Raw genomic sequence first — 288,358 nt, 5'->3', positions numbered from 1 at the left:
AAAGGTGCCTGATGATGCAGAGACTGAAGCAGTGTCTATCCACACAAAATGTACAGAAAAAATACTTAACATAGAACCAGGCCTGGCCAGAAGGATGACTGCAGGGGGACCTGGTGGGTTAAATAAAAAAGTTGCGGCTGTGGATGTGGAAACTGCTGGGGGTATGCAGGTGTCTGTAAATAAAGTTGCTGGAGTGTCTGCTGATAATGGGGTGTTGAGTGCTGTGTCTGTAGGTGGTGAGGTGGTGGGTGGTGGGGATGGGGTATCAACCAGGGGCAATGGGCCTGGCGCTCCTCTTGCTGTGACATCCGGCAGGTCTTATGCTGGTGTGGCAGCGGGGGGACAGCGGGCCCACCCATCTTCATCCTCAAGGTCCGGGGACGGTAACTTGCAACAATGTCTCTTGGACGCTTTAAGAGAGGGAAAGCAAACCCTAACCATAGGGGGAGTGCAGAAGGACCTGTCTTTCTGGATAGACAGATATGGTCTAAATGCCTTCCGAGAGCAACGAGGAGATCAGTGGTCGCTCCCAACAGCCGGGCAGGCTGTAGCCAGGAGGAATGTGGTCCGTCTCCGGTGGCGTGGCAATGATGCGTGCCCTCCCAGAAAGAGGGTGGTGGAGCTGCTGCTGGGGATGGGCTTCAAGGCGAGTGACATCTTTGCCTTGATACATCCTCATGGCTCGGTCGAGTTTGACATCAGCTTTGTTCACCTAGGGGGCCTTGAGGTCTTCTGGGGGAACTACGAGCTGATGAAGGACGAGCCTGGCTGGCGAGACTTTGCTGCACAAGCAATTTCTCGCCAAAGTGGTCCCAAGAGAGTGACCGTTCTTACCCGTAACAAGTCACTCTCTTGTATTGATATCATGACCTGGTTGGGAAGGTACGGAGAGGTAGTAGAGATGCCACGGAAGAACATGGATGAGTTTGGCATCTGGTCAGGGGCCTGGACGTTCATGGTTAAATTAAAGCGTCTGGGACAGACGGTGTCCCACATACCATCGTCTGCTTTCCTGGGAAGAGATCGGATCGGATCGGGTCCTTGTCTTCTACCAGGGGCAGCCGAAGTGTGGCGACCCCTCACATTTGAGTGCAGGCTGCAAGGTGCAGAAGTGTGCTCATTGTGGGGGGATTGGTCATCTAGCCGCATCGTGTGACCGTATTCGCTGCAACCTGTGTGGTGACTTAGGTCACCCGTTCAGTCGGTGTCCCCGCTCTGTTGTCAATGCTTGTTCCAAACCTACAGAGGATGAGAGGAGGGAGGCCTCCGTGGGTGAGGGTGCAGGCAGGGACGATGGGGCACAGGGGCAAGGGAAGAATGCAAAGAAGGGTCCCCCTTCTCGCCAGAGAAGGGCGGAGAAGCGAAGGAAGGAGAGGATTTGGAGGGCGCTCCAGGAAACTGGGACGACCTCTGATTCGGATCTGGATGCCCCCCCTGAAGCTGATGCCCCTGGGGAGGCCGAATTGAACGGGGAGATGAGGAGGATCCAAAGGGAGCAGAGGGCTGAGGACTCTCAGTCCTCCCACTATGAAAGTGTGGGAGAGGAAGAGAGGACTCAGCCTACAGCAAAAGGGACACCGGGCAAAACCCAAGGGCCAAATACATCTGGCCCCGCCCTGGCCCAGGAAGGTAAATCCTGTACCCCCTGGTGCGCTCTACTGATCGATACCATGCTCTCGTGGACATTCCAGCCTCTCATACTAAGAGGGAGGGCATGGTAGGGCACCCTAGAGTCGTTGAGCCTCCCCTGCTGCAGGGGCCGTTGCCCCCAGAGGGGGAGGTTGACCCGGAACTTGGGGATGAAGATGGGAATAGGGTGGTGAGTATGGACTCCTCAGTTTGCAAGAAGCGAGGCAAAGAAGGGGGGTCCTCATCAGATAGAGGGGGGGGTGGGAAGAAGAAAGCCGTCTAACTCAAACATCCATGATGGCGGCACCCACTCCGTTGACGCTGGCATCAATTAATGTTGCCAGCATTAAGTCAGATAGGGCGAGATTTGCAGCCTTTGATTTTCTTGGCCGAGTTGAAGCCGACATTTTGTTTTTGCAGGAGACCGGGCTGTCACTTTTGGCAGACGTCGTTAAATCTAGGAGGGAGTGGCGACGCGGGCCCTCCTACTGGTCTCTTGCGGCTGAGCCCTATAGCGGAGTGGCGGTCCTTTTCACCGCACCGGTAACATGCCGACGGATGATTGAGTTAGAAATGGGGAGGTGCTTGATCTTAGATGTCCTCATGAGGGGACAGGAATTAAGATTAATCAATATATACGGACCCCAGAGCAAATGGGACCGTAAAAGTCTCTTCATGAGGATTAAGCCTTTCCTTTTTTCAGGTCGACAAGTTATCTTTGGAGGGGACTTCAATACTGTCATGAGGCCCCGAGATAGAGGAGGTTCCGGAGATAAAAAATTGACCTATGATAGTGTAGCATTAAAAAATATAGTTAGCGATGCTCGCCTGGTGGATATCCACATCAGGCATACCCCAGGCCACTCGGGTTTCACCTATCGTAGAGGTAGTTGTAGGTCTAGGATAGACAGGTTTTTTTTGAAAGAGGAAGCCATCTCTTCACCAGTGTCCGTTGTTGAGGTGGAGTTCTCCGATCACTGTATGATTATTTTCTCTTTGAACATTGCAGAGTCCCTCCAGATGGGAAGAGGTATATGGAGGCTGAATTCTACTCTCTTGGAAGAAGCGGAGATAAGACAGGCCTTTGAGGATTTTCTTCATAGCCAGGTACCTTTGTTGGATCTCAGTGGTACTAAGTCTGAGTGGTGGGAGTTGTTTAAAGTCCGGGTGGCAGGATTTTTCCGCAGGCTCTCGAGCCTCAGGTCCATGAGTAGGTACCACCTATATCAGGAACTGAGGAGGAAACTCGAACATCTGGTCTCAACCGGGGGTAGTGGGGAGGAGATCTCCGTGGTGAAAGCTTTGCTCAGGAGGTGTCAGTATGATAGGCACACATCTTTAGTTCTTGAGAGGGATTTCGGGAGGTACCGCTCGCCCGACCCCTACAGGAACTGTAAGATGTCAGTGAGTCGTAAGGTTGTGACAGCACTGATTGATAGTACAGGATCTCTGAAGAGATCCAAATCAGGGATCTTGGAGGTCGTCAGATCCTTCTACTCGCACCTCTTGGGGAAGCAAGATCCAAACCGAGACGAGATGTCGGCTTTCCTGGCTGAAACCATCCCTGAGCCAGGGGTAGACCCCTCTCTCAGCGTTTTGATAGACCCGATCAAGGAAGAGGAAGTGGGATTGGCGATTGATGGGCTTGCCCTCAAAAAATCGCCAGGGCCGGATGGCTTAACATCCGAGTTTTATAAGACTTTTAAAGGAACCCTAGTTCCCCTCTTGACTGAGGTGTTTAATGAGTGCCTTTCCTCGGGTACTTTGCCAATGTCAATGAGGAGGTCGGCCTTGATCGTTTTATCGAAGGGTAAAGACTCGACCCGTATTGAGAATTGGCGTCCCATAGCGCTGCTCAATACGGACAGAAAGGTTCTTGCAAAGGTGCTGTTTAATCGGCTGGTGAAGTTTGCATCCCGGCTCCTTTCGCCGGTCCAGCATTGCTCTGTTCCAGGCCGCAGCACATTTAGTGCTGTCCTCAGTGTCAGAGAGGCAGTGGAGCAGGGAAATTCTGGTCGGTGGGAGGGGTACATCCTGTCCTTGGACCAGGCCAAGGCTTTTGACCGGGTGGACCACGATTACCTCTGGTCGGTCCTTCTGAGGTACGGCCTACCGGGGGGGTTTGTCAATTGGCTACAGACCTTATACACTGGGGCTGAGACTTTTGCGCTGGTGAACGGTTGGGTTGGAACCCCCTTTGAGGTTGGGTCTGGTGTCCGCCAGGGTTGTCCCTTGAGCCCTTTGCTATATGCGTTCGCAATTGATCCTTTTCTTAAAAGGATCGATCGTGGGCCATTGGCGGGAGTCGGGGCCGGCCTGGAGGGGCCGGAAGCCACTCAGAGAGTGGTTGGTTACGTACGCAGACGACGTCTCCATTTTTGTCTCCTCGAGAGGGGAGGCAGAGTGGGTGATGTCGGAAGTGGAGCGTTACTCATTGGCATCTGGGTCCAAGATCAACCGGGATAAGTGCAAGAGTCTCTGGCTGGGAGGAGGAGATCCTGGTTTTGATCTCCCGGACACCCTTCCAGAGCCTCAGGGGTCTGCTAAGATCTTAGGAGTCGAATTTGGCCCGGGTGATTACCCCAAGAATCTAGTTGCCCAGAAGGTCGACCAATGGAAGGGTTGGTCCTTAACCCTGAGGGAAAGGGTTCACTTGGCCAAGGCCTACCTGGTGCCCATGTTGCTTTACCTGGGCAGTGTGTGCATCTTGCCAGAACCTCTCTGGACTCGGGTCTATAGCCTGTTCTTCCAGCTGTTATGGGGGAACAGGCTCAACCTAATCAAGAGGGAGGTTACTTACCTACCAAGGACACTAGGCGGGTTAGGTATGGTTAACCCGGTGGTGTTCCTAGTGAACACCTTTGTTAAGATCAACCTGGCAAACCTCTGGCAAGAGAGGGCTCCTTGGTGGATATCCTCCTGCAGGGGGTGGTTTCGGCCTTTCTTCCAGGAATGGGAGAGAGGAGGGCAAGTGAAAGACCTGCGTACACCTCACGGACATCTCCCGGCTTATGCCACCCTGGCGCTGAAGATTGTTCGCCGGTGGGGTCTGGAGGTGTGGGAGATCAGGACCATGTCGAGAAAATTTCTTGACAGGAGGGTCCTGATGACCCACTTCCAGAAGCCCCTGGCGCTCAAAGACTGCCCAAGTAGTGACCTCGGGGTGGGATTAAAACTTTTAAATTCAGCGAGGATTCCCCAGAAGTTTTGGGATCTGGCTTGGCGTTGCTTCCATGGGAGACTATGTGAGGGGCAATCTAAAGTGCAGAAGCTCTGATGATCGGGATTGCCCCCGGGAGGAGTGCGGCGGAGTGCTGGAAAGCATGGAGCATTTCCTGCTTCATTGCCCTTTCAATACAGAGGTATACAAAAGGGTGGGAGCCTCCATTGGTTGGCCAGGCCTAACCAGCCTCTCCTATGCTGGGTGGGCCTATGGAGTGTTCGGAGACCTCGGTGGTAGGGACCATTGCACCTTGTTTCTAGTCAGTATAGTGGTCAGGCACTTTATGTGGAATGCACGATGTCTAGTTTCTACCCAGAAGAAAATCCTCCTAGTGGATGAGGTTGTTAGCAATATCATGGGTGACCTGGTGAAGGTGCATTCTTTGGAGGTCGGCAGATTGGGAGCATCCAAAGCCTCTCGTCTTTGGAGGGGTTTTTCCTTTTGGGTGCCTTAATGTGTCTGCTTTCATGAGGGAGGGGGGGGTCGTCACCGGTGCTCAACTGGAGGTGGGGGTCTGCGTTCTGCTGAGGCACCAATAAAAAATATAGCGATAGGGCTCGGAAAAAGGGAAAGGTGAGGGTCAGCATAGGGTCAGCTTTCAATAGGGTCAAGAAAAGGGCTAGTAATAGGGTAAGGAGATAGGGCAAGCGATAGGGAGGGTGCAGCGGTGGACGTGGTACCTTGGCCTCTGGGGGGGGTGCTGGGGGGGGCTTTCCCTACTCTCTATCTGGTGATGGGCTAGGTAAGCACAGGAAGATTTTTGTTTTGTTTAGGATTGAAATGGCAGGAAAAAGGTTTACAAGCGACCGAACTTGGTGCTTTCGGGTACGGTGTATTTTGTATATGGTTTGGTATTTGGACAAGTTGGTGATGTGTATTGTATTATATTGTAAAAATGTTGTTAGAATAGGGATAGACTTAAGGGGGTTAATAGATAGGTTGGGAGGGGGGTCGGGGGTGTGCCTGACCCAGCCCCGGACTATGCGGACATGGGAGGACATGGGGCGGGGGGCTGGGCTGGGGTGTTGGGTGTGGTGGCGGGGGCCAGCATCTGGACTATGCGGACGTGAGAGGACATGAGTCGAGATGCTGGCTGAGGTGGTGGAGATTAGGTAAGAAGGGTAAGGTTAAGGAAAGTCAGGATGTGTATAGTGTGATTTAAAAAAAATAAAAAATAAAAATTTGGATTTGTATTATTATTATATAGAAAAAAAATAAAAAATGTGTGGATTAGTATTAGTATATTTTGGATTGGATTGTTTTGTTTATTATTATTATTATTTTATTTGCTATTATTATGTTGTTTGATTATTATCATCATTATTATGTTGTTTCTTTAGGCCCTTGGTTGACGCGGGTCGGGGGATTTTCTGTTAGTACTTTTGATTACGTTTATATGATGTTTGTATATATTCTAGTTATTGTTTAGTTTCGGACGAAGAGTAGATGTAAGTATATAAGAGTGGGTTGTATGTGGCCGGGTCTGGTATAGTTTTCTCTTCTCATATACAGAGATGTATATAAGAAAATTTGTTTATAAGAATTTGGTTGTGACTTTTTGGTTATATGGAATTAGTTATGTATTTGTTTTTCAGTTTATGTTTTGTAAATTTATATAAAATAAAGAGATACAGGATGTAACTCAGGATCCGTACAGGATAAGTAATGTAATGTATGTACACAGTGACTCCACCAGCAGAATAGTGAGAGCAGCTCTGGAGTATAATACAGGATGTAACTCAGGATCCGTACAGGATAAGTAATGTAATGTATGTACACAGTGACTCCACCAGTAGAATAGTGAGTGCAGCTCTGGAGTATAATACAGGATGTAACTCAGGATCCGTACAGGATAAGTAATGTAATGTATGTACACAGTGACTCCACCAGCAGAATAGTGAGTGCAGCTCTGGAGTATAATACAGGATGTAACTCAGGATCCGTACAGGATAAGTAATGTAATGTATGTACACAGTGACTCCACCAGTAGAATAGTGAGCGCAGCTCTGGAGTATAATACAGGATGTAACTCAGGATCAGTACAGGATAAGTAATGTAATGTATGTACACAGTGACTCCACCAGCAGAATAGTGAGTGCAGCTCTGGAGTATAATACAGGATGTAACTCAGGATCAGTGCAGGATAAGTAATGTAATGTATGTACACAGTGACCCCACCAGCAGAATAGTGAGTGCAGCTCTGGAGTATAATAGAGGATATAACTCAGGATCAGTACAGGATAAGTAATGTACAGGATAAGTAATGTAATGTATGTAAACAGTGACTCCACCAGCAGAATAGTGAGTGCAGCTCTGGAGTATAATACAGGATGTAACTCAGGATCAGTACAGTATAAGTAATGTAATGTATGTACACAGTGACTCCACCAGCAGAATAGCTCACAAAGGATTATGTAGACTAGATACAGCTGCAGCGTATCCTCAGCCATGAGAAGTACAAGGCTGTATTCACACTTTGTGAAAAACCTGGCAAAAACAGTGATATGATTGCAAAGTCACGACAAAACAAACAGCCTTAGGTCTGCACAAGATTTCAGCTTCTGGGTGTAAACAAGAATGCTCCCATTCATTGACAGCAAACAGAGATCTTGAAAATGGTGAGGAATTGAAACACAAAGTCTATTAGAAAGTTGCAATAATTGAAAATTATTTACATAAAACTGGAAAACTCCTTTAATGTACATAATTTTCACACAGTGCAGTATACAGAAAAATAAACCTTGTAGCGGGTGATGGACCAGTCCGCTTGGTCACTGCATAGAACATCAGCCGGTCTCATTGTTAAGTAGCAGCAGGTGCAGGACACACGGAGAGATACCAGACATAACATCCGTGGGCTGTCAGCCGGAGGTGTGTGGCGTGGTAATTCAGGCACGTGACACGTCTCAGCTACAGGATGTTCCAGTGATAAATCTGTTTTCAGATTCTCGCACCCAAAGCGATCGTCTTATTTTTAACTCAAAGTTCGACTGTAAATTCCATTACCAAAAAGAAAGATGAAAATAAAGGAAGATTAGCGCAAAAAAAAAAAATTGTTTACGCCTCATCCCGTCTTTGTATATTTTACAGCATGGGGGGGTCGGCGGAAAGAATCCTGAAAATGTGGATTTTATAAGCGACTTTGTGCATCCGAACTATGGCAAGAATGAGATGTGAGTAAACCTGGCGGGACGAAGAACAAATGAGCCAGGATCCTGCAAGAATTAGGCAATGGTGGGAAGTCTGACTCGGAGATAGCAAAGCTATCTCTCACCCGGCCCCGGGAGCTGCTGGGAAGTGATGCCGCTGTCTTGGAATGCACGGGATGAGTACAGAAAAAAAAAGAGACAGAAGTCAACACAACCTCAGTGGGAAGGGACAGATTACCTTTTAAAGTAACGATGCCGCTGGTCTATGACGATGGAGGAGGAAAGTCCCGGGACCAGGATCTGGCTTCTTCTTCCCATCATCCGTGATCAGAGGTCACCTGTACTCAACCAGGTTGGGAGTTACACTAACACTCGGATATAGCCTGCATGTCCACAACTCACAAACTCAGGTTGTAAAACTGGCAGAAGGTACCAATAAATATTATATGTCAATGGTCCGAAATTCTTTATAATGTTGGAGCTCCCTTTTCCTGATGCAGAGCTCCGCATCTCCTGTATAGACATAAAAAACGCTCTGAATTCAGCCACCACTAGGGGGAGCTTATTGCATACACACTAAATGGAGTAAAGAGTGTCGCTCAAGACCCCAACACCAGATAATCGCTATCACATGGGTGAAGCATGCAACTCACTAGTGGATGAGCGGAACTGAAGACTGAAGGTAGTGGAAGATGGAGACGATGCATAAATTAGTGGATGGCAGATGAATAGCATGCAAGCAGTTAACAGACGAATAGACAGTGGACAAGAATTGACCACACTCCCTGACCCTGAATCTGAATACTATCCGGCAGCAGGGTAAGACAACAGCTAGGCAGCAGACCAAATGCACAGAAAAGGCAAACAAACCAGTGTAACTACTGATCCCAAGATACACCTAAAATCACTATATAAAAACTAGATCTCTCAGAGGACCAACAGGTACAAACAAACACATAGATAAGTACAAAGTCACGAACTAAAATCTCTTATAGAGTTTAGCACATGCCAGAAACAGCATAACCAGCACCTGAGTAATCCAGACCTAAAGAATATATAGGCCAAAGAAAAGTATTCTGCCCTAATTACCCAGGCAAAGCTAAATGATGACAAAATCCAGACTGACTAAAGGCATTGCTTAGCAACGCCCAAACACAGAGATACCAAAATTATTTATTAGTAGCAGTCCCCCTAATAATCGTAACATGCAGAAAGCTCCTGAGCTCCCTCTAGTGGTGACTGCAGGCAGTCAGAATTTTATCATGTAACTCTGTGGTGGAGATGTATGAAGACAGCCCCAGTTTAAGAGGGGTTGTCCACTTTCAGAAAATTAATGTTATTTTTTGTATAATTATAAGGAATACAATTTTCCAATATACTTTCTGTATTAATTCCTAACGGTTTTCAAGATCTTTGCTTGTCATTCAGTAGGAACATTCATTGTTTACCTCCAGTGGATAAAATTCTGCCCATGGTCATGTGATAGGCACACAGGTGCACGACTCGTTACAGGGTCATATAATGGACACACAGGTGCATGGAATTAAACAAAGAATGTTCCTACTGAATGACAGCAAGCAGAGATCTTGAAAGCCGTGAGGAATCAATACAGAAAGTATAATAGAAAATTGTATAACTTTTAATTATACAAAAAATAACATTAATTTGTTGAAAGCCCGCTTTATTATATCTTACTTCTAGCCTGAGATATGATTGATTGAATTTACAGACACAAAGACTGAGGCTACACTACTGAGAGGTGACAACATGTCAGCTTTCTGATTTTTGGATAAGATTGTGTACACCCGCAGCTGACCACTAGGGGTATCTCACTGCATACAGATAAATACAGCTCCCATAGAATTACATGACAACATTCTGCAACCTGCAGTTACCACTAGGGGGAGCTCACTACATACATATAGATACAGCTCCCATAGAGTTACATGATAACACTCTGCTGCCTGCAGCCACCACTAGGGGGAGCTCACTACATAAAGATATATACAGCTCCCATAGAGGTACATGACAACATTCTGCTACCTGAAGTCACCACTAGGGAGAGCTCGCTACACACAAATATATACAGCTCCCATAGACTTACATGATAACATTCTGCTGCTTGCAGTCACCACTAGGGGGAGCTCACTACATCCAGATATATACAATTCTTATAGAGTTACATGATAACATTCTGCTGCCTGCAGCCACCACTAGGGGCAGCACACTACATATGGATTTATACAGCTTCATAGAGTTGCATGATAACATTCTGCTGACTACAGCCACCACTAGGGGAAGCTCACTACATACAGATATATACAGCTCCCATAGTTACATGATAATATTCTGCTGCCTGCAGCCACCACTAGGGGGCGCTCACTCCATACAGATATATACAGCTCTTATAGTTACATGATAAGATTCTGCTGCATGCAGCCTCCCCTAGGGGGAGCTCACTACATACAGATATATACAGCTCCCATAGTTACATGATAAGATTCTGCTGCCTGCAGCCTCCACTAGGAGGAGCTCATTGCATACAGATCTATACAGGTCCCATAGAGTTACATGATAACATTCTGCTGCCTGCAGCCACCACTAGGGGGAGCTCACTACATACAGATATATACAGCTCCCATAGTTACATGATAAGATTCTGCTGCCCGCAGCCTCCACTAGGAGGAGCTCATTACATACAGATCTATACAGGTCCCATAGAGTTACATGATAACATTCTACTGCCTGCAGCCTCCACTAGGAGGAGCTCATTGCATACAGATATATACAGCTCCCAATGCTAAATCATATTCAGAATCTTCTGAACTCTTTATATTTCAACCATCAGTTTCCTACAAAACATGGAATAACATAACACAAAAGCATAAAGGCACAAAAGATACAGATCTGCACAGTATAAAACAGAGAGAACCTGCAGTGCAAAGCAATATATTATAGCAGCTGTTACGACTGATAATATTCTTGTGGCAGAGTTTATGAGCCATTCAAAAGGTCGTTTGCAACTTTATTTTGCATTGCGATACATTGAAATTGTAGCAATATTGCAATTTTCCCATAAAACTTCTTCCTGTGGACACCGGCATGGCGCTCGGTTGGCCGTTGTTCCTGCAGTTGAGAATTCCCGGTGGTTGAGTAATGAGTCTGCGGCTCTTCGCGAGTCCACGGCTTTCTTTTGTCGGCTTTTGTCAAATGCCTCGTTTCTGGTCCCATTTTTCTGGCAGTGGAAAAACAGAGCCGTCTGCAGAACGTGTTTATGCGAGGATGCAAATCTTTCTACTGCATTGTACACGTCTGACAAGGGAATCCCTCCATCTTTTATCTGACATTCTCTATGTCGGGCTGAGGAATCCCTGCATCTTAAATCTCCCTATAGGAAAGGTCAATGAGCATGGGAGTCCGAGAAAAAGATCTTTTTACCTCATAAGGGTAACAGATCCAACCCCGAGGGAAGACGGTAGTTAATCAAGAGGTTGTAGGATCTCCAGTTATTGCTTAAAAACATCCTCAGTATTATAAGACTGAATTTCTAGTAAGAAGTCAAATGATCTCCCCTGGTTTTCATAGCATTTCTTCACAGATCAGGTACTAAATTGAATTTAGTGTAAAAATGTATATGAAAAGCCTAATAGAAACCAGATAGAAGGAGGGAGCAGGGACTATGCATTTCTCTGGAGCCTGGGTGACTATGTGACTAAAGGTCCTTTTACACATGCCGATATTCGGCCGGTGCAGCGAGCGTCGATCAATGGGACATCGTTGATCAGCGCTCGTTTGCTCCTGTCAGTCACGGCGCGGGGTGTGGACCCTCTGGGCCGTACCGCGTAGCGGGGTAGCAGCTGGCCAACTAGGTACAAAACAATGTCTATAGTCCAGAACGGGTACCGGAGGCAATGTAGACAGTAGTGGAGACACAACTTGACTTTCACAGTAGATACGATAGCACGGGGTACAGGCAGCAGGAACGGGTAACACTGGGAACAAAAACACTGGAAGACCATTTGCAAGACAAACTAGGGTATACAACAACGCTCAGGCAAGGATCAAATGGACAGAGCCCTTTTTATAGTCATTTGGGCTAATTATTGAGCAATGACAGCTGGACGCGTACTGGCCCTTTAGGGCCGTGCACGCGCGGGCGGTCGCGCCATGCGGGAAACAGTCAGAGAACCTGGAAGTGAGTGCCGGCGGCTCCCTGGAGGAAGATGTCACCGAGAAAACAGATATCCTTGGCCGGGACAGTCAGAGGGTAACGACGGCCCTCGGCCATAGACGTTACACTGTCACACGGAGCTATGGATGGGGACGAGCGGTCGTTACTCCGATCGCTCGTCCCCATGCGTTATTATCATGTCGGCAGCGCGTCTCCCTGTTTACACACCAAGATGTGCTGCCGACAACAATAATATTTCACTTTTTTAAAACGATACGATCAGAAGATGATCCAGCGTTTGATCGTTCATCTGCTGATCGCTGCCGTTTACACAGGGCAATTATCGGCAACGAGTGTTCTGTGAAACCTTGTCTGCCCGATAATCGCCCAGTGTAAAAGGGCCTTTAGTCATAGCGGATAAAAATGGCCGCCGTTACTTTGCTACTTCCTGGACTCAGCTGCAAGAGAAAGAAGAGGCAAGAATTTAACTGACTGGATGTTTGAGATAGAACGAAACCACAGGACACAGTGAAAGGATAAGAAGAGGTCCAGCACATGTAAGAACTCCAGACGAAGATATTAGGGAATATACCTTGGTGAAAAAGATATATGGGCATTGAAGCAAGTGCCAATCTTGTGCTGGTGCAGTCACTGTGTACATACATTACATGACTGATCCTGAGTTACATCCTGTATTATACTCCAGAGCTGCAATCACTATTCTGCTGGTGGAGTCACTGTGTACATACATCACATTACTTATCCTGTACTGATCCTGAGTTATATCCTGTATTATACTCCAGAGCTGCACTCACTATTCTGCTGGTGGAGTCACTGTGTACATACATTACATTACTTATCCTGAGTTACACCCTGTATTATACTCCAGAGCTGCACTCACTATTCTGCAGGTGAAGTCACTGTGTACATACATTACATTACTTATCCTGTACTGATCCTGAGTTACTGCCTGTATTATACTCCAGAGCTGCACTCACTATTCTGCTGGTGGAGTCACTGTGTACATACATTACATTACTTATCCTGTACTGATCCTAAGTTACATCCTGTATTATACTCCAGAGCTGCACTCACTATTCTGCTGGTGGAGTCACTGTGTACATACATTACATTACTTATCCTGTACTGATCCTGAGTTACTGCCTGTATTATACTCCAGAGCTGCACTCACTATTCTGCTGGTGGAGTCACTGTGTACATACATTACATTACTTATCCTGTACTGATCCTAAGTTACATCCTGTATTATACTCCAGAGCTGCACTCACTATTCTGCTGGTGGAGTCACTGTGTACATACATTACATTACTTATCCTGTACTGATCCTGAGTTACATCCTGCATTATACTCTAGAGCTGCACTCACTATTCTGCTGGTGGTGTCACTGTATACATACATTACATTACTAATCCTGTACTGATCCTGAGTTACATCCTGTATTATACTCCAGAGCTGCACTCACTATTCTGCTGGTGGTGTCACTGTGTACATACATTACATTACTTATCCTGTACTGATCCTGAGTTACATCCTGTATTATACTCCGGAGCTGCACTCACTATTTTGCTGGTGGGGTCACTGTGTACATACATTACATTACTTATCCTGCACTGATCCTGAGTTACATCCTGTATTATACTCCAGAGCTGCACTCACTATTCTACTAGTGGAGTCACTGTGTACATACATTACTTATCATCCTGTACTGATCCTGAGTTATATCCTGTATTATACTCCAGAGCTGCACTCACTATTCAGCTGGTGGAGTCACTGTGTACATACATTACATGACTGATCCTGTACTGATCCTGAGTTACATCCTGTATTATACTCCAGAGCTGCACTCACTATTCTGCTGGTGGAGTCACTGTGTACGTACATTACATGACTGATCCTGTACTGATCCTGAGTTACATCCTGTATTATACTCCAGAGCTGCACTCACTATCTTGCTATAGTTGTTATTAGAAACAGTCAGCAAGCTCGTTGTCAGCTAAGTTCAGATTTGTGTATCGGAGCAATCATTCCTATCATTCTACATATTATTGCACCACATGGGAAATATTTGGCTGATTGTTGCAGAAACATTAAAATTATTATCAGAGGGGTTGAAAAACTCCACGGCACTCACCGTTCAGTATAAATGTAATTTATTGTTGCAGCAAAACATATGCAGTATGGATGTAAAGCTCAAGCCTACGTCCGTTTCGCGCGCGCCCACTCTTTGTCAAGGCTTCCGCACTTTGTGCCTTTACTTACCCTGTCATCCCACTGAGCACCACCTGTTGTGAATTCAATTGAATCTGTCTAGACCCGTGCGCAGGGGCGTAGCTGAAGGCTCATGGGCCCAAGTGCAAGAATTCAGCTTGGGACCCCCTACCCCTCCCCAACACAACCATCATCAGACCCCTGCGCGCGCCTATGCCCAGACGCCTTGGTCAACAGCCCCCACACAGTATAATGCCCCATAACGTATAATGCCCCCCATAACAGCCCCCACAGTATAATGCCCCACATAGCTGCCCCCATACATTATAATGCCCCCCATATCAGCTCCCCATAAAGTATAATGCCTCCCATATCAGCTCCCCATACAGTACAATGCGCCCCATATGCGCTCCCCATACAGTAAAATGCCCCCATATCAGCTCCCCATACAGTATAATTCCCCTCCATATCAGCTCCCCATACAGTATAATTCCCCCATATCAGCCCCCATACAGTATAATGCCCCTCCATATCAGCCCCCCATGCAGTATAATGCCCCCCATACAGTATAATGCCCCCATATGTGCATAATAGAAAAATAGCATAATTACTTACCTATCCCCGTTCCTTCGCCTCCTCCGGTGTGTGCTATGAGTTACTCGGCGCAGACAGGCGCGATGATGTTGCTACATCCCGCCAGCCTGCGTCGAGCCGCTCAGGGCAAAGTGAATGCTGGATCAAGGAGACGTCAGCTCCTTGCTCCAGCATTGAATGGAACCGGGACCTCGTGAGTGACTTGCGACCCCCCGGAGGTCTTCACACGAACCCCCAGGGGGAGGCGACTCACAGTGTGTAATGTATTGTGTTGTATTGTGCAGTTTGCAGTGGAGAGAGGAGGGGGGGGGGCTGTAATTGAATGGGCCCCCAGTCTCCACCGCAAACAGCACAATACATTACAAGACAACACAACACAACACAATACAATACAGACTCTGCAGTCCACCGCACCGACTTTTCCACTGCACTGGCTGGAAGACGTGTCACGTGACAACACGGTCACATGGTACACAAAGTGTACCATGTGACCGTAACCAGGAAGTGCCGGCTTCACGGCACAGAAAATACATTTTTAACAAGCATGTGGTATCGCAACGGGGGCCCGTGGGCCCCCAGGTTTAGGGGCCCGGTCGCAATTGCGACCGCTGCAACCCATATAGCTACGCCACTGCCCGTGCGGTTGTCTGACTGAGAAGACTCATAGTGCTCCAAGAGCCAAAGCAGTGCCGATCTTTTTTAAATTTAAGCAGTGCTGGAGATGCGCCTAATATATAAAGATGCACACGCCTCTTATTGAATTTGTCGCATCTGTAGCTGTCTGTACGTCAGTTATGGATTAGTGTAGATTTGCGCTATTTCGTTTTTTGACAATAAATAAAGTAAATTTGTCAGTCCAGTGGTGGCCCGCCCCTTGTCACTAAGCTCCACCTGGTTTTTTAATAAGTAGCGGAGGCGGCGTAAATTCTTCAAAAGTCGCTATTTTTCTGTGCGAATTGCGACTTTTCTACACCGTAAAACTAGCGTAGAATGTTTAACAGATTCCCTCCTTTGTGTTTCAATCCCTCACCATTTTCAGGATCTCTGCTTGCTGTCAGTGAAAATATGCCCTGATTATGCTGAACTGCGCCAGTTTTATGGCTCTTTAAAAATGAGAGCACTGATGCATTGTAACAAGATCTGCAGCTGTGTCAGGACAGGTTTTCAGCCTCTGGATGTCTATATTTTATATATAATTGTAACTCTGTAGGTTGTGTATATATAATGTTTGAGTGTATATATGTTTCTATAGGTCCTTTACTTTCAATGGATTGTGTACATTTTTTAATTAATTTGCATCGGACATAATCTGTGGCACACACAAACTGAAAATGAATATCCGCTTTTTATCACCATGTCGCTTTTAGATCCAACATTCTGCGCTGATTAATTTCCTAAATTATCTTTATAGCGCTCAGTGCTCAGTTTTTTCTGATATATACACAGCTCCCATAGAGGTACATGATATCATTCTGCTGCCTGCAGTCACCACTAGAGGGAGCTCACTACATACAGATTTATACAGCTCCCATAGTTACATGATAACATTCTGCTACCTGCAGCCACCACAAGAGGGAGCTCACTATACAGATATATACAGCTCTCATAGAGATACATAATAACATTCTGATACCTACAGCCATAACTAGATGGAGCTCACTAGATACGGATATATACAGCTCCCATAGAGTTACATGAAAACATTCTGCTGCCTGCAGCCACCACTAGAGGGAGATCACTACATACAGCCAAATACAGCTTCCATAGAGTTACACGATAACATTCTGCTACTTGCCGCCACCACTAGAGGGAGCTCACTACATACAGATATATACAGCTTCCATAGAGTTACATGATAAGATTCTGGCTGCCTGCAGCCACCACTAGAGGGAGCTCACTACATACAGATATATACAGCTCCAGAGTTAAACGATAACATTCTGCTGCCTGCAGCCACCACTAGAGGGAGCTCACTGTATATTGAGTTATTATGTAGTGCAATGTATTACATTATGCAATCACATTTTGACAATGGGCCGGGAAACTTATTGAGAAACTGGTATATTTGGAGTGGACCTATCCGAACTTGTTCTTGCTGCTATAGATGAAGAATGGACAGGGCCTGTAATTCATATATTAACTGGCTGACAACAGAGACACCGGCAAATGACTGCTCCATTATTCACTTCAATAAAAATTATAAAAATCACAACAGGTTGTTCCTCGGCTGCTTCAGTTGCAACACAGTTTACAAGTCGCTCCTACGCACAAATTCCACTTTCACGGCGTTTGAGACGTTTTTGTCTCATAAATGATCATAAAGAGCCAGAGACTAGAGATTACCAGAGATCACCAGAGATTACCACTATGGACCGTGGCTGGAGTGAGGATGAGGAGCCTAAAACATGAAGAGGGAGCAGCCGGAGACAAGTTCCTGTAAATTGTCTCACAACTGATGGTAAATGTCTCTGATATTATGGACTGATATTGGTTGTAGAGTCCAGAAGTCAGGCCGGGGCTTCAATGTCTGAAGAGCATAAAAGATTCATAATCAGACGTTCACTACAGGGAGATCCAGTGTCATGAGACCGGAGACATACGTGGCGTTAAATGTCTCAGCCGCTCAAAAAATATGGCGCTCACCACCTGCAAAATGTCTTGTGATACACGATGCCTGCAGCTGCTATTCTCCTGAGTCCTTGTGTCAACACTTCCTGTCTTGTGCTCTGGTCTTCTTTAGCTTTATCATAGGGGCATTGCGTGGATTTAAATCACCGTACACACCTGTTATTCAAGCCAGAAGGATGTGGACATTGGAAAAGTGGAACAGATATATCAGATGCCCCATAAGGGTATGTTCACACAGCTTATTTTCGGCGGTTTTTCGGGCCGGAAATGGCCGAAAAATTGGAAGCAGAACGCCTCCAAACATCTGCCCATTGATTTCAATGGGAAATATACGGCGTTCTGTTCCGACGGGGCGTTTTAGCGAAAAAGAAGTGCAGGTCACTACTTGATCTGTATTTGGAGCCGTTTTTCTTGACTCTATAGAAAACCAGCTCAAAAAAGGGCCATAAAAACACAGCGAAAAATGCGAGTTTGATTAAAAAACGGCTGAAAATCAGGAGCTGATTTACCTTTTAAACAGCTCCGTTTTTTCAGACGTTTTTGATTTTGTGTGTGCACGTGCCCTTACAGTGACAGCCACAATGATCCAACAACAGTGACAGCCACAATTATCCAACAACAGTGACAGCCACAATGATCCAACAACAGTGACAGCCACAATGATCCCATAACAGTGACAGCCACAATGATCCAACAACAGTGACAGCCACAATGATCCCATAACAGTGACAGCCACAATGATCCAACAACAGTGACAGCCACAATGATCCAACAACAGTGACAGCCACAATTATCCAACAACAGTGACAGCCACAATGATCCCATAACAGTGACAGCCACAATGATCCCATAACAGTGACAGCCACAATGATCCCATAACAGTGACAGCCACAATGATCCCATAACAGTGACAGCCACAATGATCCAACAACAGTGACAGCCACAATGATCCCATAACAGTGACAGCCACAATGATCCAACAACAGTGACAGCCACAATGATCCAACAACAGTGACAGCCACAATTATCCAACAACAGTGACAGCCACAATGATCCCATAACAGTGACAGCCACAATGATCCCATAACAGTGACAGCCACAATGATCCCATAACAGTGACAGCCACAATGATCCCACAACAGTGACAGCCACAATGATCCCACAACAGTGACAGCCACAATGATCCAACAACAGTGACAGCCACAATGATCCCATAACAGTGACAGCCACAATGATCCAACAACAGTGACAGCCACAATGATCCCATAACAGTGACAGCCACAATGATCCCATAACAGTGACAGCCACAATGATCCAACAACAGTGACAGCCACAATGATCCAACAACAGTGACAGCCACAATTATCCAACAACAGTGACAGCCACAATGATCCCATAACGGTGACAGCCACAATGATCCCATAACAGTGACAGCCACAATGATCCCATAACAGTGACAGCCACAATGATCCCACAACAGTGACAGCCACAATGATCCCACAACAGTGACAGCCACAATGATCCCACAACAGTGACAGCCACAATGATCCAATAACAGTGACAGCCACAATAACCCCATAAGGCCATGTTCACACGCTTAGCAAAAAATGTCTGAATATACGGAGCTGTTTTCAAGGGAAAACAGCTCCTGATTTTCAGCCGTTTTTTTTAGCAACTCGCGTTTTTTTACGGCCGTTTTTGGAGCTGTTTTTCTATAGAGTCAATGAAAAACTGCTCCAAAAAACGGCTCATGAAGTGACATGCACTTCTTTTTCACTTGCATTTTTTTCCGCGCCCATTTTTCGAAACGGCAATGTAAAAAAACGCCCCCTTCAGAACAGAACGCCGTTTTTCCCATTGGAACCATGGGCAGATGTTTGGAGGCGTTTAGCTTCCAATTTTCAGCCATTTATGACCCGAAAAACGGCCGAAAATAAGCCGCGTGAACATACCCTAACAGTGACAGCCACAATGACCCCAAAACAGTGACATCCACTGTGTCCCATAAATGTGATCCCCACAATGACCCCATAAGAGTGACAGTGACAGCACACAGCGCCCCTATAATACAAAACTCTTTGGAGGACAGGTGATCTACTAGAGCACAGGACAGGAATTGTTGTCATGGGGACACAAGAGCACCGAAGCTATCAGGACTATTTTTTGTACTCTTTGGGACACTTCTGGTGATTCTGTGGATGCAGCATGAAAGTATTCAATAACGAAAGACGGAATGTGTCCGTCATGGTAAGAGGCGTCAAAGGTAAAACACGGCGCTGGCGAGGAGACGGGCGGGTGACAAACTGAAGCCAAACAGACACCGACCACCAAAGAGCAGCAAGATGAAGAATTGTCATTACATTTGTCAAAACAATCCGGATCCCGGCCCCCGGGAGTTTTTTTTCTAGGAAAGCGGTGGAGGTATTAAATGTCCTGCGCCTCACGCGGCATCTGACTGGCGGACGTCCAGATGTGAAGCGGAGATGACCTTGAAATCGACCTCTGGTCGAAAGAAGGAAACTTTCTAAAAATGACAACATTTCCCCCCCAAAAGTCAATGCTGATTACAGCGCAGAGAGGGAAGTCCATGGGGGTGATGTACATGACAGGTCTGGGAATAATCGCTGTCCACAGTCATAATACAGCAGCTCCTCTTACATGCAGATCTCCCATCAGCCATCTGGATAATCTCAGGAGGGGTTCACTTATTAATGTCAAAAACTCCACGTGTGAGGCTTCTGATACATAATGCTAGTTCTGAGTACGACCATGTGCAGTATAATTGGAGCGTTAAGTCAGGCTCCTGTCTCATAAGAGGTTCCTGTTCATGCGCTGTCTCTCCCCCATGCTTTACTCTGCAGCCCTGCTCTATTAGGGCAGAGTTATGATTAGTGACTGAAGCTTAGCTGCTCTGTCTATTACAGTCTCAAGAAGTCTAAAGTCCAGCTGCTGTCTCATAAGAGGTTCAGGATGCTGCTCGGTCCCTCCTCCATGCTTTACACTCCAGCCCTGTTCCATTAGAGCACAGCTATGATCAGAGACTTCAGCTTGGGTGCATTTTCTATTAAAATCTCAGTTATTCCACTTGCTGTCTCAGGCGTCTTCTATGTGCCTACCCCCTGCTCTATTAGAGCAAAGCTGTAATCAGTTATCCATTGTCTATTGGAGTCTAAGTTAGTCTGAAATCCATCTACTCTCTTTTGCCAGAAACGCAAACTGCTGCTCTCCCATGCCTTCCCCATGCTTTACATAGCAGCCAATCTTTACTAGGGCACAGGCTTGAGGACAGAGTCACACGCTGCAGCTCTATCCCTCTTTCATGCTTTACACTTCAGCCCTGCTCTATTAGGGTATGTTTACACTAGAGTGTCTGTAACGGATGAAATTACGGGGATGTTTCCGCCTGAAAACATCCCCGTAATTTCAGCTGTAACGGCACGTGCAGGCGCTTGAATGAATAACGGCTCCAATTACGCCCAAAGAAGTGACAGGTCACTTCTTTGACGCGGGCGTCTATTTACGCTCCGTAATTTGACAGCGGCGCGTAAATTACGCCTCGTGTGAACAGACAAACGTCTGCCCATTGCTTTCAATGGGCAGATGTTTGTCAGCGCTATTGAGGCGCTATTTTCGGACGTAATTCGGGGCAAAAAGGCCTGAATTACGTCCGTAATTAGTGCGTGTGAACATACCCTAAGAGCACAGCTATACTTAGCGACTCCAGTTTAAGTGCATTATCTATTGGAGTTTAAGGTAGTCCGAAATCCATCTCGTCCCACCAGAAGATCAAACTGCTGCTCTCCAATGCTTTACATAGCAGCCCTGCTTTATTAGGGCACAGGCTTAGGCACAGAGCCACAGACTGCAGCTCTGTCCCTCGCCCATGCTTTACACTGCAGCACTATTTTCTATTACGGCACAGTTATGATCAGTGACTCCAGCTTAGCTGCATTGTCTGGAGTAGTCTAAAATTCACCTCTTGTCTCATCAGAGGCTCAGGAGAACACCTTGGTCTCCACCATGCTTTACACTGAAGCCTGCTTGTTCAGATTATCTGCTGTGTATAAACAAAAGCTCAGCAGGAAATCCTTGAAGAGCTGACATAACAAGGACAGAATAAACTACAACCACCAGCGAGAAAAAGCTGATCAGGTAACAGGTATTTAGTGTGCGGTACCTGAGCCTCAGCCCGGGGGTGGGGGATTTTGCAAGGAACTTTCTGTTTGGTGGGTGCTTACAAGCAGCAGCCAATCTGAAGGAGCAGAGTTGCAGTGTACAGCATAGGGGAGGGACAGAGCAGCAGTCTGGGCCTCTGATAAGACAGGAGGCTGATTTTCAACTACCTCAGACTCCAACAGACAATGCAGCTAAACTGGAGTCACTAATCATAGCTGGGTCCTAATGAAACAGCAGCCAATCCAAAGGAGCAAAACTGCAGTGTAAAGCATGGGAATGGACAAAACAGCACCCGAGCCTAAGGTTGGAGTCACTAATCACATGAGAGAGAGAGAGAGAGAGAGAGAGACACATGTGTGGGCACAGCCTGGGGCATAAGAAGATCTGCAAACGCTCTTCATTGTAGACAGACAACCTGTTCAGTTTGGCCCATTGAGACTTTAAGGCTCGTTTATATAAAACAAGCCCCTGTCCCTTACGGGGACCCCTCTCTGTGGACAGTGGGACACAGCGACTGACTGCAGATTCTTTTAAGTTCCCACCCACCAGACCGTAGCCGTGTTTGTTGCTCGTTCTGGCCCATGTACCATCGTGCCCTCGGCGTTGGATGGGCTTCAGATCCGATTTCTCATCTGCGTCTTGTTGGCATGGCCTCTCTTCATGACATACTGATCTGTGGGCACGAGGTCCGACTAGACCTTACACATGTCCTAGGAATGTCTGCAGTTCATGGAGGACTTGGGTCTGAAGACATCAAATCAAACAACGCCGTTTCAGTGATTTTCTGAGCTTCGTACGGATTACGCTGAATATTTTTCCGGTCGATTCCATGAAATCCCAATTTTTTGCACATTGTTTCGCACTTTTGGCATCAACTGACGGTTTCCATAACTCTCCATAGACTATAATGGCAGGTCCCACGTTCTCCAGATCAGTGGGACTTTATTTAAGGAAAATCCTATAAATAGGCTGTCAATTTTGTTATAACTGGAATATCCCATTAATCATTGAATATGAAAAAAAATACTTTGTGTCATTTTGTTCACCATTTTCAAGATCTCTGCTTGCCGTCTTGATGGCCCAGACCATTCCTGTATAGATTCCCTTTGTGCTTTTGCTAGTTCTTCCTGAGGAAAGTCCTGGGCCGTAGGTGGTGAACTTCACGGCCCAAAGTCAAAACAGGAGGAGTTTTTTCTTTTTATGGACTAAATTGTAGGAAAAATTTGGCGCGTGTACCTGACTGTAGCCTCCTAATAATATGATGCTGTGCGGCCGCTGCTTACCTTCCCCGCACGTGTGCTCAGCTGGTGATTTACTGTCATATAAAAGTTGACGATCTTGTTCTGGTGAAGTTGTAGGGCGTTATCTCCGGCGTCTGAGCTTTGTGTTCAGGCAGATGTAAATATTTCCACCTTGTGAACCTCGTATCCAAGCGTCACATGTAGAGCCAATTAGTTAGGAACAAGCCTGATCTTTATGGTGGCAGCGAGGCGGGTAAAGGGGTAAATCACCCATCGCAGTATATCTGCCAGGTCTGTAGCATGAGAATCAGCTTGTGGTGGATATAAGCATCACTGCAGAGCCAACCTGACGTGTGACGAGCAGCTCAGAAATGTCTGGCAGCAGATTAAGAGGGTTATGCCCCTCATCTATAAGTTGTAGGATGGCATATTACCTGCCCTGGTGAGAGAATGAGCAGCACTGGGCCTTTCTTGTGCTGCCAACTAGTCTACGTTCTACAAGCAGACTGTCACGATCTGGGGGTATGTGGACCCACTAGGCCGCTCCGCCGTAGCGGAGAGGCACTGGCCAAGTCACAGTCTATGCAAAAGTCTATACAAGTTCGTGGCACAAGGGTACCTGAGATAGTCCAGATGGTGGCAGGGGCTCTGGCACAGATGGGCTAGATGTGGCAGGTTGTGCCAGACGTGGCGGATGTTACCCGGGATGACAGATGACACCAGTCGTGGTGTATACCAGCAGGCATGGCAGGTTGCGCCAGATGTGGCAGATGATACCCGGGAGTGGTCTCTAACAGCAGGCGGCACAACACGGCACCAGTACTAAACATGCTCGGGAACAACATACAGCACGGGATACAGGGCATGGGAAAACTGGGAGCATTTGCAATACGAACATGGGAAAACTACAACAACATTCAGGCAAGGAGTGGAAGGGCAGGGCCCTTTTTATAGTCCAGGGTGGTCTGGGAAATAATTAATTCATTAATTGCATATGCGTGCACTGGCCCTTTAAGGCTGGGAACCAGCGTGTGCGCGCCCCCTCGCGGCCATTGCAGGACATAACGGCCAGATGCGCTGAAGTCTCTGGGGAAGGCGACGTCAGCCACAGAAAGGGGATCTGCGGTCTCCAAGGACTGCGGCCATTACAAAGACTTTGTAATATACCTTTATTAGCTTATCGTTACTCAGTATAGGGAAAAACATTGTCTATATGCTACATTGAAACAATCAACAAGATTCTGTTGACGGATCCATGAGTGCATTATAGTGTCCTGCAGCATTGGAGCTTTCTGGTGCTGCCAACTCGGACCAAGTTTTACAAAATGCATATATATATATATTTCTTGCTGTTTTTAGATTTTGATATCTGGAAACCTTCAACAAACTGCTGTTGATAGACCTATTTTACTTAATGGGTGTTTCTAATTAGTACTTTGAGCGTATAATAGTATCCCGTAGCATTAGGGGTTTCTTGTGCTGCCAACTAGGTCCCCAAATAGCAGTGAAGATAGATATGAGATAGATAGATATGAGATATAGATAGATATGAGATAGATACTGTTACAGCCGTGGTAACGGACCGCAACCTCCACTTACCTTCCGTCCGCAGACCTCCCTCTTTCTACCAGCGTCTTCCTCCCCGGAGACGTCAGCACATGAGGCCGCTCTGCTCCGTAGTGTCCAATAGAGGGCGCGCTGGCCTTTTAAGGCCGGGAACCAGCACGCGCGCCCTCTAGTGGAATGGCATATGTAATTAATTAATTAATTAAGTCCAGATCACCTTGAACTATAAAAAGGGCCCTGCCCTTTCATTACGTGCCTGAGCATTGTTGTAGTCTTCCCATGTCTGTATCGCAAATGGTCCCTTTGTGTTATCCCGTTCCCAGTGTTCCCGTGCCCTGCTACCTGTATTCCGTGCTGTGCTTTGCCCTTGAGCCTGTCTAGTATTGGAGCCGTGCCCTGCTGCACCTACTGTCGTACGCCACGTTTGGCGCAACCTGGTGTCATCCACCATGTCTGGCGCAACCTGCTGCACCCGATGTCATCCAACACGACTGGGGCAACATGCTGCATCTACTGTCGTCCGGCGCAACCTGCCACATCCAGTCCCATCCATGTCAATGCCTCTGCCATTGTCTGGACTATCTCAGGTGCTTTCGTTCTACAAACTCTTGTATGGACTTGTGCATTGACTGTGACTTGGCCAGCTGCCTCGCCACTACGGCGGAGCAGCCTAGTGGGTCCACATACCCCTAGATCGTGACAGATACATAGATAGCAGTGGCGTAACTACCGCTGAAGTATCCATAGCGGTAGCTACGGGGCCCGCGGCATGAGGGGGTCAGTGCCGCCAGCTGGCATGCCCCCCCCCTCATGCCCGGAGACTCCGCTAGCAGTTGCTATGTCTCCTATAGTGTTAGCGACGCCACATTCAATAGTATCTGTGGTCGGGGGTATGTCCCGCTGTCAACTGCACCTCGGGACGCAGATAGAGTTGAACCCAATTCTGAAGCAGGGAACCATCTGCTCCTTGCTTCAGAATTAGTTCAGACCGGAGGAGCAGAGTGAGCTCCTCCGCTCGCCGAGGACTCACCGGGCACATCGCTACTTTAAGCGCTGTGCTCGGGGAAGCCCTGATGTCACTGTCCATATATGGACAGTGACGTCAGTGGCTACTCCTCGAGCAGAATCCCCGTTGCCGATGATCTGGCCGGGGATTCCGTTCCTAGAGGAAACCACTGAGGTCACTGTCCATATATGGAGAATAACGTCAGGGGCTCCCCCAGGAGCGGAATCCTTGGCCAGAGTCGGCAACAGGGATTCTGCTCAAGGAGTAGCCACTGACTTTACAGTCCATATATGGACAGTGACATCAGGGCTTCCCTCTAGGAGCGGAATCCCCGGCCTATGCTCTGGTTGGGGATTCCGCTCCTAGAGGGAGTCCCAATGGCGCTATCTACAGGGGGAGGGGTGTGGCACTATCTACATAGACACTGTGGCACTATATAGGGGCACTATCTACATGGGAGCTATCTACATGGGCACTGTGTCACTATCAACAAGGGCACTGGCACTAGGGGCAGCTAAGGGGGCATTATACTGTATAAGGCCCCATGCACATGACCGTATTTTTGTCCACCTGTAAATACTGGCGTATTCCACCCGTATTTACGGGCACATTTTCGCTGAAAAATGACACTCCAGTAATCGGCAGCCCTTCTTTCTATCAGTGCAGGATAGAGAGAAGGGACAGCCCTTTCCGTAATAAAAGTAAAATTAAAATTCATACTTACCCGGCCGTTGTCTTGGTGACGCGTCCCTCTCTTGACATCCAGCCCGACCTCCCTGGATGACGCGAAGTCCATGTGACCGCTGCAGCCAGTGATTGGCCTGTGATTGGCTGAAGCCTGTGATTGGCTTGTGATTGGCTGCAGCGGTCACATGGGCTGTAACGTCATCCCAGGAGGCCGGACTGGAGGAAGAAGCAGGGAGTTCTGGGTAAGTATGAACGTCTTTTTTTTTTTTACAGCTTTATCTATATTGTGATCGGTAGCCACTGTCCATGGTGCTGAAAGAGTTACTGCCGATCGTTTAACTCTTTCAGCACCCTGGACAGTGACTATACACTGACGTCGCCTAGCAACGCTCCCGTAATCATGGGTGCGCACACGTAGTCACCCCTAATTACGTGAGCCCCATAGACTTCTATGGGCCTGCCCGTGCCGTAATTACGGCCTGAAATAGGACATGTTCCATATTTTTCAACGGCACGGGCACCTTCCCGTAAGCATACGGGGAGGTACCTGTGGCCAATAGAAGTCTATGGGTACGTAATTACGTGCCGTAATTACGGCCCGTGATTATGGGCATTTTTACGTTCGTGTGCATGGGGCCTTAGGGCAGCTAGGGGGCATTATACCCTGTGGGGCAGCTTTGGTGGCATTAAGCTGTATGGGGCAGCTATGGGAGCATTATACTGTATGGGGGCATATATGGTTCAGTGTACTGTATGGTGGTAGCTAGAGGGTATTATACTGTATGGTGGCAGCTAAAGTGCATTATGCTGTGTGGAAGGCACTATGGGAGCATCATACTGTGTGGGCTGAACCGGGTGTGTATGGGCGGGGATTAGAGGCGTGGCTTAAAAGAAAAAAATTGCTGCGCCGTTCTTAGCGCTGCATTGGTTGTCCCTCTTTGTGATACTTGAAAGTATAGCCCTGTCTACATGGGGGCTGTATAGCAGTCTACGGGGGGGGGGGGGCTCTATTGAACTGTATGGGGAGACTGTATAGCCATGTCTATAGGGGGCGCTGTATAGTACTGTCTACAGGGGGGGCCTGTATGGCACAATCTACAAATGGAAGCTGTATGGCACTATTTACACGGGGGCACTATCTACCAGGACGGGCTTGTGTGGCACCCAGGGGTGGGGGCGGAGTCAAAAGTTTGCTATGGGGCCCAGTGTTTCCTAGTTACGCCCCAGATAGATAGATAGATAGATGATAGATAGATAGATAGATAGATAGATAGATAGATAGATAGATAGATAGATAGATAGATAGATAGATATGAGATAGATAGATATGAGATAGATAGATAGATAGATATGAGATAGATAGATAGATATGAGATAGATATGAGATAGATAGATAGATAGATAGATAGATAGATAGATAGATAGATAGATAGATAGATAGATAGTTATGAGATAATCTGTAATGGCGTCATATTAGTTATCATCCAGCTTTCCCGAAAACAAATATAACTAAGAAAAGTCTGAAAATAAATATTAACAGAAGGTTTTATAGTTTCTGGGTATTTTGTATTTCCCAGCCTGGATTGTCTATTCCTGTAACTCCTCATTGATTCTTTTCTATCCAGTGAATACATTTCTTTATCATAGAATGCCCCTTCCCTTTCTTTCTTAGAACTGCTCTTCCCAGCATCCTCCTCTTCCTCCCTCGTGCCAGTTATAATTATTGCATTGTTTCGTACATCCTCAGCTTGCCCTTGGACTTGGGGCTTTCAGCCGTCCGCACCCCTTATAATTAATTATAACTCACTGCAGTCGGTGGTGTGTCATAGTTGCGGGGACACTCCTCTCAGAAGGCACAGATAATACATACATTTCAATTTAGGGTTTACTTAGCACATGGACAATTATTAAATCCAAATATAAAACTCTGGTGTGAAAGTAAATGTCAACCCTTGAACCCTTTGTAATGTAAAAACGGATTATTTCTTTATATAGCTTTATCGGTGTCAGACATCAGTTTTTTTTCTGTATAATACAGAATCCAAAACCCCTGCACAGTTACATGATAAAATCCTAACAACCTGCTGCCACCACTAGGGGGAGTTTAGCGCATACTGTGTTATTATTGAGTTCAATGTATACACAGTATGCAATTAACTCCTCAGCTCCCCTTAGTGGTGGCTGCAGATAGCTCTGACAGCTATAAAGAAATCTTAAGAAATGAATTAGCATGTAACATTCAACTTATTTGGATAAAAAATAAAATAAAATAGTACTCAAGGAGGACATTGAATTTAAGCTTACCATAAGTTTAACTTAGATACCAGGTTTCACCCTAATTTACTTGGTTTTGTTCTTGCTTAGATGGCAGAGATGATTACTGTAGCCGAGATTGTAGGGTTTTATATGAATATCCTTACAATTTATTCTAGATGATGTACCAAAAATGAAAAAACCTTCCTACACTAGTTGTTTGCCTCCATATGGACCAGAAAGTAATGTATTGCAATAAGTTTAGTCACAGGACCGAGTCACTTACGGCAGACGATTTCCGTGACCCGGCCAATGGTGGACAGCTCTAGATTGTTTGACCAGAACAATGTCGTCATGTAGTCCGGTACCCCTACTCATTATTACACGAAGATGGAACTGTCCATGAGAGACTATTCAAAGATTGCCGCCCTGGTGGCTATGTATCATGTTCAAGGGTAAAGGCCCTTTTGGATGGGCCAATTATGAGGCAAACGAGCGTTTATGCGAACAGGGCAACGATCAGCCGATGAACGATCATCGGCTGATCGTATAATTTATGCTGCAGAAATTATCGAGGTTGTCGGCAGCACATCTCTCTGTGTAAACAATGTGCTGCCGACATGATAGAAAAGTATGAGGACGAGGGATCATAGTAAAGATCGCTCGTCCCCATACATAGCTCCTTGTGAAAGGAGCAAACGAGTGCCGATCAACAATCTGTCTCATTGATCGGCGCTGGTTTACACAGCCCATGTCGGGCTGTGTAAGAGGATACGATGGAGCTGGTGCACTCCAACCTTCCTAGTGAAGGGGCAAATCCGTGACTTTTTATGGATGTAGAGGGCATAATATAGAAACGTATAGAAAACAAATTATGAAAGGTGATTGCCAGGTGTTGGTAAAGACTTACTCGTCTTTCACTCCTCCACCACTTGACACCATAGAAACTTCCGTCTTCAACATGCAGCACATACTTAATAGCTGCTCTTTTGCAGAGGAAAACCCTGTGACAGGTTGTTGTGTGGACACTTGGTCTAATTCCTCATGCACACGACCGTGTGTGCCGGCCGGGTCCCGTCCATGATAAGATAGGAAAATGTCATGGAATCACTACTTAAGCAATTCTTCAGAGTGAAATTTACACGAGCAATTCCCCAAAGGCAGCTGGAGACCGTCTGGATCAAGCGTACAAGTAAATCCGCTACCTCAAGTCCGTCACCACTCTAGTCAGCAGAGTCTAAGGCTACTCTAGGGTCTTCATGATAGATCAACGCAAGGCAGTTGGATTTGGCCGCATCGAACACAGGTTGCTTTTACAGAATAAGGTGTTGGACAGGAGGTGGAATGCAGGCAATACCAGAATGGAAACCAGAAAGCGATAGGGGTGATCATCAAGCAGAGTTCAAACCAAATGAGACTAAAAGTCCAAATCGCAAAACAGAAAAATACCAGGAGTTGCCGAGGTCAAAACCAACCGAGAGCAGAATGTCCAAATCAGTGAGCAGAGGGTAAATCCAAAGATAAAGCCAAAGTCCAGTTCAAAGAGTCCAAGTAGTCAAGGTAATTCAGGGTGTAACCAGGAGCTTGATCAGACACCTGCATTCACAAGAGAATCACAAGCAACAATGAAAAAACTGAGCAGACTCAAATACTCCACCCTCGGCCCTGATAGGTTGCAGACAGAGAAATAAGATTGGCTCTGCATCTCAAACCAGGGCCACCCAGAAGCTTGGCTGGTAGTCATTACAACCTAAAAGTGACGGACGCTTCCTAACAGACGTGTCCTATCTTTCCACGGATCGTAAAGTCGGGTTCGTTTTTACGGACCTGATTCACCCACTAAAGTTATTGGGTCCATGAAAACTATCGGGGGGGCACTCAGATTCTGTGAAAGACGGCCCGAGTGACACTGGGTCGTGTGCAACGGGCATAAGGATCAATTCTGTATATTGTTCTTCTGGGAATATGGCCACCAGCAACAACATTGTTGACATAGTACGAAGAACACTATGGACACCAAAAGAGTCAACGACTTGTAATGGTTCCGCCTTTGGTACGCTGGACAGCCTGGGTCTAGGGTAACATTATATTATCCCATAAATATTACTAACTCATTAAAAATGTATACGTTGCATGAGATAAGACATCTTCTGGTGCTGCTTACTCTGTGTGGTCTTAACGTATGGTTCCTCAAAATAGCAGTGTCATGATGTTATGACACTATGGGGTGGACTACGGCACACTTCCATTGAAAGTCATAATCCTCCTTTTGGCATCAGTTAGTGGTGATACAGAAAATGCGATGGACCTCCAATACTGTACAATGGTGTGAAGCCTCCTGCCTTACGTCCCCTGGACAACTATCCACCCGTCTGGGCAAAGCCCTGAAGTTCGGGGGAAATAGACTTCCACTTAGGCATCTGGCCTATGAGAGGCTTCACTTCCTACCCAGCTACTCAGAGCCTTCTCCTTCCCTTCACACTCAGCTTGTGCAATCCTTTCCCTTACCCATACATACTCCGAGCATTATTGCCTGGAGTCCACTTTTTCCAATACAAAAGGGAATTATTCAGAGCTGACGACTGACACTGGCCACTTCTTAGGCTACCATGGAAGTGTTGAAGAAGACCACTACCACACCTGTACCTCAGTGATGTATATAGAGGATGGGAAACCCAAAGCAAAGATAAAAATCCGGCCCCTTTCAGGAGCTGCCTGACACCACCACCACCACACTCCTTACCACCCACAACAGGAAGTCCTTGTGCCCCCATCCAATTTTCATGACGTGTCCATTTTTACCTTCCTTCTTTTCTAATATTGCAATACCTACCACATCTCTGTGCAGGTTCTCAGCAAGGACAAGACCAACCTGGAATGAGCCCGATCTTTCCAGTACTTTCTGGTACTTACGCCCTTGTTGTCTCTATTTCAATGTCCTCTGTCGCACAGACCCCTTTCTAACACATCCTCCTGATGTTGGTTTAATATGGGTAATGAAAAATATTCAAAAATTTGTCTTCCAATATAACCAGTCCCAATGACATACGTTTTATATCTGTTTTGTTAGGATTTTTTAAGGTGAAACTCCACCTTTACCAAACATTGACTCCATAGCTATCACGTCTATCAAATCTAACATCTATGCAATTTATCGTCATTGCCTTTCTTCTTCTTCTATTACTTCAGTTTGTTTTTTCTGTTTGTGCACTGAATAAAATATCTTCTTTTAAAACCTGCAAACCACCAACAAGCTGCTGTTGATGGATCTGTAACTTTTTATGGTACATGATGGTGCATCAGGAACTCACAGATTATTTAGAGACAAGTGCATTTGTACAAGTTATCATTAAAATATGAACAAAGTGATAATAAGATCTGTCAACAGCAGCTGTTAAACAGGAACTCTTTCCCACATAGCACACACTATAAAAAAATTGAAAATGAAGAAAACAGCATAAAAGGTATTGAAGATAGATTACAAATATTCAGCATTTGATGCCTTCTAATTCTTCATGACAAGGAAACTTGACAATCAAAAATATCATCCTCAAAAAGAGTCACGCATCGCTTTGCAAGTCGGGGTAAGATTGAGAACCTCCATACATAGATTGACACATTGAAAGCAGCAATCGCAGCATAAAGACGATGAGAGGGACATACAGATGTCGCCTGGACCGGGGGACGAGCAAATGTATGGCGTCACAGCCGCTTCTCGCGGAGGGTCCTGTCATCTCAACGCCCCGGGTTACTGTCCGGACGTAATGACATTAATGTGTGCTAATGTCTGACCTTTCCTGTGATAGATCTAGATGGTGTGATTGTCGCACTCCCTGAATGGCCAAGATCCCCTCCCTCAACACTGATTCTAATTATTATTGATTAACCTACTTTACAACGGGGAGAAGAAGCGGAATGAGCTCCAGTACAATTCTTACATCTTAAATGTACCTACATGATAACAGAGGTATAATCCATATAAGAGGCAGTGTATTCAGTATAGGATGGTGTATAGGAGGCAGTGTATTCAGTATAGAATTATGTATAGGAGCCAGTGTATTCAGTATAGGATGGTGTATAGGAGACAGTATATTCAGTATAGGAGGCAGTGTATTCAGTATAGGATAATATATAGGAGGCAGTGTATTCAGTATAGGATAATATATAGGAGGCAGTGTATTCAGTATAGGGTAATATATAGGAGGCAGTGTATTCAGTATAGGATGATATATAGGAGGCAGTGTATTCAGTATAGGAGGCAGAGTATTCAGTATAGGATGGTGTATAGGAGGCAGTGTATTCAGTATAGGATGGTGTATAGGAGGCAGTGTTTTCAGTATAGGATGATATCTAGGAGGCAGTGTATTCAGTATAGGATAATATATAGGATGCAGTGTATTCAGTATAGAATGGTGTATAGGAGGCAGTATATTCAGTATAGGATAATATATAGGAGGCAGTGTATTCAGTATAGGATGATATATAGGAGGCAGTGTATTCAGTATAGGAGGCAGTGTATTCAGTATAGGATAATATATAGGAGGCAGTGTATTCAGTATAGGATAATATATAGGAGGCAGTGTATTCAGTATAGGATGATATATAGGAGGTAGTGTATTCAGTATAGGAGGCAGTGTATTCAGTATAGGATGGTGTATAGGAGGCAATGTATTCAGTATAGAATGATATATAGGAGGCAGTGTATTCAGTATAGGAGGCAGTGTATTCAGTATAGGAGGCAGTGTATTCAGTATAGGATGATATACAGGAGGCAGTGTATTCAGTATAGGATGATATATAGGAGGCAGTGTATTCAGTATAGGATGGTGTATAGGAGGCAGTGTATTCAGTATAGGAGGCAGTGTATTCAGTATAGGATGGTGTATAGGAGGCAGTGTATTCAGTATAGGATAATATATAGGAGGCAGTGTATTCAGTATAGGATGGTGTATAGGAGGCAGTGTATTCAGTATAGGATAATATATAGGAGGCAGTGTATTCAGTATAGGATAATATATAGGAGGCAGTGTATTCAGTATAGGATGATATATAGGAGGCAGTGTATTCAGTATAGGAGGCAGAGCATTCAGTATAGGATTGTGTATAGGAGGCAGTGTATTCAGTATAGGATAATATATAGGATGCAGTATATTCAGTATAGAATGGTGTATAGGAGGCAGTGTATTCAATATAGGATAATATAGAGGAGGCAGTGTATTCAGTATAGGATGATATATAGGAGGCAGTGTATTCAGTATAGGAGGCAGTGTATTCAGTATAGGATGGTGTATAGGAGGCAGTGTATTCAGTATAGGATGATATACAAGAGGCAGTGAATTCAGTATAGGATGATATATAGGAGGCAGTGTATTCAGTATAGGATGGTGTATAGGAGGCAGTGTATTCAGTATAGGATAATATATAGGAGGCAGTGTATTCAGTATAGGATGATATATAGGAGGCAGTGTATTCAGTATAGGATGATATATAGGAGGCAGTGTATTCAGTATAGGATGATATATAGGAGGCAGTGTATTCAGTATAGGATGGTGTATAGGAGGCAGTGTATTCAGTATAGGATGGTGTATAGGAGGCAGTGTATTCAGTATAGGATGATATATAGGAGGCAGTGTATTCAGTATAGGATAATATATAGGAGGCAGTGTATTCAGTATAGGATGATATATAGGAGGCAGTGTATTCAGTATAGGATGATATATAGGAGGCAGTGTATTCAGTATAGGAGGCAGTGTATTCAGTATAGGATGGTGCATAGGAGGCAGTGTATTCAGTATAGGATAATATATAGGAGGCAGTGTATTCAGTATAGGATGATATATAGGAGGCAGTGTATTCAATATAGGATGATATATAGGAGGAAGTATATTCAGTATAGGATGGTGTATAGGAGGCAGTGTATTCAGTATAGGAGGATATATAAGAGGCAGTATATTCAGTACAGGAAGGTGTATAGAAGGCAGTATATTCAGTATAGGATGATGTATAGGAGGCAGTGTATTCACTAAAGGATGATGTATAGGAAGCAGTGTATACAGTATAGTATGATATATAGGAAGCAGTGCATTCAGTATAGGATGATTTATAGGATGCAATGTATTCACTATAGGATGATATTTAGGAGGCAGTGTATTCAGTATAGGATGACGCATAGGAGGTATCGTAATTAGTATATGATGCAGTGTATTCAGTACAGGATGGTGTATAGTAGGCAGTGTATTCAGTATAGAATAATATATAGGAGGCAGTGTATTCAGTATAGTATGATATATAGGAGGCAGTGTATTCAGTATAGGATGGTTTATAGGAGGCTTTGTATTTAGTATAGGATAATATAATATATAGGAGACAGTGTATTCAGTATAGGATAATATATAGGAGGCTGTGTATTCAGTATAGGATGATATATAGGAGGCAGTGTATTCAGTATAGGATGATATATAGAAGGCAGTGTATTCAGTATAGGATGGTGTATAGGAGGCAGTGTATTCAGTATACAATTATATATAGGAGGCATTGTATTCAGTATAGGATGGTGTATAGGAGGCAGTGTATTTAGTATAGGATAAAGTATAGGAGGCAGCGAATTCAGTATCGGATAATGTATAGGATGTAGTGTATTCAGTGTAGGATGGTGTAAATGATGCAGTGTATACAGTATAGGATGATGTATAGGAAGCAGTGCATTCATTATAGGATGATATATAGGAAGCAGTGTATACAGTATAGGTTGATATATAGGAGGCAGCGTATTCAGTATAGGATGCAGTGTATTCAGTATAGGATGGTGCATAGGCGGCAGTGTATTCAATATAGGATAATATATAGGAGTCAGTTTATTCAGTATAGGATGATATATAGGAGGCAGTGTATTCAGTATAGGATGATGTACAGGATGCCATGTATTCAGTATAGGATAATGTATAGGAGGCAGTGTATTCAGTATAGGATGGTGTATAGGAGGCAGTGTATTCAGTATAGGATGATGTATAGGAGGCAGTGTATTCAGTATAGGATGATGTACAGAATACAGTGTATTCAGTATAGGATAATACATAGGAGGGTGTGTATTCAGTATAGGCTAATGTATAGGATGCAGTGTATAGTAGGTTGTGTATTAAGTAAAGGATGGTGCATTGGAGGCAGTGTATTCAGTATAGCATAGTGTATAGGAGGCAGTGTATTCAGTATAGGATAAAGTGTAGAAGTGTATTCAGTATATGATGATATATAGGCGGCCGTGTATTCACTAAATTATGGTGTATATGAGGCAGTGTATTCAGTATAGGATGTGTATAGGAGGCAGTGTATTCAGTATAGGATGATATATAGGAGGCAGTATATTTAGTATAGGTGGTGTATAGGAGGCAGTGTATTTAGTATAAGATGAAGTATAGGAGGCAGTCTATTCAGTATATGACTATATATAGGAGGCAGTGTATTCAGTATAGGATTATGTATAGGAGACAGTGTATTCAGTATAGGATGATGTATAGGAGGCAGTGTATTCAGTATAGGATGATGTATAGGAGGCAGTGTATTCAGTATAGGATGATGTATAGGATGCAGTGTAATCAGTATAGGATGATATATAGGAGGCAGTATAATCAGTATAGGATGGTGTATAGAAGGCATTGTATTCAGTATAGGATGATGTATAGGAGGCAGTATATTCAGTACAGGATGATATATAGGAGGCAGTGTATTCAGTATAGGATAGTGTATAGGAGGCAGTGTATTCAGTATAGGGTGGTGTATTGGATGCAATGTATTTAGTATAGGATGATATATAGGAGGTAGTGTATTCAGTATAGGATGCTCTGTAGGATGCCATATATTGAATATTTTATGGGATACATTGATTACAGGACTTTCTATAAGGACGTTTGCTGCAGCACTGAATTACAACTGATCCCTGGACAGCAGCTTTGGTGACCTGAATCAATAGTCTGCATATTTACATCACACATTGTTCCTATAGGTAATATCCAGCTCTGTTTATACTGCAGTGGGGTTGTATTTTGCTCTGTATTGGGGTGCACGTTATAAAGTATTGGGGCCCATCTTCTACACAGCCTCCCAGAGCGGCCCCAGGCTCCCTCCCGTCTGCACATTTACAGAGAGGCTGCTTGTTCTACTTCTGTTTTTTTCCATTTTCTGGCTCTGCCTGGAATCACTTCTGAGGAATTTCTCTCTCTTGGGCTGAGAACGAGTTTTTCTGGGAGCTGCGAGTGTTTGTGCTGTGTCCGGATGTGCAAATCTCAGGACCACCGGGCAGGGAGAGCAATGAAGTGGGGAGAGACCCAACAGAGTGACATGAAAGAGAGGGCAGCGAGGGGACAGAGGAGGAAGAGGCTGGCAATGAAATGGGTGGAAGAAGCAAGAACAAGTCTCAGTCATCCAGAGGACCATGTCCAGGCAGAAGATGTAGAGGGAAAACAACATATTCATGAATATGTAGGAAATAAAGCAGCAGAATACATATATATCAGCGTGGAAGAGCGGAGATGCTGATTATTACACAGCGGATCATTGTACCTATTACTAAGAGTGAGGGTATGTTCACACGCAGTAGCAAAATACGTCTGATTTTCAGACGTTTTTGTAACTACTCGCGTTTTTCACAGCATATTTTATGGACGTTATTGGAGCTGTTTTTCAATGGAGTTCCAAGAAGTGACATGCACTTCTTTTTCGCGGGCGTCTTTTGACAGCGACGTGTAAAATTACACCTCGTTCGAACAGAACATCGTAACACCCATTGAAAGAAATGGGCAGATGTTTGTAAGCGTAATGAAGCCGTTTTTTCAGGCGTAATTCTAGGCGGAAAATGCCCGAATTACGTCTGAAAACACTGCGTGTGAATATACCCGTACACAGAAAGATAATATATATCATTAACAAGTCTGCCCAAAGATATGATACGATACATTGAGATTTTGTTGTATGAATGGATGAGATCGATCAATAGATTGGATGGATAGATAGATAGATAGAGAGAGAGAGAGAGAGAGAGAGAGAGATAGAGAGATAGATAGATAGATAGATAGATAGATAGATAGATAGATAGATAGACAGACAGACAGACAGACAGACAGACAGACAGACAGACAGACAGACAGATAGATAGATAGATAGATAGATAGATAGATAGATAGATAGATAGGAGATAGATAGATAGATAGATAGATAGATAGATAGATAGATAGATAGATAGATAGATAGATAGATAGATAGATAGATAGATAGATAGATATTAGATAGATCGATAGATAGATAGATAGATAGATAGATAGATAGATAGATAGATAGATAGATAGATAGATAGATAGATAGATAGATAGATATGAGATAGATAGATAGATAGATAGATAGATAGATAGATAGATAGATAGATAGATGATAGATAGATAGATAGATAGATAGATAGATAGATAGATAGATAGATAGATAGATAGATAGATAGATAGATAGATATGAGATAGATAGATATGAGATAGATAGATAGATAGATAGATAGATAGATAGATAGATAGATAGATAGATGGATTTAATTTTTTAATTTCTATTGTTCTTAAAGAGGCTCTGTCACCAGATTTTGCAACCCCTATCTGCTATTGCAGTAGATCGGCGCTGCAATGTAGATTACAGTAACGTTTTTATTTTTAAAAAACGAGCATTTTTGGCCAAGTTATGACCATTTTTGTAGTTATGCAAATGAGGCTTGCAAAAGTCCAAGTGGGTGTGTTTAAAAGTAAAAGTCCAAGTGGGCGTGTATTATGTGCGTACATCGGGGCGTTTTTAATACTTTCACTAGCTGGGCGCTCTGATGAGAAGTAACATCCTCTTCTCTTCAGAACGCCCAGCTTCTGGCAGTGCAGATCTGTGACGTCACTCACAGGTCCTGCATCGTGACGGCCACATCGGCACCAGAGGCTACAGTTGATTCTGCAGCAGCATCAGCGTTTGCAGGTAAGTCGATCTTACCTGCAAACGCTGATGCTGCTGCAGAATCAACTGTAGCCTCTGCTGCCGATGTGGCCGTCACGATGCAGGACCTGTGAGTGACGTCACATATCTGCACTGTCACAAGCTGGGCGTTCTGAAGAGAAGAGGATGTTACTTCTCATCAGAGCGCCCAGCTAGTGAAAGTATTAAAAACGCCCCGATGTACGCACATAATACACGCCCACTTGGACTTTTACTTTTAAACACACCCACTTGGACTTTTGCAAGCCTCATTTGCATAACTACAAAAATGGTCATAACTTGGCCAAAAATGCTCGTTTTTTTTAAATAAAAACGTTACTGTAATCTACATTGCAGCGCCTATCTGCTGCAATAGCAGATAGGGGTTGCAAAATCTGGTGACAGAGCCTCTTTAAACTAATACAATATTGATGTTTCTCGGTTCACAATAACTTGACTTTCTTAATGGAGCCATAACAATTATGACGCATCCAATTTCCTGACAGATCCCATTGACTTAAGGTTCTCTTACAGCTCGTTGATCGGCGCTCGTTACTCCGATCGCTGGTCCCCGTACATTATTATCATGTCGGCAGCGCGTCTCCCTGTTTACACAACAAGATGCGCTGCCGACAACAATAATATTTTGCCCATTTAAACGATGCAATGAGCCGAGGAACGAGATCAGCTGATCGTCGCACTGATTACACACGGCAATTATCGGGAACGAGCGTTATTTGAACGCTCCTGTGCCCGATAATTGGCCAGTGTAAAAGGGCCTTTATAATGGGCACCATCAGGTTTCCTTTAAGGTTTGCGGAGCCCCCATGCAACGGAGCACAGCGCCAGTGTGAATACATCCCTTCCAACACTGATATTAAACTGATAACAAAGCTGATAGAAAACAGATGTGAATCAGCCAACAAGACTGATAGCAGGGACAGGAAATGGACATCACACGGGAGGGGGCTCCTGATTGTCAGCTCCGGTGCCACATCTGAGTCTTACAAAAGACCCCCAGAGACTCCCTGCTATCAAGGCCAAAATACTTAAAGGGTTAAAACGAGTCACTCGAAAAGATACAATTTTATAAGGCGAACATTGGGCATAAAAGATTTAAGAAGTGCCTTGTCGTCTACAGTAATGCAGGAGATGGTGTTGTATACTTTGTGTTTTAATTCCTCATCATTTTCAAGATCTCTCCTTGCTGTCAGTGAGTGGGAACATTCATTGCTTATATTCAGAGGGTGAAAAAGTTCTGCTCACGCAGCTGCAGGTTGCTATAATGTATCATTGTACACAATACTCTGTGAACTAAACGCAGTAGCAGTCCTGAAATCCGGGATTATGTTATTTAAATGCACTGATACATTGTAACAGACTCAGAATGTCACGGCACACGTCCTATGTGATATAACCCGGTCACTGATTGAAGGATGGTAATCACATGACGTGAAGGGGTCATGTGATCGACGCCATGTTTAGCCAGCTAGGATCTGGCACTGCCGCACCTTAAGGCCAAGGCCATGCGGCAAATTTATGTATTGCGATTATCGTGCGTTGCAGTTGATCACAGTACGGTATTGTTTGTTATCGGCGCTAACGTTTAGCTGTGGGGTCGCAGGAAACAACAGGTATACCTACAATTTCCTGCGACAACGATAGGTTAACATTAGCAGCAATATCCCACTGCGACCTACAGCAAAAAGCGATAATTAAGCCCTGGTGTTACGTTCTGTAGCTCTGTGGCCTTCTCCTGAGCTGCGCTCCTTGTTGTGTCTGTAGAGCTCTGTTTCCGCACACCCGCTCTGCTGCAGAACATGGTTTGTTTCTTTTTCGTAACTTGGGATTTCTCTTGTTTTGTTCTGATCCTAAGAAGAATTTTTATTAATCCAATCTAGGCTCAGATCTGTTTTCTCTGGATAGAGCTGGTAATAAGATCTGAGCAGAGCACAGGTGTGAGGGTCGAAGAGCTGATAGCGATATCTCAGGTGCACAGTGAGGGTGTCTTGGCCAAGATGGGTGAAGAGTTCACCATAGGAGTTTTCAGTGAGAAGTTCAAACAAGAGGCAAGGCTAGGAGCAAACTTAAAGGGTATGTCAAACTCTGTAGAACCAATCTATAAACAAAGCCATATACTGTAGGGCTCCGGAGCTGAACTCCCTATTCTGCTGCAGGAGCCACTGTGTACATACATTACATTACTTATCCTGTACTGATCCTGAGTTATATCCTGTATTATACTCCAGAGCTGCACTCACTATTCTGCTGCAGGAGCCACTGTGTACATACATTACATTACTTGACCTGTACTGATCCTGAGTTACATCCTGTATTATACTCCAGAGCTGCACTCACTATTCTGCTGGTGGAGTCACTGTGTACATACATTACATTACTTGTCCTGTACTGATCCTGAGTTACATCCTGTATTATACTCCAGAGCTTCACTCACTATTCTGCTGGTGGAGTCACTGTGTACATACATTACATTACTTATCCTGTACTAATCCTGAGTTACATCCTGTATTATACTCCAGAGCTGTACTCACTATTCTGCTGGTTGTTGTTGGAAACAACGCATGTGGGGGCTGGGGGATACGTTTTCCTATGTCAGATGACTGCACTGTTCCGGTGTAAAGACAAGCATTCCAAGAATGCAAATTACCAGAACAAAAACTACAGACAGTGAACAAGCTGGGAATGCAGAGCGATTTCCACTCTGAAGCCTACAGAATGCAAAAGCTGGGTTGGGTAAAAAATTAAATAAAAAAAATGTCTAATTCATTTTATAGAAATATGAGCAGCTATGACCCAATAAAATTATTTGTCAGATCTGTTCCCAGGGCCGCCATCAGGGGGGTATTAGGGGTACTACTGTAGGGGGCCCGGCCAAACTTAATTGAAAGGGGGGCCCGGCAACTGCCGCGACTTGCCTTTGTTAGAAAAAAACAGGCCCCTGCAATGGGGCCTGTTCTTTTCACCAAAGCAATGTCGTGAGCTGCGGGCCCCCCTCTCATCAAACACCGCTGTGAGCTGCGGGCCCCCCTCTCATCTAACACTGCCGCGAAACACCGCGCGCGACCGCGCGCGCGAACGACCGCAAGCGCGCGCCGGCGCGCTCGTTACCGCAAACGCGCGCTCACGCGCGAACGACCTGGGGAAGGCTGGAAAGCAACCCGCTCGTGCCCGCCGCCGAGAGGGATGCGGTGCGCACGCACCAAAAGTACAGCGACCAATCAACTGGGAAGAACAGCGGCGCACAGTCTAATTACCTGCTGGCCCGCCTCCGACTCCTCGTCCTCCTCCTCCGCCTCCTCGTCCTCCTCCTCGGCCTCCTCGTCCAGCGCCTCCTCGTCCGACTCCGCCTCCGCCTCCTCCTTCTTCTCCTCCTCCAGAGCGTAGCTGCGTAAGGAGAGGGGGAGGAGTCCAGTTCTTGCGCGACGGCAGGAGTTCTTCGATCCCCGCAATTTTCTGGAGCCTGGAGGTGAAGGACGACATCTGGACCGAAGACATCGCCTGACGAGGACTGGAGAGGGAGCAGCTCTTCTGACACAGTGAGTAAAGTGTCTGAAAGTGCTGTTTATGTATGGCCCTGTTCACACAGAGTATTTTTGCAGGCCAAAAAAATCTGCCTCAAAATTCCTTAAAGAATTTTGAGGCAGATTTTGACCTGCCCACACTATCTTGCCGCGTTTTTTGCTGCGTTTTTTGCCCTCGGCGATTGAGGACAGCAGACAAAAAACGCAGCGAAAAATGCATTTTCTGCCTCCCATTGATTTCGATGGGAGGTCAGAGGCGGAACCGCGGCAAGAAAGGACGTGCTGCTTTTTCTTTTTTCCGCGACTGGCTCCCATTGATTTCAGATTAAATCAATGGGAGGCGGTTTTGGAAGTTTTTTGGTGCTGATTCTGACGCAGTGTCCGAGTCAATATCAAGGCCCAAAAACTCTGTGAACTGGGCCTTATTGTTAGGGCTTATTCAGACGAACGTGTAATACGTCCGTGCAACGCGCGTGATTTTCACACGGACCTATGTTACTCTATGGGGCCATGCAGACTGTCAGTGATTTTCACGCAGCGTGTGTCCGTGTGTCCGCTGCGTAAAACTCACGACATGTCCAATATTTGTGCATTGTTCGCGTATCACGCACCCATTGAAGTCAATGGGTGCGTGAAAGTCACGCCCAGCACATGGAAGCACTCCCGCAGCCGTATAAACTATGAATGAAAACAGAAAAGCACCACGTGCTACAAACATCCAAACAGAGTGTCATAATGATGGCGGCTGCGCGAAAATCACACAGCCACGCATCATACGCTGCTGCCACACGGAGCTGTTATGGACCTTTTGCATGCGCAAAACGCCACGTTTTTTGCGCACGCAAAAATCACACGCTCGTGTAAATCCGGCCTTAGGGTAGGAACACACTAGGCATGAACACTGCGGATTTTATGCAACACATTTTATTGTGGAAAATCCGCAGCGTATCACAGTCACAGCCGAGTGGATGAGATTTGAACAAATCTCATCCACACGCTGCAAAAAAAATTGACCTGCAGTGTGGCTTTTTAGGCCGCAGCATGTCAATTTATGCTGCAGAATCGCCACTCGTCTGGTGCGGAAATGTTGCGGTTCTGCCGCAAAAATCACAAAAGAGAAAAAAAAAAGGCACTTTTTTAAATTGATAAAAAAGTTTATACTTACCCCGGCCGTAGTCCTGGTGACGCGATCTTCTATTCTTAGCGCAGCTCCTGGAGCTGCTGCCGGTCTCTAAATAGGCAGTTGGTCCAGTAGAATTTGGAATTATTTTTTTTTGTGAACCAGCTTAAAAAAATACAAAACTTTTGTGTTAGGGCCTGTTCACATCACCGTTCGCTTCCGCTCCGGGGTTCCATCTGAGGTTTCTGTCGGGTGAACACCGCAACGGAAAGTGAAAGTGATAGCACAGCTTCCGTTTCAGTCACCATTGATCTCAATGGTGACGGAAACATCGCTAATGGTTTCCGTTCGTCACCATTCCGGCTGGTTTTCGGACGGAATCAATAGTGCAGTCGACTGCGCTAATTGTGACGGAAGCTGTGCTGTCACTTTCACTTTCCGTTGCGGGGTTCACCCGACGGAAACCTCAGATGGAACCCCGGAGCGGAAGCGAACAGTGATGTGAACAGGCCCTAACACAAAAGTTTTGTATTTTTTTAAGCTGGTTCACAAAAAAAAATAATTCCAAATTCTACTGGACCAACTGCCTATTTAGAGAGCGGCAGCAGCTCCAGGAGCGACATCATAAGGGACACACTAGGCGGATATGCTGAGTAAAACTACACAGCTTATCCACCCCGGTAGCCGCAGGGAATTCTGCAAGCAAAACCGCACCAAGTAGTGGTGCAGGTTTCGTGAGGCGTGTCCGCTGCGGGAATCCTGCAGGGAAAAAAAAGTTTAGACTTCCCCCGGCCGTAGTCCTGGTGACGCATCTCTCTCTTCTGAACGTAGCCCCGCCTCCTGGGATGACGCTGTAGACCATGTGACCGCTGCAGCAGTCACATGGGATGAAACGTCATGACAGAAGGCTGAGCTGCGCTAAGACTAGAGGATCGCGTCACCAGGACTACGGCCGGGGCAAGTCTAAACTTTTTTATAAATTTAAAAAAGTGCCTTTTTATTTTTTCTCTTGTGTGATTTTTGCGGCAGAACCGCAGCATTTCCACAACAGAGCAGCGGCGATTCCACAGAATACATTGACACGCTGCGGCTTAAAAAGCCAAAAGCCGCACTGCAGGTCAATTTTTTTTGCAGAGTGTGGATGAGATTTGTTCATATCTCATCCACTCTGCTGCGACTGTGATACGCTGCGGATTTTCCACAATAAAATGTGTTGCATAAAAACTGCAGTGTTCATGCCTAGTGTGTTCCTACCCTAAGGCCGGATTCACACGAGCGCGTGCTATTTGCGCGCGCAAAAACATGGCGTTTTGCGCATGCAAAAGTTCCATAATAGCTCCGTGTGGCAGCAGCGTATGATGCGCGGCTGCGTGATTTTCGCGCCATCATTATGACACTCTGTTTGTAGCACGTGGTGCTTTTCTGTTTTCATTCATAGTTTATACTGCTGCGGAAGTGCTGGGCGTGATTTTCACCCACCCATTGACTTCAATGGGTGCGTGATGCGCGAACAATGCACAAATATCGGACATGTCGTGAGTTTTACGCAGCGGACACACGGACACACGCTGCGTGAAAATCACTGACAGTCTGCATGGCCCCATAGAGTAACATAGGTCCGTGTGAAAATCACGCGCGTTGCACGGATGTATTACACGTTCGTCTGAATAAGCCCTAACAATAAGGCCCAGTTCACAGAGTTTTTGGGCCTTGATATTGACTCGGACACTGCGTCAGAATCAGCACCAAAAAACTTCCAAAACCGCCTCCCATTGATTTAATCTGAAATCAATGGGAGCCAGTCGCGGAAAAAAGAAAAAGCAGCACGTCCTTTCTTGCCGCGGTTCTGCCTCTGACCTCCCATCGAAATCAATGGGAGGCAGAAAATGCATTTTTCCCTGCGTTTTTTGTCTGCTGTCATCAATCGCCGTGGGCAAAAAACGCGGCAAGATAGTGTGGGCAGGTCAATATCTGCCTCAAAATTCGGTGCGCGGTTCCAGGCGGTCGCGGGTGCCCATGCGCAGGAGTTTGCGGGTGCGCGCGATCGGTCGCACGGGCGGCGGTGTTTGACGGCCCCATGACGACCCCCATGCTACCCAGGGCCGCCATCAGGGGGGGTATTATGGGTGCTGATGTGAGAGGCCCGGCCAAACCTAATTGAAAGGGGGGCCCGCAGCTCACAACATTCTTTTGGTGAAAAAAACGGGCCCCATTGCAGGGGCCTGTTTTTTTTTCTACCAAAGGCAAGTCGCGGCAGTTTGCCGGGCCCCCCTTTCAATTAGGTTTGGCCGGGCCTCTCACATCAGTACCCCTAATACCCCCCCTGATGGCCGCCCTGGGTACCATGATATAGTGCTGGACGGAGTACCGTTAACAGGCGGTGCCACGGTAGGGGGGCCCAAAAAATTTAGCTGTAGGGGGCCCTGAAATTCCTGATGGCGGCCCTGTCTGTTCCTATAAATGTTTTAATACAATATGTGAAAAGACCTGTTACTATGGAGAAGCACTCAAGAACCGCTGTAAATTATAACAATATTAGAAGTCGCCTGGGAGTTCAGTGGCCATACATAAGCTTGAGGTTGAGTACTCTTACACAGGTCACAGAACTTCAAAGTGATGTCTGCAATTCGACATCATTTATAGTATGGAGTACATTATTCCTTATAATACACACCCAAGCTACTGCAGAACCTCTTTTGAAGAATATGCTTAATGGAAATAAGTTACTGTATAACGTGAAATGCTTCATCTTTAAAACAAGGTTGAGGTGTGTATTACTGTACACTAAAGTGTCCCCCATACAGTCAAAGCCACAGTGTACCACCATAAAGTGACAGCCACAGTGTATTACCATAATGTGACAGCCACAGTGTACCACCATAAAGTGACAGCCACAGTGTATTACCATAAAGTGACAGCCACAGTGTATTACCATAAAGTGTCGATCATGCAGTGACAACCAGTGTTCCACATACAGTGACAGCCAGTGTTCTCCATACAGTGACAGCCACAGTGTCCCTCAATACAATGACAGCCACAGTGTCCCCCTTACAGTGACAGCCACTGTGTCCCCCCATACAGTGACAGCCACAGGGTCCCCCTTACAGTGACAGCCACCGTGTCCCCCCCATACAGTGACAGCCACAGTGTTCCCCATACAGTGTGAGTCACAGTGCTCCCTTACAGTGAAACCCAGTCTCCCTCCATACAACAGCCAGTGTCACCCCATACAGTGACAGCCACAGGGTCCCCCTTACAGTGACAGCCACCGTGTCCCCCCCATACAGTGACAGCCACAGTGTTCCCCATACAGTGTGAGTCACAGTGCTCCCTTACAGTGAAAACCAGAGTGTCCCCCACCAAGTGACAGTCACAGTGTTCCCCATAGTGACAGCCAGTGTTCCCCATACAGTGACAGCCAGTGTTCCCCATTCAGTGACAGCCACAGTGTTCCCCATAGTGACAGCCACAGTGTCCCTTCATACAATGACAGCCACAGTGTCCCCAAACAGTGACAGCCACAATGTCCCCCGTTACAGTGACAGCCACCGTGTCCCCCCATACAGTGACATCCAGAGTGTCCCCCATACAGTGACAGCCAGTGTCCCCCATACAGTGACACCCAGTGTTCACCATACAGTGACAGCCAGTGTTCCCCATACAGTGTGAGTCACAGTGTACCACCATAGAGTGACAGCCAGTGTCGCCACATACAGTGACAACCTGTGTCCCCCATACAGTGACAGGCACAGTGTCCCCCATAAAATGTTATCCACAGTGCTCCAATACAATATGAGCCACGATGTCCCTCATACAGTGACAGCCAGTGTCCCCATACAGTGAAAGTCACTGTCCCCATACAGTGCCAACCATAAATTGTATCTTATACATTACCAGACTCAGTGTGCCCCCCAGTGCCAGCCACACTGCACTCTTAGTACAATTCACAATGGCTCCTATGTCAACCACCATCTCCTATTAGGATCAGCCACATTGCCACCCCACCTAGTGACAGCCATTATGTTCTCCCTTAGGGTCAACAAAATTCTCCTTATGATGAACCACAATACCCCCTTAGCGTCAGCCACAATTCCCCCTTAGTGTCAGCCACAATCCCCCTTCGTGTCAGCCACAATTCACCCTTAGTGTCAGCCACAATGCCCCCTTAGTGTCAGCCACAATTCCCCCTTAGTGTCAGCCACAATTCCCCTAGTGCCAGCCACAATGCCCCCTTAGTGTCAGCCACAATTCCCCCTTAGTGTCAGCCACAATTCCCCCCTTAGTGTCAGCCGCAATTCCCCCTTAGTGTCAGCCACAATTCGCCCTTCGTGTCAGCCACAATACCCCCTTAGTGTCAGCCACAATTCCTCCTTAGTGTCAGCCACAATTCACCCTTCGTGTCAGCCACAATCCCCCCTTCGTGTCAGCCACAATGTCCCACTTAATTTGTCAGTGTAAACCCCACCTAGGTTATAATGATCATCTACAGTCTGTGGGGTACAGATGATCAGAGGACGGGTCGCAGAGCCGGGGACTGACTCTTTGAGGTCAGATTTAGTCCGTCCAGGAACAGACTCAGCACCAAACGCCTGAAAACAGAGCAATGTTTAGAGAGCAAACAGCAGGAGAAGCCATGTTTTCTGAGCACTTTTCTTTATTGCTCTTGGGGGTCAGATCACTAGACTCGGGCTGTGGAGGAAACCAGAGATAAATGCTTTGAAGTGGACTCACATATAAACATAGGGATCTGCTGCCTGCTTTCTCAGAAAATATGGACCTCAGAACTGCTGCTCTGTATGGGAAGGCGAGACAGTCCCAGTCAGCGCAAAAGGAAGAACCCTCATAAAACCCTCCACAGCATCCTCAAACGGACAGCAAGACTTCCCAGAACATCCCCCACCCCATTATACTTCAATGTGTGACACCTGCTCCCACCCCCAACAGTGTCACACAAGATAGGCTTAGATACACCAGCACAGACTTAGATATAGCAGCTCAGTAGCACTGTATGCGTGATGATAGACTTAGATACATCTGTTTGGTAGAACAGTATTACACATGATAGACTATGGGCCTGTTCACATCATTGTTGGTTTTCCGTTCCGGGGTTCCGTTGGAGGTTTCCGTCGGGTGAACCCCGCAACAGAAAGTCAAACTGAAACCACAGCTTGCGTTTACGTCACCATTGACGCTTGGCCGCATAATATAACACGATAGGCTTATATACAGCGGCTCGGTAGCACTGTATCACACATGATAAAATTAGATACATCTACTCAGCAGCACAGTATAACACACGATAGGCTTAGATACATCTACTCTGCAGCACAGTATAGCCTATAATGTGAACATTTCTCATACTTGACAAAGTACTATTCTATTCTGATAGGCTTAGATACAGCGGCTCAGCAGACATAATCACACATGATAGGCTTAGATACAGCAGCCCATCAGACAGTATACTACATGATAGGCTTAAATGCAACAGCTCAGTGGACAGTATCACACGATAGGCTTAGATACACCAGCTCAGCAGACACTTGAAAACATTTAATAAAAACAGATGGGAAAATGCCATTAAAATGACTGTATCATCAGAATATGACATCTAATTTAAATCAGCTGTTTTTCTTCTTTGGTGCTTTTATATGTGAATATTCTTATATTAAAAAAAATCTGAAATATTGCAGTTCTCACCTTGGCCACTAGAGAAGACACAATAGACGGATATTTCCTGTTTTCTGCAGCCTACTTGTTAGCTTTGCTGCATAGACTGGGTCAGTATCAGCAGAGACATCTCATTATCATTAGAGGGTGGGCGAGTTAATGACAGCTCTATTGTACTGCTGAAGGCTCAGATTCTAATACTATACACACTATACATAAAGCTCTGTATGCAGCTCTCCTGACACTCCCTAGTATCTGGGGAGGGGGCTGTTCACATCACTTCCGGAAGACTGTATTAGTCTATGGACACTTTTCTGTCCATTAACTCCCATTCCTTACAGTTGCTATAAAGCACACATCTCCTGCTGTATTGTCTATACAGGCAATACAAGAAGGATTTGACTCCAATATGGCCGCCCCCAGGGAAGTTTTGTTTAAAAATAAAAATGAAATAGCTAAATTTTAAAAAATAACAAAAACATTATTTCCCTTCTAATTAAATAGATGAAACGTTCCCATTAAAAGGAAATAAATACAATGCAAACCATTAAAAAACGTCCTGATTGATGTACTAAGATTCCTCTCAGTGTGGATTTGGAGTCCTGCGAACTAAAATAAAGTCAGGAGCTCCAATGCCGATCCCGTTAGAAGACAATTCAGAGACGTTACTTCCCAGGGACCTCTTGCAGGAAAGTTAGGAGAAGACCTTGCGGCTCGGGTTGTGGTAGAATCATGTGTACAGTAGCTTAAAACGGCTGACAGGGAGGGTTGACATGTTGGCGTGTGAGTGATTACCACAATGATGTAAGAGGTCACAATTAGTGGGAACGAGCATTTGATGATGTTGATGATGATGATGGTGACTTTGATACTATAAGTCATTTTATTTGTGTTTACACACCCCCTTGAGGTCAAGCATTTCTCATGTCTCAGGTGCTTTAAAGGGACACTATCACCAGGCTTTTTTTCCCTTTAGATTAGGGTATCTATAAAATGACCTATGGGTGCACTGCTCCCACTATGGGCTCCCAGGGACAAGAAGAAGTGAGTCCCACCTCAATTCCTTGGAACCAGGATTTCTCCGGTATATAAGGGCTATGTCCACCTTCGAAAACCTATATATATATTTATTTATTTTTATTGCCCCAATGCATCTAAAAGGAAAAAGAAGCAACTTTGCAATAGGTGTTAATTAACGATTTCCTATCATTTTGTATTTACAGCTCCTATGCAGACCTGTGTCTCCATGGTAACAGACAACAAACAAACCCTGTGTAGTCTGATAACCTGTAGCAGTCATACTTACTTCCATCTGCCCCCTACTTTATGCTAACCTAGATTCGGTCGGTTAGATAGAAGTAGGGGACAGGTGAAAATAGTTTGACTGCAGTACCAGACTACACAGGGTGTGTTTGTTGTCTGTTACCATGGAGAGGCAAAGATCTGCCTAAGACCTTTAGACACAACAACAAAAGGAACTTTCAATTGAGACTTATTGCAAAGTTGTTTCATTTTTTATTTTTTATTCATTGGGGGCAGTAAAAAAAAGAAAACCAAAGAAAGTGGCGTTATAAAGGGGGACATTGCCTATAAGAAGCCGCAGGCAAGCATGTCATGTGAACCCTTCCTCTTCTTTGCTGACTGGTTGAAAGGACTCACAGTGGTAAAGGACATATGTGACAAGCTATTTTTTTTAGCCCCCCCCCTTCCCGACTGGCATTTTGGTAGACTAGAAAATAGCACACAGATGGAGTGGCATATGTGATGAGCCCCCTGACTGCCACTTTGGAAGGCCTATAGATACAAGTTCTCTTACTATTTTAGCATTATAAGGTCATCTGTTAAATGTCCGAATGTATAAAGGTTTGGTCCACGTATTATTGCACCTGAGGCACATAATGACGTATGGTCACGTACAACACGATACTACTAGAAAAGTCAGTAATGAAGTAAAAAAGTACAAAGACTAAAAAAAACAGAAGAACATGGAAGAAAAGAAGAATCTGTGACAGTGAAGGATAATTACATACGGTGGAAAAAATAAAATTTTCTATGTTATTTATAATGTAAAATAAATGATCTCATCCTATTCTTCAAGAGAATGAATTTATAATTTCAGGTGGAATAAGAGTTAATCGAAGACTTAAATAAAATGCTTAAGCTTTAGCCCTTTAAATATTAGTACATCTACTTCTCCAACCCTAAGGCCAGGAGAGAACATAGTATAATGGAAATGTATGAGCTTAGTAGGAATGATCTTATTCCCCTGGATACTGCGCCACTCTTGTCCATTGGCTGTGTCTGGTATTGCAGCTATTATATGCACCAAACTTTGCGTAATTTCACTGGTGGTTTTATAACTTCATGGGAATGTTTAGGGGGGGGGGGGGATAGAAGGGCTGCCATATTTCTTCACACTAAACATCATCCAGGATTTCTTCCATATTATCCCCAACCATGGCTGACATTTCTAGCAGCTGACATTTTATCACTGTAACATGAGTAGTACTTGTGTAGATATTACATTACCGCTCATTATACTTTGCACATTGTCACTCTGTACATGCACTGGCTTGTGGGAAGTGACAAGAATCTCCGGAAACTATTTAAGCCGCAGGCAATGAATGGAATGAATGAATGAAGGAAAGAAGAAATGAATGAAAGGAAGTAATCAGCCAATCACGGAGTAAACAAATGAACAAACTTTTCTTCCAAACACTCGGCAAGGAAAACTGGGCCCCCATCAGCCAATCAGATTACAGCTCTGAATTTTGTATGACAAATTTTTCCCATTTCGGGGCTATAGTGAAATATAGGAGACATTGATAAAATACATTTGAGTTGGTAATAGCTCTAGTCTTAGGAAACCATCATCAACATGTAGTGTATGCTATCATTTTGAGCTGTTTGACCAGTTTTTAGAACATGAGCTTTGTGGCACTCTTGGGGTTGTCTCAGATTAATACCCCCTTTTTATATAGTAGGGTCAGCCTCTTTAACTCCCGGATACAGGGCTCCAAATCCACTGAATAGAAAAAGATGAATGATAAAATTCTGACTCCCCACAGCCACCACTAGAGGGAGCTCACTGCATACTGTTTTGTTATGTACACTGTAATTACACTGCACATTTTATAAGTACATCATGAAAAACAATGGGTTTTGTGCCATGGAAACTGAACTGTATATGCAATATCTGCAGCCTTTATTATGTACACGTTCTCTGCAGACAGTATGACAAAGCACAACAAGACTTTATTCTAGGAACCCTTTGATCCCAAAACAGCATAAAGTCAATAGGGTGATCCACGTAAAAGTGTGCCACAGTTTAGATTGGCACTATATTCCTCCCCCATGGGCAAACGTTACACCAGTCTCATTTTTGATGGTAATGTCCCACAAACAGGACCACAAAAAGGACAGTGGTTATGCAAATTTGTATCATAATCTATGTTTCTGGCACTTTTGGGCAGGCATTCCTGGGGGGGGGGGGGTGGGCATGTAAAATGTCCAGTGATTTGGGATTCAAAGGTTTGTAGGGTGGCAAAGACACTGCCACATTAAAGGGGCACCATCACCACTTGCTTTTGTCAATAAATGCATTGCTCCTGTGTCTTTTGAAAACAGGGCCAATGCAGGGTGGGTTTCCAAATGAATTGGTGCCTACGGTAGAGACAGAAAAATGACCCTCCCCCTCCCCATTATACACATTTTGCCAACTTACTTCATGCATTACATTGTACTGATAGTATTCGTCGTAGTGGTGTAGAGTGGCTTAGGAATTGATAAGGATTATCCGTGGTGCTCTAGGGTAGTAAAGGGTTTAATGTGAATTTTTGAGATGATCTGGGTAGTTTATGAGTTAACACCTAACATTCCTGGTGGTGTTCTATGTGAAGGGGTTAATGCTAATATCTGTAGTGGTATGAAGCAGGAAAAGTTATAAAGTGTATCTATCATTTAGAGGGAGTCCAAGTTTCCCCTTTACACAGTCATACTGCTGAACAATAGAATTCTGGATGCCTGCAGTCACCACTAGGGGGAGCTCACTACATACAGATATATACAGCTCCCATAGAGATACATGATAACATTCTGCTTCCTGCAGCCACCACTAGGGGGAGCTCACTACATACAGATATATACAGCTCCCATAGAGATACATGATAACATTCTGCTGTCTGCAGTCACCACTAGGGGGTGCTCACTACATACAGATATATACAGCTCTCATAGTGTTACATGTTAATATTCTGCTGCCTGCAGCCTCCACTAGGGGGAGCTCACTACATACAGATATATACAGCTCCCATAGAGTTACATAATAACATCCTGCTGCCTGCAGCCACCACTAGAGGGAGCTCACTGCTTACAGATATATACAGCTCCCATACAGTAAGACAATAACAGTCTGCTGCCTTTAGCAACCACAGGAGGGAGCTCACTACATACAGATCTACAGTATACAGCTCCCATAGAGTTACATGATAAGGTTCTGCTGCCAGCAGTCACCACTAGGGGGAGTTCACTACATACAGATATAAAAAGCTCCCATAGATTTACATGATAACAATCTGAGGCCTGCAGCCACCACTAGAGGGAGCTCACTACGTACAGTTAGAAAAAATATTAGCATTTCAATTTATGGCCGTGTGGTTAGCCCTCCCAAATGGCATCAGACAGGGTTTTCTGGGTACTGGAAAGTGTGGCCCTCTAATGCTAGGGGCTACATTTTCTCATTTGCTAAATTGCTGTATTGGGGACATTGGAACCCTGACATCTACAAGGTGAAGTGCAGTCCGCTCAACCACTCATGTTAAGCTTTTTAGTCAATCACATGATAAGCTGAGATAAAATTTTTGTGTCACTGGCTTAAAAAATGCACACGACATTTAGAGTGGGGCTCCCCTCTTCCTGGAACATCTGCAGGTGAAATTCAAGTTGACAGGAAGGAAGATATTAAGGGTCCAATCACCCCAAAAACGTAACTTATAATGTGAAGAGGTGATCCCTAGCAATGTCTAGACCTGTACACAAGGAGGGAAGAGTGATGAACCAGCCTGAGGGTCACATAGTCCTTCTCTCCCACCAAAAATGGGAAGGGGAAGTAAACTAGCCCCAGTACCCGCGTCACCAGTTTCCCTTGTAGATTCATGACTGATATGGTCTAGACCTCACGGCCAAACATGTCACATAATGCTGAAGGGGCAAACAAGCGATAGATCGAATAACTTGTATATGACCAGACCATATGCAGCTCTACTGAAGACACAGACATCTCTTTTTTTTTATATGGAACGAAAACTGAACAGCTAAATGTAGAATTTACTGCATGACAACGCTAGACGCTCATTCTGCTGATTGCGTGGGTACAGCAAGTATGATCCTGCGATCAGGATCAGAGAAACGGCTGTAATACACAGACACAGCTCTGCTCTAATCACGGAGATCATTGGAACTCCTGAACTCCGCCGGTAACCCTTTGAATGACGCGATCAATGCTAATCATGGGATTCAACAGGGGAGACTCAGGGGGATCCCAGTGATGCGATCGAGGCCCACAGCTAGGATTGGCAGACAGCCTAGGGTTCATTCAAAGACCCCAGAACTGTCTGACCATATATCCTGTTAGGACATACTAACTAAAAATCCTGCATGGGATAAAAAATAAAAAAAAGTCTAATTAATTGCCAAAATAAAAATTATTTTAAATTAAATACTAATGTATAACTACCAAGAAATGGTACCTTCATAAAGCTAAACGCTAAACTCGTTCGTTAAAAAAATTAAACATAAATTCCCGCTGAAATGCAAAGAGTTAAAATAAAAAAAATTGGCCCAGTCCTCAAGGGGCTAGCTAGGTCTTTTCAAAGAAATTATTCGGCAACTTGCCCCTTATAAACCCGTCTGCACCACATTACTCACAGAGTAACTTCTGGACTGACGGCATGGAGGCTTGGCCTGACAACACATTTCTCAGTCACCACTAGGGGGAGCTCACTGCATTTAGCTTCTTGCAGCCACCACTAGAGGGAGCTCACTGCATACAGCTTCTTACAGCCACCACTAGGTGCGGCTCACTGCATACAGCTTCTTACAGCCACCACTAGAGGGAGCTCACTGCATACAGCTTCTTACAGCCACCACTAGAGGGAGCTCGCTGCATACAGCTTCTTACAGCCACCACTAGGTGAGGCTCACTGCATAAAGCTTCTTACAGCCACTACTATGTGGAGTTCACTGCATAAAGCTTATTACAGCTACCACTAGGGGGAACTCACTGCATACAGCTTCTTACAGTCACCACTAGGGGGAGTTCACTGCATTCAGCTTCTTACAGTCACCACTAGGGGGAGCTCACTGCATTCAGCTTCTTACAGCTCCTATTGATGTCAATACTAGATAGATAACTGTCTCCTTGGTCGTCACAACAGACGGGATGGAGGTTGGGAGCACGACAAAAGCCAAGCCCTCCTAGAATCAGGGTTGGCGGCACTAGTAGTGGGGTCCCATGTTAAATTTAGCGTTAGACTTCCCTCTCTGTTATTTATGATTATGTTTGGCTTCGTGCAGGTAATATTTAGTGTGGAGCAACTTGATATTGTAGTGGAATGATAAGACTTCGGCTGGCAGGACATGGCGGGACTTATAATTCCACAATGACTTCAGCGCCGCAAACCTGCTCCAGCGCTGTCCAAGAACTCGCACAATGTCTGTGCTCTGCTGGGGGGCAGACAAGGCTCAATTATGGGGACAGAGCTTCAAAACATTGCAGACTTTTGCAGATGGTGGGTGTTGTAGTGAGCAGCCAGCACATATTAGCCATCCAGCTGACCGGTTGCACAGATTTTTCAACTCCATTGCCTTCAATGTAGATAATATAGATCTGAAACATAATTATTTATAATATTATATTATCCCCATAGTCAATCATGCTGTCTCCATTCCCAATTCATATTCAAGACCTTATTGACCTCTATGAATTAATGGTTTCTATATTTGCTGATGGTGATTTAGAAATGATTAAGGCAGCTGCAAAGGGGCCGGTAGGCAAGGGGGCCCACCAAAATCTTTAGCTTGTCCGACGATTCCATCTACTTAAATCAAATTGGTCAAAAATTCTACAATCCCCTGCTTTCCTTCACACTGTCAATCAATAATTTTTCTGCTTGCAGCCACCACTAGAGGGAGCTCACTGCTCTCATGGAATACAGTAGGGGCTGTATAAATTCGTATGCAGTAAGCTCCCCCTAGTGGCAGCTACAAACTGCAAGTTTTGAAATTTCCTTAATGGTTGGTGAGCCGACTCTTGGATGCCCATGACCCCTAAGATATAGGGGCTACTTGATAGAAAAAAAAAATCTGTGGGCAGCAATGACTCCAATATGTTTCTTGCACAGAGGGCAATTTTTATTGTCCATGTCCAATCCTGTACTCAAAATTTGACATGCCCTAAAAAACTTCCAAATTTGCAGCAGATCTTGAATGGATGGAATAAATGTACTCATCTCCATTCACCAGTTGTATTATAAAGCAGCCAAAACAGTAGCAGGGATCTGATTTCCCCGTCATATCACATAATACGTCCCGGTTGGGCTACAAACACATAGAGTGTGTGTGTCACCATGAAGGTAAGGGAGGCATCCCACCGGTGAGGGCAATTAGCACGTTCCGGGAGTTTCACCCTCTTTGTGGTGGTTTGCAGTGCGTGGCGTCATTTGTTTTTGTGAGAGATGGGTTCCAGCCGCTTTGATCTCGTGAGTAATGCTGCTCCGAGCCGATGAGTGGATATTGTGGCAGACAGGTAATTATGTGTTCTGTATTTTATAAGATGAGGTGAAGACACGGCCTGACTGCTTTTTAATAATTCTGTACGTAAAAATTCCCCGGATATTATGTGTTTTTAGAGAGTGTGGAGAGAATAATGTGTTTTCCTACAATCTCCTCATCTTCATACTAAGATCCTGCTTTCTACTGACAAGTTATATATTAATATGATTGTTTAAAGCAGAAAGTGCCTCATTCAGCGACAATCACATCTAATGTCAATCAATAGACGCATAGTATATGCCACTGCCACTCCCTCATCCAACACGTGGACTACCACTGACCGCTCCACTAACGATTCACTGTATTCATTATGTTACCTACATTATACCAGCATGCTCCATATCACTATATACAAGAAGATGTATAACTTATACCAGCTGTACATATATAATTATATACAGGAGATACCCAGGTTATACCAGCATGCTCCATATCACTATATACAAGAAGATGTATAACTTATACCAGCTGTACATATATAATTATATACAGAAGATACCCAGGTTATACCAGCATGCTCCAGATCACTATATACAAGAAGATGTATAACTTATACCAGCTGTACATATATAATTATATACAGGAGATACCCAGGTTATACCAGCATGCTCCATATCACTATATACAGGAAGATGTATAACTTATACCAGTTATACATATATAATTATATACAGAAGATACCCAGGTTATACCAGCATGCTCCATATCACTATATACAAGAAGATGTATAACTTATTCCAGCTGTACATATATAATTATATACTGAAGATACCCAGGTTATACCAGCATGCTCCATATCACTATATACAAGAAGATGTATAACTTATACCAGCTGTACATATATAATTATATACAGGAGATACCCAGGTTATACCAGCATGCTCCATATCACTATATACAGGAAGATGTATAACTTATACCAGTTATACATATATAATTATATACAGAAGATACCCAGGTTATACCAGCATGCTCCATATCACTATATACAAGAAGATGTATAACTTATACCAGCTGTACATATATAATTATATACAGAAGATACCCAGGTTATACCAGCATGCTCCATATCACTATGTACAAGAAGATGTATAACTTATACCAGCTGTACATATATAATTATATACAGAAGATACCCAGGTTATACCAGAATGCTCCATATCACTATATACAGGAAGACGTATAACTTATACCAGCTGTACATATATAATTATATACAGAAGATACCCAGTTTATACCAGCATGCTCCATATCACTATATACAAGAAGATGTATAACTTATACCAGCTGTACATATATAATTATATACAGAAGATACCCAGGTTATACCAGCATACTCCATATCACTATATACAAGAAGATGTATAACTTATACCAGCTGTACATATATAATTATATACAGAAGATACCCAGGTTATACCAGAATGCTCCATATCACTATATACAAGAAGATGTATAACTTATACCAGCTATACATATATAATTATATACAGTAGATACCCAGGTTATACCAGCATGCTCCATATCACTATATACAAGAAGATGTATAACTTATACCAGCTGTACATATATAATTATATACAGAAGATACCCAGGTTATACCAGCATGCTCCATATCACTATATACAAGAAGATGTATAACTTATACCAGCTGTACATATATAATTATATACAGAAGATACCCAGGTTATACCAGCATGCTCCATATCACTATATACAAGAAGATGTATAACTTATACCAGCTGTACATATATAATTATATACAGAATATACCCAGGTTATACCAGCATGCTCCATATCACTATATACAAGAAGATGTATAACTTATACCAGCTGTACATATATAATTATATACAGAAGATACCCAGGTTATACCAGCATGCTCCATATCACTATATACAAGAAGATGTATAACTTATACCAGCTGTACATATATAATTATATACAGAAGATACCCAGGTTATACCAGCATGCTCCATATCACTATATACAAGAAGATGTATAACCTATACCAGCTGTACATATATGATTATATACAGAAGATACCCAGGTTATACCAGCATGCTCCATATCACTATATACAAGAAGATGTGTAACTTATACCAGCTGCACATATATAATTATATACAGAAGATGCCCAGGTTATACCAGCAAGCTCCATATCACTATATACAAGATGTATAACTTATACCTGCTGTACATATATAATTATATACAGAAGATACCCAGGTTATACCAGCATGCTCCATGTCACTATATACAAGAAGATGTATAACTTATACCAGCTGCACATATATAATTATATACAGGAGATACCCAGGTTATACCACCATGCTCCATATCACTATATACAGGAAGATGTATAATTTATACCAGCTGTGGATATATAATTATATACAGAAGATGCCCAGGTTATACCAGCTGTACATATATAATTATATACAGATGATACCCAGGTTATACCAGCATGCTCCATATCACTATATACAAGAAGATGTATAACTTATACCAGCTGTACATATATAATTATATACAGGAGATACCCAGGTTATACCAGCATGCTCCATATCACTATATACAAGAAGATGTATAACTTATACCAGCTATACATATATAATTATATACAGTAGATACCCAGGTTATACCAGCATGCTCCATATCACTATATACAAGAAGATGTATAACTTATACCAGCTGTACATATATAATTATATACAGAATATACCCAGGTTATACCAGCATGCTCCATATCACTATATACAAGAAGATGTATAACTTATACCAGCTGTACATATATAATTATATACAGTAGATACCCAGGTTATACCAGCATGCTCCATATCACTATATACAAGAAGATGTATAACTTATACCAGCTGTACATATATAATTATATACAGTAGATACCCAGGTTATACCAGCATGCTCCATATCACTATATACAAGAAGATGTATAACTTATACCAGCTATACATATATAATTATATACAGTAGATACCCAGGTTATACCAGCATGCTCCATATCACTATATACAAGAAGATGTATAACTTATACCAGCTGTACATATATAATTATATACAGAAGATACCCAGGTTATACCAGCATGCTCCATATCACTATATACAAGAAGATGTATAACTTATACCAGCTGTACATATATAATTATATACAGAAGATACCCAGGTTATACCAGCATGCTCCATATCACTATATACAAGAAGATGTATAACTTATACCAGCTGTACATATATAATTATATACAGAATATACCCAGGTTATACCAGCATGCTCCATATCACTATATACAAGAAGATGTATAACTTATACCAGCTGTACATATATAATTATATACAGAAGATACCCAGGTTATACCAGCATGCTCCATATCACTATATACAAGAAGATGTATAACTTATACCAGCTGTACATATATGATTATATACAGAAGATACCCAGGTTATACTAGCATGCTCCATATCACTATATACAAGAAGATGTGTAACTTATACCAGTTGCACATATATAATTATATACAGAAGATGCCCAGGTTATACCAGCAAGCTCCATATCACTATATACAAGATGTATAACTTATACCTGCTGTACATATATAATTATATACAGAAGATACCCAGGTTATACCAGCATGCTCCATGTCACTATATACAAGAAGATGTATAACTTATACCAGCTGCACATATATAATTATATACAGGAGATACCCAGGTTATACCACCATGCTCCATATCACTATATACAGGAAGATGTATAATTTATACCAGCTGTGGATATATAATTATATACAGAAGATGCCCAGGTTATACCAGCTGTACATATATAATTATATACAGATGATACCCAGGTTATACCAGCATGCTCCATATCACTATATACAAGAAGATGTATAACTTATACCAACTGTACATATATAATTTATCTACAGAAGATGCCCAGGTTATACCGGCATGCTCCATATCACTATATACAAGAAGATGTATAACTTATACCAGCTGTACAGATAAAATGTATCTACAGTAGATGCCCAGGTTATACCAGCATGCTCCATATCACTATATACAAGAAGATGTATAACTTATACCAGCTGTACATATATAATTATATACCGAAGATGCCCAGGTTATACCAGCATAGTCCTTATGGGTAGATTCATATTGATATCCTTACTTTTTACATCCATTCTGACATATTTAGGGTGTCTCTATGTGTGAATAATCCTGGAGATGAAGACTGCTAAAATATGCCCTTGTTCTTCATCCTTAACCCCCGCAAAGAAGTATGGACTTTATAGTTAAGATTCCTAGTTTGCGGTCCCCAGGATAGTCCACAATAGACGGTCAGAGTGCAAATGGTGGATGTGAAACATTACATGGTCAAACAGATCAGGGTCTGTAACAGGCGAGTCCAGTAATTGGAATCAGGAGAGAGCGTCAGTGGTCAGGCCAGAGGTTGGTACACGGATAAATCAGATCAAGAGGAGTCAAGACGAAAGCTGGGTCAAACACAGAAAAATCACAGGGAACAAAAGTAGCAAATGCCGGGAAACTCATCACCAGGGCTGATAACCAAGCGAGGAAGTCCAGTAGCAGTTCCCCATTAATGTCCAGGATGGGAGACGTCATAAATAGAGAAGAGGTGTGGCGTCTCGTCGCCATTGTGATGCTACGGCTTCGGACGGGGCGACAAACCACTCAACCAGCAGAGAGAAAAACGCGGCTCATGTCAGCCCATGGCTGACACCGTGTTGCAGTTTCCTGCACAGCAGGTGGCCGGGCGGTGATGTTCAGGTAAAAACAGAACTTCAGCCCCTTCATTCTGAGGTTCGAGAACCCCCACCCGTCAGGAAGTGATGTCACATCGTAGCAATATACCATCTCTTTATAAGATTGTAAATCCCATTTAATATGTCAAAATCAAGGGTTATAAATACCAGAAGGACTGATAACTTTATAGTGGATGATAAAAACACACGAGAAGTAGATTTTCCCTGAGGTGGATCATTTATTAAAAAGCTCCTCTGCAGGTCTTCTTCTGGAAAACCCAGCTGATCGCAGGAGGTCCCAACAGTAGGACTCTTCACGATCAGCTCATCATCAGGGACCTCTCACACACGAAGGATTGTCCAAACTGAACAACCCTATTAATGATCAAAAACAAAGGCATTATCACGGGCCGCGATTAAGGACATGGCCGTGGACAGCCGCCCGAATTCACGGACCGTAAAAAGGAAAAGACAGGACATGTCCTACCTTTTGCGGTACACTTCTACGGCCCGGACACCTTCCTGTAAATAAATGGGAAGGTGTCCGTGAACAATAGAAGTGAATGCGTCCGTAAATTAGTACCGGATGATTTTTATGGTCGTGTGCATGGGGCTTAAGAGATTTTTTTTGTGGCTCATAATGGATGTGACCGATGGACTGGGAAGGTCTTGATGACTTTGGCGTTGGCAATGACTTTTCAGAATACTATGAATGAAAATAAGGCAAAAAGTTTCCTGATTTAATGTATTTCGACACCTTCTGAGAGGCTTCCCTAAGATTTTCCATATCACCATATACTGGAAGATTCTTCCCTTATACCAGCTGTGCATGTAATATCTAAGATTAGTTTAGCCTATATGATTCTTGTAGTGTCCAAGTCTATACCCTCTTGCCCTATAACATGAAGCTCTACGCTCCGTTTTGTCCGTGTTTTGGATGCTCATAGTTCTATGTAGAAACCTTGTATAAAATCTCTTCCATCTCAACGTTCTTGCTACATATAATTCTTTTTGTCATTTTTGCATATGGTCCTTCCTCCACCACCAGCCCCAAAACCCATAGTTCACACTTCTCTGCTATCCCTCTCCTTCTCACCTCTCTCTCCTGAGCCAAAAACACAAGTCTTCCAGCAGGTTTCTTCTCACTTTCTAGCAAGAATTTATACCTCCCTCGGTGGGATCCTTCCTGTTAACTTGGATGGAGCCTCTTAAGGGATAAGACCCCACAGCTCTAGGCTATAGGGTCTGATAAACATCTAGGTCTTATTTCATATTATTTCAGTTTCATGTCAAACCCCAGAGGCAGGAAGTTCTGAGAATTATCGAAGATATCGGAGCCGGACACATGTCAGCGTGTGCTCCGCGTGTGTTACATGAACCACAGTGCTGCCATTGTGTAGGTTTCGTTCCTTTTGTTGGTGCTGACATTCCCCAGCCCTGAGACCTGTCATGGGTTGGCACGACATCGCAAGGTAAGATTCTTGCAAGTGTTTTCGGTGGAGCAAGGAGGCCAGGAGATGCCTGCTCTCTGGTGGTTCTGTTTGGGGATATGTCTTAAGGTGATCATTCATAGGACTGAAGGTTTATTTCCAAAATATCCGTTAATGTAAGTTTTCTTTCTTCAGGTTCTTATTGGATGAGAAGCTCATGGCCAGAAAATAAGAAATGATGTAAGATCTGGCAGCTGGCTGACTTCAGGTTTAGACCTTGGACCGCTTTCAAGATATTTCGAGTTTGCCGTCTGAGGAAAAACAGAGTGTTTTCTCTGAATGGTAATTAATTAAGGGAAAAATATACCTTGTTTAGAAGTTTTATTTCCCCTTAGGCTGTTAAACATATCAGCACGCTGCTTTGTGAAGCGCACGTAGTCCCTCCATGTTTCCATGCTCAGGACAATGGTCCATTAGGGAAGAAAACAACCAGTAGAAGGTAAAAGTACAAAAGTCGCGGAAAATGGTAAAATCAAAATGCTGTTTTTGAAGATTTTTTCTTTAAAAGAGTCCAGGCTGAAAACACACTCTCCCAACATTTGCCTCCCCATTCACGGGAGACTTTTATGCCCCATCCCCGATTCACTTTGTTGCCCTTTCGCAGGACAATCATGCGAAAAACGGGACGGTTAGGAGGTATGATACTTACTTCTAGGCTGAAATTTAATCATGTGAATTCACAGGTCCAAAGCCTGAGGCTGCAGTACTGAGATTCTGATGACATCATCAATTCTGATTGCTGTCAGGTGCAATCTTGTCATGGATCCAAATCAATATCTACATCCTACTGTTCACATAATATTTTTGCCTTCCATCGGAGGTATACGTCGGGAGGATATCCAGAATGTATACCTCTTATGGAAGGCTGCGACGTCTATGACGCTATAGAGGCCGCCTATGGGACCCCACAGGAGAAAAAAGAGCGGCATACATTATTTTACTCTATGGCTCTGAATGGAATAGTGTAGTCTACTATACTATTCTATAAAGCGAAATAATAAGGTATACCGACACTTACAAATGGGACCCTATGGATGGATTTGCACCAGGAGCTTTTACCGAGCGGATACGCCATAATTATGGCAATAATGAAGTGTGAACAGACTCTAATATGCATAAATACTCGTTAACTTCTGCACCACTGTCCAGCAATCTAGGAATACATAATTTAACAGCTGATTGGTCTGCCATGTAACCCCAAATTTTCCAATAGTGAATGGAACTGGTTCCTGACTACAACTCCCAGATCACATTGTACTCGATAATAAATCTTTTTGAAGTCAGCTCTCCCTAGAGGTAGTTTCGGGCAGTCAGAATTTTGTTATATGACAGGGAAGCAGGGGATTTGGAAAACAATGCCCTGATCCATAAAACAGACATATCATAGAATTAACCAGCGCAGAATTTTGGATGTATTGAGATATAGACAATTTATATTTCATTGTTGTGTTTTCTGTGAATTTCCTTTAAGGGAAGAACACAATACTGACAGTGACCCCATGTTTCTGGTGTGACACATTGTGGCCAGCCGTGACAAGGAGAGATCAGCTTGTACGGAGATGTCCTATCTTTCACCTGATACGTTATGTCATCACCATCTAGCTATAATAAGGCTGGCGCTGGGTGGGATCTGCTCAGTGGCTGTACATATGAGACGTGACTGATCAGTGAGATGATAGATGTGCAGGAGGTAGAACACATAGACACTGATCACACAACAAAAATAAGAAGTAGTCAAAGCAAGAACACAATGGGGGTCACTAATATTTGTAACACACACAGGACATTTCATCATAGGGAGAATCATTGTCAATATCCATAATGCTGACGTCAGTAACTGTGCCCGAAGTGCAGACATGAGCGCCACATGTTGGATGCAGAGAGAAGCCCAGCGAAGAAGGAAAGCATGGTTCTAGGAAAAATCAGTCACAGGCAATAAAGGGGTCACCTGCGTGCAGGCAATATAGGGGGTCACCTGCGTGCAGGAAATATAGGGGTCATCTGTGTGCAGGCAATATAGGGGGTCACCTGCGTGCAGGAAATATAGAAGTCACCTGTGTCCAGTCAATTTAAGAGTCACATTTGTGCAGGAAGTATAGGGGTCATCTATGTGCAGAAACTATAGGGGGTCATCTGTGTATAGGCATTATAGGGGTCACATGTGTTTGCATCAATATAGGGGTCGCCTATATGCAGGGAATATAGGGCTCACATGTGTACAGGCAATATAGGGGGTCAGCTGTGTGCAGTCAATTAAAGGGTCACATGTGTGCAGGAATTATAGGGGTCATCTATGTGCAGAAACTATAGGGGTCATCTGTGTATAGGCATTATAGGGGTCAGCAGTGTGCAGACCCTGTTTTGGGCATCTGAGGTGGGCACACACATACTTGCCAACAGCTTATATTTGCCAATGGGGCTCAAAAGGGCTGAGGTTTATGATAATTTGCATTACAAGGAGAGTTTCTGGGGTATTTTGAGGCATTCGCAGGTGGAACAGGGGCAGGGCTTACAATGTCCTGCAATACGGAATTCAAATGTTGGTAAGTATACACACAGTGTATGCATGTAGTACCCTCAAAGGTTAGAGGGTATTGCATTTATGCCAATTTACATCTCATGTGCCTTATTTGTCTGATTCTGGGTCTACCAGAGGACCTCCTGTGGGCCGCCGGAGTACATATGAGTCCATAAAACCAACTGTGAACACTACGTCTACTGCCAAGTGGTGTGTTCTTTGCTGCTCCTGTATTACAGCAGGCGATAAAGCATGCCACAACTTTTTTCTCAAAAATGCATAGATGTGCCTCCGTATAAAATTAGAGGCACATGGAGGTACAGTATGGGCCAGTAGCATGGTATGGGCACCGAATTACAGATCCAGGGTACACAGATCAGTAATATGGTTGTATGCATGAGCCCTTAGACTGAAAAATCTGAAAAGTAGAGCCTTGAATAGGTTGCTGGCTACTGCTGAACTGACACGTATTATGTAATTGCATTTGCAGGAATTACCTGACATTACTGTTGGGGAACTGAAGACAAGTATCCGGAATACAACAATCCTGTCTGTGGGTGCATGTCTAGATATCTAGATATTTTATACTTCATATCTACACTCCTCAAAATTGAAATTGCAACACTAAGAAGGAAATGTTTTGGGATTTTGGAAATCACAGGATGGATAGACATGTCAATGGAAACAAAATACGTGCTCGATGGGAGACAAGTCCGGAGAAGCTGCAAGCCATGCTAGCACGTTCAGGCCTCGCAAGCTACTCACAGTAGCATGAGCAACATGCGGCCAGGCGTTGCCCTGTTGAAAAACGGCTTCTCGGACAGGAGAAATGGCTGTACCACTAGTTCCACAACCAAATCAATGTAACGCCGAGCTGTTAGTGTACCTGAAATGAAAACTAGAGGGGTCCAGCTACCGTACGTTGGGCCCCCCACACCTTAATCCCAGGAAACCAACCCAAGAAAAAATGATCGACTAAAGCACAAATGTAGAGAAAAATACAAATAATTCTTTATTGGAATAAAAACATGAGATATAGATGGGAACAGGGATGAAAAGGCGGGCACAAGTAGTTTGACCCTAACCCCGGACGAAGGCAATCGCCGAAACGCGCGTCGGGTTAGGACGTTTCATCCCTGTTCCCATCATGTCCACTGGTATGTAGTGTTATCTTTTCTGTCCCGTGTAGCAAACTTAGCTCCATTAGGCTCATCATTTCTGGTCATCTTCTGATCTCAAGCACACTCTGGCACTATTTGGTGCATATTACATTGATATTACATTGGTAACTATTTGTAATTATTATTGATGGTATATACGTACTTGGTAATCACCATAGCTATCGGCACCTGTTTTTTACCTCTCTGCTATTTGTGCTGTTGTCATCTGATGTACCTTGATTGAATCCGTGCTGTTTTTCATTAGACACGGCTCCTTATGTGATTACATGCATTTACTTCTATTTGCTATAATACAATACGTGGACACAATATCCATACCTGGCATGTTTGACTGATCAGACGTCCTTTTTTACTGTGTGACTCATCCCCTATTTCCATTTTTATTTGTCTCATGTTTTTATTCCAATAAAGAATTATTTGTATTTTTCTCTACATTTGTGCTTTAGTCGATCATTTTTTCTTGGGTTGGTTTTCTGTCAATTCCTGATCGACGCACCAAGTATATCTTGGTTACTACGTAGGATCCAATATATAGTGCATCAATTACGGCTAGCAATGTTGTCTTACAGTTCATTTGTTGATACTTTCTAGCACTATTTTCCATTGCATCCTATGTGTTGGTATTTTATCGGTCTTGACCTTAATCCCAGGAGTAGGACCGGTTTGACGTTCCCTTGTAAGGGCCTCTTCATGGCGTTGCCCACGTGGTCTCCAGACCAATCTCTGGCTATCATTGCATCTGAGACAAAAGTAGGACTCATCGCTGAAGAGGATAGACCACCATTCCAGCCTCCACTGCGGTCTTGCTGTGTCAGCCTTTGAGAGCGGTGGAGTGTAGTCAATGAAACACCTGTAGCTGGATATCTGGATCGAAGCCCAATGTCGTGTAAACGCCTTCTGATGGTTTGTGTTAAAACTGGTTGCCGCCCTAGGCTTGGGACGTGACATCCGATTTCACTTGCAGTACAGAATGGATCACTACGCGCCATTCTTACAATCAGACGATCCGTCCGTGCAGAGGTTCACCACCGCACACATCTTGCTGTCATTCCTGTTCATTGTTGTTCTCCCAACCTCTGGGACACACAATCTCAAGCTAGGCGCGTAGTGAACTGCCGGAGTGATAAACCAAGGTCTCTAAGGTCAAGGATTCTGTCCCCCTCACTTTGCGGTGAGTGGTTATAACTGGCACGTCGACGTGCCGGAGGCATCGCACAATCATCTCACACCGCACATCGCAGTCCGATTATTGAGGTTTCATGTGGCTAAAATCTTTGCTTTCAATCCGGCTTTTATGCCCCCCCCCCACATGCCACAAATTTGCGCTAGGTGCTTGAAAATGGGATCATCTGCAGATCTTAGCAACACCGCATACTTCTTCGATTTGAATAATTATATGGCTTGTTCTTCTTGGTGTTGCCATTTCAATGTTGAGGAATGGGTATAGATAGTTACAGCCTGAAATACAGTCCAGGTCTGCATTTACAATTATGCTACTTGACATTGGATACAGTTAAATAGCTTGTTTACAGAGACAAACCTCTAAGAGATTAGATGTGCTCCTGTAATACAGGGGGTGGTTAGTTTCTCCTACATTAAATTACTGTAAAGGGACTAGTTTAAAGAGGCTCTGTCACCAGATTTTGCAGCCCCTATCTGCTATTGCAGCAGATAGGCGCTGCAATGTAGATTACAGTAACGTTTTTATTTTTAAAAAACGAGCATTTTTGGCCAAGTTATGACCATTTTCGTATTTATGCAAATGAGGCTTGCAAAAGTACAACTGGGCGTGTTGAAAAGTAAAAGTACAACTGGGCGTGTATTATGTGCGTACATCGGGGCGTGTTTACTACTTTTACTAGCTGGGCGTTGTGTATAGAAGTGTCATCCACTTCTCTTCACAACGCCCAGCTTCTGGCAGTGCAGCACTGTGACGTCACTCACAGGTCCTGCATCGTGTCGGCACCAGAGGCTACAGTTGATTCTGCAGCAGCATCAGCATTTGCAGGTAAGTAGCTACATGGACTTACCTGCAAACGCCGATGCTGCTGCAGAATCATCTGTAGCCTCTGGTGCCGACACGATGCAGGACCTGTGAGTGACGTCACAGTGCTGCACTGCCAGAAGCTGGGCGTTGTGAAGAGAAGTGGATGACACTTCTATACACAACGCCCAGCTAGTAATAGTAGTAAACACGCCCCGATGTACGCACATAATACACGCCCAGTTGTACTTTTACTTTTCAACACGCCCAGTTGTACTTTTGCAAGCCTCATTTGCATAAATACGAAAATGGTCATAACTTGGCCAAAAATGCTCGTTTTTTAAAAATAAAAACGTTACTGTAATCTACATTGCAGCGCCTATCTGCTGCAATAGCAGATAGGGGCTGCAAAATCTGGTGACAGAGCCTCTTTAAAGACAACACACTGACAAATCAGGGAATGCTGGGAGATTTCAGCTTTAAGACTGTACAATAGTGAGTGCAGCTCTGGAATATAATACCGGATATAACTCAGGGTCAGTACAGGATAAGTAATGTAATGTATGTACACAGTGACTCCACCAGCAGAATAGTGAGTGCAGCTCTGGAGTATAATACAGGATATAACTCAGGATCAGTACAGGATAAGTAATGTATGTACACAGTGACTCCACCAGCAGAATAGGGAGTGCAGCTCTGGAGTATAATACAGGATATAACTCAGGATCAGTACAGGATAAGTAATGTAATGTATGTACACAGTGACTCCACCAGCAGAATAGTGAGTGCAGCTCTGGAGTATTATACAGGATGTAACTCAGGATCAGTACATGATAAGTAATGCATGTACACAGTGACTCCACCAGCAGAATAGTGAGTGCAGCTCAGGAGTATAATACAGGATGTAACCCAGGATCAGTACAGGATAAGTTATGTAATGTATGTACACAGTGACTCCACCAGCAGAATAGTGAGTGCAGCTCAGGAGTATAATACAGGATGTAACCCAGGATCAGTACAGGATAAGTTATGTGATGTATGTACACAGTGACTCCACCAGCAGAATAGTGAGTGCAGTTCTGGAGTATAATACAGGATGTAACTCAGGATCTGTACAGGATAAGTAATGTAATGTATGTACACAGTGACTCCACCAGCAGAATAGTGAGTGCAGCTCTGGAATATAATACAGGATGTAACTCAGGATCACTACAGGATAAGTAATTTGTTTTTAAAGTGGCTCCTTTTTATGTAGGTAGGATAGGTCCTTCCGCCTTTTACATGCTTTTCTCCACCAGTTTCGACTATCTTCTAACTAGACAACCTTGTTTCTTTAAATCCCCTTCTCCTAATCCTCGGCCCTCTCTCCCTCCTTCTCCCTGTCCTTCACCTCTCACATATGCAATGTGTGATGCCGCTCGGATAAAGGAACTTTACATGCAGACATAACTTGTTCAGAGCCAGGAACACTTAAACTATCTATAAACATGGAGCCTTCTGATGTTTTCTTCATTTCATAAATGTAATTTTTCCCATTCGTTTTACACGTTGTGTTTGAAATAATATTTCTGTCTTCTGTTTCCAAACTTTCTCCGAGAAGGACGTGAGGATGGAAAGGTCTTACTAAAAATTGTGCATAGGTAAACAGGTTCCGGAATAAAAACGGCATGGCTCTTGATGGAGTATGGCAGGTCAATAACACGAGCGTGCGGAGGGGGGAGTATTTCAAGGTGTAATAATTGTTGACAGGTAACAGACAAAACGGCTAAGAACAATTTGACTTTTGCCATATTACAATGATTTGCTCCACAATGGCAAACATCTACTGAGGAGAAGAAGAGATGGAGGGAATTCCTAAAAAAATAACCTAGAACAAGTGTCTCAGGTATCCATCTAGGGACCTCATAAGGACCAGGCAACCCCAAGGCAGATGCCCAGCGACTAATCTGGATAAAGTGCCCTAAATGCCACTCTAGATCTAATTGAAATATGTTTTTTGCCTTTTGCACTCATGTATTGTGCGTGTGCCAGAGCCGGATCAGGATTGGTGTGGGTCCCTTAGCAAAATTTTGGTAGAGGCACATATCAATGCAATGTATACACTAGCCATATAAATAATGACTACAAGGGGTGTAACTAGAAAATGGTTGGCAGAACGGATTGAAAGAACTGGCCTGGGTAGGAAGAGAGGTGGAGGCCCTAGATCCTCAAGATGGTAAAGGCCCCAGGGTACAAGCCCCTCATGCCCTTCCTATAATCCAGCCCCGGTGTTTGCTTACATGATGACCATGAATTACATATTTTGTACCACTAAGATATAAATGCAAGATCTGAAAAATGTAACATTGGTTCCTACATCAAGTATCAGTTGGGTTTTCCAGACGATGTCATTAGCTAAGCCCATATCTTTAATAAATCCCATGGAGCTATTTATGAGAGAATGCATGAACATCTAGAGGAGCTTCCACATAATTGAAGCTTATTGGAACGTGTAGGTACACTTTGGGGCGAAGAGTGTCCTATGGTTGTAGTGTCCGGTTAGATTGAACACACATGGGGTAAATGATATAAGGACAACGGTATCATTGTTCTTCTACATAGGTAGATGGGTGGTATGTCATGGATGGAAATTCCTTGGTCATGACTCCCGCATCGACAAGGTAGAGGAGACGGGTCTAGACAAGTAATAACATCAAAACCCATAAAGGAATCTAAGATTAAAGAATGGAGAAGATAACGCTATGAATTTGGGCAAGGGGAGAAGATTCAGAAGAGACGATCTGAAGAGCAAGTCATGAAGGAAAGGAAATTCGCGTGGTAGAGATGACGATGGAGGCAGTCTTATAGAAGACAGAATGTAGCCATGAGGACAAGGATGAGACAGCCCGATCAGGGCAGAGACAGTGTTTGGCGCTTCAGAGTGTTGACAGCTTAAAGAACAACATTTTAATTACCGGAGACTAGAAGTGTGAGGTTGAGGGGGGGGGGGGGTAGCTACGGATATTTAGGCTGAGTGGTAATCCTTGCAAATTGGCATACATACATTACAGCACTTGCTAAAACAGACGTGTGGTGTTTGCACAATATGTCACGGCCGTGATGCTCAGTGTCATGGGTCACATGTGTAACACCTTTACGTGCTTATAAGAGCGATGAGGAAGCCAAAGCTGTGATAACAGATTAACATTTTCTATATTTAGCGAGCAAGTCATAGACTTAGCGGGTCGACCGTGAATTCAATGAGACAGCCAATCATCAAGCACTTGACACTGGTCTTTCATGCTCAGTTTCCCCTGAAAGGACAAAGTATCAGATCACAAAACCTTCAACGTGGGCACGAGAACAATGAGACGAGGAATGCTTGCCATGCTTGGCTGGCACTGGATGGCGGGGAGGAGTGACAGGAGAGAGGGTAATTACAAGACGTCACCTAACACACCAACTGTGAGTGGGATCAAAGTGGGAATTTTATCAGCATGACTCACGGAACTGACACTGGACACAGACGGACATGAAGAGGGTGGGGGGGTCTACTAAAGCGTCATTAGGCAAAGGGACAAAAAATACAGACAAAGGTCAACATTTCCCACAGGATGCGGATGTCAGGAAATAAGAGGGTGATGGTAAATGGTGCCAAGGCCAAGACCTATAGGATTGCCCGGAACTGCGCTTTCATGTACAAATCAGCCATTGATAAGCCTTCTTGGTTTTCCAGTGATGGTGTCTTTTGTCTTTAATTAAACTTTTGTTTCCAAGTGGAAAATCCCCAAATGTGTTCAACAAAGACAAAGGAAATGGGGGGTTGTAGTCACATGACAGAATTTCCTTCCACCATGGCGCCTAAGAAACAAAAAGACCCCAGTTTCTTAGAAGTCAAGGCTTCTTCTAGCCCCGACTGGCACTATGGAGTGGGTGCAGTTGCTCCTGCTAGGTCAGTCTTGATAAGATGATGTAGATGATGTAGATACTGTCTTGCCGACAGGTGCGCCCCAAAGAAAAGCGAGGAAGAAGATGAGGCAGAGGCAAAAAATAATACTGTAGCTACGATTCCCACTCGTCGCTGCTCGCTCTTCTTGATAACCTAGACAGTAAAAGAGGAGGCACACATGACTGCCAAATCAGACTACACAAAGTTTGTTTGTAGTCTGTTACCATGGAGAATGTCTGAAGAAGAGCTGTATACACCAGAAGCTAGAATTGTTTAAAAAAATTAAAAACTACTTGCAAATTCATAATTTTTCATTTTAGATGCATTGAAGCAATACAAATTAATTGGATATGTAGACATGTCCTTTAAACTTTAGATTATACAGGCTTGTAATATACGTCTTTATATGCAAATACCTTGCTCACACAGAGCTCCACGATACTGGGTTTTGGACTAAATTCACAAAGAATGGCTGTGTGCACGTTTGCCAATCTGGCTAGAAATGTGGAAATAATAGAAATCTGTGGTCTGACTCTGTTCTACATTTGGGCCATTTCAATTATTCAGATCGTATTTTCCTATTTTTCTTTTTTCCTAAAATAATTATTGGCATTGAGTTATTTTACATTTTTAGAGTAACGGGACGTTAGGATTGGCTCTGCTACATGGTTGTTTTATTATGCTCTATTAGTTTTATGACATTGGTTGAATGACGCTCCACCTCTGATTAACATTGGCTTTATGGCCATGAAATTTAAAATCTAGCATCTTCATAATACATTTTACACACACACACACACACACACATATATATATATATACACTACAGTTCAAAAGTTTGGGGTCACCCAGACAATTTTGTGTTTTCCATGAAGACTCACACTTATATTTATCAAATGAGTTGCAAAATTACTAGAAAATATAGTCAAGACATTGACAGGGTTAGAAATAATGATTTTTATTTGAAATAATAATTTTCTCCTTCAAACTTTGCTTTCGTCTTGGAATGCTCCATTTGCAGCAATTACAGCATTGCAGACCTTTGGCATTCTAGCTGTTAATTTGCTGAGGTAATCGGGAGAAATTTCACCCCATGCTTCCAGAAGGCCCTCCCACAAGTTGGATTTGGCTTGATGGGCACTTCTTGCGTACCATACGGTCAAGCTGCTCCCACAACAGCTCTATGGGGTTGAGATCTGGTGACTGCGCTGGCCACTCCATTACAGATAGAATACCAGCTGCCGGCTTCTTCCCTAAATAGTTCTTGCATAATTTGGAGGTGTGCTTTGGGTCATTGTCCTGTTGTAGGATGAAATTGGCTCCAATCAAGCGCTGTCCACAGGGTATGGCATGGCGTTGCAAAATGGAGTGATAGCCTTCCTTATTCAAAATCCGTTTTACCTTGTACAAATCTCCCACTTTACCAGCACCAAAGCAACCCCAGACCATCACATGAACTCCACCATGCTTGACAGATGGCGTCAGGCACTCTTCCAGCATCTTTTCAGTTTTTCTGCATCTCACAAATGTTCTTCTGTGTGATCCAAACACCTCAAACTTCGATTCGTCTGTCCATAACACTTTTTTCCAATCTTCCTCTGTCCACTGTCTGTGTGCTTTTGCCCATATTAATCTTTTCCTTTTATTAGCCAGTCTCAGATATGGCTTTTTCTTTGCCACTCTGCCCTGAAGGCAAGCACACCGGAGTCGCCTCTTCACTGTAGACGTTGACACTGGCGTTTTGCGGGTACTATTTAATGAAGCTGCCAGTTGAGGACCTGTGAAGCGTCTATTTCTCAAACTAGAGACTCTAATGTACTTGTCTTGTTGCTCAGTTGTGCAGCGGGGCCCCCCACTTCTCTTTCTACTCTGGTTAGAGCCTGTTTGTGCTGTCCTCTGAAGGGAGTAGTACACACCGTTGTAGGAAATCTTCAGTTTCTTGGCAATTTCTCGCATGGAATAGCCTTCATTTCTAAGAACAAGAATAGACTGTCGAGTTTCACATGAAAGCTCTCTTTTTCTAGCCATTTTGAGAGTTTAATCGAACCCACAAATGTAATGCTCCAGATTCTCAACTAGCTCAAAGGAAGGTCAGTTTTATAGCTCCTCTAAACAGCAAAACTGTTTACAGCGGTGCTAACATAATTGAACAAGGGTTTTCAAGTGTTTTCTAATTATCCATTAGCCTTCTAACACAGTTAGCAAATACAATGTACCATTAGAACACTGGAGTGATGGTTGCAGGAAATGGGCCTCTGTACACCTATGTAGATATTGCATTAAAAACCAGACGTTTCCAGCTAGAATAGTCATTTAGCACATTAACAATGTATAGAGTGGATTTCTGATTAATTTAATGTTATCTTTATTGAAAAAAACTGTGCTTTTCTTTCAAAAATAAGTAAATTTCTAACTGACCCTAAACTTTTGAACGGTAGTATGTGTGTATATATATATATATATATATATATATATATATATATATATATATATGATCTCACTTGTACTGTTTCTGCTTATTTTTCAGTTGGCATGTGCAGTGCAGAAAAATAAAATAAATGTTTCTGCATGGAAACAGTCAACAAGCTGCTGTTGACCCATCTTATTATTATCATGAGACTTTATTTAGTGCTTTAAGTACATAGTGATGTCCTGTCCTGTGCAGACTGCCTGCGCTTTTCAAGGTATGCTGGGAAATGTAGTTGAACAGTGGAGACCATTGCCCTCAACTAAAGATGCACCCTACCTAAAAAGTATAGCAACGCTGGCAAATACTGTATATTTTGATACTTTACGAGAGTTGTTACACAGCATGAGCCAAAAACACTTATGGGATTCCCTGCTGACTCATTGTAGTGTAACGCCAATTTTAAGGAAACCTGTCCATGCCCTTTTTACTGTACCCTGAACTTATGCGCTCAGGTCATTTGTGCCGTTTTCACCCAGACTGGTGAACGCTGGAAGATGCGAGCTGTCTCCAGCGAATCAATTATCTGCTAATTGTTTATACTTTGAGTCACTTTCCTTATTATTCAGATCAAGTTCAGCCATTATTAATGTAGTCATCATCTTCTGACACATAATGTATTGGGGCTCCGACATGTCTCGGTCTACAACGAACATTCCTGTTTTTTGCCAGTTACTTGCGTTTTCCTTCATCGTCCTTATGGAACAAAGCACTTTTGCTAAAGCAGTAAACCCCCACGATACTGATCATGGTGGTCCAGCTGCTGCAACAGGTATATATATATATACGCTAACATATAGAACGGAATCCCGATAGGGGCACCCACCCTCTATGACGTCCATATGACCTAAGGGGACATATGGGAAAGGGTTGTACTGATGGACAAGCAATATTGTCTTTATTTTGTCAGGATAACTTTTAAAAGGATTTTTATTTTTGGACCAATCCTTTTAATTTGCCCTATTAGGGTACATAAATCAACTATGGCTCATCCTGTGAGCCGTTGAGTTGTCCGCTCTACTCCAGTGGAAAGATGTGATTCAGGTATAATCTTTGTCAATCAATACTTCCTAGGTGTTTCAGAAGAGATCAACGACAAAAATATTCAACATGTATAATGATTGTTTCAGACTAGGGTGATTCTTCTCACTTACGGTTACTTATCTCACTCTGCTCTCCTCTGTCTCGCCTCTCCATGCGAATTGGCCAACCAGGTTGCATTAGAATCGGCGCTCCCTGATGACATCACTCAGATGAAGGGACACTCAGGACTTTAAAACCTTCATCTGAGTGATGTCATCAGGTCCAATGCGACCTGGTTGACCAATACGCATGGAGAGGCCGGCCTGTGTGTCATTGTGTCCTGGCTCTATCCCTTGTCCCTTGTATTTTTGGATGTTCCTGTTCATGCAGGTCTCTGTGGTTGTCACTTTTAAGCTGCTATTTTCCAATTTTGACACTTGGTTACATATGTCTTTGTCTTTTGTCTGCTCCCTGGCACCTCTGGCAATCTGACCATTTGCACTGTTTTCTGTCTATACATTGGCCTTTGCCTAATGGTTTTTGTGTTGCACTTACTACCAATTAGAGACTCTCCTGGGCACCAATACCTGTAAAGTACCCTGCAACAAAGATCATACCAACATTAAGGCGGTTAACAGTGAAGAAAAGGGCTTCGCTAGACTTTATACCCCAGATATCCTGGGCCAATCTGATAATGGCATTGAGAGTCCAATATCTGCCTCCATAACGTCTACACTGATAAATTGTAACAAGAACCATTGTAACAAGAAGCCCATGAACTGTGAGAAAAGGACTAAATAAGGACAGTTCTCAACCTCTAGATGTTTACAAGGATGTCCCCATTCATTGACAGCAAGCAGAGATCTTGAAACAGATAGGGAATTAAAACAAAGTGGGGCAGAAGTGATGTGGTTTTCGAGTATGTTTTTCCTTGCCACGATTCCAAAAACGACATCACCAAACCGTGGATATTCGTGGCCTCAAGGCACAAACCGCCAAGTGTACGGGCATCCTAATAGTAACATCATATCTCAAACCAATGAAGGTTTTTAAACCGTGTGTGTTCTCCTGATGCATCATTTCAGCGTTGCTATGATAATTAATGATACATAATACAGCTGCTTGTGTCTGGCTGATAACTTACCAGCCTGTTAATTGGGTTATTCTTACTGATTAGTTTGGGTCAGTCATTTAATATGTCCCGTTATCGTGTGTCGAGTCAAAATAGGACGCTATGAAGCTGCCTGGTTCCCCCTTCATTTATTTACAGATTACGTTCTATATTATTACACACACAAAGCCGCAGGATTAAGGGTACAGCGACTGAAAGTAGTGAAACGTGCGGAAAAATCCCATCCGTGATGCAACTTTAATGATTCCCTATGGCGAAAATCGTTGCTCAAATGTAGGATTCACCAGACTTTTTTTGTGTGCAGCAGCCGCCTTCGTGGTGTCCTTCTTGTTCAGTGTTTTTCTAATAGTGCACAGTTTGTAGAGTCTTCAGTATGTCTTTTGCTATTACCCGGGGGTTCTTTGTCACCTCTTTCAGGATTGCCGGTTGTGCCCTTGGAGTGATCTTAACAGGACGGCCACTCCTATGGAGACAGGCAACAGTCCTATATTTTCTGCATTTGTATAACTGTGGATTGATGTACACCCAAACCAATGCTTTTGTAGCCTTTTCCAGCTTCTTGCGTCTCTATAACATGTCTTCTGAAAGTTGTTTGCCACGAGTCATTGTTCACACTAACCAATCATTCCTTAGAAGAACAGATTTGTCAGTAATCAGGCTTTGTGTGCCTTTATTTAATGGGCAAAGCACCTGTGAAACCCACACTTCCAATCTAATCTACTTAATTAAAACAATTAGCTCTTGAAAAAGTCCTTAACACAGAGCTGCATTTAAGCCCCTTTTACAACGGACAATGATTGGGCAAACAGGGCAACGTGTAAACAGGGCAACGATCAGCCAATGAACGAGCAAACGCTTGTTCATCGGCTGATTGTATCTTTTATGCAGTCGAAAATATTATCGTTGTCGGTAACACATCTCCCTGTGTAAAGTAACGATAGCTTGTCCCCAAATATAGCTCCCTGTGAAAGGAGCAAACGAGTGCCGATCAAGGAGCTGTCTCGTTGATCGGCGCTCAACTACACGGCCCATGACGGCGCTTGGGCCTTACTTTATCTCCCTGCACTGTGGATGATTACTCGATATGCTCGATAAATGACATGAACAGTACAACTGTTTGAGAGTTATTAGTTTAGTTAGATTTAGGTAACAATCAGACCACATTTTATTAGTAATCAATGCAGAAATCCAGAAAAGGTTCACTTACTTTTTCTTACAACTGTAGATAGAGATCGATCGATAGATAGATAGCAATCTGCTCATTCTGTAAGTACAAGTCTATAATCTCATATTGGAAAATCTGGTTTAATCTAGCTGTGTTAGGCAGCGTTCCTCTAATGTATATAAATCAGCCACATAGAATACCACAGGATTAACAAGAAGAGAAAACCCAGAACATCGAGTCACATTTGCCTACATGCAAATACTCAATGTACAAGGAAAGATCCAAGTGCTCTAAAGACTATGCTGTCTGCATGATCCTATCAGTAATCAATAATAACCCTGATGTTATGTGTTCTTTATGTGATTTTACATTCATTGGATATATGTCACGTAGCGGGTTAGTGGACCTACTAGGCCGCACCGCCGTAGTAGGGAGGCAGCTGGCCAAACAACAGGAACCTCAGAATACAAAGTCCCTAGATAGTCCAGACAGTGGCCGCAGCTCTGGCACAGATGGAGATGGGTGCAGCAGGTATCGCCAAACGTGGCGGATGTCACAGGTGCCGCAGGTTGCGCCAGACGTGGCGAATTCCTTTGGACGTGGCAGAAGACACAGGATGTGGCGGATGACAGATGCCGTAGGTTGCGCCAGACGTGGCGAATTCCTCTGGACGTGGCAGATGACACAGGACGTGACACGACTCCGACACTAATAGGCACAGCAACAAGAACAGCACGGGATACAAGAACAGGTAACAGGGCACGGGTAACAACTGGAATGGGAAACACTAAGGGGCCATTTGCAAGACAGACTTGGAAAACTAACATCGCTCAGGCAGGGATCAGAAGGACTGGGTCCTTATTACACAGTGTTCCAAATTATTATGCACATTGAATTTAAGTGTCATAAACATTTAGTTATTAGTTTTTCAATGAAACTCATGGATGGTATTGTGTCTTAGGGCTCTTTGGTTCATTGTAATCAATCTCAGACACCTGTGATAATTAGTTTGCCAGGTGTGCCCAATCAAAGGAAAACTACTTAAGAAGGACGTTCCATATTATTAAGCAGGCCACAGGTTTCAAGCAATATGGGAAAGAAAAAGGATCTCTCTGATGCCGAAAAGCGTGAAATAGTGCAATACCTTGAACAAGGTATGAAAACATTGGATATTTCAAGAAAACGTAAGCGTGATCATCGTACTGTGAAAAGATTTGTGGCTGATTCAGAGCACAGACGGGTTCGTTCAGATGAAGGCATAATGAGGAAGGTTTCTGCCAGACAAATTAATAGGATTAGGAGAGCAGCTGCTAAAATGCTATTGCAAAGCAGCAAACAGGTATTTGAAGCCGCTGGTTCCTCTGGAGTCTCGCGAACCTCAAGGTTTAGGATCCTCCAGAGGTTTGCAAGTGTGCATAAAGCTATTATTCGGCCACCCCTAAACAATGCTCACAAGCAGAAACGGTTGCAGTGGGCTCAGAAATACATGAAGACTAATTTTCAAACCGTGTTGTTTACTGATAAGTGCCGTGCAACCCTGGATGGTCCAAATGGATGGAGTAGTGGATGGTTGGTGAATGGCCACTATGTCCCAACAAGGCTGCGACGTCAGCAAGGAGGTGGCAGAGTCATGTTTTGGGCTGGAATCATGGGGAGAGAGCTAGTAGGCCCTTTTAGGATCCCTGACGGTGTGAAAATGACCTCTGCAAAGTACGTAGAGTTTATGACTGACCACTTTCTTCCGTGGTACAAAAAGAAGAACCGTGCCTTCCGTAGCAAAATTATCTTCATGCATGACAATGCACCATCTCATGCTGCAAAGAATACCTTTGTGTTATTGGCTGCTATGGGCATAAAAGGAGAGAAACTCATGGTGTGGCCCCCATGTTCCCCTGACCTCAACCCTATTGAGAACCTTTGGAGCATTCTCAAGCAAAATATCTATGAGGGGGGGGGCAGTTCACATCAAAACAGAAGCTCTGGGAGGCTATTCTGGCATCCTGCAAAGATATTCAAGCAGAAACTGTCCAAATACTCACAAATTCAATGGATGCAAGAATTGTGAAGGTGATATCAAAGAAGGGGTCCTATATTAACATGTAACTTGGCCTGTTAAGTTTTTTTTTATTGAAAGAGCTTTTGATTTCTGTAAATATGACCTCCTGATGCTGCAAATTCAACAAATTACCATTTTAGTTCTCTTTACAACCTTTAAAATGTTTTGATCTCTGTTATGCATAATAATTTGAAACAGTGCATTTTGAAAATCTGTTATCATTAGGAGATTTGGCTTGAAGATTATACTGACTGACATTTGCAGCGACTATTTAGGAAAATCAGCGAAAAATTTCCATAATAATTTGGAATGCGGTGTATAGACCAGGAAATCATGAGCCGTTGATGATGCTGATTTCCTGATGTGCGCGCGCTGGCCCTACGGGACACAGCAGAACGGAGCAGAAGTTAGCGCTGGCGTCTCCTAGGAAGGAGATGGGGACCAGCGCTCACGGATCCATGGCTGCGGGCGTCCATGGCTGCGCCCGTGGCCATGGAAGCTACAGTATCCCCCCTCTTACGGCCCCTCTTCTTGTGGTCAGAGCGAGAGAGGAATTTTTTAATAAGAGCAGGAGCACTGAGTTTGTATGAGAACTCGGCCCATGGAAGAAGCTGTACCCAGTTATCGTGCTGTGGAGAGATGAAGTGGCGGAGATAATTCTCCATGATCTGGTTGATCCTCCCAAATTGGACTGGGGGTGATAAGCTGAGGAAAAGTCCAATCTCACATCCAGGAGTTTACAGAGGGCTCTCCAGAACTTTGAAGTAAACCGAAATCCCAAAATGTGAAGAGGCAAGCCATGCAAGCGAAAGATGTGTAGAATGAAGAGACTCGCCAGACGAGGAGCAGAAGGTAGGCCGGTCAGCGGGATAAAATGTGCCATCTTAGAGAACCGGTCCACCACCACCCAGACAGTGTTGCATCCTGCTGAGGGGGAAAGTCTGTGACAAAGCCCTTCGCAATGTGCTGCCAGGGGGCATTGGGTTCAGGCAGAGGTTGAAGCAGGCCGGCAGGCTTGGAGTGAGTAACTTTGTTAGAAGCACACACCGTGCAAGAAGAGACAAAGTCCAGAACATCTTTATGTAGTGTGGGCCACCAGAAGGGACGAGCAATGAGCTCCCGGACTTTACGGACACCAGCGTGCCCAGCCAGTTTAGAACTGTGTCCCCAGCGGAGAATTCTTCTCCTGTCTGCCAACCGCACAAAAGTCCTCCCCGGAGGCTTAAAGGCCATACAGCAGTTCAAGGGGTTCGACAATTTCTACCGGCAGTTTATTCCAAACTTCTCATCTCTGACGGCTCCCATCTCTACCCTTACTAAGAAGGGTGTGAACGCCAAGGTGTGGACTCCAGAGGCAAAGTCCGCATTTATTAGCCTCAAGAAAGCCTTCACTTCAGCTTCGATCCTCCATCAACCTGACTTATCTCGGCAGTTTTCACTGGAAGTGGGCGCATCCTCTGTTGGTGCTGGTGCACTTCTGTTCCAGAGGAGCTCCAAAGGAAAGGTAGTAGTATGTGGCTACTACTCAAGACATGTTTCTTCTGCTGAGCGCAATTACTCTATTGGGGATCGGGAGCTACTGGCCATCAAATTGGCTCTGGAGGAGTGGAGACATCTGCTGGAGGTCGCAGCTCATCCCATCCTGATCTTCACCGACCACAAGAACCTTACCTACCGTCAGTCTGCTCAACGACTGAATCCCTGTCAAGCCAGGTGGTCGCTGTTCTTCACCCGTTTCCAGTTTGTGCTCCACTACGGTCCTGCAGACAAGAATGTGAGAGCCGATGCCCTGTCCAGATCGTTAGAGACGGAAGACACGGTGGAGTCCCTTCAGACTATCATAGACCCGTCCTGCATTGTCACTGCTAATCCTCTGTAGGTAAGAGACATCCCTTGAGGACGTAGCCACTCCAGGACAGCTTTCACTTTCTCAGGATCCATCTTGAGACCTTGATCCGAGATTATGTAGCCCAGGAAGGGCAGAGAACTCCTCTCAAAGACGCACTTATCCAGCTCGGCGTATAAACGATTCCCCCTAAATCGTAGTAGAACCTGACGGACATGCCTCCGATGAGTCGTCGGATCTGGGGAGAAAATCAAAATATCGAGATAAACAACAACACAGACATAGAGGAGATCTCGGAAGATATCATTAACGAACTCCTGAAACACAGCGAGAGCGTTACACAGTCCGAAGTGCATCACTAGTTATTCGTAGTGCGTGTCCCGGGTGTTAAATGCAGTCTTCCATTCGTCACCCCGGCTAATCCGTACTAGATTATAAGCCCCCCGCAGGTCTAGCTTAGAAAACATTTTGGCTCCTCGTATGCGATCAAACAGCTCGGAGATAAGTGGCAACGGGTATTTGTTCTTGACCGTGATCTGGTTGAGACCACGGTAGTCAATGCAGGGTCGAAGGGATCTGTCCCTCTTTTTAACAAAGAAGAATCCAGTCCCGGCCGGGGAGGAAGACATTCGTATGAAACCCCTCTCCAAATTCTCCATGATATAGGCCGACATGGATAGAGACTCTGGCAAGGAGAGAGGATATACTCGGCCACGGGGGAGAGAGGCATTAGGAACCCGTTCAATGGGGCATTCATAAGTCCGATGTGGAGGCAGCGTCTCAGCCTCCCTTTTGTTGAAAACATCTGTAACCTGGGGGGGGGGGCAGTCCCGCCAATGACTGAGGCAGAGGGGGCTGGACAGAATGGATCTGCAACAGACAATGACCAAGGCACTTGGAGCCCCATTGGAGAACCTCTCCAGAATTCCAGTCCAGGACTGGGGCATGCAGTCGAAGCCAAGGCAGGCCAAGTAGAAGAGGATTGATGGCCTTGGGCAAAACAAGGAAATAAATCAGTTCAAAATGAAGGACTCCAACCTGGAGCTTCAACGGCTTGGTTTTAGAAACGATGGGATCAGGCAGAGGCAGTTTATTAGCTGAGGCAACAGCCGAAGATGTCTCTAGGGGAACTGTGGTGAACTGAAGATGATCCACTAGCTCCTTTTGAATGAAGTTTGCCGCAGAACCAGAGTCAAGATAGGCAGAAACTTGATGCGTCCTCTCGCCGGATACTAGGGTCACAGGAATAGTCAGTTTGGAACAGAATGCTCTATTAGGTACCGTTCCATCTAGGGTTGTCTCTCCAACCAATCTTAGGCAATGGGGTCTCTCTGGCCTCTGGGGACACAGACGAACAATATGGCCTCCGAGGCCGCAATACAAACAAAGTCCAGAAGTGTGTCTGCGTTGTCTCTCCTGGGTAGACAATTTCTGGTGGGACGACTGAGGAGGATTGCTGGAAAGTAGAATCCAGCCTAGGAAGTTCTCTCTCCCGGAGAACCTCTTGGGAACGCTCCTGGATCCTCATGTCAACCCGGGAGGCGAGTAGGATAAGATCGTCCAGGGTAGATGGCAGATCGCGGGCAGCCAGCTCATCCTTAATCCCTGAAGACAGTCCCTGCCACAATGTGGCCACCAAAGCCTCGTTGTTCCAGGTCAATTCAGTAGCCAGGATACGGAACTGAATGGCATACTCGCCCACGGAGAGGTCTCCCTGGTGTAGGGTCAGCAAGGATGCAGCAGCCGAAGAAACTCTCCCAGGTTCCTCAAAGATCGAGCGGAAGGTCTGTAAGAAGCACTGCAAGTCACAGGTCTCTGGTCCCTGATGTTCCCACAGAGGATTTGCCCATGCTGGGGCTTTGCCAGTAAGGAGAGACATGATGAAGGCGATCCTAATGTCATCCGAAAAGAAGGACCTGGCATGTAGTCTGAAGTGGATCAGGCACTGATTTAAAAATCCCCTGCAGGTCCTCGGGTCCCCGTCATAGCGTGGAGGTAGCGGCAGAAAGCACAGGGGATCGGTACCAGTACAGACAGGAAGTGTAGCAGGAGGAACAGCAGGAATGGCACCCATGACGCACCGGTGACGACTGTGGTTGGAACAAGCAGCCGATGGGCTATGGCATTCACCGACAGGAGGAGTTGGTCTTGTGACTGGAGATCCTCCATCTCGGCCAGCATGGCTTGTGTCGTCAAGGTCTCAGGTTGACCAGCGGGGTCCATGGCCTGAGCGTACTGTCACGTAGCGAGTTTGTGGACCCACTAGGCCGCACCGCCGTAGAAGGGAGACAGCTTGCCAAACAACAGGAATCCCAGAATACAAAGTCCCGCACAAGGGTACCTGGATAGTCTAGACAGTGGCCGCAGCTCTGGCACAGATGGAGATCGGTGCGCCAAACGTGGCGGATGTCATAGGTGCCGCAGGTTGCCCCAGACGTGGCGAATTCCTCTCTGGATGTGGCAGAAGACACAGGACGTGGCAGATGACACAGATGCCGCAGGTTGCGCCTATCGTGACTAATTCCTCTGGACGTGGCAGATGACACAGGACGTGACACGACTCCGATACTAATAGGCACAAGAACAAGAACAGCACGGGATACAAGAACAGGTAACAGGGCACAAGTAACAACTGGAACGGGAAACACTAAGGGACCATTTGCAAGACAGACTTGGAAAACTAAAAATGCTCAGGCAAGGATCAGAAGGGCTGAGGCCTTCTTATAGACCAGGAAATCATGGGCCGTTGATGATTTCCTGATGTGAGCGCGCTGGCCCTTTAAGGCCGGGCACGAGCGTGTGCGCACACCCTATGGGACACAGCAGAACGGAGCGGAAGTGAGCACTGGCGTCTCCTAGGAAGGAGATTGGGACCAGCGCTCACGGATCCATGGCTGCGGGTGTCGGGAGTTGAGTAAACTCGACGGCCCGTGGCCATGGACGTTACAATATATAGTATAAATTGCACGGTAGTTATTAGCGTAATTGTTACAGACTCCTGAAGGAGGGGGATCACTGACCCTAATCAGCAATATGTCCGAAGTGAACCTCTATAATGTACCTTATACTAAATTCCAGAGACATTCAGTCATATCCCGGAAATATCTGTAAGTTATACTGTACTGATTCTGATTTACACCCTGTATTATACTCCAGAGCTGCACTCACTATTCTGCTGGTGGAGTCACTGTGTACATACATTATATTACTTATCCTGTGTAGCGTTCATGGCCTCGGACCGTCGGGTTTACTCACTCCCGGCGGCCGTAGCCATGGATCTGTGAGCGCTGGCTCAAATCTCCTTCCCAGAAGCCAGCGCCCACTTCTGATCTGGTCAGCACACGCACATGGGAAATCATCAACTGCCCATGATTTCCTGGACTATAAGAAGGGCTCTGCCCATTTTCTCATTGCCTGTGCGTTGTTAGTTTATCCCATGTCAGTCTTGCAAATGGTCCCTTAGTGTTATATTGTTCCTGTTGTTACACGTGCCCTGCTAATTGTCCCATATCCCGTGCTGTGTCCTTGTTCCTGAGCCTGTTAGTGTTGGAGTCGTGTCCTACTGTACCAGTGTCGTCCATCACGTCCAGCGTCACCTGCAATATCCAGTGTTTTCAGCCAAGTCTGGCGTAACCTGCTGCACCCACCTCCATCCGTGCTGAAGCCTCGGCCACTTTCAGGACTATTTCAGGTACCCTTGTGCTACGAACTGTTATAGACTCTTGCATAGACTATGACTAGGTCAGCTGCCTCTCTGCTACGGCGGAGCGGTCTAGTGGGTCCACATAGCCTGTGACCCTGACATCCTGTACTGATCCTGAGCTACATCCTGTATTATACTCCAGAGCTGCACTCACTATTCTGCTGGTGGAGTCACTGTGTACATACATTACATTACTTATCCTGTACTGATCCTGAGTTATATCCTGTATTATACTCCAGAGCTGCACTCACTATTCTGCTGGTGAGTCACTCTGTACATACATTACATTCAGTAATGTTATGTATTCACAAAGTTACAACTTTTTATGTAGGTCTCCACACTCATGTAATAGAAGAGCTTTTTCTAACCATTAGGGTATGTTCACATGATTAACAAAATACGGCTGAAAATACGGAGCTGTTTTCAAGGGAAAACAGCTCCTGATTTTCAGACGTTTTTTGAGCAACTCGCGTTTTTCACAGTGTTTTTTACGGCAGTTTTTGGAGCTGTTTTCATTGGAGTCTATGAGAAAACAGCTCCAATAACGTCCCAAGAAGTGTCCTGCACTTCTTTTGACGAGCCGTCATTTTACGCGCTGTATTTTGACAGCGACGCGTAAAATGACAGCTCGTCTGCACAGAATATCATAAGACCCATTGCAAGCAATGAGCAGATGTTTGCCGATGTATTGGAGCCGTCTTTTCAGGCGTAATTCGAGGCGTAAAACGCCTCCATTAGGGTATGTTCACACGACAGCGTCCGGAACAGCTGAAATTACGGGGATGTTTTCAGGAGAAAACATCCCCGTAATTTCAGCCGTAATGGCATGTGCAGGCGCTTGAACGCCGCGTCCATTACGGACGTAATTGGTGCTGCTTTTCATTGGAGTCAATGAATAACGGCTCCAATTACGCCCCAAGAAGTGACAGGTATACGCCTCGTGTGAACAGACAAACGTGAGCCCATTGCTTTCAATGGGCAGATGTTTGTCAACGCTTTCAAGCCGCATTTTTCGGATGTAATTCGGGGCAAAAACGCCCAAATTACGTCCGTAATTAGTGTGTGTGAACATACCCTTACTTCTGAAAAGAAGTCGTGTGCACATACCTTTAGTTTAGAGGGAGATCCTTCCAGCCGCAGGGACTTCTCACACGCTTCTTATAACACATGAACATATAACGTGGGGTTCGTCTATCACCTGCATCAAATTCAGAAATCTGCCAGGACTGTCTACTAGATACATTGTAATCCCATTACCAGGGACTGCTACAAAATGTACTGCAGGATAAATTACATCCCCCCCTGAAAACAAAAATATTTGAACCTCGGAAATAGGAGCAGAGCCGTGGAGGAATATATTAGTAATAGGTTTTTCTGCCCAGCAAGTAATCAGACACGTGTAGTCGAAAAAAGAAACAATAGTTAACTTGGTGGGTAGCGCAGAACTCTGCCATGGGAGAAGATGGAACATCTGGGGTTAATGTAGGTTTTATTTGCGGGGCTGCGGCAGACGGTTCAGGTACAGACAGGCAGAGCAACATTTAATACTGGACCCAGGGTGTGTGTGTTATCGTTCTGCAGAAATCAGAGAGGAATTGAGGACACAGAGACAGACTCACATTACAGTGGCACCGGGTCTGGCACTATTTTGGCTAATGTTGGTGCAGCTTGGCCTATGTATAACAGGAAGGGTGGGGATAACACAATAAGGGGTTAAGAGGGTTCCATGCCAGGCTCGGGGCTGTGGGTGGTCGGAGAAGGGGGGGGGGGTGGGTTGTTGTTATTAGAAAGGAAACATATGTAGAGCCTGATCTGAAATACACAGGACCCTGTGACCCCTGCAGGGACACCCTCACCAAACAGTGCCCCCACAGCCAGTCCCGAAACAGACTGGCAATACAAAGAGCTCCCTCCCTCTAGTCACACTTTGCAGCCGGCAGCGGCCAAGTCAAGGCAGCTGTGAGAGCAACATCTGTAAAATAGAGCTGCCAGCACCTCGTGTGTGGCCACAGGTGGCATAACAAGGGGAGGGGTGCGGGGAAGAGTGGAGGCCGGGCATAGACCAGGCACTGCGGCAGGTATGAGGCGCTGGAAGCTTAATGGTCGATTGCCTTAAGCACAACAACCTTACAGACCTGCACCGAGCCCTGGGGTGGCCGGCCGCATGGACACAGTACTATTAGCAGAATGCAGAATGGCACATGTGTGGGCACGGCTCATCAAGGATTCGTATTTGTGTGTGCAGAGAAGAGCGAATCTTCTATTTTCTAATTATTCTCCAAAAAATCAATCCCTCTGATAACCTGCAAACCTAGACTATCTCTAAGTATGTGGTGTAGAAGCAGAAAGAATATTCCTGCAACATTCCTTGTCCTGGCATGACCTAGTCCTGCTCACACAACTGCTGGGGATGTTACAATGTATCAGTCCAGACAATACACACACACACACCAGCATCAACAATATTTCTCCTTTTCTGTACAGTTTTGACCTACACGGTATCAGACTACAGCTGTGTGAGCAGGACTAGGTCAGGACCTGCTGGCAGGAAGCAGAAATCTTGAAAATAGTAAGAAACTGAACACAAAAAGTATACCAGAAAGTGGCAGAACTTTGAATGTACGCCCTTGAATGCTTTGTTTTCCAGACTCTAAATAGGTCCAACTTTTTGCACTGATTCTTTTCATTATATATAGGGGACAGAGCTCCAAATCCTCTGCAAAGACATTGAGGGAATCTGTCAACAGGTTTACACCAGTTTTCAGGCGTTTAAAAAAGTTGCAAATTCTGGCTTTAGTTGTGCTAAAATTTGTGACTTATTACTTTTCTCGCCACTTTCCAAAAGTGGCATGAAAAAGAGACCCGGCTTGGCCAAAGGGGGCAAGACCCCTACTCGAAGGACAGATTTATCATGACATGACAGTCTTAATATTTTTCCACCAAAGAGTTACATGATTACATTTTTGCTGCCTACAGTCACCACTAGGGGGAGCTCAGGACCTTACTGCACATTATTTATACATTGAATCCAATAACAACACAGTATACAGTAAGCTCCTGATCTCCCTCTAGTGGTGACTGCAGGCAGATAGAATTTTATCATTTACCTCTAGTATAGGGCAGTGGTCTACAACCTGTGGATCTCCAGCTGTGCTGAAACTACAACTCCCAGCAAGCCCTGAAAGCTGCAGATGTGTTTTTTGTCAGACTCTGATAATCTACTGTCTTTGCCTCAAGATTATTAGTCGACGACCACTGATAATTAGATTTTTTGCCTGAACTGGTGATGTTGAGTTTTCTGATATTTTGAACAATCGAGCGGATATGGACGGTAAAACACAAGCGGAACTCCTTGGTGCATTTGCGCGGGCAGTCCACCATCAGTGCCTAGTTAATGTCATAACACTAGAGAGCCAAAGGATCAACGATATGTGATTGGGGACTTCCCCATTATCTTCAGTACCCGCTGTGGTGCCCCAGAGGTGAACAAGAAAAGTGCCAGACTATCAGCTAATTTGTTGTTAGTCCATGATGGATCCAAATATATATATATATATATATATATATATATATATATATATATATACATATATAAAAACATATATATGTGGACAAAAGTATTGGGACACCCCACATTCCACCTACAAATGCTTTTATGTTGTCGCATTCTAAATCCATACGCATTAATATGGGGTTGGTTCCCCCTTTGCAGTAAAACAGCTTCCACTCTTCTGATGGCTTTCTACAAGATTTTGGGGTGTCTGTGTAAATTTGTCTCACTCATCCAGAAACATTTGTGAGGTCAGACCCTGATGTTGGGGGAGGGCTCGTAATCTCCGTTCTAGTTCATCCCAAAGGTGTTGGATTGGGTTGACGTCAGGACTCTGAGCGTCCGGTCAAGATCTTCCAGACCAAACTCCCCCAACAAACCGACCAACCAGCCAACTAACCAACCAACCAGCCGACCAACCAACCATGTCTTTATTACTTTATTCTTACTAGCTTGTGCACTGGGGCACAGAAAAGGCCAAACCCCAAACTGTTCCTACAAATTTTTGAAGCTACAATCGTCCACAATGTCTTGTATGATGAGGAATTAAGATTTCCTTTCACTGGAACTAAGGGGCCGATCCCTGAAAAAGAACCTGCATTACCCCTCCTTCACCAAACTTTACAGCGGGCACAATGCAGTCAGGCGGGTAACATTCTCCTGGCATTCACCAAACCCAAACTCATCAGACGCCAGATAGAGAAGCGTCACTCCACAGAACACGTCATAGAGAGAAGCGTCACTCCACAGAACACGTCAGATAGAGAAGCGTCACTCCACAGAACACGTCAGATAGAGAAGCGTCACTCCACAGAACACGTCATATAGAGAAGCGTCACTCCACAGAACACGTCAAATAGAGAAGCGTCACTCCACAGAACACGTCAGATAGAGAAGCGTCACTCCACAGAACACGTCACATAGAGAAGCGTCACTCCACAGAACACGTCACATAGAGAAGCGTCACTCCACAGAACACGTCAGATAGAGAAGCGTCACTCCACAGAACACGTCACATAGAGAAGCGTCACTCCACAGAACACATCACATAGAGAAGCGTCACTCCACAGAACACGTCACATAGAGAAGCGTCACTCCACAGAACACGTCATAGAGAAGCGTCACTCCACAGAACACGTCATAGAGAAGCGTCACTCCACAGAACACGTCACATAGAGAAGCGTCACTCCACAGAACACGTCACATAGAGAAGCGTCACTCCACAGAACACGTCACATAGAGAAGCGTCACTTCACAGAACACGTCATATAGAGAAGCGTCACTCCACAGAACACGTCATATAGAGAAGCGTCACTCCACAGAACACTACCGGACAACAGTATATGATCTGTGGGGGTCCGACACCTCTGCCTCTGGGCACTGAACGTCCATGCCGTAAGCAGATGGCTCTGCTCACGGAATAGCGGCCGAGCTTCTGTTCTGCAGCACGGTCGCTATGCAATGTACGGAGCCAACTGCTTCCAGCTCCGTACATTGCATACTGTGCAATGACATCTGGTGCCCGCAGGCAGCCGGAACAGCTGATCGGTGCGGGGTCCGGGTGTTGGATCCCACAGATCATATACCGATGACCTATCCGGTCATCAGTTGTCCGTTAGTGGACAAACCCTTTACTACCAGGAGGTTTGGACTCTGCAGTTATGGAGTCAGCGTTGGTGACTTTTCTGCACTTGCTCCCCAGCACTCGGCCCCCCGCTCTGTAACATCACGTGGTCTGCACTTTGTTGCTGCGCTTCCTTCCACTTTACAATAATATCACTCACAGATAATGGTGGAATATTGGGGGGAAGAAATTTCCGGAACTGACTTGTTACAACGGTGGCGTCCTATTAGGGTATGTTCACACGCAGTGTTTTCAGACATAATTTGAGCATTTTATGCCTTGAATTATGCCTGAAAAAACATCTGCATTACGCCTACAAACATCTGCCAATTGCTTTCAATGGATTTTACGACGTTCTGTTCCCACGAGGTGTAATTGTACGCATCGCTGTCAAAATACGGCGCGTAAAAAGACGCCCGCAAAAAAGAAGTGCATGTCACTTCTTGGGACGTTTTTGGAGCCGTTTTTCATTGACTCTATGGAAAACGGCTCCGAAAATGCAGCGAAAAACGCAGCGAAAATCGCGAGTGGCTTAAAAAACGTCTGAAAATCAGGAGCTGTTTTCCCTTATTTTCAGATGTTTTTGACTCAACGTGTGAACATGGCCTTACGCTGGAGGTCACTGATCTCTCTACAACGACCCGTTCTATCACTAATGTCTGTAAAGACGACTGCCGGATGTTATACACCGGGGGGGGCATTGAGGGAACATCTGAAATCAATGATTAGGAGGGGGCTAATACTTTTCTCCATATAGTGCATCTGTACATACGCTATAAGTTGGCGTTCAGTGGTGGAGATACTATTTCATATCACAGTAGAGAACATTATCGCAATAGTCTATGAATATATGTCCTAGTCTTGACATTGCTGGATGGGTACAGGCGCTGCACTCATCTCTTCTGTACACTTTGTACACTTTGCTCTACAGTTTTCTCTATTGTCTGGGAACAATAGAAATACATGAAATACACTTAATACTCCAATTAAAAGCATGAAGCAAAACAATGGGGTGTGTGAGTCTGTGGGGTCGTACTTAGACAATTTGTGTCTGGTAAAATACAATGAACTATAATGGTTTCTGTCATTACACAATGTATTTTGTGAATAAAAAATAAAACTTATAATACCTCCATGTTTCCTCATGCATCAAAACTCGTCGCCGAAGGGCAGCATTTAAGGGAACATGCAAAACTGATACATTGTTATACCCAGAGCAGGAGGAGGAGCATAGAGTAACATGTGGATTCTTTCTTTCTTTGAATGTATGTGTCATGCTCCGCCCCTCAGGCCCTGCCCTAGGTACAATACAGTGTTGCCTGAAGTGTTCCTTTAAGTTATTCAATAAGAGATTTTTTTCTGTATTACCGGGTTTCTCAAATTTGAAAATTCAAGACCACTAAATTAAAAAGATGCTAAATGATTGGATTTCAAAAACAGCCAAGGCAAAAATTAAAGAGAAGATCCAGCTTTGCGCCAAAGTATCTAAAATACAAAATGAAGCAAATAGTCTTAAATAAAAATCTAGAATTATGTGTACACAGCTCTTATGCAGACCTATGTGTCTCCCTGGTAACAGACTGCAAAACAAACCCTTTGAAGTCTGATCTGACAGTCATACTGCCTTCCACCCCTTCCCATCTTCTTAATTAGATACATTTGGTTAGCAAAAATTTGGGGAAAGTTGAATGTTAATATAACTACAGGATCAGACTTCACAGGGTGTGTTTGTAGTCTGTTTCCATGGAGACGTATGACATTTTTAATTAACACTATTTATGCAGTTGCTTTAATTTTAAATTTAGATGCTTTGGGGTAAAAAAATAAATAAATAGTGGGAGGTGTACAAAGAGGTTGTGTACAATATATCATTTATGGCATATTCTTAGGAGGTATATGTGATGCTATGGGGGTCAATCAGCAGAACTAAGGGTACACCCTGGAGCCCCTTCACTGCAGGAATCGACATAACGGTGGAAATTAATGTGTCTGGTATCGCAGATTAACCACGTTGAAGTAAATGAGGCAGAGCTGCAGTACCAATCACAGCCACACGGACGAGAGTAGCGCTGTGTCTGATACTGCAACGAAGGAGCAAATATTGCAGCCCCTTTGTTCTACTGATGAGTGAGTCGGTGCCCCAATCAATTACACACATAATTGGCATATCAAGGTGAGTTCCCGAAAAAAAACTTTTTTGTTAGTTTATTTTGGCTCAACCACAGGTAATATGAGAATAAATACAATAACTAGTAAAACGTTGTCAAGACTTATGTTAATTAAGCTTAAAGGTGTGGTACAATATTAGAAAAACATGTCTGCTTTCTTCCAAAAATAGCACCCCACCTGTCCACAGGTTGTCTGTGGTATTGCAGCTCAGCCCCATTCACTTCAATGGACCTAAGCTGCAATACCAGACATACCCCACAGACAAGGGTGGTGCTGTTTTTGGAACAATGTTTTTCAAAACGTATACAACCACTTTAATAGTTGTATCACGGAAAGCTCTGCAACTTTCTAATATTCTTTGTGTTTTATTTCCTAGCAATTTTCAAGATCTCTGCTTGCTGTCAATGAATGAACCAGTTGAACTGTTCTTCTGAGCCACTATAAATTAGTCTGCACTCGTGCTCAAAAGGACATTGGAGGGGAAGAAAAAGCCAAGACTGAAATTGCTGAGTGAGGTCAAATGTTTCAGAGGCTTGTTTAACAAAAATGTAATAACTACTGATAGTTAAAGCAGTGAATATGGCGGTTTATGAAGTGTCACTGTGGTCTTTAAATTCCCAATAAAACCTGTGAAATGTAAGAAAATAAACTGGGCGCACCTGAATCTATTTAACGGCAGTCAGATTTTGCGTTGGTTACATGATTACACCACAAAAGACAATGCCAGTACAATGCTGGAAAGTGGACTGGAGCTGAACCAGCGGGATTCTGGGAATAACCTAATCCGTAATCCTGCCACTAACCATAAAATAACACGCCATACAGTGTAAGGTCACTAGGAACGAATGTTAATGTGATTTTAGGTAGATAAAGCGTAATCATTATTTAATTTTAAGAAAAAGTTCCTCACCATTTCAGGATCTTTGCTTGATGTCAGTGAATGGGAAATTCTTAATTAAATTCAAAGGCTAAACACCTGTCCTGATCATGTCCAATTGACACACATGCAGGGTGTCAGTTAGGGTATGTGCACACACACTAATTACGTCCGTATTATACGGACGTATTTCGGCCGCAAGTACCGGACCGAACACAGTGCAGGGAGCCGGGCTCCTAGCATCATACTTATGTACGACGCTAGGAGTCCCTGCCTCTCCGTGGAACTACTGTCCCGTACTGAAAACATGATTACAGTACGGGACAGTTGTCCTGCAGAGAGGCAGGGACTCCTAGCGTCGTACATAACTATGATGCTAGGAGCCCGGCTCCCTGCAATGAGTTCGGTCCGGGACTTCCGGCCAAAATACGTCCGTCAATTACGGACGTTAATATGGTCGTGTGAACCCAGCCTTAGGGTACGTTCATATGGGGCTGTAGTTGTGTGGGAGAGAGACACCCCATATCCTTAGACATAATCAGGACAGGTGTTCCCTGTTATTCATGTTCTCACTCTGGTGTCCCCTGTAAATCCTAAGGTTCTGACCCTGATTGTACCTGTTATATGGTTCTGATGTCATCTGTTAGTCATATTGTTCTGACCCTGGTGTACCCTGTTAGTTATATAGTGTGAACCTTGCTATCTCCTGTATGTTACATGGTCCCTCCCATGGCGCCACCTGTTAGTCATATGGTTCTTACCTTGGTGTTACCCGTTAGTCATATGTTTGAGATCCTGGTGCCACCTGTTACTCATAAGGTTGTGTTCCTGGTGTTACCTGTTTGCCATATGGCTCTAACTCTGGTGCCACCTATTAGTCATATGGTTCGGACTCTGGTGCTGAACTTTAGTAATGTTATGCTACCCATGACGTCCCAGCTGTATAACAGTATCGGCAGCATCCATCAGCTACAGTAGCGAGCCAGCGGGGGGACTTGACCCCCCAATCGGCGCCTTTCAACGACGCTAACAGCGCGATGACGCTTGCGCCGTTTAGCACCAGCAGGCCAGCTCAGAAGAGAGACACAGGACAGCGCGGGAACGGGATCAAGGTGAGTATGCAAAGTTTTTATTTTCTCACTTAAAAGTGTGAGTGGTATTATCTACAGGGGGGCTATATGTGGGGCACTATATACATTGGGGCTATATGTAGGGCATTATCTACAGGGGGCTATATGTAGGGCACTATCTACAGGGGGCTATATGTGGGGAACTATATACAGGGGGCTATATGAAGGGCACTATGTACAAGGGGCTATATGTGGGGCACTATATACAGCGGGTGCTATATGTGGGGCACTATCTACAGGGGGGGCTATATGTAGAGCACTATCTACAGGGGGCTAGATGTAGAGAGCTATCTACAGGGGGCTATATGTGGGGCACTATCTACAGGGTGCTGAATGTGGGTACTAGCAACAGGGGGATCTATGGTGGGCACTACAGGAAGCTATATGTGGGGCACTATCTACAGGGGGGCTATATGTGGGGCACTATCTACAGGGTGCTGAATGTGGGTACTATCTACAGGGGGATCTATGGGGGGCACTATCTACAGAGGGCTCTATGGGGGCACCATCTACACGGAGCACTGTGTGTGTGTGGGACACAGTGTATGGTGCTATTATAATCAGGGACAGACGCTAGACACGTCTGCTAGAGCAGAGCACACCTCAAACGCAGCCCGCCAAAGAGGAGCAGAAGAAGCCTGCATGTTAGAAGAGAGGGTGAGCAAGCATCCCTCCTCAATAATGATTGGATACAGGGATTATGGGGTTTGTATACAGGGATAATGGCTGGTATATACAGGGCTGATGCGGGTTAATGCAGGGATGATGGCAGGATTACCCATTACCCATCATCCCTGCATATAACCACCATAATCCCTGTATATAACTACCATCATCCCTGTATATACCAGCCATCATTCCTGTATATAAACCCCATCATCCCAGTATATACCAGCCAGGCTGGTATTTATAGGGATGATGAGGGTTATATGCAGGAATGATGACTGGTATATACGGGAATGATGGCTGATATATACAGAAATGATGGCTGGTATATACAGGGATGATGGGGATTACATACAGGGATGATGGCTGGTATATATAGAGATGATGGGGTTGTATACAGGGATGATGGGGGTTATATACATGGATAATGGCTGGTCCAGACATAATTACTGTATATAACCACTATCATCCCTGTTTATACCAGCAATCATCCCCGTATATAACCCCCATCATCCCTGTATGTACGAGCCATCATCCTTGCTTATAACCCCCATCATCCCTGTAAATACCAGCCTGGCTGGTATATTATACAGGGATGATGGGGTTTATATACATGAATGATGGTTGGTCAATACAGGAATTATGGTTGTTATATACAGGGATGATGTGTAGTCCAGCCTTCATCCCTGCATTAACCCACATCATCCCTGTGTATGCCAGCCATCATCCCCTTATATAACTCCTATCATCCCAGTATATAACCCCATCATCCCTGTATATACCAGCCGTCATGCCTGTTTATAACCCTCATCTTACCTGTATATACTAGCCAGGCTGGTATATACAGGGATGAGGGGCGTTATATACAGGGATGATGGCTGATATATTGAGGGATGATGCGGCTATATACAGGGATGATGGGGGTTATATACAGGGATGATGGTTGGTATATAATAAGAATGCTCCTCTTCAGTTGTAAACATGCGTTAGGGGGGCTCACTGGGTTGGGGCCCACTCAGAGAATGTTTTGCCCCCCTGTGCTAAACCCCTAGCTACGCCAGAACGCCGCGTGCAAAGAGCCCAAGAAGCTTTCAATGGGGAATACTGTGTTGCAGTTTGGTCCCTTTCTGTGCATGTTCTACTGAACTTGTTTCCTACAGACTATTCACAACCCCCCGGACCTTCTGATGTAATGATGTGACTAGCGTCAGGTTGGCAATAATTAATAATAGAATATAAGCTGCTCTGCTCTTCTTTAGATATTTATATAATTGACATGGCACAATTCTGCAAGGTCGTTGCACTTTTTTACAAAACTTTTCGATATCAAGGTCACAATTAATCTTGAGCTAAATGCTAAGGCCGTTATGTTGTTTTTTTCCCTTCATGAACATTAAGATAATGTTCTGAAATATCCACCGCTAAGGCGGCTCTGGTGGAATCATTTTAAATATTATCAATTATTTCTCATGGCCTAGGACCTAGGGGAGGTCTAGGGACTGAGTTTAAACTATAGTTGCTCAGATAAGCCCTATTAGCTGAAGGGACCAATCTCTGCTTTTATTTGCTGCAAATATACAGAAATGCACGGACACTTTTGTCAGTATATAACAGTGATCTCAAACCTGTGGCTCTCCAGCTGTTGTAAAACTACAACTCCGAGCTTGCTCTGACAGACACAGGGACTGACAGAGGATGCTGGGAATTGTTTTCTCGCAATGGCAGGGGGTCAAGGGTTGGAGACCACTGCTATAGAGGGTACAGAGGTTGTAGTGTCCAAAGTGATCCAACACCTCATCTTCCACATAAGTGGACAGCAGTACTTTAATATGTGATTGTTGCAGGGGTCCTGGTATAGACAATTTGTATATACATATGCTCTGCACAAATATGGCTGTCTGTAATCCAGATGCCGTTCTATACCTGAGCTGCACCAACATCAACTTTATGAAAATATGACGCCAATGGAAGCAATTTTTATGAAAAAAAAGGCAATGCTTCCTCTACAATATTAGATAGTGTTACGTTGGGTACGTGGACCCACTGGGCTGTACCGCCTTAACGGTATAGCAGCTGGCCAATAGGATACAGGTAAAAGTCTATAGTTCGTATAGTGTGGTTGCTTCAGACAGTAGCGAGACAGGCTCGGAAGGGACTTTGGCAACAGGTAGACACCAGGCGTGGTGTAACAGGACAGGCATGTAACACAGCACAGCACGAGTCCAACTCAATACGGTACTTAACCAGGATAGCACGGGATACAGGTTACAGGTAGCAGGAACAGGAAACACTGGGAACTGGAAGACACTAGGAGACCATTTGCAGAGACAAACTAGGGTAACGATAACAAAGCTCAGGCAATACAGGGAGGGGCAGAGCTCTTCTTATAGTCCAGGGTCCTCTGGGAGCAATCAGCTCAATCTCACACCTGGCTCCTTAAGGCTGGACTGAGCTCGCTAGCGTGCCCTGGTGGTCACTGTGAAACAGAACAGGACGGCTGCATGTGCAGACATCTCTCGAGAGAAGGGCGTCGACTGGATGGAAGGAGTTCGTGGTCAGCGACCACGGACGTTACAGATAGCCTGCATTTCTAGGATGTGTAAGTACTGGTATGTACATAAAAACATAAAGCGTATTTAACCTTTCAGGTGCAGGCTCTATCTCTAATTCTCAGTTTTCTCTGAGCTAGTGGGTGAAGCCGAACTGCTATCATGTCTTCTACACACTGCAAACATAGTAGAGGATAATCCTGCTCTTATATCACTATCTATGAAAAATATATATAAAAGCAGCAACATTGAGCAGATTATACAGCAGTAATGAGCAGTGTAGTTGTGAATCCAGTACTAGGGTTAGATATAACACTTACTAGAGGCAGCAGCATCATGGAGGATATTATACAGCTGTAATGAGCAGTGTAATGTGGATCCATCACTAGGGTGAAATATAAAACCTACGAGAAGCAGCATGGAGGGTATTATACAGAAGTAATGAGCAGTGTAGCTGTAAATCCAGCACTGAGGTGAGATATAGTACTTACTAGAAGCAGCATGGAGGACATTATATAGCAGTAAAGAGCATTGTAGCTGTGAATCCAGCACTGGAGTGGGATATAACACTTACTAGAAGCTGCCGCAGCATGGAGGACATTATATAGAAGTAATGAGCATTGCTGCTATAGATTTAGCACTGGGGTGAGATAGAACACTTACTAGAAGCTACAGAATCATGGAAAACATTATACAGCAGTAATGAGCAGTGTAGCTGTAATAACGGGGTAAGGCGACAGACAGGTGAGCCCTAATCTACCCGCCACTCAGTCCCTGCCTACTTGCACGACCCATCCTACTCGACGGCGTACAACTGGGCGATGGTCCCTACGCTCAATATGTGCACGAGAGACAAACAGACAAGGGTACACAGAAGCTAAGGGAAATGGGGCAGTTGCCCACGGCAACACCGTGAGCAACAAGAGTAGTGAACGAGCCGAGTCAAACCAGGAGTGTACGAGGTACCAAACGCAGAGCAGGAGCGTAGTCAGTAAAGCCAGTGTCAATATGAAGCTGAGGTCAATAGTAATAGCTGGAACAGCAGAGCCAGGAAACAAGAGAATCATAGGCAAAGACAAGAAGCAAATTAAGGTATACATAGACCGAGGGCAGGAGCTAGAACCGTCTGGCCAGGCTGTGATAGGTTCTCCCACTCCTCAGCCTACCAGCCTGAGTGGTAGCAGATCGAGTCACACTATCAGACCTAGGAGCAGATGCAGGCTGATTAACCACGGGCGTCGACACAGAAGCTGTGTCTGGCAGATCCTTTACAGTAGCAAGGTATACAGCACAGGATGAGATAAAACACCAACTAGAAGCTGCAGCAGAATCTCTATATGTCCCTCTGCCTCTCTCGCTCTGCTCCTACTTCTTCAATCTCCATAGACTTCTATGGGCAAGTGTAACATGATCGCTCAGTGAGCTGAAAGTCTGTCTTGTCTTCAGGACATGGAAAAAGCAAAACATTTATAGTGAGTAAACAGGAAGGAAGGTAGGGGGAGGAAAAAAGCCTAAAAAGTGGAGAAAGGGCTTTTCTAATAAGACATATTACAAATCTTATTTTATTAATTTGTACTATTGATTAATGCGAAGTTTGTTGAAACGTTAGTAACCATTTAAGTCACTTTGTAATACATCACATTATTTAAAAGCTAATTGCTGGGCATCGTAGCGGACACCATGTGATCAGCTTATAATCAGAGAACCATCTAACCAAATGGGATTGATCAAAGCGGAGAGCCCATTTAAGTTTTAAGCCTTTTACATGTCAATTTAAAGGATACTGCAGAAAACAGCACTGTTCTACCATGTAAAATTTAAAACATTCTAGCCGGAAGGTCTGCATGACTGCAACAAAACCAGATCTTTTCAAAGCCATTGTTAAGAGTCACCACATTATAATTATAACAAACTGATATAAATAAAAACTATAAAATACTCAATTAAAATTCCATGTAAGAGAGAAGTAGTAAAGCGGTCACCTCAGTTCTCAAGCGACTATAGAACAATTGTAGCTCTAAGCAGTAAAACAAACAGTTCAAAGAAATGGCCATAATAAAAAACAAATTTAAGCTGCAATTTAACAGATAGCATTGTTCTACATAAACAGCGGAGTCACTGCGTTCGTTCGTTCGTACGTACATACATAACATTACTTATCCTGTACTGATCCTGAGTTATATATCCTGTAATGTACTCCAGACCTGCACTCACTATTCTGCTGGTGGTGTCACTGTGTGCATACATTACTTATCCTGTACTGATCCTGAGTTATATCCTGTAATGTACTCCAGAGCTGCACTCACTATTCTGCTGGTGGAGTCACTGTGTACATACATTACATTACTTATCCTGTACTGATCCTGAGTTACATCCTGTATTATACTCCAGAGCTGCACTCACTATTCTGATGGTGGAGTCACTGTGTACATACATTACTTATCCTGCATTGATCCTGAGTTACATCCTGTATTATACTCCAGAGCTGCACTCACTATTCTGTTTGTGGAGTCACTGTGTACCTACGTGACATAACCTATCCTGTACTGATCCTGAGTTACATCCTGTATTATACTCCAGAGCTGCACTAACGATTCTGTTAGTTGCAATGGGAAACAGACATGCACAACTGTTGTCAGACACCCCTCGCACTCAGCTTAGCTTCTATAATGCATTTATTTCTCCTACATCAGATGACTGTACATTGCCTGGTTTAACCATTGCACTTCCTAGAATGCAGGTAATCAGAGCAAGCTCTGTTAGAGACACTGAACAAGCAGGGAATGCTGGGAGATTTCAACTGTAAAGCCTGCAGAACTGTGAATTCAGCTCTGCAGTAAAATACAGGCTCTCAATTTTGTATGAGTCACTATGAAGACAAAGACAACAAAATACACCCAACCTACTGTATGTGATATAATAGTAGTAGACCAATGCAAAAGTAACCAACTGAAGTGCTGAGATAGATGACTAGAAATAATACTCCTGCACTGGTTATAGTATAAACCAACATAAAGAAGAGACTGCTCCAGGGAACATTGAGAAACCTTTAATAAAATACTTTCCCAGTTAATGTATGCCATAAAGACAACGCAGGAACAAAAGTGAAGACTTCTGGAAGTCACCAAAGATAAACTAATAAATGTTCTAGTCTTAACTGCGAGACATTTATTTGTCAGCGTTCCTAAGTATCTTAAAGTACATTGTTATGGAATTCCAGGACATACCGTAATTACAAAAGGTCTAAAGATATATACAGACTAAAAAGGAGACATTACAAATACCATTGACCATGGCAGGTATCTCTGGCTAGAAACAATCTAGGACAGCGGGATACTGAGCAGTTGCCATATTAAAGAACACCTTCTGTCTCCATTTAGGGGCACAAGAGTCATGATGACCATTGAGATTGTTGTATCAGCCGTGTCTTGACATTAAAGGGGTTGTTTGGTTTGGAGAACCTCAGGTCCCTCAATAAAGAGATGATCAAGGGGAATGCCAATGACTGGACCCCCTGCAATCATCTGTTATCGCCATAGTCAGTGCCCAGCAGGTGAGTCTGCATATGCCCTGGCTCTCCACTCCACCCCTTCTATTACATCCATATACCCTAATACTGTAGAACTTATGGGTAGGTATTGTAGGGTACTATATCTGCATCATCTACAAGAAGAGATAGTGAGAAGCTACTATCTATACCTACATCATTTATAGAGAGAGACGGGGGAGGCAGTACTATCTATATCTACATCATTTAGAGGGAGATATAGTGAGACAGTACTATATGTGCCTACATCATTTACAGGAAGAGACAGGGAGGCAGTACTATCTATACATACATCATTTAAAGGGAAAGACAAGAGGGCAATACTATCTGTACCTGCATCATTTACAGGAGGAGACAGGAAGGCAGTACTATCTGTACCTATATAAATTTACAGGGAGAGATAGGGAGGCAGTACTATCTGTGTACCTACATCGTTTACAGGAGGAGACAGGGAGGTAGTACTATCTGTACCTATATCATTTACAGGGAGAGACAGGAAGGCAGTACTATCTATGCCTACATCATTTACAGGGAGAGACAGGAAGGCAGTACTATCTATGCCCAGATAATTTACAGGGGAAGATAGATAGGCAGTACTATCTGTACCTACATCATTTAGAGAGAAATGGAGGAAGTACTATCTATAAACACAAAATTAACAGGGAAATCAGGGAGGCTATACTATCGATACCTACTTGATTTACAGGGAGAGACAGTACTACCTGTACCTATGCCATTTACAGGGAGATATAGGGAGGCAGTACTATCTGTGCCTGCATCATTTACAGGGAGATATAGGAAAGCAGTACTATCTGTGCCTACATTAATTACAGGGTGATATAGGGAGGCAGTACTATCTGTCCCAACATCATTTGCAAGGATACATAGGGAGGCAGTACTATACATACCTACATCATTCACAAGGAGAGACAGGGAGGCAACACAAAGTTCACAACATAATAATAGCCTAACTCCTATTTCACGGAAAGCAGCCAGCAATGTATTCAACATCTCGGGATTATCTATTGATTGGACACACAGTTACACTATAGCGCAGTGTGGTTAAAGAAAGAATTCTTTTCGCTGCCTGTTTGGTTGTAGACGGGACCACTCAAGCTGAGGCCATTAACAGACTTGGCAGAGGAACATGAATCCATTTTAGTTGAATGTAGTAACAGAACGAGCGCTGAGGAATGCAGTCTGGACGGGGCACACGTTCCTGAATGTTTGCACTTCAGTTCATCAACACACCTGGTCGGCATAATTGCCCATCTCCTTATTTGCTGCAATACCCGAGATGTTTACATTGATACGCATGAGTTTATTTGCAGCTCTTTGGCACGCGGCCGGTTAATTAACATGAATGATGACCACTTGGGGTGTGGGTGAAATAATGTACAAATCAATAAGGGTGGTCAAATGAGACACCGCTACAATTTCACTCTTATTCCTAAATCTAAAATAGTTCAGTGTGATAGTGCCAAGAAGTGGAAGGCGGCCAGCGGTTTGGTGGTAAGAGAAGAATGTAGAAGAGAAATGACGCTGTTAATATCATGCTTTGTTTAGTGTTAGACTTGGTGACTTAATTGTAGAATTATCTAAGTGCAGCGCTGGAACAATCCTCATTTCTGGGTATAAGGGATCAGTTATTTATACAAATGAAGATACATATATGGTTATAGTCACGCCGTACGCTACGTTTTATCTCCGCTCTACTTTCGAGGGTTATTCCCATCTTAGACGTTAATAGCATATCCATAATTGAGGTGGTCTCCATTGGGCTTTTTTCACATCAGTCATCAATGATTTGGTGGGTACTGCCAGTGTACCACGGGATCGGCGACAGGAGTGTGATAGTTATACACAGCCCTGCTTCTGCCGCCAAGTGCTTGGATTGCAAAAACTTAGATCCTAGGTGTTAGGTTATGTTCACACAGGGCGGATACGCTGCGTAAAAGCACAAAATTGTGGTGCAGTTTTCTGTCCGGAACGTCCGCTGCGGACCGCTGTGATTGGCTGCAGCGGTCACATGGGATGGAACGTCATCCCAGGAGGCCGGCGTGGATGAAAAAACACAGATTTCTAGGTAAGATTTTTTATTTTTTTTCTGAGTTGCGTTTTTTGTGATGGAATCACTGCGATTCCTCCGTAAAAAAATGCAACATCTGCTATTTGTTGCAGGTTTTACCTCCCCATTAAATTCAATGGGGAAATCCCACAAAAAATAAGCAGCGATTACGCAAATACAATTGACATGCTGCGCAATAAAACTCTGCACCGCATGTCAATTTCTCAGCGTTTTTTTCCGCTCAGCATTTACGAAGCGTGTGGATGAGATTTTTTAAATCTCATGCACTTTGTTGCTAATGTATTTGCTGTGGATTTTACGCAACTAAATCCATTGGGGAAAATCTGCAGTATTTACAATACGTGTGGACTGACCCGCTTGTCAGCGCTGTGATCGCAATGGTCACATAACTTTACAAGCGAAGGGCGATCACCTTAATAGGTGCCTATGCGTAAAACTATGCACAGGCACAATATGCAGAAATATGAGAGCGCATTGAATTTAAAAATAAAATAAAAAATGTTTAACAGTGGAGTCCCTATATAGGACTAAAAAAATGTTTTCCTTACGCAGCTGTACATGTGTATTAGATGTAGAACAGCTGAAAATTGTATGTAACCTGCAGATTTCGTGCCTTTTCCATCCCTTTGCATCTACCCTCCCATGTGGTCAGGTATTCATTGCATGGGAATGGAAATGGGAAGCCGGGAGTCATCATGTTCTCCGACTGAAGCTTTGACATTATTATATAAGAAGTGAAAGAATTGCAGGCTCCTTGCATGCTGCTCTATAAAGTCTTCAAGTGACATAACGCACAGTTCTGGACCAATCTCTCATTTTGGACATTAAACAATTTGGTTTGCTCCTGGTCCCGCGAAGCAGTAAATACCGGCATTAATACCATTAAGTGCAGGTTGATTGCATCATAAAAAAGTAAAAACAAGCAGAGAAAACCTCCCAAATATTTTCCAACCCGCTCTCAATTGTAACTTCATTCCATAATTTATGATGCTGTGCAGCCTCAGACTTTCCTAACATAAGTTAATGTTGTCAGAAAGCCAAAAAAAGGTCAGGACTAACTTCTTTTTTCTCCTTCATCTTCAGTGGACTTGTATGGATAATGTAAAGTGTGAGAACACATCAGTGACAAGGACTGAACAATAATGTGTGTGGAGAAGGGGCAGCTATCATGGAAGGTGGCATTTGGCAGGTACGAGTGGTGTATACTCATAAACATTCTGAGGAACGTCATCGATGTACCAGTAGTCCCGATTATGGATGTGTAAAGAAAGGCAGGGACTTACTGGAGAAGTGCTTAAAATATAGTATTCTTTAACTATCGCAGAGGGAAGAGCAAATCACAGCCTCCTCACATGTCAACACGATTCCAAACACGAGAGGTAAATCACTGGAATTATTGGATCGAGAGGGTCTGCCAATTCACGGGGAAAGTCCACCCATTTGTGACAGATTTACATGATCTGTCAATGATAAACAAGGCGGTATGTTATGTAGACACATGAAACAGCTCACTTTCGCTCTCTCTTGCTGTCTGCAGGTTTATTACACATATCAAGTTTATACAAGTTCAGGCCAGCGGGATTTATTGACATAAAGAAGAAAATGACTTGAAAAATTAGGCAAAACTGAATACACAACGGCGTGAGCCACTTTTTCCACATACACATAGAGCTTCCTGCTAGGAACTGTTACCTTCTACAAAAAGCAAAAAAAAGTTTGCTCTTTGCTTTTAAGAACGATGAATACTCTGCCGCCAAAGATAAAGACGTGTAAAAATGTGCGCACACTTATAGAGAGATGATGTAAAGGTCCTATAACCCAGCACTTGGATGCTCAGCACAGAAAACCTAGGGAGCACATATATGAAATAAAATGTGTTGGAAAACTAAAGTATTACATTTCCAAAATATTTCCCTAAATAAAACCTAGGGCTTGCATTCATGAAATCGCTTTCGAAAAGTGGCAAGAGAAGTAAAAAGTCACAAATTTTAGCAAAACTATGGCATGCCCAAATATTTTTTACGCCATACAATTGGCATATTTAAAAGTTATTTCATAAGCTTTTATACCCCCAGTGTGTCTGTTTTTCCTGGAGTGTCCTTTTAATATTTGGTGCATTTAACTTCAGTATATACCTAGGATTTCAAATGTAATGAAATTTGTATCCATCCCAACATAAATACTACTAGCTCTATTGTTTTTTATTAAAAAAAACAAAAACTTGACTTACAAAATTGGATCATTTCAGATGATGGGTCTTCTGTGCTTGCAGATTCCATTATTGGACTGCAGACAAGAATTGCTCTTTGGCAGCTATTTTTGGGTATTTCTGCAGACGTTTTCTTTATTTATTCTATGTATGTATTTTTAACATTCCTCATTTCAGGAGAACATTTGGAACATCCGCACTCCCGCAGCTGATGCTCCAGAGCCACAACATATATACCCGCGAAGTTTCTGCTCCATTTGATGTGCCATGAAAGCTTATTAGGTGTGCTGAAACGCTACAAATGTTCCATGTATTGACATTAGAACACGCTCAGGACGCTTGTATTTCCTATTCTATATCTGGCAACAAAAAAGAGCAAAATCATATGGAACCGTAGTCAGTCCCAATACATGGTGGAAAAGAAAATCACTTTAAATATGAGAGCTCCTAGAGTTCACTGCTTATACAGAACAGAATATCCATAGGTAATTCCTATCTTTCGAAATATTCATGGTCTGGATAATGTGCAGAATTTATGGACACCATCCAGAAGATTAATCCTACAAATGACCCTACCATCAACAAGACAGATAAATTGCAGATCAGGAACATGGTTTAGAAGAAACATGGTAAAAAAAATAATAAAAAATCTGCTTGTTCTAATCATTTGATTACACCAAACACACATAGGTAGAGGTTTAGCATTTATTAAGACTGACGTTTCATATATACAGATTGCTCCACGCACCCCTTAATAAATTAGGTGCAACTTTGGCCTTCCCTGTGCTTGAGTCAAATCTATGGCAGCTATGAGCTTGTGTAGATTTGCGCTACAATTTACGCCAGCTTCTGACGTAAATCATAGAATAATAATTTGTCGAGGCCGGGGATGGACCTGCCTGTTTAGATAAGTTCCACTAACTCACGCCACAAAAGTCGCAGTTTTCCTGCAAATTGCGACTTTTCTACATAAAAAAAACTGATGTAGAAAAGTTAGTAAATTCCGCCCAAATGTTTCAGCTGAAAAATTCCAACATTACTGATCACCATTTCGGAATACAGTTACTTGTTGACCATTGCAAATTTTTTTTGTGTAAAATGTATATTTTTAATAATAATTTACTACTTATTTGCAATAAGTAATGTAATGTATGTACACAGTGACTCCACCAGCAGAATAGTGAGTGCAGCTCTGGAGTATAATACAGGATATAACTCAGGATCAGTACAGGATAAGTAATGTAATGTATGTACACAGTGACTTCACCAGCAGAATAGTGAGTGCAGCTCTGGAGTATAATACAGGATGTAACGCAGGATCAGTACATGATAAGTAATGTAATGTATGTACACAGTAACTCCACCAGCCGAATAGTGAGTGGAGCTCTGGGGTATAATACAGGATGTAACTCAGGATCAGTACAGGATAAGTAATATGTCTGTACACAGTGACTCCACCAGCAGAATAGTGAGTGCAGCTCTGGAATATAATACCGGATATAACTCAGGATCAGTACAGGATAAGTAATATAATGTCTGTACACAGTGACTCCACCAGCAGAATAGTGAGTGCAGCTCTCGAGTATAATACAGGATATAACTCAGGATTAGTACAGGATAAGTAATGTATGTACACAGTGACTCCACCAGCAGAATAGTGAGTGCAGCTCTGGAGTATAATACAGGATGTAACTCAGGATCAGTACAGGATAAGTAATGTAATGTATATACACAGTGACTCCACCAGCAGAATAGTGAGTGCAGCTCTGGAGTATAATACCGGATGTCACTCAGGATCAGTAGAGGATAAGTAATGTAATGTATGTACACAGTGACTCCACCAGTAGAATAGTGACTGCAGCTCTGGAGTATAATACAGGATGTAACTCAGGATCAGTACAGGATAAGTAATGTAATATATGTACACAGTGACTCCACCAGCAGAATAGTGAGTGCAGCTCTGGAGTATAATACAGGATATAACTCAGGATCAGTACAGGATAAATAATGTAATTTATATATGAAAATGATCATTAGAGGTTGACATACTCTTCAGGGCAGCAGTGTCCAACCAAGTTTGTCAATACAGAAGAATCGAATATGACAACAAAGTACCCTATGAAATGAAAGGATGGGTAAGGGTAAGGATTGGTTCAGGTAGGGTTGTGTCAAAGATTGCATCTCGTCCAATAAAATTATTATAGTCTATCGTTAAATTATTTCTATGTGCCCTATTAAGGTATATTGCGATTAATAAGTGGGGTGCCCCTTTACCACTGGCAGATTCTGCCCCTATATTATATTGACAGCCATTAAAATGAATTAGTACCATTAGCTCATATTCTGCAGATGAAAGTAGCAGACACTTACCCCAGTAATCATCGGCATCCCAGCGGCGAGTCACAGGAGTCAGCTCATCGCTGAGGACCGCCCCTTTAAGTCGCCAGCGTTATCTTGTTTAGATCAAAGGTGATCTTCTTGAACCTGCTAAAATCTAAACTACTTCTGGTTCACATGAAGTAATGGCCTTTCAGTATCCAAGTTACACAAAAAAAACACTAAAAAAAACTTGTCAACCACAAACGTTACAAAAAGATCTCTGTGAAAATTAACTTGAAGTGGAATATAACCCTTAATGGAAGGACTCATTTCTACACTCAGAAAGGGAAGCTTTGTGTAACCTTTCTGCTCACAATGATTTATTCTGTCAGTGGGTTGAGGCCACTCTTGCCAATTCCTTCCAGATACACTGCACGTTTGTGTAAGAAAAGGCCTACATGACAGAATGATGTAACGAGTGTATAACCCAAGGGTGCGCTTTACGTGAAGTTTAAATGATATTTGTGTGGGGCGACAAGTGTTCACAGTGAAAACATGACCTATTGATGAGTCAGGGTTACGTTCCGCTGTGCTGCATGATGACAGCATTGGGACAACCCAGAGATTTGCCCATCGCCAGGGGAAAACCCACCACAAAGGGGCTGTCCAAAGTGGACAGCTTTCTGATAGGAGCTAAAACTCACAGTGGGAAATTTAAGGGAATGTATCATCTGAAAATGTCATATTATTCAAATTAGGCTTATTATGTACATATTTTCAACATTTGATTGTTGTTTTTTTTCACACTAGCCATTGAAAAACATAGAATAGGCTGACATTCCCTGTTCTCGCCAGCTAAAGTTTTAGCTTTGCTGTGTAGACTGGGAAAAGCAGAGTAATCTCATTATCATTAAAAGTCAGAGTCACCAGGGTCATCTCATCATTAAAGGTCAAAGTCAGCAGAGTCATCTCATTATCATTAGAGGGCAGGGTCAGCAGAGTCATCTCATTATCATTAGCGGGCAGGATAAAAAAGCAGTCATCTCATTATCATTAGATAAAGGGGTCTGCAGAGTCATCTCATTATCATTAGCGGGCAGGATAAAAAAGCAGTCATCTCATTATCATTAGATAAAGGGGTCTGCAGAGTCATCTCATTATCATTAAAGGACAGGCTTGTTTAATTACAGTGGACAGTTCTATTATACTGCTGGAGGCCTAGATAAAGCAGGATAGTGACACCATATACTATACATGCAGAAAATACTCTGTATGCAGCTCCATTTTCACTCTCTGGTGTCTGCGGGAGGGGCTGTACTCCATCTCTTTCTGGAAACTATTAGTCTATGGACACTTTTCTGTCGATTAACTCCCATTCGTTGCAGCTGCCATAAAGCAGACATACCCTGCTACACTGTCTCAACAGATAATAAAGGAAGAAAGTGTATGTTTTTAAAAAAAAAATAATAAACACATCATTTTCTCCTACAGGCTAAAATCTAATGAATGAAACTAAAATAAATCATACTTTCCCTTTCAATTAATTTCATGTAAAAGGTAAAATAAAAGTCATATAATCAATGATTCCCAAAAGGGGTGGGATTTATGTAATTGTGAAGTTTTTGTAGGCGTTCCTTGTCAGTTTAAGAGGGTTTACACTTTACCTTCAGTATTTCAGTCAAGCATTCTAACAAGATTTTGTGGCTTGCGATAAAGTTCAGAGTGTACTTTGCTCCATATTTCTCGGCCCCATAAGAACATGAACTAACATCCCAGTTGCGGATTTAAAGAGAACCAATAATTATTAGAATAAGTCCGCTGAAGACTTCAGAGTGTTTCCTGGGAAGAACTTGGATGTTCATTTTGGCGCCAGTCCCAGAATCTGTAACTATGGTGGGCAATTTGAAATATTTAATGGTATTAATGTATGAACATTGCATGTAATGGGAGTATCGCACTTAGTAAACGCTTGTCAAACATTTGCCGACATCATCAAACTATAGGGCGAAGAGCAGCAAGTGACCTCTGAATGGTCACAAGCTTTATGTCAGACAATCTTTAGGGGAGTATTCATTTATCCTAACGGTATTAAAGAAGTTATACCATCTGAGCATTTCTTGTGCCTTTTGGTTAATAGCACCTAAGACAGAATACAGTGCTCTGTCTGCCGCACCTTACGATTAACTGAAAGCCACTGAGGCTATAGTTATCTAGATCATTCCAAATTATGAACCACATATGTAGGTTAAGGCACAGGAGAAGCTAGACTGTGCTTTGTGCAGCAGCATGCAGCATGTCACAGGCAGTGTGCAAATTCCTGCCCACTGGAGGGAGGGGTAAAGATGATTGGTTGAAAATAGCCTAACATCTACAGGAAGCAGCCTGGAAGAGATTCAGTTACAACAGCAGAACACGCAGGGCTATGTAGATTTGGAGTGGCCACTTTGTATTTTTGGATTGTTGCTATGCACATTCTGTCTTTGACAATAGTGACATCATGATGATAAGCAAGAATTCACATAGGAAACATTGGATTTTTCCTGTAACAAACTGATAAATACAAAACAATTCATCTCTAATAAAATCAGGCATGGAGATGCTTTAGTTGTATTCGGACAGTAAGTCTTGATGCAGAGTCAAATCATCGTTTTCTCTGTTTTCTCTTATGCTGGGTGTGTCAGCTCGTCCTTGTAGGACATTAATCAGGGTGACTCATTCATCTCCATTTGACCCTTTCACAGATTTCCAGGAACAAGTGGGTCACAATATCCGAGGGGTTAAACTTGAACCCCGGGGAAGAGAAATTAAATCCATACAAAACAATACGATGGGATAAGTTCTCATGGAAACTGAGACCAAACTCACAAGCTTTCTGCTTCCAATGTTCTTCCCGAGCTGTTTTCTTTTCCTTAAAAAAGTAACATCTTTGGTCTGTTTATTTTTCCAAATGTTAAGTGGAAATTGTGTTAACTTAATAAGCTGAAATTTTACTTGTGCAGCAAGAAAATCATCGCCCTCAATTCAGCTTGTGTCTCCGTCTTACAACGTTGTTATTATTGTCCTATAGCGCTGACGTCGTATAAAAGACTTAAGTACGGGTCTTGAACATTTGCTGCCGATAACTCTGTGAGGAGTTCGACCTTGTAGAGCTTACAATTTGTGTACGTCATTTCAACTCTTCGGTGACTGAAGGGCGATATCCATCCAAAAACAGCAAACTTACCCCAAAAATAGCATACGTTAAATGTTCACGTTGGGTTGAAACCACCATGAAAATAAAGGAGACTAAGGAAAAGTTCATAAAAGGTACATTTAGCTGAAGAGGTTGAGAGGAATTTCCATCTTTTACACAAAGCTCGCACTTCTATCCTTCGCAAAGTAGAGGCAGAAATATTGCTGGCGGGACAAATTGGTATTGACTAAAATTCAGCCATCTTTTACACATTCAGCCCACAGGCTCCATAAAATGGCTATCCCCATATTCACAAACAATACAATTTATCAAGGTGTGCAGCCATAAAAAGGAGAAACTTTAATATACGTATGTGGAATATAGGGGTAAGGCCTGCTTCACGCGGCCGTGTACAGACCGTATGTTGGCCGTATTTCTCGGAACGAACGCAGCAAAGAAAGCCGGACTCCTAGCATCAGTTATCATGATGCTAGCAGTCCCTGCCTCCCCGAGGGAATACTGTCCCATACTGTAATCATGTTTTCAGTATGGGACAGTAGTCCCTCGGGAAGGCAGTGTCTCACAGCATCATGGATGACTATAATGCTGGGAGTCCGGCTCCCTGAACTGTGTACGGTCCTGGAAAATCGTCCGACATGCAGTCCGTATCTCACGGACCGAACAGCCAGATATCCTGTGCGCTATGTTGCCCATGTCTGGGTACAACTGGCACAACTCCATACTCATCTACGGCTCCCTTAAACACCCACCCCAGAGTATCTTCATGCTCTGTAATAGAAGCGCAATAATATGGCAACCGGGAAGTGGATAGCACAGAATACAGCGGACTCACAGTTATGCATCTGCTCCAAATCCACAGTAGCTGCCAGTCAAAGTCTTTCAGATCATTCCAAATTAAGAGCCACAGATGCAGGTCAAAGGCACAGGAGAGGCTACCAAATATGCTCTGTGCAGCAGCACGCAGCATGTCACAGGCAGTGTGCAAACTCCAGCCCTCTGCAGGAAAGGGCAGAGATGATTGGTTGGAAATTTTGGTTGGAAATTTTAACATCTACAGGAAGCAGCCTTGAAAAGATTCAGTGACAAGACCAGAACACACAGGGCTACGTGGATTTGCGGTGGTCATTCTTGGACTGTTGCTATGCAACGACTCGGCCATTCTAGCTGGTAGCAGCGGCATCAGGTACAGCTAGCACACCACCACTGTCATCTATGGTTTCCCAAAACACCAACCCTAGAGTAATTTCTTGGACTACAATACAAGCACAACAATCTGGCAACTGGGAGTTGGATGGAACTGGTTTAAATAAGGCGTCAATAAATGGAACAGAGAGAACTGGGCAACCACAATAAAAGTCAATAAACTTCTTGGGGGCAGGGATACTGAGCTGACCAACATCTAATGTATATCAGTCAGTAGAGCTATAGTCTCCAATAGCCAAGATTTTAGGTTTTTTATTTTCTGTCCTTTTTGAACGTCTAGGTCAAGTTCTCTGACTAGTCTAGACAATTTCGTTAATAATTTTGGATCTTTTCTAATTTACAATGTATTTGTATACATCTATATATATGTATACTGTACATTATGCTTTGCATAAATATGACAGGCTATAGCTAGGGCAACTAATAGGTATGCCCTAACAACAGGCTATCTACAAGACATCCCTGGGGTCCTTTCTAGGTCCCCAGGGCTGACAGTATGGGGTTTTACCAGTCTCTGATCACGTAATCGAAATACCCAGATAATATAAGCTAATCCAAGGCAGAGAACTTCAATAGTTTAGGAGGAGGACCTCACCCTTCCAAAAATATCAGCTCGGGGACTAATTAAGTTAAGAATCATACTAAATATTTTTCTTCCCCATGACCTGGCCTGTATTATGTAGACTGCTACAGATTTGAGTTCAAACTTAGTGTAATCCTGCTACTGAGTGAGAAATGTATTAGGTACACCTACCCAGCAGCTGCAGGGCTTCAGTCCCATTTGGATAATCCTGGTCTTACAATGAAGCCCCTCTGCTAATCAACTGATCACTTCTGGTCCAGCTATTCTAACCTTTCTGTTAAGCATGGGGGTAACTGTTGGGTCCACCAGTGGGGCATCTCTCAGCCCTAGCTCATAGAGGGGTGTTGCGAACAAGGAACCCTCTTCTCTATTCATTGGTGGATTAGGGAGAGGGGTGTTAGTTGCCCGCTAAAGCAATTGTTTTTGTATCTTTAAAGTGTAACTAAACTTTTCAAAAATTTGTGCCGCCATAGTGACATGTCAGAAGTTTTGATCGGTGGGGGTCCGAGCACTGAGACCCCCACCAATCACTAAAATGATGTGGCAGAAGCGGGTGAGCGCTGTGCCGCTTAGTTTCTGATCAGCTGTCCTCGGAACGGTGTACGGGCTCAATACAAAGTCCATGAGTCTATACACCGCTCGCTTGGCTTTTAGAGGAAAGCCGATCAGAAACAAAGCAGCACAGCTCTCACCTGCTTCAATTTAGCGATCGGTGGGGGTCTCAGTGCTCGGACCCCCACCCATCAAAACTTCGGACATGTCACTATGACATGTCAAAAGTTTTTTAAAAGTTTAGTTACCCTTTAAAAACATCTGCAGCCACTACTAAAGACACATTTATACAGCTCACTTTGAAGTAAAACACGCGTTTTGCAGCTCCGTATCATAAAAACGGAGCTCCGACCCCTATAAAAAGAGGAAATTATGAGAGGAATCAGCACAGACTGTTGGACCTAAAAATTACATGATGAAAAAGGTGGAGAATTTTCTCCAATATGTTGATCTCCAGAAAGTTTTTAGAATGTTTTGATAGCATACTGGGAGTTGTAGTTTCACAACATCTGGCAACAGGCTAGAGAAAACTGTGTAATAAGATAGACAATCAGGGAAAGGAATTAACATTTACTTAAAATCATTGAAACAGTCTATATTTACTTATACAAGGGCTGGCTATAACATTAGATCGGGGGGCTGTCCAGCACCTTCTAAGTGTTTTGCACCTATACAAATCTCCCTCTATGTAGCATTGTGGTTTGTCTGCATCCTGCTGGGAACTGGTGTATAACCTGCCCTTGTATTAGTAAGGTCTAATTCACACGAGTGTGCCCATTTTGCGTGCGTAAATAATGCAGCGTTTTTCCTGCGTTGCAGTTCCATGTGGCCTCCGTGTACGGTGCGTCTGCGTTCTTTACGCGCCTATGTCATCTGTATGTCACGCGTTTCTTACGTCAGCAAAAAAAACTGAAGGTGTTTTTCTTTTTCTCATCACTTCTTTAGCAACTGTTGCGTGAATCACAGACAGCACACGGATGTGCGTCCGTGTGCTGCCCGTGATTTTTACGCAACCATTGACTTCAACGGATGTGTGATGCGCAAAAAAACGCACAAGTATAGGACATGCAGTGAGTTTCACGCAGCGGTCGAACGCTGCGTGAGAAACACTGAATGTCTGAATGGCCCCATTGACTTGCATAGGTCCGTGTGACGTCCGTTGTTTTAACGAGCGTAACACGGACGTGAAATACGCTCGTGTGAACAAGGCCTATGTGCGGGCTTTTTTTTGTGATTCTCTTAACGAGAGAGCAATGATGTCGAAAATTTCTTGTAACAGCAAATATAGAGAAATCTCAGCAGGTCTCCTCTTATTTTCGGGCATCTATGGTTTGATCCTTTATTCGTCTTCTCATCTGAAATTTTAGGCATCTCTACCTGCAACACGATTTTTTTTACATAATTTGTAGGTGGAAAACCTTTTTATGTAAATGTAGAATGTACTAAACCTCCCTTTATTTCAGGTAGATAATCAGGTGAAATGTTAATACCAAAAGTACAACATTTTATGTCTCATATTGAGATATTTCATACAGCACAGATTAGTGGACCCACAGGAGTATAGCCGCCAGGTCTTAGACTGTAGGGAGCTAAGAGGTTAAAATTAACGGTGTGAGCTAGGGATAAATATAGTGTAGACAGTTGTTATTGGTGGTTAGTATGCCTTAGGGCATTGGTCAGTACATCCCCCTATGGGATGGGTTTGTTACACTTGCCCCTCCTTCCCCTCCTTAGTGAATAAAGAGGCTGTCTTCCCGCGCTCCTTCCTCTTTTGGCCGTAATCTCCCTCCCGCCCGCCTGAGTTTTTACATTTGCCTAAGACTTCAAAAACAAACAATAAAAACACACACAAAAAAAATAAAAAAATGTTATTAATAAAGCCGGCGGTTCTATAAAGTAGATTACCTACATGCCGACTTATGTTGGTAGCCGGCATACGGGTGTTTACCTAAAAGTTAATGTTATGTTTACGTTCAATATTTGAATTAATAATAAAAGCTGTGGCCGACCCCGAGTCAACCCACGTTAAAAGGAATCAACCCTGGTGTCTCGTGTCAAAAATTATTATGGGTCTTCATCACTAGCTACTTATTAACGGTTTTAATGGTCATGCATACAGTCTCTCTTTTTGGGCTGGATTCACACACTGCTTTTTTGTGTGTCTGTTTTTCTGGCATTTTTAATGCTTTTTTTCCCCTGCACCAGATGTTACATTAAGGGGGAGTTTACACAGAGTTTTTTTCCGAGTTTTTTGCCGAGGAAACTGCGCCAAAAAACGCCAAAAAAAAAACGTCCGGAAATGCCTCCCATTGATTTCAATGGGAGGCGGAGGCGTTTTTTCCCACGAGCGGAAAAACCGGCTCGCGGGAAATAGAAGGGACATGTCCTATCTCTGGGCGTTTACGCCTCTGACCTCCCATTGACATCAATCTGAGGCAGAGAAAGCGTATTTCGCGGCGCTCAATGACCGCGGGCGAAAAACACAGCGAAAATCGGCGTGCAGGGAGAGGAAAATCTGCCTCAAAATTCCAAACGGAATATTGAGGCAGATTTTCCTCCTGCAAAAAACTCTGTGTGAACCCAGCCTAAAGGGGTTGTCTGAGCATGTGGCAGTTTTTCATACTATAACCTATCCACACGGAAGGTCATCAGTATATGATTGGTGGGGATCCGACACCCGGACCCCACACCGATCACCTATTCTGGCTGCCTCCGGGATCGGGGGTTATGCAGTGTTCAGAAGCAGATGGTTCTGTACAATGTATATCGTCCGTGCTGGGTTACCGCAGCTCTGCTCCTATTCAAGTGAAGCAGTACGGCCGCTATGCAGTGGTTGGAGCCTTCTGAATCAGGCACTGACCACTGCATAACTTCTGATGCTGGTTGCAGCCGGAGTAGATGATCGTGTGGGGTCCGGGTGTCGGACCCCCACCGATCATATACTGATGACCTTTCCTGTACAAAATGACATTATATGAAAAACGCCACCAAAAAGGCGTTACATTTAAAAAAAAATGTATGCAGTTTCAATTGCCAGAACAATTCTGTGTGAAGGCCTAAGGAGTTATTTTTTTGCTATGGACAACTCTTCTTGTTAGAAGGGTCCCCTGACAATAAGTTGATCACAGGATGTCCCACTGCTAGGACCACCAGCAATCAGCTGCTATTGTGAAAGAAGAAAACAGAAAGTTCAATTTCCCTGCAGCGCCACCACAGGTGAAATGAAGTATTACACCGTTCAAACTGAAATCAATGGGTTGTCTATGTAATGCACAGACATGGCGGGTCCTCCAGTACGGGAGACGCTCTTTGTAAGGGTATGTTCACACGCAGCGTTTTACGCCTCGAATTACGCCTGAAAAAACGCCCCTTATGCGCCTACAAACATCTGCCCATTGCTTTCAATGGGAATTACGATGTTCTGTTCCCACGAGCCTTAATTTTACGCGTCGCTGTCAAAATACGGCGAGTAAAATGACGGCTCGTCAAAAGAAGTGAAGGACACTTCTTGGGACGTTTTTGGAGGCGTTTTTCATTGAAAAACAGCTCCAAAAACGGCCGTAAAAAACGCAGCGAAAAACGCAAGTTGTTAAAAAAAACGTCTGAAAATCAGGAACTGTTTTCGCCTGAAAACAGATCCATATTTTCAGACGTTTCTGGTCACTGCGTGTGAACATACTCTAAGGGCACGGCCAGACGTGGCGGAATTACTGTGGAATTCTCCAGCGGACGTTTTTTACATTTGTTTCTATACATTTTTAGGCAAGTAGTTCAGACGTTGCGGAAAACTCCGCTGCGGACCATAGGATGCGGTGCAGAATTTTCCCTCCGCAGCATGCACTGACTGTTGCGGAGAAGCGGAATTTCACTGCGGATTTCAGCCTTTGCCATGCAAAAACTGAAATCTGTGGCAAGTCCGCTGTGTTTTCTGCAACGTCTGAATTACCTGTCAAATAATGGTGAAGATTCGTTGCGTAATTGCCCCAAATCTGCACCAACATTTGCAGCGGAAAAACTCAGCCACGTCTGGCCGTGCCCTAACTGTTCTTTGCTCCAGGTAACTGACGGACGTCCTGAAGGAGCGGCTTCCCTCTAACTTAGAATGCCCTCAAATTGTAATTGATAATAAGTTTTCTAAACCAGAAAACCCCTTTATTATGTCAAATTTGCCCCATGTATAACTTGCTATATTTTTGGATGAACATGTAACTTCACACAAGGGAGAAATGGCTTTGCGGTCAGATCAGGATAAAAAATTGACTGTCTCATTTGATCTGAATAATTCAGATGCCTCGAGGGGGGGGGGGTCACTTATTTAAGAATTGCTAATTCCAATATTTACTGAGTGACTATGAGGGAAATAAACATTGAGCAGGATGGACATGAGCTCAGAACACGACAAAAGATCTGGATTAGACATGACAAATTGACAGAAAAAATGGAAATAAATGACAGGGGGATAAGGAGTGGTGGTATATACTTGTGGTACTGGAAAATCACATGATCACCTGCAAAAACATATCACATGCTAATATATCCATACAACACCTCTACATCAAACCCCTGCTATGCCGTCATCTAGATGAACTTATTAAAGGGTTTCCCCAGTTTTATGTAAATAAATCTCAATCGTTGTAAAGTAAAAAGTTTTGCCGTTTGTAATATACCTTGTGTGTCAAATCTTCACCATTTTCAAGATCTCTACTTGCTGTCAGTGAATGGACATGGAAGTGTTTAAACTGAAAACCTGTTAATAATGCGCTGCCCACAGAAGTAAATGGCTTATTACAGTGTATCAGAGCTTGTTTTTTTTTTAATAAGCTGTGTGAGCAGGACTAGGACAGAACAAGAATTTTTCCATTCACTGACAGCTAGCTGAAAACTCCTCCTTAGGCCATGTTGGGTTTTCAAGGGGAAAAATCGGAGGCGGATTTGGCCAAGAATCCGCAACAGAAATCTGAGGTTGACTTGTGGATTTCCGCAGCGAATTATCAGTTTCATCTGCCCAGGATTTGTGCGCAAATTAGACCCATTCAGTGGGGCTGATCTGCGAGTGGCTACCTGACGCGGTTTGCATGTAGCATACAAACGGAAACCGCATTAAAAAGTGACATGGCACTTTTTTTTTTTCAAAAATGCGTCTTTAAATTCTGCCCCATTTGAATAATGGAGCGGTTTCCCATTAAAATTAAGGAGACGCTGTTTATAAGCGGTTTTTACGAGCATTTTGGCATGGAATACCGGTGATTTCTGCGCCAAAATACATGTAAAAATCAGCAATTTAAACATCACCTAAGCTAGTCCTGCTCACACAGCTGATGAACTTGCTTTAATGTATCTGTGTTAGGCCTTGTTCACACGAGCGTGTCCGTTTTGCGCGTGTTGCAGTATACATAGTATGTCACGCGTTTTTTACGTCAGCAAAAAAAACTGAAGGTGGTTTTCTTTTTCTCATCATTTCTTTAGCAACAGTTGCGTGAATCACGGACAGCACACGGATATGTGTCCGTGTGCTGTCCGTGATTTTCACGCACCCATTGACTTCAATGGGTGCGTGATGCGCACAAAACGCACAACTATAGGACATGCAGTGAGTTTCATGCAGCGGACGCACGCTGCGTGACAACACAATGTCTGAATGGCCCCATTGAATTGCATAGGTCCGTGTGACGTCCGTTGTTTTAATGCGCATAACATGGACGTGAAATACGCTCATGTGAATAGCGTGTTTCACATCCGTGTTACCCGCATTAAAACAGCGGCCGTCACACGGACCTATATAATTTAATGTGGCAGTTCACAAGGCCGTTGTTCCAACGGAGCGTGTGGAGGGTCCGTGAGAAAATAGGACATGTCCTATTTTTTCACACTTCACGCATCCCTCCATAGACTCTTGTCTATGGGGGATGTGTGATAACGCGTCCCGCAGCGCAGAGTACGGATGCACCCAGGACGTGAAAAGTGACAGTTTTTCACGTCCAAGATGCGCAACGCCCATGTGAGGCCACACGGAGCAGCCCTGACATGGTCGCAACGCTGCTAACAACCGCGCCGGCACCATGTTCGGTGCGGCTGTCAAACAGCCTGTTAGTGGCCGCATGTTAACGCGGGTAAAACTTCCCTTTATCTGCAAAATTGTGCGGCCATGAATTATAAGACCCTTTATGGCCGCACGATTTTGCAAATTACAACAACTTACCTCATATTCATTCTCTATGGCAGCGCCAGAAAAAGCCGAACACTGCACTCGGCTATCTCCGGCACTCCCATAGAGAATGAATGGAGCGGCAGTGCGCATGTAACCGGAATACCCCTTAACTAGGTATTTGTCAGCCGCTCCTAGATGGTGCCGGCATGGTTGTTGGCCGCGTTGCGACCGTGTTAGGGCCGCTCCGTCTGGCCGTAACCAAAGATACATTATCAAGCGCTATCGAACTGGAGTCCAGGATAGGAAAGAGATTTGAGCTTCAGCTGTGTAGGATTGCCTGCAACTGAAACATTGTAACAAACTACAGCCTTGTGAGCAGGACTAGTTTTTATGAAGGTTTTTACTCACCCACAGCAAACAGCGATCCTAAGGGTATGTGCACACACACTAATTACGTCCGTACTTGACGGACGTATTTCGGCCGCAAGTACCGGACCGAACACAGTGCAGGGAGCTGGGCTCCTAGCATCATAGTTATGTACGATGCTAGGAGTCCCTGCCTCGCTGCCGGACAATTGTCCCGTACTGAAAACATGATTACAGTACGGGACAGTTGTCCTGCAGCGAGGCAGGGACTCCTAGCATCGTACGTAAGTATGATGCTAGGAGCCCGGCTCCCTGCACTGTGTTCGGTCCGGTACTTGCGGCCGAATTACGTCCGTCAATTACGGACGTAATTAGTGTGTGTGCACATACCCTTAAAATGGTGAGGATCTGTTCATGACACACCGATTAACGCTTTACATGCAGAAAATAAGTAAGTCTTCTGTATTTTAGAACTGTGGCCAACGTGTAGAGAAGAGGCTGGTGCTCATTGTTCTGCAACTTTCTAATATACAGTACGTTGTGTTTCATTCTTGTTTACAAACATCAAGATTATGATAAACTATATGGAGAAAAGTATTGGCCAACCCCAACCATTGATTTCCCGTGTTCCCTAAGTCCCCCCCCCCCCCCGTGTATAACATCGGTGCTTGATGCGCGAAAAACGGGCAAATATAGGACAGTCTTAACGGCCCCATAGACTAACATAGGTCCGTGCGACGCGCGTGAAAATCACACGCGTAGCACGGACGTATTACACGTTCGCCTGAATAAGCCCTTATTCTTTCTTTTTAGTACTTCCCCCTATTCTTATTCCGATCTAGTTTCTTGCCCGCAAATTTAACTATTACATTTATCCCACGCGGCACATTATGTTCCTGCACGATTCTGTAACAAAGGGAATAATACTAAAACAGGAATAACGATACAAGATTAAAAGCCCTGATATATCAATACAGGGAGACAAAACGTTCCAGTGAGGAGATAACAACTGATGTAGAAGTAAAACAATAGCGTGACCCCATCTGGAGGGTGAAGCGCTGCACATGTCTATGGGGTGAGTGATATTTCATGAGAGGGGGATGCAGCGACCGAGCAACAATCACAATCTGGGGAATAATGTATTTTATACTTCTACTACTATCAGCGCACTTCAAGATTTGGATAAAGTTCAGGAAGACTCAGGCTCTATAATGACTTTGGGTCACACATTGGTCGCAGTGACCTCAATGGGCGGAAAAAGTTGACACGGCCAGAATTCTGGCGATTTAACCACAACCATTGCAAGGCTAAGAGTACGTTCACACGCAAAATGAAAAACGGCTGTAAAATACGGAGCTGTTTTCAAGGGTGTTTTTTTGAAAGCTTTTTTTGAGGCCAAAAACGGTTCAAGAAGTGACATGCAATTCTTTTTAATAGGCGTTTTTTGAAACGGCTGCGTAAAAAACCGCCCTGTCGGAACGAAACACAGTTTTTCCCATTGAAATCAATGGGCGGATGTTTGGAGTTCAGCTTCCATATTTTCAGCCGTTTTTCGAGGCGTTTACTAGACGGAGTGAAATTACTACTTGCTTTCCACCTCTGACCCTATCTCTTCTGATGGATTCGTTGCCTCAATGAATCATAAAGGGTGTGTATATTTTTGCTACCATTTTTTAATGCTCCAATGCATCTTAAATAAATTTGCAACATTGCATATAGTCTTGATTAAAAATCTACTACCGTTTTGTGTATACAGCTCCCATGCAGACCTATGTGTCTCCATGGTAGATATAACAATCCACCAGTAATTGTGAGCCATAAGTTCATAAGCTCAGTCCCTACTACAGAAGAAAGTTGCTATATAAGTCGCAATGGGCCCCTAGCTACTGAGGCCCTTTCCAGCTGCACAGGCTGCAAATATGGTATGTCCGCCCCTATTCATACCTATCTATACCTTTAGGCCTGACTTACACAAGCGTATTTTACGTCCATGTTACGGACGTTAAATAAATGGCCATCACACGGACCTATGTAATTCAATGGGGCTATTCAGACATGCGTTGTTTTTCACATAGCGTGTCCGCTGGGAGAAACTTACTGCAGGTCCTAGTTTTGTGCGTTTTTGCGCACCACACAGCCCATTGAAGTCAATGGGTGCGTGAAAACAAAGGATAGCACACGGATGTCATCCGTGTGCTGTCCGTGATTCACGCACCACTTGCTAAAGATATGAGGATTTTAAAAAAAAACACCTCCATCAGGTTTTTATTTAGACGTATGAAAAACGCATGACATACACGCGTAAAAAAACGCTGACGCGCACAGCACACGAATGCCACACAAAACTGCAATGCAGCAAAAAACGCTTCGTTTTTGCGGACGACGCCAAATGGAAACACTCATGTGAATTGTAAAGGATCTGCCAGGTACTACGTCTGTGTATTCTCCCGGGATTAATCAGTCGACACCTGAGGCCAGACCTCTTAGACTGACACCGGCTCCCACCAACCAGGGTGGCAGGCTCAGGAGTGGGAGAGCCTATCGCGGCCTGGTCAGTCGGAGTTAGCTCCGCCCCCTGTCCATTTATACCTGCCGTGTTCTCTTCCTCAGTGCTTGTTATTCTTCTTTGATTCCTGGCCCCACTGCTGCCTTGCTCCAGCCTGCTTCTGCCTTGCTTCAGTTCCGCTTATCCTGCTTCGCTTTGCCCCTGGCTTGCTTCCTGCTCCGTGCTCTCGTTGGTATACCCCACTACATCCTGATCCAGACTGACTCATTCACCGCTCCGTTTTCTCGCGGCGTTCTGTGGGCTACTGCCCCTTCCCTTGCGTGTTCCCTGTTTGTACTCCCTTGCACTTAGACAGCGTAGGGACCGCCGCCAAGTTGTACCCCGTCGCCTAGGGCGGGTCGTTGCAAGTAGGCAGGGACAGGGCGGTGGGTAGATTAGGGCTCACTTGTTCCCTTCACCTCCTTCCTGCCATTACATCAATCTAGCCTTACATTACCAGATGCCGGCAGCATTTCCCGGACCGAACACACTGCAGTAAGACAGGCCTGCGGAAAACTCTCCCGTACTGAAAACATGATTAGAGTATGGCACAGTTTTCCCGCAGTGAGGTAGGGACTCCTAGTGTCATAGATAACTATGCCGATTAGAGCCTGTCTCCCTGCAGTGTGTGCGGTCTGGGAAATACTGCTGGCATACGGTCCGTATATCACGGACAGAACACACTCGTGTGAATCCGGCTTAAGAAATATGGGCAGACAGCCATAAAGAACGGCCGGACCGAACCGCAGGCCTAGGGGGAGGCCCCATGACAAGGGGAAGAGGAAGGGGAGGAGCCGAGGGACACGAGGGTGGGCTAGACGGCGCTCCGTGCTGAGCGCCAGTCTAACCCGGAAGTAGCAGCAAGCTGGTCGTCCCACCTGCCCTCCCATTTTTGTCTTTATGGAGTTGTTTTCCATTTAAAGGGGTGGGTTTATTGTTACATTCTTTCCTTTTTTATTGTAATATCAGTACAGTGTCACGGCAGTGGGGCAGGGTTGGGGGTCCTTGGAGTTGGTCAAATTTGGTGGGGGAGGGACTAATAGTAGGGTTGGTCCCTCCCAAAATTATGATCTGGGGGATCGGGTTGATTTGGGCTTCTGCTGGGTGGTGTCCAGAGGAGTAAGTACGTGTGACGTTTTAGCAATCTGCAGTTGGTCACGGTGCCCCTGAGCCTGTGTTTTGTACGGCTGGGGGTCAAAGTACAATTGTATGAGCAGAGTGGCACCAGATCCTCCTTTCCCAATTTTATGTAAATTGTGGTTATTTATTCCCTGTGTATTGATGTGTGGAATTGTTGTGTTTGTTAATAAAATGGCTAATGTGGCCAATTCATTCCAAGGAAAGTCTCTGTGTCTTATTGGGCTAGTTAGCATTATGGTAAGTGGGGGATGCAGAGTGTGAATTGGTGCAGTAGCGTGAGGTAAGGTAAGACAAGACCGCACTCTATTATCCCTCATCACGTACATTCTAAAGACCCAGGGCAGTCTGTCAATACTCCTCAACATTGAAATTGCAACACCATGAAGGAAAAGTTTTGGAATTGTGGAAATCACAGGATGGATAGACATGTTAATGATATGCAAGTGATAAAATAATAGAAACAAAATATTCCAAACATTGATTTATTCCGTTTTGAATATGAGCGCCACGCACAAAAATACACACGCATGCTATCAATAAGGTTAATGGTGTCTAGATATTTTACACTTTATATCTACACTCCTCAACGTTGAAATTGCAACACCAAGAAGGAAATGTTTTGGAATTGTGGAAATCCCAGAATGGTTAGACATGTTAATGATAAAATGGTAGAAAAAAAATGGAAACAAAATATTCCAAATATCTTGATTTATTCAGTATTGAGTATTAGGCCACGCAAGCTGCTTCTAGTGGCATGAGCAACATGCGGCCTGGAATTGCCATGTTGAAAAATGGCTTCTGGGACACTTTGGAGAAATGGCCGTACCACTGGTTCCACGACCAAATCAATGTAACGCCGAGCTTTTAGTGTATCTGAAATAAAGACTAGAAGGGGTCCAGCTACCCTACATTATGTTACCCCATATCATAATCCTGGGAGTAGGACCAGTGTGACGTTCCCTTGTGAAGGCCTCTTCATGGCGTTGCTCATGTGGTCTTCAGACCAATCTGCGTCCGAGACATAAGCCGGACCCATCGCTGAAGAGGATAGACCTCCATTCCAGCCTCCTTTGCCTTTTTGCTGTGCACCATGTCTTCCTTTGAGAGCGGTGGCGTGTGCTTTGTGGAATTCCTGTAGCTGGACGTCTGGCTCGTAGCCCAATGTCGTGCAAACACCTTCTAATGGATTGTGTGGACACCGGTTGCCGCCCTAGGCTTGGGATGTGACGTCCAATTTCACTTGCAGTACAGAATGGATCACTACGCGACAATTTTCCAATCAGACGATCCGTCCGTGCAGAGGTTCTCCACCTTATACCTATTGCTGTCATTCCTTTTCATTGTTGTTCTCCCAACCTCCGGAACAAGCGACCTTGATCAGTGCTGACATCTCGACCCAGGCGTGTAACGATCTGCCGGAGTGATAAACCAAGGTCTAACAGTTCAAGGATTTTGTCCCTCTCAGTTTGTGACGAGTGGTGATAACTGGCACATCGACGAACAGGAGGCATCGCACAATCATCCCACACCACGCGATTATAGAGGTTTAATGTGGCTAAAAAAACTTTGCTTTCAATCTGGCTTTTATCCCCCCCCCCCCCCCCCCCCCCCCCCCCGACATGCCACAGATTGGAACCAAGTGCTTGAAAATGTGATCATTTGCAGAACTTAGCGACACCAGATACTTCCTCAATTTGCATAACCTTACGACTTGTCCTTCTTGGTTTTGCAATTTCAATGTTGAGGAGTGTCGTATGCCTAGCAGTAGCCTTAATCCATTCCTGTGATGCTGAAATCCTACCCTTTGTTGATCATGTTGTACAAAGGATAAAAAACTACAGAGATCAAAACTCTATGATCGCTACCATAAAAGAGGCTTTTTCATCTGGTTCCGCCCCTTCATAGCTGCTAGACAGCAATGAGGGCGGAGTCCAGACTACACACTCCAGACTGCTGTGCAACAACTAAACTAATATTTTATTTAAACTCCAACCAGAAGATTATTCTGCAGACAACAGACAAAGCTGATGAGAATCTATTAAAAATTGGTTCATTTTTAGCCTTACCAACTACTTATTAAATGTCCTTTTTAAAGTGAACCTTCCCTTTAAGCTTTTTCATATCCTTGGAACGATGGCCATGGCTTAAAAAACCTCCAAAGACAACAATAGCAATCAGCAAACCAGAACCACAGAACTTCCCCTCATTAATTCTCTTTGTGGTTATGTATTTTCTCAGTTAAAAAAAAAAAAAAAAAAGACTGAAGCTAATGAGGTTACTAATGTGGTTGAAATACAATTCCACTTTTTTTTTCTACATCCTCAAAGAAATGCAGGGAACTAGAAGTATATTTAAACTCGGTATTTCTACACTCCAACACACCTACGGCTGCCATACCACAGAGCTCTAATACACCAAATCTGCCAAACTATTGTCAGAACAAGGTCTAAAATGCAGATAAACCTCAAGGTTCTCAGGCTCCAGCGACCCAAGATTCCCAGAGACTGAGAGAACAAGTTAGATGTGTTGGCTGCTTCATACTGAGACTGGACCTACATTGAAAATGAAAACTTATATTATAAAATTAGGCCACGAATAGATATAAAAACTCTGACTCCTACACACAGTCCTGCATAGTGAGGAATACTGTACTTGAACCCCAAGGGTCAACTGGTATCCATTAGATAGTTTTGGTCATTGTCTCATTGTCTGACTAAGGTTCCTTGGGGCCACTCTTTCAGTTTTACTTGCATCATAGGGGTAATTTATCAACCTTTCTACGGCAGTTTTCTGGCGTAGAAAAGTCGCAATAGAGACCAAAAATGTTTGACCTTTTTGCGCGATTCTCGCCATTTTTGTGGAAATTTGTACAACTTCGGTAAAAGGGGACGTGACCACTGAAGGCCGACAAATTTATTATAGTTTATGCCATAAAACTGGCATAAAATATAGTGAAAAAATCTATGCCAGCTCCTAGCTGGAATAGATATGGATTTCAGTCTATGGGGCGTAGCAAGGTGGGGGGGCCTCTACCTTGCCTCCAAATTCAAACATCGCATATACGGCCCTGATGTCGCGCGCTGTCATGTCCTTGTATGAACGATGCTGGAGTGCTGAGGGAGCCAGAGGAGAGAAAAGGAGCAGTGAGGTGAGTATGTGTTTTGTTTTTTTAATTGTTCGATTGGGGCAAATGGATGGCACATGGCCGCGGTCGTTGCGCCACAATAGAGGCGCACGGCCCGGCCGAAACATCCAACACATGCTTTTGCCTCTTAATAAATGTGTCACAGTTTACGCCAGTCTTAATAAATTGCCCTCATAATCTTAGTTGTTATCATTGTTCATACAGGACATATCGATAAGGTCTAATTATTGCCCTAGTGATTGCTCCAATGTCAGCTCCAAATGGTATTGTCTTCTGCTAAACCTTTGGGTACATTATTGTGTCAGAGCCTGGGCCCACAGCATCATGGTTCATTACTCTGGTGGGTCAGTCCCGACCCTGCTTCTGGTTACTGTAGTAGATTATTTTGACTTAGTTTAATTCCGGAGATTTCAACAAAAATTCTTCAGGGTCTTTGTCTCAGGGTGGACAAGAAAACTGCTGCATGTGTTTGTTATAAAAGTCTTACCTTTTCTTTTCATGCAGTTATGTTCCAGGCGGCAGCCATATTCATTTCTACTGGTGTAGCCGTCATTACCTTGACTATTAACGCATTAAATAAACAATGGCTAGATCTCTTATCATGACTTTTCAATGGCTTTTGTTGTGTGATATCACGCTGCAGCAAGCTATCAGAATCAAGTTAAAGATGGCTACATCTTTATGTCAACCTAGGTAGGGGAAGCTAGCTACTTCCTTCCTCATGCATGTCATGTTTTATACTGCACTTCAAAGCGTTGGTTATTTTTAATTCGTTAAAAAACAAATTATAAAACTGAAAACAACCTTGTAATCATATAAATAGGGGTTATGGTTTTAGACAGTTAAAAAAAACTCCTGATGTACTGGTGATGTTTTTTCCCTACTGCCAAAGATTTAGTCAAACTCTTCTATCCTATTGTCTTTACAGTCAATAGGATAGAAGAGTTTGGTTCTCTCAATGTGATTGACTGCCAGGTAGAGTTGACAGAAAGAGGGGTAGACCCTGTCATGAATGACAGAAAAATCAGCCCCGTGAAAACTAATATGGCTGATAATGGTTGCTGCCAGGCAGCTACTTCCTGTCCCAGAAGTGAAATGCCTTTACCACAAGCAGGTAAACTTACCATACCAAGACTGCCCAAAGGGGGCCCCATAGCCAAGATCAAAATGGGCCCCCCATTACAGTGCTTTGTTTTCCACCCAGGACAGAAGCGTCTGGTATTTTTTTCTACCTTCACATCCTTTCCATGACCCTTGGCCAATCGCCACCCCTGGCTTGCAAACAATCTAGTTCCTCTGCAGGGGGCAGACTTCCAGAGAGCTTTGCCACCCACTAGCAAAGGCTCTCCAAGAGCCCCATAACAGCTCCAAGGTCTACTCTATGGTATGTACGCCCTCTTCCAGATCTTATCACTAAACAGGAGTGTGCGTACCATAGAGGCAGCCATGTAGAAGAGGGGTTCAGCTCAATGATCTTTGTGATTAATTGAACGTAGAAGTAATTTATACCATATAGAATAAAAAAAAACATTATTTTCCTGTGTTATGGGTTCACAATTTAAAAAAGTTATCATTAAAAAAACTTTTTGCAGCCGGAGGGACAGAGCAGATAAAACGAGCAAAGTAAAATTGTGGTACGTTTTTGTCATGCATACATGACTAGCAAGAACAAAGACGTTTTTTGAGAGGGGTCTGATCTTTGGAGATTTTGAAGAAAAGTCTTCATTGACGAGGATCAATCCAAGGACCGGGAACCCTCAAGGAGGGAGAAGGGGATTCCTGAAGTGTATGGGAGGAGGTCCCCAGAGCTTTATGGGAGGGGATCCCCAGAGGTGTGTGCAGAATATTAGATCAGAGTTTCCTACACACACAATTGGCACTCACCTCTCCAGTTTCATGTGTCGCTCCAGGGTGGGAACACATTAAACTTTGTGGTTGGGCAGTTGCCAGTATACAGCACATCTCAGTGACTCAGACATAAGATTTCTGCAAACAGAACCACTCTGAGCAACCACAATGTCACACGAATGCTGCTACCCTCTAAAACTTAATTTCAGGTGAGCGAAACATCAAAGCGGCAAAGATTTAACCTTCGTGTTTGACCTTGTTGTGCCTATAACCCCCAGGAAACAGACAAACAAGGTGACAGGCCTATTTGTCACTGAGACAGTAGGTAGGAGGTGCAGAAGTGACAGTCCCTCTATCATTCACAAAAGACCTCTGTGCAAGAGTGACAGAACATAATGTCCCCAATGTCCTGTCACATTCCCATCTGCAGGATATGAAACATCCTAATTTACTTTGGGTCACAATTTCCCTTCCAACACCTCCCTTCCAGCAACAGCGTACACATACAAAAACACTGCAGCCAAGCATGGTGACACATCCGATAAATTTACAGGAGATGTGGCCGTTCAGCAGGTGCCACGGATGATTACGATGGAGAAATCAGATAAAATCTCAAATTAAAATCTAAAACTTAGATATCAAAAACACTTTGGTTTAAATATAGAAATAATCTACGTAAGAAGTTGACTCACATTGAATTGCTGTACCCTGAGTGAGGCCTCTTGCACATGACCGTAATTTTTATCCGCAATTACGGATCCGTAATTGCGGATAAAAATACTGAACCATTAATTTCTGAGGGCCACAGACACCTTCCCGTATATTTACGGGTAAGTGTCCGGGCCATAGAAATGACCAGCAAAAAATAGGACCTTTCCTATTTTTAGAATTTGCAGGCCGTTCTCCTATACTTCATAATGTGAGCACGGCCCACAAATGCGGGTGACAGTCCGCCGTCGTCCGTGCCCTAATCACGGGCCATACACATGACTACGGCCATGCGCATGAGACCTTACAGCTTCCAGAGCTGCAGTCGCATTCTGCTGGTTGTTATTGGAAACAGTCAGCAAGCTTGTCATCAGACATCCCCCCCCAACAGTTTAGCTGAGTTCCTACAATGCAATGTTTATCCTTCTTAAGATTATTGTACAGTGTCTGATCTAAAGATGACCCTTCCAGAATGCAAATCACCATTGCAAACCACTGAATCAGCAGGGGATACTGGCGATTTCAGCTCTGAAGCCTGCAGAATTGTGAATGCAGCTCTGGACTAAAGGTTGACAATATTATATGTAGATTACTTGTATATGTAAACTGTATGACTTGTATTCGATTCAACTTAATCCCTGAAGTACACATTACACCCACACCCTTAAAAAGAACCCGTCACCTCTCCTGACATGTCTGTTTCAGTAAATACTTGTATTCCTCATAAAATTACAATTCTGGAGCATCCTTTCTTAAAACTTTACTTTGTACTTTGTACCGTTCCTATGTTATTTCTCTTAGAAATTTATTAAAAAATTGACAACTGGGTGTTATAATTTCCCTGGTCAAAGGGGAGTGTCTCTATACAGTCTCACTCTGTCAGCACTGATTGGACATTGTCTGTCTACGTAGAGGCACACCCCCAAGTGGTAACACCCAGTTGTCAATTTATTCGTAAATTTCTAGGAGGAATCACAGAGGAACGGCACAACACATAGTTCTAAGTAAAGATGAACCAGAATTGTTATTTCATGGGGAATACAATTATTTACTAAAACAGACATGTCAGGAGAGGTGACCGGACCCCTTTAACTGACTGTAATTGGTTGCACAATTAACCACTGGCCCTAGTGTTTCCTTAAACATCCTCTCCACCCGAGCAGCTCCTCAATTCTCATTCTTGTGTCTGGATCCTGTATAATGAGTCAAAATTTGAGCCTTTGATCCTCAGATTAGCAGATTATCTCTTTGATTTGCAGCAAATTTCCCCTGCTCAGGATGTGCCCCTTCCTGTGCCCTGTGTGATGAGGCCACAGGTGTGGTATGAATCTGGCAAGACAAGTTTATTATAGTATTATATTACAATTCAGCTACTGTTCTTAGTGACAGGTAAATTCCTCTAGATCAGGGGAGAATGGAATGTACGTGCTGGCAGGAGGATTTCATCTAAATCCATTGGTGGGAAGATAGTTGATTCGGAGTTATGGTCCTATACCTGCGTCACTAAAGTGTAACTAAACTTTCATAAAACTTCTGACATGTCAGAAGTTTTGATCGGTGGGTGTCCGAGCACTGAGACCCCCACTCGAGTGAGCGCTGAGCTGCTTTGTTTAAGATCATCTTTTCTCGGAAAGACGAGCAGTGTACGGTCATAGACTTTCTATTGAGTCCATACACCTTTACATTGGCTTTCCTAAAAAAGCCGATCAGAAATGAAGCAGCGCTCACCCGAACACTTCTGCTGCTTCTTTTTAGCGATCGGTGGGGGTGCTTGAATCCCCACTGATCAAAACTTCTGACAAGTTACTATGATATGTCAAAAGTTTTCTGAAAGTTTAGTTACCCTTCAAAGTGAATAGAGCTGTCTTTAGAGTTTATCATGTGTACATCCACTCGTTCTGTGCATACACAATATATAATCATTTTCCCTTTGGTGCATGAAAGCACATACAGATATAGCAGAGCTGACTTTGTCAATGCAGCGGAGTGAAGTTTATTACTTAGCACAATGTGCCCTGATATCACAATGTGTTACTTGTGTTCTTCAATAAGACCACAGGTAAATCTGGTAAGTGCAGTATCACACTGCATAAAAGAAACAGTTCAATGATAAACTCAGCTCTGCTGCATCTGTATATAGAGGTCCATGGAGCAACCAGGTTACATGAACACTATTGTGGCAGCTTTTTCCTCTACACAACTGGGGAAACCGAGAAAGAATTAATGGATTATGGTTAATATGCTATTAAAGGGCATTTAAGAGGAGGGCAACCAAATAAATAATAGTTATTCATTATTATAAAATGACACACATGACACGGGGCTCGTTACAATAGACCAATCACTGATACACTGCATAAAACATTGAAGGCAAAACTGACATACTGTATTTTTCCTAGTGCAGGGCCTAAGGGGCGGAGCATGACACAGGGATTCTAAAAACACCAAAAAGAGAATCCCTGTGTCATGCTCCGCCCCCTCAGGCCTAGCACTGGACATAACACAGTGTACCTGTATTAACTGAATTCCATGAAAAAAAAGCCCCATCTGCGGAATAACAATATGCGGTGGAAGGAAAAAGTCTTTCAATAAAGATAATGGTAAAATGCCATAACTCCTCAGGTAAACATTTAAATGACCTCATATTACTATTATGATATTAGTAACTGCAGATGAAATGCTAAACAATATTAATGTAGTTGTTTTTCCAGAAAAGTTTCTTCATAGATTGTGTATTTTCTGTATATGTTTGCAGGTTGCCCCGGTAATGCTCACCCAACAAGACTCTTCTCAACTACACAAATGATGGTGAATGGATACAGTCAGGTCTCCTTACATTATCCTTCTATTATATCACACACAAAACGTATCTTAACAGTCCTGACATGCCCTATAATAGTAACAATGTCCCTAATTTCTGAATTACAGGATGACTTCATAGTAGCTGCAGTACAAGTAGCCACTGATATATGTATCCTGAAAGAGCAATGACATAATGAAACTCCACCAGGTACAGAACTATGACTTAATAAAACCTGGGGTACAGGATAATGACACACTGACACTTGGGGTACAAGATAATGACACACTGACACTTGGGGGACAGGACAATGATACACTGACACTTGGGGTACAGGATAATGATACACTGACACTTGGGGTACAGGATAAAGACTCACTGACAATTGGGGTACAGGATAATGTTGCACTGATACTTGGGGTACAGGATAATGACAAACTGACACTTGTGGTACAGGATAATGATACACTGACACTTAGGGTACAGGATAGTGATACACTGACACTTGGGGTACAGGATAAAGACTCACTGACAATTGGGGTACAGGATAATGTTGCACTGATACTTGGGTTACAGGATAATGACAAACTGACACTTGTGGTACAGGATAATGATACAATGACACTTGGGGTACAGGATAAAGACTCACTGACAATTGGGGTACAGGATAATGTTGCACTGACACTTGGGGTACAGGATAATGATACACTGATACTTGGGGTACAGGATGATACACTGACACTTGGGGTACAGGATAATGATACACTGACACTTGGGGTACAGGATAATGACACGGACACTTGGGGTACAGGATAATGACACTGACACTTGGGGTACAGGATAATGATACGCTGACACTTGGGGTACAGGATAATGATACACTGACACTTGGGGTACAGGATAATGATACACTGACACTTTGGGTACTATGACATATAGTGGGTCTGACGTTCTGGATGGTTAGTATCTGTAGTGAGTGCAGGAAATTAAAGTAAAACTGTGGTGATACGAGGTGAAGTCTATATAAATCATCATGGATAGCAGCAGACAATATCGGTTATAGTTGTCTATGAGCCTCCTGTACAGGATATGACTGTAATATTACACACTGTACGACCTGCTCCTCCATGTGCTGCAGGATTCTGATAAACTCATATAATGTGCACATCTGTTTACAAGATGACAGCTGTAGCTCCTGCCCCCGGGGGGATAACACACGGACAAGACAAAACAAATGGGAATCTCCCAAGTCCATACAAATTAGAGGAATGTGTTGTATCCCAGACTGAGGACCTGATGTCTGTCACGCCATGTAAAGGTGAACAGTCTATTCTAATAGATGTAATCTATAGGCCCAATTACACAGGCCAATTTTGGCCGGAGCAACTAGTGCCGATCAACGAGACAGCTTGTTGATCGGCGCTCGTGTGCTCCTGTCACAAGGAGCTAGAATTGGGACGAGCGCTCGTTACTACGATCGCTCTACCCCATACATTATTATCATGTGGGCACCGCGTCTCCGTTTACACACCAAGATGTGCTGCCAACAACCATAATATTTCAGTTTTTTAAACGATGAGCAGATGAGCGAGCGTTTGATCGTTCATCTGATGATCGCTGCCTTTTACACCGGGCAATTATCGATAACGAGCGTTCTATGAACACTTGTCTGCCCGATAATTGCCCAGTGTAAAAGACCTTTAGGAGCAGACTTCTTTCAATGAGCCATGAATACTATAACTATCACCCACCCTATCCATAACCTCTAAGGACCGGTTCACATCACCGTTCGCTTTCCGTTCAGGGGTTCCGTCGTGGAAGCCCGCAATGGAAAGTCAGACGGAAACCTTAGCTTCCATTTGCATCACTATTGATATCAATGGCGACGGAAACATTGCTAATGGTTTCCGTTTGTCACCGTTCTGGCAGATTTCCGTTTATTCGACGGACTCAATAGCGCAGTCGACTGTTTTTGGAGCCGTTTTTCATAGACTCTAAAGAAAAAGAGCTTAAAAAATGTCCGTAAAAAACGCCACGAAAAACGCGAGCGGCTTAAAAAACTTCTGAAAATCAGGGGCTGTTTTCCCTTGAAAACAGCTCTGCATTTTCAGACGTTTTAGTTTTTGCGTGTGCACATACCATTAGGGTGTGTTCACACGGCAGCCTCCGTTACGGCTGAAATTACGGAGCTGTTTTCAGGATAAAACAGCTCCGCAATTTCAGACGTAATGGCATGTGCAGGCGCTTTTCGCTGCGTCCATTAGGGACGTAATTGGAGCTGTTTTTCCATGGAGTCAATGGAAAACGGCTCCAATTACGTCTCAAGAAGTGACAGGCACTTCTTTGACGCGGGCGTCTTTTTTACGCGCCGTCTTTTGACAGCGGCGCGTAAAAAAAATGACCGTCGGCACAGCACATCGTAAAACCCATTCAAATGAATGGGCAGATGTTTGCCGACGCTCTTGAGCCGCATTTTCGGACGTAATTAGGGGCTAAAACGGCCGATTTACGTCCGTAAATAGGCCGTGTGAACCCAGCCTTAGAATCATCTTCTGTGGTGCAAACCCAAGTCTGACATTACATCAATGTTCCCTTTAGGGTATGTTCACACACAAACTCGAGAACGCCTCAAAATACGGAGCTGTTTTCAAGGGAAAACAGCTCCTGATTTTCAGACGTTTTTTAAGTCACTCGCGATTTTTACGTCCGTTTTTGGAGCTTTTTTCGAGTCAATGAAAAACGCCTCCAATAACATCCCAAGTAGTGACCTGCACTTCTTTTTCGCATCCGTTTTTTTACGTGTAAAAAATGTCGCGAAAAACGCTCCGTCGGATTTTTCCGGATTTCGTCCCAAAAAACGGCCAAAAATAGGTCGTGTGAACATACCCAAATACACACATGTAATGGTCTAGGCCTTTATACGAAATGGTGCAAATTTATCAAGTTACCGTAAGATGCGTGAATTTATCAATTTGGTGCAAATAATATAAAGGGGTTGTGTAAGAGTAGAAAATACGTGTTGTATTCTCATCCCCAATAGATTGTAAACACCAACAACCAGGGATCTGTCTCTGTCTGCTGGTAGATGTATTAGGTCAATCATGTTTGTAATTTTTAGATGTAAACTACTTCTGATTGTAAAGGGCTGCAAAGTATATTGATGCATTTACAGAACACACACACACACACACACACACACACACACACACACACACACACACACTCACTCACACGCACGTGTGTATATATATATATATATATATATATATATATATATATATATACTTTCTATCTTCACAGCACCTGAGGGTATCAGTTTCCCTGTGAGGAAAGATAAGCCCTACAGCTGAGTCTGCAGCTTAGAAATACAAGTCTTAACATATATATGAAAGTGTAGTTTTCAGAAGGTGATTTTCTTAGCATGAAATAAACTCTGAACGCATTCTCCAACCATCGATGGTTGGGTAATTCACAAATTCCTTATTAAAGTGGTTGTCTGGTATTGAAATCTTTTTGATCACAGGGCAACCCCAGCGATCAACTGTAATATGTGGTGGATCCCAGCTGCAAGTGTTCAGTTTCCTTACAGCGCCACCACAGGGGAAATGAAGCATTGCAGTTTCCATTGTTATCAAAGGTTTGTCTATGTAATTCACAGACATGCTGAGTCCTCCCGAGAGAGGTGCTCTATGTAGTCGCTTTCTGCCCTGGGTATTGGAAGAGGGTCCTCAACGGGGTCCACCGCTCTAATAACTAAGAATTCACTGAAATACAACCAGACAATATGGATTGTATTGTCTGTATTAACCTACATATTATTTTTTTCAGCCTCTGTGTTATTCTCCACTTTTATTTTCAGCAGTTCCCAGTCTAAATAAAGATCGAAATATGAGGATGCATTATTTTTTACATTCTCCATTCTCTTCTATAGGGGATATATGGTGCCGATACAAAGGTAAAGATACAGCCATGTAAATAGTTGCATTGATTAACGATATGCTAATAATCTATTGAAATATTATGCCAAAAGTCCGTAGAAAAAAACATCATGATTAACTTTAAGGCTGGGTTCACACGACCTATTTTCAGACGTAAACGAGGCGTATTATGCCTCGTTTTACGTCTGAAAATAGGGCTACAATACGTCGGCAAACATCTGCCCATTCATTTGAATGGGTTTGCCGACGTACTGTGTAGACGACCTGTCATTAACGCGTCGTCATTTGACAGCTGTCAAATGACGACGCGTAAAAATACAGCCTCGTCAAAAGAAGTGCAGGGCACTTCTTTCAGACGTAATTTGAGCCGTTCTTCATTGAACTCAATGAAGCACAGCTCAAAATTTACGGCTGTCAGAGAAGCCTCACAAAATGCGAGGAGGAGCAATTACGTCTGAAACGAGGCAGCTGTTTTCTCAAGAAAACAGTCTGTCATTTCAGACGTAAAAGCCAGCTAGCGTGTGCACATACCCTAATATATCTTCATAGCAGTCAGAGCTGTTTTTCTAAGGCCTCATGCACACGATCGTAGACGTGTGCACGGCCGTGATTTTCGGGTCGGCCGGCTGCGGACTGTCAGCCGCAGGCCGCCCGCAAATCGCGGGACATGCACATGGCCGCCGCCATTGTTTTCAATGAGCCCGGACCGCAGAACAGGGCCGTAATAAGACATGCCCGTTCTTTCTGCGGTCCGGGCTCCCGGGCCGTGCAAGGACCGCAAAAACTACGGTCGTGTGCATGGCACCATAGAAAAGAATGGGGCCGTAATTCTCCCGTGGATTTTCGGGGGAATTGCGGCCGCAAAAACACGTTCGTGTGCATGGGGCCTAATACATAGCTCTAAATTCCCTGTATCGCCATCGATCTAAATGATACATTTCTGTACTAGGTGGAGCTGACTGTATATATGTGTGTATATATATATATATATATATAAAATATTTATATATATATACATGCAGCTCCTATTGGACTCCCTAATGAATCCATATGTAGTAGGCTGCTAAGCTCCCCCTAATGGTGACGACAGGCAGATAGAATTTTATTATATAACTCTATAGCTGGAGATTTGGAGCTTCGTATCGGGAAAATGGAGCTCTATAAAAATATATTTTTAAATTAATCAGCACAGAATGCTAGACCTAAAAATAACATGGTATTAAAAGGTGGGATTTTACTTTGAGTAACAGTGTGTGAACAGGGCCAATGGAACAAGCACTAGTTTTCTGTGAGAGTTGTGGCTTTTGGCATCCTGCTGTTGAAATGAATAAGAATTGGTGAGAGTTGTTGGAAAACGTAAAAAATCTTTATCCAGCCAGCACTGAAAACGAACTTCATAGGAAAACAAACAGATAATTGTAAAACAATGTAACATCATACTGTACTGTATATTTACCAAAGTGTGATTCAGTAATTTTTCATGCTTTTTTTACCCAGGGCCATTACAGACATAATGAAAGGAAGAGGACATGGGTTGAATTTCTTACTTTTTAATTACTCCAAATTTAATGTAAAATGAGGCAGCTTTGCAAGTCTTTTAAAACTTTCTACTGTTTTGTGTATTCAGCTCCTACCCTGAGCTATACGTTTCTATGGTAACAGACTACATACTGTAGCGTCTAAGGCCGCGGACCGTCGTTCTGACTTACCCTCAGACGGCCGCGACCATGGACGTGTGAGTTCTCGGAGGCATCTCCCTCCTGAGAGACGCCGGCACTCACTTCCTGGTTCAGACTGTCTCCCACAGGGCGCGCGCATGTGCACGGCCTTAAAGGGCCAGTGCGCGTCCAGTTGCAGAGAATCTGCAATTAGCCCAGAATGCTGCTGGACTATAAAAAGGGTTCTGCCCTCTTGATCATTGCCTGAGCGTTGCTGTGTTACCTAAAGTTTGTCTTGCAAATGGTCTCCTAGTGTTTTCCAGTTCCCAGTGTTACCCGTCCTTGCTGCCTGTACCCTGTATCCCGTGATACCGTGTCTCTGTGTCATCTAGAGTTGAAGTCGAGTTGTGTCTTCCGCTGCATCTACTGTGTCACACCTGCCGGGTGTCTGTCTGCTGCCGGAGCCTCATCTTAAGCCTGAATCACTGCTACTGTCTACATTGCCACAGGTACCCTTTCTGGACTATAGACATTGTATTGTACCTGCTTGGCCAGCTGCCTTCCCGCTACGCGGAACGGCCCAGTGGGTCCACACCCCGCGCCATGACACATACAAACCATGTGCAGTCTGAGAAGGTATTTTAAACCTTAAATGGTAACTAAATCTTCAACAAACTTCTGACATGTCATTGTGACATATCAGAAGTTTTGTTCATTGGGGGTCCGAGCACTGAGACCCCCACCGAGCGGTAGAACGAAGATGCAGAAGCGCTCAGTTGAGCGATGAGCCACTTGGTTTCTGATCGGCTTTTCTCAGAAAGCCGATGTAGTGGTGTACGGACTCAATAGAAAGTCTATGGGCCCGTACACCACTACATCGGCTTTCCGAAAAAGGATCAGAAACAAAGCGGAAGATTGTGGGAAAGCTTGAATCCTTACACACAAGCTCACGATGGCCTGTTAGCCCCAAGAGAGAAACTAAGGCATTATCATCAGAGCTACCACGATGCACTGCTTTCTGATAATAAACACCAAAATCCTGAAACTTGTGAATCCCTAATCCCCCCCCCCCCCCCACACACACACAGCTTGTCCTGTGTACATTTGTATACATTTAGAGCTGTCAATCACTGTTTGTGTAGGCAGGGAAAGCAGGACTCACATGCTTTCTCTATGAGCGGTCGGGGAAAGCAGGACTCACATGCTCTCTCTGAGTGGGCGGGAAAAGCAGGACTCACAGGCTTGCTCTATGAGTGGGCGGGGAAAGCAGGACTCATGATCTCTCTATAGGTGGGCGGGATTTTTATGACTCACAGGCTTTCTCTATGAATGGGCCGCGAAAGCAGGACTCACAGGCTTTCTCTGAGTGGGCAGGAAAAGCAGGACTCACAGGCTTTCTCTATGTGTGGGTGGGGAAAGCAGGACTCGCAGTCTTTGTCTGGAAGCAATTAAACAGCTTTTCATATGAAAATATTGAATCAAATCATAGGAATCTATATATCCACGAGCTCAGCCCCTCCACCTCTATCCTATACTGCTCTCAGATAGAAACTTGACAGATCCACTTTAAGTGTTGGTGAGCCAGTATATATGTATAAATTCATAGAGAGAGAGTAACCACATCTAACTATATTGAAGTCTGATATAAGACTCTCTTAGGAGAATGCTTTGGGGGTAATAATTTAAATTTATCAGCAAGTCACTTTTCAGCATCCTTTCAAACATTTTGCTCTGGGCCACTTGCTGCGTTCGTAACATATCCAGGGTATATTTTGGCAGGGCTAATGGAGTGAACTACTGTACTATGGAGATTGTAAAAAAAACACTACTGTTCACCTCTTCCTAATTCACTGAAAAGCTTATTCATCAACTTCTGTCAACACTTGATGATCGACACAACTTACACTACTGAGTATAAAAAAAAACAGCGATCAATCACCAACTCAAGTCTTATAACTCACAGGAAAACTACAATGAAATAATTGCAAGACAGAATAATGACCAAATAATAAGCAATGACCCAATGAATGAGCAAAAACTAATTTTTCATGGCATTAATTTGGTCACTCATTTGACGTGTGACTATCATTATAATTTTCCTTTTGCATAAGTCAGTAGTACATGTAACTATGTCAAACTTTGGAATATATCTTAAAAGGAGGCAGATACGGTTCTCACCAGAAGTGGATGCTTAAACCGGAAATTGTTTGACACTGACTAAAATAAGGTCTGTAGTCTATGGAAACTCCACATACTTCACCTTAGAACGGTCGGATCCCCCCGGTCACGGTCCTAATAGTAGCCAGTTAGCAGTTGGTAGTCGGTAGGTTTGGTGCAGGAGCGAAGTCGGAACAAAGCCAGGGTTCTACACCATGAGAGCAGATCAAGATGCGGCAAGTCAGAGAAGCAGTCAAAGACAAATCTAAAAAAAAACTAACTAGGAGTAACAAACCAGGTCAAGTACAAGTACCAGGCGACAATCAGAAGGGGCAAGAGATAGGCAAAATCTGTAGGGAAGATAAGGTCAAGAAACAGCAGCTGGGTGACGTCATCAGGAAGAACCGGTAGTCAAAAAAAACAAGAAGTGGCCAGGTGGTCGCAAACAGGAAGGTGGCCCTGAATTGGGGTTCGGTTGTGTAGCCGGTAAGTGACAAATTCCTCACCCTACAGCAGCCTGCAGTTCCCCCCTTTCCCTGACTGCAAGCTATTTGTAATGTTCAGAAACTCTCTTAAACATCCATCTAGAGTAATACAGTAAGGCTGGGTTCACACGAGCATAGTCAGTCCGTAATGGACGGAACGTATTTCGGCCGCAAGTCCCGGACTGAACACACTGCAGGGAGCCGGGCTCCTAGCATCATAGTTATGTACGACGCTAGGAGTCCCTGCCTCTCCGTGGAACTACTGTCCCGTACTGAAAACATGATTACAGTACGGGACAGTTGACCTGCAGCGAGGCAGGGACTCCTAGTGTCGTACATAACTATGATGCTAGGAGCCCGGCTCCCTGCAGTGTGTTCGGTCCAGGACTTGCGGCCGAAATATGTTCCGTCCATTACGGACGTAACATGCTCGTGTGAACGCAGCCGAAGACGAGAAAGAAAGAAAGGGAGGAGGATGCAGCTGCAGTTTCTCTCTCTCTTTCTCTCTCTGTGTTTTAGTGAAAAGGGCATGGGAAGCAACATGGGAGATATCTGATTGGCTCAGAGCACACAGTTGAGCTCTGACATCACACCGGAAGAAAAATATATAGAAACTTTAGGATGTGATTTACTTATACATGTGGCTGTCAGGACATTGTGGAAGATGTAGTTTTGTAACAACTGGGCAACCACAAGAAAGAGGCCAATGTACCAGGGAATCTAGTGATTTCTCATAGTACAAATTTTTAATACATTGCTAGAATATGCCTTAACTTACTGATCAGTCAGGATCCGACTGCTGGGACCTCCACCCCTCCCCAGAAAGATGCTATGAATGACACTGTGTTGTAGTACCTGCACAGAGTTGAGGCACTGCACTTTTTCTGTGACCCCTTTGTTTTAGTGATGTGTGGTGGTCGTAGCCACCTAGTCAGACCCCCACCAATCAGTAAGTTATGGCATATACAACTGATTAGTAGGGAAATTCTCTTTACTTAACAATTTAAGTGGGAAGCTCCAGATTTAAATAATGTGTCTTATAAAATTCTATTATTTTTGCCTGAACTGTTATCAACAGGAATAAGGTGGAAGTAACTGGTGATACATTCATAGCTGTGGACAGTGAATGTTTTGACCGCATACATCTTTATATAAGAAAGGCATGCTGTGCAACTCTTCCCTGTTAAAATACCAAACTTAGCAGTTCTTGTCTGTGTTCCATTGATCCCTATGGAGGACAGAAGGTACAGCTGAAGTACAGTACAAGATGCGAAAAAGCATATAGTATTTTAGCGTATAACCAGGGCATCTTCTGTATATAATTATATATGTACAGCTGGTATTAGTTATACATCTTCTTGTATATAGTGATATGGAGCATGCTGGTATAACCTGGGTATCTTCTGTATATAATTATATATGTACAGCTGGTATTAGTTATACATCTTCCTGTATATAGTGATATGGAGCATGCTGGTATAACCTGGGTATATTCTGTATATAATTATATATGTACAGCTGGTATAAGTTATACATCTTCTTGTATATAGTGATATGGAGCATGCTGGTATAACCTGGGTATCTTCTGTATATAATTATATATGTATAGCTGGTATAAGTTATACATCTTCTTGTATATAGTGATATGGAGCATGCTGGTATAACCTGGGTATCTTCTGTATATAATTATATATGTACAGCTGGTATAAGTTATACATCTTCTTGTATATAGTGATATGGAGCATGCTGGTATAACCTGGGTATCTTCTGTATATAATTATATATGTACAGCTGGTATAAGTTATACATCTTCTTGTATATAGTGATATGGAGCATGCTGGTATAACCTGGGTATCTTCTGTATATAATTATATATGTACAGCTGGTGTAAGTTCTACATCTTCTTGTATATAGTGATATGGAGCATGCTGGTATAACCTGGGTATCTTCTGTATATAATTATATATGTACAGCTGGTATAAGTTATACATCTTCTTGTATATAGTGATATGGAGCATGCTGGTATAACCTGGGTATCTTCTGTATATAATTATATATGTACAGCTGGTATAAGTTATACATCTTCTTGTATATAGTGATATGGAGCATGCTGGTATAACCTAGGTATCTCCTGTATATAATTATATATGTACAGCTGGTATAAGTTATACATCTTCTTGTATATAGTGATATGGAGCATGCTGGTATAACCTGGGTATCTCCTGTATATAATTATATATGTACAGCTGGTATAAGTTATACATCTTCCTGTATATAGTGATATGGAGCATGCTGGTATAACCTGGGTATCTTCTGTATATAATTATATATGTACAGCTGGTACAAGTTATACATATTCTTGTATATAGTGATATGGAGCATGCTGGTATAACCTGGGTATCTTCTGTATATAATTATATATGTACAGCTGGTATAAGTTATACATCTTGTATATAGTGATATGGAGCATGCTGGTATAACCTGGGTATCTCCTGTATATAATTATATATGTATAGCTGGTATAAGTTATACATCTTCTTGTATATAGTGATATGGAGAATGCTGGTATAACCTGGGTATCTTCTGTATATAATTATATATGTACAGCTGGTATAAGTTATACATCTTCTTGTATATAGTGATATGGAGCATGCTGGTATAACCTGGGTATCTTCTGTATATAATTATATATGTACAGCTGGTATAAGTTATACATCTTCCTGTATATAGTGATATGGAGCATGCTGGTATAACCTGGGTATATTCTGTATATAATTATATATGTACAGCTGGTATAAGTTATACATCTTCTTGTATATAGTGATATGGAGCATGCTGGTATAACCTGGGTATCTTCTGTATATAATTATATATGTACAGCTGGTATAAGTTATACATCTTCCTGTATACAGTGATATGGAGCATGCTGGTATAACCTGGGTATCTCCTGTATATAATTATATCTGTACAGCTGGTATAAGTTATACATCTCCTTGTATATAGTGATATGGAGCATGCTGGTATAACCTGGGTATCTTCTGTATATAATTATATATGTACAGCTGGTATAAGTTATACATCTTCCTGTATATAGTGATATGGAGCATGCTGGTATAACCTGGGTATCTCCTGTATATAATTATATATGTATAGCTGGTATAAGTTATACATCTTCTTGTATATAGTGATATGGAGCATGCTGGTATAACCTGGGTATCTTCTGTATATAATTATATATGTGCAGCTGGTATAAGTTATACATCTTCTTGTATATAGTGATATGGAGCATGCTGGTATAACCTGGGTATCTCCTGTATATAATTATATCTGTACAGCTGGTATAAGTTATACATCTCCTTGTATATAGTGATATGGAGCATGCTGGTATAACCTGGGTATCTTCTGTATATAATTATATATGTACAGCTGGTATAAGTTATACATCTTCCTGTATATAGTGATATGGAGCATGCTGGTATAACCTGGGTATCTCCTGTATATAATTATATATGTACAGCTTGTATAAGTTATACATCTTCTTGTATATAGTGATATGGAGCATGCTGGTATAACCTGGGTATCTTCTGTATATAATTATATATGTGCAGCTGGTATAAGTTATACATCTTCTTGTATATAGAGATATGGGGCATGCTGGTATAACCTGGGTATCTCCTGTATATAATTATATATGTGCAGCTGGTATAAGTTATACATCTTCTTGTATATAGTGATATGGAGCATGCTGGTATAACCTGGGCATCTTCTGTATATAATTATATATGTACAGCTGGTATAAATTATACATCTTCCTGTATATAGTGATATGGAGCATGCTGATATAACCTGGGTATCTTCTGTATATAATTATATATGTACAGCTGGTATAAGTTATACATCTTCCTGTATATAGTGATATGGGGCATGCTGGTATAACCTGGGTATCTTCTGTATATAATTATATATGTACAGCTGGTATACATTATTATATCTCCTTGTATATAGTGATATGGAGCATGCTGGTATAACCTGGGTGTCTTCTGTATATAATTATATATGTACAGCTGGTGTAAGTTATACATCTTTTTGTATATAGTGATATGGAGCATGCTGGTATAACCTGGGTATCTTCTGTATATAATTATATATGTACAGCTGGTATAAGTTATACATCTTCTTGTATATAGTGATATGGAGCATGGTGGTATAACCTGGGTATCTTCTGTATATAATCATATATGTACAGCTGGTATAAGTTATACATCTTCTTGCATATAGTGATATGGAGCATGCTGGTATAACCTGGGTATCTTCTGTATATAATTATATATGTACAGATGGTATACATTATTACATCTCCTTGTATATAGTGATATGGAGCATGCTGGTATAAGCTGGGCATCTTCTGGTATATAATGATATATGTAAATCTGGTATAACCTGTGTATCTTCTGTATATAATTATATATGTACAGCTGGTATACATTATTATATCTCCTTGTATATAGTGATATGAAGCATGCTGGTATAACCTGGGTATCTTCTGTATATAATTATATATGTACAGCTGGTATACATTATTACATCTCCTTGTATATAGTGATATGGAGAATGCTGTATACAATTCTGTATAAAATTATATATGTACAGCTGGTATACGTTAATTCATAATGCATCTTCTTGTATGTGTACCTTCTTAGTCTTAATATAGTATTTAATAAAGGGTTGTTTATATGAGCCAACACTTTTAAGCAACATTTTGAATATAGGGATAAGGACCATGTTAATATAGTTCCTTCTTCATACCATAAGCACAGTAACAAACCTAGAGAATTATAAGCAATAACACTGAGGAATGGACAAGACGCTCTAGGGCTGGAAATTGGAGGAGCCAGTTATCTAAAATTATAACCCTGTCTAGGGCCCCATTTGTCATAATTTTAATTCTGAACGAACATTGCCGTTAAAACAAAACAGAACATGCCCTGCCTCTCGCAATCCCTGCATTTCATCTAATTCACCAATGCACCTGTTCATGATCAGGTCCGGCATCTAATATTACTCCTCACAGGTATCTGGAATATGTGAACAGCCATGTCACTTTTATTTACTTCTGAGTGAAGGAGGATTGTAGTCTTTCAGGGTTAGATCTACGCTTTATTCCCCTATATCACCCTAAGTGCTACAGACTCATTACTATAGACCTAGTTAATCACTAAACTGTAAGACATGGCATAAAGCCACTTACTGCGCTTTTATGTATATATTTTGGCTCGCTGCTATGAGCTGTTGGTGTATATTACTGTCTATTAGACGATTTATTTGGTCTTTTAATATTATACATTAAAATCCCACTTCCTAACAGTCATCACATTTCAAACACATTTGGGAAACCAGAAACTGGCGAGAATGATGCAGAAAAAATGTAGAAAATATAATACAATTAAAAAAAAATATAAACAAAAGTAATTATTATTTTGTGGTTTGCTATAAATTGTTCCACAATATTTACTGACAAAAAACGAGAACTGTTAGAAATTAGTCAGGTCCTCAATGTTTCTTTCATTTACAATTTTTGGGGAAACATAAGATATATACACAGTCGTGTCACTTTATTATGACCACCAGATAATATCCAGTGTAACCGCCGTGGGCAGCACGGACAGCAGCTAGACGGGCGGGGAGTGACTCAATAAGGGTGGTCTCAGGTATCTGGAGCCATGCTGACTGCAGTGCATACCACTTTTGCTGGAGGGTGCGGATCCACAGAGCAAACAAGACGATTGCGGTGGTCCCACAGATGATCAATTAGGTTCAAGTCTGGCGAATTAGGGGGCCAGGGAAGTACTTGGAAGTCTTGGTCGGGCTCTTCCTACCACTGTTGGACATTTCTAGCCGTGTTACATAGTTACATAGTTAGTACGGCTGAAAAAAGACACAAGTCCATCAAGTTCAACCAAGGGAAGGGAAAAGGGAAGGAAAAATGTCTACACATAGGAGCTAATATTTTTTTGTTCTAGGAAATTATCTAACCCTTTTTTAAAGCCATCTACTGTCCCTGCTGTGACCAGCTCCTGCGGTAGACTATTCCATAGATTCACAGTTCTCACTGTAAAGAAGCCTTGTCGCCTCTGCAGCTTGAACCTTTTTTTCTCCAGACGGAGGGAGCGCCCCCTTGTTTTTTGAGGGGGTTTTACAAGGAACAGGATTTCACCATATTTTTTGTATGTGCCATTAATATATTTATATAAGTTAATCATGTCCCCCCTTAGTCGTCTTTTTTCAAGGCTAAATAGGTTTAATTCTTTCAATCTTTCCTCATAACTTAAATTCTCCATGCCCCTAATTAGCTTTGTTGCTCTTCTTTGTATTTTTTCCAACTCCAGGGCATCCTTTCTATGAACTGGAGCCCAGAACTGAACTGCATATTCTAGATGAGGCCTCACTAATGCTTTGTAAAGTGGTAATATTACATCCCTGTCCCGCGAGTCCATGCCTCTTTTAATACACGACAATATCCTGCTGGCCTTTGAAGCAGCTGATTGACACTGCATGCTGTTATTGAGTTTATGATTTACAAGTACACCCAGATCCTTCTCAACAAGTGAATCCGCCAGTGTAGCGCCCCCTAGGACATATGATGTATGCAGGTTGTTGGTACCCAGATGCATAACTTTACATTTATCTACATTAAACTTCATCTGCCAAGTGGACGCCCAAACACTTAGTTTGTTTAAATCTGCCTGCAATTCATGAACATCTTCCATAGTCTGAACTATATTACATAGCTTGGTGTCATCTGCAAAAATAGAAATAGTGCTATTAATCCCTTCCTCTATATCATTAATAAATAAGTTGAATAATAGTGGTCCCAGCACTGAACCCTGGGGTACACCACTTATAACCGGGGACCATTCAGAGAAGGAATCATTGACCACAACCCTCTGGATACGGTCCTTGAGCCAATTCTCAATCCAATTACAAACTATATTTTCTAAACCTATAGTCCTTAATTTACCCATTAGGCGTCTATGGGGGACAGTGTCAAATGCCTTTGCAAAGTCCAAAAACACTAAATCCACAGCGGCCCCTCTGTCTAGACTTCTGCTCACCTCTTCATAAAAACAGATTAGGTTAGTTTGACAACTTCTGTCCTTAGTAAAACCGTGCTGGCTGTCACTTATAATGCTATTTATTGTCACATAATCCTGTATATAGTCCCTCAATAGCCCCTCAAACATTTTCCCAACGATGGATGTTAAGCTTACTGGTCTATAATTACCCGGGGAAGACCTAGAGCCCTTTTTGAAAATAGGCACCACATTTGCGCTGCGCCAGTCCCTTGGCACTATACCAGTCACTAGAGATTCTCTGAATATTATGAAAAGGGGGACAGAAATAACTGAACTAAGCTCTTTAAGAATTCTAGGGTGTAACCCATCTGGTCCCGGGGCCTTGTGCACCTTTATTTTATTTAATTTAGCTTGGACCATCTCTACATTCATCCAATTCAGTATATCAACTGATATATTAACAGCACTGGCACCGGCTACATCAGCTGCTCTTTCTTCTGTTGTATATACAGAGCTAAAGAACCCATTTAGTAACTCTGCCTTCTCTTGATGCCCTGTGATCAACTCCCCATTACCACTATCTAGGGGTCCTACATGTTCAGACCTGGGCTTTTTAGCATTTATATACTTGAAGAATTTTTTGGGATTTGTTTTACTATCCTTGGCCACCTGCCTTTCATTTTGTATTTTTGCTAATTTTATTACATTTTTACAGATTTTATTAAGCTCTTTATATTTTACAAAGGCTACAGCTGTACCCTCAGATTTGTATTTTTTAAATGCCCTTTTTTTGTCATGTTTTGCCCCTTTCACAGAAGGTGTAAGCCATGTGGGGTTTAATTTGAGTCGTTTATACTTGTTACCTATAGGAATACATTTTGCACTATAATAACTCAAAGTAGATTTGAAAATCTCCCATTTATAATTTGTTCCATTATTTGACATTAGTTCTTCCCAGTCCATATCCTGAATTGCAGCCCTCATCCTGGGGAAATTGGCTTTCTTAAAATTAAATGTTGTGTGACATGTTGCATTGTGTTGCTGGAAGACCCCATCTGCCCCGGGGAAGACAAACATCATGTATGGGAGGACGTGATCTGCAACGAAGGATTCATACCCAAATCGCTTCAGAGCCGTCCATATGGATGAGAGGCCCAGAGAATGCCATGAAAACATCCCTAGACCATAACGCTGCCACCACCACCTTGTGTTCTACCAGCAATGGTTGCCGGGTGTTTGTTCTCTGATGTTTCTCGTCTGACGCGCCAACATCCATCCGTTCTATGAAGCAGAAAACGTGACTCATCAAAGGCGACCCTTTGCCAATCATCGGTGGCCAATTCCGATCCTGCCGTGCAAATTGAAGCCTTTTCTTTACGATGCACCTTTGTTACATAGGAGAAGTGACCATCCGTCGGCTTCGGAGCCCCATATGCAGTAGGGTTCGCTGAACTGTTGTTTTAGACACACGTCTGGTAGCCTCCTTGTTGATTTTCACGGTGAGCTGCTCCACTGTAGCGTGTCGTTCGGCCCTCGCGCACCTTCGTAGCCGACGTTCACCTCTCACATCAATGGCATGTGGTGCTCCGCAGTTTCCGGTTATTCCTATTGATGCCATTTGTCCACTCACAATACACTTTCACCACAGCAGCACGAGAACAGTTGACAAACTGCGCTGTGTGAGAAATACCGCCAACCTGTGCTCGAAAGCCAATAATCATTCCTTTTTGCAGCTCCGACAAATCGCCCTTTACCCATGGCAACAAGTGATATATGTGCGGACAGCCTATAGCACACCTTATATACCCACCAAGCCCACCACACATCACTTCCTTCATGGGCTACATGCTGCCGACGTCTAACGTAGGAGATGGTCATAAAAATTTAACTCGACTGTGTACAATATAAATGAAAGCGGAACGAGAGTCATTACTGAGGTACATCTGATTACTGTACGATACATTCTTCTTAAAGGGGACCTGTCCCTGCTTTTTCCTCTCAGAAATTATCATATGGGAATGTACAGGTTGCGAGGCAATGCTAGGGGCCACCTCTTTTCAGATTATAAATTGTTGGGGAGATCTAAGCCCCCCTGTCACTTCGAATTCAGCTAAAAACAACCCTACAGATTTGATTAAAAGCTGCACATGACAATTAAAGTGATCCTGCTCTCTGCCTGGGATTCCTGCAAGAATTGGTTTAGGCCCTGTTCACATCAACGCTATGCAGTTTCGGTCAAGGGTTCCAGAATTTTTGATGGCAAGGGTAGTTTGCAGCGCCATTTTTGCAGTCAAAAATAACAACACAGTCATAGCAGCAAGGTAAATTTTATGGCTCCAGTATAATGTATTCACTTCTTTTGTTTAGAAGACTTGAATTATCTTCTGTTTTTGCATATTGAAGAAGTGGTGATGGGTACTCTTTAACTGGTTGCCGACACAGGACGAGAATGCTCATCCTGAGCGACGGGTACGCGCATTAGGACGAACATTCTCGTCCTGTGTGACAGCCAGTGTCCGTGCGCGATCAAGTAATATACAGTCACAGCCCCGCTCTAACGGCGGAGAGAAGAGAAACCTATTCTCTTTGCCGTTAACCGCTTGAATGCCGCGATCAAAGCTGATCGCGGCATTCAAAGGGGGGACTGCCCTTTGATCGCTTCACAGAAAATCCCTGTGACGCAATCAAAGCCCATAACTTGTATGGCCAGACAACCCAGGGTCCATTGAAGGACCCCAGGGCTTTCTGAACATATTTCCTGTTGTTAGAGCATTCTGAGGTATGCCCTAACAACCGCCTGTGTACAATCAGTTACAGGCTATTGTACTGGCACATAGATATATGCCAGTACATTACAGTTAATAAATAAAAATAAAAAATCCCTTTATGGGATTGAATTTTTTTTTTTAATAATGTAAAAAAAAACCTTCATGTTAAATAAAAAAAATAAAAGTAAAAAAATACAGAAATACTAATTTTTTACAATAAATAAACTTAAAGTCCCAAAACATGAAATAATATAGACATATTTGGTATCGCCACGACCTTAACAACCTGAACATCAAATGTATAACATTATGATGATTGGTGTAGAAAAAATATATATTAAGACTGCAGCGGAACTGCTTTTTTTCGGCATTTTCGCCAAAATAAAAATTTATATAAATTAAACGATAATGTATTTGTACCAAAAAATTGTACCTACATAAAGTACAACTCGTCCTGCAAAAAACAAAGTCTCAAACAACTACGTCGTACACAAAATAAAAAAGTTATGAGCATCGGAAAGCAAAGAGGGAAATATAAAACAATTGTTCTGTCCTCAAGGCCAAAATTGGCCATGTCCTTAAGGGGCTAAAGAGGGATTATCACTACAGACTTCGGGGGTCAATTGCTAAGATGTGCTATCGATGTACAACTCATGGGGGTCCGATCTCTGTGACCCCTTCCAATCTCTAGAATAAAGATGCATTGGAGGTGCATGGTTAGTCCATTATAATCAATGGCCAATCAATGGCCAATCATTCGGTCCCAGGAAAAAAAAAAAAAGAATATATATATATATATATATATATACACACTACCGTTCAAAAGTTTAGGGTCACTTAGAAATGTCCTTATTTTTTAAAGAAAAGCACATTTTTTTTCAATGAAGATAACATTAAATTAATCAGAAATACACTCTATACATTGTTAATGTGCTAAATGACTATTCTAGCTGCAAACGTCTGGTTATTAATGCAATATCTACATAGGTGTATAGAGGCCCATTTCCAGCAACCATCAGTCCAGCGTTCTAATGGTACATCGTGTTTGCTAACTGTGTTAGAAGGCTAATGGATGATTAGAAAACACTTGAAAACCCTTGTGCAATTATGTTAGCACCGCTGTAAACAGTTTTGCTGTTTAGAGGAGCTATAAAACTGACCTTCCTTTGAGCTAGTTGAGAATCTGGAGCATTACATTTGTGGCTTCGATTAAACTCGACAGTCTATTCTTGTTTTCAGAAATGAAGGCTATTCCATGCGAGAAATTACCAAGAAACTGAAGATTTCCTACAACGGTGTGTACTACTCCCTTCAGAGGACAGCACACACTCGCTCTAACCAGAGTAGAAAGAGAAGTGGGAGGCCCCGCTGCACAACTGAGCAACAAGACAAGTACATTAGAGTCTCTAGTTTGAGAAATAGACGCCTCACAGGTCCTCAACTGGCAGCTTCATTAAATAGTACCCGCAAAACGCCAGTGTCAACGTCTGCAGTGAAGAGGCGACTCCGGGATGCTGTCCTTCAGGGCAGAGTGGCAAAGAAAAAGTCATATCTGAGACTGGCTAATAAAAGGAAAAGATTAATATGGGCAAAAGCACACAGACATTGGACAGAGGAAGATTGGAAAAAAGTGTTATGGACAGACGAATCGAAGTTTGAGGTGTTTGGATCACACAGAAGAACATTTGTGAGACGCAGAACGGAAAAGTTGCTGGATGAGTGCGTGACGCCATCTGTCAAGCATGGTGGAGGTAATGTGATGGTCTGGGGTTGCTTTGGTGCTGGTAAAGTGGGAGATTTGTACAAGGTAAAAGGGATTTTGAATAAGGAAGGCTATCACTCCATTTTGCAACGCCATGCCATACCCTGTGGACAGCGCTTGATTGGAGCCAATTTCATCCTACAACAGGACAATGACCCAAAGCACACCTCCAAATGATGCAAGAACTATTTAGGGAAGAAGCAGGCAGCTGGTATTCTATCTATAATGGAGTGGCCAGCGCAGTCACCAGATCTCAACCCCATAGAGCTGTTGTGGGAGCAGCTTGACCGTATGGTACGCAAGAAGTGCCCATCAAGCCAATCCAACTTGTGGGAGGGCCTTCTGGAAGCATGGGGTGAAATTTCTCCCGATTACCTCAGCAAATTAACAGCTAGAATGCCAAAGGTCTGCAATGCTGGAATTGCTGCAAATGGAGCGACGAAAGCAAAGTTTGAAGGAGAAAATTATTATTTCAAATAAAAATCATTATTTCTAACCTTGTCAATGTCTTGACTATATTTTCTAGTCCTTTTGCAACTCATTTGATAAATATAAGTGTGACTTTTCATGGAAAACACAAAATTGTCTGGGTGACCCCAATCTTTTGAACGGTAGTGTGTGTATATATATATATATATATATATATATATATATATATATATATATATATATATATATATATATTTATTTTTTTTTATTTTTTTTTTATAAAATACAAGACACAGCCCTTGTGCTTTCTGGAGTAAAACCATACCCCCTCCTCTTAATCTCAGACAAACCTCCTTTAAGTTAACTTTTTTTCGATTATATCCTAATTTTCCATGATTGTTCCATTTTCTAAAACTCCCTTATCCTCTTTTTCAAAGGCAGGACCATTTCTCAGTGGTTTAACGCTGCTTGGAGTCTGTCCATGTATGTGGTTTTTCCTGTCTGCCATACAAAGCTCTCTCCTAACAAACTCTTTACATCTAAATGTGTTCCAATCTTCTTTACATGTATTTTTATACTTCTCGAAATCTTCAGTTCACATCTGTTCTGCATTTTTTTTCAACTTTTCCTTGGTTTGTAATTTTTTTTTTCACAGCCCACACTTTAAAATTGAAAACGTTGATTTAGGGTAGTTTCAGATTTTTCGATATTTCCAATTGTCCACAAGGTCTCTCTTCTAGGATACCCATTCTTTGGCATCTTGTAGACTACCTCTCGAGACTTCTCGTTTGGTTGTTTGCAATCCCTCGTATAGTTTGTCTTTTCTCCCCTCACAAATGTTCATGTTGAACGGGTCCTCTCATGAGCTCCACCTCTCGATTTCTCTCTCTTTTCTCTCCCTCTCACCACCACTTCCTTTGCCTCTGGATCGCTGCCATATATCTTAGTCTCTCAGTGGTGGATGCCAGTCGCACACACTGAGTTTCTATATATAGCAGCTCGAGGTTTATGAATTAATAACTGATTTCTTTACCCTCCAACAGAAATTAGTCACTTTAGAATGTCTCCCGGATTCTGAGAAGCAGACACAGGGTTGGCACGATTCCGTCTGACATCTCCATGAATATATTACAGTGAAGCTTGGGTTCCGACAATTAGTTCAGGGAACAGTCTACAGGGCAGGGTGGCAGTATTTTCTGGGTTATCCACATATTCTCCCTCAGAGCTAACCTTAAAACGAACTTAGAATTTAATCAATACAAAGAAGTTGAAGAAGCCAACAGGAAGCTAAGTAGTTCTAGTTGATTAGTTGGACGTAAACGCTTGACAATACTGATGTATCATATTGAGCCATATATTTAGTAGGAAAAGAGAATCCTCCACCAATGAGCGGAGTGATTGTGTAGGTCCAGATGTAGGTCTGGTATAGGACCAGATACTCTATTAAAGGGGTATTCCCATCACAACAATCATATTTTATATGAAAGTATTTTGATAAATGTTTTTAATGTCAGCCATTCAAAGTAATTGGCTAAAGTTAACATAGAAAAAAATCCCCCTTTTTATACCATTGTTTGAGCGTTCTTGCCACTATATACGTTCTCCTGTAGCTCATCTTCATCCAGGACGAGTTTACTCATTTTTCATTTTCTGTAGCATCGTCTGAACTCTTATATCAGTGGAACCCCGCAAGCACCATCCTAAAAACATAGTGTCTTCTGTATGCCATCTTGCTCTGGCTGTGCGAACTGTCATCTCTTGCCAGACTGCCCCCATGCTATGGCTTTGCGTATTGCGGTTCTATTTCGGCGCCTTGTGAGCCCCAGTAACCCCGTCTTTGCTCCCCATAGGAGCTACAGGAACTGCCTGCCGGTTAGTGCAGGAATGGAGTCTGACGAGTTGTGGCGCTGGGAAGATCGCTCCGCGATATGGAGGGGAGTTTCCATTCCCACAGCGCCTGGGATGTACAATGAAGTTTACAGCTTGTGTGTGCAGAAATCACAGATATGCTTGGACGGTTTACTATGTAGGGGTATAACGATCCTACAGGTTGTATTAAACATCTACCTCCATACATTACATGTAGTCTTCAATGGGAAAGTGGCCGGTCATGTGGTGTGCAGCGCTGGACCGCCAATTTTGGCCTCAACGAGCTAAAAATGTAACGGGTGCCGATCCTGAAATGAAGGCCACAAAGGGTGCGGGTATGGGCACAGTTAGAATGCAGTTGGTAAAACTTCATTAATATTTCGATTTTAAGAAAAAGTGTATGTTGGGAATACCCCTTTAAGCTGGTGACAAAACTCGTTGTGTGCACATTTCCCTTGGGTCCAGTGACCTCTCAAGCAATGTGTTGTGACAATGCAGTTGATTGTAAAATAATAAAATAATGAAAAGGGTAAAACGAGGGAAATTAACAGCAGGAAATATAGTCCTCTCACCCAACGCAACAGCAAAAGTATGTCTTCAATGTTAAATACAATAAAACTTATCCAAAACACCACGTCTTTTAGAAGATCACTATTAATCTAGATCAGATGTTTTGTGTGTCAGATTTTAAATCCCCTAAATCCTATTGGGTGGTCGTCTCAGTTTGGTTTCAGTGTATTCTGCATACTCCAGGCTGAGCGTCATATACCCATTTGATAGATCATTTGTTTTCTTCCTTCTCAAACCTGGTCCTGCAGTGACTGAAGAAATTCTGTCTAGGTTACATTACAGCTTGTGCAGGATTAGAAACAGGCAGACGCAGAAGCAACTGACTCTCCCAATTGCTTCCACAAGCTGCAGCTTCCATGAAAACACAGTTAGGGTATGTTCACACACACTATTTACGGACGTAATTCGGGCGTTTTAGCCTCAATAGCGTCGGCAAACATCTGGCCATTCATTTGAATGGGTCTTACGATGTTCTGTTCAGACGGTCATTTTTTTTACGCCCCGCTGTCAAAAGGCGGGGCGTAAAAAAGACGCCCGCGTCAAAGTAGTGTCACTTCTTGGGACGTATTTGGAGCCGTTATTCATTGACTCCAATGAAAAGCAGCGCCAATTACGTCCGTAATGGACGCGGTGTTCAAGCGCCTGCACATGCCGTTACGGCTGAAATGACGAGGATGTTTTCTCCTGAAAACAGCCCCGTCATTTCAGCCGTTACGGACGCTGCCGTGTGAACATACCCTTAGGGTATGTTCACACACTGAGCCAAAAACGTCTGAAAATACAGAGCTGTTTTCAAGGGAAAACAGCACCTGATTTTCAGATGTTTTTTGAGCAACTCGCATTTTTAGCGCCATTTTCTCGGCCGTTTTTGGAGCTGTTTTCAATAGAGTCTATGAGAAAACGGCTCCAAAAACGTCCCAAGAAGTGTCCTGCACTTCTTTTCACAAGGCTGTAATTTTACGCGTCGTCTTTTGACAGTGACGCGTAAAATGACAGGTCGTCGGCACAGTACATCGGCAAACCCATTGAAAGCAATGGACAGATGTTTGCCAACATATTGAAGCCGTCTTTTCTGGCGTAATTCGAGGCGTAAAACGCCTCCATTACGCCTGAAAATAGGTCGTGTGAACCCAGCCTTAAAAGCCTCATAAAATTACTGAAAAGATAAATAAAGGCAGTGATTTACACATTTTGCGATGCCATGCCTAACTGAGAACATGGAGGAACAAAAGCTCTGTTTACACCATGTTTTTCTTTTACATTTGGCGAATATGCCTGGGAAATCTCCCGATGTATGTGCCGAACATATATGAGGAAGGCCCAACCTATACCACTGCACTGTGTAATATTTTTTGCGGTGACCCACTGTAAAGGACAGTGTAGCAGACTGCACCTTCCCATACAGTAAAAAACAAAGTATAGGACATAGGGTCCACATGACTTTACGGATATGTTCAGCGTATGCATCAGGAGTATTTCTTATTAAATCCCTTTTAACATATCTTACTAAACTTGGCACATATTCAGCTCTCTGAGAGGAAGAAAACCAAATCTGTGCCTGCTATGAGTAATGTAGATTAGCGTAAAAAAATTGCGCCATTCCGCTTAATAAATTTGAATGAAAGTACATATCCTTGGAGACCATGCCTACTATGATTGTTACTTTACAGATTTGCCAAGTTACAAGAAAAAAATGAAATATTTTGCGCAAATTTGCCACACGTAACCACTTGCTGAATTTTTTTGCATAATTTATGCCAAATCCTGATTTAAAGCTTAGTAAATGTGGGCCTATTAGTTATGTTGTAGAAACGCTCCAGTTTTTTCCGTGGCAATACACAAGACTTTGACTGTGTGCAACATTGTCAAACCATTTTTTTTTTTAAATATTTCATGGGATATAATGAAATTTGCATGTATCAAATTTTGTTCCATTGTGGTCACTTGGAACAACATTATTGTCTATAAGGGCGAATAGTCTACGCCAAAAGTCTGCTGCTAATAGTCTACTCCCAAAGTGTACACTTAATAAAATTTTGTGGGTGGGTGTTTGCTACTCACAAAAAAAATAATATTTTATATATACACTACCGTTCAAAAGTTTGGGGTCACCCAGACAATTTTGTGTTTTCCATGAAAACTCACACTTATATTTATCAAATGAGTTGCAAAATGACTAGAAAATAGTCAAGACATTGACAAGGTTAGAAATAATGATTTTTATTTGAAATAATAATTTTCTCCTTCAAACTTTGCTTTCGTCAAAGAATACTCCATTTGCAGCAATTCCAGCATTGCAGACCTTTGGCATTCTAGCTGTTAATTTGCTGAGGTAATCGGGAGAAATTTCACCCCATGCTTCCAGAAGCCCCTCCCACAAGTTGGATTGGCTTGATGGGCACTTCTTGCGTACCATACGGTCAAGCTGCTCCCACAACAGCTCTATGGGGTTGAGATCTGGTGACTGCGCTGGCCACTCCATTACAGATAGAATACCAGCTGCCGGCTTCTTCCCTAAATAGTTCTTGCATCATTTGGAGGTACTTTGGGTCATTGTCCTGTTGTAGGATGAAATTGGCCCCAATCAAGCGCTGTCCACAGGGTATGGCATGGCGTTGCAAAATGGAGTGATAGCCTTCCTTATTCAAAATCCCTTTTACCTTGTACAAATCTCCCACTTTACCCTAGACCATCACATGACCTCCACCATGCTTGACAGATGGCGTCAGGCACTCTTCCAGTATCTTTTCATTTGTTCTCCGTCTCACAAATGTTCTTCTGTGTGATCCAAACACCTCAAACTTCGATTCTTCTGTCCATAACACTTTTTTCCAATCTTCCTCTGTCCAATGTCTGTGTGCTTTTGCCCATATTAATCTTTTCCTTTTATTAGCCAGTCTAAGATATGGCTTTTTCTTTGCCACTCTGCCCTGAAGGCCGGCATCCCGGAGTCGCCTCTTCACTGTAGACATTGACACTGGCGTTTTGCGAGTACTATTTAATGAAGCTGCCAGTTGAGGACCTGTGAGGCGTCTATTTCTCAAACTAGAGACTCTAATGTACTTGTCTTGTTGCTCAGTTGCGCAGCGGGGCCTCCCACTCGTTCTACTCTGGTTAGAGCCTGTTTGTGCTATCCTCTGAAGGGAGTAGTACACACCGTTGTAGGAAATCTTCAGTTTCTTGGCAATTTCTCGCATGGAATAGCCTTCATTTCTAAGAGCAAGAATAGACTGTCGAGTTTCACATGAAAGCTCTCTTTTTATAGCCATTTGGAGAGTTTAATCGAACCCACAAATGTCATGCTCCAGATTCCCAACTAGCTCAAAGGAAGGTCAGTTTTATAGCTCCTCTAAACAGCAAAACTGTTTACAGCGGTGCTAACATAATTGCACAAGGGTTTTCAAGTGTTTTCTAATCATCCATTAGCCTTCCAACACAGTTAGCAAACACAATGTACCATTAGAACGCTGGAGTGATGGTTGCTGGAAATGGGCCTCTATACACCTATGTAGATATTGCATTAAAAACCAGACGTTTGCAGCTAGAATAGTCATTTACCACATTAACAATGTATAGAGTGTATTTCTGATTAATTTAATGTTATCTTCATTGAAAAAAACTGTGCTTTTCCTTCAAAAATAAGGAAATTTCTAAGTGACCTTAAGCTTTTGAACGGTAGTGTATGTATGTATATATATATATATATATATATATATATATATATATATACTCATTGGCGGATTAAGTGTATCATAGGCACTAGGCTGTTGACACAACATGGGCCCCGTCCTTCTCCCTTACACGCAATGCAACTCCCTCAACCCCCTTGCGAGACGCCTAAACAACGCTTTTCATCTTTGAACTTTTATTAAAACTTTAAAACAATCCTATTAATATTTTTGAAATGTAAAACCGTAGTATATGAACTCAGATGTGATCAATAACTGCTCGATTATGCTCGATACACAGGAACTGCTGTAACCGAATCGGTCAGTCCCGGGGACCTGACGGACACATTTGTTAGTTCTAGATACAGCTGATCTGTATACAGGATACAAAGCGGCTGTACCTCAAAAAGTAGTTTTTAAAAGGTGTACATAGCCTTTAACACATATAAAAAATGTTAACACCTCTCCTTGTGTATGGTCTCAATAGAAAGTCTGAGTTGACTGCGCTATTGATTCCGCCCAAAAAAAACAGAAACCTTACGGAAGGGAGACAAACGGAAACCATTTGCAACGGAAACATTAACATTGAAATCAATGATAATATAAACGGTAGCTATGGTTTCCATTTGCCTTTCCGTTGATGGGTTCCTCCGACGGAAAGGTCTGACGGAACCCATCAACAGAAACCCGACGCAGATGTGAACACACACATACTGTATCAATAATGCAGTAAATTCAGAAGGAGGTGTGCAGAGAAATGCATCGCTGATTTCTAGCGCGTCCAGGAGTGTTACAAGCCAGAAAGCATATGCCCCCCCTCTCATACAAAAAAATTATCTATATACATATAGTTATTAAATCATACCACTATACCATATGAAATATTACCTGCATACTGTTACTGAATACAACTCAATATTATAAGACCAATATTACCAATAACACAATATAAGGACCAAATAATGCCGCCATAGTAACTTAATAATACCTCCATACTGTTACTGAATAATACCGCCAAACCATAACCACATAGTGACTGAATAATACCCCCATACTGATACTGAATACCCCCAAACGGTTACTGAATTATACTGCCACATCATAACCACAGTGACTGAATAATTCCCCCATACTGATACTAGACACCCCCAAACGGTTACTGAATTATACCGCCACACCATAACCACATAGTGACTTAATAATACTCCCATACTGTTACTGAATAATACCACCACATAATAACCACATAGTGACTGAATAATACCCCCATACTGTTACTGAATAATACCACCACACCATAAGCACATAGTGACTGAATAATGCACCCATACTGTTAATGAATAATACCGCCAAACCATAACCACATAGTGACTGAATAATACCCCATACTGTTACTGAATAATAACGCCACACCATAACCATAGTTACTGAATAATACCACCATACTGTTACTGAATAATACTGCCACAGCATAACCATAGTGACTGAATACCTTCACACTATAACCGCATAGTGACTGAATAATACCCCCATACTATTACTGAATAATACCACCACACCATAAGCACATAGTGACTGAATAATGCCCCCATACTGTTAATGAATAATACCGCCAAACCATAACCACATAGTGACTGAATAATACCCCATACTGTTACTAAATAATAACGCCACACCATAACCATAGTTACTGAATAATACCACCATACTGTTACTGAATAATACTGCCACAGCATAACCATAGTGACTGAATACCTTCACACTATAACCACATAGTGACTGAATAATATCCCCGTACTTTTACTGAATAACACCGCCACATCATAACCACAGAGTGACTGAATAATACATAATACCCCCATACTGTTACTGAATAATACTGCCACACCATAATCACGTAGTGACTGAATAATACCCCCATACTATTACTGAAAAATACTGCCACACCATGACCACATAGTGACTGAATAATACCACCATACTTTTACTGAGTAAAAACCACTATACAAAGACCAATATTACCACCATGTAGTGACCATATAGTGGAAGGTGGCAGTTATACACAGTAGCTCTGCAGACGATCTAAGTGATTACAGTATATTTATATCCAGTGACTCACCGGTGATGTCTTCTCTGATTAGAGTCGTTCACTTTCCCTTTTTTTCTCCATCCGGCCCAGGCCACTGTGACGACTTATTCCAGCCACGACTCGTCTCTGCAGAATTTGACACACAGACATCTTGATTTCTCGCTTTTCCAGAACCCTCCCCACCTATACCCCATCCTCTAAACAAACTCATAATCGACAGTGCCCCAGATGGTAATAATTATCACTTAGTGCTCGACACAATAAAAGTGCCCCATCAGTAACTGTGCCCATTTTGTGCCCCCACAGTAATAATGCCCCCTTTGTGCCTCCTGTAGGTAGCACCACACACAGCCCCCCTAGTAGATAATGCCACACAGCCCCCTCTTGTATATAGTGCCACACAGCCCCCCTTGTATATAGTGCCACACAGCCCCTCTTGTATATAGTGCCACACAGCCCTCCCTTAGTAGATAGCACCACACACACCCCTGAAGATAGCACCACACACAGACCCCTGTAGATAGTGCCACAGCCTTCCCCCTTGTAAAGTGTCATACAGCCCCCTAATAGATAGTGCCACACAGCCCTTCTTAGTAGAGTACAACACAGCCCCTCTTGTAAATAGTGCCACAGCTACGCCCTTGCATATATTCCCACACAGCCCCACTTGTATATAGTGCAACACAGCCACCCTTGTATATAGTGCTACACAGCCCCCCTTGTATATAGTGCCACACAGCCCCTCTTGTATATAGTGCCACACAGCCCTCCCTTAGTAGATAGCACCACACACACCCCTGAAGATAGCACCACACACAGACCCCTGTAGATAGTGCCACAGCCTTACCCCTTGTAAAGTGTCATACAGCCCCCTAATAGATGGTGCCACACAGCCCTTCTTAGTAGAGTGCAACACAGCCCCCCTTGTAAATAGTGCCACAGCTACGCCCTTGCATATATTCCCACAGCCCCACTTGTATATAGTGCAACACAGCCACCCTTGTATACAGTGCCACACAGCCCCCCTTGAATATAGTGCCACACAGCCCCCTTCCTTGTATATAGTGCCACACAGCCCCCTCCCTTGTATATAGTGCCACACAGCCCTCCCTCCCTTGTATATAGTACCACACATCCCCCTCCCTTGTATATAGTGCCACACAGCCCTCCCTCCCTTGCATATACTGCCACAAAGCCCCATCCATTGTATATAGTGCCACACAGCCCCCCTCCCTTGTAGTCTCACACAGCCCCCTTCCCTTGTATATAGTGCCACACAGCCCTCCCTCCCTTTTAGTGCCACACAGCCCCCCTTTCTTGTATATAGTGCCACACAGCCCCCCTTTCTTGTATAAAGTGCCAAACAGCTTTCCGTCCCTTGTATATGGTGCCACACATCCCCCCTCCCTTGTATATAGTGCCACACAGCCCCCTAGTATAAAGTGCCAGACAGCCCTTCCTTGTATATAGTGCCATTGTCCCCCCTTGTATAAAGTGCCACAGAGCCCTCCCTCCCTTGTATATAGTGCCACATAGCACATCCTTGTATATAGTGCTACACAGCCTCCCCCTTGTGTATAGTGGTGAGGACGCAGATACAAGTGAATGTGGCTGTCGATAGCACCAGGGCACCCTCCGGTGCTAGCGATGCCACCGGGCATGAGGGGGCCCGTGCGGTTAGGGCCCCGGGCGACCGCCCAACCGTCCGAATGATGATCCGCCACTGTATATATATATATATATATATATATATATATACACCTGCAGGAAAAAGGCAGCAGCACTCAAACGCAGGTAAGGAATTCCTTTTAAACGGGTGCCCAGCAAGTAGTCCTGATCAAAAGATTATATTAATATCCAAAATTAATCTTGCAGCACTCCAATAGAAAACATGAAAAAATTTGGTTTATTTAAGCCAACATAGCAAAGTGCAATGTTTCAGTCCAACATTAGCACCTTTTTTATCATGCTTGAAAAAGGTCCTAATGTTGGACTGAAACTTTGCACTTTGCTATGTTGGCTTAAATAAACCACATTTTTTCATATTTTCTATTGGAGTGCTGCAAGATTTACTTTTGGATATATACATACATACATACATACATACAGTACTGTGCAAAAGTTTTTGGCAGCTGTGGAAAAATGCTGCAAAGTAAGAATGCTTTCAAAATTAGGAGTGTTAATAGTTTTCCTTATCAATTAACAAAATGCAAAGTGAATGAACATAAGGGAGATCTAAATCAAATCAATATTTGCTGTGACCACCCTTTGCCTTCAAAACAGCATCAATTCTTTTAGGTACACTTGCACACAGTTTTTGAAGGAACTCGGCAGGGAGATTATCCCAAACATCTTGGAAATTTAACCACAGATCTTCTGTTGATGTCGCTTCCTCGAATTCTTCTGTCTCTACATGTAGTCCCAGACAAACTCAATGATGTTGAAATCAGGGCTCTGTGGGGACCACATCAAGGGCTCCTTGTTCTTCTTTACGCTTATGATAGTTCTTAATGACATTGGCTGTATGTTTGGGGTCGTTGTCCTGCTGCAGAATAAGTTTGGAGCCAATTAGACACCTCTATGATAGTACAGAACCGATAAAAACAAGGGGACATATGCAAAAACACAGAAAAAGGCCATACTTACAAATGGACACAGCCAGGTCAGAAACGCTGATGAAAGGGCGAGCAGGTGCTTTAAATAATAATAGCCACTCCCACTAGTCCTGAGGGGAGTGGTGTGTGGTGCATGGGATGTGTAGTAAGAAATAATAAATGAATAGTGTGTGTGCGCAAGTGTAATACTATAAGTGAAATATAGGGGGCAGTAATGAGTGAAGTGCCTCAATAGAAATAAATGGATAATGGGGTGCAAGTGAGTGAAACATGGAGGGATAGTGTGTACGTCATGAGGCACAACGTGTATAGCCAGGTAGAAGCCTATTTGTGACGCCTTGATAATTCATAGAGCGGGCTACCCTGCTTGCTATGCCAAACAACAACACACCATGCTCTCCCAGCATCAAAGACCCGGCTGTGTCCAAGAGAAGCGAATATACATAATAATGAAAAATACCTGGGGTATTGGTAATCATTTTGGCCAAAAGGACGCAAGCTCGCAATCCACGACAAGGATCCCCAGACTTGCGAGTCCCTAACTCCTAAACTGGAACAGAACGTTCCTGATGAACAAACAGAATTATCAAGGCGTCACAAATAGGCTTCTACCTGGCTATACACGTTGTGCCTCATGACGTACACACTATCCCTCCATGTTTCACTCACTTGCACCCCATTATCCATTTATTTCTATTGAGGCACTTCACTCATTACTGCCCCCTATATTTCACTTATAGTATTACACTTGCACACACACACTATTCATTTATTATTTCTTACTACACATCCCATGCACCACACACCACTCCCCTCAGGACTAGTGGGAGTGGCTATTATTATTTAAAGCACCTGCTCGCCCTTTCATCACCTCTATGATAGTATTGCATGATGCATGTATTTCTCATCATTGAGGGCACCATTAATCCTGACCAAATCCATTTGCAGAAATGCAGCCCCTGATTGCAGGGAACCTCCCCTATGCTCCATGGTTGCCTGCAGACACTCATTATTGTACCGCTCTCCAGCACTTCGACGAACAAACTGCAGTCTGTTACAGCAAAATATTTCACATTTTGACTCATCATTCCTGAGCACTTGCTGTTTTCGTGCATAGTTGAGGCCAAGCGGCCTTGTTTCCATGTCATAGGTATATTCTTCCATGAAGACCACTTCTGGCAAGATTTCTCCGCACAGTAGATGGGTGTACTCAATGGCACTAATGGACATCTTCCAATTTCAAAGGTAAGTAAGCATGATGCATCTTTGATCTGCTGCACTAAGTTTCCTTGGCCAACCACTGCGTTTATTTGTGCTACATCAAAAGTGCTTGAACAGCACATGTTGAAACCCCAGTCTGCTTTAAAATTTTTGCCTGGGCGAGACCTTGCTAATAAGTACCATGTGCCTTGTTGCTGTGCTCAGTCTTGCCATGGTGGACATGTGACATGAAACGGTCTTCCACAACCTCACTTTTGTAGCATAGTTTGGCTGTTCCTCACCCAGTTTTAACGTACACAGCTGTTTCTGTTAGTTAATGAATGATCAGCCTTCATATGAAAATTATGATCATTATCACATGTTTGGTATAATTGGTTAATCATACACCTGACTATAATCCTACAAAATCCAATACTTTGTGCTGGTGTACCTAGAAGAATTGATGTTGTTTTGAAGGCAAAGGGAGGTCACACCAAATACCGATTTCATTTTGATTTATCTTCTTCTATTTTTGAAAGCATTCTCACTTTGCAGCAGTTTTCCAGAACTGCCTAAAACTTTTGCACAGTACTCTATGTATGTATATATATATATATATATATATATATATATATATATATATATATATATATATATATATATATGTATATATATATATATATATATATATATGTTTTGGAAGATGACTTATTAGTAACTGTCACTAATTAACAATTCATAGCAATACTGTATTTATACAAATATACATGTGCACCAAAGAAAAATGAAAAATTGTTGATTTGTATTATAGCGCATACGCACAGAGAATGCATACAAATTCCTTACCTCAAAATGAACCACAGAAAATCCACCATGTACACATATTTAATGACTTATTGTACTCAGTATGTGATAAATACAGAAAATGAAAGCTGGCCTTATGTTGGGTGGGGCCCTTTGCAGTACCTACTAATGTTACTCCCTCCTTTTATGTTGTACAAATGATTATACCATACAGTGCCTAATTGTAAGCGCCATACAGTATGGTGCCCACATATAGTGCCATACATTGGCCAAATAACACTTTCATTAGTTGCCTAAATAACATTGCTATACACTGCCGCCACTACCATACACTACTCAAATAATATACTGTACAAAGCCTAAGTAGCCATGCGGTGTCTGTTAAGAAAAAACTTACACAGCGCCACATAGTGCAAGATAAACCTGATAGGTAGGTTAATTAGTAGTGGTGGTAAGTTATAGCACTCACATAAAGAAGTTTGTACTGGCAGGTACAACTTAGGGAGGTAGGCAGTAGTAAAAATAGGTTGCAGCTTTCAATATCCAGAAGCCGGCATCAATTGTATTGTGCCACGAGAAAAGCCATTTAAAAAAGTATATATTTTTTAGAAAAAAATATATATTAAAAATGGATATAGGAAAGCGCTACACAAAGGAGTAAGAATAGGTGGATTTATTTTGCAAAGAAGGGCAACGCATTTCAACGCGGAACCTGTGTCTTCATCAGGCCAAAAAATGAGACTCAATTATATATGTAAACTGTATAAGAGGCAGCTTTATGTTTTACAACTATAAGTTCCTGTTTGATTACCACATTGTGCTGCTTAGCTGTAGAGCAGGAGCCCCATTGTGCCATAACTAGTCCTTATTTTTAATATCTAATTTTTCTCCCTCAGTTGACCTTTGTCTGCGAGGAACAAGTACAACCCTGGCCAGTACCGATGTTCTGCTGTTCTATGACAGTAAACCTAGCAGCCAGCACATGCAGAGAGGACAAGAATATTGAGCTGTTACTGAGTACAATATGAAGTGTGAGCCCTCACCTTCACCCTCCTGCAGCCAAATACACTCATTCCAGCCCTGTAAATACTTTCAATTCCTTTCTTGGATCTTGGTCTATTTCACTGAACAAAACACTGTGCCAATGAGTTGGAGAGCTTTAGTAGAGTAAAAAAAGAAGATGTAATGTCCAGCTGGGGCACAATGTTGCACCTCAAATGGAATCCCTTAAACGACCGCATTTCAGCATTGGAACGGAGTTGGCGGTCTATGACTCACAAGCTCCGCTTGAAGGTTTGCACACGTCTTTGTAGAATTAGCGGTCAGTTTTGACCTTACATGCCCCCATGAGTACTATCCTAACTAGAAACGTAAATATTCTAAAATTATATCATTATATTATTATAGACAATGAATATTACAACCAAATTAAGAATTAAACACCAACTGCAAAAATAACAGTGTGTGCTGATCGGATACATACAGAGTATTATTACGTTTATTATGTTCTATAGACTGAAGATGTTACTGAAAATAAAATGTCCAAGAAATTTGCCATTACTGCTGATGGTAAACCATCATTTTATCAATAGAACATGCTGATAAAATGATAGTTGGTCATCAGTTTCCGAAAAGCTAATTCAAATATGGCTGCACTTTTTTTTAAAGGGGCTGTCCACTACCGGACAACTGATGACCTATCCACCGGATGGGTCATCAGTGTATGATGGGTGCGGGTCCGACTTCAAGTGGATAGGAGCAGAGCTGAAGTTCTGCAGCACGACCGCTATGCAATGTACGGAGCCAACTGCTTCCGGCTCCGTACTTTGCATACTGTGCAATAGCATCCGGTGCCCGCAGGCAACCGGAGCAGCCATCCGGTGCGGGGTCCAGGTGTTGGACCTTCACCGATCATATTGTCCAGTAGTGAACAACTCCTTTAACTTTTGCAAAAAACTGCCGCCACAACAAAACAGAAAAATGCCAAGGAGTAGAAGAAACGAAAATCGCAAATTGTAACTGCTGCAGTTACATAGTACGGTTGAAAAAAGACGTTGCGGTAGTGTGCCTCGAAACCAAGAACACTACCGCAACGTGTGAACCCAGTCTTAACAAAATACTAAAGTATATACTAGAATACTATTATTTTACATATTAGTTGAGAATCAACCTGGAATATATGAGTCTGAGACATGACCTCACAATGTTTCTACACTGTGGCCTTCACATAGGCAGGCCAGAGGAAACAATAGATTTTAATGTCAGTAGGAAACGCCTAAAAATAGTTAGTATTACAACAAGAAACAGAGTGGAAACACCAAGATAAAGATCAGTCACACTAGTAATGATTCATACTGTACATTTCCTTGAGAATTGCCTTGCTTCTAGAAAATGAAGAATTTTTCAGGGACTCTGACATAAAATGTGTAAGTTCTTAAAAATCCTGCTTGTCCATAGACATTTCAGTTGTGCAAAAATGAACAGTCATAGCTGATGGATGGAGAGCAGACACAAGACTAGTGATGTTATTAAGAGGATCTTCAGGAATCTAACATTGATGACCTATCCTTAAAGTAGTCTATCAATGTTTGATCGGTGGAGATCTGATTTCTGGCACCCCTCCAATCAGTGCAATGAATGGGCCGTAGCGCTCCTCCATCCATTCACACCCACAGAAAAAATATTGATGGCCAATCCAAGTAAAGGGCCATCAATAAGCCCCAGTGGGCCCCTTTGCATTTTTAGGATTTAAGCCTATAAAAGGGGATCTATTTTTCTATTGTTTTTATTGGTATTGCCATCTTAAAGGATTTGTACACCTTTGAGGGAATTATTATTATTTTTTAAATAAATATGTCAGCGTGATTAGTGTAACTTTCTAAATAGTTAATACAAATTTTACTTTTGGAGATCCAAGTGTTCTGTACTCTCTATACAGATGTATTATTCGCATTACACGGAATCTGTCAGTCCTGCGGGCCTGACGGGTTCAGTCTCGGTGGGTCCTGCGTGTCTCTGACATGCAGGATCCACCTGTAATCGATCACATTTAAGTTATGAACTGTCAGAGACACACAGGACCCACTGACACTGAACCTGTCACGTCTGCGAGACTGACGGATTGGGTGTAAAGCGAACGATACAGCTGTATCTCCAAAAGTTTTAATAAAAACTATTAACAATGTTACACTAATCACACTGACTAATCTATTAAAAAAAACAAACAAGAAAACATGCCCTCAAAGGTGTACATAGCCTTTAATATGTGATGGCATATCGTTAGGATCGGTTAAGGTCTCATAAATTCGAACTCCTACCGATCATAAAGTCATGCCATATCCTAGCAATATCTCATTACTTTTTAATATGGGAATACCCATTAAGTCACGTTTATGTGCTAAATATATTGTTTTATATTTTGGTGATGTCTTTTATCATTTTCAATGTCATTATCTTTATTTAACAAAAAATAAAAAAATCCTGAAATATTGCCGTTTCTACACTAGCCAGAGAGTGCTCACAATATGCCGACACTACCGAATACGTTTTAGCTTGTGCTGTGCACACCGGGGGCATTAGCAGCAGTCATCTCATTATCATCAGAGAGCAGCCTTACAATGAAGGGTAATACCACTATTATAAAGCTGAAGGCAGATAACACAGTATCACACCATTGACAATAGGTGATTGGGTTGTCTCAGCCCCTACTCCCGCCTCCCTGCACTGTGATATTTGTACATATCACAGAGCATGCTCACTACATCCTCCCATAGAAGTCAATGAGTTGCTTTCTAAACTAGTTTTATTATGTCCAGGTGCCAGCAAATCCTCCATAATCATATAAAGAAAAGAAATAAGTATATAATCAGAAAATAAAAATGTTCATGTGATTAAGATATTTCTAATATTAGTATCTGAATGAAAGCTAAAGAAAATTGTTTGGGAGTTTATATTCCTGAGACGTCTGTGTTTATTTAGCTTTTTTTTAAATGTTAATATTAAATGTTTTTATTTCATTACGTTTTTACGTTTTGAAGATCTTTTATGTTTTTGCATTCTAAGGTTCAGTTTAGCCTAGCTTTATGGCTTTTGTTCATAACAGAGGCATGTCATAACAGTGATGGGTCTCACTGACCTATCATGGGGTCTGTCAGGTTCCCATTGGGATCAGGAAAACAGAAAGCAGAAAATCCCAATATAAACAGAGCCCAAATAAAAGAGTTGGATGTCAGTGATACAGTTCCTCACATGTGGCACAAAAAACACACTTAAACTGCTGCTTGTCCTATCCCTCATTATTTTACCATGGTTTCACTCCATTAACAATGGAAAAAACCTGCAGAAAGCAAAAACATGCAATGTGAACAGAGCCTTACATCTATCATATACAGACATGTTTCTGTCACTTCTTTATAAGCCCCCAGTAAACAAGTTCTGCCGTCCCATAGAACATTGCCCAATAATGAAACAGTGACTGCTAACTTTTTCTGATATGAGGTAATGTGAAGTAAATAATTAAGGTTTAATTTTAATGCAGTTAGGTGTTGCCTTACTCATTACGGTCAATATTTATCTTAGTAAGCTGTTTTCATGTCAGTTTTATTTACAAAAAAACATAATATTATTGCTGGTAACTTCTAAATCATTAATTAACCCCTTGCGTACCTTCGCCGTAATAGTACGTCGCTGGCCGCTTATTCCAGCGTACCTTCGCCGTACTATTACGGTGCAGGAATAAACTGTCACTATGTGAAATCACATAGTGACAGAACAGCGGCGGCAGCTGTCTTTGACAGCTAACCGTCTCTGCTACCGGCCTGGGGACCAATTAGCAGTCCCCAATGCCGGCGATTGCTGTGATTGGTCAGTCTCTGAAGACTGACCAATCACAGCCGTCTGTGACGTCGTCTGCAGGAGAAAGCTCCTGTCACTTTCTCTGATCTCCTCACTTCTGTGAGATACGTGAGATCAGAGAAAGCGGTGTAAAAAAGCGGTGTAAAAAAAAACAACACTATTTTTATTAACCCCTTCCCGAAAATGGGCGTATAGTAACGCCCTGAGGATGAAGCGGGCACAGGAGCTGTGCTCGCTCCATCTTCATCGGATGTCGGCTGTAATATACAGCCGACATCCCACTGCAACTACAGCGATCACTGTCCTCTCCGATCGCTGTAGTTTAACCCCTTAAATGCCGCTGTCAATAGCGACAGCGGCATTTAAGTGATTGATACAGAGGGAGGGGGCTCCCTCTGCACCCCATTGCCCCCCCCCCCCCGCGAAAAATCGCGGGGTTCTGATGGTTGCAATGGCAACCAGGAAGCCTAGCAACGGCTTCCTGGTTGCCAGGTACGGGAGCCTATTAGGTCCTGCCCAAGGCAGGACGTAATAGGCTCAACTGTCAGTTGTAAAGTGACAGTTACAATACACTGCACTACATCAGTACATACAGAAGTAGTGCAGTGTATTGTGCAGGGGATCAGAAGATCAGATCTCCCAGTCCCCTAGTATGTGTAAAATAAAAAGTGAAAAAAAGTTAAAAAAAAGTTTTAGATAAATAAATAAATAAAATTTTTACGTAATAAAAACAATAATCGCCTTGTTTACCTGATCAAGCCCTTTATAATTAGAAAAAAAATGAAAAAAAAAGACAAAAACTAGACATAATAGGTATCGCCACGTTCGTATTGGCCTGACCTAAAAAAATATCATATTATTTATCCCGCACGGTGAACACCGTAAAAAAAATACCATAAAAAACAATGGCAGAATTTCCTTTTTTGGTCACGTTGTTTCCAAAAAAAATGGAATAAAAAGTGATCAAAAAGTCGCGCGTAGCCAAACATGGTACCAATAAAAACTACAGTGTGTCACGCAAAAAACAAGCCCTCACAAAGCTCCGTCGACAAAAAAATAAAAAAGTTATGGCTCTCAGGACATGGTGACACTAAAACATTTTATTTAGAAAAAAGTGTTTTTTTTTTTGTAAAAGTAGTAAAACATATAAAAACTATATAAATTTGGTATTGACATAATCGTATCGAACTGCAGAATAAAGTAAACATGTTGTTTATACTGCACAGAGAACGCCGGTAAAAAATTATAAAAAAAATAGTGAAAGAATTTCTGGTATTTGGTCTCCTCACCTCAGAAAAAATGGAATAAGGCCTCATTTACACGAGCGTGTGCGTTTTGCGCGCGCAAAAAACGCTGCGTTTTGCGCGCGCAAAAGGCACTTGGCAGCTCCGTGTGTCATCCGTGTATGATGCGCCATCATAGAGATGAGGCTAGTCGACGCCCGTCACTGTCCAAGGTGCTGAAAGAGCTAACTGATCGGCAGTAACTCTTTCAGCACCCTCGACAGTGAATGCCGAACACAATATACACCAACCTGTGAATAAAAAAAGACTTTCATACTTACCAAGAACTTCCTGCTTCCCCCAGTCCGGGCTCCCGGCCGTTGCCTTGGTGACGCGTCCCTCTCTTGTCATCCGGCCCCACCTCCCAGGATGACGCCGCAGTCCATGAGACCGCTGCAGCCTGTGATTGGCTGCAGCCTGTGCTTGGCCTGTGATTGGCTGCAGCTGTCACTTGGACTAAACTGTCATCCCGGGAGGTCGGACCGGAGTTATCGGTAAGTCAGAACGTCTTTTTTTTTTTACAGGTTCATGGATTTTCGGAGCGGAAGTCACTGTCCATGGTGCTGAACCAGTTTAACGCTTTCAGCACCGTGGACAGTGACTGTCTCCTGACGTCGCGTACCCGAACATTTTTTACCGGTTTCGGTCAAAACGAGTTTGGCCGAACCCGGTGAAGTTCGGTGCGCTCATCTCGAATTTGACACTCCGTTTGGATGTTTGTAAACAGAAAAGCACGTGGTGCTTTTCTGTTTACATTCAGGAGTTTGACAGCTCTTGCGCGAATCACGCAGTTCGCACGGAAGTGCTTCCGTGCGGCATGCGTGGTTTTCACGCACCCATTGACTTCAATGGGTGCGTGAGTGCGCGAAAAACGCACGATTATAGAACATGTCGTGAGTTTTTTTCTGCGCACACGCGCTGAGCGCAATTCACGCATCGTCTAAACTGCCCCATTGACTAATATAGGTGCGTACGACATGCGTGCAAACCACGCGCGTCGCACGCGCGTATATTACGTTCGTGTAAATGAGGCCTAAAAACTGATCAAATTATCGCATGTACCCCAAAATGATACTAATAAAAACGACAGCTCGTTCCATGAAAATCAAGCACTCACACAGCTCGTCAACGGAAAAATAAAAAGTTCTGACTCTTGGAACGCAATAATGCAAAACGACGGCCCAGACTAACTTATATGTGCAGCAGTTCTTCACCTAAAACCCCACATCATCATTTGCAGCCCCCATTGGTAGACCCTGTAAATGCAGCGAAAACTATGACATTTTGGGGTCTGTGCTACATATGGGGCTAGTGAAGAAGTCAAAGATTAGGCAATACTGGAGTGCGGATATTTTGTACAACACCACAGACACCCTTTAGAAGTGCGACTCCTACACCCAAAAATCCAGCCTGTGCATGAAGGATTGGTTCAAAGCGACGTCACTATCCAGGGATAATTAATTTTATTATTCATTCTCCCCGTTATTACATCATCCTATTATGACCTATTGCACTCCGCCCAGCTTACATATAACCTGATGTACTCCACATAGCTTACATATACCCTGATGTACTCCGCACAGTTTACATATACCCTGATGTACTCCGCCCAGCTTACATATACTCTGATGTACTCCGCACAGCTTACATATACCCTGATACACTCCGCCCAGCTTACATATGCCCCCACATTATAAACTGAAACACCAGTAAAACACTAAACAAAACTACTACCAAGCAAAATCTGCGCTCCAAAAGCCAAATGGCGCTCCTTCTGGGCCTGGCAGTGTGCCCAAACAGCAGTTTATGACCACATATGGGGTATTACCGTACGCTGGAGAACCGCTTAACAATTTATGGGGCGTATGTCTCAAGTGGTACAAGCTGGGCCCAACGCATTGGGCACTGAAATAGCATATATGTGGAAAATGTCAATTTTCAATCTGCAACATCCACTGTGCACTAATTTCTGCAAAACCTTTGGGGGTCAAAATGCTCACTACACTTCTAGATGAATTCCTTGAGGGGTGTAGTTTCCTAAATGGGGTCACTTCTCGGGCGTTTTCACTGTACTGGTACCTCAGCGCAATGCAACATGGCGTCAAAAACAAATTTTGTAAAATCTCCACTCCAAAAACGAAATTGCACTTTTTCCGTTTAGACCCTTGCCGTATGTCCAAATAGCCGTTTACAACCACATATGGGGTATTTCCGTAATCAGGAGAAATTGTGTAACACATTTTGGGGTGTCTTTTCTCCTGTATTCCTTGTGGAAATGAAAAATTCTGAGGTAAAGCTACAGGTTATTGGAAAAAAAAATGTTTTCATTTTCACGGACCAATTCTAATAAAATCTATAAAACACCTGAGGGCTCAAAATGCTCACTACACCTCTAATTTAATTTTTTCAGGGGTATAGTCTCCAAATTGGGATCACATCTGGGGAATTTCTACTGTACTGGTACTTCAGGGACTCTGCAAATGCGACATGGCCCCCAGAAACCAATTCAGCAAAATCTGAGCTGCAAAATCCAAATGGTGCTCCGTCCCTTCTGAGCCCTGCCGTGGGTCCAAACAGCAGTTTATTACCACATATGGGGTATTACCGTAATCAGGAGAAATTGCTTTACAAATGTTGAGGTGCTTTTTCTCCTTTATTCCTTATAAAAATTAGAAAATTCTGTGTTTTTTCCAAAAAAAAGTCTCTTTTCATCTTCACAGACTAATTCCAATAAATTCAGCAAAAAACCTGTGGGGTCAAAATGCTAACTATACCACTAGAAAAATTCCTTGAGGGGTATAGTTTCCAAAATGGGGTCACTTTTGGGGGGATTCCACTGTTTAGGTCCCTCCAGGGCGTTGCAAACGTGACACGGCACTGAAAACCATTCCAGTAAAATCAGAGCTCCAAAATCCAAATGGGGGTTGTTCCCTTCTGAGCCCTCCTGTGGGTCCAAACAGCAGTTTATTACCACATATGGGGTATTTCTGTAATCGCGAGAAATTGCTTTACAAATGTTGGGGTGCTTTCTCTCCTTTATTTCTTGTAAAAATTAGAAATTTTTACGTTTTTCCAGAAAAAAAGTAGATTTTCATTTTCACAGACTAACTCCAGAAAATATAGCAAAATACCTGTGGGGTCAAAATGCTAACTATACCCCTAGATAAATTCCCTGAGGGGTGTAGTTTAAAAAATGGGGGTCACTTTTGGGGGTTTCCACTGTTTTGGCACCACAAGACCTCTTCAAACCGGACATGGTGCCTAAAATATATTCTGAAAAAAGGAGGCCCCAAAATCCACTAGGTGCTCCTTTGCTTCTGAGGCCTGTGTTTCAGTCCATTAGCGCACTAGGGCCACATGTGGGATATTTCTAAAAACTGCAGAATCTGGGCAATAAATATTGAGTTGCGTTTCTCAGGTAAAACCTTCTGTGGTACAGAAGAAAATGTATTACATATGAATTTTGTAAAAAAAAATGAAATTTGAAAATTTCAGCTCTACTTTCCTTCAATTCCTGTAAAACGCCTAAAGGGTTGAAACACTTTCTGAATGCTGTTTTGGATACTTTGAGGGGTGCAGTTTTCAAAATGGGGTGTTTTATGGGGGTTTCTAATATATAGGGCACTCAAAACCACTTCAGAACTGAACTCGTCCCTGAAAAAATAGCTTTTTGAAATTTTCTTAAAAATATGAGAAATTGCTGCTAAAGTTCTAAGCCTTGTGAGGTCATAGAAAAATAAAAGGATGTTCAAAAAACGATGCAAACATAAAGTAGACATATGGGAGATGTTAATTGGTAACTATTTTGTGTGGTATTACCATCTGTTTTACAAGCAGATACATTTACAATTGGAAAAATCATAATTTCTTCATATTTTCGCTAAATGTTGGTGTTTTTCACAAATAAGCAATGAATTTATCGACCAAATTTTTGCACTAAACTAAAGTACAATATGTCACGAGAAAACAATCTCAGAATCAATTGGATAGGTAAAAGCATTCCGGAGTTATTACCACATAAAGTGATACATGTCAGATTTGAAAAAATGGGTCTGGTCCTCAAGGCCAAAATGAGTTGGGTACTCAAGGGGTTAAGATCTGCCGTAGAGATAGACAACTCTATTAGATGCCCTAATATCACTAACCTAGCGGGTGTAATAGACCTTGCTGAAGGCCCCCCACTAAAATCCCATTCGGGGGTCATCACTGTCACTTGACAAGCTCCACAGCACTGATTCTCTTTAGGCTAGGGAGTGATTTCTGCATTGCGATGTCTCGGATCTGGCAGCCCACTGAAACACATTAAGATCACAAATCGGTGTGATCCTTAGGCCTAATTCACACGAACGTGCAATACGTGTAATTGAAACAACAGCCGTCACACGGACCTATATAATTCAATGTGGCCATTCACACGGCGTGTGTGAGGGGTCCGTGAGAAAATAGGACATGTCCTATTTTTTTTACGCTTCATGCATCCCTCCATAGGCTCTAGCCTATGGGGGATGCGTGATAACGCGTCCCGCAGCATAGAGAACGGATGCACGTCCGAGATGTGCAACTCTCGTGTGAATCCGGCCTTAAAGTGTAACTAAACGTTTGACAAACTTCTGACATGCCATAGTGACAGGTCAGAAGTTTTGATTGCTGATGGTCCAAGCACTGAGACCCCCACCAATCGCTAGAACAAAGCGGCAGAAGAGTGCTCAGCCGCTTCGTGTCTGTTTAGCTTTCTCCGGAAAGCCGATGTATTGAAGTACAGGCTCGTGCAGGGGGCACGACGTCAGAAGTCATCTCTGTCTAAGTGTCATACTGTCAAAGTGTCCTGGCAGTTATACATGGCAGTTGGACAGGGAAAGTGACAGGTAAGCTGCATTACCAATTCAAACAAACTAGCACACATTCTAATTATTAGATTCAATATTTTACCTTTTTACAAAAAAATACAAACAAACATGTTCACTACCGCACTCATCATTATAGCTGCTCTTGCTTTACAATCCTATCGCCCATTTAGGCCTTGGCAAAAAACAGTCCACATCAGTCCCTCTCTCCTTGCCTCGCCCATGTACAGCTCCCATTCACTATTCACTTTCCTCAGTCACCTTAACTCATCTCATCCCACTGCCCAACATCAAAAACACTCTCATAAATCACAGAACCATCTCCTGTCTCTCTCCATTCTCCTGCTACTAGCTGCAGGGGACATCTCTCCCAACCCTGGTCCTCCCTTTTCTTCTGCCAAGCTCAACCACTTACCTGCCACACATAGAAACCCTGCTAATCTTCTTACCATTCCTTGTACGTCTTCTCCTGTCTCTTTTAACTGTGCTCTCTGGAATTCTCGGTCCGTGTGCAACAAACTCACCTTTAGTCATGACTTATTCCTTTCTAACTCTCTCAACCTTCTGGCTCTTACAGAAACATGGCTACACCTGTCTGACACGGCTTCCCCTGCTGCTCTATCTTATGGTGGTCTCCAGTTCTCTCATTCCCCCAGACCTGAGAACAGGCAGGGTGGAGGAGTAGGTATACTTCTTTCTCCACACTGCACTTTCCAGGTCATTCCCCCGGTCCCCTCACTCATATTTCCCTCTTTTGAGGTCCACACCCTCAGACTCTTTCACTCTTTTTCCCTCCGAGTGGCAGTTGTCTACCGCCCCCTGGGCTCACCCCGCCAATTCCTGGATCATTTTGCTGCCTGGCTTCCACAATTTCTATCCACTGAAACACCCACTCTCATCATGGGTGACTTCAACATCCCCATTGATAACCCAATCTCCCCATCTGCCTCCCAGTTTCTATCTTTAACCTCGTCCCTCGGTCTGTCACAACTTACTAACTCTCCTACACATGAAGCAATGGGCATTCACTTGACCTGGTCTTCTTCCGGCTCTGCTCAGTTTCTGACTTTACTAACTCTCCTCTCCCGCTTTCTGACCACAATCTTCTCTCCTTTACTATCAAATATTCTCTGCCTTTTAAGGCTATGCCTACATATCAGACATACAGAAATCTACATGCCATTAACATTCAGAAACTCATAGACAGTCTACAGTCCTCACTGTCTCCTATCTCTTCCCTCTCCTGTCCCAATCTGGCTGCCAAACTTTACAATAACACTCTCAAGAATGCATTGGATGAAGCAGCCCCCCCCCCCCTACACTCCGAACCACCCGACAAAGACGACGACAACCCTGGCACATGCCTCAATCCCGCTTTCTTCAGCGGTGCTTGAGATGTGCCGAACGACTGTGGAGAAAATCGCAGTTGGCTGCAGATTTCCTTTATTACAAATTTATGCTGAGAACTTACAACTCTGCCCTTCACCGAGCTAAACAAATCTATTTCACTTCTCTCATCTCCACACTATCTAATAATCCAAAACGCCTCTTTGATACTTTTCACTCCCTCCTTAGTCCTAAAGTGCAGACGCCAATCACAGATCTCAGTGCTGAAGACCTGGCCACTTATTTTAAAGTTAAAATTGACAACATCCGCCATGATATTATCTCCCAGTCCCCTAGTAACATCGATCCCCTTCCCTCCTGCACTCCCTCTTCTTCACTTTCAGCATTTGACCCAATAACAGAAGAAGTCTCTAGGCTCCTCTCCTCTTCTCGTCCTACTACCTGCCCTAGTGATCCTATCCCCTCACACCTCCTCCAGTCCCTCTCCCCAGCTGTCACTGGTCACCTGACTAAAATATTTAACCTCTCTCTTTCCTCTGGTATCTTTCCCTCCTCTTTTAAACATGCCATTATAAACCCATTACTGAAAAAACCAACTCTTGACCCATCCGACGCTGCTAACTACCGACCAGTCTCTAATCTGCCCTTCATCTCCAAACTCCTGGAACGCTTGGTCTACTCTCGCCTTATCTGCTATCTCTCTGCTAACTCCATTCTAGACCCCTTACAATCTGGTTTCCGCACTCTACACTCCACAGAAACTGCCCTTACTAAAGTCTCAAATGATCTCTTGGCGGCTAAATCTGAGGGTAAATCCTCTCTCCTGATTCTTTTGGATCTCTCTGCAGCCTTTGACACTGTAGACAACAAACTCCTACTTAACATGCTCCACTCTGTTGGCCTCAAGGACGCGGCTCTCTCTTGGTTTTCCTCCTATCTCTCTGACCGCTCGTTCAGCGTGTCATTTGCTGGTTCCACTTCTTCTCCTCTTCCTATCGGGGTTCCTCAGGGATCAGTCCTAGGTCCGCTCCTCTTTTCTCTCTACACAGCCCCTATTGGACAAACCATCAGCAGATTTGGCTTCCAGTACCATTTCTACGCTGATGACACCCAATTATATACCTCTACCCATGACATCACCCCTGCTCTAATACAAAACACCAGTGATTGTCTGTCTGCTGTCTCTAACATCATGTCCTCTCTCTATCTGAAATTTAATCTTTCTAAAACTGAGCTCCTTGCGTTCCCACCATCTACTAACCTCCGTAAACCTATGTCTCTATCTCTGTGTGTGGCACTATCATAAATCCTAAGCAGCATGCCCGTTGTCTCTGGGTTATTTTTGACTCAGATCTTTCCTTTACTCCTCACATTCAATCACTTTCACGCTCCTGTCATTTTCACCTCAAAAACATCTCCAGAATCCGCCCTTTTCTTACAGAGGTAACAGCCAAAACTCTCATTGTTGCTCTGATTCACTCTCGTCTTGACTACTGTTACTCATTACTAGTCGGTCTTCCCCTCTCCAATCTATCCTCAATGCAGCAGCCAGGCTCATATTTATGACCAACCGCTACACCAACGCCTCTAATCTGTGCCAGTCACTACACTGGTTGCCCATCCCCTTCCGAATAAAATTCAAACTTATTACTCTCACCCAGAAAGCTCTCCACAGTGCTGCACCTCCTTACATCTCCTCCCTCATCTCTGTCTACCACCCTACTCGGGCTCTACGTTCTGCTAACAACCTTAGATTAAAATTCTCCATAATCCGAACCTCCCACTCCCGTCTCCAGGATTTTTCTCGCGCTGCACCCGTCCCCTGGAATGTGCTACCCCAGACAATCAGATTAATTCCCAATATCCACAGTTTTAAACGTGCCCTGAAAACACATATATTTAGACAGGCCTATAACATTCCCTAATCTGACTCCTTTTCATGGCCCTCCTTTTAGATTAGTCATCAGAATTAAAGTCCCTCACACTCCTTCTCTTCATGTCCGTCATACACGGATACTGGCTGGTGACCGGCTCATGCAGCTTTATGTGTACCACCCCATGTGTATAAAAATGGCCGGACTATTGTACAGAACAAACACTGTTACACTTTGTGTCTCCCTTATTTCCTCATAGATTGTAAGCTCTTGCGAGCAGGGTCCTCACTCCTGAGGTTTGAATTGTAAATTAACTTTGTCACTATGTAATGTCTGATATTGTTTGTTTCATGTTCCCTCTAAATTGTAAAGTGCTGCGTAATATGTTGGCGCTATATAAATAAAGATTATTATCATTATAGACTTTCTATTGAGCACGTACTCCGATACATTGATTTCCGGAAAAAGACGTACAGACACTAAGTGGCTGAGCACTCACACGAGCACTTCTGCAGCTTTGTTTGAGCGATTGGTGGGGGTCTCAGTGCTCGGACCCTCACCAATCAAAACTTCTAACATGTCACTATGACATGTCAGAAGTTTGTCAAATGTTTAGTTACGCTATAAGGAGCACTACAGGCTAAACCGTGTTATGTCTAGTGCATAGCTTGAGGCGAGCGCTGTATGACTGTTACTTTATGTGTGAGCAAAGCAACAATTGCAAGAAATCAGACAGTGTCAGGTTATTTGCGATAGTCACAACTCTCGAGATATTACCCTGATGTGTGTGGCATGGGGCTACCAAAGGAAAAATAACCAATATCTATCTGACTGCAGATGGCAAAAGGCTGAAATAAATCCAACATGACCGGCTAACATCTCAGCAGATTTTAGAGGGGTTATGCAGTTTAGAATTTTGTCATACAACTTATTAGGGGATTCTGAGTTAATAGAGGAGAGTCCTCTGTTCCGGATCCTCTACTTTTGGCCAGACAGGAGAGCGGTTATATAGAGCGTCTCTCTCTCTCTCGTGGACCTGTCCTGTCCTGTATTACACAGACAACACTGATATGAATGGACACTGTGTAATGCTTAATTTCCCCTGCGGTGGCACTGTAAGGAAACTGAACACTTACTGACAGGTTTCCCCACAGATTACAGCTGATCACTGGAGGTCCAGCAGGGGGACACTTTATGATCAACTGTTTTCTCAAGGGACTCTTCTAACAAGTAGGGTTTGTCCAGTACATAAACCCACATTAAGTTTTACAGCCATTTCTAAAAATAGGTCCAAAATCAGTGATAAATAGGTATACGTTTAAATTTATTGAAATACACTTGTTCTACCTGTATAAACGTTTAAAATAATTCTTTAATGATAATTTATTAAAATATAGTAGGGCACAAAGTGCCAAAAGATCCAAATACAGGCGTTGGCAGCCAGATCAAGAATGCACAGTAAGAGGAGTGTGAAATGGACAATCAACATGCACTGATTGAACAGTGCCTGACAAGTCTGATGTAGTTTTCAACACCTCTTAAGATGTGCTGGCAAATATTGGTAAGATCTGATTGCCACAGATTACAGGCACACTTCCCTACGCGTTTCTGCACCACATTAGGGGAGCGTCCTCAGGGGTATGAATTGCCTGATATCACTCGTATTAGTTCACGAGATGCCGGTCAGCTGATATTCAGCTGTTCAAGTAGTATAACGGCGCATACGAGACACTGACATCAGTGTCTCGTATGCGCCGTTATACTACTTGAACAGCTGAATATCAGCTGACCGGCATCTCGTGAACTAATACGAGTGATATCAGGCAATTCATACCCCTGAGGACGCTCCCCTAATGTGGTGCAGAAACGCGTAGGGAAGTGTGCCTGTAATCTGTGGCAATCAGATCTTACCAATATTTGCCAGCACATCTTAAGAGGTGTTGAAAACTACATCAGACTTGTCAGGCACTGTTCAATCAGTGCATGTTGATTGTCCATTTCACACTCCTCTTACTGTGCATTCTTGATCTGGCTGCCAACGCCTGTATTTGGATCTTTTGGCACTTTGTGCCCTACTATATTTTAATAAATTATCATTAAAGAATTATTTTAAACGTTTATACAGGTAGAACAAGTGCATTTCTAAAAATATTATCACAGAACCAATGATCATACTAGTTGATATTTTTGATAATTTCTAACTAATGAGTTTGTCAGCTCAAAGTAAATGTCTATCCTTAAAATAAACATTATTTTTTTTGTTGTATATATATAGCACCACAATTCTGTGCTGATTAAGTTCTTAATATATCTTTTCAGAGCTCCTTTTTATCTGATAGGGAAGTCCCGTTTTCCTGTATAGACATAAAATTCTGGCTGCCTGTAGTCACCACTAAGGGGAGCTAACTATGTTGTATATGTTGATTTAAAAAAACAAGTATGTAGTAAGCTCCTATGCTACCCCTAGTGTCAATGCCCCTGCGACATTATCGAACAAGGGTGTGGGGCAAACTTAATCATGAAAGGGATATATAGGGGGTAAACAAGCTTTGAGTCCTCCTGTCCCAGCTGGTTATGGATGTAGTGGTAGTATTAACCAGCACCAAACGGGGGCTTATTGGTAGGAATGACACAGAGGGAATGGCCCAGACTAAAAAAAAGCCAAACTTTGCAAGGAGCAATTGAGCATTTGTATCTGTTACCTCATCTACAGGTAAAGTGAGGTGTAGAGGGAAAATACTTGGCTACACCTGTAACCACACTTGCTGCATTTTTCAGAACGCACAAAACTGTGACACTTTAGGAAGTGTCAACCTGCCCTTGTTGAAACTATGTCTCTGGAAAGTACACTGTGGATGAGTCTATGACACATTAACCCACTTAATCCATCTTAATGTTTTGGGGGTGTTAGTCTGAATGTTTTCTTATGTGTTCATGAATGGATGTTTACTTAATTCTATTTCAATTTTTTTTCATTAAATGTTTGAAATACCTCTGCTGCAATCTGTCATATAACAGTTCCGCTTGTCGGCTAAATTTTACACAATATAAATCTTTCCTATGCTGTTGGCCGCGCAGCCCAGATGAGATGCTGTCTTGGAAGCAACTGTCATAAGTGTCATTGGGGACGTCTCAGGAATGCATAGGATAAACAGCAGATGTTTTGTACACACTAAGTATGCTGGTTCATCATCTACATTAAAAATACCTGTCACCTGCACACAAGGAATGTAGATGTCATAGTCAATCAGTAATAACTACAGACATATCAGCAGCACAACAAATCAAATATACCCTACACAGTTTTTGCTATGTATAGAGGCCATTAATAAAGGGGTCATCTGAGAAGAGCAAAAAGCTTCTGTTTTTTTCCAAAACAGCATCACTCTTGTGCATGGGCTACGCCTGATTTTCAAGTGAATGGATTGGAGTTGCAGTACCAGACAAAACTGGAGTACAAGAGTGGCGCTATTTTTGAAAAAAAAACAAAAACAGACTGTCGTTAACCAATTACAGAAGAATGAAGTACATCTACATTTGCATAATCTTTAAAAAAAGTTATGGTTAATGGAATGTGAGGTAAAGACAAAAAAATGAAGCAAGTCCTTAAAAGGGTTGTACAGGAGTAGAGAAAGATGGCTGCTTTCTTCCAAAAACATTGCCACATCTGTCCACAGGTTGTGTGCGGTATTACAGCTCGGCCCCATTTACCTCAATGAAACCGAACTGAAAAACCAGACACAACCCATGGACATGTGTGGTGCTGTTTCTGGAAGAAAGCAGCCATGTTTCTCAAAACCCCTGAGGAAGCCACATTGTGGCAATACGCGTGGGGCTTTCAGTTCCCTCTTCCCCTCTTGTTTCAGGGCGTAAATATGCTGCTTTGATGCAACATTTTTTTCTTTTCAGATGCTCATACACTAGGAACGCATATTGAGGGGTTTAGGTGGGAGTATGGGGGACTTTACTGTTTGCCATTAATCAGGGTGCCCCCCCCCCTAGAGATGTTGTTTAGTATTTTTATGCTATTTAATTTTTTTTTAATTATTCATGTGTTTTTACTTTAAATAAAAATATGTTTGTTATATACATAGTTATTCTATGGTATTTTTTTCCCTACATACATACCCGTTTGTGTTTTGTGTTTCATACTGTGGTTTATAGGGTATGTGGCAATATTCATGCAGTGCCCGCTGGTGATATAGATGTTTCTCAAAACCTTTACAACCCCTTTAAGGCAAACATTTATTTTGTTCTTAAAGGGAATGTGTTGCCAGAAAAACATGTTTTTTTTTTAAAAATTAAACATTTAGTGTGTGGGTGATTAAACATTGTTCAAATTTTTTTTTTTTTTTGGCACGAGCCAGGAAATATTATAAATTATTTCTAATTTATAATACTACCCATTTTTGGTCACTAGATGGGGCTGTTCCCAAAATTGCAGCATTGCAACATTGGGTTAAAAGCCCTCGCTCTAGTGAGCTCTCAGCATCCCCCCCTCCTTTATCCTGGCTAGTGCCGGGATAAACGAGGGGTTTGAAAGATTTAACCTCCTACACTGTGTGTCGCCATTTTTTGAGGTAACCCACAGTGTAGTAGGTTTACATACAGTAGTAAACACACACAAACACTAACATACATTGAAATCTCTTACCTGCTCCTGCCGCCGCGGCTCCCTCCGGCCCGTCCGCTCCGTTTGCTGCCGCTGTTCCATGTGCACAAGTCCGGAAGCCGCGACCGGAAGTAGTAATATTACTGTCCGGCCGCGACTTCCGGTCCACAGGAAAATGGCGCCGGACGGCGCCAATTTCGAATAGGACTGTGTGGGAGCGGCGCATGCGCAGTTCCCACACAGACGCCGTACACGGCAGTCAATGGGACGGGAGCCGTTCGCATTCCCTATGGGACTGTGGCTGCCGTATTCCATGTCTGTGTGTGTCGTTAATCGACACACACAGAAATGGAACAAAAAATGGCAGCCCCCATAGGGAAGAAAAAGTGTAAAAATAAGAAAAAGTAAAACACAAACACACAAATGAATAAAAACGTTTTTATTAAAGCACTAACATCTTTAACATATAAAAAAATTATTTGCCATGACACTGTTCCTTTAAAGGGTTAAGCTATACAAACAAAGGCAAAAAAAATAACCAAAAAGATAGAATCCCGTTAGAGGGAGCAATTTGTCTTCTGTAGGACACTGTTTCCCAGTATCAAGCATATGCAGTCTGACTAGAGACAGAAATATCATGCTTGGGCAGAAGTCAAACAGTGCAGCCCCCTTTCTACAGCAACAGTAACCTGCCCGGGAGAGTCCACCATGCTCAAGTCACATAACTCTCCCAACCAGAAGATCAATGCCTATTGATGTAAGTGATACCAGTAAGTTTCCTATTTTCAAGGGAATTTGTAAACTGCCTGAAGAAGGAGCCTCTGCGCTCTGAAAGCTTGCATATAGAACTTTTATGGTTAGCCAATAAAGGTATCATACCTATTATACTTTTGTTTTTTTTGACACAAAAGTATTTAACATTTCATATTGTCTCTGGCTAACACGGTACTACACTATTTTTTACTGTACTAACATTTACCTTGCAAATTAAGTATTTTTTAGAGGCTCAAATACATCAATGTTAAAAACACATGTCCACCTTTGAATGCTATTTTATATATAGAATCAAAAGTTGAGTCACTTTGAAAAACATTCTTTATCTTTTACGAATCCTGAGTATAATACAGGATGTAACTCAGGGTCAGTACAGGATAAGTAATGTAATGTGTGTACACAGTGACTCCACCAGCAGAATAGTGAGTGCAGCTCTGGAGTATAATACAGGATGTAACTCAGGATCAGTAATGTATGTACACAGTGACTCCACCAGCAGAATAGTGAGTGCAGCTCTGGAGTATAATACAGGATGTAACTCAGGATCAGTACAGGATAAGTAATGTAATGCATGTACACAGTGACTCCACCAGCAGAATAGTGAGTGCAGCTCTGGAGTATAATACAGGATGTAACTCAGGATCAGTACAGGATAAGTAATGTAATGTATGTACACAGTGACCACACCAGCAGAATAGTGAGTGCAGCTCTGGAGTATAATACAGGCTATAACTCAGGATCAGTACAGGATAAGTAATGTAATGTATGTACACAGTGACCACACCAGCAGAATAGTGAGTGCAGCTCTGGAGTATAATACAGGATGTAACTCAGGATCAGTACAGGATAAGTAATGTAATGCATGTACACAGTGACTCCACCAGCAGAATAGTGAGTGCAGCTCTGGAGTATAATACAGGATGTAACTCAGGATCAGTACAGGATAAGTAATGTATGTACACAGTGACTCCACCAGCAGAGTAGTGAGTGCAGCTCTGGAGTATAATACAGAATATAACACAGGATCAGCTATAAATGTGTGAACTATTTCTAAGGAGAATCAAAATATGGCAATAGCAGGGACCCAAAATGTAATTATACAGATTAAAAAAACAAGGTTTTAATGACCACAACAATTTGCCTGGCTTCAAACTATATGGCAATATGTATAACTTTCAATCTCGCTAACTTTAAAAGTGATGCAATCGAATATAAATTTAGGCCCACCCAAGAAAAGTTTGATACAAAAAAAGAGCAGTCACATAATAACATTCCTAAAACAATGACAAAAATGTGTTTTGATAGCAGTGGTAGCAGATATTAACAACTGCACAGTAAACATCTCTATTTCTGACAGTAAAAGCATTTTACCAAAATAACTTTGTTAAATCACTTTTTAATCGGATATTTATTTTTATTCTATCAGTAGCTTATGCTTGTACCCATTGCTGCCCCCTGCTGAGCAATGAATTTTGTAGGCTCTGCCAATGGGAGTGTGGAAAAGGAAGGGAAACCCACTTTGACAATATTTCTGTCTCACAAAAGTAGCTGACTAAAAACTATAATACTGCCTCATAACAGTTTGGTACATTCTTGAAAATAGAGAGAGCACTGGTGATCTCGTAAACTCTCGTGGATGATCGCAGAATCCTTTCCATGGTGACAAAAAAAACCTTCACGACATCTACCCAAGTGAAGAACACTCTACTGGAAGTAGGTGGATCAGTATCTACCATAGTCTACCATAAAGAGAAGACTTCATGAGAGCAAATACAGAGGGTTCACCACAGGGTGCACACCATTAATCAGCCTCAAAAATAGAAAAGCCAGATTAGACTTTACCGAACAACATGTAAAGAGGCCGTCCAATTCTGGAACAGCATCAAACTAAAATCAACATGGACCAGAATGATGAAAGGAAGAAAGTATGGAAAAGGCTTGGAACGGCCCATGATCCAAAGCACACCACATCCTCTGTAAAACATGGTGGAGGCAGTGTGATGGCATGGGCATGCATGGCTGCCAAAGGCACTGGGTCACTAGTGTTTATTGATGATGTGACTGAAGACAGAAGAAGCCGGATCAATTCTGAAGTGTTCAGGGATTTACTTTCTGCTCAGATTCACAGGACCGATGGACAATGACCCAAAACATACTGTGAAAGCAACCTAGGAGTTTTTTAAGGCAAAGAAGTGAAATATTCTGCAATGGCCAAGTCAATCACCAGATCTCAACCCGATCGAGCTGCATTTAATTTGCTTAAGCCAAAACTTAAGGCAGAAAGACCCACAAAAAAGTAACAACTGAAGACGCTGCAGAAAAGGCCGGGCAAAGCCTCACAAAGGAGGAAACCCAGCGTCTGGTGATGTCCATGGGTTCCAGACTTCAGGCAGTCATTGCCTGCAAAGGATTCTCTACAAAGTATTAAAAAAACCATTTTATTTATGGTAATGTTAATTTGTCCAATTACTTTTGAGCCCCTGAAATGAGGAGGCTGTGTAGAAAAATGGTTGCAATTCCTAAAGTTTCACAGGATATATTTGTTCAACCCCTTGAATTAAATCTAAACGCCTACACTTCAATTACATCTCGGTTGTTTCTTTTCAAATCCAATGTGGTGGCATGTAGATCCCAAATCATGAAGACTGTGTCCCTGTCCAAATAATTCTGGACCTAACTGTAACTAGTATAATACTGCTCCTATGTATAAATACTATAATACTGCCCCTATGTACAATAATATAACTACTACAATACTGCCCCCTATGTGCAAGAATATAATTACTATATTACTGCCCCCTATGTACAAGAATATAACTACTATAATACTGCTCCTATATACAAGAATATAACTACTATAATACTGCCCCCCCATATACAAGAATATAACTACTATAATACTGCTCCTATATACAAGAATATAACTACTATAATACTGCCCCTATATACAAGAATATAACTACTATAATACTGCTCCTATATACAAGAATATAACTACTATAATACTACCCCCTATATACAAGAATATAACTACTATAATACTGCGCCTATATACAAGAATATAACTACTATAATACTGCTCCTATATACAAGAATATAACTACTATAATACTGCTCCTATATACAGGAATATAACTACTATAATACTGCTCCTATATACAAGAATATAACTACTATAATACTGCTCCTATATAAAGAATATAACTACTATAATACTGCGCCTATATACAAGAATATAACTACTATAATACTGCCTCCTATATACAAGAATATAACTACTATAATACTGCGCCTATATACAAGAATATAACTACTATAATACTGCTCCTATATACAAGAATATAACTACTATAATACTGCTCCTATATACAGGAATATAACTACTATAATACTGCTCCTATATACAAGAATATAACTACTATAATACTGCTCCTATATAAAGAATATAACTACTATAATACTGCGCCTATATACAAGAATATAACTACTATAATACTGCCTCCTATATACAAGAATATAACTACTATAATACTGCTCCCTATATACAAGAATATAACTACTATAATACTGCCCCTATATACAAGAATATAACTACTATAATACTGCTCCCTATATACAAGAATATAACTACTATAATACTGCCCCTATATACAAGAATATAACTACTATAATACTGCCCCCTATATACAAGAATATAACTACTATTATACTGCTCCTATATACAAGAATATAACTACTATAATACTGCCCCCTATATACAAGAATATAACTACTATAATACTGCCCCCTATATACAAGAATATAACTACTATAATACTGCCCCTATATACAAGAATATAACTACTATAATACTGCCCCCTATATACAAGAATATAACTACTATAATACTGCCCCCTATACACAAGAATATAACTACTATAATACTGCCCCCTATATACAAGAATATAACTACTATATTACTGCTCTCTATATACAAGAATATAACTACTATAATACTGCCCCTATATACAAGAATATAACTACTATAATACTGCTCCCCTATATACAAGAATATAACTACTATAATACTGCTCCTATATACAAGAATATAACTATTATAATACTGCCCCCCATGTATAAGAATATGACTACTATAATACTGCCCCTATCTTCAAGAATAACGAAAATTTACTCACCGAAATTTTTATTTCCTGGAGTCTGTAGGCAGCACAACACAAATGGGTTTTAGTACCTTAGGTACAATTAAGCAGAGACAGGTTAATTAGCAATAAGCATTAAATAAGGAAACAATTAAGGACTTCCCCCATAAGTATGTACCAGTAACTGGGCCCCAGCATATTTTGATGAAGCAATAGATATAAGTTCTGCCAGGGAGGGAAGCTTGTGCTGCCTACGCATTCTAGGAAATAAAAATTTTGGTGAGTAAATTTTCGTTTTCCTGATCATCCTTGGCAGCACAACACAAATGGGACATGCCAAGTAATAGCTATATGGGAGGGATAACAGATGCCATTTCAAGCACTCTTTTGCCAAATAGAGAACCCTCTGATGCCAGTGAGTCGAGCCTATAGTGCTTGATAAAGGTTAACGTGGATGCCCAGGTAGCAGCCCTGCAAATTTGGTCCAGGGGAATATGACCGACTTCTGCCCATGAGGTAGCTGTAGAGCGTGTGGAATGTGCCCTGATCTGCAGAGGAGATTGAAGCTCACTGAGATGATAGCATTTTTCAATGGTTGACCTAATCCACATGGCTAGGGTGGCTTTACTTGATCTTTGACCCTTATTAGGACCGGCATGTTGAAGGAACAATATTTCTGCTTTCCTAAAAGCTTTTGTCCTCTGAATATAAGTGAGAACGGCTCTTCTCACATCCAGTGTATGCCAATTTTCCTGCTCTTCACCTTGGGAATGAGGGAAAAGGACTGGCAATACTATTTCTTGATTGACGTTTTTGAAAGAAGGAACTTTAGGCAAGAACTTCCTGCCACCAGGAAGAAGGCCTTGAAGGAGACAAATCTGATGGACGACTCTTGCATGGGTTCAAACCGTCTGCCTTGTCAGAGCCAACACAACCACTGAAAAATCCTAGGAAGGAGAGGGTAATTGAGAGACTGGGCTAAGGTTTCTTAAAGCCTTGAAATGTTAAATACTTTTGTGTCAAAAAAGACAAAAGTATAATAGGTATGATACCTTTATTGGCTAACCATAAAAGTTCAGAGCGCAGAGGCTCCTTCTTCAGTTACAAATGAATGACTTAGAAAAAAGCACAACATTTAGATGTTACACAAAGACAATTAGTACATGAAGTGATATATCATTAAGATAAGCCGGGGCAATAAAACTGAGGTTATAGGGGTGATGACTTAGGAGTTAAGGCATCTGGAGTCAGTCTGATGGGGGAAAGCCTTGAAGAAAGTCTTTACCAACTGATGGTTAGAGAACGGAGAACGGATTTTGCAGTTGGGCATTGATTGCCGTAAACTGTACCTTGAGGGTATTTAACTTCAACCCTTTACTGAAACCCTCGTGAAGACATTGAAGGATCGTGTTCAAAGAGACCTGGTTTGTTGAATTCCTAGAGCACCAGGAGATGAAAAGGGTTCAAATCCTGTTGTATATTTTGACCGTTGAGGGGCGTCTGGCTGACAGTCGGGTGTTAATGACAGTCAGATTCTCCCAGTCAATCTCCAGGCTGTGAGTTGTTGACTGAGAGGGTTCGGCTGATACACCCCTTTCTGGGACAGGAGATCCGGTGACACCGGTAGTTCCAGGAACCTGCCTTTCGAGAGAGACAATACTAGGGAGAAACAGGCCCTGCGGGACCAAAATGGCAGGATTGCAATGGCTTCCGCTTCTTCGTCCTGAACTTTTCTCAATACTCTGGGTATTAAGGGAAGGGGAGTGAAAACAATCTAATTTTCCTCTCCAGCTGACAAACAGGCCATCCAATGCTTCCGAATGGCGCGTGTGGTACAGAGAACAGGAGCTGAGGACTTTGTTGTTCTACTCTGATGCCATCGCATCCAAGTCTGGCATTCCCCATGTGGTAGTTAAGCTGCTGAAGACCTGAGGGTTAAGACTCCATTCCCCAGGATGGAGGATGTTGCGGCTTAGGAAATCTGCAGTGTGGTTCATCGAGCCGCCCTTGATGTGAACTGCTGAAATTCCTAAAGAATATTGTTCCGCCCAACTCATAAGTAGTCTGCATTCGGCCGACATTAAGACACTCCTCGTTCCTCCTTGCTTGTTTATATAGAAAACAGTTGCTAGGTTGTCAGACTGGACCAGGATCTGAAGATTTTTTAGATGAGTTTGAAAAAATATTAGAGACAATCTCACGGCTCTGAGTTCCCTCATGTTGGAGGATAGTAATACTTCCTTCTAACTCCATCTGTTCTGAACCCATAGGTGATCTACATGGGCACCCCAACCCCAGGAGGAGGCGTCCGTTGTGAGGACTTTCTGCGGTGGGGGAATGAGAGACTTGCCGGACCGGAGAATGTCTGGGATTAACCACCAGCTGAGGTCTTGAAGAGTACAGTTGGAGATTTTGAAGCGAACGTCCAGATTTCTGAAATTCTTGTCCCAGGATCTGAGGATGTCGAGCTGCAATGATCTCATATGGGCTTTGGCCCAGGGGACTGCATCTATGGATAAGGTAATTAGACCTAGGACTTTCATCGCCCCTCAGTCGAATACCTTCGGATGGTGCATGTGGTGTTCTATTGAACCCCGTATTGTAATCCTCTCTGGAGACAATTTGACTGTCATTGACTGAGAATTCACCATGAACCCTAAAAATGTCAGATTCAGTGATGGCGAGAGATGTGACTTTCTGAAGTTCACCAGGATGCTTTTATTAGCATAATAAATCGTCCAAGTAAGGCACCACACATATTCCTCTCAGCCTCAGTGCTGCAGCTAGGACTACTGTAATTTTTCTGAACACACGGGGTGCTGATGTAATCCCGAAGGATAGGCAGGTGAACTGGAAGTGTTTTATTCCACCCTGGGTCTGGACTGCTAGACGAAGGAATTTTTTGTGAGAGGACAGAATAGGGACATGCAAGTATGCGTCCGTAAGGTCGATCGTTGCAAGAACATCTTTCATCTTCAGAAGGTTCATCACCTACCAGATGGTCTCCATATTGAAAGTTCTCCTCAACAGATAAAGATTGAGGAAGGTCAGGTCTATAACAAGACTCCAACTTCCGGCTGATTTGGGCACCGGGAACACTCTGGAGTAGACACCTTGCCCCCACTCTAAGACTGGAACATCTTCTAAGGCTGCTTTCTTGAGGAAAAACTTGAAAAAGCTGATGGACTATCGGATTGTGATGCACATTGAGGACAAAGTGGTCTGGGGGGAACTTTTTGAACTCCAACGAGTATCCACTCTTGATGGTTGTTGTCACCCACTCATCGGATGATGTCATCGACCACCGAGAGGAGAACCTCTGAAGTCTCACCCCTACCTGCAGGATTGGCTTGGCGTCATAAATCACTGAGCTTTTGATTTGGGGTTTTTCTTCCGAAAGGAGGAAGGGTTTTCCCGCTTTGCTTTAAACCTGCGCAACTGCCTTTCCCTAAGGATTCCAAGATATCCGTAAGTTGGGGACCAAATAAGGACTCTGGCTGGAAACGGAGACTACAAAAATGATTTTTGGAAAGGTTATCCCCAACCATAATTTAAGCCAATGAGCTCTTCTAGCCGCATTCGAAAGGGATAGGGCTCTAGATGCATACTTTATATTATCTAACTTTGAATCGCACAGGAACTCTGAGGCTGCCTTCATTACTGGGAGAGACTGGAGAATTTCTGCCCTTGGGACCCCTTCCTCTAGATCCCTCGATAAATGGCTCAACCAAACCCGGAGTGCTCTAGCCACTGACACTGAAGACAAAGAGGCCTTGCATGAGCCCACTGATGAAGTATACTTTCTTCAAAATGGAATCCGCTTTGCGGTCCATAGGGTCCTTCAGTAATGCTGATTCATGAGATGGAAAGACGGCATTCTTTGCTAAGTTCACTACTGGTAAATCTACCTTCGGTACATTCTCCCACTCCTTTGAGCCGGAATCATTCAGCCTGTAGAGGCTTCTGAACCGTGAGCCCAGTTCTGTCTTCCTTTCCGGTTTACCCCTAAGACAGGATAACTGGGAAAACTTTTCCCCTTGGAAAAAGGAAAACAAAAAAGTCTGTCCTTTTTAGGTTTGTGTTCAACCTCTTTCCCCATCTCCAATGTACCCTTCACCGCTCTGAGAAGATCATGGAGCTTATCCTCATTTAGGATATAATATTCCTCAGGGTCATCAGAATCTGGAGCATCAGAGAGACCACCTCTGAATCTCAACCCCCTGCTGAGGAGGAATCTTCTTGGTATTGAGGAGGTTGAGAGGAAGAGTGCCTGGCCTTTTTAGCATGGTCTGATGATTTGGCTTCCTCAAAAGCACCAGATAACTGTTGCTTGAACCATTGTATAAATCCCCCAGAATCCTCCCTAGGAGAGGAATTAACTGGGGTGGAGCACAATACACACAGATCTGACTCAACGTCATCAGGGAAGGGGCTGACAGCATTTCCTGCAATGTCTGTGTCTTGATTTGTGGGTTTGTTTCCTACCTTCGCTTCTAGAGGCACATGAGGACCCATCAAACAGAAAGCCATACTAACCTTTAGCAAGCAGAGGGCTGACCAGAAGCAGAGCACGCCATCCTATCAAAAAGATGCCAGCATCTTATGCCCGCTGCGTCCGCGCATCATATCTGTGGGGTGGGGCCAGGGATGACATCCCTTCCACCCCTATCCATGCCTCTGTAATGCAGAGCAGCACTTCCGGATGCCGGAAGAGCACTGACGACCGGTCCGGCAACTCGTCCTGGACCTCGGCGACGGGGATGCTACAGCAGGGAACCATCCCCTTCCTGCTTCTGCTATCTAGGGTGAGATAAGGTGCCCCGTCACCGTGTACTAAGGAACGTCCGCCATCTTGGTACAACTTTAAGGCTGGGGGACAGAGACGCAGCCCTGTATACAGCTCGGATTAAATCTTTTTCATTGGGTAGGATAGGGAACTGACTCCGAACCGACCTAGAGAGAAAGAAAAAATAAGCTGGGGCCCGGTTACCGGTACATACTTGTAGGGGAAGCCCTTAATTGTTTAATTATTTAATGCTTATTGCTAATTAACCTGTCTCTGCTATATTGTACCTAGGGGACTAAAACCCATTTGTGTTGTGCTGCCAAGGACGATCAGGAAATAACTACTATAATACTGCCCATATATACAAGAATATAACTACTATAATACCGCCCCTATAAACAAGAATACAACTACTATAATACTGCCCCGTATATTCAAGAATATAACTACTATAATACTGCCCATATATACAAGAATATAACTACTATAATACTGTCCCCTATATACAAGAATATAACTACTATAATACTGCCCCTATATACAAGAATATAACTACTATAATACTGTGCCTTATATACAAGAATATAACTACTATAATACTGCCCCTATATACAAGACTATAACTACTATAATACTGCCTCCTATGTACAAGAATATTACTACTATATACAAGAATATAACTACTATAATACTGCCCCTATATACAAAAATATAACTACTATAATACTGCCTCCTATGTACAAGAATATAACTACTATAATACTGCCTCCTATATACAAGAATATAACTACTATAATACTGCCCCCTATATACAAGAATATAACTACTATATTACTGCCCCTATATACAAGAATAGAACTACTATAATACTGCCCCTATATACAGGAATATAACTACTATAATACTGCCCCTATATAAAAGAATATAATTACTATAATACTGCCCCCTATAGACAAGAATATACCTACTATAATACTGCCTCCTATGTACAAGAATATAACTACTATAATACTGCCTCTATATACAATATAACTACTATAATACTGCCCCATATATACAAGAATATAATTACAATAATACTGCTTCTTATGTACAAGAATGTTTTCATTTCCTGGAGTTCGTAGGCAGCACACTTAAGGGTTAAAGATCCTTCATCTGACCGGATAGAAGAGACATATTACTCAGCAATAATTAATTAAACAATTAGGAGGTCCCAGGTAGCCTTAAATACAGCCCCAAACCCCTTAGAAAACGTAACATCTGCAGCAGTAACCTATAGGGTGGGAAACTTGTGCTGCCAACGGATATCAGGAAATAAAAATTTCTGGTAACAAATTTTCCACTTCCTGATCGTCCTACGGCAGCACACTTAAGGGACTTAAAAAGCAATGAGATAATGGGGAGGATTAAGTTTTGGATGCTCCCACTAGCACTTTTTTGTTGCCAAAAGCTGAACCTTTAGACAAAAACACGTCAAGCCTATGTTTAATAAAGGTTGAGGATGAAGACCAAGTGGTGGCTTTGCAGACTTGCTCTAAAGGAACATGACATCTTTCTGTCCACAATGTAGCTGTGGATCTAGTTGAGTGGGCCCGAACATTTAAGGGGGACTCTAGGCCTTCTAAGGAGTAACAGTCATTGATGATTTCTCTGAGCCACATAGCTAATGAAGCTTTGCTGGCTTTTTCCCTTATTTGCACCCTGAAATAGGAGAAAAAGACCTTCAGATTGTCTAAAGGGGGCAGTCATTTCCAGGTACGCAAGTAGGGACTTCTTTACGTCTAAAAACTATAAATTAGCAGGAGCATTAGAGGTTGAGTCTGGTGGCAGGATTGGCAAAACTATATTTTGATTCAAGTTGGAACTAGATGGTAGCTTTGGCAAGAACCCTGGCATTGTTCTTTAAATAACGCAGTCAGGTAACACCCTAAGATAAGGCTCTTTACAGGACAGTGCTTGCAATTTGCTAATCCATCTTGCGGAAGTAATAGCTACCAAAAATAGGGTTTTATATGAAAGAAGCTTGAGGCTTATACACTGAAGTGGTTCAAATGGCACACGGCAAACATGTTTTAAAATGGGCAACTCCCAAGAGGGCAGTGGATTATGATAGTATGGCCTCAATCTTTTAATCGCTTTTAAAAATCTGGTTATTAATGGATGGTTAGGGAACCTCCCTTCCGAATTGGCATTAATGGCTGTCAAAAGCACTTTTAACATATTGGGCTTGAGGCCTTTCTGGTGTCCTTCTTGTAGGAACTGCAATACTGTGGAGAATGCATCTGGTAACCTGCTATTGTCTTGACACCACTCCGAAAATATAAGCCATATCCGAGAATATACCTTCATTGTACTGGGTTTTTGGAAGCCAATAAGATATTGATTACTTCATCGGAGAAGCCCTTATTTTTCAGAGAATGTTGTTCAGTTTCCATGCCGTGAGATGCAACCTGTCTATCGTGGGATAAAAAAAAACTTTTTGTAGGAGGAGATCTGGACGTAATGGAAGTCTCCAGAAGTTACCGTCCGAGAGATTCAACATGAGAGGAAACCACGCCCTCCTGGGACAATGGGGGATGATCGCTATGGCCTTCACTTTCTCGTCCCTTATTTTCCACAATACTCGAGGAATGAGAGGAATGGGGAAAAACATAAATTAAGATTATCTCCCAACTCAATGACAGACTGTCCATGGCATATGGGTGATCTGTTCTGTTGAGGGAGCAGAATTTCCTTAATTTGGCATTCTCCGCTGTTGCCATGACATCTAGAGTTGGTCTGCCCATCCTTCCGGTAATCTGAAGGAAGACTTTTGGATTCAAGCTCCATTCCCCCGGGTGAATCATATTCCTGCACAGCTAATCCGCCTTCAGATTCATAGTTCCTCAAATGTGGTTTGCAGAGATTGATTTCAGGTTGTATTCTGCCCAGCGCATGATCTGACTGTATTCCTTCTTCAAGAAATTGCTTCTGGTGCCCCCGTTTGATGTTCGACGTTAGGAGGCCTAACATTCTCATGGACTGACGGACGGAGCATTGATCCAACGTTTTCAGTCAATAATCTCCCTGACAGATAGAATATATCCGGTCGCTGGAAAGTTTCAGGGACATTTCTTGCATGTCTCTCATGAAGCCTAGGAATTTTAACCTGGTGCATGGTGTTAGATGAGACTGTTGAAGGTTTATCATGTAGCCATGAGAAATGAGCATGTCTTGAGTAATTTTTAGATGTTGCATAAGGAAGTCTTGTGATGGAGCTCTCACCAGGCAATCGTCTAGGTAAGGACAAACGAAGATCCCTTCCATACGTAGCGCTTCAGATAGTACCACCGCTACCTTTGTAAACACTCGGGGGCTGCTGTTATCCCAAAAGGTAGGCAGGTGAATTTAAGATGTATCACTTGTGTCACGGTTGGTGGGTATGTGGATCCACTAGGCAGCACCGCCGTAGCGGGGAAGCAGTTGGCCAAACAACAGAGCACCCTAGAAATACTAAGTCCCGCACTAGGGTACCTGGGTAGTCCAGACAGTGGCCGCAGCTCTGGCGTGGATGGAGGTAGTTGCAGCAGGTAACACCAGACGTGGCAGATGACAACAGGTGCCACATGTTGCGCCAGACGTGGCGAATCACTCCGGACGTGGAAGATGATACTGGACGTGGCAGATGACACAGGACGTGGCAGATGACACAGGATGTGGCAAACGACAGGGGGTGCAGCAGACAAGACTCCAACACTAGTAGGCACAGGAACAAAAACACAGCACGGGATACAGGAACAGGTAACAGGGCACGGTTAACAACTGGAACGGGAAACACTAAGGGAACATTTGCAAGACAGACTTGGGATAAACTAACAACGCTCAGGCAAGGATCAGAGGGGCAGGGCCCTCTTATAGTCCAGGAAATCATGTGAGTTGATGATGATTGTTTTCATGTGCGGGACACAGCGGACCGGAGCGGAAGTGAGTGCTGGCGTTTCCTAGGAAGGAGACGGGGACCAGCGCTCACGGATCCATGGCTGCGGGCGTCAGGAGGTGAGTAAACCCAACGGCATGCGGCCATGGATGATACAACTTGATGATGAAGAAGAATAGCGACCCGTAGAAATTTCCTGTGTTTCTTTAGAACCGGAATATGAAGATATGCATCTTGTAGATCGATAATAGCTAGAAAGTCTTCCTCTTGAACGATATTTATTACCGATTGTATGGACTCCATTTTGAACCTCTTTTTCACAAAGAATTTGTTCAGGTACGTTAGATCTACAACTAAACGCCATTTGTCTTCCTTTTTTGAAACGGCAAAAACAGTAAACTCTTTGACCTCGCTGATGTTAAGGAACTTCTTCTAATGCTCCCTTTCTTAAGAAGTCTTGAACGAGACTGAGAACTACAGTATTTCTTCCCCTATTTATGCAGAATCTGTTTTTTTGGAATGATATTTCGTTCCAACGAATAGCCATTCTGGATGGTGGCTATAACCCTGACATTCAAGGAAGTTTTTAGCCATAAGTGAACAAACTTTTTTAGTCTTCCTCCTACTGGACAATCCTTCATCTTGGCGTCATAAGTTAGAACTTATGGGGTTGAAAGGGGGATTTCTTCTTGAAAGGAGGGTTACCCTCTTGCTTGTTTCTGAATCGTCGCTGCTTGTTGGACCCTCGAAAAAATCTTTGATTTTTAAGGGGGCCTTCTGGCACGGCTTTGAAAGGTTTTGAATGATGGCCTCTTTGGAGGGCGAGGAAAGGAAATCCCGTTCTCGTCATTGATTGATTTAAGGATCCCTTCTGTGGTCAAAACAGAGAAGGATAAAATGGTAGGGTTTTATCCAAAGAGCTCTACAAGAGAGAGGTAGGGATCTAGAAGAAAACTTCAAGACATCCAGCGCCTCATCACATAAAAATTCTGCCGCTGTTTTCATGAGAGGAATATTATCTAAGATTTTCTCCCTTGGTACACCATCTTCCAAATCTTGTGAGAGCTGACTAAGCCATGTACGGAGAGCCCTGGCAACAGGGATGGAGGCTGATGCCACATAGCAAGCCGCTGCTGAAGATCAATAAGCCTTCCTTAATATGGACTCTGCTCTGCGGTCCATTGGATCCTGTAAGAGTGAGGATTCTTCCGAAGGAAACAACGATTTTTTTTATAATCTTGCAGCTGCAAGATCAACCTTGGATGGATAATCCCAGTCAGTACTGAATTTGGGATCTGTTGTTTAAATTTAGCCCCTTGATCGACTCGTTTCTCCGGCTTATCCCAATCTTTTTGGAACCAATCTGTAACAACTGGATGGGAAGGAAGGACTTCTGTTCCTTTTTAGGTTAGTGAGATACATCCTTGTTGGTCTCAACAGTCATTTTAACTGCCTTCAGCAAATGTGGAACTTTATCTTTATTCAATATATAGATATTATCTAGGGATTCATCGTTGGAGTCTTCTGAATCTAGATCAGCTTCAGATATCCCGTCATATTCGGAAGAGGATTGTGGAGAGGGCATCTTCAGTCTACCTTTAAATTTCTTAGGTTTGGCAGCAGATTTCATCTCTAGAAAGGTATTCGTCAGTTGTTCCCTAAACCATGACAAAAAAAACCCTTGGCTTCAGACTGGAGGGATGTATGCTCAGGTCTACATGAGGAGCAATAAATGTGGTCCTAATCTACAGGCAATGGTTGCTGACAGTCCTTACACATATTATGTTTAGATTTTCATTTATGTTTCCCTTGCGATGCAGGACTTGACATCTGGGAAAAAAAGCACGTCATTATAAACATAATACAACATAGCATGTACAAAATCAGGAGGTAAAAAAACATCCCAGCCAAGTACCTTACTTACACTAGGGTTCAGCTGCTTAGACAAGCGCAGAAACCCTAGATTCGCGGGTCTTTTTAAGCCCGCTGAGATCCCTTGAGACTTTCGTTTCTCACACATGCGCAGCTCCGCCTAAACAGGGAAAGTGTACGGTACATGTGCCGGATGCCAGCATGTTTCAATACATTACCTGTCTGGGGCCATGTTGCTACACCCGCATAAACAGCCGGAGGTACAGGGGATCCGTTTCTTCGAGCCGAGGGACAGGTTAGCCTGCATGCCGCTCAATAATATCCAGCATGGTTTCTATGAGCAGGTACATCTTAGAAATGAGATATGGATATAATGGCCGAGGGACTGAGGAAACCCCCAGTATACAGCTCCCCATGTATCATGGGTCATAGCCTAGGGACAGAGGAAACCCTCTGTATAAAGCGTTTTAAGCATAGATGTCTTCAACTATCCATAGTCATAGAAGAGAAAAAAATATGTTTTCTAAGGGGTTTTGGGCTGTATTTAAGGCTACCGGCGACCTCCTAATTGTTTAATTACTGCTGAGTAATATGTCTCTTCTATCCGGTCAGATGAAGGATCTTTAACCCTTAATGGTGCTGCCGTAGGACGATCAGGAAATAACTACTATAATACTGCCTCTTTATATGCAAAAATATAACTATTATAACACTGCACCCTATGCACACAGGGTTAAATTAAAATAATAATTGCCTATTTCATGATAAAAAATCTTCACTTATAAAAAGTTTGGAAAGCCTTTAAAGGGAATGTGTCGCTAGAAATTATTTTTTTTTAGTTAAACAGTTAGTGTATAAATGATTATTAAACATTGTTCTAATTTTTTTAATTTTTCACGAGTCAGGAAATATAATAAATTAGATTCTAATTTATAACATTTCCCAGTGCTGGTCACTAGATGGAGCAATTCCCAAAATTGCAGCATTGCATGTGGTAAAGCAACCACATTGCGTTATGCTGCAAAATTTTAGAAGACACACTCGCTCTAGCGTCCTCAAACAATCCCCCCTCCCTTATCCTGGCTAGTGCCAGGAGAAAGGAGGGGATTGAACGTTCAAACCTCCTACACTGTGTGTCGCCATTTTTTGAGCAAACACACAGTGTAGTAGGCTTACATACAGTAGTAATCACACACTAAAACACGTACATACACAGAAATAACTTACCTGCTCCTGCCGCCGCCGCTCCCTCCGGTCCGTCCGCTCCATCTGCTCCCACCGCTCCTAGTGCTTGCATTAGAACACATGTCCGGAAGCCGCGACCGGAAGTAGTAATTCACAAGAAAATGGCGCCGGACGTCGCTCGGCCGAAGACCTTCCATTTGGACTGTGTGGGAGCAGCGCATGCGCCGTTCCCACACAGACGGCGTACAGCATAGTGAATGGAACGGGTCCCGTTCGCATTCACTATGGCGCTGTATGTGCCGTATTCCATGTCTGTTTGTGTCGTTAATCGACACATACAGAGATGAAAAAAAAAAATGGCAGCCCCCATAGACGAGAAAAAGTTCAAAAATAAAAAAAGGTAAAACACAAACACACAAATAAATAAAAAAATGTTTAATAAAACACTAAAAGCAAATAGATATAAAAAAATAATTTTTCGCGACACCCTTCCATTAAGACAAAAAATGTACAGGGTGGGCCATTTATATGGATACACCTAAATAAAATGGGAATGGTTGGTGATATTAACTTCCTGTTTGTGGCACATTAGTATATGGGAGGGGGGGAAACTTTTCAAGCTGGGTGTTGACCATGGCGGCCATTTTGAAGTCGGCCATTTTGTATCCAACTTTAGTTTTTTCAATGGAAAGAGGGTCATGTGACACATCAAATTATCGAGAATTCCACAAGAAAAACAATGGTGTGCTTGGTTTTAACGTTACTTTATTCTTTCATGAGTTATTTACAAGTTACTGACCACTTATAAAATGTGTTCAATGTGCTGCCCATTGTGTTGGATTGTCAATGCAACCCTCTTCTCCCACTCTTCACACACTGATAGCAACACCGCAGAAGAAATGATAGCACAGGCTTCCAGTATCCATAGTTTCAGTTGCTGCACATCTCGTATCTTCACAGCATAGACAATTGCCTTCAGATGACCCCAAAGACAAAAGTCTAAGGGGGTCAGATCGGGAGGCATTTCTTCTGCGGTAGAATTATACTAGGGGGCCAAGGTAACTGGGCAAGTCAATCAAGTGTCGATTAATGACCCCTCTTTTAATATGCGTTTGTGAGGGACAAGTCGGGCCAGTCTTGTAGACAATTTAACATACACCCGGTTTTGTTAGGTATGTGAATTTGAAGTTACATAATGGTGTTGCTTTCATCAACTATCCCATGGTTTGCTTACTGGAAAACTGTAATTTGTTAGTCGCAAAATATAGGTAATATGTTCCAATCTACAAACATTTTTGGGTGACAAGATATTGTTAACCCAGAGAAAAATAAATGAATGGAGTAAATATGAGTTATTTTCCATCTGGTTTTGCTCATATACTGCTTAATAGTATTTACATCTCTGCAGGAGCAGAAGACAGAAGACGACATCTTAAGACTCTATTATAAATTTCAGCAGTAACACTGACTTTGACCAATTGATCAATGTAAAAGTATTACTCATCCTGTCCAACACATACCTTAAGATTGTACATAGTATTTGATTATGCAAAGGTCAAAACAATATGTCATCCTATAACTTACTTTACACCACTGGGAGCACTGTGCAGAGAGAAACAACTGGAAAACTCTATCTTATAACTGATTAACTATTTAAAATAAAAAAAATACGATGGGAATTGTTATTTGAAGGGGTTTCCTAGAAATTTTGAGTTGATAGAGAGGGTCCCACATTCAGAACCGTCATCTATAAACCAGAGCAGAGAGTGGATACAAAGAGCCTCTCTATCTCTCTGGAGGACCCAAAGCATCTAGGCATGATACAGACAGCCCATTGACATAAATGTACACTGTGTAATATTTAATTTCCCCTGTAGTGGCGCTGCAGGGAAATTCCACACTTGCTGCCAATTTGCCCACAGATTACAGTTGATCACTGGTGGTCCCAGCAGCAAGAGACATTGAAGAATGTCATAATGTGAACGTTTCTTTTCTCTTTTGTCTGCAAAATGCCAAACTAACCTTACCTGTCTGACAGCCTTGTTAATATAGTAGGCTATACACATAAGAGAATTGTTGGACGAAATGGACAATTTTGGCCATTCCAGCCGACCATCATTCAAATTGTACGCGAACGATCGTCTTGTGTCTCCTTAAAATGTGATCGATTGGATCTTTTCAGCTGTAATCGGCTCTAAATCTAAGCGTATGGCATGATCGACCGAATTAGGCTGATCATTTGCTATTTTGTGCAAGCTCTGTCTGTTGTTTTTTCATACGATCACATGGAATATTGATTGGTCACATTCCGGTCGATGAAAATCCTATGTGTATGGCCAGTTTAAAGGGGAGTTCCAAAAAGCAAAAATGATCACCTATCCACAGGATAGGTGATAATTTTCTGATCGATGGGGGCCCCACTGCTAGGCCCCCACCAGTGGCGTAACTACCGCCGTAGCGGCTGCTACGGGGCCCGCGGCATGAGGGGGCCCGTGTCGCCCGCCGGCACGGGCCCCCACCATGGCCAGAGGCTCCACTAGCAGCTGCTATGGCTGCTAAAGTGCGACGCCACTGAACACGACTACGGCAGAGCAGGGAGGTATCTCCCCGCTCTGCCATTAAACAAAAGACATGTATCCCCTATCCACAGGATAGGGGATACATGTGTGATCGATGGCATTGATAGGGAGAACGGGGGACTGAAAGTCCTCTGAAGTTCTCCATCACAAACCTCGGACTTCCGGGGTCTGTCGGCAGCTCCGTACAAATGAATGGAGCGCCGGTCGCGCTTGTGCGCATGCGTGACCAGCGCTCCTTTCATTTTTATTGAGCTGCGTAGATGACGGAAGTCAGAGGTTAATCATGGAGAACTTCGGGGGACTGTGTTCTCGCTGCCAGCAATCACACATGTATCCCCTATCCTGTGGATAGGGGATACATGTCTTTTGTAAGACACACTGTAGGTCGCATTTTTTTGGGAGGGGGGACGCTGTATGGTGTTCCCTACAGGGGGGGCTGTATGGCGTTCCCTACAGGGGGGGGAGCTGTATGGCGTTCCCTACAGGGGGGGGGGCTGTATGGCGTTCCCTACAGGGGGGGCTGTATGGCGTTCCCTACAGGGGGGGCTGTATGGCGTTCCCTACAGGGCGGGGGCTGTATGGCGTTCCCTATGGGGGGGGCTGTATGGCGTTCCCTACAGGGGGGGCTGTATGGCGTTCTCTACAGGGGGGGCTGTATGGCGTTCTCTATGGGGGGTTGTATGGCGTTCTCTACAGGGGGGCCTGTATGGCGTATACAGCCCCTCTGTAGATAACGCCACACAGCCCCCCCTGTAGATAACGCCATACAGCCCCCCCTGTAGATAACGCCATACAGACCCCCCTGTAGAGAACGCCATACAGCCCCCCCTGTAGATAACGCCATACAGCCCCCACTGTAGAAAACGCCATAAAGCCCCCCGTAGGGAACGCCATACAGCCCCCTCTGTAGATAACGCTATACAGCCCCCTCTGTAGATAACGCCATACAGACCCCCTGTAGATAACGCCATACAACCCCCCCTGTAGATAACGCCATACAGCCCCCCTGTAGATAACGCCATACAGAGTCCCCCCTGTAGATAACGCCATACAGCCCCCACTGTAGAGAACGCCATACAGCCCCCTCTGTAGATAACGCCATACAGCCCCCCCCTGTAGATAACGCCATACAGCACCCCCTGTAGATAACGCCATACAGCCCCCTCTGTAGATAACGCCATACAGCCCCCTCTGTAGATAACGCCATACAGCCCCCACTGTAGAAAACGCCATACAACCCCCCCTGTAGATAACGCCATACAGCCCCCTCTGTAGATAACGCCATACAGCCCCCCTGTAGATAACGCCATACAGCACCCACTGTAGATAACGCCATACAGACCCCCTGTAGATAACGCCATACAGACCCCCCTGTAGCTAACGCCATACAGCCCCCTCTGTAGATAACGCCATACAGCCCCCCCCGTAGATAAAACCATACAGCACCCCCTGTAGATAACGCCATACAGCCCCCCCTGTAGATAACGCCATATAGCACCCACTGTAGATAACGCCATACAGCCCCCTCTGTAGATAACGCCATACAGCCCCCCCCTGTAGATAACGCCATACAGCCCCCTCTGTAGATAACGCCATACAGACCCCCTGTAGATAACGCCATACAGACCCCCCTGTAGCTAACACCATACAACCCCTCCTGTAGATAACGCCATACAGCCCCCCTGTAGATAACGCCATACAGAGTCCCCCCTGTAGATAACGCCATACAGCCCCCACTGTAGAGAACGCCATACAGCCCCCTCTGTAGATAACGCCATACAGCCCCCCCTGTAGATAACGCCATACAGCACCCCCTGTAGATAACGCCATACAGCACCCCCTGTAGATAACGCCATACAGCCCCCCTGTAGATAACGCCATACTGCCCCCTCCATAGATAGCGCTATACAGAGTCCCCCCTGTAGATAACGCCATACATAGTCGCCCCTGTAGATAACGCCATACAGCCCCCTTTGTAGATAACGCCATACAGACCCCTCTGTAGATATCTACAAAGGGGGCTGTATGGCGTTATCTACAGGGGGATGTATGGCGCTATCTACAGAGGGGGCTGTATGGCGTTATCTACACGGGGATGTATGGCGCTATCTACAGAGTGGGCTGTATGGCGTTATCTACAGAGGAGCTGTATGGCGTTATCTACAAGGGGGGCTGTAAAAAAGGCACTATCTACAAGGGCGGGTTGTGTGACACCCAGGGGAGGGGGGGCCCCAGTCAAAAGTTTGCTATGGGGCCCGGTCTTTCCTAGTTACGCCCCTGGCCCCCACCAATCTCGACCAGTCCCAAACCCCCTGTTCCTCCTCACTGCTGGACTACAGTGAGGACATTGAATGGCCACACCATTCAAAGTCTATGAGAAAGCTGTTTCCGTCATTCTCACAGACATTGAAGGGAGTCGTACTTAGTTATACAGCTTGGCAATAATAAAACTTTGCCTTTCTCTAGCTCCCTTGTGCCATAGTTTTTTAAGTAGGTGTATGGACTTTGTACATATACAACAAATGAAAATCACATCCTCACCTGGTAATCCAGGGTTTACCATCCATGAGGTAAGAACTTTCCCTCCGGAGGCAACGCTTGTTTACTGTAAAGAAGCCTCATTTTGGAATATATGCCTCCTATATAACCGAACTTTCCTAACTCCAATTTGGGGACAATTGGGGCTCCATTTAACTTTTTGCCTCAGGAAATAAAAAAAAATTTAAGTCCCCCTTCTGGTGGTTGCTGAGTATACAATCTATGTGTTGTTTGTTTAAGGATAATTTTCACCTTGATGTTGAAGTGTTATGAAAGTGCTATTGTGTTCAGAAGTTAATGCAGAAGCTGACCAGCAGAGGGAACCCCAACTAAACTTCTAGGGTAGGAATAGGGGAATTGGTTTAATAGTTTGGAAGAGAGCCATTAATGGTGTACAATATTTTCTTGTAGTAAGTAAGGTAAGATTGCATTTGGATTGCTTGGCTTTGTCATATTGCATGATGTTCATTTACAAAAAATCTCTTAAAATAATGTTAACAAAAAATACAATGAGTGAATAGAAAGGTTCCCATTGAGTTGTACTGGTCATGGCAAAACTCAGAAACAAAATTTGCAAACCTCCTCCTCCCAAATACTACTTACATATCTCCATAAATGCCAAGATGTAAGGGGGTAATTTAAGAGTAAACCCTCTCAGAGAAATTATGAAATAAAATTGAGTTCTAGATTTATATACATTCAGAAACATTAAAAAAAAATACAAAATAGGTTTTATTTTTACACTGATCTACACGGGTCCAACTTCTCCTACCCCCAGGATGCGCTGTTACTGCCAGCGGAAGCTGCATGTATCCACTCATTTTCCATGCAGTATTAATGTAGTTACATGACGGCCATTCAAATTAATTGGCGATCATTGAAAACAAGGTAGCGCCAAGCCTGCAGATCAGGAGTCACTCTTTGTAGAGGCTCTCTGCTTTGGATATTATTGGGAGATGTCACGGCAGGGGACCCCCCTCATAATGTTGATATGACCCAATAGGATATATTGAAAGAGGTCGATCAGATTGGAACACCTCTATAGAATAAATGGAAAACGGTAGGAGTAAAGGGGCATCTTGGTGACATTAACCCAATATTTGGTGAACCTGCACTAATACATTAGGACATTGCATAACCAAGTATCTATTCTATAGTCTCTCCTATACAAGCAGGTGTGCTCTGATAATAAAACGGGAACGTCTTGGCAATTCAATTACCCTGAGGCTTCCCTGACAGCAGACAAGGGATGTTTCATGACAGCCTTCATCTGCTGCTCCATAAGCATTAACAGACTGAGCTTATATAAGTTACCCTTTAAGAACCTATAAGGCCTGATTACATGTAATGATCCGAGATAAAAGTACTGTTTGTCGTTGATCAAAACTGTCATTCAAACATATAAATAATCAATATTATTTAATAAATTTTTACATGTAAATGGTCATCCTACAATTTGTCCTATTCATATGAGAGGCATAGCTAAAGGGGATGCAGAGGTAGCAGTTGGACCCAAGCCTTAGTGCCCAAGGGGGGACCCAAAGTCCCCTCTGCCACATAAGACGGCAGTAATATAAATGGCACATGGTATGTGGGGGGCCCTGTCACAGATTTTGCAAATGGGCCCAGCAAATTCGAGCTACGTTCCTGATAGATATGTATTACTAGTACAGATGTAGCCGTCTTTATCTTGACTTTTAACGCATTAAAGAGAACCTTTCACCTGCCCATACATGTGCAGCGTGTAATAGGCAGGGCTTCACAAACCCGATCTCACTTGAAATAATTTTTCTAACTTCCTCCATTCTTTACATACTGGTGCCGCTATATTTGGCGCCCGATATGTAAATAAGCCCCTGAACTGTTAATGGGGCGTTTCTATCTAACTAAATGACAAGGGGGCGTGATGTCTTCGCTCTGACACTGTCCAATCAGCTACGGACAGTGTCAGAGCGGCGTGCACTGTGTTCCCTCCTGCGAGAACACACACAGACTGAGAGAGCGAATGGGGAGGGAACACAGCGCAAGCCGCCCTGTAGCTGATTGGACAGTGTCAGAGCAAAGACATCACGCCCCCTTCATTGACAGTTCAGGCACTTATTTACATATCGGGCGCCAAATATAACGGCACCACTATGTAAAGAACGGAGTAAGAAAGGAATTATTTTTAAAGTGAGACAGAGTTTGTGAAGCCTTTCCTATAACATGTTGCACTCAGCTGCATGTGTATGGGCAGGTGAAAGGTTCTCTATAAACACACAGCGGCAAGATCCTTTATCTCTACTTTTCAATGACTTTTTAATGGCTTTTGTTGTGTGATATCACGCTGCACCAAGTTATCAGTCAAGATATAGATTGCTACGTACTTACCATCATATTTGTATTCCCAGTATATGGGAATTACCCGTGATAAAATATATTATTCACTATCAACAAACAATTCTATCTCAAATTGTACATTATTTTGGTGTGAACATTAACCCCTTGCCTCATTAGCCACTTTTGACCTTCCTGACAGAGCCTCATTTTTCAAATCTGACATGTTTCACTTTATGTGGTAATAACTTCGGAAAGCTTTCACCTATCCAAGCGATTCTGAGATTGTTTTCTCGTGACACATTGGACTTTATGTTACTGGCAAAATGTGCTCGATATGTTCAGTATTTAATTGTGAAAAACACCAAAATTTGGCAAAAAATTGCAAAAATTAGCATTTTTCTCAATTTAAATGTATCTGCATGTAAGACAGGCAGTTATACCACACAAAATAGTCGCTAATTAACATCCCCCACATGTCTACTTTAGATTGGCATAGTTTTTTGAACATCCTTTTATTTTTCTAGGACGTTACAAGGCTTTGAACTTTAGCAGCAATTTCTCACATTTTCAAGAACATTTCAAAAGGCTATTTTTACAGGGGCCAGTACAGTTGTGAAGTGGCTTTGAGGGCCTTATATATTAGAAACCCCCAAAAATTCACCCCATTTTAAAAAACTTCACCCTCAAAGTATTCAAAACAGCATTTAGAAAATTTCTTAACCCTTTAGACGTTTCACAGGAATTAAAGCAAAGTAGAGGTGAAATGTACAAATTTCATATATTTTTGCAGAAATTAATTTTTAATCCAATTTTCTTTATAACACAGAAAGTTTTACCATGGAAATGCAACTCAATATTTATTGCCCAGGTTCTGCAGTTTTAGGAAATATCCCACATGTGGCCCTAGTGTGCTACTGGACTGAAGCACCGGCCTCAGAAGTAAAGGAGTACCCAGAGGATTTTGGGGCCTTATTTTTATTACAATATATTTTAGGCACCATGTCAGGTTTGAAGGGCTCATGCGGTGCCAAAACAGTGGAAATCCCCCAAAAGTGACCCCATTTTGGAAACTACACACCTCAAGGAAGTTATCTAGGTAATAGTGAGCATTTTGACCGCACAGGTTTTTTTTACAGAAAATATTGGAAGTAGGCCGTGAAAATTAAAATCTAAATTTTTTCAAAGAAAATGTAGGTTTAGCAATTTTTTTTCTCATTTCCACAAGGACTAAAGGAGAAAAAGCACCACCAAATTTGTAAAGCAATTTCTCCCGAGTAAAACAATACCCCACATGTGGTCATAAACGGTTGTTTGGACACACGGCAGGGCTTAGAAGGGTAAGAGCGCTATTTGGCTTTTGGAGTTCACATTTAGCAGGAATTGTTTGCGGAGACCACGTCACATTTACAAAGCCCCTGAGGGGACAAAACAGTGGAAACCCCCCACAAGTGACCCCATTTTGGAAACTACACCCATTGAGGAAATTATGTAGGGGTATAGTGAGCGTTTTGACCCCACAGGTTTTTTGCAGAAATTATTGGATATAGGCCCTGAAAATAAAAATCTGACATGTTTCACTTTATGTGGTAATAACTTCGGAAAGCTTTCACCTATCCAAGCGATTCTGAGATGCCATATATGTGGAAGGAAACTGCTGTTAGGGCACGCTGTAGGGTTCAGAGCGGAGGGAGCGCCATTTGGCTTTTGGAGAGCGGATTTTGCTTGGTAGCAGATTTGTTTGACTATTGCTGGTGTTTCAATTTATAATGTGGGGGCACGTGTAAGCTGGGCAGAGTACATCAGGGGTATAGTCAGGTGGTATAATAATGTGGTAAAAAAACAATAAAATGATCCATAGATGTGTGTAACATACAGCTGACTTCCACCGCTGATGACGCCGGATCAGCTCCTGAGCCGGCGCCATCTTGCCGCCGGCTACGGAAGCCGATCAGGCTCCGCCGCCGGGCGGGTCCTGACCGACTTCCGTGCTAGGCAGACCGGGAGGCTAGTATTAGGCCTCCGGTTGCCATTGCAGCCACCGGAACCCCGGCAATTTCATTGCTGGGGTTCCGATGAGCTGCAAACACCTTAAGTGCATCGATCGCGTTTGAGCACTGCACTTAAGGGGTTAATGGCGGGGATCGAAGCAAATTTCGGTCCCCGCCATTACAGCCGGATATTAGCTGTCAGATACAGCTGAGATCCGGCAATGATGGCACCGGCTCTGGCGTATGGATACGGCAATTTGCGGGAAGTCATGGCTTTCCATGGCGTACCCATACGGCAAATGTTGGGAAGGGGTTAAAGGAGGGAATCCAATAATAAAATGATTGTAGGGTGTCACTATTTATGCCCAGTATATTAGTTTACATTTACCAGGCTGCAGGAGAAATGTTATTGCATAGAAGGTTTGCTTTAAGGTGCGGATGTTATCAAGGTTTTGATCCTAAATATTTATGTAAAAGTCAAATTTTACACAAAGCTATTACACAGCTAGCAATGTATTTAAAGAGAACCAGTCATTATGACAGACCATGATAAAACTCCTTAAAATAAATATATTATTAGAAAATGGCCTATTGTTTAAATAAAAATTTTATATTAAACATTTAGAGGGTAGTGCACATGGCCTCGTGCATTAAGTTCTATGAGCCTGGACCGCAAAACACGGCCGTAATACGACATGTCCGTTCTTTTTGCAGTCCAGGCTACTGGGCCATGCACAGACTGTGGAAACCACGGTCGTGTGCATGGACCCATTGAAATGAATGGGGCCACAATTCACCCGCAGATTTGCGGGTGAATTGCAGCCGCAAAAATACGTTCCTGTGCATGGGGCCTTATTTTAAGGCATCTGCTGTAAATCAAAGCTCAGGGAACTGCTGTTGCAGCAGCTTAGGCAAGATGGCTTCCCTTTTATTATGTAAAGAAAATAGAATTAAAAAATGATACGAAAAAAAATACATAGCTATTATTCCCATCAAAACAATGGACACCTCAGCAGAACCTGACGGACTCCATTGTAAATCAATGGATCCAGTTCATCTTTATAATGGAAGCCACAATGCATAATGTGAACAGAGCCTAAATAGTGTTAGCAATGACTACTCTGACCCCATGTAACTTAAAGAGGCTCTGTCACCAGATTTTGCAACCCCTATCTGCTATTGCAGCAGATCGGCGCTGCAATGTAGATTACAGTAACGTTTTTATTTTTAAAAAACGAGCATTTTTGGCCAAGTTATGACCATTTTTGTATTTATGCAAATGAGGCTTGCAAAAGTCCAAGTGGGCGTGTTTAAAGTAAAAGTCCAAGTGGGCGTGTATTATGTGCGTACATCGGGGCGTTTTTACTACTTTTACTAGCTGGGCGTTCTGACGAGAAGTATCATCCACTTCTCTTCAGAACGCCCAGCTTCTGGCAGTGCAGACACAGCCGTGTTCTCGAGAGATCACGCTGTGACGTCACTCACTTCCTGCCCCAGGTCCTGCATCGTGTCGGCCACATCGGCACCAGAGGCTACAGTTGATTCTGCAGCAGCATCAGCGTTTGCAGGTAAGTAGCTACATCGACTTACCTGCAAACGCCGATGCTGCTGCAGAATCAACTGTAGCCTCTGGTGCCGATGTGTCCTCGCTCGTCCGACACGATGCAGGACCTGTGAGTGACGACACAGCGTGATCTCTCGAGAACACGGCTGTGTCTGCACTGCCAGAAGCTGGGCGTTCTGAAGAGAAGTGGATGATACTTCTCGTCAGAACGCCCAGCTAGTAAAAGTAGTAAAAACGCCCCGATGTACGCACATAATACACGCCCACTTGGACTTTTACTTTAAACACGCCCACTTGGACTTTTGCAAGCCTCATTTGCATAAATACAAAAATGGCCATAACTTGGCCAAAAATGCTCGTTTTTTTAAAATAAAAACTTTACTGTAATCTACATTGCAGCGCCTATCTGCTGCAATAGCAGATAGGGGTTGCAAAATCTGGTGACAGAGCCTCTTTAACAACAGCTTCTTCAGATTTATCTATCTACCTTTGGGAAATGACATAGGTATAAGAAACAAATTGAGGATTATGGGGAGAGTGGAGATTACTAGTGGATTACAAGAAGCAAATACTAACTATAGGTCCCTCTGACCTAATACTCTGTGGCATGGTAGAAAAGGAATGAGATTTCACAAGACAAAACAGCCCCTTGAGAAACAGACATATATCCTCTGCCCTAAGAGATAGAAAATCAATATCAGTTTTTTAGAAAACAACATTATGGAATGGTCTACCAAGAATTAAAGTGAAACTCCACCTTCAATGTACTTTCAATATTAGAGAATTGCATACATACGGCCGAAAAATTGGAAGCAGAACTCCTACAAACATCTGCCCATTGATTTCAAATACAGCGTTCTCTACCGACGGGCCGTTTTTTGCGCGGCCGTTTTGAAAAACGGCTGTGTATAAAAACGCCCGTGAAATAGAAGTGCATGTCACTTCTTGAGACGTTTTTATTGACTTTGTTGTGAGGTCCCTCTGGGGGCTCACCTTAAAGGGAACCTTTCACCAGCATTTCACCTATTGAACTTTACTTATCCCTCACTGGCCGCTGCTATCAAAAGTTCATTGCCGTTACCCCCTCTTCTAAACTCCTCCAACGACTGTAAATAACGGTCTGCAAACATTTTGCGCCTTTTATTGTAATAATCCGGTGCCCCTTTGTGCGCACACACTAGAAGGGGACATCAATGCACAAGCGCAGGATTTTGTGTGCAGGGGGAAGGCGAGGAGCTGTCAATCAAAAGTAAGGAGATGGGGTAAACTCGGAAAGACTTGAGGAATGAAGATATGACTCTTTTCAAACTAAGATTTGACTCTTTTCAAATGAAGATTTGACTCTTTTCAAACGAAGATTTGGCTCTTTTATGCTCATTAACATACGGTGTGGGGGCACTAAAAAACTGAATACTAGAGCTACAGAGCCGACAAAATTATAGCTTATATAGAAAAAAGATATAGATATAGAAAAAAGATTTTTCACCCACTACCATCAGGTATTGCTGGTTTAATAGGTGAAATGCTGGTGACAGGCTCCTTTTAAAACCGGAGGTAAAAGAACGGATGTGGAAAGACGAATACATTAAAATTTTTCTCTCCTCCCTTTCGAAAAGTTACATTTGGACAAAACCAAATGAGATGAGAATAAAAAAGAGGAGGAAAAGCGACGGTATCGGCTTATACCCAAGACGTTCGTGAATTGGTTACAAGCTTTCGCGATACTTGCAAGTGTTGTGGGGGAAATGGCGCCGGAACCCTTTTCTGCTCTATGGATGCGATCAGTGAAGCTCACCGGTTTTATGGAGGCCAAGCCTGGCTGCGGTACGATGAATGATTTCGTCAGCGTAAAGCGGTGCGGCCCGCTATTAGATGGGATCAGAGGGACATCGCGCTGTGACTGAAAGTGACTGGTCCCGTTAAGGCAGCTCAGTCCTTTCCCGGGAGCGGGAGGTTTGCAGGGCAAAGGGCAATCTTGTCCTGCCGGCCAGGATTCAGGTTCCAAGCTTGGGCTTTGCTGGCAATTCAATGAGGGGGAATGTAAGTTCAGGGCCACGTGTAAATCCAAGCACATTTGTTTCCACTGCAATGGGACGTCACACGCTGTTTCAAAGTGCCTCAGAAAGGGCAAGTGAACGGGCGGACTCTCCGGCTCCGCTGGTCATGGGAGCGAAGCCGGTGAAAGTGGAAAGGATGGCCCCCTTTCTAAGTAGTTATCCTGATAGGACGGCGGCGGTTTTACTCCTTGACGGTTTTCAGCACGGTTTTGTGATCCCTCCCCCTCATGACGTCCCGTTCACACAGTGCAACCTTAATTCTTCTTATCAGGATGCGTGGGTGGTCTCAGAAAAATTGAACAAGGGCGTGTTTTTGGGTGCATGGCGGGCCCCTTCATTAACGTCCCTTTTGATGGGCTGGTAGTCTCTCCCCTGGGGGTAGTGCCAAAACGTGAACCCAATAAGTTTCAGATAATTCATCACCTGTCCTTCCCAAAAAGAGCATCGGTTAATGACGGTATTGATCCAAGTTTGTGTTCTGTCGTTTACACCTCATTCGATAAAGCAGTGGATTGGGTGAGACAATATGGGAAGGGGGCATTAACGGGAAAAACTGTCGTTGAGGCCGCCTTCCGCCTGTTTATCCAGACAGCCAACGGCTGTTGGTGTGTTTCTGGGAAGGGGCTTTTTGTCGATCGTTGTCTTCCAATTGGTTGTTCTATTTCTTGGCTAACTTTGAGGCATTTAGTACCTTCCTGGAATGGGTGGTTAAGGAAAGGGCCAGGATTTCATCGATCATCTACTACCTCGATTACTTTTTATGCTAGGGGCCCTGCCAGTTCCCCCGTGTGCGCAAATTTATTAGGTACGCTTCAGCGAGTGGCTAATGATTTTGGTGTCCCCTTTGCCCCTGGGAAAACGGAAGGACCTACTACCTCTTGTAATGACGGGGAAGGGAGACAGACAGGTGAGCCCAATTCTACCCGCCACTCAGTCCCTGCCTACTTGCAACGGCCCGTCCTAGGCGACGGCGTACAACTGGGCGACGGTCCCTACGCTCAATAAGTGCACGACAGACAAACAGACATGGGTACACAGAAGCTAAGGGAAATGGGGCAGATGCCCACGGCAACACCGTGAGCAACAAGAGAAGTGAACGAGCCGAGTCAAACCAGGAGTGTACGAGGTACCAAACGCAGAGCAGGAGAGTAGTGAACGAGCCGAGTCAAACCAGGAGTGTACGAGGTACCAAACGCAGAGCAGGAGAGTAGTCAGTAAGCCAGGGTCAATATGAAGCAGGGACAAATAGTTCAAGCAGCAGAGCCAGGAAACAGGAGAATCACAGGCAAAGGAGGAGCAGGAAGTGAAGGTATAAATAGACAGAGGGGAGGGAGCTAGCTCCGTCTGGCCAGGCTGTGATAGGCTCTCCCACTCCTCAGCCTCCCAGCCTGATTGGTAGAAGGAGGGGTCACTCGATCAGACTTAGGAGCAGGTGCAGACTGACTAACCACGGGCGTCGACACAGAAGCTGTGTCTGGCAGATCCTTTACACCTCTCTTAGTTTTCGTGGGATTTGGATTGACTTCCTGACGATAAGCTGTTGTCTCTTCGTCAGGAGATGGAGTGGGCATGTCACTAAAAAAAACTCATGCTCAAGGCCTTACAATCGTTGTTAGGGAAACGTAACTTTGCATGCCGCATCATGCCGATCAGCAGGATTTTCTGCCATCGCTTGGCTGAGGGCATTTGTGAACCACATGATTTTGCCCGAATGGGGGCATCGTGCGAACCTGCGGTCATGGCATAATTTATTCGAGCATTGTAACGGTCGATCCCTTTGGATGTCCCAGGTGTCGGATAGTTGCCGTTCACTTATGCGTTGGGGTCCGTGGGTTTCGGAGCTTTCTGTCAGGTACAGTGGTATCGGATGTGGACTTGCTGGGAGTGGATTGTCCCGATCATCTGTGGGAGCTTGTATCCAGGCAGAGGGAGTTTTAATTGGACGCTCGACTTGGGTATCGTATTCTGCTGGTTGGCGTCAGTGGGAGGAGTAAGTAAGGTCACTGGGTAATGTTGTATTGGATGATGACAGGTTGGTGGCATGACTGTTTTGGTTGGCGGAAGCTTATTCGTCTGGTTGAATGGTTGCCAAGGTGAATCGCTTCGTGTCAGCTTTGGTTTTAAGCTTCGTGGGTTGAGTAACGTTACGAAACATCTCTTGGTTAGCCAGGCATTGAAGAGGCTGCGACGTGGAACAGTGGTTAGTGATCATAGGCGACCTGTATCTTTTCAGTTGCATTGTGCGCTGGTGTCGGCAACTAAGCCGTTATGCAGCTCGGTGTACGAGGGACGGCTTTTTTGCTGGCCTATTTTGGAGCACTACAGGTGGGGGAATAGGAATCCCCTAGTTCTTCGCATCTGGGGAGAGGCAGAGGATGTTGATTCATATAAGGACATGGTGGAGTTTGTGCTGTGTCGTTCGAAAATGTACCAATACGGAAAACGAATACGGGTAGTTCTGTTCCGTGTGCCCTGTTGTTTGCGTGAGTTCAGCAGCGGGAGGATGGCATTGGCCAATTCTCGAATTCTCCTCTTCTGCAGCATGAAAACGGCACCTTCCTTTCACGTTATCAATTCAGTGTGGTTTTTAAAAAATGCCTGACGGCAAGTACGGTTTGCTCAGAGGACTATTCACCTCATTCTTTTCAGATTGGTGCTGCGACATAAGCAGTCAGGTGGGATCTGGATGAAGCGGGAGTTCATCGTATTGGGAGGTGGGAATCTGCGCTCCCACCTAATATGACCAGTAGCCTTTTTTTCCAATTGTAAATGTGTTTGGGATGTGTTTATTACTGCATTTACTGTATTTGTATGGGGTGGTGGGGTGTGCTGGTGTTCTGACAGTTGTGAGTGTTTTTTCTCTTTCAGGCCAAACCTCTTGCTTGGTCTGGATTTTAGGGCACTCCTACGTGCATTAGGGTGCCCTTAGGGCTGACGTAAGGCCGGATGGTCGACAGCTCAGGATCCCCCAGAATTATGCGGTCTTGCAATGGCTAGGATTTTGCGGCATGCTGTGGAATCGGGTTTTGCCTGAATTTCACATCTATTCGGAGCTTGACAGGGTACCAGACATCTTGGTCCTGCATGTCGGGGGCAATGATTTAGGCCTCCGGCATTTCTGTTAGCTGGTTCGAGATATGAAGCAGGACCTGCTTTGCTTGTGGAGCTCTCACCCCGGTCTTGTCAGATATAGTTCCTAGGCAGCACTGGCGCTTGGTGCGTTCGGTTTACCAGATAAATAAGGCACGTATTAAGGTCAACTGGGCACTTTCTGGCTTTATTGATAGGAGCGGGGGAATTTGTGTTAGGCATTGGGAGCTGGAGTTTGGGACAGGGAGTTGTTAGGAGGTCTAAATTCTTTCAGAAGCTAGCGCTGAATGACACAGCACATGACGAAATTTGCATTTTCTCATCCCTGCCCAGCATACACAACTCGCAGATATTTGGAGAAGATATTGGAGCAAGGATAGATGTGTGTTGATTTATACATATTTCATGTAATCTATATAAATGACACTTATCAGGAAACTTCTATGTTATTTCACTGTATGCATTTTCGGGAAAACAGGAGTAATTGTTTTCCCATATCTTGTAATCGACCCCATTACCTTATTCTGCCATAGTATTAGGCTCTGTAAACATTGGCATCATGGCTTAAGTTTTTACAAGATCCATGATGGATACAGGATCCATGATGGATAAAACAGATGCGTTATCTGTTAGGCTGGGTTCACACGACCTATTTTCAGACGTAAACGAGGCATATTATGCCTCGTTTTACGTCTGAAAATAGGGTTACAATACGTCGGCAAACATCTGCCCATTCATTTGAATGGGTTTGCCAACGTACTGTGCAGACTACCTGTAATTTACGCGTCGTCGTTTGACAGCTGTCAAACGACGACGCGTAAATTGACTGCCTCGGCAAAGAAGTGCAGGACACTTCTTTGCTACATAATTTGAGCCGTTCTTCATTGAAGTCAATGAAGAGCAGCTCAAGATTTACGAGCATCACAGACGCCTCGCATAATACGAGGAGCTTTTACGTGTCTTTTCAGACGTAAAAGCCTCTCATCGTGTGCACATACCCTTATGAACACGCAATGCTATTCTAACCTTCAAAGAGCAAAGGAAGCTTGACAGAAAACAAAAGAAAAGCGTGATCAGAGGCTTAGACTAAGTTCAGACGTAGTGGAATTTTGCTGCGCATTTCATAGCGAAGCCGGGGGAAAATCCATAGTAAATCCGTGACAGATCTGAAAAGCTTTAGCATGGCAAAGAAAATCTGCAATAATTTTTTTGCTCACTAGTATTGTACTATGTAGCGTCCATGGCTGAGGGCCGTCGGGTTTACTCACCTCCTGACGCCCGCAGCCATGGATGCGTCAGCGCTGGTCCCCGTCTCCCTCCTAGGAGACGCCAGCGCTCACTTCCGCTCCATTCGGTTGTGTCCCATAAGGGTGCACGCGCACGCTCGCGCCCGGCCTTAAAGGGCCAGCGCGCGCAAATAGGAAGTCGTCATCATCATCAACTACCACTATTTCCTGGTCTATAAGAAGGCCCCAGGCCTTCTAATCCTTGCCTGAGCGTTGTTAGTCTATCCCAGTCTGTCTCGCAAATGGTCCCTTAGTGTTTCCCGTTCCAGCTGTCACCCGTGGCCTGTTACCCGTTCCTGTAATCCGTATTGTTCCAGTTCCTGTGCCTACCAGCGTTGGAGTCTGACTATTTCAGGTACCCAAGCATTACTGTCTGCATAGACTTTCGCATAGACTGTGACCTGGTCAGCTGCCTCCCCGCTACGGCGTAGCGGCCTAGTGGGTCCACATACCCTGTGTCCGTGACAATACGCTCAGGCCATGGAACCCGCTGGCCAGCCCAAGACTGCAGTCCAGAAGATTCAGACAGAGATGCATGACCTACGCACACGTCAGGATCAACTCCTTGAGGCGGTGAATTATATCATGGTCCGCCTGGATCGACTCGCTGTTCCACCTCCGGTTCTTCCTCTTGAAGCTGCTGCTGTGCCACTGCCCATTGCTCCTCCTGTTTGTCCCGGATCCACAGTTCCTCTGCCTCTTCCTCCTCGCTACGACGATGACCCCAGAGCATGTAGAGGATTTCTCAATCAATGCACGGTGCATTTTAGGCTACGGCCTCATCTCTTCCCCTCCGAGGAGGCCAAAGTGGCGTTTATTATCTCCCTCCTCGCTGGCAAGGCCCTCGCATAGGCGTACCCAATCTTGGAACAACAAGGACCTGTATCCGCGGACCTAGCCTTGTTCCTGCAGTCCTTTCGTGCCGTGTTCGAGGAGCCGGGTCGAACATCCTCTGCCGCAGCAACTCTGTTGACCCTCAAGTAAGAAGGCTCCACTGTAGGGGAGTATGCTATCTCCTTCCGTACCCTAGCAGCCGAGCTGGCATGGAACAATGAGGCACTGGTGGCGACCTTCTGGCAGGAACTGTCCTCTCACATCAAGGACGAACTGGCAGCACGCGACCTTCCTTCTACCTTGGATTTCCTCACCCTGTTAGCCAACCGGGTTGATATGAGAATCCGGGAGCGCTCTCAAGAGGTTCGACAGGATAGCCGGGTCCACAGACCAGCACCATCAGTCCAGAGACCACTATTGTCCACTCCTAGTGCGCTACCTGAAGAACCCATGCAGGTAGACAGAGTCCGGTTATCTGAACAGGAGAAGCCTCTTCCAGATTATCTATTCCTGTGGCCATCGTCACCGGAGACATCACATCCTTCCTCCGCCTATCTTGACTCTGGAGAGGCTGCTAATTTCATCCAGCAGGATCTAGTGGATCGTTTTCGTCTACCCACAGTCCGTCTGGAAAGACCCCTGGCTGTTGCCTCCGTGAATGGTCTACCATTGCATGATCCGATCATGCTCATCACAGAGCCATTGACACTACGGGTCGGAGCTCTTCACTCTGAACAGAACACCTTCCTGGTACTACCCAAGGCTATCAATCCTATCCTGCTGAGTCTGCCATGGCTCCATCTACACGCCTCGACACTTGACTGGAATTCTGGAGAGGTTCTTCAATGGGGTTCCAGATGCCATAGCCATTGCCTGTCACAAGTCCGTCCAGTTGTGCCCCCTCTGCCTCAGTCACGTTCCGGTCTACCATCTCAGTATGCCAGTTTTGCGGATGTCTTTTGCAAACAAGAGGCTGAGACGTTGCTTCCTCATCGGAATTATGAATGTCCCATTGAATTGGTCCCCAATGCTTCTCTTCCCAGTGGACGAGAATATCCTCTCTCCTTGCCAGAGACTTTATCGATGTCAGCCTATATCAAGGAGAACTTGGAGAGGGGTTTTATTCGAAAATCTTCCTCCCCGGCCGGGGCAGGCTTCTTCTTCGTTAAAAAGAGAGATGGATCTCTTCGACCCTGCATTGACTACCGTGGTCTCAATCAGATCACGGTCAAGAACAAATACCCGTTGCCACTTATTTCCGAGCTCTTCGATCGCATACGAGGAGCCAAAAATTTTTATAAGCTAGATCTGCGGGGGGCATATAATCTAATCCGGATTCGCCGGGGTGACGAATGGAAGACGGCATTTAACACCCGCGATGGGCACTACAAATACCTAGTGATACCCTTCGGACTGTGTAACGCTCCCGCAGTATTTCAGGAGTTTGTTAATGATATCTTCCGAGATCCCCACTATATGTGTGTTGTAGTTTATCTCGATGATATTTTAATTTTCTCCCCAGATCTGATGACCCATCGGAGGCATGTTCGTCAAGTTCTTCTGCGACTAAGAGAGAATCGCTTGTATGCCAAGTTGGAAAAGTGCACCTTTGAAAAGAGGTCTTTGTCCTTCCTGGGCTACGTCATCTCGGATCAAGGCCTTAAGATGGACCCTGAGAAACTAAAGTCTGTCCTGGAATGGCCACGTCCTCAAGGCCTAAGGGCCATACAACGGTTCCTGGGATTCGCCAATTTCTACCGGCAGTTTATTCCGAACTTTTCTTCTCTGACGGCTCCCATCTCTACCCTTACCAAGAAGGGTGTGAACGCCAAGGTGTGGACTCCAGAGGCAGAGTCCGCATTCATTAGCCTCAAGAAAGCCTTCACTTCAGCTTCGATCCTCCATCACCATGAAGTATCTCGGCAGTTCTCACTAGAAGTGGACGCTTCCTCTGTTGGTGCAGGCGCACTTCTGTTCCAGAGGAGCTCCAAAGGAAAGGCAGTGGTATGTGGCTACTACTCAAGATTGTTTTCTTCTGCTGAGCGCAATTACTCCATTGGAGATCGGGAGCTACTGGCTATCAAATTGGCCCTGGAGGAGTGGAGACATCTTCTGGAGGGCGCTGCTCACCCCATCCTGATCTTCACCGACCACAAGAACCTCACCTACCTTCAGTCCGCTCAAAGACTAAATCCCCGTCAAGCCAGGTGGTCGCTGTTCTTCACCCGTTTCCAATTTCTGCTCCACTACCGTCCCGCTGACAAGAATGTGAGGGCCGATGCCCTATCCAGATCATTTGAGACGGAAGACACGGTGGGGTCCCTTCAGACTATCATAGACCCATCCTGCGTTGTCACCGCTAATCCTCTGCAGCTTAGAAATATTCCTCCGGGGAGGACTTTTGTTCGGTTGGCAGACAGAAAAAGAATTCTCCGCTGGGGACACAGTTCTAAACTAGCTGGGTACACTGGTGTCCGTAAAATCTAAGACCCGATTCCACGTCACTTCTGGTGGCCCACGCTACCTAAAGATGCTCTGGACTTTGTCTCTGCTTGCTCTGTGTGTGTGCCTCTAACAAAGTGACTCACTCCAAGCCTGCCGGCCTGCTTCAACCTCTGCCTGTACCCAGTGCCCCCTGGCAGCACATCGCAATGGACTTCGTCACAGACCTTCCTCCCTCAGCAGGATGCAACACCATCTTGGTGGTGGTGGACCGGTTCTCTAAGATGGCACATTTTATCCCGCTGACCGGCCTACCTTCTGCTCCCCGACTGGCGAGTCTCTTCATTCAGCACAACTTTCGCTTGCATGGCTTCCTCTGCCTATCACCCCCAATCCAATGGGCGAGTTGAGAGGATCAACCAGATCATGGAAAATTATCTCCGCCACTTCATCTCTTCTTAGCACGATAACTGGGTACAGCTTCTTCCATGGGCCGAGTTTTCATACAACAACCACACAAGTGAGTCCACCACTTCCACTCCGTTTCACATCGTGTACAGTCAACATCCCAGAGTCCCTCTTCCTGTGTCGACTTCATCTCAGGTACCCGCTGCTGACTGGCATATGGGGACTTCCTGCAAATCTGGCAACAGACCCGCTCCTCTATTTTGCTGGCAGTAGATCGCATGAAGCGAAAGGCAGATACTAAGAGAAGAGAGCCGCCTCAGTATCTTCCGGGGACTAAAGTCTGGCTGTCCAATCGGAACATTCGCTTGAAGGTACCCTCATACAAGTTCGCCCCCAGGTTCCTTGGTACTTTCGAGATTCTGCAAAAGATCAACCCTGTCTCCTATAAACTGCGGCTGCCTCCTACCCTCAGAATCCCTAACTCCTTCCATGTGTCCCTCCTGAAACCAGTGGTCCTGAACCGCTACAGCAAGACTTGTAGTTCCACATTTGCCCCCAGCGGTCCTTCTGATGTATTCGAGGTAAAAGAGATCCTGGACTGCAAAAGGGTAGGAGGAAGGACTTTCTATTTGGTGGACTGGAGAGGGTTTGGTCCTGAGGAGAGGTCCTGGGAGCCAGAAGAGAACCTCAGCGCTCCTGCTCTTATTAAAAAATTCCTCTCTCGCTCTGGCCCCAAGAAGAGGGGGCGTAAGAGGGGGGATATTGTAGCGTCCATGGCCGCGGGCCGTTGGGTTTACTCACCTCCCAACGCCCGCAGCCATGGATCCATGAGCGCTGGTCCCCGTCTCCCTCCTAGGAGACGCCAGCGCTCACTTCCGCTCCATTCGGTTGTGTCCCGTAAGGGTGCGCGCGCACGCTCGCGCCCGGCCTTAAAGGGCCAGCGCGCGCAAATAGGAAGTCGTCATCATCATCAACTGCCACTATTTCCTGGTCTATAAGAAGGCCCCAGGCCTTCTAATCCTTGCCTGAGCGTTGTTAGTCTATCCCAGTCTGTCTCGCAAATGGTCCCTTAGTGTTTCCCGTTCCAGCTGTCACCCGTGCCCTGTTACCCGTTCCTGTAATCCATATTGTTCCAGTTCCTGTGCCTACCAGCGTTGGAGTCGTGTCTTCTGCCACGTCCAGTGTCTTCTGCCACGTCCAGTGTCTTCTGCCACGTCCAGTGTCGTCGGATGGTAGTCCCCTTTAAGACTTGATTAGTTCCATCCGGTAAGGGCAACAACATTTTGTGACCGACTGCCAATTTTACGGACCTGGAGGGGGCACTCTTAGTAAGCTTTCTCCTCTACGTCAATCAAAAAGTTCCCCATGGACCTAACATTGCTACAAGGAGTACAGCTGTTCCCTGGAGTACAGCTTGTGGGGGTTATTGACTCGGGACATGTTTCCAGTACTTCGGGCCCAACTCGCAGGCCATCAGTCCATCTAATTCTCTCAGCACGTTCATTCCGGAACATCAGAGTACTTGTCACTACTTTCCACTACCAAGGTCCCTTTCTTACTCTGCTCCCAGATGGAGACATCCGCTTTGCATTACTTCCACAACTTTGGTAGGTAAGCTGCTTGCTGCTTTGAGACGCACACATGTGGCACTTCCTTCCCATTACAGAGAGGGAAAGTAGGTGTTAAAAACTGCTTTGGCCATCATGGTCACTTGAAATATAGTATCCACTACACAAATCAGTTTGATTCCATTGAATTTGGCCACCACCACCAGGCTTTCTCCGAATACATCTTTAGCTTCTAACAGGGGACATAATTTGGCTTCTCCCCCTGCGATTTGCCTCTCAACTGCAGGCCAATCTAGTTCAAATTCCTGCTGTTGCTTCTTTTGAAGTGGCGTGGGCAATTCCGAGCAATAAGGCCTTCCAGGCTAAACTTCTAGCAGATTCTGGTATCTGGAAGATCTCTTCCTTTCATATGCCTTCCTGCAAACTTGCCTCTTTAAATTGGCTCTTTGGTGCCCTGCTTCACTTCTTTTGTAAGTCAGTGCTTCCTTCAGTTCCTTTATGACCCCCTCTAGAAACTCCATCCGGGCCTCTTTGCCATTAACTTCTTCTGTCACCAGTTCGGCTTGCTGTGCTACTGGAATCATGCTCACCTGCCCTTTTTTTCTCCAGGGTGATGGCTTCTTTTAACATCTGATGAATTACTTTCTGTAATCCATTTACGAATTGTGACAATGTTTCCTCCTCTTTGTGATGCCGGGAAAGAATCTCTTCTGTAACATGTCCTCTGATGGCATATCACCATACATGTTGTAACGTCTATGGCCGAGGGCAGTCGTTCAGACTTACCCTCTGACGGCCCCAGCCATCTTTGTTCTCGTGACATCTCGCTCCAGGGAGACGCCGGCACTCACTTTCGGGTTCTGGGACTGTTTCCCGCAGGGCGCGCGCACCCGCGTGTGCACGGCCTTAAAGGGCCAGTACGCGTCCAGCTGTCATTAATCAATAATTAGCCCAGAATGCTGCTGGACTATAAAAAGGGTTCTGCCTACTTGATCCTTGCTTGAGCGTTCTTGTATACATAAAGTTTGTCTTACAAATGGTCTCCCAGTGTTTTCCAGTTCCCAGTGTTACCCGTTCCTGCTGCCTGTACCCTGTGCTATCGTATCTACTGAGCCATCTACAGTGAAAGTCAAGTCGTGTCCTCCGCTGCATCCTTTATGCCATCTACGGTGAAAGTCAAGTCGTGTCTCCGCTACTGTCTACATTGCCTCAGGTACCCTTTCTGGACTATAGACATTGTTTTGTACCTAGTTGGCCAGCTGCTATCCTGCTACGCGGTACAGCCCGGTGGGTCCACATCCCAAGTCGTGATACACGTCCTCCAGGACGCGGTTGCAACAACACTGTCTACCTGCCTTTACCTTCTAGTGTGCTCGGAGTAAATTACGCTTTTAGATGTGGGGCCACATTACACAGCCAAGGCGCCCCATCTAGTATCTCCCTCCAATCTTCCAAAAGCATATTCCATCAAAGAAACTTTGGCAGATGAATCAGTATGGCTCCCACCGGTAACATTGGATGCATGGGGCTGTTGTTCCTTCCATCATTTCTTCATTTATCCTGGCGACTAGGGCCTAGTTGTAATGTGCGCACTAATAGAGGCAGAGCCAGACAAACTGATTCTTCTTGATTTTACTTGGGCAGAAGTTGCATATAACTAGGAACAGTAGTATGATAAAAACAAACATGCAGTATTGCTCTTGACCTTGCATAAATGTCTTTAATTTCTCTTATAAGTTTTCTGGAGCTGTGGTATTGCATACTACCTTAGTCTTCTGACAATGCACCACAGTCTTTCACTACGATATGGCGATATCCAACGGCTGGTGACTCCTCATTTATTCCACCCCGGGGGCCCTTTCTTTAGATATTCTCTTTGGGCTTTTGCTACAACTCTCTGTGCAAACTGTATTCCAGTACTCACTCCGAATGATCCCTCTGTTGGTTCCGTGCAAGCAGGCCGGTTTCCTTTTATGTATCTTTATGACAGGCTCTGGCTTGTAGCTACTTGGACTTTTGCTACATCTCTTTCCTTTAGCTCTCTGGAGCAAGCTCCTACTCTCCTTACTGCCAGACCCTCTCTCGCCACACCCGAACCATACGCCCGTCCTCTCACTGGAACTAACAGTTGGCAATATTTCTTCTTCAGGTCTCCTCTGGTATTCCAGCGCACTGGACACTAGATATTACAATCTTCCTCTTTTCCCCAGCCTCCAAGCGCCCCACAGCAGCCACATGTTCTGACTCTATGGCACATATGTCCTTGGCTCAGTATAAATGGCGGAAGGAAACATAAACACAAGGCAATTGTATATGCCGTTGGCAGATCTCTTCAGTTTAGAAAGTAAAACTATGCAATAACGCTTCCCCCATACCGCTAATTAAATATTGTCAAACATGGGTACAAAGTAAGCTCCTTTAAAAATAACTTTTTCAGGTCAACGTCCATGTGAGAGTTTGAATGCAAGTCACATTGGTTGGCAACCAGTATGCCAAAAACATTAAGGGTGTATTCACAAATTGCGGTTGAATCGCGGTTCTTTGCCTTGATTATGCAAAAAAAAACGTTAATAAAAAAAACCTCTGCATTTTTCAAAATCCACAGTTCAACTGCAACATATGAATACATTCATATAGCTAAGTAGCAGCTGAAATTAATTTCTAGTGTAGTAGTGGTGCGGATAATTAACAGAACACTAATCTGCAGAGTTTTATTACTCTACTTAGTGTAGCTAAACGTTTGACAAACTTCTGACATGTCATAGTGACATGTCAGAAGTTTGGATTGGTGGGGGTCCGAGCACTGGGAACCTCACCAATCGTAAAAACGAATCAGCTGAAGCACTCGTGTGATAGCTTCACCGCTTCGTGTCTGTTCAGCTTTTTCCGGAAATAAATGTATCGGTGTACGGACTAAATAGAAAGTCTATGAGTCCGTACTCCGATACATCGGCATTACGGAAAAAACTGAACAGACGCGAATCGGCTGAGCGCTCACAAGAGCGCTTCAGCTACTTCGTTCTAACGATTGGTAGGGGTCTCAGTGCTCGGACCCCCACCAATCCAAACTTCTGACATGTCACTATGACATGTCAGAAGTTTGTCAAAAGTTTAGCTACACTTTAATAGATGAAGGATTACATATTGTGACATTATTATCATGCTCATAAAGCAAACATTTCTACATTTCAGGGAACTCGTTACTGCAAATCATTTCCTTACACAACACCAGCTTCTCCTTCTCTCCCAATGCACAGCGTGTCCGAGAATTTTACACACTGTTCAACATGAAGGACATTGATAAAGAAGTTCAAGATATTAGATTGCGTTTTATCATATGTATGTATTGCGTTATGTCATACAATTAGTGATCTCACAGTAGCAGATAGTGTCCTATTATATGAGGGCTACTAATGCTGACATAATGTTAGGGACACTGACTGGTAACCTGTAGGAACCTGCGCGTTTATATATCAAGTTAATTGGTCCTTGTCCACATTAATAATTTACTCTGGGTCATTAATGTTAATAATATTATTTTGGAGGACGAAGCATCTGTGATAAAATAATAAAAATGATGATATTCATCTGTTAAATTCCCCGCCGCCTCAGATCTGTTGCTTCCGTAGATCCCTGTCTTTTTCTGTTTAAATGTCAGCAGGCACGTGCCAGTACAGCACATCATCGATGCTCCCATGTAAATAAAAACCAGCAGGGGATGAGCATTGGAGCCTGAAAGGCGTGGGAATTAACCAGTATTTTTTTTTTTAATTATTTTATTACATATGCTGCTGATAAACCCTGCATAACCACTTTAACTGGTTGCCGACACAGGACGAGAATGCTCGTCCTGAGCGGCGGGTACTTTGCGCATTAGGATGAGCATTCTCGTCCTGTGTGACAGCCGTCTCCGCGCGCGATCGGGAGCGGGGCAACGGCTGTAATACACAGCCACGGCCCCGCTCTAAGAGCGGAGAGAAGAGAAACATCAAGCTGATCGCAGCGTTCCAAGGGGGGAGGGGACTGCCCTTTGATCGCGTCACAGAAAATCCCTGTAACGCGATCAAAGCCCATAACTTGTATGGCCAGACAGTCCAGGGTCCATTGAAGGACCCCAGGGTTGTCTGAACATATTTCATGTTGTTAGGGCATACTGAGGTATGCCCTAACAACTGCCTGTGTACAATCAGTAACAGGCTATTGTACTGGCATATAGATATATGCCAGTCCATTACAGTTAAAAAATCAAAATCAAAATGAAAAATCCTTTTATGGGATTAAAAAAAAAGTTAAATTCATGTAAAAACAAAAATTAATGTTAAATAAAAAAAAATAGTAAAACAAATACACAGAAATACACATTTTTTACAAGAAATAAATTTTTTAAAATATAAGTCCCAACACATGAAATAATATAGACATATTTGGTATCGCCACGACCGTAATAACAAATGTATAACATTATTTATGAAATTATTTATAAAACTGCAGCAGAACTGCTTTTTTTCTGCATTTTCGCCAAATAAAAATTAATATAAATTAAACGATAATGTATTTATAACAAAAAATGGTACCTACATAAAGTACAACTCGTCCCGCAAAATACAGTCTCATACAACTACGTCATACAAAAACTAAAAAAGTTATGAGCGTCAGGATGCAAAGAGGGAAATAGAAAAAAAATGTTCTGTCCTCAAGCCCAAAATTGGCCATGTCCAAGGCATTTAAGGAGGATTTAACTTTAATTTTTAGTGTTGAAAATGATTAGAAATAATTAATAATACCCTCCAGTTCACCCATTGTTGCCTCCTTCTGAAGGCCCATGGTGACGTGCCATATACAGCAAGTGCATACAATGTACAGCAGACTGACAACCCATTTAATCAATGTATAATGAAATGTTATATAACTTTCTAATATATTTAGTTACAAATTTCAAGATGTCTCATTGCTGTTAGTAAATCGAAACGGACCTTAAAACATACCTAACTTTTCAAGAGTCTTTTTAGAATAAGCTCTCATATGTGTGTACATGAGGAATAACACTTTTTCTGCTCATGATATTACTTTTTTGGCAGTTTTCCCCCTGCAGGCTCTATCTCTAATTCTCAGTTTACTCTGAGCTAGTGGGTCGAGCCTAACTGTATTATGTCTTCTATACACTGCACACGGTGATGAGGAGAGTCCTGCAGTAATGGCAGTGTAGCTGAAAATCAAGCACTGGGGTGAAATAAACACTTACCCGGAAGCTGCTGTATCGTCTGTCTTGTCTTTTTCACTCTGTTCCTGCTGCCCCTCCCCTTTCCACAGACTTGTATTGACAGCATGTCTGTGTCTGACTCACTCTGCTCCTGCTCCCTCTCCCCTCGCTTGTATTGTCATGCAGTGAGAAGACACCCCCCCCCCCACACACACACACACACACACACACTTTCTGTAGTCCGTCAATTCTGCTCTGTAACCAGGGACTGATTTTGCTTGACAACAAGGGGTGGACAGCAGTTTACAGGAAGAGAGACACCTAGTGGCAGTAACTTCACACAAAATTTGCATTGACAAAACAACTACATTTTGACAGCAAGTAAATCACAAAGTTGATCTCTAGCAGGTATACTATTAGATTAGTATAAGTTGTTTAAAAAGTTAGTGTGCATTTAAGTATGATGTACGCCACCAGAGATGGTTTTCAGAACCATGTTAGGGCAAATTTTAATGTATGACAATGAAACATGTGCCTCACTCCTGGAGGCACAGAAATCACTATATTGCTGTCAGTATTAAAATAAAACATCAGTACGAAGGCAGGTATACTTTGGTTTGGGTGGAAATTCTTGCAGCGCTAATCACAGCATACATAGTTACATAGCTGAAAAAATGCATATGTTCATCAAGTTCAACTAAGAGATGACAGAAAGAAAAGGGATGGGAAAAATTATAGAACTTTGTTTTACCCCTATTGATCCAGAGGAAGGTTTAAAAAAAATAAATATAAAAACTACCCATAACGCATTAACCAATCTTCCCTAACAAGGAAACATTTCCCTCCTGATCCTAAGTGGCAATCCGACTGGATCAACATCAAACAAGAATTCTATGCATTGACATAGGCGCTAATATTTTTTTTGTTCTAAGAAATTATCTAAGCCTTTTTTAAAGCAATTTACTGCTCCTGCTGTGACCAACTCCTGCGGTAGACTATTCCATAGACTCACATTTCTTGTGGTGAAGAAGGCTTGTCGCCTCTAGAGATTTAAACTTTTTTTTCTCCAGACGGAGGGAGTGCCCCCTTGTCTTTTTAGGGGATATTCCATGTAACATGTTTTCACTATATTTTTTGTATGGGCCATTTATCTATTTATACAAGTAAGTGCCGGTTCACATCAGTGTTCGATTTACGTTCAGGGGTTCCGTCGGAGATTTCCGTAGTGGAACCCATCAACGGAAAGTCAGACGGAAACCACAGCTTCCGTTTGCATCACCATTGATATCAATGGTGACGGAAACATTGCTAATGGCTTCCGTTTGTCACCGTTCCGGCAGGTTTCCATTTTTTCAACGGAATTAATAGCGCAGACGACTGGACCCCTCAACGGAAAGCCAACGCTGATGTGAACAGGCCCTTTACCATGTCCTCCCTTAGTTGTCTATTTCCAAGGCAAAATAGATTTAATTATTTCAATCTTTCCTCATAACTTAGATTCTCTATGCCCCTTATTAGTTTAGTTGCTCTTCTTTTTTTCATCCTTTCTATGAACTGGTGTCCAGAACTGAACTGCATATTCTAGATGAGGCCGCATTAAGGCTTTGTAAAGTGGTAATATTATGTCCTTGTACTGCAAGTCCATACCTCTTTTAATACACGACAGTATCTTGCTGGCCTTAGAAGCAGCTGATTGACATTGCAAGCTATTTAGTCTATGACCTACAAGTACACCCAGATCCTCTTCAACAAGTGACACTCCCAATAAAGCTCCACCTAGGACATATGATGCATGCAGATTGTTGGTACCCAGACGCATATCTTTACATTTATCCACATTAACCCCTTAGTGACCAGCCCATTTTAGGCCCTAATGACCAAGCTATTTTATTCGTTTTTCTATAGTCGCATTCAAAGAGCTATAACGTTTTTATTTTTTCGTCTACATAGCTGTATGAGGACTTGTTTTTTGCGGGATTAGTTGTACTTTTTAATAGCACCATTTTTGGGTACATATAATTTTTTTATTAACTTTTATTAACTTTTTTTGGGGGGATTATAAAAAAAACTGAAATTCCGCCATTGTTCTATGCGTTTTTAAATTGACGCCGTTCACTGTGCGACGTAAATAACATGTTACCTTTATTCTATGGGTCGGTACGATTACGGCGATACCACATATGTAGAGTTTTTTTTATGTTTTACGACTTTTGCACAATAAAAACACTTTTGAACTAAAATTATTTGTTTTTGCATCGTCGCTTTCCAAGAGCCGTAATTTTTTTATTTTTCCATCAATGTAGTGATTTTTTGGGCTTGTTTTCTGCGGGACGAGACGTAGTTTTGAATGGTACTGTTTTGGGGTGCATGGGACTTATTGATTCATTTTTATTATGACTTTTTTGGGGGCAATGGAAAAAAATAGCAATTTCGCCATTGTTTTTTGCGGTTTTTTTTTACGCTGTTCACCTTGCGGTTTAAATTACATATTAACTTTATTAATGGAGTCATTACGGTCGCGGCGATACCATATTTGTGTACTTTTATTTCTTTTTTACACTTTTACTAAATAAAACCAGTTTATGGGAAAAAATGGTTTTATTTATTTTTTTACTGTAATTTTTATTAATAATCTTTATTTCACTTTGATGACTGATTTCACTAGTCCCACTAGGGGACTTTACTGTGCGATCTTCAGATCGCTGATATAATGCTCTGGTATACTTCGTATACCAGAGCATTATTGCCTGTCAGTGTAAATCTGACAGGCAATTTGTTATGACGTGCCTCCGGCGCGTCCTAACAGGCATATGTCCAGGGCAGACCTGGGGGCTTTTATCAAGCCCCCGGCTGCCATGACACCCCATCGGAGACCCGCGATTCGCGGGCCGCCGATGGGTGACAGAGGGAGCTCACTCCCTTTGTAAACAAAGTTAAATGCCGCGGTCGCTATTGACGGCGGCATTTAACGGGTTAAACGGCCGCGATCGAAGTAAACTTCGATCGCGGGCGTTGGAGCAGGAGCTCAGCTGTCATCAGACAGCAGAGCCCCGGCTCCAGCCTGCACAGGAGACCCGTGCAGGACTTAGACTAGACGAACGTTAAAAGGTGTCAGCCTAGCCTAAGGCCCCTTAGTGACCGACGTGAAAAGGCGTATTAGTGGTCACTAAGGGGTTAAACCTCTTTTGCCAAGTCGATACCCAAACAGTCAGTGTCCAAATCGGCTTGTAATTTATGAACATCTTCCATAGACTGAACAGTACTACATAGTGTAACATCCGTGGTCGCTGACCACGAACTCCTTCCATCCAGTCGACGCCCTTCTCTCCAGAGATGTCTGCACATACGGCTGTCCTGTTCCACAGTGACCACCAGGGTCCGCTGGCGAGTTCAGTCCAGACTTAAGAATCCAAAGCGCACGCAGGTGGGAGATTGAGCTGATTGCTCCGAGAGCACCCTGGGCTATAAGAAGGGCCCAGCCCCTTCCTCCCTGAGCCTGAGCGTTGTTGTCGTACCCAAAGTTTGTCTATGCAAATGGTCTCCTAGTGTTTTCCAGTTGCCAGTGTTCCCCGTACCTGTATCCTGGTCAAGTGCCGTGCTGAGCTGTAGTCGTGCTGTGCTGTATTCCGCGCCTGTCCTGCTACTCCACGCCTGACGTCTACCTGCCTACTCCCAGCCGAGCCTGCCTTGCTACTGTACAAGCTGCCACAGGTACACTATACGAACTATAGACTGTGACCTGCGCCCTGTTGGCCAGCTGCCATACCGTGAAGGCGGTACGGCCCAGTGGGTCCACGAATTCAACGTGACACATAGCTTTGTGTCAGTTGCAAAATCAGAAACAGTACTATTAATCCCATCCTCTATATCATTAATAAATAAGTTGAATAATAGATGTCCCAGCACTGAACCTTGGGTACAGCACTTATAACCGAGTACCATTCAAAGTTGGAATCATTGACCACAACTCTCTGGATATCCAAATACAAAATATACTTTCTAATCCTATAGACCTTAATTTACCCATTAGACGTCTAATGCCTTCGCAAAGTCCAAAAACCCAACAGTGGGCCATATCTCTGGAACAAGCGGGGCCAGCAAGAAAAAAAAAATCAGTTCAACTGATATGACCTAGTGACAGGTCCTCTTTAAAGTAACCCGGTTAGATTAAAAAGAATGGATGAACTCTACCCTATTTTGCCCCATGTTGATGCAGTTGCACCTGTTGTAGTCTGTTAGGGTATGTTCACACAGAGTGTTTTCGGACGTTTTTCGAATACTAAAAATTTTTATGGGTGGGAGATCTACACTTATGGCATACTTACTAACTAGATTGTAAAATATAGAAATATTAGAAATCATTATTGTATACTGTATAAAGCACATAGCAAATATTTTAATATATTCAGTATTAGCTAAATGTGTGGTACGATGGTAACAAACACTATACATACATAAATACTTTTTGGGTGTAATAACCCTTTACTGTATGTGAACAGAGAAAAAATGATGGAGTGTGACCTCGGAGTCGTTGGACTTTGTGCTCATATGCAGCGTTCCCAGGTATGATCCTGTTCCTATTCTTATCTGCTCATGTTATTTCATGTCACCGGAAATATGCACTATAAATATCCCATTGTATGTTACTGGTGATGGTACAGACTGCAGCACTCAACAACCATCATCTGATCAACAGACATGATGAGGATGATAATATAAATATTTCACATTTACTTGCATATATCTTTACCTCATAAATTTTATCACGTGTATTTACGGTACCTCATAAATATTTGTCACATATACAATTACCTCCAACGTGTTTACTTTATATATATTTACTCGATACTACATATATAATGTACCTCCTAAATATTTACCTCATATACACTTACCTCAGCTGTATTTACGTCACACATATTTCCTACATATATAATGACCTCCTAAATGTTTACTTCATACTAGGGCTGGGCAATAACGACCTAAATAAAAATCACCATTAATTGAACATGTAACCTCGATTCCGATTATTGAAAGATTTCTTAGGCCACACCCCCTATTTGCATGCTACGCCATTGAATTAATATTTATCCCAAGCCTGCTGTATTCTACTGTATATAATATACCCCGACACTGCTCCCGCACAGTATAATGCCCCATACCTGCCCCCACACATTATAAAGCCCCTTATAGTTGCCTTCCACGTCCACACACATAGCCACCCGTAATTACGGGAGCCCCATAAACTTCTATGGGCCTGCCCGTGCCGTTATTACGGCCTGAAATAGGACATGTTCCATATTTTTCATACGGGAAGGTACTCGTGGCCAATAGAAGTCTATGGGCCTGTAATTACGGCTTGTAATTATGGGCGTTTTTACGTTCGTGTGCATGAGGCCTAAACCAGGAGAAAATAATTGATAAAGCCGAAATTCGCAAGACGACGTCGATTATTTTTCGATTAATCACCCAGCCATACTCGATACACACTTACGTCGGCTGTATTCACCTCACATATATTATGACATCCTAAATGTTTACCCAGCATTTAACTTTTTAGACAGATATATTTACCTCTCAACTGTTTTTCACATATACATTACGTCCATGTTCACACTTTCAGAATTCTATGAGGTTATGATTTAGGCATGGAGACACTTACCTCAGCTATATTTACCTCACATATATTGCCTACATATATAATGACCCCCTAAATGTGTACCTTGTATACACTTACCTCAGCTATATTTACCTCACGCATATTGCCAACACCTATATTGAGCTCCTAATTGTTTACCTCATATACACGTACCTCAGCTATATTTACCTCACACATATTTCATACATATATAAAAACCTCCTTATGTTGAACTTGTATACACTTACCTCAGCTGTATTTACCTGGCATTTATACGATATATTTACCGCACAATTGTTTGTCACATGTACATTAAGGCCGTGTTCACACGTATTCAGGATTTAGGCGGGAAACACTTACCTCACATATTTTTCCTACATATATAATAACTTCCTAAATACTTACCTCACATACACTTACCTCAGTTAAATTTACCTCAAACATATTTCCATATATAAAGACCATCTTGTATTAAACTCATATACACTTACCTCACACATATAACATCTTTAATGATTACCTCATATACACTTACCTCAGCTATACTTACATCACACATATTTCATACATATATAATAACTTCCTTAATTATTACCTCATATACACTTACCTCACACATATTTCCACATATATAATGACCACCTTATGTTAACCTCATATACACTGGCGTCAGCTGTATTAACTTACATATATAAATACCACCTAAATATTTACCTCATATACACTTACCTCAGATATATTTACCTCATATACACTTACCTCAGCCATATTTACCTCAGATATATTTACCTCATATACACTTACCTCAGATATATTTACCTCATATACACTTACCTCAGCCATATTTACCTCAGATATATTTACCTCATATACACTTACCTCAGATATATTTACCTCATATACACTTACCTCAGATATATTTACCTCATATACACTTACCTCAGATATATTTACCTCATACACACTTACCTCAGATATATTTACCTCATATACACTTACCTCAGATATATTTACCTCATACACACTTACCTCAGATATATTTACCTCATATACACTTACCTCAGATATATTTACCTCATATACACTTACCTCAGATATATTTACCTCATATACACTTACCTCAGATATATTTACCTCATATACACTTACCTCAGATATATTTACCTCATACACTTACCTCAGCCATATTTACCTCATATATATTATCACCTCCTGTTTACCTGACATTTTACTTTTTGTACGGATATTTTCACCTCTCCACTGTTTTTCACATAAGGCCATGTTCACACTTTCAGGATTCTACTAGGATAGGATTTACATGGGGATACACTTTACCTCACATATATTTTCTACATATGTAAAGACCCCCTATAAGTTTCGTTTTTATGCAGATATATTTACCTCACAATTGTTTGTCACAGATACACCAAGGCCATGTTCACACTTTAGGATTGTAACAGGATTTAGGTGGGGATACAAATACACACACACACACATATATATATATATATATATATATATATATATACGCCTCATATACACATACCCCACATATTTTTATTATATATATATTACAGTATTTACTTCAAACATATCTCCCATGTATATTTATCACATTCATATATGTTGTAGATATTTCACATTTCTCTGCAGTATATACATCCACCTCATACCTCTCTTTACATTGCTTCACATAAGCAAATTTACCACATAATTACATTAACATACAAGATCTACCTCATCCCCTCACACATTCACCTCAGCGCCGGACACAGACTACGACGATCCAGAATAAAACACAATATTCCCAGCAGCGCTCGGGAGACCGATCATGTGACAGGACACGCCCCCTGTGCTCAGAGCGGGAGATTCTGGCTGCTCCTGGGTGTTACTATGAGCTCTCTGTTGTTGTGGTTCTGACCCGCAGCCGTTATAGAGGGGCGTGGTTATGTGCAGGTATGTAGTAATGACAGACAGACAGACACACAGACAGACAGACAGATATGAGATAGATAGATAGATAGATAGATAGATAGATAGATAGATAGATAGATAGATAGATAGATAGATAGATAGATAGATAGATAGATAGATAGATAGATAGATAGATAGATTAGATAGATAGATAGATAGATAGATAGATAGATAGATAGATAGATAGATAGATAGATAGATAGATAGATAGATAGATATGAGATAGATAGATATGAGATAGATAGATAGATAGATAGATAGATAGATAGATAGATAGATAGATAGATAGATAGATAGATAGATAGATAGATAGATAGATATGAGATAGATAGATAGATAGATAGATAGATAGATAGATAGATAGATAGATAGATAGATAGATAGATAGATATGAGATAGATAGATATGAGATAGATAGATAGATAGATAGATAGACAGATAGATAGATAGATAGATAGATAGATAGATAGATAGATAGATAGATAGATATGAGATAGATAGATAGATAGATAGATAGATAGATAGATAGATAGATAGATAGATAGATAGATAGATAGATAGATAGATATGAGATAGATAGATAGATATGACAGAGATAGATAGATAGATATGACATAGATAGATAGATAGATAGATAGATAGATAGATAGATAGATAGATAGAGAGAGAGAGAGAGAGAGAGATAGATAGATAGGAGATAGATAGATAGATAGATAGATAGATAGAGAGAGAGAGAGATAGATAGATAGGAGATAGACTGGTTGGGGATGCACTTTGTAGTTGGAAATTTTAGGAGCCAAAGTCAAACATAAAACAGTATCTAGAAAGGATCCAGGAGCTGAACAGACAATTATCCAGATTTACCCCCCCCCCCAAAAAAAAATCAACACACCCCCGGATTGTCATCTTGGGAGGCGACACATCCACCTAGTACACCAGTAGAGGAGTTATTATCAGCTGACAACTAAACGTGGACTGACAACTCGGTTCCTAAAACAAGTTCCAGAGACATCATCTCCCTTCCCACAGCCAAGCATTACTAATGTCAGAGTCACGCTGTGTGAAATATCTGCATAATGACTATAAATTAGATGTGTGAACAGAGCTTTACTGGGCCGAGCATTTCCTATAGTACTGGTCTACAATAATGAACTATCGTTTATTCAGTATCTAAAATAACTTTTGTGATATATATATATACACACACACACATACACATATATCCCAAAAGAATGGTTGGGGTATGTTCACACGTCTTAACATTACGTCTGAAATTACGGAGCTGTTTTCAGGCGAAAACAGCTCCTGAATTTTAGACGTTTTTGTAACTACTCGCGTTTTTCGCGCCGTCCATTACGGACGTTATTGGAGCTGTTTTCAATAGTGTCAATGAAAAACGGCTCCAAAAACGTCCAAAGAAGTGACGTGTACTTCTTTTTCACGGGCGCCTTTTTACGCGCCGTCTTTTGCAAGCAATGTTCAGATGTTCGCAGACGTATTGGAGCCGTCTTTTCAGGCGTAATTCGAGGCGTAAAACGGCCGACTTACGTCTCAAAATAGGCCGTGTGCACATACCCTTAGCACCCCATTCGGTTTCTTAAGTATGACAAAAGCCTGGTATGTGGACTGAGATGTCGGCCTCAGCAATACAAAATGGACCTTGTCTACGATTGTAACGTGATTTCATGTGGACACATTCCGGTCGTCGCTTGTGAATTTCGGAGAGCGCTAATTCGGAGTAATTTTCATTTTTGTACATTTCTATTGTCATATCACAAAATGCATTTGACCAAAATGCAAACGATGACTTTATTGATGATGAGAGGGTATGGCAAATAAAAAATAAGATCCTATGAAGAAGTAGCGGCTTTATTCAATGCCGCTTATCCCATCCGTGATCTAAATTTCATCGTCAACTGTTAAAAGAACCGTTCACCGTTTCCAAATAACCGGTTCAATTAAAGACGCAGCAATATCCAGAAGAGCCAAACATGCGAGTAACGATGAAAAAGCTTAAGAAAAATCCTATCTCAAAATCGATTGCGACATTGTTTTTGTATTGAAAAGAGCTTTCAAATGAGCCCCCACTCGACCCCCCGTGCCATGTAAGATTTGCTGCCACCGCTCCAAGGGGTGTTTGTTTTTGGCGTTAACTGGTAGATTTTATGACCCCATTAAATACCACCAAATTTCAACCCTCTACCTCGAGCCGTTCAAATGTTATGAGGGTGTTCCGGAACTTTTGGTGGGCACTGTATATTCAGAATTATTGGAGGTCCTGCGTGCACCCTTTCAGATGTTATTGTATAGTGCTGCTTTTTTTTAACTTTTTATATAAATAGTTACAACCTGTATAATACTCCGGAGCTGCATTCATAATACTGAAAGAAAGCTTACTCTGGTGATTTACGTTTACTCACATTAAGCACTGTAGAGTCATCTGATGTAGGAAATATTAATTGCTGCATTATAGGAGCTTAGGCAAGCTGTTAGGGGTGTGTCTGTCCACAAGCTTGCTGACTGTTTCCCATAACAGCCAGTAAAATTGTGACTGCAGCACAGGCTCTATATAGTGAGTACAATGATGGACGTATGCTTAACATCTCAGACATATATATCCACAGGATATGCCATAAATGTATGATGGGTACTTGTCGGGGTCCCACCTCGAGAATGGAGGTTCCGCAGCCAACATCTTGCCTGATGAATTGCCCATGGATATGCCATTAATGTTAATTTTCATTTGATGACGTTATATTTCAAAACACATGAACAAAACTTTAAATAAACAAACTAAAATGCCCTGTAATAATTTGTAGCGAATACGTACTGTACTACTACTGTGTGTGGCGTTTTTCCAGTATATTTTTTTATCTATTTTAATGGTCAAAAATGGAAACATAAAATGTATATCCACCTTTAATCATATTTCTGCGGGCTCCAGAGCTGAAATCTTACAGCATCCCCTGGTTGTTCAGTGTCTGCACAGATTTTGCTCTGGTGATTTGTATTCATCTTTACACCAAACCCTGTACAGTCATTTGATGTAAGGAATGGAAGCTCAACTAAGCTGTTAGGTCTCATGCAGACGGCCATAGCCGTGTGCACGGACGGCCGCAGAGTGTCATCCGCGGGCCGTCCGCAATCACGGGCCATTTACATAGAAGATGTGCATTTACTTCAATGGAACCGGACCGCATAAAATGACTTGTCTTGAGTTTTTACGGTCCGCCATTGCGGCCCCACACGGTCCGTGTAAACCACGGTCGTGTGCATGGGTCCATAGAAATGAATGGGTCCGCGTTCGTGTGCATGAGGCCTTAGGGGTATGAATGGCAACAAACTTGTTCTTTCCCTTGAATTCCATCAAAACAGCAAAAGAGTGAGTGCAGCTCTTGAGTATAATACAGGCTGTACTTCAGGATCAGTACAGGATAATTTATGTATGTACACAGTGACTCCACTAGCAGAATAGTGAGTGCAGCTCTTGAGTATAATACAGGCTGTACCTCAGGATCAGTAAAGGATAATTTATGTATGTACACAGTGACTCCACAAGCAGAATAGTGAGTGCAGCTCTGGAGTATAATACAGGATGTAACTCCGCATCAGTACAGGATATGTAATGTAATGTATGTACACAGTGACTCCACCAGCAGAATAGTGAGTGCAGCTCTGGAGTATAATACAGCATGTAACTCAGGATCAGTACAGGATAAGTAATGTAATGTATGTACACAGTGACTCCACCAGCAGAATAGTGAGTGCAGCTCTGGAGTATAATAAAGGATGTAACTCAGGATCAGTACAGGATAAGTAATGTATGTACACAGTGACTCCACCAGCAGAATAGTGAGTGCAGCTCTGGAGTATAATACAGGATGTAACTCAGGATCAGTACAGGATAAGTAATGTAATGTATGTACACAGTGACTCCACAAGCAGAATAGTGAGTGCAGCTCTGGAGTATAATACAGGATGTAACTCCGCATCAGTACAGGATATGTAATGTAATGTATGTACACAGTGACTCCACCAGCAGAATAGTGACTGCAGCTCTGGAGTATAATACAGCATGTAACTCAGGATCAGTACAGGATAAGTAATGTAATGTATGTACACAGTGACTCCACCAGCAGAATGGTGAGTGCAGCTCTGGAGTATAATACAGGATGTAACTCAGGATCAGTACAGGATAAGTAATGTATGTACACAGTGACTCCACCAGCAGAATAGTGAGTGGAAGCTCTGGAGTATAATACAGGATGTAACTCCGGATCAGTACAGGATATGTAATGTAATGTATGTACACAGTGAATCCACCAGCAGAATAGTGAGCGCAGCTCTGGAGTATAATACAGGATGTAACTCAGGATCAGTACAGGATAAGTAATGTAATGTATGTACACAGTGACTCCACCAGCAGAATAGTGAGTGCAGCTCTGGAGTATAATACAGGCTGTAACTCCGGATCAGTACAGGATATGTAATGTAATGTATGTACACAGTGACTCCACCAACAGAATAGTGAGTGCAGCTCTGGAGTATAATACAGGATGTAACTCAGGATCAGTACAGGATAAGTAATGTAATGTATGTACACAGTGACTCCACCAGCAGAATAGTGAGTGCAGCTCTGGAGTATAATACAGGATGTAACTCAGGATCAGTACAGGATAAGTAATGTCATGTATGTACAGAGTGACTCCACCAGCAGAATAGTGAGTGCAGCTCTGGAGTATAATACAGGATATAACTCAGGATCAGTACAGGATAAGTAATGTATGTACACAGTGATTCCACCAGCAGAATAGTGAGTGCAGCTCTGGAGTATAATACAGGATGTAACTCAGGATCAGTACAGGATAAGTAATGTCATGTATGTACAGAGTGACTCCACCAGCAGAATAGTGAGTGCAGCTCTGGAGTATAATACAGGATATAACTCAGGATCAGTACAGGATAAGTAATGTATGTACACAGTGATTCCACCAGCAGAATAGTGAGTGCAGCTCTGGAGTATAATACAGGATGTAACTCAGGATCAGTACAACATAAGTAATGTATTTACAAAATGACTTACCTTTTCATGTAGATTTTTTCTAAATATAAACTGTAAAATAATGCCCAAAGGTGGACATATTATTTCTTAAAGAAAAACTCCAGTCAAAACCCTGTTATCCCTGTTTATGTGTGCTGTGCATTGTAGAGGCGTTTTCCTCAGTGTTAGGCCTCATTTACACGAGCGTGTGCGTTTTGCGCGCGCAAAAAACGCTGCGTTTTGCGCGCGCAAAAGGCACTTGGCAGCTCCGTGTGTCATCCGTGTATGATGCGCGGCTGCGTGATTTTCGCGCAGCCGCCATCATAGAGATGAGGCTAGTCGACGCCCGTCACTGTCCAAGGTGCTGAAAGAGCTAACTGATCGGCAGTAACTCTTTCAGCACCCTCGACAGTGAATGCCGAACACAATATACACCAACCTGTGAATAAAGAAAGACTTTCATACTTACCAAGAACTTCCTGCTTCCCCCAGTCCGGGCTCCCCGCCGTTGCCTTGGTGACGCGTCCCTCTCTTGTCATCCGGCCCCACCTCCCAGGATGACGCCGCAGTCCATGAGACCGCTGCAGCCTGTGATTGGCTGCAGCCTGTGCTTGGCCTGTGATTGGCTGCAGCTGTCACTTGGACTGAACTGTCATCCCGGGAGGTCGGACCGGAGTTATCGGTAAGTCAGAACGTCTTTTTTTTTTTACAGGTTCATGGATTTTCGGAGCGGAAGTCACTGTCCATGGTGCTGAACCAGTTTAACGCTCTCAGCACCGTGGACAGTGACTGTCTCCTGACGTCCCGAACATTTTTTACCAGTTTCGGTCAAAACGAGTTTGGCCGAACCCGGTGAAGTTCGGTGCGCTCATCTCGAATTTGACACTCCGTTTGGATGTTTGTAAACAGAAAAGCACGTGGTGCTTTTCTGTTTACATTCAGGAGTTTGACAGCTCTTGCGCGAATCACGCAGTTCGCACGGAAGTGCTTCCGTGCGGCATGCGTGGTTTTCACGCACCCATTGACTTCAATGGGTGCGTGAGTGCGCGAAAAACGCACGATTATAGAACATGTCGTGAGTTTTTTTCTGCCCACACGCGCTGAGCGCAATTCACGCATCGTCTAAACTGCCCCATTGACTAATATAGGTGCGTACGACATGCGTGCAAAGCACGCGCGTCGCACGCGCGTATATTACGTTCGTGTAAATGAGGCCTTACAATGTGGTTACTACATTGCAGCGGCTTATGGCTGTTATTTCCATGACAATTTTTTCCCGCACCAGGAAATGTCTCTACTGTATGTTAATATTCTTTCTGTACACCGGAGACGTTGGTGTATTATTAGGAAATGCCATCAATGTCCGATCGGCAGGGATCCGACCGCTATAACTCCTGCCAGTCACTAAAACGAAGCAGTAGAGGCGCTAGATAAGCACTATGCCACTTTGTCTCCCATATGCTCCACTTGGCTTCTTCCCTGCAGCCACATGGTTGGCCATTGACTGTAATGAGTGGATCATGTTGGCTCCAAAAAAAGCCGAGTGGAGCTGAAAGGAGATAAAGTGGCTCCGACTTTGCTCTATTATGTCATTAGATATATCAATATATTACATTTATTAAAGGCGTTGTCCAATTAGGACAACCTCTCTCCATATGTAGTATTAGGGCATACAGATATCATAAAGAGGAGCCCTCCAGTAGGGGCTCTATGTCTGGAAGATTCGGCCATTAATCTGAATGGCCGCCATGTAATACTTCTACCTGCAGCAGGCGCGGCAGGGGAAATGATCAGGTGACAACATCATCTATTTTTCGGGGGTATCGGGAGACGGACCTGCAGCAATCAGCCAATTCATATTAATGGAATTATCTGCGATGAGACAACCTCTGCAATTGAAATTCTTTTACTGACTTCCAAAAAAGGGAAGGACAGAGAGACCAGGGTGTAAAGTAATACAAGTTTTCTTTTCTTTTTTTTGCAGAAAAATATATTCGGTATATGGAGGCACACATTAATAAAAATGTAATTAGTGCTAAAAAAAAAAAAAACCTGCTAAAAACTGTCCGTTTTGTAGGTATTTTTGTTTTCAAAATGAGAATAAGAATCTTTTTGAAAATGACAATAAAAAATTTTTGGAAAACGATAAGATTTTTGGGGAAAATGAGAATAAAATGTTTGGGGAAAATGAGATTAAGAATTTTTGCCAAAATTAGAATTTTTTGGAAAATTAGAATGTTTTTGAAAATGATATTTTATTTTTTATTTATTTTTTATTCTTTTCACTTCCCATCTTAGCCACATAAAGTTCCATTCTCTGCATCCGTTCATGTTATTTACTTGCCCACAATTACAAATGGCACAAATCTAGAAAGCAGCTATGGCCATAAATATTACCAAAAGGGAAATTTGCCAGTCATTCTTCCCTAATACGTTGCAACCCTATAAATCTCCCCCTCCAAATTCCAATGTATCCTGCATGTCGGAGGCAATCCTCAGATACCAGACTGGTGTGAAAGTCTCAGATACCTTCATCAGGTCTATGGAATGATCCATAAAGGACGCAGCCATGCCTGGGAAGAGTGCGATGCTCTTATAAGGGAATGTCACTTATACCGGGATGTCTTTTTTTTTTCCTAATACACATTCTCCACATCACAAGAAACAGTTCTTCTAAGGAAGAGGGGGGTCCTTAGGAAAACCTATAACAGTCCTTGTATATAGTCGGGCTCTTTGAAGGGCTGTGGTACAGTGGTTACATTGTTGGTCTTATGAACACACACTTGTGGTTGTGTTCTATCCCCAGCCACTTTGCAGCGTGACCACCCATCTGCCACAGGCAGCAAGTTTGTGGGAAGTTCTGCAAAGTACTTGTGGTGCCGTAGAGGAAGGAGTGGCGGCAATAACTCTCCCTCTTGAGAAGACCCACCTAATGAGACAGGAGGGTGTAAAAGTGACAGGTGAGGCTCTCGTGCACTCCCACTGCTTGCACCAGCTCCATCGACTATGGAAGAAGTGTTAAAAGGGGTGGTGGGTCACATGTCCCAACATCAATGAAGCAAACATGACTGGAAAAGGGGAATGTGGCTTATGATGTCACAGTTTTGTCTTTATTAAGAGCTCACTGAAAAGGAATCCAGTTTCCCTCATACACAGCCAAAGGACACAGCTCCTTCCTGGAGTCCAGCACTGCTACATCACATCAGTACTGGGATTACTACACACAGTGAGCACAGGCAAAGAGCAGCAGAGCGCAAGTAAGTGCAAAGACTTTACCCTATGGGTGGGCTGCATGTTGGGGGGAGTAGTGGAGAAGAGCTTGCTGAGGGGAGTAGTAGAGGAGCAATATTCATGCAGTTGGGGGGTACCAGACAAATGAGTGACTGAAAGTAATGTAGAACCAAAAGTGTTACCAAAGTCATAGTGGGATTTGTAGAAGCTGATTATAATAGGAGGGTTGTATTATTAGATGTGTATGATGTGCCCTTCAATAACAGAAGAGGTGTAAGGAGCCAAGTGTGAACGTAGAGACTTAGGAATAGTGGAAATGTGTAATATTATAGGAGAGGTAAACTTATAGATAGAGGGGGGACACGGGGAATACTTAGAATATGCTTAATATGGGGTAATGTGATTTACTATATATCTCATATCTATCTATACCTCCATCTATTATGTATATTTTATATCTATCTATCTATTTATACATCTAGTATTTATATTTTATATCTATCTATTTATCTATCTATCTATTTATACATCTAGTATTTATATTTTATATCTATCTATCTCATATCTATCTATACCTCCATCTATTATGTATATTTTCTATCTATCTATCTATCTATCTATCTATCTATCTATCTATCTATCTATCTATCTATCTATCTATCTATCTATCTATCTATCTATCTATCTATCTATCTATCTATACCTCCATCTATTATGTATATTTTATATCTATCTATCTATCTATCTATCTATCTATCTATCTATCTATCTATCTATCTATCTATCTATCTATCTATCTATCTCATATCTATCTATCTCATATCTATCTATCTATCTATCTATCTATCTATCTATCTATCTATCTATCTATCTATCTATCTATCTATCTATCTATCTATCTATCTATCTATCTATCTATCTATCTCATATCTATCTATCTATCTATCTATCTATCTATCTATCTATCTATCTATCTATCTATCTATCTATCTATCTATCTATCTATATAGACTCACATTTGTTTCAAAGTAACTTTATAAACAGTTCTGCATTTCCCATCCATTGTCACATTTCCTCTCCGTCGCTGTCATACAGTCTACGCTCAGGTGCCGCAGATCCTGTAGTGTATTTGGGGTCAGAAATCGAGCCGTCTGCCTCCTCTCACCTCCCCATGGAACGCACACAAACCTCAGTCTGATCCCGTTCCATATACAGTCAGCATCCAAAACCCACGAGTTTTCCAAGCTAAAATAATCATTGTGTTTCATGCAGAGATTATAGAAATATTTCACTGAACTCCCCCACAAGTCTAATACCCGGAGTTTAGATAGAACTCCATTCCGCAATTTCATAAACTTTGACACATAGATTGGGCTGTGGAGGATGAGAGTTGTTGCACATGGTTGATAAGGAATGTGCTGGGTTTATATTCGTCATATGATTGGGAAAACAGCACTTTTAGGTTAAAAGTTGGGATTTGGGAGTCACGAGACGTTATGACTGTAAGACATTGCCAAGCGATCCAGGATAGTGCTATAGTATGGGAATTATGGGGGACATGATAAGAACTCTCATCAATGGGCTGGTGTGGATGGGGCACTCATGGGCATTCATGGGCATTAGGCACCTCAGCTGTTTGATGGAGCACTGGTTGCCCCTATTATATGTACGGTGGTCATGGGTATTGGTAATGGTAGCATATAGCGTTACTGGCATGGGGTGGGTGCATAGTTTGGGTCCACTACCTAGGCAGGACATGGCAAGGTTAGTATGTGAAGGCATCGAAAAAGATTCCACTATGAAGCTCTCTTTGTCTCTGCCTAGTGGGAAGAAAAATATGTTACAAGGGCGCCCCTATGGGCAATAAATCAGACTATCCTAGAAAAGCACTGAGGATAGAAACCGATGGCCATAAAATGATTAGAATATGCTGCAAAACTGTCAAACTAACAGCAGGCATTAGTGAGGTGTCCAGTCGGCTATACCTCAACCTGGAGCCTCAGTTATAACGTTTGTATAATGTGCAAATGTTATTTGTGCAGCCATGCTGGGGGGGGGGGGGGACGGACGCTACCTGTCAGTACGGCAGTATGTCAGGAGAAGATCATTTATTCTGATTACAACCAATTATATACAGGTTATTATAACACAGTACTTTCCATGTTTTCAGGTTCCTTCTATTTATTCTGGAAAAAAAGATTATCCCGTAGATAGGAAGTCCTGGAAATATTCAACAGGTAAGTGCCTACAGTATTATCTGTCCCGAGTCTATATTCCACATCTTCCATTCTTAGTATACGTGTAATATAAAGGGACATTACGCCGGCAGTCTATTCTCTCTCATTTGCTGTGCAGTTGAATGTAAACTATTGTTCTCTGTTATCAGCCAGCGTAGTGTTCTTCAATGGGATGGGTAAGAGGATGTGCAGAAACCTCCCCTCAAGATGACTACTTTATGTCACATAGGTCCAGTGCTCAGACCCTCCAGAGACATGACATCATATGTGTGACTGATATCAGCCGCTCCTCTTATAACGTTCTCGGACTATTATAAGATTTAAGATGTGGTCTGAGACTTAGGTTCAAGGTTGCGGTCTACCTTTCACTATAGCATGTCATGGTGCTTAGTGTCTGTCTTTCAGAAGGTTAACTATTTAAAGGGGTGCGTTAGTTGGTGTAATTATCGTACGTGTCGGGGGACAGACAACTCACATGTCGTCTAGGCACTTGGTACTTTTTCCGGCCTCTTTAGGTCTCGGCTTTAAGAGATTAGAAATGTTGTCTGTATTTGCGCTTCTTCCTGTGAGGCCCTTTCTTTGTATTCTTGGTACCTCTATTGCCTTCGCCTCTCTGATGTGGTTTTTGATGTGCCGGCTCGTCTGATGCCTGTTCATGGTCCTGTCTATTGTGGTGTATGACCGTCGGCTTCACAGGCTCCAGATTTTCCATGTTGTTCTGTCGCTGATAACGTTTTTCTTCCACGCAGGTCTTGGCTATTCTCAGGATGTTGCGGAGCCTCCTTCCACATTGCAGTTTGGCGGTCTTCATCTTAAGCTGTTCCTTCCCCGCTCAGGGGAGACCAACGCAGGGGCTCAACGGCAGAGTGTAAGAGACTGGCTCTGTCCTCATTAACACACCAGTGTATGTGTATATATACTGTATACATAAGTGTGCATGCAAATGTACAAAAGTCTGCGTGCGGATCGGGAGATGAACAAAACGGTTCACCCCCTCGCCGTCAGCTCGCCATAAAGATTCAGTGGGCAATCGCTTTGCCCATTGTCTCCAATTGTCTGGTGATTTAAAAGATGATATGAATCAGAATGATTGTTTCTAAAACCCCTTTATATAATCTGGAAAGGTGGCCTAGTCCTGCTCACAGAGATAATGATTTGTTACAATGTATTGGTGTAGATAAGAGTGATCAGACTGAGAGCCCAGGACAGGAGACAGATTTGGGCTGCTGCTGTGTCTACAGCACAGAGAATATTTTCTACTCTAATACATTGTAACAAACCCTCGACTGCATGAGCAGGACTAGGTCACGTCTGCTTGTAAACAAAATGCTTAACATTCCCTGACAGCAAGCAGAGATCTTGACAACGGGGAGGACTATAAACTCAACCATATTAGAAAGTTGCAGAACTTTTTATTATGCAGTGATGAGGTCATTCTTGCTTCTGCCCTTTTTGTTTTCTTTCTTATCGTGTACGTACAATTATCGACACGTGCCCGACGCTCACGCGTTTATAGCCAAGCCTGTCTCCTGGCAAATTAAACTGACACCCACATAAAGGGAATAATCCTGCCAGACGATTCGGACAGGAATCAAGTGAGCACATGAAAATTTTACGGGCGACGTTTAATTATATCTGCACGGGAGACAACCTCTCACACCAACAGGAGCAGCAACCCCCCAGGCACCGTGTTCAGATAAACGCTGTATTGTGTTTCCAGGCTGGTTAAACAGGGAGGGAGAAGGGACCACAGGGGATCAGACACCCCATTAGTGCTGCAAACAGCCCGGGCAATACCCCAAAACCACCAAAAGGGGCGACGATCATCAGATTGTTTGACTATACCGTCCTGAGTGAGTGGGGGCAAGAACGGGTGTTGCAGCAGCACGTGAAAGTTGCATGAAGGCGAAAACCCCCATATAACTCGGCTTGTAATACCAATAACTACTAGAATACTATTACTAGACTCAGCAGTGTCTCAGGCGGTATACCCCACATGCGACGCTGCCAGCCCCCCCCCCCTCCATTTACATATTAATCATTTGGCACAAAGAGCAGACGTCCAAGGTTTCTGGCTTCATGAGCAATAACAAAAGCTGCAGTTCTGTTTTGTTGCACACGTTGCAGTTATGTTATTAGGGTGTTAAGGGTCATTCACTTTAGCGATGAGTCTTTACATCTACCAGCCCCTCATCCCCGTGCATGTACCCTCCTATGAGCATTTATAACAGATCTACATGAATCAGACGTAACTTAAAGGGGTTGCCCAGTTTAGAAAACCCATCGTCATACATCCTATTAGGGAATTCGGAGTTAATATAGGGGGTCTGCTGTTCAGGATCCTCATCACTTGGGTAGAGAGAAGAACGGTTACATAGAGCGTCTCTCTCCCTCTCTATCTCTCCTGTATTACACAGACAACACATTGATATGAATGGACACTGTAATACTTCATTTCACCTGTGGTGGCACTGCAGAGAAACTGAACACTTACTGCCAGGTTTTCCTGCAGATCACAGCTGATCGCTAGGGTTCCGGCTGGAGGATGCTTTGTGATCAGCTTATTGTCAACAGACAATTTTAACAAGTAGGCATTGTCCAAAGCGTGGAGAACCCCTTTAAGCTTTTGGGCTGCTTACAAAATCTGCACCGAGGTCCCCAACCATAACTTGCCATTTATAGTACTGCTATCCTCTTATTTGGCACAGAGGTAAATGGGGCCCCCTCAGGCACTAGGACCCAGCTGCGACTGCAACGTCTTCTCCCTTATCTGAGGTTTTGTATTGCTGACTGTTATTAATGTGCAACTGACTGACCACAAGGATATTACAGTTTTCGTTGCATTTTTGCTGGGTAGTGGGGCAGCTGTGGGTCACACCACTATGGGCACCAGAGATCATACTCTCATATATATTTAGTAGAAACACATTCAGTGGGGTTCCCTGTTGCAGTGTGTGTTGTACATGTATATAGGGGCGTCTGTAGTGGGTGTGAGGTGTTCTGAGGTCAGGCGCTACACGCTCTGGCTCTCCACGGATTCCTTTTCAAGATGTTCATGTCAGATGTGAAAACGCTTCAGCTCATCACACGAAGCCACATATTAAAATCTCTGACATCTGGACCACCAAATCCAGGAACTGCTGTCAGACATAAACGCAATCCAGATATAATGTCAGTATTTTCGAATCACTCCACCTGCTAACAACAGCAGTAAAGCAATCAGGAGCAATAACTTAAAGGGCTTGTCCAGTCTTATAGAAATATAAATACAGCACACAAAAAATGGCGACAGCACGCTGCGAACACTAATGCCACCTAAGCCACTACATATAAATAAATATTCATTACTGCCTAATCTACTTACAATAGGGAGGTTCTTAGCGCACATTTTAATCAAATTGTGTGAGCCCACCTGCCACGACAAGAAGACCTCTGAGGTGGGAACCTACGCAGCACATACACCCACAACTGGGACTATATATATATATATATATATATATATATATATATATATATATATGCATAATCACTCTCTGCAATTTTCTAATAGTCTTTCTATTTAACTTTCTGACCATTTTCAAAATATGTGCTTGCTGTCAGTAAATATGACTATTCAATGTTTCCATTTAGAGGCTACAACCCCTTCCTTACCCAGTCCTGCTCACATATCTGATGAGCTTTTTCAGTGTATCAGTGTAGGTAATCTGCCTGGAGTCTAGGAAAGGACATAGATTTGGGGTTCGACTTTGTAGGATTGCCTAGTAAAAAAAACTGCAGCCGCGTGAGCAGGACTAGGACAGGATAGGTTTTATGTATTTGAATGTAAGCAATAAATGTTTCCATTTACTTACAGCAAACAGAGATTTCTAATATGGCGAGGAATTGAAAGAATGGATGCTACCATTCACTGACAGCAAGCAGAGATTTTGAAAATGTTGAGAATTGAGATTTTCGGGATATAATGATGAGGGTTTATTTACATAAGACGGTCTTAGGTTGCCTGTTATATCTGAGGCTTTACTGGGTTGGTCACTCCTCTATTGACACGTTGCTTTTCCTTTTCTTAGGCGCAGGGCCGTCTCGGAACATCAGCTTCTCCATGATAAAGGCCGATCTCTCCAAGAACTCCGCCGCAGAATCTTCCTACAGAGCCTCATAGAAGGAGTGAACACTGCAGAAATACGAGCAGCGCCAGATGAATCGCCACGACCAATCCCCAGCGTCAAGAACTTTAACACCCTGCGATTGGTGGGCGAAGAGGAAGCAGTCACAAGTCACTTGACTCAGGAGACACACAAATCTCTGAGCTTCAAGGATCCCCCACCCAAGATTCCTGGCAAGAAGAAGAAGGGCAAACCAGGAAAGAGGAAGGAGCAGGAAAAGAGGAAGAGGAGAGAGCGGTCAGCATTAGAAAGTCTGTGGGATCCGCCTGGATCGGACCTTTGGTGGGAAGAGCTGGGAATCAGGTCAGTAAACAGCATTGGGCTGAATTGGCATAGACTTGGTGGAATTTCTATTCAACAATACAACATGTGGACACGTAAAGCAGGATCCTAAACCGGGCCCTAAGTTGCCGGAAGCAGCCCATTGGCCGATCCTGTAAGCGAAGGACCCGAGAATAAAGGGGGGGACTCTTATCTCTGTCACTTAATAAGTTGGAGAGTTGAGGGTCCACTCCAAGTCAATGTGCTGTGTCTAGGGACAGTCAGTCTGTCCCTTGATGTCTCCCATGAGGTGGAAGACAATCCAAAAAGTTGGTTCTCAACCTATGCAATCCTGTTACTTCCCTTTCGCTATAAAAAAAAACAATTTGTCTATTCAGCCGAGGGAACGTGCATGCTTGTACAGCTAATTGATGATCGCATATGCCCAGATTAAGATTAGGACGGTATTCCCCCACTGGATTCTTAAAAAAATATATACAAAATTTGTAACAAAAAAAAAAATTATTTGCTAAATTCTTTGTGCAAAATTTATTAAAAATAATAATAAAAAAAAAATAACATTCCCATAGAAGAAATATAATAATGCCGGACGTTCAAGGCGTGATCATTTTTTAACCCTAAAACTCAAACCATCCTCTTCCCCCCCCGCCCCCATGCGTGGGCTGACGCGTTCTGTGACTTTCCAAGCGAGCTGCAAATTTTACTGCAAGACGGTGAAATTTAAGTGCATTCTGGACGAGCGTCCTCTGAAAACCACAACTAATACAGTTATTTATCCACAGAGTTTTGTACAGGGAGATTCAGTTTCTAGAGAGAACGGGTTTCAAGACATTCCATCCTACCCCCAAATATGTCGGCAACAACAAATTTACATCTCCGTATAATGGAAGATGTTCTCTGCACTTCCCACTCTTTAAGGAAATATGACTGGTTTATTTTTCTAAGGGTTAACGTATATAGTTGGATTTATTTTTGAAGGAAATTTTTGTCTAGGCCAAATACTAGTACGTTTGCAGAATTGTTTTGGAACGTAACTTTTTGTAAAAAAAAAAAAAAATTCTAACTTTACACTGATAGAATTTTTTTTTACAAAAATAAAATTAGAGATAAATTTAAAAAATTCATTAAAAAATGGATGAATTCATAAATTAAATAAATAAATGAGAGGTTGTCATAGCCCCTCCCATTTTTTTCAATTTCACTGAATAAACTTTCCACTTGTATCTCATTAAAAAAAAAAAAAAGAAATAACTTAGAAATATATAATGAAATAGAAATTGAAATTAATCAATTGTTAAAATTAAGAATTTCATCAAATTATAAATATAATAAATAAAGGAAGTGTTGTCAGAGCCGCTCCGCAGAATAGTATGATCTGTCTCCTGTCCTGACCTGTAACATTTCAAAACTACAAATTTTTTAGATTTATTTTTTTTACATTTATGACTTTCCGCTGGTACGACAAAAATGTAAAAATAAAATTTAGATATGTATCATTTGAAAAAATAATAATTAATAATTTAATTAATTCATAAATAAAATAAAGGACAGGTTGTCATAGCCCCTCCCCTTTTACAAAATCCACTAAATAGTAGTATGATGGTATTTCCTGCCCTGACCTGTAACAGTGTAGTCGGACACCTCCACTTCAGATTTGCCCTATTCGGGCTGAGGCTGTACCCTTCGAATGTCTATTTTCCTGCCGTCAGCTAGCCAAACCGGCAGTCGACGTAGCCGCCATGATCACGTGTCTGATAGTCTTCCCACCTAGCGACTAAATTGTTGTTGTTTTTTTTTGTGTGTATTTTTGTCTTTATTGTTTCTTTACATTTTGACAATTTTTGGAATATTAAATTAACCCTTCATTTTTTTTATTCACAGCTCGCAATGAGGATTCAACTGGAGCTTCCACTTCTATTGAAAAGACATTAAAAAGAAAAAAAAAGAAAAAAAAAATAATAAAAGAGAGCGGGGAGTGCAGCGGAAAAAACATTCTGGACTTGCACATTTGTTATGTATTTATTTCCTGTAAATATTTTATGATCAGAGACCATCCCGGACCCCATGTGCGCTGTTCTCCCCCCGCCGTCTGTAATACTGCACAGCCGCCCCCCCTTGCGGCCCCCTCCCCTTATTTATTGGTTGAATTCTGTATTTATTGTGTTATATATATTTTTTTTTAATCCTTGTGCTGCTGGCGTCCCGTTTCATGTTGCACTTTATGTCCAGAACTCGCCAAGATCTTATGTGTTTTTTTATTTTATTTTTTTATATTGAATTGAACATTATTATTATTATTATTTTTTACGTTTTTTTCTCTTTTTGTGCATGTATGAAATGTGGCGACTGGCGGAATTTGTACAGAATGTGTAATAAATCCAGTGTCCAAAGTAAGCAAAGCGCTGTCTGGTTTTGAACCCCAGGTGATCGGGGCCAAATTTACAACCCACGTTCCCATAAACACCAAGTATTAATGGAAAAAATACATCATTATTTATAGGAAGAGTGGACTGTACTTAAAGATGCAGCTCATATTATTTGTGGGGTGTGGTCGGTAAATAGCCCTACCCCCCTAAAATCCACAATGACCTGGAAAATATAAATCCCTGAGTTGTCCTTTTGTGGAAAGTCTTAATACGTCATCGATATCTTGGTCTCCTACACAGAAAACATATGCCGGACAACCAATAATGGAATCTATTACCGTGTTCGTTGTCACCCAGCTTTCCAATGGCCCTGAATGACATGAATTTACATTTAATGCATTATCTCTTACCTTCTCCTAAAGTGTCAGTCCTCACTGTAATTCTGGCATTCCGTTCAGGAACCAGGGCGCTCCGAATAAAAGCAGCTGTAGATCCCTCCCTATGCCAAATGACCACAAAGGTCTAGTTTTTTTGCATTTGCACGTTGATTGCAGCATTATTGCTTCAAAATGGTAAAGCCTGGGTGATACCTGCAGGGACAGACTGCGGTTGGGCGTTCTATCAGTGCACAAGGTCACAGCAGCTGAAGAAGTCCTCCTTCCACCCCATGAAGTTGACAGTGAACCCTACCCTGAAGCTGTCAGTCGAATTTTTGATTTAGCCGTCCAATTGGCTGACTGCCTAGTATTATGTGACATCGTCAATCACGTGTGATGATGTCACTAAGCCTGAACCTGGATCCCTTGGACCAGTGGTCTCCACCCTGTGGCTCTCCAGCGGTTGCGGAACTACAACACTTAGAGAGCAGGCCCGGTTTTAAGGGGTGGCAAACTGGGCAATTGTCCAGGGCCCCCATTTCCTAGGGGGCTCTTTGAGGACAGGATCCCCAGGAGCAACCTAAATTTACCGTTGATCCCTTCACTACCAAGGAAATTACAATCAACCCTTTCCTTACCATAGAACATCAAGGATTTGGAAATGACTAGAAAAACTAATAATGGCGAGCGGGGGGGGGCCCTACTTTGCTTCTTGCCCAGGGCCCCATTTTCTATAAAATCGGCCCTGCTGGAGAGCCACATTTTGAAGACCACTGGTCCAAGGGATCCTTAGTGACATCACACATGATTGGCGATGTCACATAATACTAGGCAGTCTGCCAATTGGACGGCTAAATCAAAAGCCATAATGAATCAGAAGTCCCCAAAGTTGGGTCACATGATCTGTGTTATGGCTTCTCTAATTTATAATATACATAGAACAACTTAGGTCCCACTGATATAAGAGACTTATAAGCTATATAATACAGTTTGGTCTGTCTGTATGTCACTGTATTACAAAGCGTTGCTTTTAGATGGAAATTACTCCATAAAACCTCATGATTCCATATGCACCCGACAGAAAATCTCCCTATGAAATCAGAGGTGCAGTATACGCCATCTCTATGGGCGCCATATTACAGCCACTGTTCCCTCTAAGGTGCGCGGCCACGCACCTTCCACGGTCCCCACACTCACTAAACTTTAAAGCCCGCACACTGTCACGGGCGGATCAGGGTTGCCAACCGTCCATAAATTTACAGACAATCCACAAAAATGGGTGGGTTTTTTTCTGCCGTCCGTAGCGTCCGGCAGAAAAAAGCGCCTTCCAGGATTTTCCTTTATTCTCCCGAAACTTTGCACTGCGCATGCCCCAAAATGTAAATGCGCAGCGCAAATGAAGAGTAGGCCGTGGCCGGGCATATTTTCAGATTCAGATTGGCTTCTGCCGAATTTGAAAATATGCAGACCGCTGCTAAGTGAGGTCGGAGCCGGGGGTGGACCAATCCTGTCCCTGACCCCATGTCAGCGACATGAGGTCAGGTGACTGGACAGGTCCGTGACCGACCCGTTAAAAGTGGAACTACGCCACTGCGCCGCATGAACTCGGCTCCTCCTAACAGTGAGTCACGTCAGGCAGAGTGGTAGCGGTAGGCTACCACTGCCGCTCTCCGCTCTGTTTGCAGTGTGGCGCTAAGTAAAAGGGGGGCTGTGTGGCGCTATTTACAAGGGGGGCTGTGTGGCACTATTTACAAGGGGGAGCTGTGGCACTATCTACAAGTTGGGCTGTGTTGTGCTATACACAAGGGGGGCTGTGTTGCACTATCTACAAGGGGGGCTGTGTGGTGCTATTTACAAGGGGGGCTGTGTGGTGCTATTTACAAGGGGGAGCTGTGTGGTGCTATTTAGAAGAGGGGGGCTGTGTGGTGCTATTTACAAGGGGGAGCTGTGTGGTGCTATTTAGAAGAGGGGGGCTGTGTTGCACTATCTACAAGGAGGGCTGTGTGGTGCTATTCACAAGGGGAGGCTGTGTGGCGCTATTCAGAAGGGGGGCTGTGTGGTGCTATTCAGAAGGGGGGCTGTGTGGTGCTATTCAGAAGGGGGGCTGTGTGGCGCTATCTACAAGGGCGGCTGGCTGTGTGGCGCTATTCACAAGAGGGGGCTGTGTGGCGCTATTCACAAGAGGGGGCTGTGTGGCGCTATTCACTAGAGGGGGCTGTGTGGCGCTATTCACAAGAGGGGGCTGTGTGGCGCTATTCACAAGAGGGGGCTGTGTGGCGCTATTCACTAGAGGGGGCTGTGTGGCGCTATTCACAAGAGGGGGCTGTGTGGTGCTATTCACAAGAGGGGGCTGTGTGGCGCTATTCACAAGAGGGGGCTGTGTGGCGCTATTCACAAGAGGGGGCTGTGTGGCGCTATTCACAAGAGGGGGCTGTGTGGTGCTATTTACAAGAGGGGGCTGTGTGGCGCTATTCACAAGAGGGGGCTGTGTGGCGCTATTCACAAGAGGGGGCTGTGTGGCGCTATTCACAAGAGGGGGCTGTGTGGCGCTATTCACAAGAGGGGGCTGTGTGGTGCTATTCACAAGAGGGGGCTGTGTGGTGCTATTTACAAGGGGGGGCTGTGTGGCGCTATTCACAAGAGGGGGCTGTGTGGCGCTATTCACAAGAGGGGGCTGTGTGGCGCTATTCACAAGAGGGGGCTGTGTGGCGCTATTCACAAGAGGGGGCTGTGTGGCGCTATTCACAAGAGGGGGCTGTGTGGCGCTATTCACAAGAGGGGGCTGTGTGGTGCTATTCACAAGAGGGGGCTGTGTGGTGCTATTTACAAGGGGGGGCTGTGTGGCGCTATTCACAAGAGGGGGCTGTGTGGTGCTATTTACAAGGGGGGGCTGTGTGGCGCTATTCACAAGAGGGGGCTGTGTGGTGCTATTTACAAGGGGGGGCTGTAATATTATAGTATCTAAAAAAGTAATTAATTAAATGTAATTTAAAATACGTTTTCTTATTCTCTTATTTAGTCGCTATATTAGCGTTTACTGGGGGTGTTACTTTTGGTCATCAGATCGCCCACCATTGACGGGGACTCGTCCTGCTCCCTGACTCCCCCGCTCAGGAGCTGCCAAGACTTAGGCTGGATTCACACGAGCATATTCGGTCCGTAAAGGACGGAACGTATTTCGGCCGGAAGTCCCGGACCGAACACAGTGCAGGGAGCCGGGCTCCTAGCATCATAGTTATGTACAACGCTAGGAGTCCCTGCCTCGCTGCGGGACAATTGTCCCATACTGTAATCATGTTTTCAGTACAGGACAGTAGTTCCATGGAGAGGCAGGGACACCTAGCGTCGTACATACGTCCTTTACGGACCGAACATGCTCGTGTGAATCCAGGCTTAGAGGGAACATTGATTACAGCTCCGTACAACGGGGAGCTTGTACTGAGATGTAATACGGTCATGCGCATGAGGCTTTAAAATTTAACTTTTGACATGTCATAGTGGGGGCCCGAGCACTGAGACCCCCGCCGATCGCTAAAGGGAGCTGCAGAAGCACTCGGGTGAGCACTGTGTTACTTAGTTTCTGAACGCCTTTCCTCAGAGTTGTGTATGGTAGCTAAACGTTTGACAAACTTCTGACATGCCATAGTGACATGTCAGAAGTTTAGATTGGTGGGGGTCCGAGCACTGAGCACTTTTTCCGGAAAGCCGATGTATCGGAGGATGGGCTCATAGGCTTTCTATTGAGTCCGTGCACCGATACATTTATTTCCGGAAAAAGCCGAACAGACACGAAGCAGCTGAGCACTCACACGAACGCTTCAGCTGCTTCTTTCTAGCGAGTGGCGGGGATCTCAGTGCTCGGACCCCCACCAATCCAAACTTCTGACATGTCACTATGACATGTCAGAAGTTTGTCAAACGTTTAGCTACAATTTAATACAAAGTCTATGAATCTGAACGCGGCTCCGAGGAAAGCCGAAATGATGAGGCACAGTGCTCATCTGAGCGCTTCTGTGGCTTCGTTTTAGCGATCGGTGGGGGTCTCAGTGCTCGGACCCCCACCGATCAAAACTTCTGACATCTCACTATGACATGTCAAAAATTGTTAAAAGTTTTGTTACCCTCTAAAACCGAACGCCACAGAAATAATGAATACATCGAGTATCATTAGTATAAAAGTATTTCTTTTCCTGCAGCTCGGCAACCACGTGACTTCCCGTCTAAGTGACCACCATTCCAGCACATGTGACATATGATGTTTTATCTGTTACCCAAAAGACTGCCTCTCCATGCTCCAGTCCACAGACTTTTTTTTAGGTCTTATGGGAACCCTTACTCATTTTAATCGGGGAGTGACCTTGAATCCGTGGCTACCTCTCCACCAAGAACGTGGACCTGACCCTGATGTTCTGGAAATTGGAGATTCTCAAGCTCTCGGACCCCCAAACAATCCCACGTTGTATGACCTAATAGTTTCTCAAAAACTTATTTGGACGAATTGCTTAACGGTCCAGAATTTTAGGAAAAGGGAAGATGTGGAATAGCTATAACTAGCACAACTGCAACTTGTGGTTCTCCAGCCATTGTGACACTACAACTCCCATTATGCCATGCAGGCTGTCAGAGCCTGGTGGGAGTTGTAGCTTTATAACAGCTGGAGAACGACAAGTTACAGATCACTCACCTGTAACAAGCAACACTGGGCTCTCCAAGCAGTTTAACGCCTTCACAGCAGCCCACCCAGATGGCATTGGGTGGGATTCCATAGCCTACAGATGTTTTCACAGGTGCCTGCACAGCCTGGAGGTCTGTAGACTGTTTAATAGATGGAGCGTTTTCTCCCTGGAACCGAACAGTTTTGCACACAGTTCAGATGTGACATCCAGATCGAGATCAGTGTCCAGCAGGATCATGATTGACCCCAGTTCACACCACAGACTTTGAGCAGGTTCCGAATTTCCACATGAAATACAAGCCCCATTTTTCTTTAATGACCTATTGATTGGGAAATAAGTCACACAGCAACAGTTCCAGGTAACGGGAGGTATTAACATAATGCCTCTTTATATAAAAATCCAGCTTAAAGTACCCCCCTGCCCCGACCCACCTCGATAACATTGACTCCATTTATAGTACAGGTAAAAATCCAGAATCTTTGTAATATACCTTTAGTTCCCCTGTTGCTGTTTTCAATGATTTTTCAGTTGGTTTACATTGTGCAGCTATATGGAACCCATCAACAAGCTGCTGTTGACAGATCTGCTATTCTTATTATGTGTTTATTTAGTATTTGAGTACATAAGGGTGGTCTGCTATCAATTTGATTGGCTCATTAACACATAATGTTCTCCGGTTGGTCTGATTGGTTTATTATCACCTTAGGACCCCCTTCAGTCTGGCTCATTAACACATTCCTACAACAATTATGAAATATTTTATGTATAACTCGGATGACTATAGCTGTAGTAACAACTTATTTCAAGATATATTTGCCTTGTATAGTAGAAAAAAATTCTAAGCATTTTTTTTAAGGATTGTTTGTACATGGAAACCATCAGCCAGCTGATGTGTCCATTCCAAATCAAACATAGAAACCATCAGAAAGCTGTTGATGGATCTTCTATTTTTATTAAGTACTTTGAGTATATATTGGTAGTAAATAATGGTACCTTACTTTAAATGGACTGTAGTCCTGATTTGCTTCTAACCATCTCGTACCCCCTGCAGCCCGGCTCATTCATACATGAATATCCAATCAAAGTATAAGGTATTCCATGTAGAGCTCTGACAATTATGACTATAGCGCCGGTTTCTTCTATTTTATAAGGCTAATCATTTCCTTGTGCAGTGGAAGACATTGACAAGAATGTATTTAAAAATGTTTGTAAATGGAAACCATAAGCAAGCTGCTGTGTGCATCCCTAGTTGTACATAGAAACAATCAAAAAACACATTGAGGGATTTATTATTTTTATTTAGTACTCAGGGTATAGGTCTGATTGACTACTCACCTTAGTACCCCCCTGCAGAGTGAATATAGAACCCTCCTCTCTCCCTATTGTCTAAGGTGGACACCCCTATTAAATAATGGGTCTGTCCATGCAAATTACGGACAGCGTTAGTAAATGGGGGAACTTAGTGCCAGTTTTTTTGGGCACATTTTCCACATTCTAAGCCACGCCCCTTCTGGTAAGAAACGCCCCCTTTTCTAGACACTTTTAAAAAATGCCCAGCGAGGTGTGGCCATCAAAACTATGCCAAGTTGAGTCAAAATGCGCCAAAATTTAGCGCATCTTTCGACACATTCTAGACCGAGACCCAGTAGAAAATCTGCACCATCCACCTATAATAGACATGAATACAGAATCAGTGAATTTATTAAGACTGGTGTACGCTTTTTATTAAATTAGGCGCAACCCTGGCCGTCCGTGCAGAGGAAATCAACGCCAGTCAGGCCGCAACAGGACATGCCACTTTTACTAAGCCACGCCTAATTGCCCAAAAAGTGGCGGCATCGATGTAAAAATGCAAAAGTTGCAACATTTTTGTGCAAATGCCCAGTTTATATGAAAAATTGGATATTTTCTGGCGTAAAGTGCTTAATAAATTCCCCCCATTGTGTTAATTTGTTACTGTCTGGGTGTTCGTCTCCAAAATATACAGAATATGAATATGTTGTGGCTTTGTTAGTTTTTGATAATAATATTCGCCTGCAGACAAACGGACTCCGTGACCTCCCTATGTTCTCAATTAATTCCAGAAAATGATGCATTTACTGTACCACAGCTCCCCCTGCTGCTCAGAGACAGGAATGTCACTGCAATGTAACTTTCCGCGTTCTGCTGCGTTCACGCTGCTGTGTGTGCGCATAAATCGCTGCGCCATTCTTCTCGACACAATTCTAGAAGATCGAAAACTTTTCTGGTATTTTTACCGTCATAGTCCGCGCATAAATAATGCACAAAATGTACTAGCGTAACGTGTAGTCCTGCTTCCCAATGGATAAGAGATGTGGTTCCCCTTCCATGGTGGAGAGATTTTGGATGTATGTAAAACTATAAGGAAAAAAAAATAAATTGCCTGCCATTATCAAAAAAATTCCAACATGCGGTCTATAGAGTTTACATTAGTTGCCGCGGAGCCCCAGCCTTGGGGTACCCATGCACATTAGATGACAGTTGGCCAAATTTGCGGATTCTGGTTGGATCGGCCGGCTATATAATGTGTATGGGGGTGTCCTGACCCTCACCCGGCGGCAGATGTCGGGGGAAAGTAGGATTAAGTATGTTGGATTTCGAAATACCGGTTCGCTTGTTCCCGCAGGATATAAAAGGGGCTTATTAATTTTCCAGCATTGGCCTAAAAAACCTAATAGTCCACATTGTCCAAATATTAACTCCTCCCATAAGATGGCCGCTTCCGCTATATGAATGTGGCATGGGCCCTTTAAGTGATCGTTGTGGGCTTATATAAAAACTCCACTGTAAATTAAAAGATAAAAAGTCAATGAAAAAGACAATAAACAAAACTGAAATTTTACTTCCATGCGTCATTGGGAAATACATCATAATATAAATCAAGTGGTTACTATGAAAACTGCCTAACTACCACAGTCTATTACACAGGGTTGTCAGACAGAATGTCCATAGCAACCAATGTCAGATAACTCGGGCATTTAACTTGAGTATAAAGTCTCATGCACACGACAGTGAGCGCCGGGCCGGGTCCTGTCCGTGATCCGTGGAAAGATAGGACAGGTCCTATCTTTCCACAGATCAGAAAGTCGGGTCCGTTTTCTCTGACCCGATTCACCCGCTAAAGTGAATGGGTCCGTGAAAACTATCAGGTGCCACTTAAACGTGGTGAAAAGAGTCCAGAGTGGCACTAGGTCGTGTGCAATGGCCTAGACCTTAGGCCTCATTCACACGGCAGGGTTTCCCGGCCGGGTGCCGGCCGTTCATAAATCGGCCGGCACCCGGCTGCATTAGGAATAATAGACCCCTAATGGGGCTATTCACACGACCGATCTTTTGACGGCCGGGAAATCCGGCCGTCAAAAAATAGGACATGCTCTATCTTCGCCCGGGTACCCGGCCGCCCGGCTCCCATAGAAGTCTATGGGGCCGGGTAATACACGGCCATCACCGGGATGTGTTCCGAGTGATGGCCGGGTTTCCCGGCGCTTGCGCTCTATCTCCTCCTCCTCACAGCGCAGAGTGCATGTGAGGAGGAGGAGTTGATGCCATTCGGACGGGGTGTACAGCAGGTGGAAGGGAGCGCTGCGCTGGCTCCCGTCCCCTGCTTGTTTTCCTGGCCCGGCGACACCTTCGATGGCGCCGCTAGTAGCAGCAGCTGCTGCGGCTGCTACTACTGTAGCGACGCCACTGTAGCAGAGCGGGGAGGTATCTCCCCGCTCTGCTATGTGCTGGCCGCGGAATCCCCGTGTTTTCGGGGATTCCGCTCCTGGACAGAGCGCTTGATGTCTCTGTCCATATCTGGGCAGTGACATCAGGGGAAACTCCTGAAGCGGAATCCCCGAACACATGGGGATTCCCCTTCAGGAGTTGCCGCTGATGTCACTGTCCGGATCTGCCCGGCCCGGCACGGATGCAAAACTTTATGCAAGCCGGCCGGGCAGAATGGCCGATTTTACCGGCCGGCACTCGGGCTCGGGAACGACCCGTTCGTGTGAATCCTGCCTAATTCACACGACAGGGTCCGAGGGTAGGCCGATAAAAACGGCCGTTTTGGACCGTTTTTCCCGGCCGTTTTGCATCCGTTCCGATTCCGTTCCGGGCCGTATGGCCATTTTTAACGGCCGATTTTGACCCATTTTGCATCCGTTTTTTTCTTTGTCCGTTTTAAAATCGGATGAATTTCATTTGTAATGTTTTGCCATACACTGCCCTCTGTAGGTGATGCCACACAGCCCCCTGTAATGCCACACAGCCCCCTGTAGGTAGTGCCCCACAGCCCCCTGTAGGTAGTGGCACACAGTCCCCTGTAGGTAATGCCACACAGCCTCCTGTAGGTAGTTCTACACAGAACCCCCCCCCCCTCCTGTCTGTAGATAGCGCTAGACTTCTCCTGGAGCAGAGACACTGCGTTGCTGAAGCTGTGGACGGGGAATGGGGATTCCGCTCGTACAGGGAGCAAAAAAATACCCTCCTCCTCCTCACACGCACTTTGGAGGTTATTATTCCTAATGCAGTCACACGGCCGGAAAACGATGTCGTGTGCATAAGGGCTTAAGAATTGTTGTTTATTTTTGCTACAATGTATCTAAATTAAATCATGAAACAATTTAGTCTTGATTACAAATCTACTGTTTTGTATATACAGCTCCTATGCAGGACTGTGTCTCCATGGTTACAGACTACAAACAAACCCTGTGTAGTCTGATGCTACAGTCATGTGTTACTTTACTAGCTCTGTCCACTCCTTCTTGCTTTCCCACCCAATGTATGTTAGGAAGAAGTAGGGAACATATAGGAGAGAGTAGGACTTCAGGCTCAGACTACACAGGATTTGTTTGTCGTCTGTAACCATGGAGACACATAGGTCTGCATAGGAGCTGTAAACATAAAACTATTTGCAAACGTACTTCATTTTTTGTTTTAGATGCATTGGATTGGGGTCAATCCCACTTCTACATGATGAGGGAGTATTCTCGCTTTATTTATAATACATTATTATCGTTTTCATATTGCACAGTTTTATTGTAAAGTTGTTTCCGCTTCACTGGTCCTTGGTTGGGTCGTTTGCTTGGCTGCTACATCCTCACTTAAAGGGAAATTCCCCCAATTTAATATTTATACATTGATGCGATCAGGAATTTTTTTAATAAATAAATAAATTATTTTTTTTTTTAAATCCCCTTTTTTTTATAGTCCCAATACAAGTGCTTTACATCATGAGTATTAATGGAGGCTGGAACTGCTCTTTAAACGGGTTATCAATAAAGTTTATTGAAGTTATCAAATTATAACATAGACAAAAGGGGTGGAGCTACGAGATCGGAGATCAAACTGGGACACCAACAACTCATTCTTTTCAATAAACTTTATTGACATCATTTCACAGAACTCCCTTAAAGGGGTAGTCTACTTTGGAAACCCCCTTTTCAGTGAGCAGGTCTCTTGGTGATTAGTCGATCTTGGGTGGCCCCGATTTCCGCAATTATCTCTTATCATCAGCAGAACTTTATTGTTTTAGGCAAACCTCCAAATATTTTAATCCCCATTAGCAGGACATTAGGACATTATTAACTCCAGCCCCCGATTCGCTCGGGAACGCCCCCAAAATATCCACGAAACACCCACTTTCGGCATATTTGCATGAGCTCCGCCTCCATAGAGGTCTGGAAAAACAGAACGGTTGGGAGTCAGGGCATGTTCACACGGCGCTCAAAAACAAGGAGGTGTAAATGTGAAACGCTTTTTAAAATACAGGCGTTTTTTTCCGGGTTTATTGACACGTTTTGTGCGCACTTTGTGCACGTTTTTGGTGCGCAATTAGGACTCCCATTGACTATGGGAACATTTGGCATTTTTTGGCACGTTTTAACCGTCAAAAAATTAACGGGATGCCTTCTTTTTTTACGCGACACGTTTTTTTAACGCTTATGTAAAAAAGAATGTGTTGTATGTACTAACTGCGTGCTTTCCCATTGATTTGAATAAGAAGCTTGAGGGTTTTTTTACGCATATTTCGCCACGTAAAACGCAACAAAATACGCATCAAATACACGCCGTGTGAACAGGGCCTTATGGCTGTAGGGAGAGTGACGCATTACGCAGCGAGCAATGAAATCAGTGGGAGAGCGGGGTCCTGATTTGGGGGGGGGGACCCCCTGTTACCAACCTATGGCCCATAGGGCATAAGGAATATGGGTGTCCAATGTGGACAACTCCTTTAAGAAGATAGCTGGAATGATTATGGTCTCCATTGGGAGGGACTATCCACAGTCCACATGTCCTTGGAGTTGCAGATTTTGGGCTCACTGTGTTAGAATTGCCCCCTATGCTGTTACAGTGGGTAAGGCAAGTACAAGGAGAACAGACGCATGTTGTTGCCCTGAGTCGGGGGGCCCCGTACATACTCGCACACCCCAGTAAACACACAGTATTTGAGGAATATGCGGTGTCTCCCCACAGTGTTGGGGTTCATGTCCCGGCTCAGTATGTAGATCCCGTCGTTGTGTAGAGCGCAGCTGACACTGAGCCCGGATTTTGAGGTGTTGACTTTCAGACAGTTCCACTCTCTGGTGCTGGTGTTGTATGAGTGCACGCTCAGCGAGTCCTCGCTCTGTCCAGACAGAGGGTCCCGTCGAAAGCCTCCAACTACGAACAAGGTCTCTTCTATAGACACCATCTGCTGCTTCCGCACGTGCTGCCTGCACAGGTCAAACACCGACCACTCTTCCAGCGAAGGACAGTAACGTAGCACGCTCATGTTCCGACCTGGGTAGAGAGAGGACAGAATGTCACTGACTGAGAGGAGCAGAGACCCCGCGATAAAATCAAGCAGCAATTATACTGATGAGGACGTTTACTCCTGTACTGATCCTGAGTTACATCCTGTATTATACTCCAGAGCTGCACTCACTATTCTGCTGGTGGAGTCACTGTGTACATACATTACTTATCCTGTATTATACTCCAGAGCTGCACTCACTATTCTGCTGGTGGAGTCACTGTGTACATACATTACACTACTTATCCTGTACTGATCCTGAGTTACATCCTGTATTATACTCCAGAGCTGCACTCACTATTCTGCTGGTGGAGTCACTGTGTACATACATTACATTACTCAGAGATATAACTCAGGATCAGGATCAGTACAGGATAAGTAATGTAGTGTATGTGCACAGTGACTCCACCAGCAGAATAGTGAGTGCAGCTCTGGAGTATAATACAGGATGTAACTCAGGATCAGTACAGGATAAGTAGTGTAATGTATGTACACAGTGACTCCACCAGCAGAATAGTGACCGCAGCTCTGGGGTATAATGCAGGATATAACTCAGGATCAGTACAGGATAAGTAATGTAATGTATGTACACAGTGACTCCACCAGCAGAATAGTGAGTGCAGCTCTGGGGTATAATACAGGATATAACTCAGGATCAGTACAGGATAAGTAATGTAATGTATGTACACAGTGACTCCACCAGCAGAATAGTGACTGTAGCTCTGGAGTATAATACAGGATGTAACTCAGGATCAGTGCAGGATAAGTAATGTATGTACACAGTGACTCCACCAGCAGACTAGTGAGTGCAGCTCTGGAGTATAATACAGGATGTAACTCAGGATCAGTACAGGATAAGTAATGTAATGTATGTACACAGTGACTCCACCAGCAGAATAGTGAGTGCAGCTCTGGAGTATAATACAGGATGTAACTCAGGATCAGTACCTGAAGTAATGTAATGTATGTACACAGTGACTCCACCAGCAGAATAGTGAGTGCAGCTCTGGAGTATAATACAGGATGTAACTCAGGATCAGTACAGAATAAATAATGTAATGTACACAGTGACTCCACCAGCAGCAGAATAGTGAGTGCAGCTCTGGAGTATAATACAGGATATAACTCAGGATCAGTAATGTATTAGGGTGGACATAGACACATAGTGAACTATATTATGTTTATTGTTTTACTGCGATTGACTTCCTGGAAGAGCTAAGAAGAGAGGGAATAAGGAGGAGCCGCCTCTGGGTGACCGAAAAAGCTGTCCCATCAGAACTAATATGGCTGACAGTGTTAACTCTCAGACAGCTACTTCCTGTCCCAGACACTGTATGCAGGAGAAGTCTGGAGAGTTTACTGTCTATATGAGATTACTGCAAACCCAGCACAAATAGCAAATGATCGTGTTTACCTTTAGAGGAGAACTCCAGGCAATACTTTAAAGTCACATTATAGTATTACAGTACGAATTCCTTTAATCCGGCGTTACTGGAGCCTTCTGGATTACCAAAAGTTTTTTTTTTTTGTTTGTTTCAGTTTAGTGCCGGAAACAAGTGCCAAATTATCAGAATTTCTGAACTACTGGGTGCCGGATTAAAAGGAATGTAACTATATAAAGTGAAAATATATGGTTAATATGAGCACTGACCCCGAGGGGTGTAACCTCCCATCAAATAGATCCTTCCCAAACTTTCACAAGCTGAAAACTCAACAAGCGTGTCAGGGAGGGGGGCAGCAAGCGTCCACGTGTTCTGTGCAGGGTTGAAAGACTCCATGGTCTGTAAGGAATGGCCGCCAACTGCATACAGAGCTCCATTCACCGCCAGCAAGCGGAAATTATACCTGAAGAGAACAATATGAGATAAGGACAAGCATAGAATGAGTGGACAGGATGAATATTGTGTCAAAGTTTAATCTGCATGTTTCTAATAGACTTTTGGGAGAATTTATTAAGACTGACACCTGATAGAGCCGTCCCACTCTAAACAACGCATAAGATGCCCCTAATTTGTTATGCGGTCTATAATTGACTAAATTATACAAAATGTGTCGTTACTTCAAGCCACTCCCCTTTCACTAAGACCCGCCCACTTCAGAAAGTTACAACTTTTGATGCATTTGCCACTTTAAACTGGCCTAGAAAAGTTAATAAATTCTCCCCTTTGTTTTTCAATTCCTCACCATTTTCCTAATCTTTGCTTGCTGGCAGTGAATGGAAACATTATTGCTTACATCCTGAAGACTAAAAATATGTGCAGGCCAAATACTTCTCACAGCTGAGGGTTTGTTGGTTGTATCCAATCTGTACAATCCGCTGTAGACAAGCTGATTCAGATTGGTTGCATAAAAACATGTATTACATAGTGCTCACAGTAAGACAGCGGAGGCCTCAGTAATAGGGAGTTATGATGGAGTCAGAGCTTATAGGAAGTAGTAGACATTATAGGGCCTAGAAACTGGGGCAGGGGGACATATGGTATAAGCCCCTCCATCCCTTACTGCCTAAAGAAAACAGAGGTCCTAACACATCACTGTCAGGAACCGCCGGTCAGACATTTACTGGAAGTATTTATAAGTGTATGCAAGCGTGTGTATAGATGTGTGTGTCTGTATGTATGTGTGTGTGTGTGCGCGTGTATGTATCAGTGTATGTATGTGTGTGTCTGTATGTATCAGTGTATGTATGTGTGTGTCTGTATGTATCAGTGTATGTATATGTGTGTGTGTGTGTGTGTGTGTGTATGTATCAGTGTATGTATGTGTGTGTCTGTATGTATCAGTGTATGTAAGTGTGTGTGTGTGTGTGTGTGTGTGTGTGTGTGTGTGTGTGTGCGTGTATGTATCAGTGTATGTAAGTGTGTGTGTATGTATCAGTGTATGTAAGTGTGTGTGTATGTATCAGTGTATGTGTGTGTGTGTCTGTATGTATCAGTGTATGTAAGTGTATGTAAGTGTGTGTGCGTGTATGTATCAGTGTATGTATGTGTGTGTCTGTATGTATCAGTGTATGTAAGTGTGTGTGCGTGTATGTATCAGTGTATGTATGTGTGTGTCTGTATGTATCAGTGTATGTAAGTGTATGTAAGTGTGTGTGCGTGTATGTATCAGTGTATGTATGTGTGTGTCTGTATGTATCAGTGTATGTAAGTGTGTGTGTATGTATCAGTGTATGTAAGTGTCTCTGTATGTATCAGTGTATGTAAGTGTGTGTCTGTATCAGTGTATGTAAGTATCAGTGTATGTAAGTGTCTCTGTATGTATCGGTGTGTGTCTGTATCAGTGTATGTAAGTGTGTGTCTGCATCAGTGTATGTGTGTATCAGTGTATGTAAGTGTGTGTAAGTGTGTGTATCAGCATATGTGTGTGTGTGTCTGTATGTATCAGTGTATGTAAGTGTGTGTCTGTATCAGTGTATGTAAGTATCAGTGTATGTAAGTGTCTCTGTATGTATCAGTGTATGTAAGTATGTGTCTGTATCAGTGTATGTGTGTATCAGTGTATGTAAGTGTGTGTATGTATCAGTGTATGTAAGTGTGTGTATCAGCATATGTGTGTGTCTGTATGTATCAGTGTATGTAAGTGTGTCTGTATGTATCAGTGTATTTAAGTGCGTGTCTGTATCAGTGTATGTAAGTGTGTGTCTGTATGTATCAGTGTGTGTGTGTGTGTGTGTGTGTGTGTGTGTGTATCAGTGTGTGTAAGTGTGTGTATGTATCAGTGTATGTAAGTGTCTCTGTATGTATCAGTGTATGTATGTGTGTGTGTGTGTGTGTGTGTGTGTGTGTATGTATCAGTGTATGTAAGTGTCTCTGTATGTATCAGTGTATGTGTGTGTCTGTATGGTATCAGTGTATGTAAGTGTGTGTATGTAAGTGTGTGTCTGTATGGTATCAGTGTATGTAAGTGTGTGTATGTATCAGTGTATGTAAGTGTCTCTGTATGTATCAGTGTATGTAAGTGTGTGTCTGTATCAGTGTATGTAAGTATCAGTGTATGTAAGTGTCTCTGTATGTATCAGTGTATGTAAGTGTGTGTCTGTATCAGTGTATGTGTGTATCAGTGTATGTATCAGTGTATGTAAGTGTGTGTATCAGTGTATGTATCAGCATATGTGTGTGTCTGTATGTATCAGTGTATGTAAGTGTGTGTCTGTATCAGTATGTATGTGTGTGTATGTAAGTTTGTCTGTATGTATCAATGTATTTAAGTGTGTGTCTGTATCAGTGTATGTAAGTGTGTGTCTGTATGTATCAGTGTGTGTGTGTGTGTGTGTGTGTATCAGTGCGTGTAAGTGTGTGTATGTATCAGTGTATGTAAGTGTCTCTGTATGTATCAGTGTATGTGTGTGTGTGTGTGTGTGTGTGTGTGTATCAGTGTATGTAAGTGTCTCTGTATGTATCAGTGTATGTGTGTGTGTGTGTGTGTGTGTGTGTGTCTGTATCAGTGTATGTAAGTGTGTGTATGTAAGTGTGTGTCTGTATGGTATCAGTGTATGTAAGTGTGTGTATGTATCAGTGTATGTAAGTGTCTCTGTATGTATCAGTGTGTGTCTGTATCCGTGTATGTAAGTGTGTGTCTGTATCAGTGTATGTGTGTGTGTATGTATCAGTGTATGTAAGTGTGTGTGTCTGTATGGTATCAGTGTATTTAAGTGCGTGTCTGTATCAGTGTATGTAAGTGTGTGTCTATGTATCAGCATATGTGTGTGTCTGTATATATCAGTGTATGTAAGTGTGTGTGTGTGTGTGTGTGTGTGTGTGTGTGTGTGTGTGTGTAAGGCCTCATTTACACGAGCGTAATATACGCGCGTGCGACGCGCGTGCTTTTCACGCGTGTCGTACGCACCTATATTACTCTATGTGGCAGTGCAGACGATGCGTGAATTTTGCGCAGCGCGAGTGCGTTGCGTAAAACACACGACATGTTCTAAAATTCTGAGTTTTTCGCGCATCACGCACCCATTGAAGTCAATGGGTGCGTGAAAACCACGAAGGTCGCACGGAAGCACTTCCGTGCGAACTGCGTGATTCGCGCAAGAGCTGTCAAACTGAATGTAAACAGAAAAGCACCACGTGCTTTTCTGTTTACAAACATCCGAACGGAGTGTCTTACACATGAGCGAACCGACCTTTACCGGGTTCGGCCGAACTCGTTTTGACCAAACCCGGCAGGAGACAGTCACTGTCCAGGGTGCTGAAAGAGTTAAACTGGTTCAGCACCCTGGACAGTGACTTCCGATCCCAATATACGTGAACGTGTAAAAAAAAAAAAAGGTTCTGACTTACCGATAACTCCCGGCTTCTTCCTCCAGTCCAAGTGACAGCTCCAGCCAATCACAAGCCAAGCACAGGCTGCAGCGGTCACATGGACTGCCGCGTCATCCAGGGAGGTGGGGCCAGATGTCAAGTGAGGCGCGTCACCAAGGACGCGTCACCAAGGCAACGGCCGGGAAGTTCTCGGTAAGTACGAACCTCTTTTTTTTTAAACAGGTTACTCGATATGGTGATCGGAATGCACTGTCGAGGGTGCTGAAAGAGTTACTGCCGATCGGTTAACTCTTTCAGCACCTTGGACAGTGACGGGCGTCGACTAGCCTCATCTCGATGATGGCGGCTGCGCGAAAATCACGCAGCCGCGCATCATACACGGATGACACACGGAGCTGTCAAGTGCCTTTTGCGCACGCAAAACGCTGCGTTTTTTGCGCGCGCAAAACGCACACGCTCGTGTAAATGAGGCCTAAGAGTGTGTGTGTATCAGTGTATGTAAGTGTGTATCAGTGTATGTGTGTGTGTGTATCAGTGTATATAAGTGTGTGTATGTAAGTGTGTGTCTGTATGGTATCAGTGTATGTAAGTGTGTGTGTGTATGTATGTGTGTCTGTATGTATCAGTGTAATAAAGTGTGTGTGTGTGTGTATGTATCATTGTATGTAAGTGTGTGTCTGTATGTATCAGAGTGTGTGTGTGTGTGTGCGTATCAGTGTATGAAAGTGTCTGTATGTATCAGTGTATGTAGGTGTGTCTGTATGTATCAGTGTATGTAGGTGTGTCTGTATGCATCAGTGTGTGTGTGTGTGTGTGTGTATGGTATCAGTGTATGTAAGTGTGTGTCTGTATGGCATCAGTGTGTGTGTGTGTGTGTGTGTGTGTGTAAGTGTGTGTGTGTGTGTGTGTGTGTGCATGTATCAGTGTATGTATGTGTGTCTGTATGTACCAGTGTATGTAAGTGTGTGTGTATGTACCAGTGTATGTTTGTGTGTGTGTGTGTATCAGTGTATGTATGTGTGTCTGTATGGTATCAGTGTATGTAAGTGTGTGTATATATCAGTGTATGTAAGTGCGTGTGTGTGTGTGTGTGTGTGTGTATCAGTGTATGTAAGTGTGTGTGTATGTATCAGTGTATGTAAGTGTGTGTATGTATCAGGGTAAGTGTGTGTGTGTGTGTGTGTGTGTGTGTGTGTGTGTGTGTGTGTGTGTGTGTATCAGTGTAAGTAAGGGTGTGTGTATGTATCAGTGTATGTGTGTGTGTGTGTATGTATCAGTTGCACAATGGGATGAGAAAGATGAGGGATTAGCGGTGCTCCTCCGAGGCTATACGTGGAGTGAAGTGGTGTTGGTTGCCGGCTGCCACCCACTGTAGTTCCTCGGTGGTAGATTCCTTCGTACCAGGGACGGAGCATATGGAGAATAAATCAACAGGAAAAAAGGGGTGTAGCATCGGGTAACGGCGCCAGGCTCGAGAGGACAAGGAACGAGTTACCTGGTGCCGTTACCCGATGCTACACTGCTTTTCTCCTGTTGCATGTATCAGTGTACGTAAGTGTGTGTCTGTATGTATCAGTGTACGTAAGTGTGTGTCTGTATGTATCAGTGTATGTAAGGGTATGTTCACACGGCCTATTCAGGCTGAAACATCCCCGTAATTTCAGCCGTACCGGCATGTGCAGGCGCTTGAACGCCGCGTCAATTACGGCCGTAATTAGCGCTGCTATTCATTGGAGTCAATGAATAACGGCTCCAATTACGGCCAAAGAAGTGACAGGTCACTTCTTCTACGCGGGCGTCTATTTACGCGCCGTCATTTGACAGCGGCGCGTAAATATACGCCTCGTGTGAACAGACAAACGTCTGCCCATTGCTTTCAATGGGCAGATGTTTGTCAGCGCTATTGAGGCGCTATTTTCGGGCGTAATTCGGGGCAAAAACGCCCGATTTACGTCCGTAAATAGGCCGTGTGAACATACCCTAAGTGTGTGTTTGTATGTATCAGTGTACGTAAGTTTGTGTGTGTGTATGTGTGTGTCTGTATGTGTGTGTCTGTATGTATCATTGTATGTAAGTGTGTGTGTGTGTGTGTATGTATGTATCTATCAGTGTATATAAGTGTGTGTGTATGTGTGTGTCTGTATGTGTGTGTCTGTATGTATCATTGTATGTAAGTGTGTGTGTGTGTATGTATGTATGTATCTATCAGTGTATATAAGTGTGTGTGTATGTGTGTGTCTGTATGTATCAGTGTGTGTAAGTGTGTGCCTGTATGTATCAGTGTATGTGTGTGTATGTATCAGTATGTAAATTTGTGTCTGTATGTATGTGTGTGTCTGTATGTAACAGTGTATGTAAGTGCATCTGTATGTATCAGTGTGTGTGTGTGTGTGTGTGTGTATGTATCAGTGTATGTAAGAGTGTGTATGTATGGTATCAGCGTATGAAATTGTGACTGTATGCATCAGTGTGTGTGTGTGTGTGTGTGTGTGTGTGTGTGTGTGTGTGTGTGTGTGTGTGTGTGTGTGTGTGTGTGTGTGTGTGTGTAGCAGAGCTCTTATTTGTAACATGTCATGAACCTGACTCAGTTAGATATAATAAGGACACTATCAGTCACTGGATGTAAACAATGTTCTCATTCACTGGCAGAAAGCAGAGCTCTTGAAAACGCTGAAGAATTGAAACACAAAGTATATTAGAAAGTGGCAGAACTTTTCATTCTTCAATGATAACATTCTCCAGAACTTGCCACATCTCCCAATGAAACGTGCGACTGATGGCAGGAGAACCGCTGGCCGTATAATAAATATGGCGCACGTTTTATACACCGTTTTCTGATAGAATTGCGCCATTCATGCGCCTCGTACAGTATAGACAATAGATTCTGCAGGTGCCTGAGACAAATCCCATATAAATCCCATAATACATCAGTGGTGTGCGGCGTCCGCCGGAGGTTTACACAAGATCCTGGAACAACCTTATAAGGACATGAGGTGGGAACCCGAGGACGCCCCAGGACACCACATCTGGAAACCTGCGGCGGCTCCACCCTCACATAGAAGTGGGTGGAGGGAGGACATGGTGAAGTCTCCTCAATGCAAAACTCCAAATAAGGCGCCAGGACACATAACTGGCGGCTTCCTGATCTGTAAAGCATCAATTAACCCCTTATGGGCAGGTCATCCAGATGTAGCAGAGCTGAATGCATCCTGTTTCTTCTCCTTATCGTGATCACTCCAAAGACAATGCAGTAAGTTGATCTGGAGAAAACACGTAGTGATAAACTGTGCCAAGTAACAAACTCAGCTCTACTACATCGGTCCTTAATTAAACATTATTAATAATAATAATCTTTGGGTCTATGGCAATGATCCCGTTCGGCTTGCTGCTCGACATCTGTTGATCTTTAATGATCTTGCTGTTTACTAACAATAACCAGTAGGTGACGGTCGGTGGTAGTAAAACGGTAGTATGGATATGGCGGCTGAACTCAACACACTTGGCTGTCACTATTTTAGGATGCACTGTGGCTGGCACATATATAGGGGGCACGATGACTGGGACTATTTTACATTACACTGTGACTGACACTTATGGGGGCACTTTGGCTGGCACATACATAAGGGGCACTGCAGCTGGCACTCTTATGGGGTTACTTTGGCTGGCACTTTGTTTTCTTATACATAGTTGGGGCATTAGTTTGGTGACTTTTTGAGGGCATTGCCTATACATTAAGGGGCAAAGTGTGCCACCCACAGTGCCCCCCTGAAGTCTTTTCTCAAAAGTCTACGTTAATGATATAGAGAACACACACACACACACACACACACACACACACACACACACACACACACACACACACACACACACACACACACACACACACACACACACACACCCCTCCCCCCCCCCTCTAGGACTATACTCATGCCTCGACCGGCATTACCAGAACGTTCCTTCCTATTTTCGGCCGTGTTTTGGGCCGTAAATGGCTGAAAAATCGGAAACAGAACGCCTCCAAACATCTGTCCATCAATTCCAATGGGAAAAACTACGTTCTGTTCCGACGGGGTGTTTTTTAACGCGGCCGTTTTTCAAAACGGCTGCTTAAAAAAACGCTCACGAAAAAGAAGTGCCTGTCGCTTCTTGAGCCGTTTTCATTGACTCTATAGAAAAACAGCTCCAAAAACGTCCGTAAAAAAGCAGCGAAAAACACTAGTTAATTAAAAAACAGCTGAAAATCGGGTGCTGTTTTTCCCTTGAGAACAACTCCGTATTTTCAGACGTTTTTTGCTTGGTGTGTGAACATGGCCTTATGAGAAATCCACATACACTGCCCCCTATAGAAAATGCTTGGACGCTACAAGAGACTGGCAGCCATATTGTAACCCAGAAACAGATGAGGACGAGGAGTTTTTGGGGAGTTTTGGGCGATACCTTTTCTGGTTCATTGCCGGCTCTTCGCTCCAGCAGCCGGTGCTGGGATTATAGGAGTGCATGGCGCCGACCTCCTGACCGTTCTCCCGCGTCCCACCAGCCACAAAGAGATAATTATTTAGGACTGCGGCCCCGTACCCCTGCACCCTCAGCATACTCTGGGGGATAGTCCCGGGCATCACCTGCCATCCGCCTCCTTCATGTAGGTAACGGAACAGCACCCACGAGTCAGAACCCTGCTGGGACAACACCAGGAGAGCGGGCGCCCCCCGTAGTCTCGTCTCCAGGACTCGTTCCTTAAGAGACTCGGGACTGTCTTGGAAGTCCGAGCGCTGCAGCATAGAGTGGTAGTGAGTCGCCATATACCGGAGAGAGGCGGACGCCAAATCCCACTGACCGTGTAACTGGGAAACGTCCAGGAGGTCCAAACATGTGTCCGGTGACAGGAGGGACTGCAGGAGGGACAGAAGACCATGAACTTGCAAATAGCAAGCGGCCTCCACCAGAGCCTGCAGAGGAGCCTGCCCCTCGCCGTCATGTCCGTACCCCGGGTCTTCCGTCTTATGTCCACATTTGGCGTCTTCGGATGGGATACAGTCTTGGAGGGGGCTGCCCGTGATGTGGCGGAGGACGCCTTCCAAACCCTCCTGGCTGAGTCCGTGCAGAGTCACCGCTTCTCCGCTGCTCTCACGCATCCCGGATCGGTAGAGGGCCTGGAAGAAGCCGCTCTGGGCCACCAGCTGGTCCCGGGGAACGCTGTAAGATCTGGAGCCCAGGAGGATCCGTACATATTGCAGTGATGACATCACACCGACCGCCTCGTCTTGTGAGGGACATCACACACCTGCCAATAAGAAGACATGGGGGAGAGGTATAATGAATAGAATGCCAGAATTACAGTGAAGACTGACACCTACACAACAAAAGCAATAAGAGGTGGAGGGGTGCGGGCAACACTATAAAAAAGCAAATACATGGGCCATTCAGGGTCTGAGGAAAGCTGGGTGACTATCTGAGAGAAGCCTGTAGGATCTGGTTCATGAATAGAATTCCAGTTGCTGTGAGAGAGGCCGCTTATCACTGCGCCGTTTGCTGTACGCATTACGGGCGGCGTGACATTGTCGCCCTCGTTTCCGCTTGGTTACATAATGTTGGGTGATTGATACAAAATATCAGCGGAATTAATTTTTGGAATATGAGCTACAAATGTATCAATTAATCCCCTCCCCCACAATCCATTGTAATGGTAGCGAATCGGCAAAACTGGGGTTAAGACATTTACATGTCGGTCGTATCCAGGTCATTATAACCGATCGCACCCCGTGATGAGATCACCCCCTCCCCCACTTACCTTATATATTCTATATGTTCCTATAGGTGAAGATCACACGTCCGGCATCTTCCTCCTCAGCTCCGGTGCAGACAGCGGTTCCCAGCATTACACTTCCTGCAAACTACAGCCCGCCCCAAAATCACACCCCATCTGTATAAACACACCCGAAAAACCCAGACTCCTCCTAATAATCCGAGGCACCACCTCGTGTATCCACCCAGCTCCCGTGCAGCAGCGGGCACCTCCCTGGCATAGACATGAAATGCCTCTCCACCCATCTGTATATACACACCCCACCCCCTGTGCACCAGAGACTACTCCACCTGTACAGTGACAGCGCACACATCACAATACAGACAGTATGGACTCCTGCGCCCCAATATCTCATCATAGAGCGCCCCCTACTGCCTCTCATAATCCAGCAGTAATTGTGGGCAATAGACAGAAGCTGGTTATACGGTGACAGTGGCGCCGCTTATCTACTGGGCCCCTGTACTCTGTATGTATCACACATAACTCTATGACATGCCCATTTTTCAGATGCCCCAGTGACCCCGGAATAATGGCAGCAATTGTTATATGTCAGATGCTTCTTTCCCCGGATATTAGAAGAGAGGTGTCCGGCAGCCGCTTATCTCCCTTCCTATGTGCACATAACAGAGCCAATAAACTAAGCTGAGTAGGTATGTGAATGAGGAGTAACACAGCACTACAACCCCTATCATGTAACATTACTGACCTTCATTATAAAAGAATCTCATGGGACAGAGTGCTGCTGAGCCATGTATCTAATCCTGTCATGTGTGATACTGTCTGCTGAGCCGATGTATCTAATCCTATCGCGTGATACTGTCTGCTGAGCCATGTATCTAATCCTGTCATGTGTGATACTGTCTGCTGAGCCGATGTATCTAATCCTATCGCGTGATACTGTCTGCTGAGCAGTGTATCTAATCCTATCATGTGTGATACTGTCTGCTGAGCAGTGTATCTAATCCTATCATGTGTGACACTGCTGAGCCAATGTATCTAATCATATCGCGTGATACTGGCTGCTGAACCGATGTATCTAATCCTATCATGTGTGATACTGGCTGCTGAGCTCTGTATCTAATCCTATCATGTGTGATACTGTCTGCTGAGCTGTGTATCTAATCCTATCATGTGTGATACTGTCTGCTGAGCTGTGTATCTAATCCTATCTTGTGTGATACTGTCTGCTGAGCTGTGTATCTAATCCTATCATGTGTGATACTGTCTGCTGAGCTGTGTATCTAATCCTATCATGTGTGATACTGTCTGCTGAGCTGTGTATCTAATCCTATCATGTGGGATACTGTCTGCTGAGCCGATGTATCTAATCCTACCATGTGTGATACCGTGTGCTGAGCTGTGTATCTAATCATATCATGTGTGATACTGTTTGCTGAGCTGTGTATCTAATCCTATCATGTGGGATACTGTCTGCTGAGCCGATGTATCTAATCCTACCATGTGTGATACCGTGTGCTGAGCTGTGTATCTAATCATATCATGTGTGATACTGTCTGTTGTGCCGATGTATCTAATCCTATCATGTGTGATACTGTCTGCTGAGCCATGTATCTAATCCTATCATGTGTGATACTGGCTGCTGAGCTGTGTATCTAATCCTATCATGTGTGATACTGTCTGCTAAGCTGTGTATCTAATCCTATCATGTGTGATACTATCTGCTGAGCTGTGTATCTAATCCTATCATGTGTGATACTGTCTGCTGAGCTGTGTATCTAATCCCATCATGTGTGATACTGACTGCTGAGCGGTGTATCTAATCCTATCATGTGTGATACTGTCTGCTGAGCTGTGTATCTAATCCTATCATGTGTGATACGGTCTGCTGAGAAGTATCTAATCCTATCATGTGTGATACTTTCTGCTGAGCTGTGTATCTAATCCTATCATGTGTGATACTGTCTACTGAGCTGTGTATCTAATCCTATCATGTATGATACTGTCTACTGAGATGTGTATATAATCCTATTATGTGTGATACTGTCTGATGAGCTGTGTATCTAATCCTATCATGTGTGGTACTATCTGCTGAGCTGTGTATATAATCCTATCATGTGTGATACTGTCTGCTGAATGGTGTATCTAATCCTATCATGTGTGATACTGTCTGCTGAGCTGTGTATCTAATCCTATCATGTGTGATACGGTCTGCTGAGCTGTGTATCTAATCCTATTATGTGCGATACTGTCTGCTGAGCCATGTATCTAATCCTATCATGTGTAATACTGTCTGCTGAGCTGTGTATCTAATCCTATCATGCGTGATATGATCTGCTGAGCTGTGTATCTAATCCTATTATGTGTGATACTGTCTGCTGAGAAGTGTATCTAATCCTATCATGTGTGATACTGCCTGCTGAGTATTTTCTTTGTTCAGGACAGGGGACTGCTGATTTACCACTTGTGACCAGCAGGTGGCAGACAATCCATTTGTGTTACATTACAGCCACATTATACATTTGTAATGAAGCCCCTTCTGCATTACTCTATTATATCACACCGGTGATGCGGCACCATTTACTGGATGAAGGGTATTTCTTTATCCTTTCACTTCACTTTGAAGTTGTCATCTGATATCAGTCACATATGACGTAATGTCTCTGGAGGATATAATAGTACTGGAGTGATATAAGAGGAGCTGCTGATATCAGTCACATATGATGTAATGTCTGGAGGATATAATAGTGCTGGAGTGTTATAAGAGGAGCGGCTGATATCAGTCACACATATGATGTGATGTCTGGAGGATATAATAGTGCTGGAGTGATATAAGAGGAGCGGCTGATATCAGTCACATATGATGTAATGTCTCTGGAGGATATAATAGTGCTGGAGTGATATAAGGGGAGCGGCTGATATCAGTCACATATGATGTAATGTCTCTGGAGGATATAATAGTACTGGAGTGATATAAGAGGAGCGGCTGATATCAGTCACATATGATGTAATGTCTCTGGAGGATATAATAGTACTGGAGTGATATAAGAGGAGCGGCTGATATCAGTCACACATATGATGTAATGTCTCTGGAGGATATAATAGTACTGGAGTGATATAAGAGGAGCGGCTGATATCAGTCACACATATGATGTAATGTCTCTGGAGGATATAATAGTACTGGAGTGATATAAGAGGAGCGGCTGATATCAGTCACATATGATGTAATGTGTCTGGAGGATATAATAGTGCTGGAGTGATATAAGAGGAGCGGCTGATATCAGTCACACATATGATGTAATGTCTCTGGAGGATATAATAGTTCTGGAGTGATATAAGAGGAGCGGCTGATATCAGTCACATATGATGTAATGTCTCTGGAGGATATAATAGTGCTGGAGTGTTATAAGGGGAGCGGCTGATATCAGTCACATATGATGTAATGTCTCTGGAGGATATAATAGTACTGGAGTGATATAAGGGGAGCGGCTGATATCAGTCACATATGATGTAATGTCTCTGGAGGATATAATAGTGCTGGAGTGATATAAGGGGAGCGGCTGATATCAGTCACATATGATGTAATGTCTCTGGAGGATATAATAGTACTGGAGTGATATAAGAGGAGCGGCTGATATCAGTCACATATATGATGTAATGTCTGGAGGATATAATAGTGCTGGAGTGTTATAAGAGGAGCGGCTGATATCAGTCACACATATGATGTAATGTCTCTGGAGGATATAATAGTACTGGAGTGATATAAGAGGAGCGGCTGATATCAGTCACACATATGATGTAATGTCTCTGGAGGATATAATAGTGCTGGAGCATTATAAGAGGAGCGGCTGATATCAGTCACATATGATGTAATGTCTCTGGAGGATATAATTGTGCTGGAGTGTTATAAGAGGAGCGGCTGATATCAGTCACACATATGATGTAATGTCTCTGGAGGATATAATAGTGCTGGAGTGATATAAGAGGAGCGGCTGATATCAGTCACATATGATATAATGTCTCTGGAGGATATAATAGTACTGGAGTGATATAAGAGGAGCGGCTGATATCAGTCAAATATGATGTAATGTCTGGAGAATATAATAGTGCTGGAGTGATATAAGAGGAGCGGCTGATATCAGTCACATATGATGTAATGTCTGGAGGATATAATAGTACTGGAGTGATATAAGAGGAGCGGCTGATATCAGTCACACACATGATGTAATGTCTCTGGAGGATATAATAGTGCTGGAGTGGTATAAGAGGAGCGGCTGATATCAGTCACATATGATGTAATGTCTCTGGAGGATATAATAGTGCTGGAGTGATATAAGAGGAGCGGCTGATATCAGTCACACATATGATGTAATGTCTCTGGAGGATATAATAGTGCTGGAGTGTTATAAGAGGAGCGGCTGATATCAGTCACATATGATGTAATGTCTCTGGAGGATATAATAGTGCTGGAGTGATATAAGAGGAGCGGCTGATATCAGTCATATATGATGTAATGTCTCTGGAGGATATAATAGTACTGGAGTGATATAAGAGGAGCGGCTGATATCAGTCACACATATGATGTAATGTCTCTGGAGGATATAATAGTACTGGAGTGTTATAAGAGGAGCGGCTGATATCAGTCACACATATGATGTAATGTCTCTGGAGGATATAATAGTACTGGGGTGTTATAAGAGGAGCGGCTGATATCAGTCACACATATGATGTAATGTCTCTGGAGGATATAATAGTACTGGAGTGATATAAGAGGAGCGGCTGATATCAGTCACACATGTGATGTAATGTCTCTGGAGGATATAATAGTACTGGAGTGATATAAGAGGAGCGGCTGATATCAGTCACACATGATGTAATGTCTGGAGGATATAATAGTGCTGGAGGGTTATAAGAGGAGCAGCTGATATCAGTCACACATATGATGTAATGTCTCTGGAGGATATAATAGTACTGGAGTGATATAAGAGGAGCGGATGATATCAGTCACATATGATGTAATGTCTCTGGAGGATATAATAGTGCTGGAGTGATATAAGAGGAGCGGCTGATATCAGTCACATGATGTAATGTCTCTGGAGGATATAATAGTACTGGAGTGTTATAAGAGGAGCGGCTGATATCAGTCACATATGGAGGATATAATAGTACTGGAGTGATATAAGAGGAGCGGCTGATATCAGTCACACATATGATGTAATGTCTCTGGAGGATATAATAGTGCTGGAGTGATATATGAGGAGCGGCTGATATCAGTCACATATGATGTAATGTCTGGAGGATATAATAGTACTGGAGTGTTATAAGAGGAGCGGCTGATATCAGTCACACATATGATGTAATGTCTCTGGAGGATATAATAGTGCTGGAGTGATATATGAGGAGCGGCTGATATCAGTCACATATGATGTAATGTCTCTGGAGGATATAATAGTGCTGAAGTGTTATAAGAGGAGCGGCTGATATCAGTCACATATGATGTAATGTCTCTGGAGGATATAATAGTGCTGGAGTGTTATAAGAGGAGCGGCTGATATCAGTCACATATGATGTAATGTCTCTGGAGGATATAATAGTACTGGAGTGTTATAAGAGGAGCGGCTGATATCAGTCACATATGATGTAATGTCTCTGGAGGATATAATAGTGCTGGAGTGTTATAAGAGGAGCGGCTGATATCAGTCACACATATGATGTAATGTCTCTGGAGGATATAATAGTGCTGGAGTGTTATAAGAGGAGCAGCTGATATCAGTCACATATGATGTAATGTCTCTGGAGGATATAATAGTGCTGGAGTGTTATAAGAGGAGCGGCTGATATCAGTCACATATATGATGTAATGTCTCTGGAGGATATAATAGTGCTGGAGTGATATAAGAGGAGCGGCTGATATCAGTCACACATATGATGTAATGTCTCTGGAGGATATAATAGTGCTGGAGTGTTATAAGAGGAGCGGCTGATATCAGTCACACATATGATGTAATGTCTCTGGAGGATATAATAGTGCTGGAGTGTTATAAGAGGAGCGGCTGATATCAGTCACATATGATGTAATGTCTCTGGAGGATATAATAGTACTGGAGTGATATAAGAGGAGCGGCTGATATCAGTCACACACATGATGTAATGTCTCTGGAGGATATAATAGTGCTGGAGTGTTATAAGAGGAGCGGCTGATATCAGTCACATATGATGTAATGTCTCTGGAGGATATAATAGTGCTGGAGTGTTATAAGAGGAGCGGCTGATATCAGTCACATATGATGTAATGTCTCTGGAGGATATAATAGTACTGGAGTGATATAAGAGGAGCGGCTGATATCAGTCACACATATGATGTAATGTCTCTGGAGGATATAATAGTGCTGGAGTGTTATAAGAGGAGCGGCTGATATCAGTCACATATGATGTAATGTCTCTGGAGGATATAATAGTGCTGGAGTGATATAAGAGGAGCGGCTGATATCAGTCATATATGATGTAATGTCTCTGGAGGATATAATAGTAATGGAGTGATATAAGAGGAGCGGCTGATATCAGTCACAAATGATGTAATGTCTCTGGAGGATATAATAGTGCTGGAGTGATATAAGAGGAGCGGCTGATATCAGTCACACATATGATGTAATGTCTCTGGAGGATATAATAGTACTGGAGTGTTATAAGAGGAGCTGCTGATATCAGTCACACATATGATGTAATGTCTCTGGAGGATATAATAGTACTGGGGTGTTATAAGAGGAGCGGCTGATATCAGTCACACATATGATGTAATGTCTCTGGAGGATATAATAGTACTGGAGTGATATAAGAGGAGCGGCTGATATCAGTCACACATGTGATGTAATGTCTCTGGAGGATATAATAGTGCTGGAGTGATATAAGAGGAGCGGCTGATATCAGTCACATATATGATGTAATGTCTCTGGAGGATATAATAGTACTGGAGTGATATAAGAGGAGCGGCTGATATCAGTCACATATGATGTAATGTCTCTGGAGGATATAATAGTGCTGGAGTGATATAAGAGGAGCGGCTGATATCAGTCACATATGATGTAATGTCTCTGGAGGATATAATAGTACTGGAGTGTTATAAGAGGAGCGGCTGATATCAGTCACATATGATGTAATGTCTCTGGAGGATATAATAGTGCTGGAGTGTTATAAGAGGAGCGGCTGATATCAGTCACATATGATGTAATGTCTCTGGAGGATATAATAGTACTGGAGTGATATAAGAGGAGTGGCTGATATCAGTCACATATATGATGTAATGTCTCTGGAGGATATAATAGTGCTGGAGTGATATAAGAGGAGCGGCTGATATCAGTCACATATGATGTAATGTCTCTGGAGGATATAATAGTACTGGAGTGATATAAGAGGAGCGGCTGATATCAGTCACATATGATGTAATGTCTCTGGAGGATATAATAGTGCTGGAGTGATATAAGAGGAGCGGCTGATATCAGTCACACATATGATGTAATGTCTCTGGAGGATATAATAGTGCTGGAGTGATATAAGAGGAGCGGCTGATATCAGTCACATATGATGTAATGTCTCTGGAGGATATAATAGTACTGGAGTGTTATAAGAGGAGCGGCTGATATCAGTCACATATGATGTAATGTCTCTGGGGGATATAATAGTACTAGAGTGATATAAGAGGAGCGGCTGATATCAGTCACATATGATGTAATGTCTCTGGAGGATATAATAGTACTGGAGTGATATAAGAGGAGCGGCTGATATCAGTCACACATATGATGTAATGTCTCTGGAGGATATAATAGTACTGGAGTGTTATAAGAGGAGCGGCTGATATCAGTCACAAATATGATGTAATGTCTCTGGAGGATATAATAGTACTGGAGTGTTATAAGAGGAGTGGCTGATATCAGTCACACATATGATGTAATGTCTCTGGAGGATATAATAGTACTGGAGTGATATAAGAGGAGCGGCTGATATCAGTCACATATGATGTAATGTCTCTGGAGGATATAATAGTACTGGAGTGATATAAGAGGAGCGGCTGATATCAGTCACATATGATGTAATGTCTCTGGAGGATATAATAGTGCTGGAGTGTTATAAGAGGAGCGGCTGATATCAGTCACATATGATGTAATGTCTCTGGAGGATATAATAGTGCTGGAGTGATATAAGAGGAGCGGCTGATATCAGTCACATATGATGTAATGTCTCTGGAGGATATAATAGTACTGGAGTGATATAAGAGGAGCTGCTGATATCAGTCACATATAATGTAATGTCTCTGGAGGATATAATAGTGCTGGAGTGTTATAAGAGGAGCAGCTGATATCAGTCACATATGATGTAATGTCTCTGGAGGATATAATAGTGCTGGAGTGTTATAAGAGGAGCGGCTGATATCAGTCACATATGATGTAATGTCTCTGGAGGATATAATAGTGCTGGAGTGATATAAGAGGAGCGGCTGATATCAGTCACACATATGATGTAATGTCTCTGGAGGATATAATCGTGCTGGAGTGATATAAGAGGAGCGGCTGATATCAGTCACATATGATGTAATGTCTCTGGAGGATAGAATAGTACTGGAGAGTTATAAGAGGAGCGGCTGATATCAGTCACACATATGATGTAATGTCTCTGGAGGATATAATAGTGCTGGAGTGATATAAGAGGAGCGGCTGATATCAGTCACATATGATTTAATGTCTCTGGGGGATATAATAGTACTAGAGTGATATAAGAGGAGCGGCTGATATCAGTCACACATATGATGTAATGTCTCTGGAGGATATAATAGTACTGGAGTGTTATAAGAGGAGCGGCTGATATCAGTCACACATATAATGTAATGTCTCTGGAGGATATAATAGTACTGGAGTGATATAAGAGGAGCGGCTGATATCAGTCACATATGATGTAATGTCTCTGGAGGATATAATAGTACTGGAGTGATATAAGAGGAGCGGCTGATATCAGTCACACATATGATGTAATGTCTCTGGAGGATATAATAGTACTGGAGTGATATAAGAGGAGCGGCTGATATCAGTCACATATGATGTAATGTCTCTGGAGGATATAATAGTACTGGAGTTATATAAGAGGAGCGGCTGATATCAGTCACACATATGATGTAATGTCTCTGGAGGATATAATAGTACTGGAGTGATATAAGAGGAGCGGCTGATATCAGTCACACATATGATGTAATGTCTCTGGAGGATATAATAGTACTGGAGTGATATAAGAGGAGCGGCTGATATCAGTCACATATGATGTAATGTCTCTGGAGGATATAATAGTACTGGAGTGATATAAGAGGAGCGGCTGATATCAGTCACATATGATGTAATGTCTCTGGAGGATATAATAGTACTGGAGTGATATAAGAGGAGCGGCTGATATCAGTCACACATATGATGTAATGTCTCTGGAGGATATAATAGTACTGGAGTGTTATAAGAGGAGCGGCTGATATCAGTCACATATGATGTAATGTCTCTGGAGGATATAATAGTACTGGAGTGTTATAAGAGGAGCAGCTGATATCAGTCACATATGATGTAATGTCTCTGGAGGATATAATAGTGCTGGAGTGTTATAAGAGGAGCAGCTGATATCAGTCACATATGATGTAATGTCTCTGGAGTATATAATAGTACTGGAGTGATATAAGAGGAGCAGCTGATATCAGTCACACATATGATGTAATGTCTCTGGAGGATATAATAGTACTGGAGTGTTATAAGAGGAGTGGCTGATATCAGTCACATATGATGTAATGTCTCTGGAGGATATAATAGTACTGGAGTGTTATAAGAGGAGCGGCTGATATCAGTCACACATATGATGTAATGTCTCTGGAGGATATAATAGTACTGGAGTGTTATAAGAGGAGCGGCTGATATCAGTCATACATATGGATGATATGTGACATAAATAAGTGGGGGCAGGGAGATTTCTGCTCTAATTACATTGAAGAAAACTACAGTCAGCCCCTCCCTGAAATGGTTGATAACAGGGAACAATAGATTGCTTTCAGCTGTAATGCATTTTACATATAGAGTGCAGCGCTGGGCGGATCTCACACAGGTTTATTGTGAAAACTGCCTGAAAGTCTCAGTTCATTGAGCAGCAGAATCCTGAGCGTGGGAACTGCAGGCTGCGGACGAGGCGACACAATGACAGGTGGAAACAGAGACCGAGACACAAAGAAGGTGCGCCCACATGACAGTGACACGCAGAGGCTCCTTTAAACATCCCCTGTATAATAGATAAGTTCTTCGATTTTCTAATATACGGTTTGTTTCAATTCCTCACACTTTTCAAGATCTCTGCTTGTCGTCAGGGAATGGAAACATTCTTGTTTACATCAAGAAGCTGAAACCGGTCCTGACCGAATACTTTTACAATTCTTTCCAGTCGAGATAATCTTCTGTGAGCTAAACTGCCTGGACTCCAGATTGATACATTTCACCTGCACTGATACATTGTAACAAACGGCTGCTGATGTGTTTAGCTCACAGAGGATTGTCTATACTGGATACAATTGTAGCAAACCTTCAGCTGTGATAAGTATGAGATCAGGAGTGGTTTTTAGCCTCTGGGTGTAAACAAAAATGTTACCATTCACTGATAGAATGCAGAGATCTTGAAAATGATGAGACATTGAAACACAGAGTATATTAGAAAGTTGCAGAACTTTAAATCAAGTTTAATCTTTGTATAATGTACAGATAACTGGATAAACTCCGGTATATATTCTACTCCAGCAGTTCTTATACTATGTGAGCGCCCCAGAAAAGCTACACCAAAGACCCCTCCTCTGCGGAGCAGCAGTGGATACCCGGAGGCCGGATCAAGAATGAGCCCAAACTCCGCAGCCCATGCAGTGCCCACACATTTTTGCACTTTTGGTGCCAGGGGAACTTTTAGTTAAAGGGGTTTTCCCACCCTTTTTGGATAAAATGAGTGCACCCTTCTCCCCCGTTTGCCAATTAGTCCAGTTGGTATAGGGGGCAGAGGTTGCCGTTCTTACTGGGCCCTGGTGCCAAAAGACCACCTAGCGACATAAAGGGACAGCAGTACTTTAAATGTCAGGTGATGGTTGAGGGGGCTCCAAAGCATTAAAGGTGTT

The 288,358-nt window shown here is 43.3% G+C and overlaps 2 protein-coding genes and 1 long non-coding RNA gene across 5 annotated transcripts; 1 reads left to right on the top strand and 2 right to left on the bottom strand.

The window, feature by feature from the left end:
- Window positions 1-163,561: 163,561 nt before the first annotated feature.
- Window positions 163,562-236,911, bottom strand: LOC142748619 (uncharacterized). Of its 2 annotated transcripts, none has more exons than XR_012882278.1 (4): window positions 236,773-236,911; window positions 234,272-234,358; window positions 164,474-164,563; window positions 163,562-163,943 (listed from the first exon to the last, which is right to left on the bottom strand). It is a non-coding gene; the product is annotated as an uncharacterized LOC142748619 (long non-coding RNA). The 2 variants fall into 2 exon arrangements; XR_012882277.1 differs by having other exon boundaries at window positions 236,752-236,802.
- On the top strand, window positions 236,780-254,324 carry PTHLH (parathyroid hormone like hormone). 2 transcript variants are annotated; one of them, XM_075855751.1, is made up of 6 exons: window positions 236,780-236,970; window positions 245,148-245,286; window positions 247,431-247,497; window positions 248,247-248,365; window positions 251,565-251,963; window positions 253,824-254,324. In XM_075855751.1, the coding sequence occupies exons 4-6, from the start codon at window positions 248,265-248,267 to the stop codon at window positions 253,831-253,833; spliced, it is 510 nt and encodes a 169-aa protein (XP_075711866.1). In that variant the 5' UTR covers window positions 236,780-236,970; window positions 245,148-245,286; window positions 247,431-247,497; window positions 248,247-248,264; the 3' UTR covers window positions 253,834-254,324. The 2 variants fall into 2 exon arrangements, with proteins under 2 accessions (XP_075711866.1, XP_075711867.1); XM_075855752.1 differs by having other exon boundaries at window positions 245,132-245,286.
- A 10,303-nt stretch (window positions 254,325-264,627) lies between these two features.
- On the bottom strand, window positions 264,628-277,530 carry KLHL42 (kelch like family member 42). Its single transcript, XM_075859794.1, has 4 exons — window positions 277,219-277,530; window positions 275,868-276,711; window positions 267,812-268,005; window positions 264,628-266,147 (listed from the first exon to the last, which is right to left on the bottom strand). The coding sequence occupies exons 2-4, from the start codon at window positions 276,671-276,673 to the stop codon at window positions 265,714-265,716; spliced, it is 1,434 nt and encodes a 477-aa protein (XP_075715909.1). The 5' UTR covers window positions 276,674-276,711; window positions 277,219-277,530; the 3' UTR covers window positions 264,628-265,713.
- Between the last annotated feature and the right edge of the window lie 10,828 nt (window positions 277,531-288,358).

This window comes from Rhinoderma darwinii, chromosome 3 (genome assembly GCF_050947455.1).
Source record: "Rhinoderma darwinii isolate aRhiDar2 chromosome 3, aRhiDar2.hap1, whole genome shotgun sequence".
Lineage (NCBI taxonomy): Eukaryota > Metazoa > Chordata > Amphibia > Anura > Rhinodermatidae > Rhinoderma > Rhinoderma darwinii.
This window is presented reverse-complemented; position numbering and strand designations above follow the sequence as displayed.

What these genes read in the sequence shown, in the direction of transcription:
- PTHLH (XM_075855751.1), top strand. Translation starts at nt 248,265, where the DNA reads ATGTTGCGGAGCCTCCTTCCACATTGCAGTTTGGCGGTCTTCATCTTA. An exon ending in CAGGGGCTCAACGGCAGAGT is followed by an intron (nt 248,366 to 251,564) that starts GTAAGAGACTGG and finishes TCCTTTTCTTAG; the next exon opens with GCGCAGGGCCGTCTCGGAAC.
- KLHL42 (XM_075859794.1), bottom strand. Translation starts at nt 276,673, where the DNA reads ATGTCATCACTGCAATATGTACGGATCCTCCTGGGCTCCAGATCTTAC. An exon ending in CCGGCAATGAACCAGAAAAG is followed by an intron (nt 268,006 to 275,867) that starts GTATCGCCCAAA and finishes TGTTCTCTTCAG; the next exon opens with GTATAATTTCCGCTTGCTGG. An exon ending in GGGAGGTTACACCCCTCGGG is followed by an intron (nt 266,148 to 267,811) that starts GTCAGTGCTCAT and finishes CTCTCTACCCAG; the next exon opens with GTCGGAACATGAGCGTGCTA.